This window comes from Ammospiza nelsoni, chromosome 3 (assembly GCF_027579445.1).
Source record: "Ammospiza nelsoni isolate bAmmNel1 chromosome 3, bAmmNel1.pri, whole genome shotgun sequence".
NCBI classification, from domain to species: domain Eukaryota; kingdom Metazoa; phylum Chordata; class Aves; order Passeriformes; family Passerellidae; genus Ammospiza; species Ammospiza nelsoni.
This window is the reverse complement of record NC_080635.1, coordinates 43,487,931-43,776,288: the sequence shown is the minus strand read 5'-3', so window position 1 is coordinate 43,776,288 and position 288,358 is coordinate 43,487,931. Positions and strand designations below refer to the sequence as shown.

Sequence of the window (288,358 nt, the reverse complement as noted above, 5' to 3'; positions counted from 1 at the left end):
AAGAGAAAAGGAAAGAAAATGCATGTTAGTTCAAATATCAGCTAAGAAAAAAATGCTAAGTTTTCCTTGAAAATGTTAAACAAATATTCAACGATGCCCAGTATCAGTAAGAGAGAAAATACAATTGATTCTTCATAGTTTAAGATTGATACTTCGTAGTTTAAGAGACTTAATCAAAATGAAAGTATATTTCTGATGCCAGGCAAGGGTCAAACCCCATTCTGTTAACACTTGCATCAGTAGGTTAGAAATTTTATGATGCAAAGCTGAGCTTTTATCTTTGCTATACCCAGGCACTGAATGCTACTGCGGATCATGGTAACACGTAACTGACAGCTGGGTAAATTCCTCTGTCAAATTTTAATCTGATTTAAATTGATATTTCAGAGACCAGGTACCTAAATCCCTATTTTTAAAAATGCCCTTAAAGCTTTAATCCTTCCCTCAATTACAGCATTTTAAACTGGCTTCAGAGTGGTTATTTTGGATTTACATTTGCACAAGTGAGATTAGAATTGGAGCCAGAAGCAGTTCACATTCCTTGCAGTTCTCAGCAGCAGAAAGACAAGGGTTGAAGCACACCTTTGAGAGAAATTACTTCGATTTTCATCTAATATATCATAAATTATAAGACATTTTAAATATATGTCCCTTTGTGTTTTTTCACCTAACCAAATAAAAAACACTAGTTGCCATCCAGAGCATATTATTTATTTTTCACTCTAAGTTAAGCAACAACAAGAAATAAAATCCACCGAAACAGCTTTAATTACTTGACAGCTTGATTTAAGGTGTTTCTTTATGTTATTTACAGATATTACTGCCTGGTACTTTAAAAGGAGAAGAAACCAATTCAAAGTAGGAAAGAAAAGTGAACACAATGGTTTGTGTAGAGGTCATAGGACAAAGAAATGGTAAGGTTATGAAGAATGTCATGGTATATTGAGAGCTCTCGTGGGAATTAATCAAGTAACAGAAAGTCTGTAAAATGCCATTGAATCTTTCTTCCCAGTTCATGGCAGGATCAATTATTTCTTTGTGCTCTCTGCTAGGTGTTTCTCTCATCTGTTCTTCAAAACCTCTCCCATGTCAAGTATTCTAGAGGTGCTTTCTCTTTCACAGTATATTTCTGTATGCCTATGACATTTGTCCTTTGAGATTTTCTAATCCCACTGTAGCATTCACTTAAAGGTTTAGTTAACAGTAGAGTTGGCACTTCATATACTAGCTGAACCATCTGTCTCCAGAGAATTATAAAATTAAAATGAACCCCATTACCTGTTTTCTGTCTCAATTAATCTGAATTAAGTGGCTTAATTCAGGACTGGAAAGCTGCCTAGGTTATCGAGATTGTCTTTACTCAATTATCCACCACAAAAATCCAAGGGGTCTCCAAGATGTTTCATATAGTTTCCCACAGGCTCCTCCCAGATAAACCGATGCATTAGGGCAGAGACAGGGGGTCTGTGCAGTGTGTGGGCACCGACCGCCTGGCTGCACCCAGAGGGGGTGGTAAATCCTTTTTAAACCCCCACTGTCACAAGTGGGGTCCCCAGGGATTGATATTGGGCCCAGTGGTGTTCAATATCTTCTTGAGTGATCTGGGTGATGGGATCAATCCACCCTGATGGAGTTCACCAATGATACCAAACTGAGTGGGGAAGTGGGCACTTGGGAAGGGAGAGCCATCCTGCAGGAAGGCCTGGACAGGCTGTAAGAGTGGGCTAACAAGAGCTTTATGAAGTTCAGCAAGGACAAATGTAATGTTCACATGGGAAAATAGAACCCAGGAGTGCAGCACAGACTGGGATCTGCCTGGCTGGAGAGCTGGGGTCCAGTGGGCAGCCAGCTCAGCAAGAGTGAACATGTGCTGCTGTGGCAAGGAAAGCCAGTGGGATGCTGGGCTGCATCAACAAGGGCATCATCAACAGGGATAAAAAACCTTTATCCTACTCTATTCAGTGCTTGTCAGGCCACACCTGGAATACTGTGTTCAGTTGTGGTCCCTGCTGGGCAGAAAAGTTGAGGACAGAATGGGGAAGGTCCAGAGAAGTTCCACAATGATGATCAAAGGACTGGGAAGCTTTCCACAGAAGGAAATTATGAGAAAACTGTGTTTCTTCATCCTTGGGGCTTAGGGGAGACCTTATCAGTGTTTAAATACTGTTCCTGCATTTAAAAGGTGGCTACAAAGAGATTGGATGCTCCCTTTTTGCAAGGAGGCACATGGAAACACAAAGGGTAATGGGTACAAGTTATTCCTGGGGAGATTCTGACTGGACATGATGAAAATTTTTCAGAATGAGAATAATCACCTGTTGGAATAGCCTCCTCAGGGAAGTGGTGGACACAGTGCTGGCCTATATTTTCTAGACTGTCCATCTGCAAAAAAAGGTTGTACCAGATGCTCCTGGAGCTCCTTTCCAACATGGTATTTTATAACTCCATGGTTCTATGAAAATCATTGTATTAGCCAATCCAGTTATTTCACAAGCAAGGTTCACTCTTGCAATATGAAGGATCAGAGCCTCATATATTCCAGCTATCAGAATTAAGGCTCGAAACCAGTCCATTCTCAACTGAAAGTTATAGGAAACTCCTGACATGACTCAGCCTCCCTGAAACCTGAGGCAGCAGGATGACTGCCATCTGTGCACTGTATGGGAGGATTGTTTCCCCATCATATTTTAGACAGAGTATTCCCATGAAACATATGTACCCAGTGGCATGCAGAGCACCTCAGGCACCCTGCCAGGCCTCCAACACTGCCACAGAGTGTGCAGCTCTCCCAGTCTCTACAGTCTCTCCTCTATATCATGTCTGTCTGGTCAAGAAAGGTGTCTCAGGTATCCCAGGAAATTTTGAAGGAGTCCAGAAATCTGTGGTTCAGTGCTGGAATCACTCCTTTAATGTTTAGATGCCTAAGCATTGTTCAATATCTGGAATATCTGTTAAATTGAGTCTCTAGTTAGTCTTTGATGGCTTGGGGGTGCCAGAGCATGGTGGGCAAAGCTGGACTGTGCTGTCTGAGAACTCAATGGGAGTGTCAACAGACACCAGCCTACTCATTGTCAGCAAAATGCAATGAATCTTGAACTGTATCATTTTTCCAGATGCTAAGCTTGCTGATTTTATTTTTTTCTAATATAGTGTCTCTCCATTTCCTTTGATGCTGGCCAAAACTTTTAGATTTGGCCATTGTACCATTGTCTTAGACTCAAACAGCCTGACACCTTCCTGAGTTGACTGGGAGCATTTCTCTGCCAAGCCTTGGAATGGTGTACAGCAGAGGGGGCAGAGCTGAGACTCTCCATGTAAATGTGATCATGGTGTTTCTAAAGTATCAGCCTCTAAACTCAGCAGAGGAATTGAGTCTCTCTGTGCTCTTCAACTCAGTGATTTCACTGGGGTTTGGGTCAGGCACTAATATTGCACCTCCTGCTTGGTCTTCCTGCTCATTACCAGACAGGGTGACCTGACTGCTGTGCATCTATTTTATACATGCTTGCTGTATTTACTGTATTGTTCCTTGCCTTCCTTTTATTGTATCGAGTGTTTGTGGAAGCAACACATGTCCTGGGAAGAATCAAATCTTAAATTACTATTTCCTTGGGGCAGAAATACAATCTGGAAAGACATTAAATGACTAAGAAAAAAACACTAAGAAAAATATTGATTGTGTCAGTCTCAGTCTCTTGACTCACCAAATGTTTCTCTGGGGTTTGTGCTTGTAGAAATATGTTGGGTTTGACAGAGGTATTTTGTAAAATAAGAGTAATGCAGTGATGAATCAGGCCCTTGCCTTACCTGTTATTCAGGCTAAATCTCACTGTTCAGCATTTACCATTTTATGTATGTCCTACTAAATGGAAAATTTGGTATCATGATGATGTTCAAGGAGTAGTCTTTGCTTTCTCTATCAATTGGTGCTAAATGGAAAATTTGGTATCATGATGATGTTCAAGGAGTAGTCTTTGCTCTCTCTATTAATTGGATAAGCTAGTGTATTGGCAGTTGTCCCAGAGACACTGATAAAATAGAATACCTACAACATGTACCATAAAGTTTGCCTGGTATAAATAAAAAGGTCATGGCTCTTTTCCCTGTTGCTTGTCTGTATGTTTTGTATTTCTTTTCTCAATATTGTGCTATTCCTTGTTTTCAGTAGTGGTATTTTTGCTAGTAGTAGTAAAGGGTAATTTAGGAAGCTACTGAAAGTATTCCAGAACATCTAGCTGAAAAAGGAAAGTATCCTGAAAAGACCCATGGAACCAGAAAAAAATGTCATTTATTCACACATTTAGGGTAAAATAAGCTAAGTGTCAATGAAATATAGTGGAGATTTTAATTTGAAAATGCAGGAATATTTATGCTCCAGAAAAGAGAAATTGCCTTAGTTTCAGAGTGACAAAAGGAGCTGTTTCAGATTGAATCTTCCGGTCTTATCAGTGACCTTCAGCTTCCTCTTTACTGAAGTGCCTAAGGTAATGAAAATGCCAAAGAAACATGAGGGTAATTCCTATGCTTCTGGAACTTAGTTTGTTCATTAATTGAGATGCATTCCCTTAAGCTCAATGGGTTACTTGTAGGAAAGACATCTCAGCTAAATATTGGTGCAGAGTAGTTACTCAACTAAACCTGAAACTCAGTGGTTCATGAAGACCTATCCTGTCCAGCCTACTAGATAGTGGGAATCCTCCCTCCTGGGAGACACAGCAGTCCCTACACATGGTACAGGACTGATACTTGCTGATACCATTTTCCTTTTGAGTAGCTATTGCCTTTGAAACTTGGATCTGCACACAGCATAAAGGAAATCACCTTTCATGCAGAAGCAGAAAAGTTTTTCTCTGATTTCTCTTGGAAACAGAATTTTTCTTCCATTAACTAAGAAAAAACTTGCACACTATGGACATTACACAGATTCAGGAAGCCCTTTAAAGTATGTATAGCTTACATATAATTTCTTTAGGCATTGCTGTCTCTTTCATCCTGCTGAGCAAATAAGGTTACAGCCTTAACGATCTTTCCCAACCTTAACAATTCTGTGATTCCATGAGCCTGAAGTGAACCTGAATAAACTAGTGCCTCACCAAAGCCCACAGTCATAGTGCTTGATATTCACTCAGAAAAGGAGCAGCCTTAGGATCCTAGCTGGTGTAATTGACACTGCCTGCCTTTTTTAACCTCTTTCACCTCCTCTTTCTGAACACATTGTGAGAATAGTTTCCATTCCTGGCTGGTACTGAGCTACCTTCCTCCACCCTCTGCTGTGCCTTGGACAGAGATTTCACAGGAGCAGATTGGAAGATATTACTTCACCACGACACAGAAATCCCAGCTTGAAATTGCTTCCTCATTTACTCCAGATGGTCATTCTGAAATACAGGGTGTGCTGTGCTGCCTTCTCCATCTTTTCTGTGTCGTTCTGATGGTAAGAGGAAACAGGACTCTATTTCCTTCCTTTCTTCCAAATCCTACTTTCCTACTGCAGTCCCTCAGGCTGGCAGTGACCTTCACCATCCCAGAGCTGGTGCTGTGACACACCACTCTGGGGAGCAGACTAAAGGCATGTGTGAAGCAGGGAGATGAATTTGCAAACAAAATCAATTCATAACCACCTACCTACAACCTTACAACATCTGGGCACCTCCCAGGTTAAAGATTGTCAGTCAGCTGAGAAGGGAGCAGTTTGGGTCTTTATTAAACAGAGTTTTTAAAAGTATTGGGAGAGTCAGCAATGGCAAGCCTTACACCTGAACCTTGCCCTGAAGTTTTTCCTGCTTCCACCACGAAAGTTTATGTTCCATGCATAGTAAGTAAAACAAATTCTGCATCAAATTTGGCCACATTTCTCTACATATTTTATTAATAAGTACCAGGCAAAAGGAAAACTGAGTATTTCACACAGTGCTGACCTGGTGTACCTTCTTTCTCTATGTATGTTATTTGAACCCATCCTCTGTTGTCTTTTGAGCTGTTGATGATTACATCTAAAACGTTATCTTTTAAACACAGCATGAAACTAATTACTGTCACCCATATCTCTAGGCACCTTGGCTGCAGCCCTGATTATTCTTAGCTCTAGATCAAGAAAACCCACTGACCCCTTATTTTATAAATTCTGCATTTATAGATTTTCTCTGCACCATCTGTACTTCAGACACCTCTTTTAGACAAGAAAATACAGTCAAGGACAGTTCTTTGACCTAGCCTCCATTTCCAACTTTCCCAAAATTCTTTGTAACCAAACATGCATAGAAACTATGTCCTCAAAGCAGCTATATCAGAAACAATGCCAGTGACCTCAAAAAACTACCCAAGAACAAATTTGATGTCAGTAAAGAAAGGATCTTCTGTCGCTTTTTTGGAGATTCATTTTTGCTACCAGATTAAGGCTTCAACCTTCCTTTTTGGGAACTTTAACTTATTATTTACTTGGTGTCCTAAGTCCTTTAAATCCTATATAGTTAAACCTGAGATATTAAGAAGATATTTGAAGAATATGAGAAGTACCAGAAAGTCATTCAAACGGTAAATACTGCAACTTGTTTGAAAGGAGTAGGGCCAAGATGATTTCAGAGGTGAGATCACCACAGCTAGCAGTTCAGCTACAGCAACAACTAGTCAGCTACTAGTTCTCTATGGCCTTGTAAAAAAGAAAAGAAAATGAAAAAAGAAAAGCAGAACAACAACAATAACAACAACAACAACAAAACCCCCACAACAACAAAACAACAAGCCCCCCATACACAAAAAAACCCACAAAAAACAGCAACCAGCCAACAAAAATGAAAAAACAAACCAAAACCAAAACCAAGAAAAGAAACAAAAAAATAACAAAAAAAAAAAAACAAAAACAAAAACAAAAACAAAAAACAAAAGACCAAACCAAACAAACAAAAAAGAGAGAGAGAAAAAAAGGGGAAAAAAATAGGTGTGTAAGTGGTGTAGATTTGTCCAGGGGAAATTGTGTTAAACCTGTTTAATTTCCTGCTGAAATAGAGTTCAGGCTTTGCAGACAAAACTAGACATTGTTGACTTACATCTCAGCTTAGAAAGGCTTTCACTACACCTTACGCAGATTCTCATAAGGAAATTGGGGGGAAATTGGGGGAGTGAAGTATAAGATTGGGAAACCTTCCATTGAGCCAGAAATGAATGAACAAACCAAAGAAGGTAGGGAAAGTTTACTAATAAGCAAACTTTATGGGGCTCCCTCCTCCTCCTTTCATTTTCTCTTTTTGTTTTATTTTTCTTTCTGTTTCTTCCATCCCATCATGCAGGAGGTGATGGCAGCTTCAGTTCTCTCCCAGCTCAGTGACAGGATACCAGCCCAGAGGTGCTGAAGATAACTATTACTTTCAAGAGCTGGAGGACGTGAGAGAGATTGGAGTGCAAGTTATGGCTACATCTGATAGGTATTGTCACCCTGAGGGGATTAGCAAAAGACATTTAATTTTCACTTACCAACATCAGCCTTACCCTACAGGGAAACATGTGAGCCCACCTCAAACCCCACTGTTTAATTGCTTTGAATTATCCATCCAGTGTTGCCTTTCACCTCCAGTCTCTGAGGGTGTTCCTGCCTCTCACGTGCATTCTGGGTCTCAAACGTTATGTACAGCAGCAAAGTACAATGGCAGGGTGACCTGTCTTCTGGTCAAAGGGGCAATGGGACTCTCTGGCTTCCTTTTTCCCAGCTGCAGCCATCTCCACAGCTCTTGGCTGTGCTCAAAACACCCAGGCAGAGACACCTACCCTGTGCATGGACAAACTGGGATCAGCACAGCACTGCCACCTCTCTGTACATCATGGGTCACCCAAGAACCCCCTGACACCTCCCCTGCACCACAGCCTGGGAGCACAGGACCTGAGGGCAGGCCCTCTCTTCTGCACGTCAGGATGGAGGGGAGGTTTGGCCATCTGAAAGTATTTTATTTTTTACAAATGTTCTGCTTTGGAAATGGATTTTTTCTCTTTGGGGACAGCCACCAGAACCACAGCAGAACAACTGGCGGAAAAGACAAACAGAGCTACCATGTGTTTCCAGCAATGCCCTGCTGTGACCTGTCTCTACAGGACCCTAGGAAGCTGCAGTACCACCCTGACATGAGCTGCATACATGTTACTCCACAGGATACTGTTTGCGCTTTTTCTGACAATATATCTAGTATTCCCATTCTCCCAAGTCTCTGCACAGGAAACCTGGCATAAATTTGCTTTTTATTCTCTGGAGAAGACATGAGCCACATAACTAAAATTCACTTTACACTACACTATAAAAAAAAAAAAAAAAAAAACAACAAAACTCCAAACCAAAACAAAACAAAAAAAAAACCCACAAAACTTGCCAAAGCATATTTAAATCTGGCTTTGTTTTTCATCTTTGCTATTTTCTAGGGATGAAATAATGCTTTTAATGCTCTGGTGTGTGAGTCCAGGAGATGCTCAGGGAACAGACTAAGTTGCATGAACATGTCAAGTCCAAGAACCCTCTAGAGTAAGTGAGCCCAAGGACCCTCTAGAGTAAGTGGCCAGGCCACAGGTTTGATTCATTGATTTGTTACAGGTCAAAGAGAAGCTAATTGTGTGACACTGTGCAGGATGTATCATCATTACCATTATTCATGTTTAGTGTGCCAGTGTCGAAAGACCAGCCATGGATGAATCCTTGTACAAGATTGTCTGACAGCCCCAGAATCATGGAAGTTATGGTTCAGTAGCCAGAGAAAGAACTGGGGAAAACATCTAACACACAAAACATTCGTGCACAGTGATCTCAGAGTGCTTTATTTTATTTTTGTCTTTCTGTGTGTAGGTTAAATAAGCATGGGTGGGATAAATGGGAAAGTGAATGCGGAAAAGATGAGAAAGAGCAGATGAGACAAGAACAAAAAGGACAAAATACATGTTTTAAGGAACTGACTTCCTCTTTAGCCTTGAGATTCTATGTTTCCACCAAGCCTAGAGTCCAGTCCACACACATTCTCCAGTCACAGCCCAATCCAGCTGGGCAGGGCTTGGGGAAGTTGCTGCATGAGAGATAGATACAGGTTGTCTGTCAGTCTGCAGGTTAGTAAATTGTTCTGCCTGTTTAGATCTTCCATCCAGACATGGGAACACAGCTCCCAGTTTGATTTCTATTACTGGCAAGTGTCCATCCTCCAGTCCCATCTGTTATGCTTAGCCTGCCTGACATACTCAGCAGACTCAGTCCTGAGGGCAGGCTGACAAGGGGCTGGGGCACGCTTGCATTTCCTATCAGTGACTGAAATGTATATACCAGCATTTTCTGGGGATGGGAAATGTGAGCGTGCCCATATGTCAGGAAGAGGTTTGGTGTCAACACTTCTAAAATTCAATACACCACAGACAAGATGGCAGCACCCTTTTTTTTTTTTGGTAGTTCTACTCTTAATCCTGCCTACAAAACAGGTCTCCTCTCATCATGTTTAGGAACTGTTGGGGTATTTCCAAATTCTCTTTTCTGCCATCTGGAATGTTCAATGAGTTTCCTCCTTTCTATATTATGGGTGCAAATGGCATGAGAGAAATACACAGGAGTATTCATCAACTTTGAGTTTCATCAGTTTTCATCTTCCACCTTCTTGGACAATTCATTGTCATGACCCTTCCTTTTGCATCAACTACTAGTACCATTTACATGATGATTTGTTCATGTTGAAGATTTATTCCTAATACTCAGATTGTCTGTGAAGAGATCTCATCTTTAACCATTGCAGAAACAACTGTGTCTTTAAGTGCTGAAAATGATCTGGAGAAGTCACCCCAGCTGGTGAAAGCACTTCTACTGAGACCTGAGAAATGAGACATTTAACCCTTGCAGTAGTATAAGGGCAGTATTAGAAAGCCTGGAAAGACAACTGATAACAGACCAACAAGCAGAAAAATTACATCTTTCTTCAACTTAGTTCTGAACAAGATACTGAAACTATAGTGTGAAGGAAACTGAATGGATGAGGCAATATACAAATATAATATCCAGTGATATAACACTAAATGAATAAATGGTACTGTTAGTGATTGTAACATTTTTATGTACTAAATGTGTGGATATTTATCCAATTGAAACAATGTAAAGTAGGTGTGTGATAAAGGATTTTGATGAAGGAGAACACTTTATGCAATGTAGAGAAGATAAAACATATATATTTACACATACACATGAAGGAAAGGTTTCTTTGAACATTTGTTGCTGGACACTGAGCCAGCTTGATTACTGGCACAAAGTACACCTGGAGCTTTTCCCCATTGTGTGCTGGTATGGAGACCTACCCAATGAACATGGTGTGCAGCTGAACTGAGCAGTTTTTGGTGGCCAGTTCCTAGGTTAGGATTAGGGTCTGAATTATCTAACTGTGACAAGGATGGAACATTTCCAGCACAGAATGCTGACCAAGGGGAACCCTGTGCTGCCAACATGCTCCCAACCCTCACGCTCTGGAAAAGGCTGCGCAGAGCCCAAAAGTGGTCAGACCTGTGAGCCAAAGCCTTTCAAGAACTCCCAGCTTTTGTTTCCACCCTTGTTACTGCATGCATGTTCAGCTCCATAGATCTGCTGTGTTGTTCACCCTCACAAGGAGACTCTGACCTTCTTTCATTAAAAGAAAACACTGCACCAGCAGAGCAGAGCAGCAGACCTGCACGCAGTGTTTTGTAAGGCTGCAGCTAAATGACACCGTATAGCCATGTAGCAGGTTTTGCCTCCCATACTCACTCATAATCCAGTTTCTTTTAAAGTATTGAGCTACCATAAAGATACCAGTCTAGGTAAAGTAATGTATAAAAATCAAGCAGTTTTCCCAGTAGGATTAGGTATCTGATAGCAGCTCTGAACAGCACAGTTCCCCACTGTGGTTGACTAGCACGGCAGTATCCCTGGGTTCCACAAAAAATTTGCACCACTCGTATAAATCAGTTTTCTGCAGGTCATGGCTTCTTCCACACCTTCTCATTTGTCACACAGGAAGACATATGGCTCTTGCTCATTATTGCTTTGTGTCTTCCAAATTCATGCATGGATCCCATTGCAACACCACTTGCAAGCTGTTGTTTATTAAAGCAGTGGGACACAGGTGTTTCTTCTGTCTTTGTGCCAGCATAGGCAAGGGAACCATGCAGAGATAGAGCCCATCTCATGCTCCACTGCCTTTTTGCTCATAAGCTCTTTGGGTTTTGTGTGCCCTCCATGGACACTTGCAGACAAGCTTGTTGATTAGAGGAAGAAATCCCCCTTCTTCTGAGTGAGTTCTGCCTGGTAATCAGAGCAGGTCAGAGAAGCATTAAAAACATCCTGTGGCTCTGCATTTCTGTAGAGTGACTGGTGGACAATCACTGAGGAAGTAGTCAATGACTCCAAGTCTTCTGAAGATAATGTGCCTCCAGAAAATCTGTCAAATGAGTAATAACTAAAGAACAAGACATTCACAGAAATAACTGAAGAAGAACAAGATTATCACAGAAGCACCCATATGACTCTGTCACCTTCACCCTTTGCAGGTCATTGGATTCAGTAAATTTTCAAGGTGAGAGCTCTTCCTTTCTTTGCCAGGAGGAAATCTCCTCCTTGCTGAGGGAAATATGTGACAGTGGTTCAGGATGACATCTGTGGGATTTAATATACTTTGTCTTTCTCATGGGCTCCCTAAAGCCCAAACCAATGATTGTCTTGAGAAAACAATCAGAATCTGCAGTGCTGCATCAAAAATGCCAATTAAAGAGGGTAGTGGGAAGGAAGAGAGAACATGATGGAGAAAGGGAATATTGAGAAGGATGCAAGATGAAATGGATTACCTTGCTGAAGACTTCAGCAGTTCCAGCCCAAATGTTACATTTTATTCACTCTCAACAGGATATGCTACAGGGGAGAAAATCCAGCTCTAATGGCTGATAGATATTTTCTATGGTTTCACAAGGTATTTTGCCTCTGTTGGTCTGGATTTTACACAACAGCATTAGACATACTGTCTAATAAAGTAGTTCTGCAGTCCTTTCCAACAGTTTTGAAGTACAGCATGTGTTGATTATCTCAGTTGAATGGATCTGAGTTCATTTATAAGTCGCTTTGTTTTGCCATTTTTTTTCACTTCTTTGTTCCTCCCTTCTCTGTCTAAAGCACACAAATTGTTTGTAGAGGGAAAATATAAACAGTGTGATTCAGTACAATAAAGAACAGCCTGTTAAAAATGTGCTTTTGGTGTATGTGGAACACAAGCTTTTCCTTTTTCTATCATGCCGCGGTACAGAATGCATTAGCTGAGGTTGCCCTGGGAGTTCCATTTTTAAACCCTCTTTTTTTCTTGTTCCTGTCAAAGCCTGAAAAATCTCCTTTTCAGTTGAAATTGTGTGTGTTTTCCTTTAAGCCAAAGACAATGTTTAAGAAAAGTTTGCATCAAACTCACACACCTTTTAGTTTTATGGAACTTTTCAAACTTATCAGAAACAAGTCTTTCTGAAATGATTACCCATGGCACAGAAAATCTCTATTCTTTTTTCATGCCTTCTTTTTATCCAGCACAAAGGAAGACAATGAGAGCTTTTCTATCTTTCCACTGAAACACAATCAAATCCCATCCCTCCAGCTGAAAAATTGCATGTGACTCGCTCATGCAAAGGAGGCAGGCCAACCTGTGGTTGCTATTAAAGTGGACTTTAACTCACAAAGAATTGAAGGGACTGAGCATCTGTTTAGTACACACACAGTCATAAGCATTCACTGAGCATCAACCTATATATCTGGAGCAGCACACTGACATAAATACATCCAATGAATGTTAATTATGAGGCAGGGTTTCATTCTGGAGACCTATCAGTGCATAAGCTTCCTTAAAAGAGTACAACTCTCAGCATTGAGACTGATGTGTTTGAGCCTGCTCCTCTGGCTTCACTTGCCCAGGCAAGCTGCAGAGGCAAAAATGCTTTGAATAAAAAATTCAAAGCTAACATGCTTTGAATAACAAATACATAATGGCATGCAGGTAGGCATGCAGCTCTAACTAGGAATCACCCAGCCACTGGGAATGGTTTGCATGAAGGGGAGCGGCACAGCACTGAGGCCGAGGGCAGATCTTGGAGCTAGGGAGGGGGACATGGGCCCCACCAGCCCGTGTGTCTCCTATCTCCCTGTGCTGCAGGTGTTCTTGCTTCCCAGGCAGCAGGATTTGCCTTGAGTCACACAGACAGAGTTTGGAGAGGGAGGGTGGATGCACAGAGGTGGATGGGGATGGAGTGACCGTGGGCCAGAGGCTGTGCTGTGGTGGTGGCATTGTGGCACTACCTGTGCGTGTGGGTGCTGTGCTGCCTCCTTGCCATGCTGCTGCCCTCTCCCCCTGCAGGGGCTGCATCTGCCACACAGGCAGGGCTGGGGACACGGGCCATGGGAGCTGCGCTTCAGTGAAGACAGACATTTCGTCTGGACCCCCGACCGCAGGAGCCAGAGGGGCTGGTGGAGAGAGCAGGGCAGCAGTCGGGACCTTGCCAGGCATTTTGGCTGGGCTGGGGAGAAGGAAGAGAGAAGCAAGGCTGCCTTTGTTGAGGAGCGGGGATCATCGGTTTTCTCTGAGGGGAAGAAGACAGGTTACATGTCAGATCTGGAGAAGGTCTGGCTAGTGGCTGGGACACAGAGCATCAGGGTAGGCCAGGGCACGCAGCAGATGCCAGGAGCAGAGGAAGGGCTGAATGCATGCAGAGAAGAAAGGGGAACAGGAACTAAAAATATTACAAACCACTGGTAGAGAGAAAGTATTTTAGGGCCTTCAGTTCTTTCTTTTTATAGCAAAAAGGAAAAGGGACAGACTCTGGAAATAACAGCCCACATATTTTCTGACAAAGGAACACATTTCTTGCCACAGGCTCATGAAACATGTGGAGGTACTGATGCAGGAAGGAGCTCCCAAAAATCAGAGATACCACAGAATTTGAACATGGACTATATTTTGGCACAGTAGTCAAGGTGGTTAATGGAAAACTTCTGTCCTGGTAAGGAGCAGAATTTTCCAAGATTTCAGACAAAAGCTTGCTCTCGTGAGATTTTTACCTAAATTTGGGGATGTAAGAGGCTGAGATGGTTCACAGATACATCTTGAAAGAATATCTGATGTTTGCAGGCTCATGTATATGTAGCATCATCCAGCTGGGTCTTCGCTCTTCTCCGGCAGAATCACCGGGATGAGGAGCAGCTTTCGGTGCTGCGAAGACTCGAGGAAAGCAAACGCGATCACATTCACCAAGCTGTTCCCTTAGCACGGCATGAACTTTAGCTCTAGCGCTTCTGAGAAGAGAATTGATCAGCCAAGTCTCTTGAAGATAGAAACTCCTAGGTAATTAGGAAGATGGCATTATTCAGCAGCCTTTGCTTTTAGTACCCTTTGCTGAGCAGTTGGGTCTGGGTAATTATGATCCCTGGGGGATAGGTTTCAGTGACTGACAGTCTCCAGTGATGCTGTGGCCTTCATCCTTCCAGCTGCACAGAGAAGTGAAACTGCACACAGAAGCAGTTTTTGTCTGAATTTGCAGCAGCAGGCATTTGTGTGTGTGTGCGTGTGTGTATGCCTGTGGGTTTATTTAGGTTTATCAGTTTTAAATATAAGACATAGGTTGTGTGTACAACATTTCCCTTATGTCAGCACCAAAGCCATTTTTGGAGTCTATGAGTAATTAATGTACAATGATTTTTAACTCCTTTCTTACTGATAAGCTGCTCTGAAATCTCTCGAAGTCAAGTGAAAAATCCACTAACCTCTATGTACCATAAGCCCAGAATACAAACCAAAGAGCAGGCTTTTATTCACCTGTTCAATGGAAAGAAAAATATTTGCCTAAATTAATGGACATATGAAATTATGCAAGACTCCTGTATATGAGAAAATCTTTAACTATTTAGTAATTATGTCTTTCTCAGCACATTATGTATAGTTAGAAATAAGTACTAGTGGATGCTGCTGCTCTGCATCTTGCTACAAGGAATTTTCATTTTGAGCAGAACCAGCCACACAGCTTGTTTTGACTAGTCCAAGGTATTTCTGTATTTCTTGAATTTTCACCATTCTTTTTCTGTGAAAATCCTTTGAGTTTTCACATATTTTCCATTGAGTTATTTGGTGTTCTTCTTCTTTTTAATTCAAAGTGAATTTTGAATTTCCTGGGTTACAAATATCTTTGTGATATAAGATATTACCCATCAGGTTACTGATGTGAATATCTAATCTGAGCAGCAAATTAAGTGAAAGGATTGTTTGGATTAGAAGCTGCTCATTAGACTTCCTTTTCTCATGTTAAACTAACATCTGTGCATTTTTTAATTTAAGATTTTATAATATCCTAAACAGTGCGGGGTAATTTCTTACCATGAAGAAATTTTAGATGGACAGATTGCAATTAAATGTGAGCTGCCTAAGGAGCCATTTTGAGACTCTTTATTTTAGGCTGAGCTATCTGATTAAACAATCATCAACGTGAGAAACAAGGACTTGGACTCATAAAGCCAAAACCAAAAATGCATCAGAAAGTCTGTGGAGAGGTGGAAATTTGTTGCTGTAGGTGCCTTGCAGACTTTTGTTATGTGTGGACTTGGCATAGGGATGCATCAGGCAGAGATAGCTCTGATCAAACAAGCCCTTAGAAAAATCCAGCCACATGAGCAAATTGCATTACCTTAGCAAAGCAACTGGCTGTGAGGGCAGTATGGCACTGTGTGAATGCACCCCAAAGATGCACTACAGGGAAGGTGAGGTTTGACATTTTAAGGGAATGGAAAATTCGATCTGAAGATGAATAGATAAGGTAAAATACTTCTTCCACAATGAGAGTAAAAGGCAGCAGCCACACATCCAGCCTTTCACGGGGACCAGCATTTCAGTCCATACACAGGGATGTATTTGCATTTCTCTCTCTCTGTATGATCCCTGTACTTCATGGGACCATCTTTCCTTCACTGCTCTGTGGAACACAAACTCTTCACACCCAAGACCATTTTGTGAGACTAACAGCCACCAATACTGCCAGTCAAATACCTCATGGGTCCCTACAGCACCTTCTGATCATGTAGCATAGGAATGATGCATTATCCCAGGGACTTGCATATGCTGAGAGTTCAGTTTCCCACAATACCATTTTCTCTGCATCCATTTATCCCTTAATTGGTGTGATGCCACATGAAAGCCACATCTCTCCCACATCTTCTCTCCTCATTGAAGATGTTCCCAGTGTATTTATGTCCTTACAAACACAGCACAGAAATGCTTTTTTGCATTTGCTCTGCTGGGGTGGTGTAATCACAAACAAGGGGTGCTGGTTTGAAGCCAGCCAACAGAGGAGCAGGAATGGATGCTGTAGACTTTGGGCTCACAAACATGTTCTCAGTAGCCTCTAGGCTCACAAACATGGCAGTTATTTGAACCTGATATTTTCTGACTTTCTGAGGCTGTGAAACTCTAGGTTCATATTATTACGCAGGTCTAGCTAAGGACATTTTGTATGCACACAAAAATTCTTCGTGATGTTGTGTGTGGTAATGCACATTGTGGGGCTCAGGGCACATGATTCTGGTCATTAGAACCACCAGAAAAGACAAAGGGCATCAAGAAAGGGGCAAAACATGTTAACAGAAGACACTGCGTGGGTAGGAATATAGAGGATAGAAACATAGAATCACTGATGTTGGAAAAGACCCATAAGATCAAGTCCAGCTGTTACTCAAGCACTGCCAAGACAGCTACCAAATCATGTCCCTAAGCACCACATCTACACATCTTTTAAATGGAAGGTGACTCCATCACTTCCCTGGACATTCTGTTCCAGTGCTTGACAATCCTTTAAGTGAAGAAAATGTTCCTAATATCCAACTTAAACATCATCTGGTACAGCTTGAGCCATTTCCTCACTTGTTACCTGGGAGAAGACATTGACCTCCACCTTGCTTCTCTGGACTTGCTCCACCACCTCATTGTCTGTCTTGTAGTGAGTGACACAAAGCTAAATGCAGGATTTCAGATGTTACCTCACCAGTGCCTGGAGAATGCCCACTCTCCTGGTCCTGCTGGCCTCACAATTGCTTATACAAGTCAGGAATGCCATTGGCAGAGAATATCACATCCACCTCCATGGCAGCACTCTATAGGTCAGGAGAAAAGAGGAATTATTTCTTTAGCTGCCAGGCCCTGCCTGAGTTTGTTAGTTGCTCTGATTGGTGTGAGGCACAAAGGCAAGTGCTCAAACCTGTTCCTCTTCCAAGGAATCTTCCACTGCTGAGAAGACCCACATCTACATAATTGCCTAAGCTTTAAGGAAGACCAGCAGATTTCCCTGATGAGTAATATTGTTGGTTTGCTTGTACAGATGCTAGCAAACACCTTCAAACCTCACTGGGGGCTTCTTTTTGCCTCACTGTCTGGTTTAAGAGGCTTCCCACTTGCACATGAATTTGGTTGTTTGCTTTTGGTTTTCTGTAACCATCCTTTCAGCTCATTACATGTCTGCAAGCAACAACCAGCACCAGAGCAGTGAAAGTTAACCTCTTAATTATTTTGTGAATCTTTTTGGGAATGCAACACCCTGAAGGAATTTGACATTCTATTTTAGAACACTGATGCTGAAATGTGGGAATTCTCCTCTGAACTATTCTTCTAAGTCTCACCTGACTCCTATTGACAGTGTCTTTGATCTAACCCACAAAAAAAAAAAAAAGTTATTTATCCCACTGAATAGACATGGTTTCTGTTGCCTATGTGACAAGACTTAGCAGTGCTGGTCAAAACTGAAGCAGCTGCCTTAGCTTTTGTTTGTGGCTCAGTCACCAGGGGTGAAACAAGACCATTTAGGTGCACCCTCAGAAGAAACAGCCACATTGCACAAAAAGCAGAGGTTTGGTCTATACAGGCATCCAGCAAATCAAGCAGGACCAAACACTCTCCAGCCAAAGTGGGCAATCCTGTTTTATTTGCCAAAAGATGGACCAGTTATTTATCCCATGACACAGACTCTACTACTGAGTTGTGGTGACTACCTCCACTAGTGAGAAGTGGATTAAAATGTAAAAGATCCATAAATATTGTGATTTCAAGTGACCTGGAAACCTGGATAGTGTTCAAAGAGTTTTGAAGGACAAAAAAACTATATGTTGAAACAAATATATGGAAAAGAAAAACAAAGTGGTTTAGTGTTACTAAATGGACTCTTAAGTGTTGCTGCTATCTTTGCAGTAAATGACGGGAACTATGAAATTAATTTTAAAAATAGTATTTTCCCTGTCTAGATTAAAGCTGTCCTATGTCTGTCAGCTTCCCTCATCATCTTTTTGAGAAGCAGGGGCATCCTTGCTAATTGAACCCTTGAGGAGTAAGTTTCCAAGAACTACATACACAATTATCTTAAGGATGTTGTACTGCACATCTTAGCCCCCAGCCAAGAAGAAGTAATTTGCCATTTTCTGTCCCTCCTGAATAAAACCAGTCCTGTCCAGACAGACACAAGAGAGGAGAGGTGTTGTTGAAGTGATTTCTCTGAGCCTAGCCATATGAGAACAGCTGCTGGCATGGGTGCTGGAGGAGGGGAGAAAGCAGTGAGTTTGGCCTTCAAGCCACAGAAGGAATTTGATTTTGCAGATGGTGGTCTGGGGGAAGGGACAGAGCTGTGGTCCAGCCCTAGCAATTCGTGGCAGTTCTTCAGGGCACAGCAAGGAAGGAAGGAGGCAAAAGCCCCTGAAGAGTCACCACAGGACCCAGTGTTTCTCTCCAGTGGTTCTGCTTTGAGCCATCAGGCTGAGAGGATCCCAGTTGCATTGCCACACACTGGAGGCAATTCCAACAGCCATGAGCAGCACCACACAGTTTAAATCTAGCTGTCCTAACCCCTCTTTCCTAGAGACTCAGTGCTATAGGTGCTTTCCCGTTGTGCTCCCTCTCATGCCTCACCTGGATGTTGTTTGCACAGTACCCTGCATTCTACTGGAGAATCCTGTCAGCTTTTGCTCCCTCCCACGTGTGCAGCTGGCTCTCCTACAGCCAGCCTTGCTTTCACCTCCTCAAGCCCATCTCCTGCCACCAGCAGCCCCCAGGTGAATCTATTAGAGCCAAGGTCTTTGCCTTTGGAGGGTTCTCCTGTCCCATAATGACCATGGGAGCAGTGGCTCCTTTGTGTGCCTCATGCATCACAAATGCTGCTCTTTTTCTCTTAAAAAAGAAAAAAAAAAAAAGAAAGAAAAAAGAGCATTTTTTCTCTTTCTTCGTTCTTTTTGCTACTATTTATTAACTTACCCTGTGTTTGGAAGGGAACACAGCACAGCAGAGGAATACAACTGCATTTGGAAAGCTGTGCAGTGTTATGAACTAGAGAAAGGCCCTCTTCACTTCCCATAATTTAATGAAATCTCCATCAATTCTTATTCAGATATTTTATTAGGTTATCAAGTACTTCTCAGTCTTTTAGCCTGGTACAAAAATCTTTAGATACCACTTAACCAGAGAAAGAGTGAATCAGTTTCTCCTATGTCTTGGAGTTTGTATACAATAAAATAATCTCCCTTGCTATGCTCAAGATTCCACACACCAAACCACCACCAACATGTTCCAGACAGAGGAAAAGACTCTGAATTGCAAGTTTTAAACTTAAATACTCTATGAAGCACAGGTAAATATTTAAACTTAAGTATTTAAACTTAAATACTCTATGAAGCACATACAGTTTTTTGCTGTATGGAATGGAAATTACATGTGCCTGCACATATATATATTTTCAGAATTGTTGTTATGCAGTATTGTTGCTATGTTTCATCTGAAAAGTTTTGCTGTTCTTTTTGTCAATTTTCAAGTCTAACATCTAACATTTCAATTTTCTAGTCTAACATCTAAATGGATGAAACCCCTATTTTGATTCAAATAAGATGGACTTGACTTAGAATCAAAATTACTAACACCATATACAGTTTCATTTCTTTAGGTACCAAGTTTTCATTTACATTTGCTTCAGTTCAGTCTAAGGAAAAAAGACTTTTAAAAAGTTCATCTTGCTGCTTCTCTCTGTTCTGGGTCTTGTTATCATTCTTGTGGTCCAAACTTCAGGGAAGCACAAAGTTCCTTCCCCTTTTCCAGTGCTGTCAGTCACTTGTCATTACCACTTTTCTACACAGGCTGTTACAGATTCTGGACTTTGCTGTAAAGGTACCTTATTAGGTGTGTGCACATAAGGCATTGCACACACCAGCAGTGAGTCCATCAGCAGACACATCTGACCATTATCTTGATAAAATCCTCCAAGAGAACAGTGCATAATATTAAAATGAAACTGTGTTGCAATAGAGCAGTTTCAGCAAGAGAGGGCTGTCATTTGGCCTTGTATCTGTCTGAGCCTGTACACTCCGCCAGCTCTGGCTGCTGAAGTGAGTAGTGATAAAAGATTTATTTTGAGACAGTACATTACCTTGAATAGCATCACAGTCCTGGGTACCAGTGACAAATGAATAATGGAAGTGTTTTTTCTGCCAACAGCCTGTATATTTGTCTATTGCATCTCCTGCCAACAAATTTCTGAACTAGTGTTTGTGAACCTAGGGTGTGAATTTACATAGCGTATGAATAGATATTATTTACTATGGCTTGTTGTGCAGATGCAATACAGTTTTATACTTTCATTTCTTAAAGCGTATTTCTCAGAAACCAAAAAGCAAGCAAGCAGTATTTCACTTGATTTTTAAACTGAGGAATGAAAAGTGACAAAGCTGATCAGTCTTAAACTTCCCAGTAAATCTGCTTCTGACTTTAGAACCTAATATCCTTACATAAGAGGCTTGTGCCTTTTGTGTGCAAACTGGCAGCTAACTTGCACACAGGAATTACTGCTTCACAAAGGTGACATTTTCTGGTTTGTGCCAGAAAACTTTTGTTTTGATCCTTTATCACCCAACCTATGCACTGAAGGAAGATCAAAAGGGAAGTGATGGTTGAATTGAAGACCAGACATAGTTGCTCTGGGGTGCTGTAGGAGTTGAACCCCCACCACCCCTATTGACCAGTGTCTGTGCAGTATCTGCACCATCTGCCACACAGCCAGGATATAGCTGCATGATGGAAACTGGAGCTACATCCCTTCTCGAGACCTGGATCATGAGGTGGAGGCAGAAGGGAAAAGATTAAGACCAACTGAACCTTGGTCTGTTTCCCATCTCTTTCTAAAGAGACTTATGGCTTGGAGAAAAGAAGGGAAACGTGGCTCTTACTTGAGGGGACAGACCTTGGCAAGGCCAAAGAACAGGTTTGGGAAGCCACTGTGTGCCCATGCCCCATCCTGTGCAGTCTGCAGAAGAGCTGCCTGTGCTTCAGGCCTTGATAATTGAGACAGACGGAGACAGGATTTTCAGAAATGAGTCTGACATGTCACATTCCCTTGGCGATGGCCAGTGCCAAGTCACATTGACTTCTGATGTTTCCCTCCCTGTCTGGACCTTATCCCAAGGTTGTCTCAAGGGGAAGGGACTGTGCTCCTCACTGCTCCTGCCCTAAAAAGCTGATCTCTGTTTATGCTTGTTTGTGAAATTACTTCCTCCCCAATTATTGCTGTCCTCTTGGAAGGAAGATATATTTATCTCAGTTGAAAATTACTCTTGTTGAAATACCCATATTGTTTGAGTTCCTGCACATACTGCTGCCTATCAGTTTGTGTTATACATCCCTTGAAGACTTCAACTCTGACTTCCAAACCTGCAATACTGTCTTTCTATTTCTTTCCCTTGCCCATCAGCATGTAGTTTCTGGTTCACTCACCTTCACTGTGCCTTTCCTAAACTCCACTCTGAGGGCCCATCATTTTCATTCCTCCAGCCTAATCCCCCAACAGGCCAGAGGCAGATCCACAGGAGAGAGGCCACAGGGATGGAGTCAGGAAGTGGCTGGCACTCAGTAAATGTCTTACCCTGCATGGTCAGGCAGTGCTGTTGTCTGATGAGGAGAAGGTACATGAAAATTGTTTTAAATCTTGTCCTAGCCAAGGCTGCCTGCAGCACACAAGTCTTGTTTCCCCTCAAAAGCTTTCATTACACATGGAGAGCTGCTGGGTCAGGGATCATGAGATGTCTTATTTGTTTGACTAAATCTGCATAGCTTTCAAGGGTTCTGTGCAGCTGTATTTTGTCATTCATGTCCCTTGGGGTTTTTTCTGCATGAATTTTGATTACACATAAATCCACACAGTATTTGAAGGAAAAATTGTGATTAAAAAATCCCAACAAAACAGAGCATCAGTGAATCTGACTGCACTGCCATTGATTTCAAAATCAAATTTTACAGGACAGCAGATTTGTGCAAGTCCCATACTCTCCAATTAGACTTCCAGTTTCAGTGAGCACTGTCAGCTGAAAAGAAATGTGTTAACAGTTCAGCAAATACTGAACCACAGTGGATACCTAGCCTGTGTCATTCCAAAGTACAGAAATTGGCTGCTGTTATTTTCACTATAGTGATGGGTGACATAGTACCCTAACATCAAGACACAACTGTAACAAAGTCTAACGGAGAAGAACACAGATTTCAGTAAGTGTTAGGTTTAAGGAGGGATTTATAAAACTAGTGCACAGTCTTCATTCAGTCATTGTGCACAGAGAAGATCATGTCACTGAGTACAGCAATGCCTCCACAGTCGTGCCTGGTGGCAGAGAATAACCCAGCCTGCAGGCCAGTGCTATGGATTTGTCTCCAGGTGCCTTTATATTTGGCCTATATATCTAAGCTCCATATTGAAGAGCAAATGAGAGGAACAGTTCATGTTCAGACCATCTTCCTTAGGTCACTGATCTAAACTAATCTCACTCACTGGCAGCAGAAGAAAGTTAATGGTTGATGTCTCTATTTGCCCTGTGTAAAAGATGAGACAATGTGCTTTTCCTTCTGTGAAGACACTGTTTCTGTCAGAGGAGCCCTGTTATGCTGTGGCAGCACAGCCTGGCCTATCCCTGCTCCTGCAGGGGAATGAGATGCCTGCACCATGCTCACTAGAGGGGCTGGCTGTCTTGGGCACAGGGGGGGCTAAGGACTGCTGCAGCCCAGCTCACACCGTGTAAGCACAGTCACATCCTACACTACACTTTAAACCAGCTCATCCTCTGCCCTTCCTGTTTATGAGAGCCCTCCACAGTATTTAACTGCTCTGATTCCATAAAAACCTTCTTGTCTCCTACCTAAATACACTTCTGACTAGGAAATATTTGACATGAACTGTAGATGAGCCAAATTCATGCACTTCCCCTGCCCACTGCTTCTACTTACCCTGCCAGACACAGAGTTCTGGGCTAAGGGCATCTTGTGCAAAATCCCAGGGATTGCTGGGAGAGAGCTGATGACAAAGCTATGATGCCCTACAACAGGACTCCCCCCCTCTGGAGAAGGGATTTTTTTTTCTATGACTAAGCTGGTGATGGGGGGCTCTCTGTCTTTCCCTGCCCAGCCCAGCCATGAGGTACTGCAGGGGAGCAGGGAGGTAGCAGGAACACCCTGTGCGTTGGGACAGCCTGTGACACATTCTGGAGAGGACAAGGGAACGCTCTTTGCACCCTTATCATCTTTGCACGTTTATCCAGGGATCTGGCTATAAAGATGGAGATCTGTGTTATCTGTTAACACATCTGGAGAGAAGAAAAAGATACATTAAATTCCCATTAAACCGACAAAACAGCAGACGGTCTGCCTCTTCTGAGAGTCTGAAACAAAACCTGAAGCTACTCTAACCTCTATGCAAACTGTAAAACCATGGGCAGGATCCTGATCCCCACTCCCTGTTTTACCCAGGACTGCCGCTGTGAAGCTCACCAGTTGTGCTGCTGCCACTCGTTTACTTAAAGGCAGTGGAGGTCTGCATGAGATCCAGAGTATTTTTAAAGGCTAAAAATAGGCCACAGCTTGGCCAGAAATCTAAATTAGAAATCTGTTTCCAAGGTTTTGGCCAGCAGCTCCAGCCATTACAATGGCAGGCTGGAAAGCTGGGCACACAGCTGTGCACGGCTTCCCACGCCCAGGACTGGAACATTTTAACTGGGGAAGTGTGGGGGAAACTACAGGACCAAGAACCCATTAAGAAAGAGGAAGGCTTGAGAATTCTGAGAGAGTCTGGGGGTTTGCTTTAACAAAAGCAAAGCCGTGGGCTGCAGAGTCATTCTGGCCCTGTTGTTAATCAAGGGAAGCATCCCAAGAAAACAACCCCACAGAAACAGACACTGTAGAACTATTTTGTTCGCCACAGAGATGTCCCCTTTAAAACATATAAATAGAGTGAATGATGTGCAATGCCTGCCTAAGTTATACACTTTGGTTTTGCATCTCCTTCCCAGTGTTCTGCCCATAATTGAGCTCTCTGTTGGCAGCAATTAAGCTTTGCCTGCTTCCCAGAACAGTGAATTTGGTCTCTTTATTGCTCTTGTCCTCTCCCAGATGCCTCCCTTAAGCTGCCTACTTCAGACAAATGTTTCAGGCTTCAGAATCATGCTGTCTGACTTCAGCTAGAGAGAATAACTGGAAGCATCATCATGATAAGGGAGCTCTGTATGTGGAGGGACCAAATTTGAAGTAATTGGTTTTGGTTTGCTGTTAGTTCTGCCTAGCTGGTATGTTTCAGACCTAGCAAAGGTGCTACGTGCTAAAAACCCTACATAATCTTTCCCAGCCATGCCATTTGGCCTAAGAAAAGACAGCCTGTGGGGCAAAGTCTCAGAATTACAGATAGTCGCAAGCTACCCAACACCCACCACTTCTAATTGTGACTTTTTTCTGCAAGAAGACATGAGTGCACAAAACAGAGGTGCTTATTTGTAAAGGCAGCTCTAAACAAATGCCCTGTCTTACCCAGGTCCTTGTACTACCATGGTTATAGCAAGACTCTTGTTGGTATATTTCAGTCATGTCATCCGTTTGCCATTATTTGGGTGTAAAAGGAGAGGACTCACGTTCCTGCTGCATGGCTGCACCGTGTGCAATTAGAAATAGGTGCATGAATAACTGTGGAAATTTCCAAGGCAATACACAGAGGGTTTCTTCTTCTCTTTCATCACAAACATATCTCTGGCAGCTCCCAGCCACGAAGATCAGTGTGAGAATCAAAACAGTCAATTTATAACTATTATATGCTTTTCTTTTAATATTCTCAATAAAAGCAAGAAAGAATCATAAAAAATCTTCATTAGAATCTTAACAATCCTTATAGCATAAGAGAAGACACATTTAAAAGTGCAGAACTGTTACAATTTATCTGCTTGGACAGGAAGAATCCTTGAAAAGCAATAAAAGTCTGTAAAGTGAGCTCTAGTGTTGAAAAGCAGATCTGTTCAAAACCTATGATTTATTTCCTGGAGAATTTCATCTGTGTTGGCCCAAATATTCAGAGGCATGCACATGCATACATACAGAAATATCTAAAGGTTTTTGTTAATTTAAAATTTTTATGAATGAGTGTCATAAGAGTGTCATAGTGTCATAGAGTGAAAGATTCTGGACTGCTCTGCCAAAATGCTCTTTTCTAATCAAAGGAAATTGTGGAGATCCCCAACAGTATGAAAAGTGTTTGCAACAATCCTTTATTATTAACTCCTGATGGTGCATCTGTTTCATCCTATTCAATAAAGTCTTTTATAGATTTTGATTCTTCTCTCTTGCAGCAGGCTCAGGCTTCTTGCTGTAGGCTTTGGATGTACACCCTTTTGTTTCCATGTCCCTCTATACGCTGTTGCTGCTTCTATCTAGTGATTGCCCTTGTTCCTACCACTGGTGAAGATCAAACAACCTGTCAATTTTTTCTTAACTCTGCTCTTGACTTTGTTTGTGCCCTTAGAAATATTCCTAGTAGTTCACGCAATAGCCCATTTTCATAGAACCTGTGAAGACCAGTGGGGTTTACAGCAGTCACACCTCACACCTCAGGCGTACACCTGATTGCCTTCCACCTTTTCTTTAACATGACACTTCTTCTCAGCCTTCCACCACTTCACACCACCTATTTCCTACTCTGTTCTCACATTATTACCTTTTCATTTGCTTTCAGGAACCATTAAAATAATTCTTACAGCTGTGTAACACCTTTGAAGGCCTCTGTGTTACCATGTTGGGAAAGAATTTCAGCCCCATTGCTGAAAAATCTGGAACATCTAAGGGCTCTGTCCTTATCAGTGGGTCTGTCCCTGGGAGGGAGGGATTTTCCTGCAGAAAATCCTATGCTTTCTGCTTCACTCCTGAAGTTATGAACCTGTTACTTTGGGAGAAAAATGTGGCCACACTAAATGTGTAAGGGCAGATCTTGCTGATATGGAACAGGTCCCTCTCAATCCATCCCTTTGTAATATTGTGAGACAGTTTTTTGAACAGGGCTGAGGTGTCTAAGCCTCACACATATCTAAATAGGAGTATTTGTCCTGAACTACCTTATTGTGCCATCTGGTTTGCCACCAATTCTGGGGACCTGACTGGGTGTCTTAGCCAGACCAACCATAGTTTTCCTTTCCTCACCTGGGCTATGTCCAGGCATCCTACGCAGGCTTTTGGCATGGACACAGGCATGCTGAGCTGTCAGCTTTCAACATAATCATGAATTGTAACTGTAATTGCAGGGGCAATTCCTACCATGAAATGAAGGAAAGGCTGTGGCCTCCAGAAAGATCAGCTCATATTTACCCAGTTCACAGACAGCTACATCACTTCAATGATGCTCAGCATCTCCACTGAAGAAAGATATGTGTAAATCAAAGAAGCCATTTACAAAGCATTTATAAAACTGTTCCAAGAGATTGTTATAAATCTCATGTCTCTTGCTTAGACAGAGCTGTGCTGGAGATGATTCAGGCCAATTTGACAGAAATGTCTATCAAGATCACAGCCAAAGAGGCTGTTAAAAACCACTTTTGGCAAACTCCATTCCCTGCTACTGAACTGCAGTCTCCCAGAGGCAGTGCTCCTACCCTTTGCCAGGAAAACTGCTTCTTCCTAGGTCACCACTAAATCTCTGCTCTGGAAATCTCTAAGTCAACTGCATCAAGGGACTGGGAGAATTTTTGTCAGGTAGCTGTGCTCTGGCTCCTCTCCTGCTCCCACCCTAGTCCTGCCAGGTGCCCTTGGCCCCAGAAAGGTCTGTTTATCTTCTAGAAGTGCCTTTTGCATCCAGGTGAGAATTGAAATCTCTCCTTCCAGCACCACAGAAAAAGTGCTACTTTATTTATTTATTTATTTATATGTTTATTTATTTATTTATTTTTGTTTTTAAAGTTATTTTACATATTATAAAAACTAAAAAAAAAGTATTTGCCAGTGCTAACAACACTGACATCAAGTTTTTGCCATCTTATAAGTTCATCTCTTTGGTCTTCTTTTTTATTTTTTGCCTTTGTTTGATGATGTGTCGTATTCCCTGAACCCCAAATTGCCTCAAGAAACTTTTTCTCAGTAATTCTTTTGAGAGTCCTCATTGTCATTCACAAGTGACCTTCCAGATGTCACAAACAAGCCTGAGATGCAGTCATTGACTGTTTCATCATGAGTCCAGTAACTCACGGTCTTAATTCTTCCTCAATTCCCATCATTCTTTCCTCAGTGCTCCAGAGCTATGTTAAAATCCAATTGTTTTGCACATGCAGTGCACAAACGTGTTGCCAAACACTTGTGACTCGGACCTTGGGGAAGATGGACACCACAGGCCCACAGGGTGCACCAACACCAGGGGGGCTCTCCTGGAGGCCAAGCATGTATGACAATGTAAGAAATGGCTGAGACTCTCAAACAATGTAATTCCCCGTGCTGGGGAACATCCATGTAGACATGGATGAAAAATGAACTACACAATTTGTCTTGTGTATACTTCTAGGAGCACTCCTGTCTTTCTGCAGCATTAGGAGCCATCCCTCCAAGTTCAGATGGAGGGAACCAAGGGCAGGATGTTTCTGGGGGTGTAATCACAAACCCTCATGTAACCTGCATTTTATATTTGTTGTGACTGCTCTAAAATACATTTATTTTTGAAGCACATTCCATTCAAGCAGCTTTCTGAAAATTAAAATGTGTACAGAGGTTCTAGCTTACCTTAGCAAACTCCCCTCGCAGAGAGGTTGCAGCTCTGTGTGTGTGCATGTCCATGTGCGCCTCTGCTGTGCAAAGGTGTCCCTCCAGCCTTGACCCCCATCAGCAGCACCCAGCAGTCTTTTCTGGGCAGTTTCATAAAGAAGCAGTGCTTAAATATATCTGTGAGCAGCTGGTAAATCTGGGGGTATTGCATGGTAAAGATGTTTGTGTTTTATGACAGCACAAAGTAGCCTTAAGGAATATGCTAGCAGGAATTTTTGCTGATGTAGTTTGTTTTATTGCTTCCTAATTGGAAGGAGGCCTTGTTATCAGCATTTATGTCCAGTTGCACAGATTGCTCACCTACTGTGAGGCAGCTACAGCTCTTTATATTCTAAGTCAGACCTGCTAATACTATTATTTTTTGAGGATAGCCAACAAAAATGCCAAAGCTGCCTGAGGTTAATATGACATCACCTTCTCTCAGCTTTGGCCTCCAGCTATAAGAAGCTTTGTGGTTACTCAGGGAAAACCTCCCCTGGGTTAAATTCTTGGGAATTTAAACCACAGTCTAAGTGGATGTGAAAGAGAATGGATTTACGCCACTAAGGGTTATTTCAAGAATAATGACGATTTCAAGAGCAAAGTCCTGTTTTCATTTCCCAAAACCTTCTGAGAATCTCTGCTTAAACCCCAGGTGACTATCTGAGATGCAGTTGTGAAAGACTTTGGAGACACTAGCCAGTACACACCAATACTGGTGACTGAGACTGACAAAAACATTATTCAATTCCTGCATTTTCAGCAGGATACAGTGAGACCAGGATCCCTTCAACCTGAGGTTGGGTGGAACACAGTCAAAAGAATAAGTCCCTACCCTGGAGGAGGGGTGGATCTCTGATCACAAGGCAACAAGGAATGAGATTCATTGCATTTCTTTGGAACTACTCAGCTTTTTTAGGAAAGGCCCATTATAAGGAATGAGAGAAGATATTTTTTGATATGGAAAGGCTAAGAACAAGGAAGCTGATACTGTCAACAATTGAAACTAAGAGAAACCAGAAACTATTGTTTAAATGGTATCTTCTCAGAAACCTTTGTTTAATTTACCATTAATGCATTAATAACTCTCTTTTTTTAGTGGACCGTCCTCAGTAAGTTTTCCCTGAAGCATCCAGTAACATGTTGTATTTACATATTCAATGCTTTTACATAAAATGGTAAATATGTGTTTACTGACCCATTACATTCCACTTGCAGATGGAAGGTAATTTTTTTCCCCAGTTATCAGGTTGATTGCAGATTTTTCAGCTTAATTGAGTGCATGTGTACTGCCTACATGTGGGATGGCAGAACTCCCAAACAGAATGGGAAATAGGCAAGTGGCTGGAATTTACCGAAGATCACTTCTTATTTGCATGCTTCTGTCTGAAACAGGTGTATCTGGGGGGAGTTATTTTGAGTTTCAGTTAATGCTGACCTCAGCTGAAATAATTTGCCCTCTTAACTCTTCCTCTGATACAGAGTCAAGAGGGAGTTGTCTGCTGAGTGTGATTTTACACATCTGTCAACAGAACTGGAGATACGAATGCAAAATGTAGCACTCGGGAGCGCCATGTGGGCTTCCAACACTCTCTGAAGACACAGGGACCATAAACCAGTGAATAGATTACAATAAGGCATAAATAGAGCATTTTTATCTGTGACAGATGTAATCCTGCTCCAGCAATGCTTATGCTATTTAAAGGAACACGGTCTCTATTTCAGACCAGCTCTCTGAATTCTAAGGGAGGAAAGGAGTCGTAAACTTTCTTTCCATGCTAATAATTGTGAGGCTCTGTTGGAAGTGGTTTGGCAGCTTTGTTTTGAAGGGGGCTGGCCATTACCTCTTGCAGGGCATGCCCTCCCCAGGAGCACAATGTCACAGAAGGGACTACAGGCTTTCATATATATTGCCACTCCTAGCAGGGGAAGCCCTGCTTCTCCACTTGAAACCTGCAGCACTGCAAGCCAGCCAGGCAGTAAGAGAGTTAGGAGAAATAATATCCCAAAGCCAAGAAGCAGGTGTGAGGCACACTTCTCACTCGCACAGACATATGCTACAAAATGTTGCAACCTTCCCTGCATAATATCTTAATGTATAGTCATTAGGCAGGACAGAGTGGAGAGAGCACATATGGAAAATGTCTCTAATTTGGAGACTGGAGCAAGTACTTTCCCTTTAATGCTGGCACATACAAGGAAATACTGATATGCCAACTACAAACTGCCAATCACAACCTAATAAAGAGACAATCTTGAAGAAGGAAGAAATTTTAGCATGTTTTAGGTTAGAAACAATTTTTAATTAATTTTTCCATAAAAGTGGCACAGCTGGATTCTGCATGACTGCATCTGGATTTCAGTGCAATGGTAAGTCTTACACGGGAAATAAACTGAAAGAAGAAGACTAGATGCTAAGGCTGTGCAACAGGTAGCAAAAGCACTGGGCATTGGGGTAGCTCACTCCTTTGGACAGCCTCCAATGTACCCACAGCTTTTGAGTCAGGGGGAAAATGTGAACGTCAAATAGCTGGGCAAGAGTATGTAGCTGAGTGAAATATTCATATGAATAAATGGCCATATTCTAACATTTTTGTAGTGTTGGATTATTTTAATTTTCACTAAAAGTGGATCCTGATTAACTCCAGTTAAATATAAGATCTTTGAGACTCTTTAGTCAGCCAAGAGGCAGTCAGGCACTGACTTGCCGTGGCAAACAAAATCACAGAGTAGCTGATGGCTGGGGTTTAAGGAACCTTGCATTTTATTACCAGGAGAAACTGGTAGAATCCAGACAGGACAAATAATTATATCGCTGAAAAGACTAATTGAAAGAACCATATTGATAAAGGTCTGGTTACCTGTAGAGTTTTGAGAGATTCAAGCATTAAGTGAGATTCAGAATGATGCATCTATTAGTATTGAAGTGGAATTAGTAAGTTTAAAATTTTGACTGAATAGGTTTTTAAAAATCAAAGACCATGAGCATTTTCAGTGTGATCTGTGAAGTAACTTTTCATGGGAAGTTTCATTTCTTGGGACACTGAAAAACTAGCCAAAAACTGTGGCAGAAAATGGACATACATCTTCATAGAGATAAATTACATAAACTGCATGGCACAACAAGCACTTTTCCACCTCTGTCTTCATTCTTCTTTAGCTACAGAGACATATCACACTGGTGTAACAATCCAGTGATTTTGTAGACTTGATCTTTTGACACAGACACGTAAATATACCTCCACAGATTCCTCTCTTTCTCTTGGCCATTCTAGCTTAGATTTCTATACAGGTCACAGCATGTGCTGCCGTTCCCTTCCCAGCTGGGAGACGATTGGTGACTTCCAGGTCAAATAAATTCAGTGGGGTCCAGCAGTAAAAATAACGTACTGACGCAAATGCCTGCACGTTTATTCAGCTGCCATTGAGCCCATGCTCAGGCTCAGTCCTGTTGCTTGTACTGCCATTTCTGGATATGTGCCTGCCAGGACAAGACATGGGCACTGGAGCAGCATATTCTCCAGATGTGACATTTCTCCCCCTTTTCTTAGCCTTTCACTTCCACTGCTCAGAGCCCAGCTGTGAAGTCTTGGGCTTTCCCTCAGTGAGAAGCAGAGAAGATACTACCAAGGAAGCACATTGCTCTTTTACTCTCCAAGGGAGCAATGGAGCCAGAGCTATATGGTTCCTTCCCTTTGCATGTTGCAAAGTAAGGATAACTTGCAAAAGACAAGGTTTTCCTCATATTTGTTTATGAAAGATTAGGGTTTTGCAGCATGAGCTATAATTTATGCATTTTCATGGTGGCATTACTTTTACTGACTGCGAAACTTTGACACAATGAAATAGGTAAACCTTGCCATACTCATCATCTTCAGGAGCTGCTTCCCAGTGTAGCTTTAGCAAGTGACACCTTCTCGGCTTGTAGGACAAGGTATTTGTGGATGATGCTTCAAGGGCAGTTTCCAGGTAGGTAGTAAAGGAAAGCATGGCACACATGGGTTGCAAAGAAGAGTCTCCCTCTCCCCTGACGCCCATCCAGAGCAAATCACACTCATACAGGCCAGCCTATACCTTGTTTTCTCTGCTGTGAGTGTCAATGCACTGAAGTCATCCCATAACTCGCTGTTGTTTATAGCAGTGGTGCATCTTTCCAGTTCCTGCCAGGGAAGGAAGGCTCACTGGACTTGCCACAGTTTGTTAGTGGCACAAAGCGTTTGATTTGTTCCAAGCATGAGGGCATATTCAGTACAGCCAAGACAAGCTGCAAAATTCTTCTGGTTTTTTCCATGACCTGTCATCACCTGCCTTCTAGCCAAGACGTGGTTTGGAAGAATCAGTGGGTAAACAGCATGTGGAACAAATTATATTGGGAAAGAGCAGAAATCTGAAGCAGTGCTGCACGCCATGCTGGCTCTTGTGCAGGGATCTTCTTGCTGGCCTCTGTGGGCAGTTGGAAAACAAGCAATGTTTCTTTTATTAACATTACCCTGTGCTCTTCTGTTTTATCTCTAAAACTGTACCTGGTAGTAAAAAGTGATGATTTTAACACACGTGGCATGAAATCAGGTTTTTCAGGGGGAGTGAAAATTCACCCCTCAAAAGGGAAACTCCAAGCCCATATCCAGCCTCCTTTAGTTTGTTTTCTGTTTGTTGCCATGTGCTTATATGCAACCTGGGTATGTTACACAATTGCATGTAGCACAGTAGGGGTCAAACTGTCACAGACAAGCTTTTAAAATCAAATCTTTTTCCTTCTGAATGATTAAATTTCTGGATTTTATTTGATGAGTGTTGAGAGTGCTTTTTTTAGCTTGGACAGTTAAGACAGAATTGTTTTCTTGCCTTCTTTTCTAGTTTCTCTATGCCAGAGAAAAGAACTGAGTTTGATTTCAAGCAATGTAGAACATTTTGGTTCAGAATTAGAGGAACATAATTTAAACTAACAGTTTAGTTAAATGCTATACATTAAGATCATAACATAGTGTGTAAAATCCACTTCAAAACTCACTTAAGCTAGTCAAACTGTGTGTCAGTAAAACTCATCAGTGTCAGTATGACAGGAAAAGGGGAAAAGAATAAAATCACTTGTGCCTGATTTCCCTTGCCCCTGTGTAGGGAATCAAAACCATGGAGTTTCTCATCACCACCTCACTATGAGGTAACACTTCCTTCTCCCTGCCAGACACATCACAGCAGGGAAAGGGTCCCAGCATTCCCTCTGTGCCCCACTCCACAGCAGGAGAGAACACGGCTCAGGTAGATTGTCAGGGATCACGCTGATGCCAGGGTGGGTGGGAGGGATGGGATGGAGAACCAGTGTAGGCCAGGATGGGGGTCTTGGAGACAGGTACCCAGCTCCATGCAGCGTGTCACTCAGGAGAACAGGGCTGGTGGGCTGGAGATGTGGTCCTAACCACACATCCAAAGGGCTGCATGTGGAGATCAAGGGAAGAACACCTCATACAAAAGGAAGGAAAGGGAGGAAAAGAGAGCTCCTCCTCACCATTGCTCAGGTGCTGTGCTTCCTGATTCTTATTTTCTGCATGCCTGTTGGGGCCAAATCCTGAATGTTTTTCTGCAGACAACAGAGAGGAGCTCTCTGTGCTCAGCTGTCATTTTCCCCTGCTCTGAGCTTTCATGGTCCTCAACACGTGCTCATTTACACAGGAAGTCAATGAAGTTTCTCAGGAAGGGTGAGTATGCTCAGCTAAGATGAAGTCCTGGTCTTTTCTCGAGATTCAGCTTCTTCCTCGCCTGGTTAGAATCGCGGTGGGAGAGTGACTTTCTCAGCCACACTCAGTGATATGTCTGCAATTGTTTCTTAACCCCCCTACCTCCAGGACCATGGGACCAACTAATATTGGATCCCTGGAGAGTGCTTGCTCTGTGCAGCTGTCCTTTTAACCTTTTAATGCTCTTCCAGTTTAAGCAGTTTGTGGCAAGACCCAGACTTAAATTGCAGAACCCAGATATCACAAATTGCTTTTCAATATGCTCTGGTGATGCCTGGAGCTACTGACAAGACCTGAAAGGGTGAGTTTAAAAAAAGGTTTTAGTTTGGACAAGCTTTAAACTGCTTTCCCCTAGTTCAGCATCTGGTCTCACATGAGTGATGAACTGACGAGTAGAAAGAAAAAAGGAAAGTGTTTTCCTAAAGAATAGGTTCATGGCCCGTGAAACTCTTTGCCAAAAGATAAAAGTAAATGTTATAAAGATACAGAAAAATCTGAAGAAGACAGGAAGCCTCCTTCTATGGCAATTTTCAAAGAGAAGTTGAGAAAATATGAGAAGCAGGGCAGTTGGCAGATGCAGATTAGTGCTGCATCCCTCCTAAGCAGTCCATGGAGGCAACTGCCAGATTTGGGTAACTGGGTGAGACAAATGCTCCCTCCAGTTGGTTGAGACAATTCCTGTCTTCTGAGGGACCTTTGATGGCTCAGCCAGGAGAGAAGGAGCCTTCAGAACGCCATCTGGAAAAGGCACTGCTCCTGCAGCACTACCATCACAAAAAAAAAAAAAATACCAAGAACACATTTAGGAAAAAATGTGCCTCTTTGGTTCTCAACAGCAGAGTGGCAGAGAGAGCAATGGAAAAATCCTCCCTCCTGTACTGTGACACATGCCTTGCAAGAGTTGCCACAAAAATTCTCCATCAAATCCTCTGGGCTTTAATGCAAGGAAGAAATGTGCCAAAATTACTTGGAGGCAATTACATCTGTTTTGCTTATTATTTCTTTTATAAATGTGTTCATCTGTGTATTAATGTCTGTGATTTGTTATTCAGGTTGTATTCATCTTTTAATCATGGGAATGTCTGTATTTTACTTTACAAAGAATGCTTTTCTTTCTTACTCCCCCAGTTCTCCTCTTTCCACCCAAATTTCTGGAGATTCATGGGGTTACCGGTCTGCATTTAGTGACTGGAAGGTTCTACTGTGCTTATTAAATTTGACATTTGATTTTTATATCAATATTGATATTTTATAGAAATTTGGTAGGCACGATCCTAGGGCAGATGTCTAGTTATTTGCCATTTTTTTCCTGGAATACACGAATCTCATTGATTTCCACACCATCAGCTGCCGACCAGTCCAGACCAGGAGCACCTTGCTGACAGGTCTGTATGTGAAGTTTATCCCTGCCAGCTGCTGCTGGGTCACTGGAGCTGTGTCTGTGCCACCAGACCCCAGCTTGTCCCAAACTCAGGGGAGGAGTGAGCATGGGGAACACGATTACCAGCCTGCCACCTCCTGGTGTTGGTAAGGGCTCTGCCACTTTAGGAGAAACAGCATCAGGATATGTGTGACTCAAGAGTTCGGGGCCTGATGAGGGGATTATAGTTAACAATTTTGGATCACGCAGATCTAGGACTCAGAGAAGGACACAAAGTTATACATCTGTCCATGACCAGCAGAAACAGGCCAACCCTCTCCGCAGACACACATTCCCCCAGTCTCCAGAGGGAAGATTGGCTGCCTATGTTTTGTAAGGGGACTGTGCTCACACTGTACTTTTCCACATGGGGCCCTAAGGCAGGAGCAGGACACTCCAACATCTGCACCCTGCACAGCAGCTCACAACTCAGGGGCCAGAAAGCATTGCAAACTTGAAAGCCCACAGCTCAGACATGGGGTTCACAGCAGAGGGAAAGCTGGGGATTAAGGAGATGAACTGAGAATACCTCCACATTTGGGTAGGCTACCAAGCAGGGGAAGGGAGCTGCAGGCTAGAAAATGAATGTGGATGACAAAGTGCATAAACACATTGGCACAAGCAAGGCAGGACTCCTTATTCCTGACAAAACCAGACCTCTATCTTGGTGGGACACAGCTCTGTACCTTCTTCCTGACTGATGCTCAGAGGCTGTGTGTTTATTTATCTTTTCAATTCAAAATCTCCAGGACAAACACCAGGTAGCACACAACACTGTGTTTTATCATCGCTTCTCCTGTGAGCAGATTTCTTAATTGTCTCGAGTGACGGCTGTGTATTGCACTAACACTCCTGGTTCCCACGAGACCTCACGCTTGCCTGGCTTTCCTGCAGGGGTTTGCTCAGAGCAGATGGTTTTGGTCCCAAAGGCTGCATTTTTTTCTAGCAGGAGGAACAGTTATGGCCCAGCAGCTGAGCAGTCCCCAAGGCAGGTGTGGGACTGTCTCTGAGCCTTCTGGCAGGAGTGGGAATGGATTGTAGCTGGGTCTGCTGCCCAGCAAGACAGCAGAGGCCCACAAGACAGGAACAAAGTGCAGCAGGCTGAGCACAACCATTCCCACAATAGCACATCTGAACCTTCAGCTTATTTTAAGTAATATTTTGCGATAACAAAAAAACCCTGATGAGTTCTCACTCCATCCAAGCACTTCACCTTCCTATCCTTCAGAGCAGCACTAGCTAATCAGGCAATTTTTATGTATAACAATGAACAGTCCTTTCCCAGAATGATTTTCTGTGCTTCTGGTGCACTTTGCATTGTTATATTGGACAGCACTCAGAGAGACAATTATACCCACTCTGCAAATGAGGAAGATGAGATACTAAAAAGTTATGTGATCAGGTCAAGACACAATCACATTCACAGAAATAAGTAAGAAAATCCTGACAGCTCTATAAGGTCGCTTGTTCTTTTTTCGTGACACCAACAGCAGCTCATTCCCTAGCACATTGAATGAGGTAGGGACATTTATTAATGGTATAGCTTGTTTTCTGTACTTATTTCTGATAAAATGGGCACTAACAGAGATCCACCAGTCTTGAGAAGGCACTGGGTAAATAATTATTTAGCCTTTTATCAATGGTTATGGTCATGTGAGCACACACATATTTGTACATCTGACATGAACTCTGCATGTGGAAACCACTTTCTGAACACACAAAGCAGCTGCTTTTGAAGTGTCATATTTTAAGTCATTTTTTTTAAAAAGCTAATGTCAAAGGAATGCCTCCTCAAGCCCCTAAAAATTCAAGGGTACATATTTTGACTAATCTCTTGCCAAAGTTTGTTTTTAATTGGCTTTTTTTACATTTAATTACCATATATAAGTGCAGAAATACAAGTCAAACCACAAAAATCCCCCTATTTTACTTCACACTCATAGTAAGTTACAGTAAAACTGTCAAATGTATATATTTTTTAACATTTTGGAAGCCCTCTGTCTTGAGCAGGGGTAGTTACATTTTTGCACTAAGACCACTCTGCAATAAAGCTATTTCCCCCAAAACCTCCTATTCTTAGACTAGGGGAAAAACTGTGGGACTCCGTTTCTTAAAAATAGTAACAATATGTACTCCGTAAAGCAGCAGGGGTGACCACAGTGGTTTACAACAAAAATATCTGACTTGTATGTGGCAAATATTTTCCACCAACATTTTGGAGACAAAGTTTTGGGAATGGGTTTGACCTCTGAATTACACAAACTCTGAACTTGAAATGTCTTTGGGTACTTACTCTCGGAATTCAGGACATCCTCTGGCTGTCCAGGATGGCCAAGACCCCTGCCAGGGGGCTCAGAGACCCTGGCACAGAGCCCAAAATGCCTGTGGTTTTGATTATGACCCATGGAGCAAGTTACCAACCTTATACGAAGATGTGCAAGCCATGACAGTTTAAGTAGAATGATAGTGAATTTATCGCAGGGTGTAAAAAATAGATTTTTGGGGGTTTTAGAATGGGGGTTCAGTGGGCAAGATGGAGGAATCTGGGCATGTCCAACCTTTCTCCTTCTTCTTCTTGGCCTCCATCCTCTGCTGTGATGTTGGCACTTTTAGACTGGTTTAGAGTAGAAGCTCACAGTCTAACATAGGTGATAGGTATTGGAAAGTAATTGTAAATAATGTACATGTAAAAAGATAACACCACCCGGGGGGCGGGCAGAGTGCCTTGGACTGTCTTGCTGAGTGGACTTCAGCTGGGCAGGAGAAAAGATTTTATAGATGAGATAAAATAAACAACCTTGAGACTGAGAACTGAAGAGCTCTGACTCCTTCTTCAAACGCCGGGCTGGGAAAAGAGACTTTCTAACTTATCTTGGGATCACAAGGACCAGCTAGAGAACCCAAGAACTTACCATTATGATGTTCCTGAGACTCATTTCAGGAATGCCAAACACACCTCACCCTTGTTGGCACCTTGGGAATTAGGGATGCTTTCTTAAGGTTGGGTTGGCAACATCTCAAAAAGCAGTTGCTTGCTAATAGGTTGCTACATCTGATCAATTCATCCTGAATTTTTTAAGTCCTTTCAGTTATGAAGCTGTTGGTCCTGTGGGCCTACAACACGCCCTATGACTAACTTTAATGGCCTTTGGAGTGACCCAAGGGAGGGGGTTCTGGACCTCAATACAAGCCTGTCCTCAGAGATGGAAAGGATGGAGAGGCACAGCCTGTCTGTGAGCACATTAGATGTTTAACACTTTGGTGGCCTGAGGGCAAAGCTTGCTGTGGAAGACTCCCACCCATGGCTCTGCTGTAAGGGATATATGGGTGGAGGGCAGTGGAATGCCTGTGAGGGTTAAGCACAAGAAAATACAAAATGGTGAGAAAGGGGCTTTAAAGAGGAGTGATACATGCTAACCTAAATCTACCCAAGTCAAAAGCCACCAAAGACGCTGTGAAGTGGCTCATCTCTGACTCCTCTACAGCCCTGCATTCTTCCTGCTCAGTGGTCACAGTGAAAGCCTTACCCAAACGTGGTCTTTGAGCTGGTTGTGCTGAGCAGTGCTCATCAGCCACACGCAGCTGTGCTGGCAGGAAGAGGGAAAGCCCTCAGTTAGAGGGAGCACTTGGTACCCTGGCTGTAAGAGGATGGAGTGTGCCACATGCAGATGGCAAGGGAGTGGCCTTGGTGGCATTCTTGCCTTGGAGTGGTGGCTTAGTCTCCTGCCTGACACAGGATATAAAAACAGGCAGCCTTTCCTCAGGGCCTCATTAGCAGTGGGCGAAAACTTTCTCCAAGCACCAGTGCATTTATTTATTTTTTCCCCAAAGTTTTAAGGTTTGTTAGTTGTCATGTTATGCTGTGTAAGAAGTGTAGTCCTCTAGCAACAGGACAAAAACCTCCTGGGTGACAGATAAGCAAGCTTGCCTGCTCCATACTTCCCAACCTTTCTGGACAGATGAGTTTGTTTCTAAACCTGTCTAACTCTTACCACGCAGGTAGTAGTCTGTGGGAAGGGAAATTTTATCTTCTTGCTCTGTAGCATCCTCACTGCAGTTAGTGGTAATGAGTTTGAGCTGTGGGGTCTGACTATGGTTGCAGCAGCTCCTTTCCATTACTCCAAGGTACAGATTCCCAGAGTGTAACACAGCCCTGTGAATGGTGAGCAGACCCTCCTTGGGGTGGGAGTCCTTGGAGGAATTACCTGCAGCCATGCTGTCCAGATGTTCTACAACATCTGTGAATTAATGTGAAATTTCACCATTTCCAGCTCTTATCTTTCATCCATGGCCTTGTGATCAGTGATAATTTAATGAGAGTATAGCTGTGGAAACAAAAGCTGACCAGTTGAGGGCAACTTTCTCATTGCTTCCTTTTTTTTTTTTTTAACATATTTCTGATTTTCACAAGAAAAAAATGAACAAACAAACCCCAATCAAAAATGACATTTGAAAAGAATGCAACCTTTTTTCTGTTTTTGTGGATTTTGAAGCCTGTCTGATTGTTTGGGGGAGAGAATGGCAGTTGCAGGATCAAGAGAAATGCAGCTAGGCAGAAAAAACACTCAGACTTCCTGGGAGAACTTCAGGGAATTTAAGAAATAAGTCCATTTCACATTAACTGCCCTTGCACAGTGGTTTTATTTAATGCTACAGTTATGTTTGTTAATCCAGGGCTATCTTGTCTGGCTAACTGCTTAATCTCAACATAGCAAATGTGGGTTTGTGGGCTCGTAGCAGCAGATGAATACCATTGTTTCAGGAAATCTTTCTTACAGTGTTTGTGTATAATGTGAAGGAAGGGATGCTGAAGGAATCCAGAAAACCAGAGATTTCAAGGACTTTGCAGATGACTCATGCAAATAGATGCAGCACAAGTCTGGCTGAAGCTGGAGGGTTACCCACCGTAGCTGCTGCAGTGGCCCAGTGCAGAAGTGCCTCACAGGCAGATGTTTGTGCTGCTGGACATCTGTGCTGCATCAGGACGGATGAAGAAGAAGAGGTGCAGAGCAGACAGGTTGCCCAGACTATCTGCTCCATTTAATTGAGACCTTTGACATTAGATCAAAACCAATTTACTTAGATGTGATTTTTTTAATGAGAGTCTGGCTGGAGGTATTTATTCATTGCCTTGCATTTACCATACATTTCCTCAAGAGCTATACAAAAAAAGCCATCAGTGAATAGATAAAGATATATAGATAGACAATTGAGAACTGGTTATTATTGCTTTAGTATATTTTCCCACTCTTCTGACTTTAAGAAAAAGGATTTTGAAAAAAAAGAGAGAAATAAATCAAGCTGTGAAGGGGAATTGAAAACTCATAATGGAAGCTAACATCATCATCCTTAGCTCAAGAAAAATGGACCATAACAACAGCCAGAGAGTCAGAGAAGACAAGACCTGGAATGCTTCCCTCTTTACACCCAAGTTCATTCCAGATCCAGGACTCCAACTCCTTGGTAAATGGCGTAGTGCACCCTTAGATCCATCAGTACAGGAGATGGGATCATTTTGTACATCAAAATTCTTGTGGCTTGGAAACCTCATTTCCAGAAAGACAAAGGCAATTCTGGGTGAGGTGTGTATGATCCTCATTCCAGTTTAGAGATGTATGGTGTGTCAACTTTTCTATTTTGATAGAAAAGCTGAAGTAATCATGGCCAAGGCTAAAGCACTGATATCCTCACTACAAGGCAGTCATGATGTATAGACTCACTTGGGATATCTCCAGCTAAACCCATGCAGATTGGCACATCCATGGAGCAGAGAGCTACAAGGCTGGATCCCAAAAGCAGGATAAGCTGTTGGAGCTCCCCAGGTCAGAGTCATGAGCACTTCATGGGCCCCCACTCTGAGTGTCGCAGTTCAGCATGTCCCAGCCACTCACAGGGAAGAGCAAAAGCTCTTTGTGGCTGCACAGGCTGCATCTGCCATGTGTGATGGACTGCTGGAAGGCAATTTCAAAACAATAAAAGTTATTCAGAGGTGAAACACTCTAAGTCAGTTTTCTGCTTAGAAGCAGGTCACACAGATTGCACCTCAGCATGCCCTCCCTCTAAGAACCTGGGAGGCTCATTTCAGAGAGATTGATGATGGCTCTTACAAGTGGCTGAACTTGCCTTACTCTGTCTGCAAGCTGGCCACGACCCTTTTGTTGGAACTGAGGCGGGTTCCTTGCTCCACCTGTCCTTGCTGAGAGCATCCTCGAGGTGTCCAACAGTACCACGGTTGGGCTGTGTTTGTCATTCCCTAGTGCAGCTGACACCATGATACATTTTCTGTCAGGTGAAATTTAGAGGCACATTAACCTGCTTGACAAGAACAGTGAGTCACAAACAGCTCCTGAGGAGAAATGTCCTCACTGTGGAAATTGTTTCAGGATTTTTTAGGCTGCAGTTTGATACACCTACTGATTAGATGCACAGTCTCACAGATATTGCCCCCCCACCCCTACCTCTGCAAAAAAACATAAAAATACATGACCTTCCTAGAAACACAAGTGATTTTGTTGGCTGAATTTTCTAGACATTTCTGTCCTCTTTAAACAACCAAAAGCAAAACCAGCCTTGAGACACTCTCTTCATGCCCACTATTCTTCTAGTCATTTCAGAATTGTTTGGTTTACATCATGAGGACCAGTAGTAGCCAGTGCATCTACTCCAGAGTCAAATCAAGTCTTAAAAATTTACCTTTATCTGGCTGTTCTTGCGTTTGCCTGTGTGTCCTGCAGAGTTTCCAGCACTGCTGGCACTGGACTTGGATATGCTGTCACTGGACTTGGATATGCTGTCACCCACAGCTGTGAGGGGCCTGGCTTGACAGCTTTGGTCCTTGAGCTTGGCAGGGCGAGGGGGCAGAGGACATGGCACCCTGGGGTCTGGCTGTGGCACAGTGCAGGGACTCCTGCCAAGGACTGGCTCCTTCCCAGCTGGTGCACTAGTGAGACATCACCGCTCTTCTGACTTCTGACAGGCTTCCCTGGAGACAGACCACTTCCATCAAGCCCTGAGAGGAGCCTGGCAGTGATTTGAGCATACCAGGCAGCTTGGGAAGAGCAATTGGTACTGGTTATCTCTAGTGATTTGCTTTGGAGGAGTCATTCCTAGCTGGTGGCGATGGTTTTGTCAGAGATGTTTGAAATCACAGTCCATAGAGCCACTGGTATCTTTAACTTGAAAGTAACTGTAGTTGGAAAGCAATCTTTCTCCAAAACCTCATATTTCCTGGTTCAGTTTCATCTTCTAGCCAGTAGTGTAGCCAAGCTGCATTAATCACTGCTTTCCTTCTCTTGCTCTCTCTCATTCTATGTACTTGTATGGCTTTTGTCACACTCATTTCTAAATGCCTTTCCCTCAAAGGAATTTAAGAGTAAAAATAACTATCTCCTTTCCCAGGCTGGAGAATGCTTCCAGTTTATAGTTCCCTAAAAGAGTGCTGCACATACTTTATCCCAAAAGAGCTCTATTCTTTGACGTGTGTGTGATGGGAAAGTTACATCAAACAACTGAAGGTAAAGAGAATAGGGAGAAATTATAGGACTCATGTCTGGTTCTAGACACAGAACAGAAATGTGATCTCTGTTATGTTTGTGTAATCTTTAATTACACCACAAATTATGCTAAGGAAATAAATATTTACCTGCAGTTGTGCACCTACTTAATTCAAGTACAGGATGTTTTGGAATGCTTTAGTTAATGCTGTAGGCCACTATGAAGATGTAAGATGTCTGTTCTAAATAGTAGTAGTAGTAGTAGTAGTAGTAGTAGTAGTAGTAGTAGTAGTAGTAGTAGTAGTAGTAGTGTAGTAGTAGTAGTAGTGTAGTATTAAAGGTGAGTTGAATAATATAGTAAAGATGCTGCAGGACAATTAAAAATAAACGATTTCTTCTAGTTGTTTGGGGGAATAAGGACAGAATGATTAATGCCTCCTATAAAGAGTTAGCAAACTGTTAACTGCTGTAGGGAGATAAGTATTTATTTCTTGGCAAAAAACCCTTTTATAGATAGACCCGTCCATTAGATACTTCCAATTTTATTGAACACCATTTTCTTTTTACAGATTCTTTACTGCCTGTTATTGATGATAACAATTTCTATGAAAAGAATTGTTAATCCTAAGTACTTGAAAGTAGGGCCACTATAAAGGAAGGTATTTGTCTATAAAGCCTTGGTAAGGTCTTGAACAGAAAGATCAGGAGATATTTGCAGCTACACTTCCAATGTAAGGAATTGCACTTTGATCAATTTATACCACCACTTTTCTATCTTTACAGTCAGTTCTGCCTTGTCACCCTGGCTTCTTGGGAAGTAATACAGGACTTGGTGATGATCCCGTGTGTCATCCCATGTATCCCAAATGAAAAGCTTCCATAAGCACCAGATGTATATACAGGGTGGGGATGGGGTGGGAGGGGTGAACACAAGACACAAGGAAAGTTTAGTCTGTGTAGCCAGTATTTCATACCAGCAATGACACATTCTTCAGAGGAAGGTGCAAAGGACGGTACAGTGGGTGTTTAAAACAGAGTGGCTGAAGACAAAGGCCTCAAGCTTGGATTTTTAGGTACCCTTTGGTGCATAACTTCACTGAGTGCAGCAAGTGATGAGAAGTTAATAGCACAATTAACAAATGCTTTTGATCACCCATGTATAAGAAGAGCCAAAAAGCCTTAGAGTACCTTATTTAGAGTAAAACATGGGTGGACTGTTACACACTATTTTATTTACAATGGAAATCCTGTTTAGAAATGTGCTTTTGTCTGTATGACCATTTGTTAAGAGAAAGCATACAGCATAAAGAATAAGAGTTTTCCTTAGGTTTCTCTGATATGTAGATGCCTGCTTAGTGGCAACATACACTGTTTCTAAGGTGGCCAAATCTCCAGGTGATTCAAATTTCAAGGATGCAACTGAGCTGACTGATGTGTTTAAGAGTGCATCGGAGATCAAAGAGCTCATCCTGAAGAGCTTTGCCAAGTTTTCCTTTCAGGAAAGGCAGGGAGGAACCCGCATTATTCTCTGGAAGTGCACAGCAAGCTCTCCAAAATTGAATTAAACCTCTGAAAGCCATCTTTAGCCTGTTATAACTAAGTGGCTGAACCTTGTGTGAGGCTACATACAGAAAGAGGTTATTTTGCATTAGCAAAGCAGATCAGATTTTTGTATTTTACTCTTTGTTGTGACCTCAGCTATGCATAAAATCACAGCAGGTGAGAACTCACTGGGGCTTGTTCCTTAGGGAGAAATGAAAGGATGTGTGTGATAAAACTCTTGATTCTGTTGGAGAAGACCCTCACAACCTGCACTCCTCCATTCCTGCACATTGTGGCTGTGGGCCAAAGCTCTTTTAACCCATTCCTTTGCTTACATCACTTCTAAAATTGAAATGGCTCAAGATATTTTCAGAGCCTTAGTTAATGTTGGTTCAGGATCCTTGATAAGATGAGGTCTTGTTATTTGCTACTGAACTGGCTTGATGAAATAAACAACAGGACTTTACCCTAGAATAGGGTATTGTCTGTAAACTCTCTTCAGGACTTGTCTACATTAGAGTGCTAGCATTGCAGTCCCAGGAGGTGGATCTGCAGTCCTTCATGGAGCTGGTGACCTGAAGAAGTCAGGATAAAGCAGAACAGCTCCAAAGAACAATGACAGAGTGGTATGGAATTATTAGTACACATATTCCTCAGTGTGGGAATCCTTAAAATCAGGGGGTTTTGGAAAGCTTCAAAAGGCAGGCTCCAGAGACAGCAGAACTGCAGTCAGAGCTAAGCAGTAGCTGTAAGATTTGTCAGCAGAAAAATTTTATAAGAAGTAGAAAATTAAGGACAAATAGAACGATAGTCTGTGTATTAATGCTTGTCTGGAATTACTCTCTAAGCTACAGAAAAGTATATCTAGCAAGATATTAGGAAGTTCTAAGCTTAATAATGGAGTTTTGTGTATTATGTTTTAAGGTTTATAAGTACTGTATTTAAAATAAGCAAGTACTGTTTTAATAAAAAGTACATGTGTTTTATACTGGTTGGATACATTTATTGTTAATATGTTTTTGTTTTGTGTGATTGGTTAAAAATTTTTTAAAGTGAATTGTAACATTGAGTTCTTTGTCTGCTGCTAGGGCTGTGAGCTGATGGCATCTTCCAGTTGTCATAACCATGTAATGAGGCTGATGCTGGGAAATAAACAGCTCGAGGTGCATTCCACACCAGTCCCATCCTGTTTGTGATTTATACACCGACCCCCAACTGGCAACAGCTCAGCATCAGCATTCACTAAGGCTCTTATTACCAAACTCCTCTCAGAGAATTTTACCCCTCTGCCAGATTTCAGCCATTCCCTGCATAACTCAGGTCTGCTAAGAGGAGCCTGGCATCCAGTTCAGGCACCAGGTCTTGTGGTGGGACTCCACTCCACACTGAAACACTGGCAATGGCATATTTTCATATGTCTTCATGTCACAAGTATACCATGCATCTGATCTTGTACCAGCAATTAAGCCAAACTGGTCACTGAGAGCAGAAATCATTTTGCTTCAGCATGGATATGCTTAGCATTTCTATGTAAAATATTCCTTAAATGCATTCTTACTTGGCTCCATACAATGAAGCTTAGTTAATAAAAACTGACTGCCCCAAACCTTGTACTTCCTTAGTGTTCTGTTGTCTTTAGGCAATGGGGGGCTTGGCTGACATCCAGTATCTCGCATTTTGGGTGGACTTTTATAAAACACAATATATAAACTGAAGTTGATTGAGCTGCAAAAGAAAAAAAAAAAAAAGGGAAAAAAAAGGCGCCACAAACAAATCACTTTCTTTTCCCCAAATAAATAAATTCACACTGGGAATTATTCCAGCAAAACTAAATCAGTTTGAATTCATACCTTTGTTTATGCCGCTGTAAATTTTCCATGTAGACAACCCCACGTAGGGAAGTTACATTTTACATTATAATGAGGTTGAAATGTGCTAATCCCTTTGGACCGAAGCAATTATCACCTGACTGGTAGGTGTTAAATGCTGCATTACAAGGGGATTATTCTCTCTTTTGTTCTGACTGAGGCCCGGTCTACCCACAAATTCACACTGGTTAAACTGATTCAGGAGGGAGTTTGCATTTTGCTGCATCTGAATCAGTTATGTATTACATTAATAAAACTGGACTCAATGACAATTCCCTTGATATTCTGTAATTCAGTGTGGTAAAATGATTATTTCTCTGCTACCTGGCCATTTACCATCATTCTCTGGGGTCTGTTATTTTATTTTATTCATAGCGCCTTTCACAGTTGGACATTTTCTCTTCCACAGCCTAATTTTGAACCATGCATTGTAACACAACTAAATAGTATAAATAAGGCGAGTTTGGGAATTTTTAGTCCCTGAAATGACACACAGCAAGAGTGGTGCCACAAAAAGTAGGTCAACAATTGGCGCTTTTTTTCCCTTTATCACTCAGTGCAATCAAATAGTGCCAGGGGACAGCTGGCTGACAAAGGTGCAGTCTTTTGAGCAAGCTACAAATATCTGGGTCCCATGTCAATCTTCACAGCAGAAATGAAAGGTTGTTGCCTTGAGTGTCCTGGGTGAGTTCCAGTTATATTATTACAGTTTACACGTCTCAGGTTCCTTATAACTTACTTGAATGAAGCACTGATCACAAACTTTCTGTGCAGACACGCATCCATCCAGTTTAAAGGCATCCCTCTACCACTTCAGAGCAGTTGTGGTTTAGTGCTGGTGAGTGAGCTGTACCTGGGCACACACAGCACACCAAGACACATCACTCCTCCCCTGCCATCCCACTGAGCGCAGAAGAGGAGAGGAACACCCACTCCACTGTGTGCTTCAGATCTTGTATCCTGAGCTGGCCCTTTGCTGCTCACTTCAAAGCTGAAAGATGTGTCTTGGCATGAGCCTTTGCTCCCCGTTCTGCTGGGTGTGTTCACAACGCTGCTGGGCACAGCCCAGACCCACTGCTCTGCAAGGCATCTCCTCCTACCTTTCTCTGCACACTTCCTCAGGGCTGCATGGCAGACACTCCTTCTGCAGCCAGGCAATTCCTGACTATATACAGTTGTATTGGACTTGCCCAACGTTTTGGGAACATAATCTTATTTGGATGAAAGACACCATATACCACCAGTGTTCACATCATTTGTTAGTTGTAATGTATCCAAAGACTCCTTGAAGGCCAATTATACTGTGCCTATTGTTCTAAGGACTTGGAAAAAATTATGTGAAGTATCTCAAATAAAAACAGAATTATTGTGGCTGTGCAAATGCTCTTCATGAGTCTAAGTCCCGCAGACACTGTCAAGAAGAAAGCTAATACCAGAAATTGTGGTAAAGCCATCTTGAAACCCACTTCTTTTTCTTACTGGTAAGCTTAGACCCATGCTTAGTGCAATCAGCATGAGACCAGCATTTTAAAAACAATGTCTGACTCAAAATAAGTTGGTAATAGTAAGTAATAAGTCAGTGTTGATCTGATGGGTTCCTACTGGTTTCCTGGTGTTTACAACCCAGGGATGCTACAAGTGCTGTTTTTTCCTGTTGGATAACAAAAATACCAAGATTCACCAAGACATCCTGATAGTTCTGTTTTATGTGGTGACACAAATCAAAGCCCAGACCAATTTAGACAGCAGATTAAGATGCATTTGCAGTTGTTTTGTACCATAGGAGTACAGTGAGCTTCTAGCACTGGGATGTTTATCATCCTGACCCATGGTGCTACAAAATCAGGAATATGTGATCCCCAAACAAGCCCCAATATGTCACAGTAAGAGTTTATCCCTGGTGGGTGTCTGTGAGCATGCAGCAGCAAGATGGCCTTGGCCACTGGCAGAGTCCCCTGCTGCTGCTTCAGTGGAGAAGGTGGGAAGGAGGGTGGTGAAGGTGGGAGGGGAGGGGAGGGAGGAAGGGAGGAAGGGAGGGAGGAAGGAAGTGTCGGAAGGAAGTGTCGGAAGGAAGTGTCGGAAGGAAGTGTCGGAAGGAAGGAAGTGTCGGAAGGAAGGAAGGAAGTGTCGGAAGGAAGGAAGTGTCGGAAGGAAGGAAGTGTCGGAAGGAAGGAAGTGTCGGAAGGAAGTGTCGGAAGGAAGGAAGGAAGGAAGGAAGGAAGGAAGTGTCGGAAGGAAGGAAGGAAGTGTCGGAAGGAAGGAAGTGTCGGAAGGAAGTGTCGGAAGGAAGTGTCGGAAGGAAGTGTCGGAAGGAAGTGTCGAAGGAAGGAAGGAAGGAAGGAAGGAAGGAAGGAAGGAAGGAAGGAAGGAAGGAAGGAAGGAAGGAAGGAAGGAAGGAAGGAAGGAAGGAAGGAAGGAAGGATTTGACAGCACTGAAAAGAGAATGGTTGCTCGGTTATCTTTGTAAGCTTCCCCCTCCAATTCTTGTGATGGAAATCCTTCAGTCTCCCCCTCTTTGCAGGACACTAGTTTTCCATATTCTTCCCCTAGGGAAAAACTTGAGCCACCTCTGGCACAGGGAGAAGAGCAAAGGGAAACAGCCTATCTAAAGTAGCTGAAATCAGTGGCAAGGCTTGTGGCAACATAAAACCAAAATCCATCAGTCTATCTGGATGTTTCCTTCACCAGCACATTTCACTACCACTATTATTTAATTAGAAGCTGACCATCTGCAGGTTTCTCACTTACAAAATAAGAACTACTACTATTATGACTATAGGAACTATTACTATTTCTACTTTTTTTACAAATGCATTGTTACTTGAGTTTCATCTGGTTTAAATCTAGTAGGAAACCAAAACTGGAAGTGTCAGCACTGCTGAAAGATTTTTTCATCTGCTGATTAATGAGGGCAAAGAAACCCTGATGATGTCCCTGTCTTTCATCTCACAATAAATCCCAGAGTCCTATACATCATGTGTGGATTCCCTGAATTGCTGCCCACTTGTGCCACTTTAATGAGGAATGCATTAGTGATGGTCATCTGTGGCAACCAAGCACTTACCAAATTCTTAACTACAACAGATAGGAAAGCAGGAAGAGGTGGGGTAGGAAAGTCATTGAACTTGCTGTGATGGAGGCAGGAGGGAGCAGCATCTCCAAGTGATTCTTACCCCACTAGTTCAGGTCCCTCCTGGTTTCCTTCTGGCTGCTCAGCCTGTGCCCCCACCCTGGGAAGCCAGGCTGCTGCTGGTGCTCCTGCCAGCTAGAGAAAGTAAGAGGGTATGAGGCAGTGACCATTGTTGGGGCAGGACTTTTAACAATGCCAGTTGTTGTCCTCATCCTGCCTATTCCTCCAGTTGCAGAAGGAGCAATAAGACTGGTTTTGTAGATCCCTACTTGTCTTTGGCCAGACTTTGTCCCCTCTCTATGTTCCCTGCTTCCCTCATACCTTAAAGCTGCTCCTCCGCTGACTGGTGAACATTTCCAGAGCCATTTCTGCTGACTGTGGGATAGAACTAAGTGCCTTTCCCTCTGGTTAAGAGCAAGAGGAATCATTAGCATACTCCTTAGCTAGAAGTCCTTTTAGCTGGCTGGAATTCCTGATCAAACATTGATAGATTCATGGCAGTTTGTATGTGTCATCCTTTTCAAAATGGGTTTGTATGTCTGGGATGTGGCACGCATGCTCTGACTTCCAAGAACAGTCTTTTAACTTCAGTCCTTGTAAACTTCATGCAGACTTGCCTCTGACACTACTCAGAGACAGGTCATGATGGCTGAAATTGGGACTGAGCAGCTGACAGCACCCCAAAGGAAGGAATAGGCATTCATGGAAATGTGACTCTAAGTTTGCAGTGAGTGTTACTCCAGGCATGTGAGAGCACTGCTGCAGAAATCCTTGAATTCATGCATTCTGTCCCTGCAATGGAACCTCAGAAACTGAGGAGTAGGAGTAGGAGCTGATCATCAGTTCATACTGAAAGGTATTTGAACCTCCTGAGTTTATTTATTGCTCAGGGAAACCTTGTGCTTGCCCTTTTTCCTTCAAAACTTGTAACTATTAAGTGTTCTGTGACTGTGAGCTTTCATGTTTCCAGGGTCATACACTCCCTGTGCTGTTGCAACATTATTGAAAGAAGGAGTTTTCCTTGCTCATATCACCTCTCTTGCACTTAGGTCTGGGTGAGGTGGCTCATAGTTGGACAGCAAATAAATGATACAGCACACAGCACTGAAACAAGGAGATCACATTTAGCCACTCAGATAGAAAATTATCTCTTTTCAGACTGACAATGCTTTTTTCCCCTCAATATTGACTGTTACAGAGCAAGGTATGCTGTGGGAGATACCAGAATTGCAATTCATATAAATGTCTCATCATAACGATGAAATTTCCTTGGGTCAGACAGAAAAGAAGGAAGAGATCCTTGGCTACAGGTGCCCCAAATATAAGTTGAATGAACAGCTGCTTTCCATTAAATTTCAAAGGCCTATCACATTGCCTGAATAGTAGGCATGAATTCAGGGTTCTTTTCCTCATGATTATTCCTCCTGAAGTATCACCCAGATGCCTGCATCTAGAGCCCTTTTGCATAAGACAGCTGCCAGTCAGAAGGATACAGGTATTCTCTAAGAATCCCATTTCTCAGGGATATCAACTCTTCTACAGCTCTCACAGGAGCCACCGACTTCCCAATTTCTGCCAGAGGAACTGGGAGCTCTGTTGTCACAACCAGTCCTTATCTTAGGCTCTGGTTCAATAGTGCCTGTTCTGCACCACTGGATAGCCAATGGATCTGCTCTAGATTAAAAGCAGAGAAGCCCAGACAACGAATAGGAAAATGACAAGTGTTATGGCATTGTTATAACCTCCTCTGGAACGCGCAGGGTTCAGCTGTGCTCTCCTTCAGAGATGCCTGTAGATTTTCCTTTGTGCCTGTTTCCCAAGAGGTCTTTCTTTCCTGGTAAGCCCTGAGAAAGCAACTCCTGGAGGGGGCCAGTACCGCTTCTGTGATCCTGATCTGCCTTCTCTTCCAGAAAACACTGTGTTGGGAAGCAAGATACCCATACCAGGACCCTTGTTCCTTAGGGCATAAAACTTTGGTTGAGGAACATGTGTCACGTGTCACTCAATTCTGGGTAAATTCAACTATCAGATTAAATGTAGGGGGAAAATATTTGCAACAATGCAATAGAACACAAATAGATAAAGTAATAAAAATCCTGTTGTTTAAATAATATTTACAGTTAAAAATCCTTTGTGGATCTCAGCCATTTTTCATTTTTATTTTTTCTTATGTTAGGTGCCAGCATCTCCTTTTACTGACATAAGGTGGAGTTTCTTTGTCAGAGAGAGCTGCCACCACCACTATCTCCCCTGTCAGTCCCTATTCACCCAAGGGAGGGAAGGGTAGAGGGCAAAAGCTAAAACTGTTTTGCTATCCCACCCCAAGCTCAGATACCCCTGTTTTCACACAGCTTCCTTATGAAACTGACTTCTAAACATCTGATTAGTTTCTGGACTCTACATGGCATCATATAAAATGAGTTACCTGACCCCTGTCTTCCCTCTTTCTCAAGATACTCTCATTAATATTTTTGATCTACACCTTAATTAACAAAATTCTAGCTCTGTAAAACTTGTCTTTGTCACTGTCTTCTGTAGACAAACAAACCACTGTGCCTGTGTAATTCTTCTCACTAGGCTTACAGCCATTGGTTTTTTGGTGACTATCTTATTTAAAAAAATGCAAATAATGTTGAGCAACACCAAAAACTACTCTTCACATTTTTCAGAGACACTTTCGATAGATGCTATCACATGAGAAGCCATCTCAACTTATGCCACAGGCTGGAAAAAAGCAGCCAACTCATTGTCTGCAAATGGATTTTTAAACAAGATATTACATCTGACATTGCATTAATGCAAGAACTGATTAATATGTGAATAAGAGTTACCAACAAAATGGCAGAAATTAAAATCTATTCATACTTTTGAAAGAGTGAGATGTGTAGGCACTGCACTCCTCCATTCTGTCCTCTGACACCTTCTCTCTTTCTCTTGCATAATCTAATAATAGCTGAAGTTTCCACTCCAAAAAGCCCTCTGCATTAATCATTTGTTCTGTCAAGATCTCAGTTCAATTATTGTCAGTCTGCATCTCTGCAACTAGGAAATTACATTAAAAGTTACTTCAAAGTGATGTCAGAGTGCAGGAGCTGAATGGAGAAGGGGAAGCTGGGCTTCACTCTGCATCAGCAAAGCATCCTCTCCAGGACACTGCTGAGCTGGGATGCAGCACTCTTTCCAAGGGAAAAAAAAAAATTAATGCAATCAATTTGCTTCACGTTTTGCCTTGTCTCAAAAATTATTGAGTCATTAATCTTAGCAATGTCATGGTGTTGTCATTCACTGAATTCAATTAACCAGGAGCACACCATTAGAAATCTGTGTATTCTTCACATGAAGTAATGGCCTTCTTGACCGTAATGAGGGGAGCTCCCTGTGTTGAAGTAGGGGGAATTTAAAGGAAAGGAGCTAATGAAGATGAATAGGGTAAACTGCTTCAGAATACTGCATCTTGTACACACCTAACCCTGACAGTACTGGGGCAAATTCTTCTTGTATAAGCAGAGGCATTAAATGGAAATTCAAGTTCCTAAGCTTTCTTTCAGGCCTCCTAGCTCTTGTGCTCCTCCATTCTCTAATTCTTTTTCTGGACCAAGAGTTCAGGGGCTTTCATGCTCCAGGGTATCCTGCTGCCCTCCTCAGAAAGCTGTGCTGTGACACGACTTTGTGCCCTTGTGTCACAACACGCGCTGCTGAGACAGCACAGTGATGCAGTGCAGAGAAGTGTTCACCAAAGGAGCTGAGCATTGATGCTCTGAAGGAAAACTAGCAGGCCTGAGGAGAAATTGGAAAAAACAACATATGTCAAGAGGTTAATTGAGCTGAAGCTAATTTACACTGCATGAGCAAGCAGGAGTTTCTGTGATGCCAAGCAAGAGTCAGATTAACATGGGAATATCAATAAAACTGCAGTACATTAGATCAATAGATTATCAGGGGGGAAAAAAATCTGATCATGTCTAAGGGAACTGCCAGAACAAAAAGAAGGAATAGGAAACTTGGTTTTGTCCAGCAGGCTGAAATTATGTCACTGGGAATACTACAAAAAGTGGCATGAAGACTCTGATGAAGGAAAAGCGCTGCTGCTGACCATTAGGGAATGCTTGGGGGCAATCTTGGTGTTACCTCTATTTCACACAAGAGCAGGTGCCAGGAATCCCAGGCTACCATTGATGGATCCCAGGCCACCTTGTGACGTGGGCTGCAGGTTGTTAGTGATAACAAATGTTAGTATGACTCCCTAAGGATGTACAGGTGGAAGATAACAGGGTTGTATGTGAGGTAATTAGTCTTGCCTGTCAGCAGAACTAATCAGCTACAGGAATGGTGATAACATAATGACAATAGGGCTTCTGGCTTTGGTGCTGGCAGGGATAGGTGTCTGTGATCTCTCTGCCATTCTGCAGCACTCGTGCTATCTCATGCACCAAACTCGGCCTTAAATCCACCCCTTAGTCTTGGATGTGCTCTATGTGTCCTGGCTACCACATGAGGCACTTTCTCAGTGTCAGTGTCTCAGCTGTTTCCTGAAGTTACCAATATGAGCCAGGATCACCACATGTATTGGCTGCACTTCTGTAGGGTTGTGGGGCTGTGTAGAGTCACTGGTAGGCTGTGTAGATGCCCATGCTGAAAGAGGGTTCTGATGCTGAAGACTTTCCTTCAAAAGAAGCAGAAGTGGAGGAAGAGACAGAGTGAACAGATACACACACAGAGCATACCACCAGAATGTATACATGGGACACAGTCAATTACTGCAAAGCCATTCAACTCAAGCTGTGATGTTAATGCACCTAAACTACAGGTTGTTAAATCCTCAGGTGAGTAGACTCTTCCAGATGTGTGTTATGTTTTCAGTGCACCATCCTATTTAGAAAATGAATATATTCCCAGAGAACGACATCTGCATAGGAGCTGAATGCAGAAGTTTAAGTGCTTATTGACTTCAGCTTATTAACTTTGTACCATTAACTGACTTGTTTTCACTCTCCTGAATGCACCTGTGAAGGAGCAAAGGTTGTATCATAGCACCTTTAATCTTCATAAATAAGACCCACCTGCCTTTGATGTTATGGTGATGCCTTGAGTTTTTAGCTTTTATATTTTTCAGATCCTGTATTACTCTAAATGCCATACAGAGTGTTAGTAAGCTCTCTTCACATTTTGGTCAGACGAAACAATCCTTCCAGACTTGAGAACCAAGGTCACCCTCACAACCTCAGGCTCCAAAAAGTATAAACAAAAGTGAATTGGGGAGGAGCAAACTGGGGGAACATGACTTCATTTCCTGAAACTGTAATTGGACAATTAACCCCTGATATGCAAACAGACCAAACTTATACCTGTCTGAAAAACTCATGACCATTGTCCATCTTGGATGTAGCCTCTGTGAGGCTTTTGCACTGCCCAAGGTGTATCTATTGAAAGCCTCTAATAAATACCTACTTAATTCTCTAACTCTGTCTAGCCTCTGTCCTAGGCAGCCATTCCAAGGCATCAATGGTCCAAAGACATGAGGACAAGTTATTCCTCACACTCGCGGGCAAGAGTTATGACTTCAGAGTTGCACAGGCAGTGGTGATGTTGTTGCTGAAGCTGCCCCAGTCCTGTGTTGGAACAGGAACACCAAGACTTGTGGAGCTTTGCTGTATCCCTGGTCAGGTGTAGTTACTGGAGGGGCACTCAGGAATCAAAGTATGCATCTTCATCTCAGGTCATTTCCTGACCTCCCAGGCCAGACACAGCTTCTTTCAGACAGAGAGCCAGTCCAGAGATGAGGTTCTGGTCTAGCCCGGTGCAGTAACTCAGTTCATGCTTTACATATTCACGGTGTTTCAGCAGGTTTTTAATAGCTTTGGGCACTGGTTATTGTTCATACAGTAAACAGCTGAAGTGGGTTAACACCTTACAATTCCCCATCATTTGATTAATGGACCTTTTTTAGAGATAATTCCTTCATCAGAAGAAAATAACTCACAATAGATTATAATAATTCACAATACAAAATGTAGGGACATTAAAAGAATAGGTGATAACAATTGATGACAATATGGTGAGGATAAAAATGGTCTTTATTCATGTAGTTGTGTCATAATTTTGAGTAGATTTTTGAAGTATTTGGGCATACTAAGCCTGTGTATTGACAGTTTTATCACTTACACAATTTTTCTGCTTTTGTTCTGTCATAGACAAATGAACTCTGACTAGAGCAACAAGAATAAAAAAAGCAACAAATGGACATGTCTTAAAAATGAACAATTTTAGTTTACATATTTGCACCTTCCCTTGTGCTTCTGATAGGTTCTCAGTTTGCAGCACATTTTTGCTATTTTGTAAAATTTCTGACAGTGTTTGCTATTATTGAAGTAGCCTTTGAGTTCTCACAGTGTACAGGAGGAAACAGCTTTTATCTGTGTGTGTGTAACAATTTTAGTTTGTTAGCTAGTGTCATTTGACTATTAAGGTGTTTAATTTGACTATTAAGGTGTCAACAACAGTGAGGAGCTGCCTCCTCACTGTCCACCCTGTGGTCTTTCAGATGAGGAAACCATTGGTCTCTTCTAAGCAGAAGGTGTCATCCCAGCCCAGTGTGCCACAGCCAGGCTCATCCCACACTGCCCTTGTCACAGGAGGTGGCTGGTGTGATGGTGTGATGCCTGCTGCCACCATCTCCCTGCAGGATCCCATCTGAGGTGAGGAGAAGGGAGATGGAGTGGGCAAGCTGGGGTGGGGAGGAGGTGGAAGGGAAAGCTAGCAGCAAGCAGGGAGGGGGCAGGCAAGGAGAACTGGAGCACAGCAGGAAAGGGGAGGCATGGTCTTGAGATTTGTCAGGAGCTGGGGAGAGGGAAGACTGGGACTGTAGAAAGCGAGCAGCTTGGGCAAAGGCACTAGCATAGGAGAAGCCCAGGGAGAAGGAATTATTATGAATGGGATGGATGGGATGGGAGGGAAAGAGGATTTGGTAGAGGTGGCAAGACTGGGGAAGAGAAAGAAGCCTCATCTGCTGCAGAAATCAGAAGTTGCAGGGTGAACTAGGTGTTGAACCAGAAAGCTTATCACAATGTTAAAGCAACTGATCATTTTTCTAAAAGATCAAATTCTGTCCTTACAATCATTGAATAAATCCTGTGCTATGTTTGACATACTACTTAAACCAAACCTAGTATTTGTGAATCACTGATCCTGTGTTTCCTTCCCTATTTTTTGCTGCCTGACTTGAGATGCTGTAGCTCTCCCAGCTGCAGAGGCTGACAATGGACAATGCCAGTGGGTGTGTTTCATGCTCTAAGTTGTCAAATATGCCCAAATCATCACACCCTCATTGCTTCCACGAGGTGCTGAAATCAGTGCTACCTTTTGACCTTATCCTTTCTATGGCCCAGCTGGGAAACAGGCTCAGGCAGCTTCCAGCCCGGTAGCAGGGCTGTGGTGCAGAGTCACGCATCAGTCCAGGTGTGAATGAGCTGCAGGGAGGCCAGAGGCCCGTGGGACACAGCACAGGGCTGGCTGGAAGCAGTGCCAGAGGATGCTGCATTGTCTCAGCCACGGAGCAAAGGAAGGGGGATGTTACAGGGCTCACCAGGAAGGCTGTAATGGGAAAAGCAGCTTGGGATTGCTGGACTAACATTCAAGAAGGGTTCAAAGACTGAAGTGCTTATCTGGCAGACAGTCAGACCAGAAACACACAGCTCTCTGAGAAGGTTCTGTATCTTGAGCAGAAAAGTGGATTTCATTTGCAGAAGGCTGCACTGGAAACAGAAGCTATTGAATATCTGCCCATCAAGGGATCACAATCCACTACGAGCAGCCACTGAAACGGGCTTTAAGATAAGAAAAGAGATGTGGGCAAGGTGATCTCAGACATGATGCATTCCCAATTACCTAAATTTTGAGCATATAATTTGATAACTTTAATATTACTTTTCAGTGCTGCTTTTCCTGTAATGACTGGCATCTGGGAAATTTTTAGCACCCGACTTAGACAAAAGCAGAACATATTCAGCCTGACTCTGCAGGACTCTTGAAAATACAAAGACTTCAAACAAACAATGCCTGTATTGAACTCAATTAGTAATTTATCACCTTTGGGATGGAATGAGATTAAAAGTACCACTATTGCTGAATTCCATGTTAAATGATCTAATCTCCTAAAGAAATTTTTCTTATTAATGACACTGCAACAGGCTTTAAGGTGGAAAGAGTGCTGATGGAAAATGAAGTCTAAAGCTGACATCTTGGGGACAAAGCAAAAGCCAATCTGAAGCACTGTCTTACAGAAAAGCAGACATTTCTCTCCAGATCCTTTTTCCTGTGACCAGATACCTAATATCTGGTATTAGAGGTAAATTTCTTCAGAATGTTACAACTGTCTTACAGTAGAAAGAAAGGGATGGGAACCCCCTGCTATGTAACTAAGGTAACACTGTAAATCAGGATAATTTCATAGAAAAAAGAAAGTCATTAGGCCAAAAGAATTTGGGATCTTTGTTTCTGTATCACAGGATGCCCAGCTAACTTGTCTTTGTGGCATTTGTATGTATGGTTCCTACTAAGTGCAGAAAAAGGAAAAGAGAAGACTAGTCAATGTGGCAGCACTATGACTATCTTTCAACATTTTTATTGTAGGCAACATAGACTGAAAACCCACCATAAAAAAAAAAAAGTCAAGTTAAAGAAAAATTGCCCTTTGTGCTCAGGCCACATGCTAAAGTGATGATATTACATCAGAAAATAAACAAAAAAGTCTGTAAGTGAGATAAAGAAGCCATTCATCTTACCCTGGTGTGTGGACAGGGAGAAAAAACCAGTCTGCCACTGCACATCCTGCAACAGGGGTGATGCCCCTCTACCAAGGAGCTTCCCAGGAGCTGAGGGGAACACAGCAAGGGATGTAAAAACCACCCCCAGACTTGTAGGTGAGTGGGGTTATTTCTGATGGCCTCTCTGTTGGGCAGTTGGGCATTTGCTGCCGTATTCCTTTCCTCCCATGCTGTGGGCTTCAGTTTCAGCCAGTCATAAAAGGAGAACAATCCAGCATCACTTCTTTTTTTTGCACCATTGTCCTAGGTTCAGCTGGGATCATTTTCTTCCTAGTAGCTGGTACAGTGCTGCATTTTGTATTCAGTATGAGAAAAAGGTTGATAACACATGGATGATATAGCTGTAGCTCAGCAGTGCTTACCCCAAGCCAAGGACTTTTCAGTTTCCCGTGCTCTGCCAGCCAGCAGGTGCATGAGGAGCTGGGAGGAAGCACAGCCAGGACAGCTGACCCAGACTGGCTAAAGGGACACTCCATACCACAGAACATCATGCCCAGTAAATGAACTGTGAGGGAGTTGGCCAGGAGGAGCCCATCACTGCTTTGGGGTCAGGCTGGGCACCAGTCTGTGGGTAGTGAGCAATTGTATTGGACATCACTTGCCTCTCTTGGGCTTCATTCCTGACTTTTTTGTCTACCTCTAAATTACTATTATTATTATTAATCTAATTAAATTTCATTTTATTTCCTTTGATTTCAATTATTAAACTCTTCTTATCTCATTGATCCTCTCCTTTCTCATTCTTCCCCCCATCCCGCCAGGCTGGGGGTAGGGCAGTGAGCAGATAGCTGCCGGGTACTTGGTTGGCAGCTGGGGCCAAATCACATAACCATTTACACCTACAGTTTGTGAGTAACAGGGAACACCAGGGATGCTACCATGTAAAACAAAGCAGTAAAAACACTCTGCTCATTCTTCCAGGTTTGGAAAAAAGCTAAATATCATGGCATTTAGTGAAGAGGCAATACAGTCACAATAATGAAGTACCTCTTTTTTAAGCAAGTCATTGAAAATAATCAGTTCACAAGTGAAATAGGTGGGATCAAACACATCAGGCACACAAACCTCATAACACTAATTAAGCTTATGTTCCTAGGAGGAAGAATTTTACTAACAGATGACAAGAAATTTTTTTCAAACAATAGCAAATTGGTAAAAGACCTTTAAGTGGAGTAATGCAACACACAAGTGATCCCATCTCTTACTTATTTCCTGGCAGACTGAATTAAGTTTAATAGATACAAAAGGACGCAAGCAGATGCATGATCTTCCTCTATGGTTATGTAAGCAGATTTTGACTTTACATGAGTAAGCAAAACTCAGCTCTGATTCCAGTTGCAAAAAAAAAAAAAAAAAAAGTTGAAAAAAATGCAAATTTGATGAGGAATTATAGAATGGTTTGGGTTGGAAAAGACTTAAAGGTGTCTAGTTCCAAACTACCTGTGATGGGCAGGGACACCTTCCACTAGAGCGGGTTGCTCAGAGATCTATCCAGCCTGGTCTTGGACACTTCCAAGGATGGGGAAGTGTCCCCACAGTTTCCCCACAGAATCCACAGTTTCTCTGGGCAGCCTGTTCTTGTGCCTCATCAGACTCACAGTAGAGGATTTCTTCCTAATATCCAATTTAAACTTTCTCTCTTTCAGTTTAAAGCCATTCCTCTTGTCCTACCATCCCTACATGCCCTTGTAAAAAGCCCCTCTCTGTCATTCTGTAAGCCCAGTTAGGTACTGTGAGGCCACAGTAAGGTCACCCCAGACACTTCTCTTCTTCAGGTTGAACACTCCAAACTCGCAATTGGAGAGGTGTTCCAGCCCTCTGATCCTCTTCCTGGCCCTCCTCTGGAGTGACTCCAACAGGTCAATGTCCTTTTTGTTGGAGGAATCAGAGCTGGACACAGTACTCCAGGTGGGGTCCCACAAGAGCAGAGCAGAGAGGGAAAAATCACCTCCTCTGATCTGCTGGTCATGCTGCTTTTGATGCAGCTCAGCCTTCTGGGCCACAAGTGTGATTTTGCTGTGTTATGTTGAGCTTCTCAGCTATCAACATCCCCAAGTTGTTCTCATGAGGGCTGCTCTCTATCCATTCTCCATCCAGCCTGTATTTGTGCTTGGGATTGCCCTGGCCCAGGTAGAGAATCTTGTATTTGTTCTTGTTAAACTCTTGTGAGGCTTTCACAGGCCCACATCTCAAGCCTGTTGTGGTCCCTCTGGATGCATTCCTTCCCTCCACCATGTTGACCCCACCACACAGCCTGGTGTCATCAGCAAACTGCTGAAGGAGCACTCTATATCCCATGTGTTCCATGATCTTGCAAGGCACAGAGGTGAGACTGACCTGCCTGTAGTTCCCTGGGTCTTCCTTTTTTCCCTTTTAAAATGGGTTCTATTTCTTCTTTTCCAGGCGAAATGTTTTCCTTATTAGCCCCCTTTGAAACATAGGAGCCTGGGGCCAGGTTCTACCAAAGACAGCTCCAGCTCCCTGGCTCCAGCTGAACTCTCAGTTTTTTTAAGGCTGCAGACCTGGCTGGGAATTTTGCAGCCCACATATTTCTTCCAAGCTGTCCTTGAAGCTCCAAATAAAAACAAAAGCAGCAGCTTTACAGCTCTTGCCCTGCATTTGTGTGTGCTCCTCTATTAGTATGTGCAAAGTACAAAAGGTGGAAATCAAATAAATTAATTTAGTTTTTCAAAAGTCAGTGGAAATCTGCTGGTGGCCCGTGTGAGGTCTCACATCCCATCTCCAAAACTGGAGATGAGATGTGAAGTTTCACCATCTCCAAAGCTGGGGCACAGGGAATTATTTTCTTTTTGAGGGGAATATTTTAGTGAGGCTGAGTCAGAATGTGACCTGCTCTAGAAAAGAACGAGAAGGAAAAATGGAACGATGCTCCTGTATTAGTTGCTAACACATTTGGTTCCCCTGTTAAAGACGTATGACTGCTCAGACTGGCACTTGCATGTGAACAGTACCTGCAAGGTTCATCCAGGAGTAGAATGTGGCCTTCTGGAGATCAGGCCACAATCAGTGTCCCAGTCTCCCACCACCTTTCAATAAACTGCCAGAAAATCTCTGTGTATCCTGAGGGTAAATTTTTCCTCTGCAGATTCTTCAGGAAAACTTCTCCTGTTCATGCTGTCATTCAAAGGCATCAAGCTAGAAAGACCTAGGCTTCCCCCATAAATCATCAGCACAATTTAAATTTCTTTCTTAGGGAAACAAAACCAAGAGTCTGTTTCAATCTTAAGTGCTCCTGACTCTCATATCTGTATTCAGTGCACTGGCTCTGAACTTGTAAACAGCTATTCCACAGAGTCATATCAGAGAGAGATTTGAATGTTTCCATTTTTTTCCCCCTCAGCTAACTTCTAATAAAATGTCCTAAAGTCACGGGCCATAGAACTTCTGATTAATGTGTACAGAATAGGTTGCCTTAGTGCCATAAAGAAACCAAAATCAATTACTGAGCAACTAAATTAACACTTTAGCTCTTAGATAAATATGTAAATGCAGTTCTTGATTAAAATGGCAACTTCAGCATCTTTCCCCAGTGGCCATTACAATCCCCAGCACCTGCAATGCCGCTGTGCCTCGCTTCTGTAGTGACCATCTGTGACCTGGCTGGGGCAAGATTCACAGCAGAAAAGAAGTCACAGCTGACAGACAAACAAACAAAGGCTTTCTCCCTCCTTAACAGCCTTGGAGAGGAGAGGGGAAGCTGGTGACAGGCTTGGTGCTGTCATGAGTGAGCATAATGTAAATACCTTGACAGGCAGAATCTGAGATTTTGACAGATGTAATACAGCTGCAAAGCCAGTAATAACTGAGTGTTAAACCCCTGTAGAGAGGGCACAGCCCATCTCTGCTGGCATTCTCCTTATCCTCTCTCCCCCACCCTGCCTTTGTAAGATCTTCTTTGTGGTTTTTAGCTTTTTCTTCCACCTCCTTTCCCCTTTCTTCCTTTTGTGCTTTCCCCCCATCCCCCTCTCCCTCCTGGGAGCCGGCACTGTGGGCCCTGTGATTCTTCACGGTTCATTGGGTCTGCTTTGCAAGGCTTCATTCCTCCACATCAAACAAAGATTGCGAGGAGGAGAGCAGAGGCTATAGAGAGCAGGTTACATCAGGCACGTTGTAGACAGCACCGAAATGCATTTGTAACATTGCCAGATGGATGGACAGCCCCTGCACAGCAGGGACTCTCAAAAGCAGATTCAAGTCATACATACCAGAGGGTGGGGAGGGGGACAGAGGGGTGGGATGTCAAATTTCCATATATTTCCATGAGCTTGCTGTCATTTCTGCCTAGCATGTCACTAGCAGCATGTTACAAGGCTTTCCTGCAATAGTCCTGCCTATTAAGAGAGTATCCTGACCTAGTTGCTTCATTTCCCCCCGCCCAGAAATCAAACACACACTGTAGAAAGATTGTGGATGCTGCCTGGAGATGGTGAGAAGCACTCCCTGTCATAGCTTGCTTGCTTGTGCTTGTTGCAGTTGCTGTTCTAAGCCCTGCAAAACAATTAAACAACTGCAAACAGGGATATTCCCATCACTCTTTGAGCTTATTGAGGGTTTGATTAAACACCATCCAGATACAAAGGAATATGTTGTAAACAGGCAGCTGCTTCTCACACTGGCAAGTCATACAGGTGCTCAAGTCTAGATTGCTCCAGTGCCTGTGGCCACAGTCCTCGCTGGAAACCCACAGGGCCAAACACTGTCAAGAGGTCCACGAGGAAGAGGGCGGACCAGGGCGCTCCCATTGTAAGCGCATCTGAACAAGTGGCATCACTACAAATAGCAAATAAGAGCATTTAGCACTGGTTATAAAAGGGACTTTCAGCAATGGCCAGTCCTTGGTACTTCTCTTCTGCCTGAGCTCCAGGGAAGAAGCAGCCTCACAGACACCTCCTCCCAGATTTGGTCTGCCTTGGACATGGTGGGCAACACAAGCCCAGCCCTCCATCCCGCCAACCCCACACCAACACCATCAGCTTTGCTCTATTGGAAACCAAAGGGATATCTCTGCCCAGGGAGCCTGGAGGATGGGGGTTTACTCTAAGCATGCATTTTTCAGTGTTTTAAGGTGTGCAGTGGTGACTGAGTCCCAAGTGGACAGATGGACTAGTTTGCAGTCTGCACTGAAGGCTGAGCAATGCCCTGCCTGCCCCAGCAGCTGAGGTTTGTGAGGGACAATCAGAAATCTCCTCTCCGTTCTGCCAATTCCATGATGCCAACCCCCATGGAGGAGACTGCTCTCCTCTGCCCTGAGAAGCCAATGTCAGCAGCACTTCCTCACACCATGGCAACTCACAGCTCCTTCACTGGCCTCTCAGGATGATGGATAGGGAACAAGTTTTTCTAATTCACATTCCCCAGAATTTTTCTAATTCACAAATCCCCAGATTTGTGTCCTAAATCACATCTGCCAGCCTTGGACTCTACGAGTTCTTATGTCAACTGAACCTTCCTGAGTTGTGATGCCAAGAGGAGGGAGATGGTTTAGCTGGTTAGTTGAAGTGCTCCCAGTTCTCAGAAAAGCTCAGACACATTCTCAGCCACTAAATGCTGCCCTTAACTGGAGAGATACATTGGGAGAATTCATTTTCTCAATGTTTGTGCCCAAGAAGGGTAAGACATTTTTTGAGGAATTCCTGTCTTAGAAAGTTTGACCAGTTTTGTAGTACCCAAAAATAGTATAATATCATGTCTATCTGGTATTCACTTTAAAATCAAGTATAGTTCAATGTACTTAATTTATCTGCTTACAAAAGTGTGCTGGTTTATGCTGGGATAGAGTTAATTTTCTTCCCAGTGGCAAGTCAGGGCTGTTTTGGATTTGTGCTGAACAAAGGCTTGATATTACAGTGATATTTTTGTTATTGCTGAGCAGGGCTTACACAGACCCAAGGCCTTTTCTACTTTTTGTACGACCACATTGGTGAGGAAGTTTGGGGTGCATGGGAGTCTGGGAGGGGACACAGCCAGGACAGGCGACCCAAAATGACCTAAGTGATGGTCCAGACCATATGAAATCATGCTCAGTATGTAAAGTGGGGGAAGAATGAGAAAGGGGTGGACATTTGGAGTGATGGTGTTTGTCTCCCCAAGTAACCATTACATGTGATGAGGCCCAGCTCTCCTGGAAATGGCTGTACACCTCCCTGCTTATGGGAAGCAGTAAATTAATTCCTTGTTTTGCTTTTCTTATGTGCATGGCTTTTGCTTTTCCTATTAAGCTGTCTTTTTCTCCAGCCATGAGTATTTCAGCTTTTACCCTTTCTGTTCTCTCCCTTATCTCACCGGTGGAGGAGGGAATGAGAGGCTGTGAGGGGCTTGATGGCTGTCTGGGGTTAAGGCCACAACAAAAAGCTAACCTACTTTTGAGACAACTTTTTCTGTATTTTGTCTTATGCCTGTGACAACTATGAGAGCATGTGTGTGTTTGAGTTTAGCCAAAGTCAGCCAATTCTTTAGTGGGAAAAAAATAATCTTGTTCCTTCTTATTCCACTGTCTACCTTCCTGCTCCTACTGCCACTTCCTGCTCCAGCAGCTGACGGCCATACACTTTTTACAGAATTCACAGAATCCTCAAAAATTTACAAGATGGGCCTGAAGACAACAGGTCTTGTGGCTCGAGAGGGTTCACCTGGGCCTCTGCCCATTTTTCTGCACCACAGACTCCCACGTGCTCTGGCACATAGCAAGCTGCTTAGCTGCTGCTGCACCACTTCAAGGAGCTTAAAATAGGACCTTCCCTCGGAGGCAAAGGCAGGGCTGAGAATGAGCAACAGCATCAGAATGAGCCTGGTTTTGCTTTTACACACACTGGCTTTCCATTGCTTTTCTAAAGACATTTCTTGTCTCTGTGGCACTCTTTAAAACAAGGAGTATCGGGCCTCTCAATGACTTCAGATGCTGCTGAAACATTTGTCACCGAATGTTAAAGCTGTTGTTTAATCACTTTACTCACAGCCAGATTCCTCTTTTTGCTTATAGAAATTTCTGCAGTCTGGTATGTGTTTTCAGGCAAGATCAAGCTGTTTTTCCAGCAAAAAGGTCTTTTCAAATCTGCAGTCATGTCTTACTTGAACTCCAGCTGGGCTCCTTTCTGAGTGCAACTTGTCATGGTCTGCAACACATCTCTTTCCGTAGCTGTTGTTTTACTGTTCTCATTTGAAGCTGACTCTGAACTCCTCCCATTCCGCGCCCACATCACCTCCTGGTAGGAAGTGCTGGGAAATGGGGCCTCCACCACCATGCCATGCTTGGTTTGTTGTAAGAGAGCAGAGAACACGTCAGGGCGCCCTGTTACATTACACTGTGTTGTGTTAGGCTCTGCTGTGCTGTGTTGTGCTACGTTGTGTTACAAGCAGAGCGCTGCAGCCATCTGTGCAGAGCTGCAGCCAGGAATTGCATGATACATGCACCATAGACTACTGCTTTGCCCAAATATCTGGTGAATACTTGACAGTCTGCTATGACTAGTTACTGTCTAACCACTGTTTCCTACCTTCATTCACTGGTTAAATGCCCCTAATAAATCAAGTTAACATTTCTGGGAATTACAGTTTTTGAGACTTTTTTATTTCACAGCTCCACATTGTCTGATTTTGCAAGCTAAATGACCAGTCCAGCATCTCTCTTAACTTACTGTCATGCATGTGATATGCCTAACATTTTTTTCTGGGTTATGTGCAGGTTTTTGTTGGGGATTTCGTTGCTTTATTTTCCCCTTGTCACTTAAAGCAAGAAAATTCAATGAAAAAATCTGCCTAGTAAAGGTTAAGAATCTCCCACTGATTGTCTAAATAATCTTTTTTCTTCTTCCTATCTTCTAAATAATTTCTAAAAAAAACCTTCCCCTTATCCAAGTGGATATCAAGTGTAGAAGTAAATTTTCATTGATGCTTACAATAAATAGTTTCTAGGAGATGTCAGTTCTTTGACTAGGAAATGACAGCTCTTCCCAGGATGTCTTTAGAGTGCTCAGAGTAAGCAAAAGTAGACAGGAAAGTCCACTGTACCTCCAGGTACATTCCAAAATTTGATGCAGCATTGCCAACAGACAATCTAGTGTTTGAGGGCTGTGCACAGCCCATTTTCACTGCATGCAGACATAGTTTGCAGAAAACTATTTGGTAATTTATCCACTATTACCCTTTTTGCCTGTATTCACAAAGGGGAATAAAACAGAAAAAAATCTAAGTAGAAACAAGTTAGACACTGATGTAGTAACAGGTGTAAGATGACTGCTAGCAGTAGGTCATTTCAGAGCTCACAGATAGAATAATCTGTTAATTTACATATGGCTACTACCTAGCAGTAGTGGTAAGTGTAGATGGATAGAAAAAAGTATAAAAGAAAAAAAAAATCAGCAAAGTTTTCATTAAGTTTGATCGTGTGATCCAATCAAAGGGACCCATCAGAGCAAGTCACAGTCAGGTCAGGCAGCAGAAGGGGCTGCCCAGCACCCAGCCACTGCCATCTGCCACTGCCTGCACTGGTCTCTTCAGCCAGGGGTGACCATGCAGGGAAAAACATTTCTTTCCATCCAGTAGCAGATCCACACCACATAGGAGACCTTTTTTCCCCCCAAAATTTCAGTTAATCCTGCTTGAAAAAAAATCACAGAGTCTACCAATTTATTCTGATTAGTTATGTGTACAGACAAACCAGTCATGGGAGAGGGAATAATAGATGGATCATAGATGGGTTCCAAAGCCCTAGATTTGGAAGATCTCAGCTCCTGCTGAAATCACTGGGATTTAAGCACCTATTTCTTCTTGGAGGTGATGAACCAAAGCATGTCCTGCATCTCCCACAGTTAAAAGAATTCCAAAACAGGAGCAGGGCTGTAAAGCTTATTTTCTAAAATCAGCAGTGTACCCTGTCAAAAAACTCGTGTTGTGTTTCATTTGGTGGCTGCTCCAGAAATACTCTCAGCAGCTGTTGCAGCATCTTGGTTGGGATTCCTCTCACCTAACTTTAGTCTTCCCAAGTGAGGCCTCCAATCTGAATTTGATCCCTTGGCCTCCCCCACAGCCAGGCAGCTCCTCCAGATGGTGACTCAGAACTCAAAAACTTTGGTGAGGGGAATTTCTGTGGCTTCGTAGTTGAATTTGTTTCAAACAACTGGTATATAAAATCCTGCTCTGAGGAAACACCCTTTACCCCATTAAATATCACTGCAATTTGTTACATGGAGCATGACACACACAGAAACCTTGATATAAAATAAAACAATTGTGTTTGCTCTTTGAGATTTCAACTGCTGAGGAGCAGTGAACCAGCAGGGAGCTGGCTGGGGATGGCCCTAAGAGCAGGGTGCTGAGCTCCTAGGGATTCCCAGAGACCCAAGAACAGAAAAAAACTACTGCTGTGGCCTCATTTCTGTCTCCAAGAGTTAGGAGAAGCAGGATGGGATGCTTTTATTTCAACAGCATTATTATTTTTGAATTGAGGGTAACAAAACCGGTAGTATCACACTAGCTGGAGTCTTTGGCATTACTGTGGAAAGGCCTTTCCTGGGCACAGGGGAGAAAAGGAGGAGGGAAGGAATTGCTCTCTGGAGCCCATGGCACCCTCCCAGCAGTGCAGAAGCCCATCTGGGGCAGCCTATGAGGACCAAGAGGCCTCTCAGGGAGACTAAAGAAATGCAGCCCCTTCCTCCAGGAGCACTGGAGAAGTCCGCAATGCCACAGCTTTGTCACATTAGTAAGCTCTGCTTAAAAGCAGCTTATCCCTCCAGGTAAAATATAGACCTCCCAAAACACTGAGCTCCTTCTACTCTGGGTAAAAAATCATGTCTAGAACATGTAAAATTGAATTCTTTATTGTGCAGAGACATTGGGGAAAAAAAAAATTAAGACAAGCACCAAGACTTTTAGTAGTACAGCAGGCTGAGCTATTAACCTGGGCTGCTACTGTTGTAAATGTGTATGAGGATGGGATATTTTGCTCATTCAGGCCACCTGAAGGAGGTAATTAAATTTACCAGTGTGGTAGTCAAAGCTGTAATTAATCCTCTGCCTTGCAACTGTGGGGAATGCTTGTCAGCTGTCTCTAGTGATAAGGTGCTTCTGCACGGGGCTAAGGAATAAGGTCAGTCCTGCTGGGAAGTGAGGTGGGTCTTGATTGACTTTTGGTGCCTGCTGTAGATGCTGAGAGGTGCAAGTGCAGCTTTCTCAATTCAGCTTCATAGATCTCTGCAAAAAATTACTGGTGAGTGTTTACCTGCCTGGTAAACCCTTGTGCAGCTGCTTGGCTACAATGCCCAACAGAGCATGGTAAAAGCTGGCTGCTGAAAGTGTTTGTGTCCTTTCTAATTGTATCTGAGCATTTCTTTAGCTGTCTGATTGGTGAAGTCCTTTGAAAAGTGTTGTTTTCAGAAGAGGCAGTTGTATTTTTGCATGTTGAAACTCTGGTGCTCTGATACTTAAGTTTGCAGTAGAGTTAAATTTGAGAGTAGTCTTTTCTAGCCAGACTTTTCTTGATTAGTGAGGTCTGGGCACCTATCCCTTTTGCTTGGAGGGACTGGTCCTAGCTATGCTGAAATAAGTCTGCTGGAAGAGCTGTTCTTGCTCTGGCCTGAGGTGACTCTTAATTTCCCCTCTGAAAAGGGAATTGCTGCTTTTGAACTGTTTTTTAATTTCAGCTTTTAGATCTCTTTCATGTGAAAAGGCTGTGTCCTCCTGGGACATGGTATTTTCCTTTCCTCAAACCCCAGCTCCTACAACCTCTCCAGATGGTGCAGCCTCCAGAAACCAGTTTTATCTCTGTGGGGGAAGAGGGGTCTCAGTCTGTTTCTCAGTGAAAATGCCCCATCATTCTAGGGGGTCTGCCCGTGTAAATGGTGTGAGCCCCTGTGTATTGGCCCAGGGCCACGCAGCAGAGGGGCATGTCCAAAAAGACTTTAAACTGGGGAAGGAGAGGCAGAGAGCTGCTGGGGCGTGACCCCTATCACAGCTGTGCTGTGCATATCTCAGCTTTGTGCTGTGGCTTCTACTCTGTTGGCAATTGAATTGAAATCAAAACATAACTGTATTGCTCTGATGCTCTGGCTGCTAAATAGCAGCATTGTGAATAAACCAGCGTTATTTCACAGAATCGCTTTAATGTGGCAGAATTGCAGCAATCAGGGTTTAAAGTTAGATTTAAGAGTATCTGGTAAAGAATCTGATTGGCATTCAAAGGAAAAGTGCTTTTGTTCACCCTTTCTGCAAGAGGGGGTAAGCACCATCCAGAGGAATTAGCAGTGCTTGATGGCCAGGGTAACTCCTCATTCCTGCTCTGCCCCTGATTTTCACCCTGTAGCCTTTATCTAGACAATTTTCATTCATGCCATTTTTTTCCTAGTTTAAAGAGCACTTATTTCTTTGGTTCTCTAGTTCTGTGTGAGTCTGCTCATTTCATTGTATAAAGAGCTACATAGGCAGTAAAGCACCTTGTAAAGCACTAGCCATGTGGGAGGAAAGGAAGTGGAATTGCTCCACAGCCAAAACTGCAGGGTGCTAGTTGGAAGGACACAGTGGGATTTAAACAGTCCCTCAAGGTAACCATGTCTTGTCTTTTACAGTGATAAATGATGCCCCATTCAGTATTGCTGCTGTTGATGTCTGCTCTGTGTTGATCTTGGGTGCATCCCATCCTATCTCTGTTCCCATAAGGAACCTTCACCATCTGCTGAGCCTTTAACCAGCCCATGCTCTACAAGCCCTGAACAAAAGAATTACCCTACCCAGAGCCTAACCCCCTTTACCAGAGAGGGGGCAAGGAGAGAACGAGATTGGTCTATCTTAAAAATAAAAACCCCTCAAGAGGCTGTTGTTGCTGGTTAGATGTGAGGGAAATGAAATGTGTACACCAGGTGTGGCAGGTTGGGGTGGGCAGGGAGGGATGCTGACTCTCCTGGCTTATAGAAGTGATAAAGTGAGCATTTGGTGATGAGGCCTGATGCTCAAGCAGCTGCACAGCAAAATTTCTAAATTTCTGGCTTCAAACTACCCCAGCAATGCAAATGGTGACCAGGAAGGTTGACTGGGGGCTAGCTGAATTTGGTTATCTTCCAGTATTCTGTTTAAAACATTAGTTTTTCAGGCAGGTTGAGTGTCTGTGATATGAAGGTAATTTAATTTGTCAGGTTTTGGAACCTCTGGAAACTTTCACCATGAGGCCATAGATCCAGGACGGGTTTTTTTCCCTCACTTTGTTAAACTTTTTTTTTTTTCTTTTTCTCTCCACAGTTTAAAATGGTTACAGAGACTTTCTATGTAGGAGCAACTGGCAGAGTGAAAGAAGTCAAGGCTCAGTCATGGTATTTTGGGCATTCATATTTTAATGAGCTCCAGTAAGGGCCCTGTGAACAAATAATAAAAATACAATTTGTTTTTTCAACCTCCTTAAAGATGGTAGGGAAAAAACCAACCTCAGCTTGGCCATTGGAAAATGTTTTTTCTCTGCTGGGCATATGCTAATTAGGATTTTGCAGATTCTATCAAGAGCTATTCTAGCTTTATTTAGAACTGCCTTTAACTTCTCTAAAGTCACATTAGTACTGCCAGTCAAAAATAAGGTCTGTGGCTAGATATGCCCCCTCAAAAATCATAAAATGTAGCATTTTTATTTTTTTAAGGTAGAGTTAATAGATACCAGTGACAACTTGATTCATATATTCATTAACAGACATGAATGACCTAATGCTTGGTTTCATTTTTGGCGTTTCTTAGTTGCATCTATGGAAGTTAAGAACCATGTATAAAAGAACCTTTCTGTGTCAGCATGTGCAAATTTATTTTTATTTTTGTAATGGAAAGGATAGTCTGTAGTTTGAGATCTGGCTGTGGTGTTTTGGCACTAATCTGCTTCAATGTAGATCAGGCAGAATGAATTTCTTGTTTCTGATCCTTAGGACAAATCTCTTGCCACTTATAACTGCCTGTATGACAACTACAGTGTAAAAGGCCTTTATGCTTCACAGCGTGGTTAAAGACACTGAGAATAGGTATTTTGGGTCTTTTTTCCATTCTTGAACTAAGGAATTAAATCTGTTCTGGGGATCTGATTATCCATTACACTAAGGTATTTCCTTCTCTGCCCAAAGTTAACCTGTTTGTACTGGAGCATTACATGCTTTGAAATATGCACTGTTATCTTCAGTGCTATTCCTAGGGGAAAAAAGAAAGAGTAAGGCAAAAGTGGCAATTACTGGAGTGCTATACTGGACCATGTACAGAATTTCTTGCACCAGATATTCCTGACATTCCCCTCGTGTGAGTAGAGAAGGGGGGTGGAGAGACCACGTGGGGAAGTAAAGTTCTGCCTTATCAGACTTCCTGTACAACTTCAAAGCAGTATGACAGATACTTTCCAGAGATCTTCTAGGTCAGCAGTTTTGGGAGTCTTTCTGAAATACCTTGCCTATAATAGCTGTGCAACTTGGTTGTCTGCCTTTGCTGGTTCATAAGCTCCTGCCTATCAGTACAAGCATTTCCCTAAGCAAAGCTGCCAAACTGGTTTCATCCTGCCTGTGGAGCTCACCTATCCCAGCTTACAAGGCCAGGCATGAGCTGGAAGAACCCCTGAATTTGGATGGTGTGAAACTCCCTCTCAAGTTTTATAATCAAGATGAATACATTTGACTGAAATACAGTGGGAATAACAGGCTGGGGCACTTTTCTTACCTGACTCTGATAAGTTTTTTCCTCGGAAGTTGCAACGTATTTTGCATATGTCTGGTGATCTCTCGTGCTTTGCTCGTAAATGGTGTCCTGGATAACAATCTGGAGTTGTCTGTCAACACCATTGAAAGCTCTTTGGGTTTTGTTTTGGCAGTTTCCATGGCTCTGAGTTACTTGCAAAAAGTACTCTGTGAACTTCCTTATCCCAACTTCATTGCAGAGGTCAGGTTCCAGGCAGGTTGCCATCCTGCAAGGAATTTCATGTCATCCAAAACTCCTGAAAATACCATTAGTGAGGCCTCAGCAGTCTGGAGACCCATGTGATTATTAGGGATGTAAAACAAGATTAAAGCCCCTCTGACTTGGGGAGATCAAGAGTTTGAACTTGATCTCCAAGCAAGGTGTGACACTTGGGATGGTCCTGTGCAGGACAAGGAGTTGAACTCAGTGATCTTTGTGGGTCCCTTCCAACTCTGCATATTCTGTAGTTGCTTGGTGGAAAACACAGGTGGTTTCTTAATTGATGAGGTGTTTTGTTACTTTGTTTTGCTTTCCTTTCTTGTGTAAGAAGACTAACAAAGGATGATTTCCTCACTAGGGGTAAAGAAGGAAGATTTCTTTTAATAGGACAGGAAGTATATTTCCTGCACAGCTCTAATGACAATATTCTGTAAGTTCTGACAGTAGTTCAGGTAAGGAGTGTCTCTGGGAAGATGGGAAACTTCCAGGAAAAAAATATTCCCCTAAAAACATCTGTTTCCAGTATTTTCTGGCTTTTGTTCAAGCACAGAATTAGTCAAAGATGGCCCCACATTTACATCCACCCTCTTCTTTTGCATGATCCAAGGGGAGGCAGAAGGTGCACAGGAAGGGAAGGCTTTGTCGTTCATATTTGTGGTTAGTCAGGCTTGAAAGGCAGCTCAGCCTTGATCCAAGCTGAACTTTGTTTTGGCTGATGGCTCGTATTCTGTCAACACCAATTCCCCCATCCAAGATCATCAAAGCCATTTGTAGGAGCCTGCACCTAGGTGCTCTTGTCAGTGGGGAAGGGAAATGCCATCCTCAGCTCAAACCGAAGGATTTTGCTCTCTCTGCTGGGTGAGAGCAGTGAGTGCCAGCAGGGCAGAAAGCTTTATGGTTGGGCAGTGAGTAACAGGGAGCAGCAGGGCTGACTTGGCACTTGGAGCTCGTCCCTGCTGGTGTCCCAGCCTCTCCTGTAGCTTCTCAACGTGCTGCTTGCTGCTCCTGCCCTTCCTGGGGGCAGCTGGAGCAGCACAGGCTGGGGCAGGGTGTCATCTGGCTCCTGCTGGGTTGCTGCAGTCAGGAAGGGAACAGTCCTGGAGAAGTCTGTGCATATAGGTTGGTTCCAGCAGGCACTGGCATTCAATGAAGCTGCAACCAGATCCTGTGCCTCAGTGCTTAGCTACTCATAGAAAGCCCTGTTGCTTACAGCATTACTCCAATGAAATGGTGAGTTTGGCTTTTCCCCTCCCTTGGATTTTAGCTTTGCTAGTTACTCCCCACATGGCCATTCCTACTGCATAGCAAAGTTTGGTACAGAACACAGCATTTGTCAATTTGTTTGTTGTGGCCTTTGTTGAACCAAGCTGAAGCCTTAGATAACAGATAATGCCCATTAAAGCTGGGCCAATTCATATCTGTACTACCAGTAAAATTCAAAATGCTGTCTGCTGCCTCCTTGTACAAATTGTCAGGTTCACACACCTTGTAAATGGCAGTGCTACTGGTGATGTATCTTTTAGTCTTGATTCTTGGTTGTTGTGTATTTATTTTTGCTCACTGTGAGCTGCTCTACAGTCATAAGAGCACAAACATCTGCACAGAATCACCTCTTGGCCTGCTAGTTCTGTCAAAGGAGCATGAAGCCTCTCTCCTCCTTACGTCTCAGAGTTTTTTACCTTTTCCTACTGTGAAATACTGTGTGAGAATGAAACCCCAAATTGTGTTAGGTTGTGCTGGAGAAACAGCCAGGAAAAGCAAGTGTGTGGAGGAAGCATTTAGAGAGCAGAGAGGTTTTTAACTGTGGGAATTGAGATGCTTCACGTGCTAAAGGGGCAGTACAATTCCCTATATATAATAGAGGGATTCTATGTATATAATAGAGGAAAACCCATGAGAGCTATCCCAGACCCTTTCCTTAATGCTTGGGATTTCCTGTCCAGGATTGTTCATTTATTTCAGGCTTAAGTAAATGAAAAAACATAAGCTCTGCTGGGGTCCTGTAGCACAGGACCTTGAGCAAATTGTGCTCCACTGCAACAATTCCTATGGGTGAAAACTGAACCTTGGACAAAAGCAGAGGGAAGAGCATGTCCTGCCTCAGCAGGCTGGGGTGGCATGCTGAGCATGGGACCACAAAAAAGGGATCCTAGCAGGTGGGTTATCAAGGTGAGCTAGTTACTTCCCCAGAGCATCAGTGGGTTTGGTGTGACATCAGGTTTTGGAGGCAACTCTTCCTGCCCATGGGTTTGGCCTCATAGCCCTGGTCTCCAGAGGGCTGCTGTATGCCACCACAGCCTTTTGGCAAGTGAGTACTCCAGTTTTGGGGTTTTGCTCCTTTTCCCCCACCCTTCACTAGTTCCTTTCCCGCCTTCAAGGCTCCTCAGCCACCTCCCAATGATGATGGCACATTGATCCATAGAACAGTGTCCCCCATCCTGGAAAGAGAAATCTCCTCTCTGGCACACAGTGCTAGATGAGTTAATTCCCAACTGAAGCATGTTTGCAGGGCGTGCTTGGGTGTTCCTTTGAGCTGGTGGCAAAGGAAACTGAACAGGAGGTGCTAACAAAGGAGGAAGGGCCTGTCTGCAGCAGGAAGCTTTGAGAAGTAGGAATGTAAGGGATGAAAAGTTGTTGACTTGCTGTAGCTCACGTCAATCTCTGGCAGTTCTGTGTTTATAGACCTTGCATCCTCTTCCTGTTTACATCACGTTCTTCTGAGCTTTGCACCTTGCATGAGAAAGGGTGTCAACTCCTGAAGATCCTTTCTAAAATAGATGCTTTAAGCTATGAATTATTTTAAGAAAAAAAAATTCCTTACACAGTACTACTCTTGATGGGTTTCTGGTGAGCAATTTCAAAACAATTGTTCCTTCATAACTTATAGCTGCTGCTCTGTGACTGTAAAAATGTGTAGTACAATGAAATTGCTTAAATGCTACCTTGGGTTTGGAATGGTAGGGAAAGTATAAATGTTCAAAATAACAGCCTTCCAAAGTAGGGACTTACCCATCCAATCTCCTTTGGAAGATGTAAAGTTATGGCTTTTGAAAGGACGTGGGGTCCTTTGAAGTTCTGTACCTAGCTTTCCTTGTAGGAAAGGCCAAGTTCAGTTTCTCATCTGGACAGTGTATGAAATTTAACATAGAGGTCTTGTGACAGCTTTGGGATTGAAGATCCATCTTGTACACAGTTGTGAAGGACTTTGAAGGCCTGCAGTGATAGGTGCTGTGACAACTGGCTGAAAGTACACCATGAACTTGTGAGGAAAGGCAGCAGATGCTGAGCACACGGTCTGCGTGCAGCAAGGGGGCTGCAACACACCAAGGGAAATTAATTTGTTGCAGATGTTCTGTGACTGAGCCAAAATGAAGGGGGGCCAAGAGGGCCATATTGCCTCTGACCTGTGCTACAAATGCTCATTTTTTCCCCCCCTCACCAGCTGCATTTATGGTGTGTATTTGGGACAGATGAGAGCTCTCACTTGAAACCTACTACTGTTCTGTATGGTAAAGAATTGGGTATCCCCTGCATCCTTTCTGTTCTCCTGTCTCCATCTGCTCCTGATGTCTGTAAGAGTAAGACAGAGTGTGCAGTGTTAGAGAGCTGAATATAGCAGCTGAATAAGGGAAAGCTTGCTGGAGTCCTTAAAGCTGTATAGCAAGCATGTACTTTGCTAATCTTAGATAGGCTTTTATGTCAGCATTTCAAAAATAACTCTGAAAGATTCCTTTTCACCGTAACTACAATAAAAGAGAAAATACAGAAGACTACTCTTGAGCTGACTTTTGAGAGGCAACAAAAGTCTGTAATTGAAGTTCTTCTCCAGGCACTTCAAGAAAGTGCAACAATACCTGGCATTTCAAACTGAAAGGACTCAAAGTCAGATTAAAAGGTTGAAGACACTTAGGCACTTGCAGGATTTTGCCATCACTCATACATTGAGCATCTTCTACAAGGTAGTTCTTAAAAATGAAGCTGTTTCCAGTGTAACACTGATGGTCAAAAGCACAACCTTGCACTACTCTTGACTCTGCTTATTCCTTGGCCTTCTGAGGCTTGGCTCTTCCTGGGACTGCCAAGCTTTATTCTGCTTTGCAGTAATTTTGTTCCACCCTTCATGGCTGACCTCCTGAGCCTCAATCCAAGCTGTTGCTAATGGAACAAACTCAAATTATGCATGTAAGCACCTGACCTGAAGGATCCTCATCCTCACAGGTCATAGCCCCTGCAGCTTCCTTAGAAACCAGTGAGAAGTCTGAGCACTACTCTACTTGGAAAAACCACTAGAGCCTCTTCAGCTCTTGTAAGGCCACAAAAGGAGATAATATAGGAGAAACATGGCTATTGTATTCCTGTTGGGATAGAATCTCAAATGCTAGTGAGATGCTGCTCTTCAGAGAAGTCTAATCACAGGGTTTTGCTGTTGTTTGGGAGGGGAGCGGTGTTTTTCTTTTCTGTTTATCTATGGAATCCCACAAATAAAAGATAAACTGTCTTTGCTCCAGTGCCCTGGTTATGCCATTACATTTGGCAGCCAGGGGTGCAGACAGTAAGGAGCTGCCATGGAGGACAAAGACAGTCCTGTTTATTCACTTGAAATGCTATGATGTGAGTAAGTTCTGATCTGTGGGTTTCTGTTGTCCATGCACAATTTGGAAGCCCAGAGTGGCAGTGGGTTTGTCTGGGTCTGTAAATGCTACCTGCTTCACTGGGCTGCCAGGCACAAATGTTAACTTCATTACCATGGGAAACCACACCCTTTTGTCTTAAACTGAGCTATATGGTAGTCCTAACCTAGCTACCCAGAGAAAGCAAACACTTTTTAGGTGTTGGAAGACAGCAAATGGAGGCAAGCCTTGAATTTGGGAAGGAGCAACTCTTCAAAGACCATGAGCATTTTCTGTTCATTTTGCTCTAAATGGCCAGAGGAGAGACAACTAATGAGCCAGTACTCAGCTGTGGTCCTTGCTGATAATGCAGCAGGGACCTGCTGTTTGGGACCTGGCTGTTCAGTGAAGTCAGGCAGGCTGCTTGGTTTCTGTCCCAAATGCTCGTGTTCTCCTCAGGAAGAAAAATCAGAACTGATAGTAATTGGCATGGCAGAGGCCACCTGCATGTGAGGGGAGGGGGAGCAGGCCCTGAGCACATGGGCTGGGACAGGACTGGCCCTGAGCAGGGAATGCTGTCCCTGTTGCTGAATGGGCTGAGAGCAAAAGAGAAGTCAGACTGGCACTGATTTTGCTTTAATGGCCACTGAGGCTTGCTCTGAGATCTGATTCATCATGTGAGAGGTGAAGCTCTGACTCCAGACTGGGGACGCTAGCAGAGAATGGGAAGGGATAAGCTCTAACCAGCTGGGAGCATATCATAGAATCATGAAATGCCCTGAATTAGAAGGGATCCACAAATACAACTCTTAGCCCTGCACAGGACAGCCATGACATGGTTGTTGAAGTTAAGACCTTTCTGCCTGCAGAAAATGTTATCTGTTTAGAGAAAGTTTTGTTCTTCTCCAGCATGCCTTGAGCCCTGTTCTGAGCTCAGGTTTTGGGGCTACTGGCATCTGTGTAACAGGGCTGTTGCTCTGGTTCAGATGCCAGCACAGCTCTCACCCCTGAGCTGTGAGTCTGTGCTAAAGGAACACACTGCATCTGATACCCTGGTGGATAATAAGGCCAGCTGTTACTGGCTCCCTACTTGTTTTCCAAGTGAAATGCACTGGAAGTGAGGCCTCCATTGCCTGGAGAGGAAGGTGGGAATGATACCTGCATTTACATCTGTTGGTGTATGGGAAGAGCTTTAAAGCTCAGCAGTTTACCCATAACCAGTGAATGGCATGGCATTTCTTTCACATGGCCAACTGTGTCTCTTCTCTTAAAATACACCTGGGAAAATAAGTGAATCATTTCTCATCAGGCTACAAGAATTTTGAAACTCCTCTCCAGGGTTCCTTCTGCACTCTTCTGTGTTCATCTTAATTTCCTGTAACAGTCCTAACCCGCTTCCCATAGGTACCCATGGGAGCCTTGTTATCGATCTCAACTGGAAAAAGAATTGTTTCTCTCCCTCATTACAGCTGCTATTAACTGGCATATCTCTTGTCTGTCTCCATCACGGGGCTATTTACATAATAGGTCAGAGAAGGTGAGCTCTGCCTCTGCCCCTCAGAGGTGTCCCAGCAGTGTGGGGATGGAGCATGTTCTCTGTGTGGGAGGGAGCTGCTCTAGCTGCCCATCCACTGTGGAGGGCTGAGGCCTGGGGCTGTCAGACAGGGCATTCACACCCCCTCATGACGTCTGGGAGAGTGATACGGGTGACAGGCTGCCCTGATGGCTGCTTTTTAATTGCCTGTTCCCGGAGCAGCCTCTGGGCTGAGCTGGCACTCGATAGCTTGTTACCTGCCAGGCCTCCATGGGCTTCCTGCAGGCCTGCTGGGGGAGAGAGATGCTCAACTGGCCTTGGAGCTTGCCTTCCTCCTCTGCACTCCAGAGTAACTTAGGCACCAGAGCTGGGCTGAGCTGCCAATTTAATCCGTGCTCTTCCTCCCACAGCAGCATCACAGAGCACTGTGATCTTCCTCTTCATGGCTGGGAATATCCAAACACAGGGCCAGGCCTCAAGTGGAGGAACTGGAAACAGATTGGGTGGAGAAAATACAGGGCTAGTGGAGCCCCAGGAGTGTTCTAGGGGCAGGTCACAGGTCCAGCAAGAAAGATTCTGGGTTAGCTGTGGCACCCAAAAACCCTACCTAAAACCCTGCCTAAATTAACTATCTGAACTAGTTGCGTGGGGGGGTCAGAAGCAGTGTAGAACAGGCTTGTCCTGGTCTTGGGCTGGCCACTGGAATGTGTCTCAGATGATGATGCCTTCCAGGGAAATCCCTTTCTGCCCTGACTGCAGAAGAGGAGGGTGATGCTCGTTCCTCTGTGTGTGCTGTGTGTGTGCTCCCATGCCTGCAGTGCCTTGGGCCAGCCCCCGCATGAGGCATTTGAGACAGGAGGGCAAGGCAAAGAGTTGGTCCTTCTGCCCTGCACAGCTGGCATGGCCAGCTCCCAGCACCTGTGTTACAGCAGCAGCCCCAATGTCCAGGTCTTGCCAGGTGTGTCCACACTTGGCACTCAGCCCGAGACCAGTGTCTGTGCTAAGCCTGTTCTCTGCAGTTAAAATCTGACTCATGTCACAGATCTCATTGCCTGATGTCTGTCCTGAATGTTTTCTTGTGCCCACACAGACTAAAAGGGATATGGAGGAAGAGATAAGAAAAATAAGCTTCTGTGGTAGGCAATAGAGTCTTCGATCCTGAGAGATCAAAGCATCAAACTTCAGTCTGGAAAAAGGAAGGCTTGGTGCTGTGCTTTTGGGGAGGAAAGAAAATCAGAAAATGAGATTAGAGAAGTACTCATAGTTCTGCACACAGCCAGTGTGCAGAGCTTGCTAAGAGCCATAGAGATCTGTAATTACATTTGTATGGATTATACTAATCCATGAATTTGTAGCCCATGGGACCTGGCCATCCTGGGCTAGAGAAATACAGAATTATCAGGTAGTGCTTTATGATGTGCTAGTACATGTCTTGTGGCTTTTTTTCTTAACCCCAGGAGGACCTTTCTGGTGAGGTGCTGCTGCCCTTCTACAGTCTGTGCTCTGGTTGACAGTGATAATTTTTCTTTTAGGGAGTGGAGCTTCCATTGTACATTTAAGAGGCAGGAAAACTTTACCACTCTTTGAACTTGCTTTAAGGCACAGCATAATCAGGGATTTATTTAAATATAGACCAGGAAACTATGTGTTCTTATTTTCTTACTGTGGTGTTAGTCATGCAAATGCAAGAAATCTTGACAAAAATCACTGATCATACTTTACATTGTTCACCTTTGGGATTAAACTCAGTCCAGCTTCATCTGTTTGACTTCTAAAATTCCTGATTCTCAGGCTTAACACTGTGATTTCAGGGTCTCAGTCCCCACAGGAGATGGCTCAGCTCAGGCTGCTCACTGGCATTTCACTGCTTGAATCCCAACTATCCCTCCTGACTTTGGTAATTGCTCAGGTATCTCTGACAGTAACTATTTGAGAATTTTTTAAACTTGCTAATGTCTCTGCTGGGACAGAGGGAGCACTTTAATAGGCTCATAGAAGAGTAATATTCTCTAAAGAAGCTGTTGAGGAATGTGACTACTCACATATCCACCTGCAGTAAGAGGTTGTTTTTAAGTTGTAACACCTTACACATTGTTAAATGGACTGAAAGATAAATTTGAAAATCATCAACATCAAAGGATCATGGTATGGGTTAAAGTAACTGACCTTTTCACTAAGATATTGAGCACCCTTCATGCCTCCTGAAACTGAGGATGCTGAAGGGGTTTCTGAAGTGACCATCTAACACATCTGCTACTGAACACTTCAGGCTTAATGGAGAGCAGCAATGGGACAACTTCAGGTGATAACACCAGCTCAGTGTTTGACTGGACTCTGTTTTGTGTTACTGAGTTTGCATTGCTAATGTTGTCAGCAGCCCACTAGTGAAGGTCATGCTTCTGTGGGTTCTGCAACCATTATTTGTTGGACCCTGGATGTAGTCAAAGTGTTTTCTTTAAAGATGTACAAAACCAGGCAAGGCAGATTAATTGTGCCAGGGAGTAACCCTGAGGAGTCTTTCTGAACAATCCTGTGTTTCTTGGAATTCACATTGAGGGTAAAACCACATAAAATGCCTCTTCCATTTACTGGGGGCGGGGAAATAGCAATATAGTTATGGAAGGGCAGCAAGGCTCACAAGTGCCATTTGGGAAGATTTGGAACAGCAGTAAATGAATTTCTGAACTTCAGTGTGCTTGTGAACTGCTAACCTGATGTGACTGCTTCCTGGCATACAAAGCACTATGAAAATGCTGCAGCATGTGATGCTGCCATCTGCTATGAGATGGTGGCATCTTCATCGTGGCCTATAACAACAGGCCAGACTCTCAGCAGACTTCATGCATTCCTCTGTGAGACATGGATGATTTCAGTACCCCAGACTCTAATTTTAGACCAAAATCCAGGAGGTGATCCAGAGCATGGCCAGCCTTTGCCCCAGACACTGGTGGCTGTAAGTTCCATTAATTTTGGTGGCACTGGACTTCAGTACCTATAGAGGGAAGAGAGAGATGTACCTAGTCTGGTTCACCTGTCAGACACCCAGCAGAGGGGTACAGACAGACAGCTCTGCTCTTCTCAACTTAACCACAGCTGGACCTAGTGCAGAGTGTGAGGACTGATGGGTGTTAGAGAGGGATAGCTGTCTTTGGCTTGCTCCGAGAAAGTCAGTGTTCTTTATCCTGACAATGTTTAGAAATAAAAATAAATGGAGTATTCTCTTAGTCTCAGTCAAATAGTGCATCTGCTCTGGGCTGAAGATACTGTTGGTTCCTCAATATTACTCACCTGCTGCTCATGAGCGAGCCAAGAGAGTTACAAAAACTTCATTAGGAATCTCCAAGCTGGAAATAGAGAGGAGCGAAACATGGCCCTGAGGATGGGGAATGGAGGGGGAAGGTGAGGAGAAATATTGTGTTGTGTAAAGCACTTGAGATTTAAAACTCAGTCACATTTGCAGAGTAAGCTGATATGCGTGGTTCAAAATGGTATGTGAAATGCTGCTTTGCCAGCACTCCTGGGGATGTGCATCCTGTTCCCTGTTCAGTGGGGCTCAATAGAGCTGTTATTCCTCCTCTGCAGACTGTTTGGCACCACCTCCTGTGTCATGGCTGTGGTCAAAACAGGCTCCTAGAATCACAGAGCTACTTTAAAACTGGCTAAGCATCATCTGACACAGATACGGATTTGTCAGATCTCTCATACAAAACATGTCTGATGGGTTGAAGGAGGACTTGGCTCAACAAGATATTAGAGATTCACTGGTGGAGTGAGTTCTGGGGCAGGTGGGGACTTTTCCCTAGTTCTACAGTGTCCCTTTGCATCTGCTGATGCAGAGCACCCTGTCACTTTGTGCACAGCCAGACTTTGGCATCATGGAGCACAGCGAGGCTGCCCAGCCACACTCAGAAGCTTCCCTGGCATGGAATGAGAACTACAGCATTTATGTGAAGTAAGAAAATGTAGACCTACTTTTACTGCTAATTACTGTGTTGGAATCAGTTAATTAGCCCATGTCATGATGAAAACAGGGTCTTTTATATGCAGATAGGAATTAGTAGTATCAAAGGGCTGCAAGGTAGGGAAGGAGGAAATGGCCCTGTGGATTGGATATTGTGCCCTTCCAAGAGGGAATCGCAGTCTGTCAACCAGTCCTGATTATCTTGCCCTTATCTAGACAATCTCTTCCCTGACTGTTGCATGCAGTGTGGTATATCTGCCAGTGAACTGAGGTTTACTAATCACTACATTCACTCCTCTTGGTTTTGGTGGGTCATTGGTGAGACCATCCCTCCCTCCCCCTCTCAGTGCCAAGTTGATGAGACAGTGGTGGGAATGGCAAACTCCTCACTCCTGCCCTTGAGTGGGTGGCATGGAGGGCTTCTCTGCTGCCTTGCACTGGGCTGCCTCTTGGCAAGTGTACACTACTCATTCTATCAACTAGTAGAGAGGATAAGGCAGTGGAAAAGGGGCCTCCAATGTGGGATGCAGAGTAGAAATTAACAGTAGTAGGTGGAGGAAACTCTTTGAGCAGGATGTCCCTGTGCACAGCAGGAAAATGGTGGGGAGCCATTGTTTTTTGGATTCTCTCCATGTTTGGACGCAGGTTTTTACCTTGGTCAATGTACCTGTGAGGTTTCCTCTGGGGGGGAAATGTTCACAACATTGTTTTAGATTAAATATTAAATTTAAAAAACCCCAAAAAACTAAGGTAGAATTATTTTAGTGAATCCAGTTATGTCAGCTATCTTGAAATGCTGAAGTCCCTGAGCAGAAGGATCCAGGCTTTTACTTTAGTGCTGCAATGCCAACCTTCTGGCGCAGAGTTTCTGCGTCAAATGCCATCATTCCTGTTATCTCATGAGCACCAAAGAGATGAACTTAGAGAGGACCATCATATACCAGTTTCAAAGGGTAAAGGCACATGAGGATCCTAAGCAGAACCCAGATGTTGTAGGGATGTGGTTGCAGACACTGGAACTCTAACTTCTCATTGCCTTAAGTCAAGCTTCCCTTAAGCAGCTCAGCTGTTACTCCAAAAGTAAATTGTAAATTGTTACTTAGGCTTAAACCTTATATTTGGGTCAGTGCCACTCATAAAGATGCAATTCAGAAGTGAAATGCACTTACTGGTTGCTGTTACAAGAAACCTGTGTCAGTGTCTGTCGAATCTCAGGTTTCTCCAGCATTTTAATAGCTGGAGCCGTGTCAGTGGTGTGCCTCTTGCCTGCATTTTTCTCCTGGTATCACTTTGTGACTCTCCTTGGAGAACTCCACATGATCCTGCGCACTTTAATGCTCCCTCAAGCAAAACCTCTTAAAGGATTACTTTGACTTGTGATTAGAAGTGGCAGGGAACACTTGGCAGATCTGAAACTCAACAAAGAAGTGCAGTTTGTTTTCTGGGATTTCCCCCCCCTCCCCCTTATCACAGAATGGTTGTGGTTGAAAGGGACCTCTGGAGATATTCTAGTCATCTCCCTGCCCCCACTTCCTCAGATTCAGCTATTGCTTATGTTTCAAAGTTGTCAGATTGCAAATGATGCCTGGAAGGGCAGGTGGGGTTTGGTTCAAGACCCAGTGTTTAGCCTAGAGACAGAGGGAATGCTTATTTTTAAGTGCAGGAGAAGCTCTCATTTTGACAACTGTTCATGTAAGTTTTTATACTTTATTCTTTGCTAGAGAAGGTCTTATATCTGCAAGGGGAAACCTGAAGAAGGAGGCAAGGTGTTCAGAGGGCATCAGAAGGTAGAAAGAGCAGCTGAAAATCAGTATCAGTCCCTTGGGGGAGGAGTTGAGGCTGGGGGAAGGGGATGCTTGCTGGATGCATCCATGTTAGGGGCTCCTGTTGAAATTAATTCCCTCCCCGATGCTGAGCAACACTGTCCTTCCATGTGGGGCATAGTAAAAGTTGTCAAGTCCTGCTTTTACCCCCAAATTGCACAGGAGAAGATGTTTCACCTCTTGGTGACTCTGATATAACTTCTTGGCCACTGGCTGGGAGTTGCTGGGGCAACTTATTCAATCTGGGGGAGAATTAAGCAGCACTCAGTGGTGCAGGGCATGTGGTTGAAATCGTGTCACCAAGTCCCAAGGGAAGGCTTGTCTTCTAGTGGGTGCTGGCTTTTGCAATCTGTGTAGTCACACAGATTCTGCTATTTCCTATGCCAAATGCTTCCTGGAGGATGTCTCACAATTTTTATTTCCTCTACATCAATCCAGGGTTATGCAAAGCCCCACCTAACTGCAGGGCCTTTAATGATGCCTTTTTAATTACCCCCAGCCCCACTGAAGCACTGTAGGTGTTTTCAAAACCAGCCTGGCATCCAAAGTCAGAGATAAACATGAAAGAAAGGGTCTGAACACCCTGTGCCTGATGCACAGTGCATCCCTGCCTAGAGGGCCCCCACAGACTGCTCAAGAGACCTCACTCTTGACTGGTGAGTGGTAGGTTCACAAAAATTAGAGGCACGTGGGTTTCATCCTAGCATTAGTGAAGCAATAATCACCGGAAAGTTCACCTGGCACAGCCTTGACAGCATGCAATGTTTTTATTTTAAGGGCATTGGTAAAATTTACTGGAGACTCAGACATTCTCAAAATCACTGATGTGCTTAAAAGCCCTAAGGGACCAGGACCTCTGCCCTCTCATCTACTTTCAGCACTGGGCAGCACTTCTAATTGCTAATTTGGGGATAGTTTGGAGTCACCTATAAGGCATGAGAGGTTCATCCCTCCTCTTTCTCTAAAGCCTTTAATGATCACTAACTGATCATTACTGCACAGTAATCACCCAGGACTGATGTGTTAACTCCAGCTGAGGCTGGTGCAGTGCTGAAAGCCCGAGCTCACACAGCCCAGCTTTGGTAGGGTCAGATGGAGACCCAGGCTATCCTTGACTTTTGAATTTGCTTTTGTTGTGTCTCCAGGCAGATGAGTTTGCTCCCTTCCCTGCAAAGATGGGAAGGAAGGTGTGTGAATGTACTGCTGGAGCTGATAATCCCCTGTGAGATCCTGGGCGCTCTGGTTCAGGCATGTGGGGAGCTGACAGGGTCCTGTAGCTCTTCCTGTGATCCTGTGATGAGATTAACTCCTCTGGGGGAGCTGCTGGGGCAGGCCCCTGCCTGCCCAAAATGTGCCTTTTGCCTCCTACTTCTACCAGTGCAACTAAACTTTCTTGCCTGTCTGGTGGTGTTCTGACAGTGCTTTTTTGATTTAGTAGACACTTTAGGTGTGGGGCTTAGAGACAAATGGCTCTGCTCTCTGCCTGGCTGGTCTCAGCCTCTCAAGAAGCAGATGTGTGCAAGGCTTGGATGGAAACAGCTCTCTTTGACCCAAGCCCTGGGGATCCTCACTCCCTGACGAGCATGCCTGCCTCCCCTGAGCCGCAGGCTTTTGGCAGGCTTTGACCCAAAGGAGTGAGGGAAAAGCATCTGGGCTCTGTTTATCCTCTGGGAGGGAGGATGCGTGCAGGGAGGGGGCTGTGCCCACGCACATGTGCTGAGTGCAGGGGTGAGCGCTGCCACCACCACCCCTGTCCCAGAGCTGAGGTGCCAGCCCCTGGCAGAGGCAGGATGCTGTGCTGGGAGATCAAAGAGGAAAGCTGAAATGAAAAGATGACTACCAGCAGTGGGGGAAAAGCCTTGAATTCCAGCATGAAGTTTGCTCCGTTCTTTCCAATCAGTGCACCACCAAGGGCATGCATAAACCATATGTTAAAGGTGTTAGAGGGCTGAATGTGGAGCACATGTGTTTGCCTGAGCCTTTACCTCAGGGTGGACTGACTGGAGAAAAGTTAAGCACTCTGGGAGCTTCTGACCGTAAGACATCAGACACTTTGGTTAGTTTGGTCAATTTAGACTGCCTGTGCACAGGAATTAGGAATATTTTCTTCTACTGATTCAACCCCTAGAGCTAAATTACATCTCCCATAACCCACTGACCATTAACGATTTGAGGTAAACCTTGAAGCTTACTAATATGTCTTGCAAAAGATAAGCAGGCTCTGTTACCAATTTATGGGGGAAGTGAATAAAAAAGTCCCTGAATGGTTGCTCTGCTGACCTCAATATATCTTGTGGAAAGAACTTCCTAAAGCCTGAGAACTAAAACTGCAGAACAGGAGACATTAACCAGGTGATTTACTTCTCCTTCAGAACACAACATTGCTCATTGGGTTTTTGTTTGGCTTTATTTCCCCTTTTTTGCCCACTGTAGTAAACCCAATCAATATTACATTTCTAATTCAGGATAATAAAAAACCCCACACATGGAAGGAAATAAAGCTGGTGATGCCTTATTGTTCCCATGTTATAACCAGGGAATGTTACTGTGCTGGAAGAGCTGCTCTCTGCTGCTGCCTTCAGTTCACAAGACTAGAGAGGAGTTCCAAGGGCAGTTGGGTGTTTGGTATAGCTATAGCTTATAGTTATTCAAGGAATTTGGAGTACTTGATGAGAGGACTGAGAAGAAACATTTCCCATCAGGATTAATGGACAGAGATTGGTTTCACTGGTTCATTATAGAAAATTAGCAGTGACAAATCACGTATGGCTGTGAGAGGCAGGGTGCTCTTTTCACCTTTTCTTTCTGATTTAACAAGTCCAAGCAGCACCACATTGATCAGCACAAACAGCCAAGACAAGCAGTGCCTGATGCTTGGTGTTGGTTGAGTTTCTTTGGGTTTGCTCTGTTGCAGAGGATGCTGAGCAATGCTGCTGGTGGCTGTGCTGCCCCTCAGGCTGGAGAGCTGTCCAGGTGCTGTGGCTCTGCCTCTGCTCCTGGGCCACCATGTCTGGGGCCTGTCCTCCCTGGTGCTGCACCATGGCATGTGTCCCTGGCTCCTGAGCCCATTTAACCTGCCTGCACGTGGGAGGGAAGAAATTTGCCTCATAACCCTCAGCTTCTCCCTAGCCTGGCTGTGAAGCATTTTGTAATAGCTTCAGTCTTTGCTTCCTGGGGAAGATTTACAGGAAAGCCTTCCCTAGCATTTGGTTTCACTTGCCCTTTTGAGCTAAGGTCAAGATCAGAAAATGGGTAAATAGGCCTTCCCAACTTGCTGACATCCAGTTGTTCTGTCCTCCAATTCTGCTCTGAGCTAAGCACCATTTTATGAAAGCATTTATTTTTCTGTGCCTTAATTATTTTTTTTAAGCTAGTAAGGAAAATGCATATATTTAAGGTAAAGCCCTGTGACTATTCTTCAGTTCTACAGGTACCATACAGGCTGTATAAAACTGAATTGTGGTGTTTTCTGTGTCAAGTGCATTACATCTGGGATGCAGAAGGGCTTTATTCACAGTTTCTGGGGGAAAAAAAATCAGTGGATAATTACTCTCCCTGCTAAAAATATCTTTTTTCCCCCTTTTTTGTTTTGTGATTTCTGCTAGATGAAACAACCGGTAGGCAAATCTTTCCCCATGTAAATACTAAAGGACATGAGTGGGTCACGTTTTGGGCTTTGGTTGGCAAGCTGTCTGTGCTGAATGTTGCTGGTCTTACAGCTTACATTAGTTTGTCCTAATCTCCAAAGAGGTTCTTGTGCCTCTTTTTCTGATACCTCACTTGCTTTTACTTTGTGGGGGCACAGCAGAGGTGTCAGTGCTTGTCTGTACTGTGTACAGATGCAAGGCCAGGTTCTTGCTCTTCAGAGCTGCCCATCTAAGTGAGGAAAATAGCTGGGTCAACCAGTCAGCTGCTGCTCCAGGAGCTCATGTGATTGAAATTAAAGGAGTAAACTGTGATGCAGCCCTGAAGTTCTGCCTGTAGAGCTGTGCATGGCTCCCTGCTGCTGCTCCTGAGCATTGCCCTGGAGCTGCTACTGCAGGGAAACATGAGAGTGGGCACAAAACTCTAGGTTTTGGGATTGAGATAGACAAAATCTTAAGCCTACTTTGACAAGAGAACAGAGAGGTCTTTCCTTTGGAGTGTCAAAGTTTCAGTGTCAGAGAAGTAATAAATTCAAGGTCATTTTCTTCTTGTAAATTGGATGGCCACTGTGAAAAAGTCTCTTAGTTTTCTCCAGTGAGATCTATCATGTGTCTCCTACCTGTGCCTGACTAGTTTAATATTTTCTCACTCTTGCCCCTTAATGTTCCTGGATGGCTGGTTTTATTTTAAACAATTTATTCAACTTTGCAGGTGATTACAAGAACAAATAGTCTAGTCTTGTATTGACATTATATGTCTTTGACACTGCCCCAACAACCCCTTCCCAAAGACAGTGCTCTTCCAGATAAGGAAACAGGGAAAGTGTGGCTGAATACCATGCATGTGCAGAATTCAAACATTTCCTTACTCACTCAGCCCCAGATGTTCTTTTCCCAGGCCTCATATCCAAGTCTTCATTAGAAATTTGAGATAAACGCTTTACAGTGGCTGCTGGCTTGGCAGCTTTTCAGGTTCAGGCAGAATCTCCTTTATTCACAAGCCCTTTCTTCTTATTATTTTTTAATGCTTCTCCAGAAACTTGTATTATCATCTTTAGCAGTGCAGAAAAATATTCAATATTTTAGAGCTGCTTTGTAGCATGGTAATCTCTGAGACTAAAAAAAAAATTCTTGGTCCCAGCCTCATTTTTAATAGGATAGTAAACTAAGAGGATACACGAGGATTATTCTAATCTCACCCTGGAGCTCTCTCCAGCACTACTGCCTATCTGGGACCCATTAGAGCTGCCTTCTCCAATGCTCTAGAAAACAGGCACTTATCTTGATTTAACAAGTAATGATAGCAAAAGCCTGAGCGGTCATGCTTTAGAAATAATGGATTAGCTAATTGATTGTGAAAAGCAATATTAGGCTGGAGCTGAACACCCTTTGGAGTGCTCTCGTCTCCTTGCTTCAGTCTTTAGTCCCTTGAGAGCATGTTTGTACACTGAGGGGGGGTATATTCAACAAAATCAACCACTCCTCTCACAAAGCACATGAAAGGGACTGCTAAAGGTGAGCTACTTTTCCTCATCTTGCAGCTCTCCTGGAGCAGTCCACTGTGTGTGCTCTGGAAGAGCAAGGGAGCTGGTCTGGAACACAAATTTGATGAGCAGCAGCTGAGGGAGATGGGGGTGTTCAGCCTGGAGGCTCAGGGGGGGACCATATCACTGTCTACAACTGCCTGGAGGCTGTAGCCAGGTGAGGGTTGGCCTCTTCTCCCAGGTAACAAGTAACAGGATCAAGAGGGAATGCCCTCAAGATGCACTCTAAGTGCCGGGGGAGGTTAGTGTTAGATATCAAGAAAAAATTCTTCACTGAGAGGGCTGTCAAGCATTGGATCAGACTGCTCAGGGAGGTGGTGGTGTCACCAGGGCTGGAAGTATTTAAAAAATGTATTGATGTGGCATTTATGGATGTGTTTTAGTGGTGCACTTGCTTGGCAGTGTTGGGTGAATGGTTGGGCTCAGACTTGGTCTTAATCTAAATTATTTTATTATTCTGCTGCTGTGGCAGAAGAAAACACACAAAGCCTTATTTGCCTATGTAGTCTTTAAACCTATTGGGTCTGGGCTTTAAACCTCTTGGGTTTAGGGACAGCACATGATCTGGGCAGGAAAGGAACTTCTTTCTGGAGATTTTCATTGTTTGCAGGTGGTGGGAGACCAGTCTGCCCAAAAGAGAGAATTTCAATATATGAGAGTGGTCCTTGGGACACCATACACACTACCTCTCATTGTGAAAATGAATGTGTGTAAGAGCATAACTTTGGCTCAGATATTGCTGCAGCCAAGGCACAGTCATGCTGCTCTTCCTTCAGCTCTTATCCATGGGTGAGGAACTGAGGCAGGGCAGGCAGGACTCAGCTGCACAGCAAGACCGAGTCAAGCTGGGACCTAAGTGCAGCTATTACCTGTCTGTACAGCTCACTGTGTAATACTCACTTCTCCCTCTCATACTGAAAAGAATTACATGTTGCTGTCAGGCTTTAGTCTTGAATATGTCTGTAGACTGTTTTCAAAAGTCATAACAGGCTAGCCCAAGCAGACGAATTACTGCTGTCAGCAGCACAATAATAGTCACACACATGGTTTCTTTCTCCTTTTCTTTCCTCCACTCCCTGTGATGAAACTTCTAAAATGCAGTACACTGCACAGAATGCAAACAGACATTGGGTTAGTTAAAAACATACTTCTCTTTATTTGAAAGTTTTCTATTCACAGATAAAAGGCAGCCAATACATTGCATAGTATACCTTTTTTTTAAGTATGCTTATTATCACATGTGTCAGAAAAGGGATGGTTACTGGCTCTAACTTCCCACAACAAACAATGAAGTTAATGGAACAATAAATTAAAGGAGTAGTAGTAGTCCATGTTACATATAAAATAGATGTTAACAGATACAAACATAACATCAACGATGACCGATTTCGTTTCCCTTCTCCTTAGAAATTCAGTGTCTTATTAGAGTGGTTGCCTAAATTGAGTTTTTATTAAGCTCTGAAGCTTTGAAACACAAAAGCCACACAATTTTTTAATTGAATGGGAATGTCTTCAAGAAACCTTGCTAGTGGCAATGAGGGTTCTGTTCTCCTGCCCCTGTGGTGGTTGGGTCCTATCCCTGCTGTTGAGCCTTTGCTGCTGCAAGGAGACAGACCTGATGCTTCAGCTGCAGCTAATCCTGGCTCTAGGGCACTTCTAGGGCCTAACAACTGTTTACATTGCAGGCACTAAGTATTCAAAGGACAAAACTCTGCAGGGTGGGAGAGTGGGGTGTCATGAAACCTTAGTTTAGTGTACTGGCCATCATCTCTGGGACTGTTGTCACAGTCCCATATAAATGTTCCTTGCTGGAAATGCAGTACCTGGGCCCTCTGAGGTACTGAACCCCAGGCAGCTTCTATGGGTGTTAAAGAAACAGTTCTAAGAGCTATCTTAACAGTTTCAAGAGTATCTTGTCAGAGTGCTCTCTTTCCTCTTTACCTGAACTCGTGTGGGTTTCCATTAGCGCTTTCTGGCAGGCAGGTTTTGCTCTGGAGCTGTTCCTGTGCATGGGCTGAATGTCAGGGTGCCACCTGCACTTGTCTCCTGCCCTGAGCTGGAGGCAAACACCTTGTTCATCTGTTCAGGGGAGCTTCAGAAAGTGCCAGAGCTGTGGTGGGAGGTAGGTATTGAACAGGGACGTGGAAAGATGAACTTGTCAAGCAGAACAGCAGGAGATCTCCATTAGGGAACTGAGTAGCAGAATCCATGCAAGCTGGAGCTCCAAGAGGCTTGACCACAACGTAAAGGGATGCTGGCCCATATATTACTCAGTGAGAAAAGTCAACCATGTTCTGAATTACAGGGCTGTAATGCAGCCCTGAGGATCTGATGACTATAGAAACCACCTGAGCTCTCTGCACTGCTTTGACAACCATATGCTCCTGGAGGCAATTATAATCCTGTTGTATGTCTCAGCTGCCTGGCACTTTTTTTCCCTCTCTCCTTCTGTACTTAACACTGAGGTAGAAGTTTCAACTAGCATTAAAACACACCAAAAATGAACAGGATCTTAGTGGGAAAGTAGTTCAATGACCTTCAAAATCTGCAAAAACACAATGTGGCTATAAAATGTGACCGAAGTAGAAGAGTAATTCTAAAAATGACAGAAAAGCAGTATCAAAAAAGTACAGTATCAGTTGCAAGACATTTTCTATTGTGTTTTTAAAAATAAGGATTTTTTAAAAAAAATTCTCCCTCTGCAACAGAATTTTTATGGTATCAGAGATATACTGGTATCAAAGTAGAAGTACACATGAATTTTTGAAGACATTAACTCTTTTGAACAATTATCCAGTTGGCTTCAGCTGAGTACTGCTTTTATTTCCTATAAAAATACATGTTTAACTATGCATGTGTATATATTGACATACATGTCTTGCAAAAAAATCTGCATTCCTGCTGAAGCTTACAAGGAAGATCAAATTAATGGTAGTAATCTTTACAACAAGATTTAAATGACTTCTTGTTCATACAATATTTAAATATAAGCAACACAAATCATCAACATAGGATTTTTTTTTGCTTTACAACCACTGTAATACTAAAGAAAGTTTATATTAATACCTAAATAAATTGAGTTCAACTACTCCTATAGGGGCTGCTGTTAGCTACCTCCACTGTACTTAATACCACAGAGCAAATGAGATCCAAATTTCAGTTGAAAGAACACGGTTAGCTTGGATTTCACCCTATTGATTTAATTATTGGCAGGAATGTGAAAATACGTTCAGTGTAAGAAAGCTGTTAAAGCCAAAGAGGGAAAAAAAAGTTCTTATTATTCTTAGAGCTATTTTCCAAGAAATACTAGATGTTCCAGCTTTAATGTTGCATTTTAAATCAGGGAAAAAAATCCATGAGTAGAGGAAGACAGTGTTTATGAGCCTTCAAGGAGAACACTTCACTGACATTAAAGGCAACTTTGCAGACTCACTTGAAATGTATCAATTTGTAATCTACACATTTACAGGAGCTGCTCTGCTCTGAAAGCTGTTTCCCAATCTGTGCCAAAACATATGAGGCTGCGTAGCATACTTCTGATGATAGACCTCCAGGCTCTGTTTCTCCATAATTGATTTAGTTATTAGTTATGCAGGGGAGAGAAGAGATCCCTGAGGCTTAGTAAAACAGTATTCAGTTACTAAAAGCAGCCCTTTGTGAATTAATGTCATCCTACCAGCTCTTTCTGCTCATTATTCCTTCAAGTCTTGTTTTCCTGGACACCAGCTGTCACAGAGGAAGTCTCCAGCCTTTTCTTCTCCTGCCTCCTTGGCTGACTGAAGTTGCACCAGCACGGTCTGGAGTGTCTCCTTCACCACCTGGATCTCCCTCTGCAGAGACTGTGCAAGCTTTATTAAGGAATATTCTATAGGTGATTGGCAGTCCCTTTTCTCTTTCCAAGTTATTAAGTACATTCTTGTTCTGCTGTTCACAACAGATGGCCATGGCTATCTAATTGTAGCTTCAACTTCTTCCAAATTGTTTGGATTAAATATTAATACATTTCTCACACTTGCTAGCAAAAGAAAAATGCAGGCAAACTCAAGTTCTCAAGTAGCATTATTTAGCAGTTTAAAAAAGGGAGGGGATGGGGGATACTGCTTGGATACTGCTCTCATGGGGAAAAAAGGAAGGAAGGAGCCAAAAAGATTGTGTACCATGGAGGGAGCAGCACTAGGTGTGAGCTCCTGATTGATGGAGGGTAGAATTTTATGCCAGAGACACAGCCCAGGTGAAGGCAACAGGAGTAGTCTGAAGCAAATGCCAAGTGACCACAGCTTGTGCGGCATTAGTGAGCTCAACAACGTGCGCTGTGCAAGGTGGGGTGGGAATCTAGTAAGGAGCAAAATTAGCTTACAGCAGAGAAAGTGTTTCTGCTACACTTACCTCCAGAAAGCTTTCGTGTTAGCTGAATTATCATTATAATTACAGTGCAGAACACACAAACATAAAGCTACACAAGACTCCACAGGAAATGCTTTGAACAAGTTGAAAAGCAAAGAGGGCAGTACTGAGGTTGTAGTGTCATGCATTAAAAGGAAGAAGGCCACCTGAAAAGTATCCAATAATTAGTATAAAATGCTTCATTTGGTTAAGAAAGAGTTTTCCACATTTCATTGCAGGGTTCCTGCAATGAATTCAGAAAGAAACTGATGGTGAATGGCTCAGCCTCTGAAAGAGACCTTCCACTTCCCTCTTTCCCAGCTCCACAGTGATGAGAGGGAGGGTGGCACGTGGTGACAACAAGGGGTGCAGACGAAGGCAGGACATTCACAGAGACAGTAGCAACTACTGACATGTGCACAAGCCTTTAAGGGACTAGGCTTCCTTGGCAGTACAGCTTTTTGTGCTATGATTGAAAATAAGTTTGTACTACCAATATACTGGGCTTTCGGCTGATAATCTTAAATCAGCAACACTATCTACTGTTGGAAGAAGTCCAAGCTCGATGAGACAACCAATTTTATCCTCTCTTCTATAGCTTACTTTGTGTGGAGAAGAAAGCAAGCAAGTCATAGCCTGCTGAAATAGTAAACCAATGATCAAGTCTATGAACAAACCCTAGGGCCCATCCCATCCCACTGAGGCCTCCTGGATGGATGAAGGTATGGATGAAGGGCAAAGGCACCAAAAGACAGAAATTGGTTCATTTCTAGCAGTATGTTATCAAATTATACCAGAATCTCACTTCAAGGGAAGTGAAACAGGATGACACTGAAACAACTCAGTATCAAAAGTACAACACACTGAAATAATAATGCACAAGGACAGTCTGTCCTTTGCAGAGCTCAGACATTAGGAAATGCTGTTTTACTTGACCACAATGTTAATGCAATGTCAAGAAAAAAAAGATGGGCTCAGGTTATGGGACTGTAAAAACTAAGCTGCTACTTTTGAAAAATTGTGACTGGACCATGGTAAAGCTATACTAACCACAGCTCTTTCAGGGAACCATTATTATGTCTTTGAAAAGTCTTGGCTGCTTTTGATTTTGTTATCAATTCCCCAAAACTTCATCTTTGTGTATTTACATGCATTTGCTATGATGTTTTGCTCTTAATATGTTCATGCATAATTCTAATTTCTGGACAGCTCTGTTAATCTAAAGGGCTTCTGTCTCTGATTATGAGTAGTAGCAGTACACACAAAGCTTCTCCTATCCCAGGATCACAAAGCACTGTGCAAGGACAAATTAATTATGCTTTGCATCTTCTCTAAAGTAAGAAATATGATTATCCTCTTCTAAGTCCTGGATTCTCCACCCCTCTGCAACTTAATCATAAGGCTCTACTGGAAACCTAACTGTTAAACATAAATCCTGCAATCCATGAACACCATAAACCTTCTGAAGTTTAATTCTGATGTGTAGTCTCTAGCTACATGCTGTTACTTGTAATATCCCAGGCAACTACAAAATTCTTTTCAGGGAGAGAGAAAAAAAAAAATTGAAATCTTTCAGTGACAGTGGATGAGAAATCTTAAAGGATGGAAGAAAATGAGGAAGACAGGAAAAAACCTGTCAACCAACAGAAAGATGGAGCAACAAAAACAGATGACTGTATAGTACAACAAGTACCAATAACCTCATAAATAACACCACAATCATATGTAGACAAGTAATTGTCAAATGTGCCTTTATGGCTAAGACAAATATATGGTATATGGCAGAGCATGGCATCTCTATCCACACACAGGTTGTATCTGGAGAAACAGCTCCACCCATTTTAAAAATGCAAATAAACAGTTTTGCATGGGTCCACATGCATATGTGTCCTTCATGCTCAAATTCTCTATCCAGTGCTGCAAATATTGAGGCAGTATCCAAGGCAGGAGTGAAAACAAGTTCCAACTAGGAATATTTTCTGGTTCTGCTGTCTTCCTCTGAAAACCAAAAAAAACTCCACAATGTCAAATAAGCAGTAAATTAAAGTACTTGGGAACAAGTACAACCCATACTCAACAATGCTGCAGGTCTAACATTGTCTTGCTTTAAGCTTTTCACCTATTTAAGTTTGTCTCTTTGAAAAACTTGAGCATCATCTCAGAGCCCATGATTTGCAAGCAGATAAAAAACAGATAAAATTACTGTAGGGACTTAAATAAGTTTTGGAAAAATGGGATCATTTTGCTCAAATGCAGCTTCTGATCTCTCAGCCCAGATGTTCAGGGAAAAGAGGCAAAAAGTAGATGCTATGGATCAGTTGCCTTCCTATAGGAAAGGTTAGAAACTGAGAGTACATATTATAAGATAAAAGACATTGGAAGGACAATAAAGGACCACTACTGCTCTGAGATAAAGGCCAATGGGATTTTGGAAAGTAACTGCACTTTCTGGACATCTGAAGAAGAAATTAGCTCTTGAAGAACAGAAATAATCAAAAAGAGGTATTCAGTTTTTGGTTGTTCTTGTTTCTAACCTGGTTAACTATTCTGTTTGTTTCCAAAAGCCAAACTCTACAGTGCCTGCAGACAGAAGCTCAGCTCAATGTGCTACCACCTAACTCCAAGTGTCACTTCTAACCCCAGGCACCAGCACCCTTGGAGAGGCTAAGGCAGATGGAAAACAGCTCTGTAGAAAAGGACCTTGGAGTCATGGTGGACAATAAAATGTACACCAGCAATGTGTCATGAGGCAAAGGTGCCTCCCAGGCTGGATTAACAAAAACACAGCCAGCAGGCAGAGGGAGATGATCCTTACACCCTAATCAGCACTTGTAAGGTCCCATCTGGATGTTGTGGGTTCCACAATAAGAGAGGAGGACTTAGTGGAATGACTCCAGCACCGGACCAGTTTAATGGACTTGAGTATCCATCACATGAGGAGATGCTGAGAGAGCTGGGACTCTTCAACCTGAAGAAAAGAAGGCTTACAGGATACTACCACTGTGTATAGCTGAAAGGCAGGAATGAAGAAGAGGAAGCCAGATTCTTCTGACTTTTTTTTGTCCACTGACAGAATAAGAAGCAACAGTGAGAAATTCCGAACTAAGAAATTGAATCTGAATCCATGAAGACTTTTTTTTTGTTTGAAGGTGGTCAAACACTGGACTGTGTTGCACAATGAGGTTGTGGAGTGCTCATCCTTGGGGATATTCAAAATCTGACTGGGCAACATCCTGGGCAACCTCCTCTAGGTGACCCTGCTTGAGCAAGGAGTTGGACCAGATGATCTCAAGAGGTCATTTCCAGCTAAACAATTCTTTGATTGTGTGTGCTACATGCCAAAGGACCAGTGAAGAGCCAAGACAATTCAGTAACTCTTTTGAATGACCTGGGTTTTGGCCTTTTTGAAGAGCATCCTTGGGAGCAAGGGAAAGATACTAAGCAACTCCCTGCTGTTTCTGTGTGGTGTCACAGAAAGAGAGTAAAACAACTTTTGGAAATCCATAATTTCTCCTTACAAAATTCAGGGGTATTTGCACTAGTGCAACCAAATTAGAATTTTCTAAATTACCACCTTGATTACTGTTGCCCTCCTTCATATCCATGAATGTTATTTCTATAAACTAAGATAATATCCCTCCCATGCAAAACCCAAAACACTTCCACAAAAACTACTAAACAAAAAACTGCAACAGAATGACTGCTACATATTGAAAAATGGAGCCCTTCAGTGGTCTGAACATCGTCTACTTTCAAATTGCTTCCTCCAACAGAAAATGGAAGGCAAAGAAATTGCAGGACCTGGGTGGAAATACACTGACCTACCTCTATCAGAGCATAAAGTATACAAGTGGAACCATTCTCTGTGTGACACACAGTGGGAAAAGCTCACCCTCCTGTCATCTGAAATAAAACCAAAGAGGGTGCCATTGCCACCTCTAACTCTTGGAGGATCCCAAAATCTCTTAAAGGTTCACCCAGAGTCAGATTCCCCACTGAGCTACAGACAGGGCTAAAGTTTACATGATTCTGTTGAAAACCTGCTCTGGTGTAAAACAAGACTGGTGTGGGAGCCTGCTGCAGGATAAAGGTGAATGATTGAACTTATTAGGTCACTTTGCTAACCTATGTTTAGGCACAAAATTCTGCTTTCAGAACAACTGATTGAAATGCCCATTTTAGGGCCAGGAAAGAAGATTGTTTTTGTAGTAATACTACAGCGAGGTTTTCTTCCAACAAAGCATTTCCACCAAGAGGAACTATTACATGCATTCAAATTGTCTATCAAAATGTAACTACTCATTAAGAACAAAAAATGACTGTGAAATTGCAATATAGGCCCCATTTAATTTTAGTGGGAATTCCAGGCCTTTACTGTTAGGAAAGTAACACCTCTCATCAGCTCTGCAGACACCATAATGAGTCACCTCTCATCCTTTGGTTTTTCCAATTAATGATGTGGCCTGTTTTCATACACTCATTAATGATCAATCATAACTGAATATTTTGCAGGTTTATTTGGTTATAATACATAGAATTTAGCAAATATGTCATAGTTCTACAGGGAACTTTAACATCCAGTCATATGCCCCTGTTTTTTGATGCTTTTTACATAGAAGGGCAGTTTAGTGGTTTTTACGAAAGATTTCAACAATAAATTAGAATTGCAAGTGGGTCTGTGCCTATACTCGGGGCCAAGAAATATCACTGGATTTCTCCTTTGTTCATGTTGTGCTGGCACTTATGATGAGCAGCATGGTTGATTTAAGAGTGCTATGCCATCAAAACAGAGAATGAAAAAAATGACATCTGGGTTTTTTCTTCCAATACAAACTTAATTATTAATCAAAGCTATGACACACACTAAACACTGGAAAATGGTTCAAGAGCATTAGGAATTTATTTTTCTCAGTGGAGTCTTTGGAAGTCTTTTAATAATCAGACCACTGGACTAATTTACATCTGTGCAGCTCCCAGTTAGATTTTTGACCTAGTACTTTTGTTACATTTATGTGTAAGGCATTTTTTTGGGAGAAATATGGGAAGGGTGAAAATAACCAGTGAATGGACTTGGAAAAATTTATCCTGCTTTCATTACTATTTCAGGTCTTTAAGCTCCTGGTCTGAGTCTACAGATTTTAATGAAAACTGCATGATTGTCCAGTATCTGTGATAGGAAATTATTTTATCTAAAATCAAATAGATTACCATGCAAACAACAGATTCATCTATTAAATAAATTCCTCTACTGAGGCAAATTGTTGTCTCTTAGCTTAGTGCTAGTTCCTGCAATACAGGCAAGTTACCAATGAGTGAAAGCAAATTTTATAGGCACTGAGCAGAGTTTATATTAAAAAAACTCCAATCCACAGGTCTGTAGCACTATGGTAGCTATTTTTCTCATTCCTTTTTGAAGTACAGCACAGTGATTATATGTACCAGATGGTAACATTTTATGCATATTGACCTGGACTACCTCTGAAATAGCAACTTAATGTTAATGAGGGGTAGCTGAATTGCTGAACTGCTTCTTTGTACATCTCTGTTTTTTAAACATGGTTTCTTGTTTTGTGACCGATGGTCTTGCTAGGACCAGGATATCACATGCTGTGCATTTCTGTACTTAGATAACATGAGTTGAATTTCACTGATATAGGAAGTCAGATCTCTATCAGAAAACTGTGGCTTAAAATGAGACTAATCTACAACTCTCCTGAAATTTACAATTACTAATTTTATTTTTTAACTAACTCTTGCAGTGTCAACAGCTGTGAAGAAATAGGCACACTCCACAGAACATAAGAAACAGTACTATTTCACATATATGTAGCGTACTATCTTCTGGGGACAAAAATGCAGTTTTCTAGCTTATTTCACATTACCTAGTAAAATTTAACTATGATCAGACATGACTGTTCAGTTTGAATATTAACTTAAGTCCCCTCCAAAGCACCTATAACTCCAAGCCTCAATGTTCTGTAAGGGCCACTGAGAAAGCTCATTTGAGAGTAAATACATGCAAGGGAGAAAGAAATTGGATGCTCTGCACACACACACACGAGACACACCCATACAGCTCTGAGAAAAATGCACTGGGGAAACACAACTGCAACCAAGCATGAACACTGCAAGTATAATAAAAAGAATGTTGAATAATCTTTCTGTATACTGTGTGTATATGGAAATGTTTTGAAAAGAAACATTTATAGTGACAAATTGCTGACTGGACTTCTCCAACCCAAATCCCCTTCCCCCAGCACCATTCCTCCTTCTCTCTGCCCCTTGCACTTTATCCTTCTGCTACCTTTAAAGAAACCTTCTGCTACCTTTAAAGAAAAGTTTCTGGAATAGGAATTCTGCAATGACTTATAATAGATGCCCAATTACTTAAAACACAGTGGTATTTCCACACACTATTTATTCTCTTTTCTCTAAACTATCCTCTGTAGGACTGTTCACCTTCTCTTAGCAGGAACTGAATCCTTTCTAGCACCATCACCACCCCTACTCACATTCAGATGTCTCCAAGGGCTCCTCTGCTAATCTCTGCACTTTGAACATATCTCTCTTTCTTCGTGATCCTCTCGACTGCCACCTCTTCTCGACAAAAACCTAACCAGCTCAGCACTCTCACCTTCCTCAGCTTCACTGGTTCGTATTTTCTTTGCCCTTTCTTAGAAGAACAAAATCCCTTTTATGAAAGTTTTTCCTATGAAAGTTACAAATGAAACAAAACTTCATGTTCTTAAATTTTGAAATAACGGCCAAGGAATTTCTCATAAAGGTTAAGCAATCTTCAGAAAAACAGAAAAAGCACAGAAAGAGGTAAGTGGGCATAAGACAATAACTCATCTGGTTACTTGCACTGGAGTGTTGGAGGCAGACTATAATGTGTAGGATGCCACATGAGGCATCTGTTGCCCATTTTTTTAAAAAAGAAAAAACCCCAAACTACAGGTGACAAGATACACGGTCTGAGTCAATAATGCAGCATCTAATTCAGATAAACCATGTTGGGAAATGCAGGTGCATGGACACTCATATCCATGCAGCTTTTGGTGTGCTATGTATTTAATTATATGAGCATTACCAACAAAAGGATTTTAACAGTAAAATAAAGGCTTTTTAGTACCCAATCTTAATTTACAAAGAACTAACTTCTGTTTAAATCAATTTTTTAAAAAATATGCATTATAGGAAAATTTACTACACAAAAATGCCCATTTCAGCAAGACAATAATTTCTCCCATTCTTAATGCATCTAACCTACACTAAGAACTAGCACTCCATGCCTATCTGACAGGCAAGTACTTCATGTGCATACTTACAGAGATTGATACGTATCCATAGCTATAGAGAAAAGGATATGAATAACTCCTTCATCAACTCTGCAGGCGGAACTTTGCAATTGATCTTCCAGATGCACCAATTTCTCACTTATTGCTTCACATTTTTCTCCCAACTCTGCAGAAAATATGAAGAACTCCTACAGAAAGTTGAAAAATAAAAGAAAACACGTTTGCTGCTGACTGCACTTTTCTACATCAAATTTGCATCAAATTAAAGGGAAAATAAAATACTAGTAAGGGAATATGATACTTTGCAGTGCAAAGACATTGCCTAAAAGCAAATTCCCATTAGAGGGACGAAAAGCTTCTATATGATGAATTGGTGATTAATCTGAAATGAAATGAGTTTGTGGTCTCAGTTTTCTTCCCAGCAGAAAAAAAGTCACCACCTCACTTTCAGCAGATGATGAGGGGTGTGAAGACAACTACTCTGAACTTTCTCCCCCATTGTCTCATCAAAGCAGGGGAGGGAAGTCTCATGCTTACCACTCATTAAGGTACCCAAATTTCAAGTTGTTCATGCAAATATGATTTATACTTTTAGGTCATGTAAATATTTCAAGCAGCAACATTTTGGTAACTCTTATACACATAAAATGTACTTATATTTTTGAAGAAAAATCTGGCTAGAGTACTTGGGGACTTTGCTCAAGCAGTAAAAGAAAATGTAAAAGAAAAGAAAAATCAAAGTCTTTGAGATTAAAAGATGAAACTGTACTTTTTTACTGAGTTATCATTAAGCAAGACTAAATTTTCAAAAATAACATTTCTCTACTTAGAACTTACAGATGGCAAATACTTTTTCTATTTTAAACTGAGTATTTTAAGCCAATTTCAAAATCCTTCTTGTAAGTTTTTTTCAGATACATTGCACAAGGGTAATTGCTATTTTTTATATTTTGCATTGAGTAGTACTTTGAGAAATGACCCAAATAAGCAGAAAATATGAGGAGTGAGGAAAAAAAATCAATCCATTTGCACAGCTCTGAGACAAGCCTTTCCTCTCCCTCCCATGGCACCACAGTGCTGTCTACAGTAATGACAGGGGTTATTTGTAAAAAAATATTATGGTGCCAAGATGAACTTCTGCTAGAACCATGTTTAAAAAATGAGTAATTCATCAGCTGGAATCCAGAAAGCTGGATTGTCACTAGACCCAGTCTGTGCACTCATTAATAAAGCCTGCTTCTAATGTGGCCATATACTATCTGCAGAAAATTTTTCTACTCAAAGAAGAAAGCACTTGGGGTTCTTTGTACTTACCAGTTGCTATAAGACACCAGTGGTTGTTTAAAGAAATCAAACCTTCAGTCAAAGGCCTTCCAAAGAAACCATGCTAATACATTTTGGAATGCTGCCCACTGTGAAACAGTTTGAGTTTCGGTGAACACATTTACCCAATCTCAGTTGTGTGCTATCCTTTCACTTTGCATCTCACAGTACATTGCATACATGGGGTTGAATGCCAGAAGAGCTCTTCTTGCTGGCACGTCCTCTGTTGTGGCACTGAGCTTTACCCTTCTGCTTTCCTTGGGCCTTTCCCAGACATGGCTATGCAGCAGATCCCACTGGGACCAGCTGCAACTCAGGCCCAGGACAGGTAGGTTGATTACAAGGTTTTGTTGCAAACCCCTGCAGCTCAGACACAGAGGAGCACAGAGTCCCTGGCTCTGTGCACAGGACCAGAGCTGCCACTTCCAGGGATTACAAACCTAAGAACCTGCAGCAGCACCCCACAGAATGTATGGATGTGAAAAAAAACCCATTGTTTTTAAACTGAGAGCATGGCAGGAGAAAATAAACACTCGCCTTGCAGCAACTAGGAATGTCTTTTTCTGAAGACCAGTGACAGAAGATGAGAAAAAAGTCTTCCATCCAGCTACTAAATTATTATTCAGCATACCAGCAGGACTCCATGTGCTGTTACACAGTGGGACAACCAGGCCATTTGTATCAGTAGAAAGCTCTTAGGGAATCATTCTGGCACACACATGCAAGAACAGATAACTTGTCCAAGAGAACAAGAGGGCTCAGGCTAAACAAATCATTAAATTGGAATAAATCAAACAGGTACTCTGAAAGCAACATCTAAAATTATGACCACGTAGAGAAAGCTCTGCATATGAAAAATTGCAGGGTATTCCTCCTGAATGATCACGTTTTGGCTACATAAGGCCTTGCCTAATAATGTAACAAAATCTTGTTTATTTTGAAAATTAAGGTAAAAGAACAATAAATATTAGGCAAACGTAACCAATCGTAACAAAAATATGGGAAGGCAGGGAAATCTGAGAGTGTAAAAGTCAAATCAAACTTGTTTAGGTCTTTAAACACTTGAAACCAATTTAATCATAACTAAATGGCTATGGCTGCACTTCAGAGCAACCAAAATAGCTCTGTAAGATTGAGGTTATATTTAATTACTCTTTAAATCCTAATAATGCAGCTTAATTTCTCTTTATTACAGCAGTAATTGTGTATGAATGAACTATTTCTGTACCTACATACAGCTGGATTTTTAGGTGAAATGAGAAGTTCCTCCAACACCTTAGACAAGCATCAGCTCCCAGGAATTTACTTGCAGGTGTCATGTGAAAAATGCAGGAGAACCATTATATAAATTATGATTTTCCAAATTTTATATGAATAAATGAATAAATGTAAAAACAGAAATGGAAGAAACACAGTGCTTTCAAAAATACACAACAATAATTCTAAGTATTCAACCAATTCCATAGCTTCTGCCTCTAGGCCCTCATTTTAAAAAGGTTTGATAGCCCAGAGAAGTAGATAGAAAAGATTTCTCTTAGTGCCTTTCAGGCCTGGTGACATCATTGGTAGCATTTTTATTTGACATTTGTCTATGTAGGCAGGAAAAACCCCTGTCAGTGATACACAAACTATTCAGAACAGCTCCTGGTTGGAAAGTGGCACTTTACACTGATCAACAATATCTCTGAGAGGAAAGTGGACTCTGCCTCAAGCTCAACTTATTCATAAAATACAACTCATCCAAGCTGATGGTTATGTCAATGCTACAAGATGCTGTAAGTCTGAAGACTTTGTTTATTTTTGCTCTAACGGCACTTTTAGGAAGCAGCTGGGAAAGATAGCAGGAGTCAGGAGAGAGCTGAGAGGCAATATTGTTTTATGGATTTTTCTCTGAACAGGGAATGTAGCTGGCTTGGATTATTTTTTTCCTTCTAAATCTTAAGCAGGTGAAAACAGCACAAATATGAGTGTGATTTAGTTTTTAAGGTGAAATTCTTCTGGCTTCTCAGACAAAGTAGAAATTCTTATTCTTTCCCAAAGATGTGAAAGTCTGATGCAAGAAATGGTTAAAACAGACAACATTCCAGCTGATGCACTGCTGTAACATCAGCATATTGCATCAAGAGCAGAGGGAATGGTTTCCACTTCAATCTTCTGTGTTTTGTTTTTACCCTTTTGCAAGACATTACAGCCACCTATGAGCAACAGCTCCTTGACAGTATTACTTGAGGAAAATGTTTGATCAGCTTTTCCAGTACAAACACTTCCTATGCTCTTCCATCTAGTTTAGCAATTTTATATAGAAGAATTGGCATTGTAGTAGCTAGATTAATTTAATTCTGTTTAGGATTAGAGTCTATATTAGTCTTTGGTGGTTGTGCTGAGAAGAAAGATTCCCAGATATATCCTTAAAATTCATTCTTTCTACAGAGGAACTTTTGTAAAAGGGCATTGCCTTACTTCCAAGCAGCAATATCATAATCCAAATAAAATAGAAGCTTTAGAACACCTTCTGCAGAGTCAAAGCGAGATTTCTTTCACGTGCACTACACATCCTCGGCCACATAATAGTTAAAATAATTCAAAGCAATGTAAATAACAACTACAAAAAGGTGTCCTTGCAGGCAGATCCTTCACATTATGGCACAAGGTTTAGAACAGTGATCTACAGTCGACAGAAGTGCTGCATGTTTTCCCTTGACCCTTGCAGAAGTTAATGGCAATTGTCAGCACTTGAAACTCCCGAATGTTAGGCCATGATGTATCTTAAATAATTGCTAGAAACAGAATGCAGCCATCTATATTTGTCGTGTTTGAGCAGATGCTTCAGCCACATGCAAGCTAAGTGCACATGCCCTTAGATAAATGAGCTGCATGGCCATGAGGTGACCACAGTGCAGGGGAGGAGCAAACAAAAGCATTTGTTCCTCCTCTGCATCCCAGTTTTACTGACCCACATGCATTGTCCTGGGCAGCTGCTGTAGATGAGAAAGGCCACTGAGAACAATGCATGTTACTCATGACCAACACCAGCAAGGCTGTCCAGGAAGCAGCCAGGGATCACCAGAGCCTCTCTGTCACTTGCAGTGTGACCAAGCCTGCTGTCACTGTCCTCAGCTGGTGTCTGCATGCACAGCTCTTAGCAGCTGACAGGGATCTGGCGGTTCTGGTTGCAGAGTACAGACTGCTCCAGTGCTAAAGTCCCCTTGCAGTGAGCAGGTTTTCCTCTGGCTGCAAACCAAAATGGCTACATTCCATTCTACCTTTACATGGCACACAACAGTAACTATAGTTCTCCTATATATCATTATGCTTTATGTGGTTGAAGACTTTGACTTTCAACTAGACCAGGACTTCTAAACTTTTTATTTCTATTCCTTTCTGTCTTTTCTTCACCACGTTCCTGTCTTCCATAGAGGGAGATGTCCAGACTAGAGCCATAGTCCTCTGGAGGCTTTGGCATTCTCAGCTAAGCACAATAATTATTTCTGTCTTACAACTGACATTCCCAGTAATGAGGCTGCGAGTGACATTTGCCCTTTCTTCCAACACAATGAAGGTAATGAATCCCACTATATTTGCAGTCCACTATAAACCTAGATTCTTTTTCTGCAGTATTGTCAATTTAGCTGCTATTTACCATCTGTATACATAAATCCAACTCTTTTTCTCCCTCAAATGTAATTTGCACCTGTCTTTCAATATATCCCTTCTTATTCATTTCAGTCTATTCTTTCAATCTATCAAGACCATTTGGAACTCTAATCCTAATTGAAATTATGTTGATTGGCACATAAACTCCTGGCCTACCTCCTTTTTAAAAGCAAACACAAAGTCTGCCTTTACTGATCCCTTGGGACTTCAAGCTTCCTCTAGGAGTTTTCAAAGGAGCTTGTTAATGGTTTGGAGATTGTTTTTCTTGGCTCCTATGTGCTCAGGAGAAATTTCATCAGTCTAGCCTCACTTGAGTACATCTCATTTGCCTTTGGATCTTTTACTCTTGCTACCTGGTAGTGAATACCAGGAGCACTACATAATTGGGCATAGCTTATAATCTTTAGAAAGACCAAAAGCACAGAGAAAAAGGAAGAAAAAACTTTCTGATCTCATTTATTTTCTCATTCACCTTTCCTATTAGAAAGGTGCTTCACCTTTCACCTTCCATGCTTTCTTTCACCTTTCCCTTGCATCTAACTTATCCCTGAACTCCCTTGCCATTTCAGATGTCTCCTGTTTAATGTAGCTTAGTGAGCTCAGAGGTCTTGCTGCTTCACACTTACACTGAGCAGTATGCTTCTAGACTCATTCTTATAAACACTTTTGTCCTTTCCTTGTCAGAACTTTTGAGCCACTGAAAAACTGCTGATATACTCTGTGACTGTGTTTGTACTTTTCTGCACCAAAAGAAGATGGTGCTGCACTATAAACCTGATGTCTTCTGGACAGTACCAAAAAATATCTGCTGAATCCTCCTCCTCCAGAGTTTGTCCCACAGAAACTCCCCTGTTTTTGTTTAGATGAGCTTTTCTTTCATGGAGGTATCTACCTAACTTCTCTCAGAAGAGGGATCAAGGCTGTTTCCCAATTACTTTTGCTCTTATCACCTTCCACTTACAGACTGCTCCTTTGTTACATCAGTGTGGTTATATATATTTAGGAGGCTTCAGCACTACAACACACTCCCCACTTTCTCATATGCAACAATTTAGGCATAAAGCCTTCCAGCCAGCTGTGACCTACCTCTTTCCCACCATAACATACTTTTCCCACACTCCCTTTGCTTGAACTGATTCCTAATCCTTCTCCACATGGGAGTGTTAAATGACTCATCAGAATTACAGTGGGGTTGGCAATTCTTCCCTTTGTGTATCTCCCATTACAGCTACAGAGGAGTGTCCCTGGAAAAGCATCTCTGCAGGAATAGAGTTTTTCACTGCCTTCCAGCACCCTGCTGTGGCCTGACAGCAGTCTTCCTATTCTCATCCCTACTAGACTGAAGATATTCCCTAATTGCAGACTTTCTAAAATGAGAGCACACACTGCACTGGCTCATTTAATTACACTGGGACAATTCCAGCTCCTGCTGCGGGAGGATGAGGCTATTTACTGACTTACCAATAAAAATTCACAGTGGGTCAGGACTTGGAAAAAGAAACGAAAGTACCAAACTGTTTTCCTATGTCCACATCCTGGTGTGCAAGGAGTAAGTAGAGCTGGGTTTCATTTATAGGTGGTTCCTAGTGTTGTTCATTCCCATCTCTGTTCCCAAGGCACTAAGATGCAGGAATGACTTAACTGGGTGCTCTCCTGCAGGGAGTGAGGAGACTGACCAGAGAGAATTAGGGGACCAGAGCACCAAAGGTACATTTAGGTAAAACCTTGACATGGTACAGGCTGCTGACACTCCCACAGAGCTTTGTGGAGAGCTCTCTACAAGTCACCATCAGCCCAGCTGTGGCAGTGGTAGAGCCTGGCTTTCTACCATATTTCCTTTCCTTTTATTTCTATTGTTGCTTTATTTTCTCTTCATGCACTTTTGTCCCCCTCTGCCAAAATCTTGAAAGTCTCTCTGCTTATGAGAACTTTAAGATGTAAAGCTCTTGGTGCACACTTCTACAGTGGCAGCCCTGTATACCTGTACCTCTGATGCCCTCAGTATTTTGCCCTGATGGCAGCAGGGCTTTGTGCTGCCTTTATCCCACGGGCCTCCCTGTCCCTATTTCATGTCATGCATGGACACAAGCAGCCACACAGTTTATCTAGAATTCACAGCAAGGTTCACTGATCAGAAAGGCCATTTGCATTTTCTGCAAGGTTCACCTTCATTCTCAAGGCTTTTTGTTTTTATTTATGCTGAACTCACACACAGCCAAGCAGTCTATCCTAGGTGTGCCCTCATGTCACAATCTCCTTGAACACAAAGTCAACAATCTGAGCGTGGTGTTGCAGTTAGATTATCCTTCCTGGATCATTCCAGCAGCTCCACAGTCTTTGGATTCACTGGTGGGAATCTAAAGAAATGCCTCATCTGAACAGTTATCCTAAATTTAATATTTATTTATTTAATATTTGCCTGGTTTGGAGCCCTTGTCAGTTGTACTTGACAGGAGGCATGTATGCTGTTATGGAAGGTGAACTGGGGGTTACTTGAACATGTAATTTATTTGCTGGCTGGACACAATGCTTGGATACTAAATTTCTTTACTATGTAAGTTGCAACCCAAGGCACACTGATATACAAATGGACCAGACTGGAACAGTACAGCTCTTAGACCCAGGGTAACTCTCCTTAAACATCTATTACCTAAACTCTTTGTTTGTAGGTAGACAGTTTTTTGTATGTTGGCAGGTTTTTCTCACAGGCCATGCATCTCATGTCACTCAATTATCCTAGCTTTCTTAAATACATGCACTAGGTTCTCAGATCTTGTTATTTCTGTAAAATTACAAACATCCAGTATTTTTGCTTAGATGAAATTCCTATTACTGTGCATTCTGCTTCACTATGCTTGCATACTTCAAAAATAAATTCAAAGGCATTTTTAGTGGCACACAAGAAAACAGGCTAAGGATCATGACAATGCTACAGTGGGGCTGGCTAAATATTACTGGTTCTTATTTTCCCATGTGTTTATCCTGTTGTTGGTATGTGTTAAAAATATTAGCACAGGTTTTAACTATAAACTCCCTGAAATACTCAGCAATTACATCATTACCTTCAATGGAAAAAAAAAGAAAAAAAGGAATGGGCCCACTCTAGTTGTGATTGTGTTGCTTTTTCCAAGTGCACACACAAGTGCAATTTCTAAGCAAAGGTAACACCATAAACACAAGTGTCATTTATTCTAATTGAGACAAAGAAAATTCTGTACAATATCACCACTTTATACTGCCTAGGAAACACTTACCTCAGATAAATGACCCTCTGTTCCAAATGAAATGTCTTCCATAACCTGTTAGAGATACATTATTAAGTATATAGTAGATACATGCTATATAAGCAGTATGATTTTAATGGAACTTATAAAAACCATATAGCACAATAAAAAGTTATGTAAGCTGAAAAATTGCATCAATTTTCTTCACATGCATGAAAGACTTAAATTGCATTTATAATGGGGCAGTGGCAGCCACCCAATATTTAAAACTATATTTGAATACATTTTATTAAGGCCTGCTTTGACTTCTCACTTAAAACCCACAAGGAATACTGCCTCTAAAACTGAATGACTAACTATAGATTGAAACAAACATTTTATCAAACTCTTGCAGATCGGTACACCATTCAAGAGTCTATAGGCTTTTTTTTTTTTTTTGGTACAAACCCTGTAAATTATCTTGGGCAGGAGAATGAGAGGCCCACTCAATATTTCCTATTAGTAACAAATGCTATAGTCAGTTCTTCCTTCAAAATTTCCTTCATCTGTGAAGTCTATATGAAATTAGCCAATGTTTCATTGACTGGCTGAGGAGCAAAGAAATTTGATATTAGCATAATTGGGAAATCATTAATACTAATCACACATAACAGTGTTGTTGATAATAAACTGAGATAGGGATACTGCTTTGGTATCCATACACACACACATACATATATAGATATACATAATTAAAGTGCAAAATCACTAATCTGCCATAAAATCACAATTGTTACTTGACACTATTTTCAGCAATCAATCTGAAAAAATGGTTTAAATTTCTCTTGCCTGTAATATTAATTTTCTGATGATATTTTACTGCTAAATTACATGTAAACATTAAGCTTTCTGAGGTGCTACAATCCCTCCCGAAAGAGCCAGCATTTTTACAGCAGAGCTCCACCCCAGTCTCAGATGCAGCTGAGGGGCACTGTGCTGCACAGCTCCACATGTGGCTGTGCACTCAGGATGTGACCATTGTGTACAAGGCAGCTGCCTCCTGCCACTGACATCCTTTTTCAGCTGGGACCAATACAAGAAACACACAAACGCTGACTTTCACTAATGCTTCATGCTGACATTTAAAAATAAGATTAAAATTTAAATTTCCAAATTATTTTCTAAGCTCCACAAATACAGCGTTTAATTAAAGCTCAAATGAATGCAGAGTTTATTTAGCTTTCAGAAGGCTTTGTCCTTTACACATTACTCATTTGCCTCCAGGACCACAGGCCATCCCAATGCACAGTAATCAGTTACAGTCTGCTCACAAAGGCTTTCTTGGTGCTTGCTAGCACTAAATTCTGAAAAATGTTGTATCACGTTCTATGATAATTTCTTTTTAATGGCAGACACCACATTAAATATTTTTTTTTTGTGATGGTCCATTTGGTATCACTTAGACCTCAGTAACTTTTAAAAATTTAATCTCATGAAGACTTTACAATTATAGAACATTTTCTAAACACCAGAGTGATCTTCAACGAACCCCAAAACATCACCCCAGATGGCTAAACTGAAGTATGCAGAGAAGAGGAAAAAGACAGCTGACCTTATCCTTATCCCTGTTCTCTACTTTCTTTGTGATGAAAAAGTGAGAAATTAACTACAAACAATTCTGATGGGGCAACTACCAACAAATGCTGACTTACAGAATGTAAAACTACTGAATTTTGGATTTTACCTTGTAACTTTAATCACCTCAATTTTCTTGAAATCTAGTAGGTGTTTCTTTCCTTCATAGTGATTAAGAGGGAGCACTGCACAGCATGCCAGAGAGCAGAAGAAGAAAAAAGGATAGGTCAGGAACTCAAGCCTGCAGGTGCACACATAGCCATGTTCATCAGGTTACTTGCTGTTAGGGAGGTTCCAGCACATACAAATCTCTCAGTTTATTAGTGGGTGGGTTTGCTGTTTTTAAAAGCTCTTCATGAAAGTGTTTGGTTACACATATATTATCAAGAAGAAAAAAAATAAAGCAAGATATTATAAGGAGTGGAAGAAGCAGTCATTAATGTCTGAAGAGAAATGAAATGATGCTGCATATTTTAGAAATCCCCCAGACTGCATCTAACCATGTAGTAATGATCACTGCAATTTCCACCTCACTCAGTTTAAAAGCATGAAACATATGTGGGATTAAAACCAAAACCCACCTTAAATTCTTCCGAGGCTTAGAAGAAAATCAAGCCAAATACTCACAAAAAGTCAAACTACAACTGAAATGATAGGACACCTTAACTTCACCAACACAGCTACCAGCTAGAAAGTACACACTTATATGAGAATTCAGGAATCCACATCAAATACATTAGACAAAGTGACTTCCACATGACTGAGGGTAGCAATATTGTCTGCAACTTTGCTCCAGTCTTTTTCTAATGCTAGCCAAATGAGTCTAATGAGTAATCTTCAACTGAGAGAAGCACATCTTATTTAAGTAACTCAGAGTGGTTCACAGGATGATTTTTGCTGGCCTCTTTATTTAGCTTTTACTGAAACATCATTAATGATGTTTCAACAAACTGAGCTGCCAATGCATCTGATTTTCATCCCTAGTTAACAGGCTGTGTTATAATGGAAGCCTGATTTACTGAATTATTCTGGGATGCCAGTCTACCACAAAAAACTGTAGAAAAAAAATCAGCAGTGTCTTAAAAAACACAGTTATGAAAACTATAAAATAACTGTTGACAGTTAATAAACCTGTGCTCACATGATAGTAAAATAACAAACTTTCAAAGAATTTATACTTTACATATTTTTATACCAGAACATGTCATATTTTATGATTTAGTGAGGCTATTTAATTAAAAATTATAAATGGCCCCTCTGCAAAGCAGTTTCTGAGGATCTACAAGAAGGGCTCTTTCATCTATTTTGCTGTTATTATTACTGTTATGTTTCTTACTTAAGTTTTTCTTGCTTTCAAAGTAAACCTATAGAGTAAGATACAGTAATATGCAAGAAAACTATTTATAGTACACATCAAAAAAAACCAATATTCACCTGGCACTAGTGCTTAGCTCTATATGACACAATAAATAAGTGGAGAGCTTCATTTATAGATTTCCACTGTAAAGTAAATAAATCACCTGGGTTTGTAATGTACTTTCCAAGGCATATATGCACATTTGTTACTATCAGCCTTTCCTATATTGTCTTGAAGTAACTAATTCAGTAAGTTCTAAGTACAAAGAACACTCTTTTCTTCTGTTTCAGGGGCCAATGGTGCTCTCTAGGAAGTCCCTGAGGGGGAACAGAGGTTGTGGCACAGTTGAACAGAACAGTCATTCCAGAAACACGGCAACCACAGCAAGCCATTCCTCTCACAGGGGCACCATAGCCTCGTTAAATAATATGAAACCATGTATTTTGACAAATGCATGCTTTTCTATTAGGTATCCTCACTTGCTGATAAATGGCTATGAAAAGGTCCCCTGCTAATGGCTAGGAATAAGTTTTTCCATGGAAGTGATTAAAAATGGCTAAATTGAGAGATTACACACCACATCACTATTTTTTTGCCACAAATATTGAATTATTTTTAAATAAAAAGTCACTACCATATAACAGAGCATTTAAATGCTTCAGAAGTGGTTTGTTTTTCAAGTCCATTTACAAATCAAGACAAATTTTTTTCCTTGCACTTCAACATGTTCAAAACCAGAATTTAGCATGATTTGTGTCAGGTTTTTTCATTTGCTTTTATATTCCGCCTTTTGATGAACTACTAAGAGATGTCAGGGAATAATCTGTGATGGCTCTTCTCTAAAAGTTTAGATACTGCCTGTCACTGCAAATACAGTTTCTCTTTCATTCAAGATGTGGGGAATCATCCCTCAAGTCCCACAGATCTCTCCACAACCAGAAGTCATCTCACTTCAGCTGCCCGGCTGCCATTCTTGGATAGCAAGGTTGATTTTCAGGGAAACAATCTGGGCTTGCAGGAGTGAAAGGGGTGATAATCTATAGCACAAATATCAGGAGTGCTACAGAAACAGTCACAAAATCCCAAACACTCCAGAGCTTCTAAGCACTTTCGAAAGAGGAGCACAGCTTTCCATAACCAACAGAACTCCTCATATTATTTCAGCAGACTCATAAAAAATATGCTAAGGCAGTGATGGAGGTGGAATCAAAGCCAAGCTGACTATTTCTAATAAAATGTTCTCTCTGTGAAGCCAGTCTGTAAACCATTTGCCCTGGGAAAAGACTGCAAGAACTACTGAAGCCCAATATTAAACCAGAATTTTACTAACAAGAGGATTTTACAGTCAGGTATGGGTCTGCTTTTCACTAAAACTCAGCCAGTATAAATGCAAAATTAAACATCAGATTTCAGAGCAATGCACAGTTCAATAGCTCTTAACATCAGATGCAATTAAGCATAATTTAAATTTTTTCAACTTAATTCCATGCTAATAAAACTAACAACTGCTGTTGGAGGGTCTTTTTGTCTCAGTGGTGCTGTTGAGTGATGAAGATTTTTTAACAGCTTGTTGACATAGGCAGTACAGTTAAAAGATTATTAGATAATGGTTGATCTTTCAAGCAGGGATAGTGTTCCAGATCAAAACATGAAAACATAAAAGAAATTTGTCAAACCTTCTAAGCTTCATTATTTTTTCCTCCTTTTAATAATCGTTGGATGCTGTAAGCCTATTAGCATCTATTAGCTCAGAAGCCTTTGACCATTTCACTAAGGGAGGAAAAGTAACTCTCTCTCCATGTCAGCCAACAATGACCCAGGCTAACAAGTCAGCAGGACCAACTCAGAATGAAACTCATTGGTGAGATGAGGAACAACTGATAATTTTGCCTAAACAGTTTTTCCTTTAAATCCTGATGCACATTCTGTATTTATTGTCTGAATAATTTCTGCATTTTAAAAAGACTGATGGTAAAAGGGAAAAGGGCTGAGGGACTTCTGAGAAGATAATAAGCTATTTTATTCATGTCCCAGATTGAAAGCCAGATGTTAACTTCATACTTAACCTGCCCTGCTGACCCATCACAAAGATTCAACTCCTCCTCTCAACAGGAAAACCAGCAGTATCCCTTGAAATACAGCTGCAGAGTATTTCAGATACCTCTTTCAGCTCCCTGTGTTTGAGGCGGGAAACAGCACCCCACTCTGCGCCCTTTAGAAAGTGACCTTCTTTTCTTTTTTCAGAATCAGGTGGGGCATCAGCAGTCATCTCCATCTCATCCATTTGGTTCTCTTCTTCCTCAAAACCACAGCAACTGGTTTCTTTCAGTTGAAACCCTCGGATCAACAGCTGACAGGCCTCCAAGTCAGCTTCCCACACTCTTTGGAGCATCTGGCTCCCACAGCTGAAATAAAAGCCAAAAGAAAATAAAACTGCAGCTCAGAGAAAATAGTTGCTATTTCAAGTAACACTTGCAGTAACTGCTTATTATAGACAGAAGAGTAAAAAAAACAAAAAAAACAACAGCACCTCAGATACTCCCACAGAGATAACACTGCTGTATCAAACTGAAAAGCAGCAAAATTATTGCCCTATTATAAAGCAGATGATAGAAAAACCTGCTTGAGTTAAGATGTAACTGCACAGCAAACACTGGCTGTGTGAGACTTCCTCCTGCTCTTCAGACACAGGCTCAGGGGCCTTGTCATCATAACCAGGGCTTCCTTCACAATATCTGATACACAGGCCTGTGTATCCTGCACCCATGTGGCTTTCCTGAATTTGATGTAAAAGATCATGTGTGAACAATCACACTACGTACTGCATTAAATCAGGTCTAAGTTTTGGAAAATAGGTACACTAACTTTCTTATTAGACTAAAATGTGCTTACTTCAGCACTGGTGAATCAGATTAGACTAAACCACAATGGTTTCCCTTTTTTGAGTCTTATATTTTTGAGTGCTGCTGTTATCTCTTACTAATGTGCTTTGGTTTCCTTCTACTTTGTTAGGCCACCAAAACAAAAACAGAATTCAAAATACAAAGCCTCTATAACATTTCATCCATTAGTCATCTCTCAAACATGTACATTATAAGTAATGCTCCTGAGATCCAACCAAAATTTATTTGCACCTGAAATAAGTGGGAATTCTGAGTGTAGACAGATTTTGAGAACTGAATACTAACATCATATTGTTTGTAAATGATGTGGCCACATCTCCATTTTATACATGTTGTCTCAAAGGAAGCAAATGAGTAGGTTGCTTGCTTAAATATAGTAGATCAGTGGCAGAGCCTGGGATGAGACTGAGAAGTGACTATTCCCATGGCAATACACACTTTCAGACAGATTTCAGTGCTAATAACTGCAATATTTTTTTCACTTTTCTTTTTCAAGTTATATAATTTACTATATAAATACTATATTGTGAGAAATTTTAAGTGACTTAGAAGAAAAATAACTATTTGATTTTAACTTTTCTGACTAAATTAAGTACCAGCTTATCTTTTATCCCAAACAAAGGAAAAAGAAGCTACACTTCTCACAATGAGTTCATTAAACTACACAAGTATCTTTTTAACTCCAAATTCTACAAGATGGCAAGCTGTAAAAATCACACAGCAATATACTGAGACTGAAAGCAAAATCAGGCTTCAGAAGCTGAGCTATTTGATTTGTGCTTAAGAGTCAGTATATGTGTTTATTGAAGGCATAATGCAGCAAGGGGTCCACAAATTGGTCTCCCCCAAGGAGTTCAAAGTATCACTAATTAGAAAGGGAAAAATGGATTACACATCTGTGTTCCATCCAGGTAGCATTTCACTTACCAAGCCAGAAAAATAAAATAACCCCTGCTGTTTCACTACTTGTCAATCACATTATCATAGTTACACAGTCAAAACATTTTCCTGCAGACATACATAAGCCCATTTACTTGCTTTTTGAAAATGTTTGTTTGCATCTATATATAGCTGATTATTAAAAGCTAAAAAAAAAAAACAACCAACACTCTAGAGAGCTAAATCGGAATTTCTAAAGGATAACTTGTTTTGGCTATTTAATTTAATGAAGAGCTTTATTGACAAAATTAGGGCAGAGGTGGTGACGTATGCAGGATTTCACAGTGGGGAAGATGAACAGCATGTACAACAGCAGAGCGAAATGGTGCCTGGGCTGCTGTTATTTGGCCCTGACTCAGGGCATTGGTCAATGTGGTTTTGTCTGTGTCTAAGTTTTAAATGCATTTTAGTAATCAGCAGTTACTGAATCTTCTGCTAACAGATGGCTTTTATTTGAAGGCTATCATTGTTTTATCATGGTATTTGTGAAACTCTGATACAACTTGAACTAAGATGCTAAGATGTTATGCCGAATTTTTCAACCAAAATCAGTGAATGCATGGACACTTGGATACTCTGAACAGATCTAAGCCCAACATATCAAGGTTCCACCTTTTAGTCTGTATTTTGGAATTCAGTGCCTTGAAGCATTTTTCAAACACACTTTTGGAATGAAAATTACTTTAAAGCTGCAAATAGCAAACATTTCAAATGATTATTACCAATTATGTTGTCCCCAGCATGCAAAAAACTAGCTTTTACATCAGGTGTTAAAAATTAAACTAAACTGAATTTCAGAGTTTGGTTTATTCATTTTCAGTCCATACTAAAAGTGCATTTGCAGTCTCCATGAAGCCTCCATGGGTGGCTGCACAGAACACTGTGAGATTTTTTAGGTATGAAACGTTTCAAAATGATGGATCGAGTCTGGATGAGATTTTACATTATTCCTATACTTATAAATATTTCATGATGTATCAACACCTCTAGGTGTTATATGCCTGCCTGTATATTACTATCAAAGTGGCATATGTGGCAAGTTCAATGAAGGTGTCTGGAACAACCTGCTGGAATCCACAACAAATCACAATCCATCAACCATTTACAAAGACCCAGTGACACAAAGCATACCTTAATCACCTGCTGATTCTGAGCTGCCAAGAGCCAGAGTGCCAGGCTTTGCACAAACACCAAACACATTAGAATGATGGCCTTTTCCTCAAAGCAACTTTTCTCTTTCAAACAATCAGCAAGAGCTAGGATACAGATGAGGATGTTCAAAAACACAGTGGACTGGACATGGCATGTTAGTTACAGTTCTACAGTTTAATTAGTTACACGAGTAACTAATTAATCTAAGCGGTGCCAAGAACACTGAGACATCACAGTGAATAGGCATTTTAAGATTTGTGGGAGGGCAATGAAACATGCCATTAGATTCCCAAGATCTCCATCCCTTGGAGGAGGAATCATGTAAGGTTCAGAGATGCTAGTATAAGAATACAAGGGGCAAGTGATTGACACCAATGTGGTTTAACATCTTTTGAGGAAAATCTTTCTTCTCACATTAAAAAAAAGACAAATACTGAGTAGAGAGTTAAAGTCTCTGAGTAGCCCTGACACTGGAAGCTAGCAGTTAATCTTGATGAGACAGAACAGAAGGAGTCAATGAAGGAAAAACAAAGTGAAATGGAAAAAAAGACAGAAGTGCTCATTTTGAACGAATGAGAGTAGGACAAGACTGCTTCTGTCAAGTCATGGCCAGAGAAATTGATGATGAAGTAAGTGAGATGCAAGACTCCACATGAGTAATTTTTTAGCTGCATGGATAGCTGGGACAGGTTTTACTTCAAAGATACTGTGCAGAAAGAATCTACAAGAGCAGGCCTAAGCTGACTTGAAGAATGGCTGAGACATCCACAACAACACAAAAGGATGCAGCAGACAGAATTCTGCATTAGGTCAAGTTGATGATGATGAAAGAGCTGTCAGAGAAACAGGGCTGTTTATGGGCAGGAGGAAATGGATGTGGAACACAGAGGCTTATCCTTGAGTTCTCTTCATAAAGTGGCAATTGACACTGTAATTGCAGTTGCCTTTAATAAGGCTCAAGCAGTTTTATAGGAAACACGACCAGGGTAAAAAGGCGCAAGGAAACTAGAGGATATCTCCCCTCTACTTGTGATGTTGGGTGAAATTCATGTCAAGAGACATAACCAGCAAGGGTTCTCTCTCTTTTGAGCTCCAAAAAAACATTGCTCTTCTGCCTTTTGACGAGATTCTGGGAGGTATCTATGGGGGCTCTCTATGGCTCTCAGCACAACATTATTCTAAAGCTATTTATAGTGCTAACTGGAACTACAAGAACATGACTTTTCTTTATTGAGGGCTCTCCATACATACAAAAGGCATATTCAGTTCCTGAACGTTGTAGTCTAAATGAAAACATGTCTGTGTAAAAATAGTAAAAAGATTTTATATTAAACTCTATAAAAAAAAAAAACAAACCAAAAACCAAAAATATTAAAACAACCAAACCACAAAACCAAACCAAAACAAAGTTCTGCAAAACCTCCTCAAAAGCATATTGGAATCAACACAGGAAGATGTCACCGTTTATATGCTTCCTGAAAACTGTCTATAGTTTTCAGGAATGCCCCTTGGTGAGTGAATTGTTACAAGTGGTTTAAAACACCCTGAGGTCAACACTATGATGTTGGTTATTTCAAGGGAAATACCTGTAAGAACCCTCACACTGAAAGCCAAGAGAGTGAGACAGAAGCTAAAACGTTACACAGTAAGACAACTATTGAGAAATGGCATAATCAAAATGTAACTTAGGATGGAAGGGCAACCATCACTAAGAAGAGATATTCTAGATGACTTCCTTTTAATAGGTGAGCCACATCAAGGTACATTTTCAGGAAACCATGTACTTATCTTCTCCCAGTACCTGGCACATATTTTAACTCTATTGACTGATCCTAAAAGCAGTTTTCTCTCACACAAAAAAGCAAATGAAATGCAACAAAAATAGTCTGGCACAAACAACAGGAATTTTCATTATGACAATTAAAATGATTGAAAACTTTTGAGGCTTGCATAAAATGGCACTGTGAATCAAAAGACTTTGTTCAATATCCCCATTCTTTATTGAACTATTGTATAAACTAGGGAAAGTTGTTCTATATTTTGGTTACTTGCTTCTATTTATATTTTGCCCCACAGGGGAGAAATGAGCTCTTCTCACTCAACATTGAGCTATTATTTTTTTCCCTTTTCTGAAGGCAATAGCTGCGCAGTGAACAAAGGAGGCAAGCAAAAGGAAGTATCTTCTAATGATACTTTGAGGATAAAAAGCAATGTTATTGTTTCACTCTTAGCAGAGCCTCACCTTTTTATTTGATTCATCATATTAATTCACAGTCATGCATTAATAACACTTCTTATATTTAAGAATATTGTTTAGATATTCTTAAATATTTTTCTCTATATAATTCTTAGATTTAAGAATCTACTTCAGCTTTACTTCTCTTTTTCATTAAAAAGAATTTAAAAAGAAGTTTCCAGCCTGATCGGTTCTTGTTCTTTAACCTTGGCTGTTACATTTTAAGATGCCAACAGCCAACCTGTGGAACAAACCAAGGACTACAATGTGCCAATCAGTGACTCACATGAGGCTCCAGGGGGAAGGAGGCACATAATCCTGTTTTTCCCACCTGACTGGTGTGCAACAGCAGACTGATAAGGGAGAAACTACAAAGAAAATGTGGACTAAAACTTTTGTTTCCCCTTGGCCTGCACACTAGAAAGTCACCTTCCCGAAACATCTGAAATCAAAACTCTTTTATTCTCCCCTTCTTGCAAGTCTCCCTAATCCTATAAATGCCTTCAACATAACCTCAATTTCACAATTCAATTCCTTGCATTGTGTCTCTCTTCCCCATTCTCCTCAGGAGCCAAAAATCTCATGAAATAACTTCATATGGTTCCAATCATGTGGTTGTCTCCCAGTGTGGGAGACATAATTTCTACTCCCTTATTTTAAAGCTCACTGATAACACTTGTTTGCTGCTCAGCACTATTGTCACATTTTTCTATGTGAAAACAAGACTCACTCCCAGAAGGAGACTTCACATATGCCCTTGTCAGATAACAACCTTCCCTACCTTGGAGACCAGCTAAAACTCCCAGGCAAAGTTTGAAGCTGGTAGTGCTTTTCCCTGGCACAAGCAACAGCAACTTGCTTCTCCAACCTTGCCCTCTCCTTTATAAAAAATAAAATAGTATCTACAAACCACCAATTAGCTCTCCCTCTTTAAATGTGATGTTTCATTCACTAGACAATATTCTGGACTAGAACCACTGAAGCCCAAGAAAGCAATCCTCACAATCCCCATCTAACTTTCACACTTTTACATCTTCAACACCTGAAAAATTTGCTCTGGGCTGACATTTCTAGTATCTACTTTATAGCCACAGTCAGGTTCTCTGAACATCAGTCCTATCCAAAAGACATCCCAGTGCATCCAAACAGGACATGACAGTGCAGCACAGAGGTGTGCACATCACTTTCATGCAGCTCGAGAATGGGTGTTGGCAGTGGCTCTGCTTTCTACAGCATCCCAGGAGCCAGGCAAATGTGCAGGAAGGGACACATTTGAGGTAAAAGGTGAGCAGAGCCTCCAAACCAGCCTCTAATGGGCTAATGGGGTGGCTTTGGCACTCACATCTCCTCAAGACAGAGCAAATCTGGAAGTGCAGTAGACAGAGTACCTGGCACCAGATATCCTGTGTCCTTGTTGAGTGATCTAACCTCTACAATACTGCTATGGAACACCCACCACAGTCTTAAATTGTGTAGGGATTAGGAGCTCTCACTTCTTGGCTTGGTGAGCAAAAAGAAGAACAACAGTTCAATTCCCTCCTTGTTCACAAATTTCAGATGAGTCCTGGTGGAGAATCCCAAATACATTCAGACACCTTCTCATCTGAGATATTTAACACTGGAGATGCCCCATGTCGAGTACAAAAACACTTAGAGAATGGAACAGAAATGTAACACTGTGTTGGAAGGAAAAATGCCATGCTGCAAAGCAACCATTCCAACACTGCACAGCCTTCTTCAGACAGCTGCTGCCTGTTGCATGCTCCCTGCTTCTTTCACATCTCTGCTTGCCCATATCTGAACTTCCACTCCGGGAACACTGCATTTCTGTGGGTCTGGGAGCAGGGACAACAGGTCTTTATACTCCTCTCAGCTAAAAAACTTAACCCTGTTCTTCACTGCCTCTACTTTCTCCCTCTCTTTCTCCTGTTATCTAGAAGGTAACACTGCCACTCTATTACTTGGGGTAGCTGCAGGTAGCGTCTTTAGACAAAGACATTTTGCATATATTCATAATGAGGCTATACCACCAATTCTATAAAATGCATAATTAAGGAAAAAGGGTAAATATATTATTATGATGGATTCTAAGATTTCTAAGGAATTTTCTCAGACCTCACAAAAGCTATAAACTTAAACTGCCTTCATATTGCTTTAAAAATTCCTTTCCATGCAGAATTTTTCATAGAAAGAAGCTAATATCAACAAATAAGAAATAATATTCATGTAAAAATACATGTCCCCCCCCAGTAATCTCAGTAAAAAAAAAAAAAAAAGAATAAATAAATATCTGCCAATGTTTTTTGCCAAATGTGTTTTAAAAAATTAGGCTTATCAACTACACTCATTATCCACAATTTTTTTCACTCAGTAAAATTACTGCATCGAGAATACTGAAAGATTAACACTGAAATCTAAAACCAGTCTGCTAATAACTGACATATTTTCTAAAAAACCCCTATCCTGATACAGCAACTTCAGGACAGAGCTACCACCTTGTATTTTATGTGAAATGTACGTACCACGTGTCTGGTTTTCCTTTCCAAAAGGCCTGTTAAAAACAATACATCTAGTGCTTAAAACCATCAGTAGACATTTGATTAGTGTTATTAAAAAACAAGATACCACACAATATCAAACAATACTTCCGTCATTTTGTCTTCAATTCTCCAGCCATTTATTTTACCTGGTGCAGAACTTTAATCACAGGCTGTCATCTTTTTACCAATATTCAATGTCACTATGTTATACTTAAATTATCTCCACTGGCAACACAAAATGATAGACTGCTGCAGCTGATGGTTTCCACTTTGATTCTTAACACAGGGTGGATGCAGGAATGGGACGAATATGCTGAATGCAGGAAATTCAGTAATTTACAAGGGAAGAAGGAAGGCATCTTGTTGAGAGCATTTATAATTCAATTGTGTCCCTATATTTACTTTGCAGTTTATTTTTACTGTATTACCCAATCTATAATGTAAAAAATTTACTACCTGCTTTCAGGGCTATTTATTTCTCTTTAAGAAAAGAAATGGTCCTCTGCCTTTACCTCCACTGAAACATCTATTACAAATAATCTATTCTAAGACTATAAAACTTAACTTTGATAGATGAGGAGAAAGCTACCAGGGAATTCTTCTTATTCAGCAGGTCACATGAAGCCAGCTTCTCAACTCTAGTTTATCATTCACCTAATTCATAATCTGGTAAAACACGCTTGAGTTTGGTAGTAACTCTGATAATTCAGTCTATATCCTGCTTGCCTTTGGCTCTTGCAATAACAGCAAAGCCCCACAATGTCATTAATTGTGGCTGGATAGGAATTGCTGGAATGAGATATTTTTTCTGCGCTATTTAATATTTGATCCCGAATTAGATTTAAAGCAGAGGCATGAATTAGACCCCAGTTTTGAAAAACATGCATCTCAGTATTTACATATCCATCTAAGCACTGTTCAGCTCAGCTCCTACAAAGGTCTCAACAATTTCTTGAGCTTGAACCCCACAAAGTATCTGACTTCTAGTGACCTCCTCTAAAACGGAAGTCATTCAAGTCACAACCAGTTCTAATCCAAGAGAATACATTTGTTTCTAAAAGTATGCCACAGGAAGAAAGCACAGCGTTTGCATTGAGGCCACATTCTCAGCTGCCACAAATCCACACTGCTGCAATAGCAGCAATGGCTATTTATACCAAGCAAAGAATGTTCTTATTTCAAAGCAATTAGAATAACGAGCCTCATCTCTTATTGCTAATTACATTCTCTGACCACAGTGCAAAGAAGCATAGAGAAAGAATTCACAATTCTCCTATCATTTTTATTCACCTCTGTTCTCTGATATAAAACAGTTTAAAATATACTTCTCTCTCTGAAAGCATGAGAGATTTAGACTTTCATTGTCAAGGGAATTTGGGGATGTGAATCATCCTGTGTGCCACTGACCAAACAGGAATTAAGTATACATAATGATCAAAAAACAGGGCAAAGAAATAACCTTTTAGAAGAGGCACAATTGGGAGAGGTGATATATTGTCATCATGTAGGAATGTACCTTGAAATTCAGCTTTTGTAACCAGGAAGACACACCTGGAAAAAGGAGAGTGTTGGCCAAATCCGGATGTCAATAGCCACATGCTTACGGAGTTCCTCTGAAACATCCAAGGGCACCATATGACCTGCTGTAGTGGCAGAGTCAAAGAGGTTCAGGAGCCAAATCTTCTTCTGGATCAAAAGGAGCAAGAGAGAAAGGGCAAGGTCTGCAGATCCTCCCTGGCTGGACCCTGCTGGGTACAAACCCCTGCACTGCTGCTGACAGAACACTCAGAATGGCTGGGCTCTGTGTTGTCTCCCCAGACTAGCACAGTACATTCCCTGTAGTAAGCACCTTAACTAATAAAAACTTCCAAATGCCAGTAGAAAAGACTGTCCCAGGTGCATGCAAAATAGTTATCCTACATCTTCATACTCCTGCTATGCAGATGGCAATGCTTTGTTTTCTACTGGTTTAATTATCATTGTTTCTATCTAACTGGGCAGCCGGGGCTTTGTGCAAAGTATCATCCAAAGACAGAGCAGGAGGATTTAGCAGCACTGCTGGATAGCAGGCAGATGGTGTCAGGCATCCATCCTCATCTTCCCTGACTGCTCCACACCCATGACTACTGTTGATGACAATCCTACTCAGGACAGATGACAAAGCCTCTGTAATTGCACAAACTGGTTTCAAATCTTGTCTTCAGGGATGCATTAGAAAACATGGAAAACATGGAGCATTAGGAAAAGGCACATCCACCCAACACTTTTCTTGCCAAGTTCAGAAGGGAGCAGGTGTTTTTCACTACATGTACTCACTTACATGCAGCCACCAAGAGCACCCGGTAAGAGAGCAAAAGCTTAATGCCACGGACCCAGAGGTGACAAACAGCTTTTCTATCCCTCCCTCCCCTCACAGTCAAATCTTCACAGCTAAGATGGGTTGAGGTTTGCATGAAATCAGCTCACAGAGAAGTCAACAGCAGGGCAGAGCAGGTACAGGTGATGCTGAAGGGCAAAGAGAAGCACTTTGAAGAGTTTACAGTTATTTTTCTCAGCAAGACTGAGAAAAATCCCATAAAATTACTGGAGATAGTCCTCTGTGTAAAGGGATATTTTTAATCAATTTCTCAGACTCGGTCCCTAGTTTTCAGACTGCCTCTCATCTAACACTACTATATTCTGCTGCATTTTTTCCTTGTTATTTGAAGGGAATGATGAAACCACTGTCCTTTAGGTTGACAGAGTGCCCAAATTTAACTCCTCAACAGCCACAGCACACTGCAAATACATCCTCATATTGTTGATCTTGGATCTTACTTTCAAACTCCCTCTGAAAATTCTAGGATGAGGTCAGTGGCTGAACAATCTTTGTGAAGCACAGTGGAGCTGTTATAAAAAATATTATGTCATAGTCAGAGCATTTTTGCATAGGAAATGGAAAAATATTAAAAACAAACCACCAAAGCTAATTTTATCAATCTTCCCTCCATTAATGCAAACATACCATTAGGATCAGTATCTTCAAGAGAAATTGTACAGGCTTCCAGGTCAAAAAGCCAAGAACCTACTCTGGGGAAGAGGAAGGATCCACGACTGCTCCATGTCAGTCATGGTGGACATTCACCACTCATAAAATGGGATCCTCTCCACATTGAAAAGCATCACTAATTAACAAACAAAAAAAGTCTCAATATGGATTTTAAACTCTTCATAAAATTCATATAATTCAAGTAAGAAGAGCACAAGAGATTAGGGAAAAAGATATGAAAAAACTTACTTTTGCTCCAAAACAGGGAAATCTCAGCACACCAAAGCAGCAAAATTATATAGAAGTACTTACTCTTAATGAGGCAGGAGTTTGCAACAGAGAGAACTACTATGTGTGATGGTTTTAGCTGAGGTGGTTTTCTTCACAGTGGCTGGTATGGGGCTGTGTTTTGGGTTTGTGCTGAACACAGGGTTGATGATACAGAGATGTTTTTGTTATTGCTGAGCAAGCCTTACAGAGCCAAGCCCTTTTCTGCTTTTGGTCCTGCCACACTCGCAAGGAAGATAGGGGTGCAGGAAAGGAGGGAGAAGACACAGCTGGGGCAAGTGACCCAGGCTGTCAAAAGGAATATTCCAGACCACATAACATCATGCCATATACGTCAGTGGGGGAAGAAGGAGGAAGTAGGGCATGTTTGGATTGGTGGCATTTCCCTTCCCAAGTAACTGCTCTGCATGAGAGGGCCCTGCTCTGCTGGGAATGGCTGAACACCTGCCTGCCCATGGGAAATGGTGAATTAATTCCTTGTTGCTTTACTTGTGGGTGTGGTCTTCACTTTCTCCAATAAACTGTCTTTATCTCAACCTGTGAATTTTCTCACTTCCACCTTTCCTGTTTTCTCCCTGATCCTGCAGCTGGGGCAGTGAGCGAGGGGCCGGGCAGGGCTTGGCTGCTGCCTGGGGTTAAACCAAGAGACTGTGACACTAATGAATTTCAGCAAAGTGGTGAACTGCAGCTCTGCAGGCACCACTGACCAGCACCAGAACAATGCAGCATAGGAAAAGAGCATACAGAATAAAACAAAATCCTAACAAAATGCACAATTGCGAACCAGCTCGAGAGGCTGTGAACTGTCATCATATTTCCTTTTCAAGCAAGGGCAATACTTTCTGGTTTTAGAAGGGGAGAGGCCTTGCCCTCTGACAATTTTTGCTATGCTAAGAATAAAATGAATGGAAGACACAGAGCCGAGTGGAAAAAAGGGCAAGATTTTCCATGAATAAGCAGCAAAATCCCCTGTCACCTTGTCTTTGACAATGCTGCACACTAACTACTGATGTTAATTCAGTAACTTGGAAAAAGTCCTGGATAAAACCTGAATTAATATGGACAGGGAGTTAGTAAAGGCTGTTCAACCATGTGCTTTGCTTTTTCTAAAGCTCTGAGGCACTTGAAACTGGCCTCAAATCTGACCTTTTCTTTTTTTTTTTTTTTTTTTTTTCTAAAAGGATCTAGTTTCAATGCTGAGAATAGCTAAAAAGAACAGAGCTTTCTGCTACTTCTTATCAAACAGTATGGTCACTTACCACAGTTCCCCCACCTCCCAATTAAAAATCAGTATTTGTGACCCAGCATCTCTGAACAGGCAAAATACAAAAACAAAAAAAGAACAATAACAATTTCTGAGTTCTTAATTCTTGTGCCCTTCTTCCCTTCTTATCATCTCATACAGAAGCAAGTCTTTAAAAAATGTTATATGTAACACATATACATTGGTGCAATAATAATTGTCTGCTAGGACAAAGTGAAAAGGTAAGTTTTGTGTTATGTCCTCTTCCCCCAGAGTACTGTGGGGTCCAAAAGCCTACCTACCTCATCCCTCCTTTCTGCAAAAATCTCCTTCCATACCTTAAACCAGCAGATGGTTCCTTGGTATATAAAACAACATTCTCCTCCTCTTGTAGCAAAAAATTAATTTTATGACTGCAAATTCAGAAGATTCCTGCTACTGACACAAAAGGCGTGGTGGGTTCCATCAATGCAATTATCTCCTATCTTGCAGTTGCCATAGACAGAAATGGTATTGGGGGTGTTTTTCACTTTCGTTTTTGCTTTGTTTGATGTTTTTTTTAAACATCTTTTCTCAGTTGGTGCAGGAAGCAGATTGCATTCTTTGCCCTCCATTTTTACTGCTCGTGCAACATGCATTTCATCTGTAGATAGGTATTAGTTCTGCCAGAGCTGAGAGACAAGTTCAAGGCTGGGAACAGAGTTCCATCCTGGCACAGACATGAGTTTATCAAAGGATCTCCACTAGCACATGGCACCAGATAACACTGATGATAAAACACACATTATGCTGCAGAAACATGATTAGAAACTCTTATCTGCTGCACTTCTATAGTGACGATTTCCTTTTCCATGCCCTGTGGGCATTAGCTACACTTTCCACAAGCAGAAATGAAAGGCAGAGTGAAGATTCCCCCCTTTCCTGCAGACCCACTTAATCTAGGCTAATCCACTTCTGTGAAGCAATACCATCAAATTTCTTCTGACATTATTTAAATTTACTACGAGTTTCCAAGATGCTATACTTTGTCAGGAAACTGCAAACATTTCCAAACATATTGCAAGTGATTGTGAAGAGAAAAAGGATATTTGGTGAGAACCTGCACTGTGGTCATGTAGAATAAGACAGATTCAAAAGTAATTGAATGTGTTTTGAAGGTGAAAACAGGGTTTCTGTGAAGAAAGTGCTTTATTATATTCCTACTATCCAACTTTCCCCTGCTCCATGAAACACAAAAGAGATAGGCAAAAATAGGTGTCCTAAGGGATAAAGTTGGAAATAAAATAAGGTAAGAATAAAATGCACAAAGTGGAAATGAGACAAGTCCTAGGAAGGAAGACAGAGGAGCCACAATAAAGGGAAGAGCAGAGGGAGAATCAGAAAGTCCCCTTTCTAAGACTGCTAACATCAGAACAGAGCAATTAAAGAACAGCAAAAAATAAAGAGCACAATGCTTAAAGCAGAGGGGAAAATAGAACAAGAAAGAATACTTAAATTTTTCTTCTTTGTTAATTGGATTCACACTGTGAAACTTTCCTAAACTATTAAAAAAAGAGGACATATCTCCCAAATAAGACTGGGCCAATATAGCAACCAAAAAATCACCTGTAAATTATTAACTAACACACTTAGCAATTTGCTTTTCAATTTTCACAGCTCCTTTAATTTGTGAGTATTTTGGGGAAGTAAACTTCCCTCACTACAATAGTACCAAGAAATCAGTGGGATCTTGCCAAATTTCCCCTCACCTATAGAAACACCTTTAAAATGTTACTTTTATTCACAAGTTCCTATGTTCTTGTTACCAGTGACATGGCTGAAAGTCATGATCTGTAATATCATAACATTTCCCCAGCAAAGTAAGTAGTATGACAAGAGCTGATGTTTTCAGGCTGGAAAAAAAAATACCAGGAAAACATGAGCCTTTAAGAAACAATAGCCCTGTTTTCATGACAGTCTCTATTATGTAGACAGAAAAATAAGGTAACTGAAACAAAGCAGCTGTATTGTTCACAACAAGGAGAAAGGATTGTCCAAAGTAAAGTGTTTGATTGTTCCCATGAGGGTTTGGTGACACTGCAATGTGTTCTTCACATTACTGAAACATGAGAAATTGTTTGGTAGTGGTTGAAGGCTTTTTGTGTACCCTCCAGTATGATAAAACTACACAGTATGGTCAAGAGAAAACTCTTTTACTCTAAAGAACAGCAAACCACAATTAGGCAGAATACCTTCAAATGTCACTGGAGGGTGCACAGATTTCTTCCAAATTTATGGATCTGGCAAGTTATGTACATATTCACTTCATGCAGCATCGATTTCTAAATGTGTTCCAAATTTTCAGTACTTTAGTTAATCACACCGAGCCTAGTCCTGCAGTCTTTTGTTGTAACAGAAGGCAACACAAGTGATTCCACTGCCATCCAAGGGCATTTTTTCATCAAGAAAAGGACCTCTCATAAACAACAGCCTGAAGTCATAAGTAAACAACACAGTTGGGAAAACTACCCCCTATATAATCAATGTTAAATTAAACCACAAAATATTCCATACATACAGGAACAACAGAGAAAGAGCTACAAATCTGCAAGGATACACAGTCCTTTTGAGGTGAGACTACCTTTAAGACCATCAGCAGTGTGAAACACTGTCCTTTTAGTGTGCTGTGCTATTCAGAGCATTCATACCCAGCTCTGCTCCCAAAACCATTTCTGAAACTTAGTATTTTATAAAGGAGACATGAGGCATGTGGTATGTAAGCTAACAGTGAATAATAAGGAAAGACAGTGAGCTCTAAGACTGTTCATTTTCATGTAAACTGGAAGGTGATGTGGTGGCATTTAATCCTGACCTGTCCTCCTATGGCATGGGACCCTCAGAATATCTTGTCTCGCCTGAAGGGGCAAGATCTCAGTGAAGATGACATCCTCAAACACATTAAAAGCACTGCCTGCATGAGAAACCTTGTTTCTGATAGAGAAAATGTGCATGCCCTTAGCAGTCTGAGCCACCAGGCTGCAGCCACATTTGTTCTGAATTAGGCAAGTGACATTTGATTGAAACTCCTAAAAGAAAAACTACACACGAGATCAGGTAAAACAGACCTTGGGCTTGATTTCTGCTGCTTCAATAAATGCAAGGTGCCTTTATCACACCAACTATCTTGACACCTCAGTGAATGAGGAGCCATGCAGATGAGCACAAGTTACATCAGAGTAAGACTCCACGACATTTTCCCTACCATGTATCCACGAATAAAAATTAAGGCACCATTAATATGAAAACAAACATTGTTGAACAGAAAATGAACCCAAGACAAACAGCAGAAGAGAGTCAGTTAAAGAAGAAAGGTTTTGCACACATTTGCCAATTTACCTGCTGCTGTATCATTCAACGATGGCAAAGTACAGTCACTGCAGTATTGCATCTTGTTATATTTATGCATTTTCCCTTTCTTGCAGGATAGCATAGAAAATAGCTCAATAAAACACCTTTGTGTAATTGTCACCAGTTATTCTTGAATAATATTATTCCCCAAAAATAATTTCACGATTCCTATCTGGGAATTAGGAAAAGCCCCTTAAAAGCCCTGGTTTTGTGATGAATGGAAGTCACAGCATAATCTTTTGAGGTCTGGAGAACAGTACAATCACATTAAATTCCCTCAGCTCAAGAAATGTCATCTTTACATCAGCTGGTACAAAAAAAATTTTTCCAGCCTGAGGCAGCTATGATAAGGGATTTAGAAGTCATCACCATGTGGGCCAAGAGATATAAAGGAATGCATCACCACATATAAAGTGTCTGCTTCTCAGAATTTTGGAGCTAATGTTCTCACAGCTGTGTATGACTTAGACCAGCTGGGAAGAAGAAAGGAACTAAATTAGTCACTAGAAGGATCTAATATTTTGTCTAACCTGCATTTTAACACTCCAGCAGCAGAACTGTTGGTAAGCAAAATAAGATCAGATCATTATCCAGCGAGGGATGGGGCTGTGAAGTCTCTTGGAAGCACAGTAGAAAACACACAGTCCTGGGGGCAGGCAGGCAAAGATGACATTTCAGTCCTATCTGTGCACTGCTGAGATACTACCAGCAGCTGGAACAGCCCTCAGCACAACAGAGGGGGGTCATAGGTTACACAAAATTACCACAGACCATCTGGCACTCCCAAGCATGCCTGTGCTGCTCCACAGACAAGAGGGAAAACCTTTTGGAAAGACTTACTCAGTAGCCTTAGCACAGCAGTTTCCCTATAGCAGGCATCAGAGTTTCTGTAACATGACACACAGGCACTAACAGCTCAAGATGAAATCTTTAATGGCATTTACAGCACTCTTGACTAGGATCAGCCTGTGACCCTCACCCATTGACATGACTAAAGCTCACTTATGGCAGAACTTGGTGGTTTTTGAACGAGTTGGATGGTTGAAGTCCACTTTATTCATGGTAATGATATAAAATGCTAGCAAAGCCTTCACTTGGTGTAGAAATAAGCGAAATGAAAAAAACTCCCACTTTCTGTGGCAGAACAAGGGTCCCATGAGAAGATGCTCATCTGAATTTCAATGAGCTAGAGCAATTACTGTAAACTTCTCCTGTACAATCCCTCCTAAATGGCTCAAGTGATGAGCTGAAGTTACCAACACAAAACTTCTTGTACTTCAGATATTCACACAGACAGAGGTCTCTGCTGAACTCACTTTTATTATTCTAACTCTCACCACTTTTGCACATCTCCCGCTTCCTAACAAAAGGTAAGCAATAGTATTTACACTCTTAAGAGGGCAGCCAGTTATTTAATGTATAAACTTGGAGAATGGCTTGATGTATGTTGGTGACTAGGAAAGAGACAGACAGCAGCTTATTACACATGCTATTTGTTCATTCTTTTATTGGAGGATACTGTCTTCAATGACTGTCAGTCTGCTGTCAGAAAATAACCTATATTTTAAATCAGGAAAAAAGAGTGTCAAGTAATCTGTATACATAGTGGGTTCTTTGCCTTCCTTGGGGTGAAGCTATCAGCTACTGATCATATTTCCATTTTTTGTCAATGCATGTTTTCCCATTTTTTCCTTTAGATACAAGGCTATCAAAAGAGTAGCATTCCTAATGAAACATATTGTATTAAGCTCCCTGACAATGGATGCATCTTTTAGGTCGCAGTGAAAAGTACTGCATTTGTTTTAAAAACCAACCAACTAACAAACAAAAAAACCCAAAACCCTCACCTCCCCAAAAAGTACTCCAGCATATGAGCTAGGTTACCCTCCCCTCCCTCCATTAAAAAAAAAAAAAAAAAAAACAAAAACAAACGGACAAGAGGAATATATTCCAAACTTTGAAGAGGGGGGGGGGAGGGAAATTAACTGACAAAATTGATTTTTTGAAACTTGAATCTTCATTAAAGCTGTTTTGTCAAGAGATTTCTTCATTAGCTTTCTTTTCCTTCTGTTACAAAATGGTCAAAAATGACATTTCTAAGAGTTCTGCTTTACTTTGAAGCTGTATCTTAAAATGAAGTGATCTCAATCTAGGCTGTTTCTATTTGAAACATTACCTGGCAAAATTATAGGTTTCATCTGGAAAAAAGCTTTGGAGGTTTATTTGAATTCATGCTACCCAGACTTGATCCTCTTTTGGTTTCAAGAGTCTCCCCAAAAGTGCATCCATGAGCCAGATGCAAATTCTATCTCTGTCTAAAATGTAATCTTAAAACTTACTCTTTAAACTTTCCTTAGAGACTCTTTCTTTAGCTTATGATATATACAAATGAATAATCTGAGCATTTATACGAAGACCAAAAAAGAGAAACTCTCTCAAGTTACTGCTCTAAGCAGGGGCAGGGTTTGGGGAAGCCTCTTGGGCTCTTGCTTGCTTTTCTATTTTATTGTTCAAGGTGTAAAGCAGGTGTAGCTAACTACTTAAAGAAACTAAAAAGAACCTATAGAAAACCAAGTATCTATAATCACCTAAAATTAAAATAGCATAAAAATAAAATATTTTTCAAGACACAGTATCTTGGAAACTTCTTTCTCATAAAAACATGAAAGATTTTCTCTTTCCATCAGTATTCAAATTCTTAGCTCTTAATTACTTGAACTATTTTTAGACTAATACCATTTGCACATCTTGAAAAACAAGTTCAGGACTGAATCTTCACCATCTGGGACCTGCAAATTCTATCTGATAAACCTCTGGAAGGAGAAACAAACATACAGCTTCTCTAAGTATTTAACACTTAAAGAGAAATTTACATCCTTCTGGGAGCCTGATACGTCAATTAAATCCATACACTCTAGAAACATCAAAACTTGTTGCTATACTTTATTTTTTAATAAAGAGTATGGTTTTCAAAAAGACAGCATAAAAAGTCCTTAAGACTTGTCTTAAACTTATGGACTGAGATATATGGAGTAAAAATGTTAATAAGAGACGGCTAAGCAGCACACAGAAACAAAGCTTGATCTTCAGGTCTGTTTCCATCATTTTTTCATTCAGATTGAAATATCTTTTAAATTTACGAGTTGAGTAAAATAAATATTTCTATATTCAAAATAATGAGTGAGCAAAATATATAAAACCTTATCTTTATCAATAGAACAAAAAATAGCAAGGGCAACAATTTATTAATTATACCTGCTTAGTAACGGAAATGGAAGTAGTGCTTAGTTGGTGGATTACATTTTATTATGACACAAACTCCAATTACAACCCATGAAAGCCTACAAATATACTCATTCAGGGCAAAGTTCACTCACTAGAAGATTCCATTACAACAGCACTGTAATAGTTGCTAACCATATTTCAAGGAGAATCCTAAAGTCAGAGGGGTCACCTAGAACCCTCTTCACACAGCAAAAGAAGGAAATAGAAACGTTAGTGTTTGTTTAAAAAAAAAAGGCATAAAAAGATGTGAATTCTGCATAAGGATTCAGTTCTTAAAATATCTCTATTGTTGTCCTGGTTTGTATTTGCTCTCTCCAATACCCCAAACTGGCATTTTTTCAAAACTGTTATATTCACTGTCATTATTTGCTAAAGATGTCCAGAACTCTGCTAAGGGATTATTTTGGCCCTGCTCAGTGTTGGTTTTTGCATAGGAGCAGAAGGGTGATTTTTCACCCAGCTGTCATATCCCCAATATTTGAGGCTGGACCACTGCTGCTCCAGAGCAGCCCTTTGCACTGGAGAACACAGTGATTCTTTCTTTTACCTGCACCCACTGCCAGGCTGCTGAATGCAGCCATGAACAGAGCTCTTAACACAAACAGTATTTCCTACTTTGAACTATTTTTGGTATTATTCTAATGCAAGTTCCTAACACTTTTATGCATATCAATGCTGCATGTACAAGCATTTTTAAGATTTCAAAGGTTTTCATGATACCATCCTTACCTATGTAGTTTGTCCTCCAGAATCTCCATGTACTTCTCAGCATTTTCTTTTACGCTGGTCACTGCAAAATAAAGGCCAAAATTAGGTAATGATATAACTTTACAGTTCTGAGGGGGTTTTCTTTTTTTAAACCAACTCATCTCTTACCCACATATTTTACACATGTCAGTTAGGAATAAGAATTTCATTAATCTTTTTCACATTCAAATTGCAGTGTGGGTGTCTTCTCCCTTTTTCTTGAAAGTCTATTGTATCTATAGTATAATAATAGATCAATAACAAATGCATTAACCTCTTGGCTGGGCCAGAAAAATGTTGAGACTAACAAACACACAGTATGCAGAAGCTTCCTCTTGACAAAATAAAAAAAACAATTAAAGGCAACAATGACAACTAAAAAAAAATCATCCCCACAAAAAAGAAATATTATCCATTACTCCTCTTTACCTTCAGGAGAAGTAAGCCAGCCTTACAAATGCATCAGTCCATGCAGAACAGTCCTTTAAACTGTTATCAATCTTGTATCAAACTTTTCTAATAAAACCAAAACACTACAGAATGAAAAGAAATACCAGTCAAGATTGTTATAAAATTTAGGTTGGGGTATTTTGTGGTTGGTGTCTGGGGAGATAGCTGTGTATGTGTCTGTTTATTTTTAAAGCTCAGACCTAGACATTCTCTTAGCCCCTACAACTTCTTCATCCAGAAGACACTCCAAAAGACTACTTACCATAACACACAACAACAAAGCTGTTCTTTTGAATGACCATTGGTACTCCATCAATGGTAGAAAGTAAACCTCTTCCAGGAAAATGGAGGCTTTTAGATAATAACCATTTCCACAATACGACAACTTTTCTTCCCTCCTCCCTATAAGCTGCTTGCAAAGTCCAAGTCTCATAGGACTGTAAATCACTTGGTCTCTTTTAAAGTCTTAATTCATTGTACATCAAATATATATTTTATGTGAAGAGGCATCCTACAGAGCATCACTGTTTTTATGGGGAAAACATGCTAAATGGATCGGGTACCCTGTGAGTTTACACACTCATCTCCCCCACGTTCCTCACAGTACGATGGCTCCAAGCACAGGTTACACACAAGTGCTTTCCCTTTCTGTGTTTGTTGGGATTTTTTCCCCTCATAAAGTCGAATGTCACCCACCAAATCCTGATCTGAAAACTCAGCATTAGCCAAATCAGCTGTGCTAAAGTTTACACACAGAGGAGCTCACTGAGGTAATACCATTAGCAGCAAGCATCAGGGTCAGTGTAACATCGACTGTCTGCAGAAGGTGGTGTGCACCAGGTCACACAGCAGTCACACATCACTGAAGCTGTCTGCAATGCAACGGCAGGTATAGAACACATGTTGCAGGTTGATTTACTTGTTCGTTGTTTTGTTTTGTTTGATATATGAGTTTATTAGATTAGCAAACAAGCAAACCAGCCAAACAACAAAAAAACCTGAAACAATCAAAAAACCCAAACCCACCATAGCCCAGCAGTCTGGAAGCAGGATTCTACAATATTTTATTGTACATAGACAACTGCCTTAGTTTATACATTCACAGGCCCAATTACTCATTAGAAAAGTGCTGATGGATGTTATGAAAAAGGGTTTATAAGGATTTCTGCAGTGGCACTGAAGACTAAATGACTTTCCCTAGTTTGTAGCAGGTCTGTAACTACAGCGCTTAGTAAAAGCTCACAGTTTCCTTACCATGCTTTTATTCCTACACTTCCTGTAGAACTGTGGAGAGCCTGCAAGCTTGCAAGTCTTTCTTTAATGACACACTACAGCTTTATAAAAATGGCCAGCACTTCTTGCAAACTCCCTATCCATCAATCCCCAAATGTGCTGACCTGAGGCCCGGTGCACACTTAGATAGCAAATAGCTTCAAGGTGTTCGGGTGCTGTGCTTCCCCTTCTCTTGCCATTGTCACAGTGTCCTTCAACGTGAGCTGTTACAACTCTGGGGCTTATTCTTTTGGATAATAAAGTCAGCAGATATTATTAATTTTTGGAGAGGGATGAGAAGAGGTGGAGAATCTGTTTCACACTCACTTTGTTTCTAACCGATATAGTGACTTCTTACGTTACATGAAAGATAAACCTTGCTTTCAATTTCTCCTGCTGTGCTTGTCACTTTTTAATTGGGTTTGATCTGATAGAGTAATTCGCACTTTCACAGTTCAGTCCTGCCCCTACAAGCAATTTTACAACGCCCTTGAAGCACACAGCTTAATATATCAGCATTATTCAATGACAAAAAGTAATGGGCAAGAATACACCACTAGTCAAAAGTAGGTCAGCAAAAAGCTAACACTCATTTGGAAATCACCTCACATCACTAAACCCTACTCTCTCCCGACAAACGTTTTAACTACATTAAAAGAAATGCAAACTTTGCTGCTGAAAGAGAAAGCTCCCCAGACTAGCTTTGTCTCCTTGCCTTCTTCTCCGTGTAATTGGAAAAGCTGTGACCTGGAGATTTTGCTGGAAGGAAAACATATCTTAAAAATCTGATTAAGGTTACTTCCCTTGCAACAAACACAATACTTTCAGCCTTTTAGATCATCCATTGAAATAGAAGACAAGCAAAAGATTAGCAGATTTTTTGTTCTAATTTAATGAATCTATTCACCATCACTTCAAAGCAAAAAAAATGCAAACAGGAAACTGTATGTGCTTTCAATCTGGCCAAGAAGGTACTAGATGACAGAGAAAGAAAAGAAATAATAATTTATGAGATTCTTCTCTGCATGCCAAATGGTTTATCTTTACATTTAAGTGAATGGGGTTGCCTTTTTCCATCAGTTCTCTGGGGATTTACATGCTTAGCTTATATTAGCCTTGAGGGGAGTTATTAAAATAAAGAAATATAAATTCTCTGTTAAAATAAAGAAGTATAAATACTTGCAGAAGATCAAAACACCAGGTTATTTGCTAAGACTAAAAATAAACTTCTCTTGTGAAGTCTTAATTGAAGAAAAGTGAGTCAGCATTTCTTTCCCTTGTTTTATCCTAAATGTTTCTTGCTTCTTACAACAAAGTCCAATCTTGGAATCAGTTCTGGTCAGAAAGGACTGAGAAGCAGCAGTGAGCCCCTGTGGTGGCCTTTTAATTGCTACAGAATGTAAATCTGCTGTTTTAGAAGCTGCACAGATACCACTTAATAATTAGTCTACATAGCATTCCTTTAAAATATCATTACGTGTCATTTCTCATCTGAAGGCAGCCCCAGTGGGGTAATGCTATTTCTATTACTTACAGAGATTATTCAAGCCCACACATGAAAGCCTAACATTACTTTTATTCTTCAGTTTCTTATTCTTCGGTCCTCAAAACTGAACTTAAAAAGACCTATGGACTATAAGATATGCTTTGGATACTATGATCAATATTTTCTAAAACTTTATAAAACCTGAGTATTTGACTGGAGATACCTCAAACCCAGTGTTCATATGGATGCTCCAGATGTAAATGGTTGGCAACTCAGAAGAATAAATCTTTAAAATTGAATAGGAGTCTTAAAAAAATAGTAGTCAATATCACAGTAGTTTTCACAGATGAGTAGTTCTTTACCAGACAAGTCATTCACCGAATCCAAGAGATACAAATTCTGAAGTAAAGTTTTTGCCTTCCATCCTAGAAGGTATTATTTCTTTTTTTTTTCTTTTTCTTGTTCTTTTTTTATGGATAGACAGTGTGGATGAATAATGACACATAGTTTTACACAAAATTAAAGGTTGGAAGAGATGTAATAGCTCCTACACCAACACCCAGCATAAAAAGAACTGCCAGACGTTACCTGCCTGCATGACAAGCCTGATCCCTACAAAATTAGCCTTTCTGATCCACAAGCATAATGTTCCTTCTCAAATATTACATTATGTAGAGTAAAACTCCCACTGGTGTGACAGTGTTCACAGGGGTTTTCAGATGAGGGAAGAGACTTCATGTTTCAGAAGGCATGATTTATTATTTTATGATATATATTACATTAAAATTATACTAAAAGAATAGAAGAAAAGGTTTCCTCAGAAGGCTAGGCTAAGAATAGAAAGGAAGGAATAACAGAGATTTATGTCTCAGACAGAGAGCCGAGCTAACTGGGCTGTGATTGGCCATTAATCATAAACATCCAAGATGGGCCAATCACCAATGCACCTGTTGCATTCCACAGCAGCAGATAATCAATGTTTATATTTTGTTCCTGAGGCCTCTCAGCTTCTCAGGAGGAAAAAATCCTAAAGAAAGGATTTTCATGAAAAGATGTCTGCGACACACTGGCTTCAATGACATTTTTGCCTGACTTAAGGATCTAGGAATAAAAATAAAAAAAACTGCATAGACACATATTGATCTGAGGACAGAATTAGATGTGAAGAAAGCTGACATTGCTTCTCCTGTCACTATACTTTTTTTAATGTAAAAATTGTTATTCACACTAATATAAAATGAAAGCAGAAAAGGATTCTATGCAAATCTGCCTGATCTTTTCTGTCATGAAAGATGTACTACATTAATGTGTGAAGTTGGGGTCTGAAAAACTGAAGAGTGGCTTTGATATGTTCAAAGGTTCACTTGAAAAGATTGACACTTGACATGACATCTTAGCTGCCCAACTACATGTCACGATGATTTATCAAGCCTCAGTAACAAGATTTTGCATACAGAATGGTAAGGAATTTTGCATCCTGCAGACAGACAGGGGAAAACCCCAAAGAACAAGCTCTGTGAAGAACAATGGCCACTCTCCTATGCATTGTTCTCAAGGAACCAAAGTAGAAAGAACAGAAAAGGTCAGGATTAAAGGCACAAAAATAAATGCCTTATTTAAGAAGTGTAAATACTTTTAAAAGGCAAATGAAATTCTATGCTGGTTGTCTGTCATCCAGGAATGAAGTAAATACCGAGATACGTAGTTATTATCTGTCTTTTCCAGTAATTGTGCTTTGTTCTAAGAAATGTACTAACCCTCTGAATAACATTGCAACACAGCACAAAATAACTGAGGGAACTACTGCCACCAGACATGAGGTGGCAAAAATTTGGGAGGTCAAATGGACTGGCTATTCTGCAATTAAAAACACTACATAAAGGTGAACTGGAAACACAAACATCTGTACTGAACATCTAAGAAATGAAAGCCAGACATTTAAAGACAACCTAATCTTACTTGACTAGAGTAAGATTGAGTTATGGAATCATCTCAAATCAGGCAGAGAATATTTTCAACTAGAGCTGAAAATATTCTTTACCTAATTTGAGATGATTTCATAACTCAATCACAAGTTTTTTTTTCCATAATGCAAAATCACAAGGTTTTTCCCTCTTTCTGTAAGCAGCTGCCTGGAGAATAGGATACTGTCCTGCCACAGAAATGGAAAGCTGTGCTTTGCAGTGGCATAGCACTGGCAGGCAGCTCAGGAGCAGCAGCTCTGATGGGTCTGAGATCTGTGAATGCAGCAGGGCTTTACCATGCAGGGCTGCTAGACAGCCTCAGTCCCTCTGGACAGAAAAGATGACTGACAACAGCTGGGTGATTCAGTCATGTTGATCTTATCATAATCCCATCCCACAGGAGAAGAGAGGGCTTTCAGCGATCCACTGTCAAATGACACTCCACTGCTTTCAGAGCTCTCAGAGGGATGGAGTATGTAGTATCTTGTCCATGTGAACATTTCCATCAACATCACTTTCCTCTCCAGCACTAGACAGTCAACTGCTCTGATATCACAGGGCAGCACTTCTCTTACATAGAAGCAAACAAATAAAGGTTCCATCTGGAGCATCACTGTCTTAAAACATTTTGCTCACTCTCACATTTAAAATCTTGTAGGATATTTCCACTTTATACTCTCTCACTCTGGAAAAATATGGGAAATAATAAAAATCTATGAAGAGTAATAGAGAAATACAAAATTGGCACAACACAGGACAGCATAGCATTTTGGCCCTAATACTGCACTGAAACAGGAAAAGACTGAAACAGTGTGAGCAACTCACCTTCCTCAGGAAGTTCCCCTTGGAGCTGCGGGTTACAGAGTGTCTACTGTTCCATTTCTCCCTAGCACCTGGGTACACCCTGAGCAGGAGGAAGCCCAGTCTAACCTCCAGGCATGCTGGGAATGGGTGGGCACTGCAAGCCCAGGAGAAACTGCTTCCTCTCTTTAGGAGATCCCATAAAGGCCAAGTTTGGTCAAATTTTTCCAGGTCATTTGGAAAGATGGCAGTATTTTACACATTGTAGAAGCAGGCAAAGAAAATACTGCTCGTGTCAAAGTTCTCAGAATATTTACAGATGGCTTAATTTGTAGACCTTGGTGCAACAATGATTTTGAGTATGCAATAAGACAAGTGGCACCTTGCCTTTGATGCAAAAAATGACAACTGAACATAGACAGCATACAGAAGACACTGATTTTAACAGAGAAGCCACATTCTGCTCTCAAGTTAGATGTCAGAGCAGATATAAGTTATGGAAAATCTCAGAATGAACAGAAGTTTGACAAAGAAGTAAAAAACAGAAAATAGATCTTACAAAGAGAAATGACAGGAGGTGCCAGCAGCTCTGCCTATAACAACTGACAATTCTGTCTTTGAGCAAGGCATAAAAGGTTTGCAGAGGTGACAAGGAGCACCCTGCATAAAAAGGTACATTTGAGAAACAGACATTCCCAGAATCTGCCTCCTGAACCTTCTTTGTTGCATGCAGCACTTTTCATCCAAAGAGACAGGTGACCCTTCAAGTTCTGTGATGATTAAATTGCCTACATTCAAGAGAATTACCATACTTTCACATGGTTTCTGAGTTTCTTTCAAATTTCTGAAAAATCTGTCAAACCTGACACAGGGATTCCTTCCATGCTACATGTGGGAGACAGCAGGCAGAAGGAGGCAAATTACTTTCAGTAAATAATTTACCTTAAAAAAAAAAACCAAAACAGCTGAAATTTTAGCATTGTTTTATTACACAGTATCAAAGCAAGCATACTGATTCTAAACTGAAGGGGCAATAGGCCCAGCAGTCACCAGAGCTCATAATAACATGAAAAAAGATTGGCCTTGATACTTTAAGAGACTATATAAAGAGTAGGGAGAGTCACAAAGCACATAGCACCAGACCACCCACCTGTGCAGTGTGCAGCCCCAGGTCTGGAAGCAGCCTCCTGGCCTTCCAACTTCTGCCCTGCATGTGCCACCTCTGCAGTAACCACAGGCTAGGTGCAGATCCCCTATCACAGGTTTGGTTACTTTTCCACAAATGATTCAAAAGCTACAAATGATTGGAGTGCACTAAATGGAATTTTAAATTGGCTGCAGAAAACCAGGGAGAAAACCATTCCTACATTCTCACTTCAGGAAAATCTGTGCTCAAATGAAACGCTCTCTCTGCTTTACACTGCTGACATAAATAAGCCAACTTGCCCCAGAAAGGTTTTCTCCATTGCAGACAGTTAACTTTATTTTTAAACTTTATTTAAAATTAGCTAGGATATGGACTCATGCGCAATTTCCAGCTCCAGAGTGACTGTATAGTGCCACTTCTGGAAGAATGCTGGAGATCTTCACTGATAACATCCTCAGGGGATGAAGGCTCCTGAACTCTCCTATAGGAAAGTGAAGGTTGAATTTTCCTCTCCCATTCCATCACATGGATAGGACCATCCTGTTCTCCTTGCTTCTCTGCAGCTGCCAGAATCATTGTTTACACTTTGTTAGACAACTTACTAACTACTTTAGTATAGAAAGTATCATCTCTTTTCCAAAACCCGCGAGAAAAGTTTCCTTTCACTTTCTATTCTTATCTCTCTTGCATTCTTTACTAAGCAACCGGGGAGGAATGAAGGGGAAGGCAGAGGTACCAGAGAGCAATCTGCTTACATTTTCTCCTACCTGGTTCTCCTCTCTGCCTGTTTACCACCTATTACTTCAATCCTCTGCTGACCATCTGTTCAACCTCCCTGCTCCAACAACAAAAAAAAAAATTCCTTTTTTCCTTTCTCCTCACAAAGCAAAGCCTGAACATCAAGGAGAGCCATGTGTCCAGCTTGTCCTCTGTATATTGTCAGCAGTCACAAGACATCATCTGGAAATCATTACTCACCCGAACACGGCAACCAGACTCAACATGTGCAAAGGCACCAGAAGAGTTCAAACTCGTTACTTGAATTGCCACAAGTTTTTCCTGGAAGTAAGATTTATTTTAACACTGCTAGATAAGATAAAAAGACCCAGAATGAGCCCTTTATACAGCTATCCAAGACAAACAACAGAGAACAATTAAGGCTTTATGCACAGGCTAAGCTCCATGACAATTACTGACAACAACTAATGCCTATGTTATGAAAGGCAGGAACAGGTCAAACATTTTTGTCTGACAGACAAACTATAAAACAAGTGAAATCACAATTCAATTTTTGACTTAAGAGGATACTTTACAGCTAATATGGATGATCCATAGACCACAGGACATGTCACGGCCATTCAACAACATCAAGGCTCCTAAAAGACACAGGAGCTGGTTTCAGGCAGCTGTTCTGCTGAACTTCCATGTACGCAGTCTTACACCTAGTGCTTTAATACCTAAATTGCAACTAAAAAATTATATTAAATTACTAACCTACTTTGGCGTTTTAATTGAAGGTCACAAAGGAAAGATGAGCAAAGATTTTTCTCAATCACTCTAAACCCTGCAGAAATTTTTTTCTAAAAGGACTCTGCAAAATTTCATGCTAGTCTTAATGCTGCGGATTATTCTTTTCCTATCTCAACATGCTTGCTAGTCAGGCCATACATATTAGCAAGAACCCAGGCACCTACAGAGAAAGACAGCCCTAAGTCAGAGGATAAAATATGTTTTTACTTCAACAAATACAATTAAATATTTGAGAAACTGTATTCAAAATTTCTTTATAGAAGAAAACCACATCATTGCAACACAGAAAAAAAACCCAGAAAACTGGAATTTGCCCCCAAATGCTGCTGTAGAATCTGGTTACTAAAAGAGATTAAAGGGAGAGCAGCATACAAGCATAAGAGCTTTGAAAAGTAACAAAAAAAGTGGAAAAAAAGTGAAAAAATAAGTGAAAAGCCAACGCTCTTACTGACAAAGGAAAATCACAAACAGTTACCTTCATGGTAGAACCAATTGCTACTAAGACATCAGTCCTTCAGATAATTTTAAAGAAAGCAAAGTAGAGCTTCAAGGTATATACTGAAGGTTAGAAGTAATACAAATTGTAACAGTGATGAGAAAGAATATTCAGAATTCCAAGCTATTTTTTAACAACCTTGAAATGACATCAAATAAAACAGGGACTTCCTGCACCAAGGCTTACAAACGATACCTACAAATAGCTTATGTTTTTTGTGCTGCTGTTCTCTCCAAGGATCTAGAACAGGTGTTGAAACTTCAGAGAAGCAGCAATTTCTTTTTTAGAAAATAGCTGACAATGATACCATGATACAGAGAAGCAATGTCCCACATACATGGAAGTTTTCAGAAACTCATTTTAAACTATTTGACTACTGTTGGCTGTACCAGTCACCCTTTCTGCAATGCAATTACAGGGCTTCCAAACATGAAAAAATGTGAAGCTGCTAGCAGAGAGGTTGAGCAGAGCCTGTTCTGCAGCCATTTCAGGGACAAGAGAGCTTTAATATACCACTTTTCTTAATTCCTAATAATCTTTGCCCTAGCTGCTTCCTCCTGACATTATGCAACCTGCACATAACGGCATATGAGTTTCATTAAACCCACAAGCAATGTTTGCCTATGCCTGACATATCAATGTAAACATGATGCTTTTGACCATGAACATTCAGTGATGCCTTAAAAGCCTCTCTGCTCCTTATACACAAAGCTGGGGCAGAGATTTAAACAATCTAAGTGGGAGAATTACTGCAGCTGAGCAAAACAGATGTACCTACAAGAATGTACGTGCGCTAAGTGCTTCTGCTAATCCTGAGCACCCAAAAGGGCAGAGTCACAGACACAAGGGCACACTGTTGAGTGGACAGATGTTTTTCTGAACTGCTTTCAAGACAGGATCATTAATTTAATTGGCTGACTTCAAAATGTTGTTTACACTGTAAATTCTTTGCTAGTTTTCTTATTAACTTCCTAGTGCAAAACTCTACTGCAGCAGAGCTCTTGAAAACAACAGCTTTAATATCTCTAAGCTAATGTGGCCACAACAAAGGCATAAGATTTCACCTAGGGTGATAAAGTGCACTTTATGAATTAGTTGTAAACAGCAATTTACACTGCATAATAAAAAAGGGATTCCAATGACATTCCAATGGAAGACAAACACGAGCATATTTCATATTACCATGTAATCTTCACTGATCTACCCTCTCTTTCTTATCTTTTTTTCCCTCAATACCCTCTTTGGTCATCAGAGCCAGGTATAAATCTACATCTTCCCCTTATCTGGATAAACTATAAAATATTTGAGCTCCCTGTAGCTTTTTGTGTTTTGTTTTTTTTAAGACAGAATTCATATTTAGCTTAGAAAGATGATGAAAAAAAGCAGCTTTATTACTATTCAAAATCTCTTTCTAGATTGAAGCAGACCATTTCAGCATCAATAGAAAATATTTTGTTTGAATTAAACCCTAAGACCTCTGTTTCTGTAATGTCCATAAAGTAAAGAAATTAATGGTCCTGCCCTTCATATTGAGTCTCTGCATTGCTATATTGTAAGTAGGATGACTGAACTCATTCTTCAAAGCAGCAGAATGCTCTAATGCAGTGGCCTTTTAAAAAAATCCCTGATAATAGCAATTTCTGTTGAAACTGACACCCTTTCTTGACTTTTGACTATGATTTTTTTTCTCATACATTTTATTCGCCATATGACCCAAGCTGTCTCCCTCCCTCCCTCCCTGACTCCTAAGCTGATGCTGTTTGTGTCATTTTCTCCACCGTTCTTTTTTTTTGGTTTCTACTCTGCCTTTCAAATTCCTCTTTTTCAGATTTTGTCAGCTTTGCTCTTTCACTTAAGCTGTAAATCATTCAATTCCACAGGGAATTTTACTTCTGGTTTTGCTCTCTGTACCAAACTTGCAGTGTTTAAGCCACTTCTAGAAAAGAAAACTTTTAAGTACGAGCTAGTAAGGATTCCTGAGACAGCAGTTTGTGGACACTTTACTGGTCATTCTGGTGATGTTGAAACAACTTCCCAATAGCTGATGCAGACTCTTCTATAATAGCATAATTGAACATTTTCTAATACCAAATGTCCTTAGGTATGATTTCACATGCTTAGATGATGCAATCTTCATGACCTAAATTATTTTTCAAGTGTCACCTGGAAAAGAAAAGTTTTAATTTCCTAAGTTTTGAAGACATGGTGCAGAAATCCAACTCTGACAAAAACCAAGGTCCATATCTTCAGAACATCCCAAAATTATGAGGCTATTCCAAAAAGTCCAACATTAGGATTAGAATTATGCCTCCTCTCTTAACCTTCTCACTAAGGTGCAAGTGCAGCAGTAACTTCTCTTGGACACTCTCAAGACAAACTAATCAGCTCTACAGACAACACCCATCCATTTCTCACCACTCCTTCATGGAAAAGGTGGACAGGCAGATGGAATTGTCCACTGGCTGGACCACAACAAACCTGGGCTGTGACACCTAAGGAATGAAATTTTCTATGAGCCTCACAGCCTGAAAATAGAGAAGATGACTCAGGTTTCCTGTTCAGGTATCCAGTCTAATTATTGGACAGTTAACAGCTTAAGAGAGACAGTTTGCCCAGAAACCACTGGAGAAAAGAGAAGTGGAGGGAATCGAACAGGGGCAAAAAGTCATGACGAAGAGCAGGTTGAAAGGTGCTGCTGAAGAACTGAGCCCAAGGGAAACTCCACTGGTCTGCAGCAGATGAGCAGATTACAGCCAACTTTCTAGGGCACTCTGTTCAAGTGTGAGTAGAACCAAGTGGTACAGTTCACCACACTGGAGAATAATTTTTCAATTAAGCTGCTGCCTCTTTGCCTGGCTGACTGACTAACATGTCAGTTGAACAATTAGAGTGGGTTTTCCGTCGTCTTCCCTCACAATTCAATGTTACACGTTGGGACAAATTGCCCACCATCTAATAGAAGTGGACTTGTACCAGTCTGCATGTTTAGGCAAAATTGAGGAACATTCAACATTTTCCCAGCTTTAAGGTCCACCATAGATTTTGCTGCTAACACCAGGTCTAGTTGTAGAAATGAGAAATGCTCACACAGCAAATGCTTCCACAGTGTTGGATTGCAAGAGGCTTTTTCAAAGCGCTGTTTGTGCATTTTAGCCGTGAAACTTCCAGGGATATCAGCAGGAGTCACACAGCTAAATCCCCAAGCAACACTTTTGGAAGAAGACTTATATTTAAAGGAGGATTAGAAGAAAATACTTCTTAAGCCATTTTCCATGTAACATTATCAGTCTAAAATTTGGAGAAATACAGAATCATTTGGGGAAAATACATTATTCACTGGGTATCAATTTTTCCATCCAATTAGGCTGGGCAGCTACGCTGAGTATTTAACACACACTCTTGCTTCCCCCTTCCTTTCCACAGAGTGTATATGTTAAACACAAGTTAAGACTTCTGGGTTTTCAACTTTGTTGATTTTACATTCCTTCTGGGATTTAAAGTACTACTTTGTTTAATTATTTTTCCTCTACTCATCCACACTATTGAATGACAGTAATAATGAACTCAGAATCATTGTACAAATCCCAGTAGGAACCATTCACAGTTTGCTAATAGGACATTATATTTGCATTACCAAGTTCAGTTCAAAGCACGTTGTGTAAATTAGCTCTGAGGGTTACTACCATGAATCTAATACCAGAACATCAGGTCAATTAGCACAGCTCCAAAGTACAGTATTTTGGGTGAAAACAGAAGGGGTATGATTAAAACTCTAGGAAATCCTCTTTTCAGCTAAGTGCTTCTGAAGAGATGTCTGGTTTCACTTCTGGGAGAAACCAGAAGGCCTCAACTCACAGCAGTGTAGCTTGATGCCAGTGACCCTGATGCCTGATAAGCACTATTGACCTGTTCTAAAGAGGGGGCAAAATTAACTCCCAGGAGGTGTGGAAGTCCTCAGAATGCCACAGAGACACTTCCTTTCCCATCCAAATTAAAAGAACAGGTGAGTATGAGGAAGATATGGAGGATGTGTGAATTTAACATAGAATACATTGCTTAGATAAAAATGCAACTAATGCACAAAAGATACTCAGTTTCCTCCCCAAAAACAAACCCAGCATCTACCAACCCACAGCCAGAGACTAAAAAAATCACAGCTTAATAATGAAAGGAGGCCCACAACAAATTAGGCAAGGCATCAGCAACAACTTGTTGGACTATTTACTTTTAGGGCAGACTAACATACATGTATGCACACACATACAAATATCGAAGCAGTTAATGAACTTAATGAACTTCAGAGCCCACACAGCATCTTTGGACAAACTGCTGGAACAGGAGAATGCAGACACAACAGGAAAAGAGGTATCCTAATGAAGCTCTACCTCATGAGCCAGATAAAGTCAGAAGGCACCACCTAAAAAATTAATGGAAGGGCCAATGGATATTATTCTGGTCAAGTCTGTTAATTGGTCTAGATCCTACAGTCAGTTCAGGTCAGTCTTATCAAGCCATCAAGTCAGTATATACCCCTGCCTGGTTATACCTCTGCCTGGCCAAAGATGATCTTAAGATTCATTCCTTGGAACATTTTGTGGTTAAGCTTCTAAAATTTTAGTGCAACTGCCTTGAAAGGCTGCTTATTCTGTAAATGCTAAAAAAAACCCCACATCATTATTCTCTGCAGAAAGATATTTGAAATAACTGTTAGCCAACTTCAAAATTATTTTACCTTCAAACAAATAATGGGATATCAGATTACACAACAGAAGTCATTCAATGGACAGGCTTTATAGCCAACTGTAAAAAATGGTCATTCCTCACACAAGAAGATGGCTAGAGCTGAGACACAGAGGGGTATTTCATCATTAATATTTATAATTCTTCAATTTATTAGGCTGCAGCCTAATGGATCTATAGGGGCTGAACCAAGCAAAACTCCTCACAAGGCCTGAAGAAATTGCTGGGTTATGTACAGGACCAGTTAGAAAGGTATAAAAGAAGAGATACTGGGAAACAAATCTGGATGTTTTGAGTTGAGTACCTCCACAACATATTTTTGTGTCCATGTGCACGACCAGCTAAATAGCTGTAACCTCCTGGTGGGAAGTGGTGAGAATGAAAGGATTTGCTTAAGTGAGAAAACAGGACACAAATACATAACAGATTCCACCCTAGCTGCAATGCAAACTGATGTGTGAAACAGAAAATGGGCTTTTAGTGAATTATAAATAGCTGGCAAGGACTGAATACTCAGCTGGGTGAAAAATGCTTTATATGGAAGACAGTAACACATGAAAGATCAGAAAGCATACGTAAATTGAAATAAAATGAATATGTTGTCAGAATACAAACAAATGAAAGTCGTATTTTGGAGAGTAAGCACTATAAGATGCTTACTACTGCATGACAACTCAGCCACAGAGAGATGAGCTAGAGTGCCCAGAAAAGTAAAAGATATTTGGTATAATAAGTGCTTCTGAAACTAGGTAGAATAACACAAACCAATTGACTGCTTATTGTATACCTACTCAGTAGCACAGGAAAGCTTAGATTAGCCTTAGGAGCCTTAGATTACAAGCACAAATAAATTTGCAGAGGCAATGAAGCAATGTGTTACTCAAAGATTCAATAGGATCTACTATGAAAAAAAATCTCTATTTTAAAGGACTATTCAGCAGAATTTAAATTCTCCATTTTTTTTCAAATCAGCTTATGAGTTGTTTTCTTTCCTAATTTCAATTACAACTGTTCTTTTCAGTTCGCTGCTCTTTTCTATTGGGTTCTTCACGGCTAATGTTTCTTCCACCAGTTTTTATAATCATTAAAGAGGCAGAGAAATTCCCAAATATTTTGTCCCGAAGAAGAAGAAAAAAAGGACAATATTGTTCTGTCATCCTGCCTTTCTATATCCACACTGAAATATCAATTACAAGTTTTCTTTTAACACACACAGATCCAGAAACGTACCTGAATTTGTGTGAGACTTCTAGGTGCATCCACAAAGGGTCAGGGGAAATAAGAGTGGGGAAATAAAGCCTATCTCTGCTTCCTCTGTGTTTAACATGATTCTGTCAGTCCATCATCTTCCTAATGAGTGGTGCAACTCTTATTCTTAATTGTGCATTATTCCCATTTTCAGCATTTTTAAAACTAAATTATCTAAGAGAAAAGATGTCCAAAGGGGAATCATACCCTAAGAAAATGCATTTGAATAGCAGCAATTAAATACTCACTTTCTAAAAAGTTGTGAGGCACAATTGCTTAATAATGATTCATTTCAAATGAACCCAGAGAAACGCAGATTTTTAATAACTTCATTCTCCTTGGTCTTCCCCAGAAGATATTTAAACAGGGCACACGACTGCAATCAGCAGCAGGAAGCCAGTCTTGCTTCACTAAAGCAAAATGGAGCATGTCAGCATAGGAAAATACAGCTTCCTACTTTGATTTCCGGCATTGCATCTTTAGTCAAAATATATTTTTTGTGAGAAGTTCCATGACATTTGGATAGCTACAATTCTTTGAAAAGCACTAACATATTTATGTTTTCATAATTATTTTTTATCAGAGCTTTGAGCACTTGTTCTCCCACCAAATCAGATGATCTGTAAGAGGTATTAGCCAGCCGAACCGGTCAAATTGATAGCTGGGGGCCAGTATGGTCATTTCACAGGACTCTGACACACAACTCCTGCCATATGAGGTTGTCACCTCTTCCTGCTGGGCTTCTTCACAGTTTACTAAAATCCATTCCCTGTGCTTTAAGGAGCTCTCCTCAACTTTTTCTGTCATGCCTTCCTTGAAAATCAGGAATCTCTGGTTCATGGAGTTTCTGGTCCAGAAGCACACTGGAGGCCAGCAGAGAGTGTACAGTGCCACCTCCTGCTCCACTGCCCTGAGCTCATGGCCACGCCAGCCCTCTGCTGCAGCCAGCCAGGCATTAAATGGTTCACCAGGTTCACATGGCACAACAGACCTGCCGAGCTTGCACAGTGCAAGGAGGAATGGGGAGACACTAAATTAGGGGGAATGAAAAGAAACCTTTGTGTCACCCTAAAAAATCACCTTTAGTTACTTAGTCTAGTAAGAATCACCTTTGATTAACCTTTTATCTTCCACCCTCCTTAGTTAAGGAACTAGCAACAAAAGCATTAAATGACACTGGATTTCCTCTATTTTATGTGCACAGTCTTAAGACTTCATCAGTTCTGAGAGGCGTTAGTGTAATCTGCTATCTACTGGGCATGGGCAAGGCCACACAGATAAACCACATCCCACTTATAACAAAAATAAAAGTAATTATCCTGCTTTGCCAATTATTTGAAGAATATTTGTTCTTTTGCCCTAAACTGCCCAAGAAATGGACTCTGCAGCTTCACTATTTGCCTACAGTGCTTCTTGTATTTACAGTGATTTCTAGGAAAACAATGCTACTCTCAAGTACATTTTTGTGATAGATTTTAATTCTCCCTGAGGGCAATTTCACTCTTAGACATGACACAATACTGCAAACGTTCTTTAGACAGAGAAAAAATACACAGGCACCCTAATAAGCTATAAATCCTTTCCACAAGCTTCTGCTGTCTTTTTAAGACTTAAATTATCTTTGTTGCTGTGGACTGGGTAATCATAGCATTCCAGATGTGGATGAAGGAACCAGATGGACAACAGAGAAAATAAAATCCTTCACTGTCCAAAAAAGTCTATTTCGGGAAAAAACTTCTTACAAAAAGCACAGAGGCAACAATGCACTTGGGGTATCCTGATGGGAATTCAAGCTGGGAACCACAAGCAGCTTCAGACCAAAGTGACAGCTTGTATGGCTGAACTGTATTTAAGGGCAAATCTCAGCCTCTTGCAAGCGTACTTTGTTCACTGCAATGGCTGAAATGAAATGAAGATTCTCATTTTTTCCTAAAACACAGAGCAGATTAAATGTCCTCTGGACTTGCCAGGAGAGTTGATAGAAGACCCCTTTGGGATCTTTTTGGCAAAGAGAGAACAGCTCTCAGGCTACTTGGGCTTCTGCCCACGATTGGACGTTCTGTACCCAGCAGCCTGCAGGTGATAGCTTCATGCACCATGAGGAATTCAGAGTGGGTCCCTTGGGGTCACTGCTGAGGCTGGCACTGTTCACCATCTGTCAGTGATGCTGATGGTGGGATGGAGTGCTCCCTTACCAAGTTCACTGAAGACACCAAGCTTTGTGGTGCAGTCAATGCACTGCAGGGCTAGGATGGCGGCCAGAGGGACCTGGACAGGCTGGAGGGGTGAGCCCATGCAAACCCATGAAGTTCAACCAAGCACATTGCAAGGTCGCACACATAGGATGGGGCAATCCCAGGCACACCTACATGCTGGGCAGGGAAGGCACTGAGAACAGCCCTTCCAACAAAGATTTTGGGGTGATGGTTGATGAACAACTCAACATGAGCTGGCAATGTGCGCTCACTGCCCAGAAAAGCAAGGAGTAAATTAGATATTAGGAAGAAATTCTTTACTGTGAGGGTGGTGAGGCACTAGAACAGGTTGCCCAGGGTGGCTGTGGATGCCCCAACCCTGGCAGTGTCCAAGGCCAAGGGTAAAGCCAAGGGTCTAGTGGGAGGTGTCCCTGCCCATGGCAGGGGAGGTTGGGACTGCATGATCTTTAAAGTCCCTTCCAACTCTTAACATTCTTCAATTCTATAAACCACTCATCACCCTGCCTTTAAATAAGTGCCATTTGCTGCTAGATCCCCAAAACTAAGTGATGCTCTTCACAGAGAAAGGAACTGTTTCACCATTTCAGTTACATGAACACAGACTCAGAAAGACATGGGTACTGTGTCAACATCAGGTGAGAGTACAGGGATCTGAATCCAAGTGTCCAACTGCTCAGTTTATTGCCCCAAACAGCACACTGCTTCAACAGACCCATAGCCTAAGACTATTAAATACAACCAAAAGTAAGGGTATTTCTAAAAGCATTATTGAGGTGAAAGCAAGTCCCATCCTCAGCTGGGAAAGAGGATACACTGCATGTTTCACCCCAGGTGATGGGCTGGATCACTGTGTCACCTGAAGGATCAGAAAGCTTCCAAAGTTCACTGGGGATACCCCTGCTATCAGAAATAGCCAGCGTTCAGGGAGATGGCTTTCCAGCCTCCAGCACTGGGATGCCCCACCCCTCACACCAAAGGACAACTGGGACACGCCAACAGTTCCTGGAGGGCAAGGCACTCCAGGGTACAGATTTTATGACTTATTGTGATTGACAATGCCTAGCAAGGGAGCCCTCAAACTCTCCTCAAAGGGAGACTGTAACTTGCAGAAGTCAAAGCAAAAAGTTAATCAGCTGGTACATACCACAGAAACAAACTCTAACTCCTTTCATCCTCTCAGCGAGGCTCTGCTTTTGACCTGCTTTTTTCCTCTTTTTTTTTTTTTTTTCCTACTTCCATTTACCCTTCTTCAAAAAGATTATCAACAAAGGTATTTCATCTATCTGCAGGCACAGCTTCAGTATCTGGACCAACTGTCTCTGTTGCTATAGAGCCAGTGTCAGCATGCAGCTTAACCCCAGAACCACAGGCAGAACATTTGCAGCTCAGGTGGGCTGGTGGGGAAGGCAGCCCTTGGGAAAGTGGACACGTTAAGGTGCATCTTAAACACAGGAACTGCTGCAGGGAGAGGGGTTAGAGGGTACCACAGTGCTTCATTCTGAATCCAACAGGTTCAAAGGATGGGAAGAGACTGAGGAAGACAGTAAAACAGAAATTGGAAGATCCCATGCCACAAAACAATTTCCCTCTGTTTGGCATGGATATTTAGGGCTCTGCATCTTTGAAAGACTGGCTGATAAAAGTGATGTCAGCAAAATCCTGTTTTAGCTGCATTACTTAATATGCTTCCAGCTCAGCACTACCATCCCCTCACAGACTGAAATGGCCAACACACACAAAGACTGACCTCAGTGTGAACAGCTGTCTCTAGTGCTGCATCAGCACAAACCATCACAGGCAAGTTACTTGCCATGGGGCATAACAGGGAACACCCAGTCCAAGCACAAGTCAAATGGTATTTCAATTAAAATATTATGATTATCTTTCTTCCTTTTGTTATCATTTTTTAACATTTCCCTTTATAATTTGGATAAAAATTCATCTGCCTACAAGCCAAATACTTTCAGGGTTTCCAGTAAAAACACAAAAAATATTAAGAGATCCCTCAAAAAGCCCCTTGGAAAACTTACCTCTGTTCCAAGAGACTTCAGCTAAATTGAAATATTTATAAATGAAACAGAAGAATGAAAAGAAAACCAGAACATCCTCAAGAATCAACACAACACAAAACACAAGGAGCAGGAAGGACCCACATTAGCAGAAACATCTTCCCAACTGACACCTTCAAACTACCAAAATCCTCCAAAAATTCACAAACCAAGCTTCATATACAAGCTTCAAGCATTTCTGTGTCATCTAAGTGGGATATTCCTCATAAGAGACAGAAAGTGCCCTCCTGCCAGAGAAAACGTGAACAATTGGAAAAATTAAAAATCGCTTATCCCATTACTCACCCTGTTGTTCATTTTTAGTAAGTTCAGTTACTAATTCTCTCATTGACAGCTTTGTATACTTTTTTCTGGTCATCTCCTGAGATCAGCACCTGTCAGTAGTTCCAGCTCTTGGGGAACAAAACTACAACTCTGAGACCTTCCTTTAATTCCTCTTTCTGCAAAATTAAACTTTTTATCTGATAATAATGGATTTTGAGTGTAACCTCCCACAGCATTCAGTGATGTTACCAAAGGTCTGCTTCAAAACAGCCCAAAATCATCAGCATATTGCATAAAAAATAATGATAATTGAAGACAGCATCATTTTAAACTATGGTCAGGAACAAGGAGCAAAACTCTGAATTTATAAAGAGACAAAAAAAAATTAATTCCAGGATTTATAAGGATTCTCTTCTCTTTTCCATGAAGATTGTATCAGATTTGACCAAGAATGACAGAACAAATTATTGATGGGGTGAGGCATTGCAGATTGAATCAAACAGTTGAAATAGACAGTGCTCACAGTACTGCCACTGGAAAAAAGGAAGTGAAAATCTCTCTGCCTCAATCACAGCTCCTTTGTCCACCTGCATAAAACCCCCAGACAGAGTCTGGAAGCCTACTGCTTCAAGTCCTGATGAGCATTCACGGTTCGCAGCAGGAAACTGGCACAAGAAGATGTAACAAGGATAGAGCAAGGGGTCATAGGACTGAGCTCCTCTAACGACAGCCTGTGTGGAAGGGGAAGTCAAACACAAAATGTGGTTGTTCTGCAGCTCACCTGGGATATACAGAATTGGCTCAAACGAGATAGTAAAGCTGTGACAAGAAGTTTTTTGTGTAACATCCTTCATGCTACTCTAATACAAGTAGTCACAGATGGATTTATGCTTATAATAACTTTAGAAAGTAGCAAGTCTTCATTTTCTTTACTGAGTAACTAATTTCTGATGATACTTAAAGATGTATGAGTCTCAGTAGCATTGAGCTTATTTTGAAAACACAGTAGTATTTTATTAATAGTCCTTTTACTTCTTACAGATTTGTTTTAAATTAAACAATAAAACACAAAACAGGAAGATAAAATTGTGCTAGTGTGGTTGAAATATAAATTATTTTTTCATTTAAATGTTTTAGAAGTATCCAGAAAATGCACAAAGCAAAGAAAAAATTTCAGGTCAAGTGAGGATAACTTTATTCGTCTTGCTGATAAACAAGCCTTTGCACATATTGCCTCAGAATGTATTTTATCTTGTTAACACAAACAGCTTTGATATGAGAATTAAGGACAAAAATCATTGCTTGCTAATCTCTTGATTGTTTTCAACTGAGATAAACTAAAAACTGTGACGGGCATTTTCAAACACTACCATTTCCTTGTAGAAAATGTATCAATTTCAAATCTCAAAATGTTCCTAAAGTTGCATTGAAGCAGGGAATATTTGATAAAGCTTGTTAGAGACCACATTTGAAGAAAAAAAATTGTTTTGGAGTACAGTGGCGTGCACAAATAATGTCACGGTAATGACTCAAAAGCAAGGCTACTTCAGAGAAGCCAAATTATTCTTCAAGAAAATAAGAAGTTTATCAATCACATTTTCTCTCCCTAATCAAGTCATCTGCTGTTCTCGATGCCATAAACAGATCAATTTAGTTCAGCAGCAGAGCTAAATAAATCTGAATTAAATATTTTTGTGAGTTCAAATCAACTTGAATACTTGTTCTACTCCAGACTTTGAACATGGAAAAGAGCTGAAAAAAGAGAAACTTCATTGGTGCCAAGAAAGCATGTCAAGGGTTTCAGGTTTTAAGGAAATGACAGCTCCCTCTGCTATAGTCCAAGAGCCATAGGAGTGGTACAAGTGTGAGGCTAACCACATAATTTCTGACACCACATGTAATACTGACCTATTGCAACCTCAAGGCTTCTGGCTAGAGATGGGGGTCAGGAAATGAGAATTTCTTTGTAACTGCCCATGATAACAAGACAGTGTGATGCCCAGTTTCCACATCTCATTGAGATGAACTAGTTCACCAGCCTGCAGCTGGAGACCAGGGTGAGCTGGTTGCATTTGCTCACCTCAGACATACAAACTGCTCTGAGCACCATCAGCAGCTGCTGTGCTCAATCCTTCATCAGTGGGGGCCAGCATGGCACATTCATTTCCAGGGCACAGGAAAAAGAGAAGGAGAGGCCTGACTTGTGTACCTCTGGAAAGCAAAGAACAGGAATGAAATGTCATGATCTGTGCTAATCTGGTAAGGAACTGCTTGACTTCGCACAAACTTTTCTAACATGTTTTGCCCCTGCACTCTTGAACCATATCCACCATCCAAAGAGCTGAATCTCTCTGGATTTTTTCCTCCATTGTCTTTTTCCAGAAGTTGACTGTACTGTCAGAGCAACTCACATCCAACAACATCAGACAGGGTCAGACCATAAAAATGCAGACAAGTGGTCGAACATCAGGAGGCAGAGAGCAGCTGAAATTGCTCTCGGGAGCACTTTCTGGAGAAATATGTGATCAGTCAAACCATAGAAAACAAAAGCAGAAAGGATCCTGGCAGAATGAGAACCAGCCTGGCTCTGAGAAGGGGCCAAGCAGCACAAACTGACCACCTGATGGAGCAGAAAGAATCCCAAAGAGAGCAACAGCAAGAGCTTTATTTTTGCAGTCACAGTGGTGACTGTGGCCAGCACAGTGCCTCAAATCACAAGCACAGCATTATGTACCACTCTCCTTCTATCACACCATGTGGACAGAAGATGGGGTTCATTTTAATGCTGCCCTTTGATACCAATAAGAAAATTCAACACTTCTACAAAGTGAAAAAGGGTTCCTAACAGAATAAATGGTTGAATAAACCAAGACAGGCAGCATATAGATGAAGTAATTTTATTGTAGAACATTGTCTGCCTGGAAAACTGTGCAACTGGAATTTTAAATCATAAATTCAATGTCAATACAGAAAATAATGAAAATCAGAATTTTCAGTTCACTGTTATAGGGCCCTCACAATCCTCTCATTTTAGTCTAAATAGAAAGTGCAAGCTCTTTCTTGCTGTGTTACAGGAAATCAATGAATAGAGTTTTGAACGCTTTACTGTATACTGTGAGAACCTAAGTAGAAAGTAAAACTAAACAGAAAAAAAGTCAAATAAGTAACCACACCAATGGTAGCCTGCAACAACTCAGCTAAGCAAAGATCTTCTTCCTGCAATGGAAACTGAATAAACTTTTTCCTTTATTAGTAGTCCTCTTATTAAAATTGTCTTAGTTTATTAGTGAGTAAGGATGCTGGGGAAGCCTTTACCTATTTTTACCTACATTCTATATTTCTCCGATATTCACTTCTGAATCCTAATATTGGCTGAAGAAGACCCAATTAGTAAAAAATTTATTTCTTTGTAATTACACAGGCTATAAAATCCATTGCTTTCAGGCACACTTTTTACACATGCACAAGTGAAGTGTCATCACTGAATTTCCTTACAGTTTTTTTTTTCCTTAGTTACAGTTATGGTATTGCTGGATAAGCTAGAAAAGCTGAATTTTTCACTAAATAGTGCAACAATTCTCATTTCTTCTGGAAAAAAAGCTCTATAGCTTTAGTGCAGCTATAACAATTACTATGCAAATCCCTCAACTCTGCATGGTTACCCAGCCCTAGAACTCATTACAGGTTCATTAGAAGCACAGTTGCTCCATCTTCTCTTTAGATACTTTGAAATTTAATCATTACCATGAACTGGGGGATAATGCTCCAATATGAACATTATATTCATCACAAAGCATTTGTACTGGTGCACATGATTCTTTCATGCTTAATTTGTTGTTAATCATAGTTTAGATTATAGTCACTGTTATGGGCAGTTTTTAAAATTACCAAAAAAAGTCCTTTTTTAAAAAAACAGCCTGCATCATCTTCAAACTAATTCCCACTCTCCTCCCAGATTTTACCAAAAATATTAAGAGAGACAAGCATAAGTTAACTATTCTTCACAGAGACTGGAGTGTCAGACTAATTTTTAGTGGGACATGGAAAAGTTCAGAAGAGAGTAAGGCAACTGAGATAAAGGACAAGAGGGCAGGGAACTTGAAAGAGAAGCAGCTGTAGCAGTTGCTTCTCTGAGGGGCAGAGATGTTGAAGGGAGGGAAGCAACCAGGATGCAGGACTGACAGGATGAAATGCAATACCAGAATATCATGTCTTGATTTAAAGAGGCAAGCAGTATGTACCAGGCTGCAAAAAAAGAAGTAACTCCAAGATATTTAAGCACAAAAGTAAGCTGCAAAAACATCCAAAATTATAAAAAGTTATTACTTGGGTGCTTTGATGCTGTTTATACCTGGAGAAGTTCCAGGTTTCATTATTTTTTAAGTTATTACTGGCTATTAGATTATTGCACACAGCAATAATTAAAGGTAAATAAGGAATGGGAAATACAAACAAATGTTCACAGTAAAATTGGTGACTTGAGAGAATCTTAAAAATGGAGAGGACTTTAGCCAGGCAGAATTTGCAGATATGAACAAAAAATATGAAAAACAGATTACTGCTGTGGACAAGAATTCTGCTGAACAAATAATAAATATAATCAAATGCACATAAAGTCTTCACATTGTAGCTGCAAAACAAAACAAAGCAAAAAACAAAAAAAAACCCAAAAAAACCCCAAAACAAACAAAAAAAGGGCAGCATGTTAATATTCTTCTCTTCACTGTCACCCAATCAGATAAACACAATGATGGACTCCACCTACTACACAGTTGAAATCTTCATAACATCTCCATCGTTATTGCCCCTTTTGTTGTTCCAGATAAATGAAGATTATATCACAAAAGGTACGAAAAACCACTGTTTCAAGAAACTGAGTAAAAATAAAGCAACCAAAGCATGTTCACTACAGAACACTGACAGCAACCCAAGCTTGGAGTTTATATAATGAACTTCTGCAAAACTTCACAGCAAGGCTGGTTTTCAGGTAACACAAATATGCTGAAGTCTGGGGGGAAAAGGAAGAGGGAGGAAAGAAGGATAATTCATTCAGTGATTTTTGGGAGAAAGCTCTACTTGCTCACTGGAGGATAACTCAAAACACTTCTGCACTAAGCTGTGCAAGGAGGGGGGTGAATGCAAAAAAAAAAATTCACTACTTCAAGAGTGACAGAATTTAGGCTGAAAATAAGTTATTCAAGAAGAATGCCAATTTACAGATACACACAAATAGACAGTACTCTTTTTTTCTTTAGCAGAAAAAATGTGGGTGGTCTGCAAAAAATTGCTTGATACATGATCAATACATTCGTATCCATACATGCTGCAGCAAGAAGCATGTATGGATGTAGTTCCCTCAGCAGCTCAGTGAAGCATGTTTTTGTATTAACAATTCCATTCTAATCTTCTCCTCCTCTAATTTTGCCTAAGAGATTCAATAAAGAGACTTCATTGGAAATACACCATCCAGAACAACGACTAAAAAGGGTACAGTAAAAACTAAAATTGCAGTGCAGAGGCTGATCTGACCATTAAATGTACAGCACAAGAAGATAATTGACACATCCATTTTGAAGTGATAGCAAAGCAGTCACCAGCATATTAGAAGCCACTAGATTGCCTGCCTACTATAAAAATTAAAGATTTCTCAGATGTGAAACAAACATTTCATGGAACTTTCCCTGACATTCTCTTCAGATGTGATTGATCTGAACAGAGTTCCCTAAGCCATACACTGAGTAGCTGAAACTACTGGCACAAGCCTTCAAGTTATAGTAAGGGGGTAAAACCATGGCGGGAAAAAAAATCATGTGTGAATTCCTCTTCTGTGAACACTGAAGTCTAATGTTAGATGCTAAAAGGAAGCTTGATCTGTTTAGAAACAGACTCCTGCAGATCACAACAGCAACATTATAAGATGTGATTTTGCAAGTCCTGAATTTAAATTCCTTACAGAATTAACTACAATTGGTTATTTGCTTTCTAAAGTCACCATTCTTCACTTATAATGGTATTGATACTTACACCACACCAGTCTTCACAGGCTGGAATTCACCAAGGGAATAAGTGGTAGGGACCTGTAAACTCCAATAGCATCATAAGATTCAGTTTGCCACAAATCTCATTGAAGTCCTCAAAAATAAAACAATTGAACACTTTGCCTCTTCTGGAACACTACAAAATCATTATGTGACAATTAGAATGGTACAATAATAAGGAAAAAGGGTAAAAATAACAATCAGATGCTGATTGCTAATACAACGCTAACAAACTTTCCAACTTGGAAAGTTTCTGAAGTATCCGTTCCCATTATCCAGAAAAGTGATGCTGTAATTATTCTGGATAATTTGTTGGTTGTCTCAACCACTCAATATGCCTCTGAGTTCACTAATCTTCAAGTTCCACCACCAGCAAAAGCCTCATAAATTCAGTATCCCTGCTTTGGCAAGAACACAATCCTCAACATCTGTCTCAGGTATCAGTGCAGTTAAAATATTCCATTGCTCATTAGGGACGAAGATGAGATCACCAAGAAATACTACTCTGTATCCTCTTGGTTAGATACAAAGAGGACTGGCAGTAAACCTAAACTCTCTTTCTTTCCCTGGCAGTCTGGATATTCTCCAACAAAGGAAAATTTGTCACTTTCTATTCCTCCAGGTGATAAAAGAAATTAAATACTGCTTACACTTTGTCCTGTCTTCAGAAAAGGGCAAGAGTCTATGAACTCAAATGGAAAGAAGCACTTCCCTGAAAGTCTGAGCAAAACACCTAAGCTCTGTAGAAACTCAAGGCTGAGGACTTCTCTCTCCTTAGCCTTTCTGCTGGCTAGCTCTAAGCAGGGGCTGCAGATCCCACCCAAGGCACTAATTCCCATGTCCTGTACAGTCCCTCTGTACAGGACACCCACACACGACAGACACTGCGCTCTACCATGCACAGCAAGGTTTAGCACCTGGGAGCCAGACACCTGCCTTGGCAGCACCCAGTTCTTTCAGCTCAAGACCTCAATAACTTACTAAGGACTTACTTTTCCAGTAGGAAAAGTCACATTAGGTTGTCTGTGAGAGGCATTAGGAAAGTATTTGCCTGGCACACACAAAGGGCAAAGTCAGACTAAATAATGTAACAGTCTCTCCTGGCCTCAACCCTGTGTAAAAGGAGCTTTATCTCAGAGGGGCTGGGAGACTAATTAATTTGTGCTTTTAAAAGCCCTTCAGAAACTTGGAGGAATAATGCTGGCCTGCTTGCAAAGTATTCATTCTTCTTCAGTTAATTTAATTCCGATTCCTTTTTCCTTAGCATGTATCAGTGCATCCCCCAGTAAAATACACTGAATAAAGTCCACAAGGTGCTCTACAGTTCAAGGCTGATGCTTGCATCTGTCACCTCAGCACATTGCTTTTGTATCCTGTATGTGTAAGGCTGACTGAAAAATCGAGGAATAAATTAAAAAATTAGACTGTAATGAGGCAAGTGAGTTTGCCCTTTGTTCCTCTCTGTTGTCCTCAGCATGCCAGAAGGTTGGAAACAATACATGCCTACTCATTAGTGATCACCTACAAGAAAAAGGAGAACTAGGTACATCTGGGAGGGTTAATTCCCTTCTATATTATCAGGATATCAGGCTTGCTCTAAATTATGGTAAAATAAAAAATGTGAGCATCACACCATGCCTCCTGCACAAAACCAGGGTCTGCCTCCACCTAGGTACTTGAGGGAGAGGAATAAACACCAACGAAGGCCATCCTGGACCCTGGGATACTAACCCAGACACTGGGAACAAATTTCCCAAAGCAATGCTAACAACAACCATAGCTTGCCAGTTCAGGGAACATGCAGATACTCTCCACCAACACTGATTTGCTGAAGTGAATAGTGCGAGAAAAATTCATCCTGAAATAACTGCAAGCCTTGCACAGGAATGCAAGAGCCAAAGATACAAAAGTGAGGAGCATGCAAAGTTGCCATTTTGTTCTCTAGAACAGTATTGTATTTTAAACAGAGCCTCAGCTTAAATCACTCTTAACCCACATTTCTACTTTTGAGTTTATCTTCAAAAGACTTGGTTCTCTTTGTACAGCAATCATCAAAACAGGTTCATCCACAACCAAATGACACTGTATGTTAGAATATATACTATATGTTCTAAGAGTACAACAGAGAAATGCTATTTTAACAGTTATAACCTACCAGAGTTGTGCCTTCGTGTATTGCCTTCATACTTGTTTTATTAGAAAATAGTAAACTGTTTCTATATTGTGACATTAATATAATTACACCAAGCTCAGCTTGCATGACAGTGGGATCTTCTTAAAAGGCACACAAAGAACACTAAAAAACGGTACCAAATTCACTAACTAAACTATTTTTGTATGATTTGTGTACATATTAAGGAAGTTAAGTTTATCCAAATTTGAATTTTAAATTGATCAAGAGGAAACATTGCCTCAAAGGAAATGGACACAATCAATTCTAGGTCCCAAATTACACCAAGATTATAACCATGACAGATGTATTTGTTGAAACACAGCTTTTATTTGCAGATTGGAAGAGGAGAAACAGGTATTCCTCTCAGTATTTTAACTCAGTTTTTCAGTGCTCAATAAACCAGTCACTAAACTGAATCAGAAACTGAAACAGAAAATGACCTCACAGCTCCTGCAGCAGAGACAAGGATGACAACATGATGTCAAAACCTCAGTTTCAAACTGGGATCCCAGTGCTTGGAGTCCAAGCAACTGAGATCCCTTCAGATCAGTGGCTGCAATTTCCTGTTAAAATTTCAACTGCACATAGCTCTATTCGGTACACAAGCAGCTAAAGATAAAAAACGTATATAACAAATCACAGCAAGCTTAGTTCTTTGCTGTTTCGTGATAGTATCAAAGCCAGTTTCAGAGCATTTGGTTCTAAACCCATGCCAGTGTACTTGCTGAGGGTCTGTACCTGGACACTAGGATCTGCAGATGGATGTGGTGCTGTGCTGCATGGGGCACTGGCCCTGAGCATACCACCAGGACAGGCTGCACTTCCCTGGCTTCTTCTCCCTGCCCCCATCACTCTTTGGTCTGGTATTTTCTGCTACACAGAGGATATGAATCACAGCTGAAATTCCCTCAATGCACCTCAAAATAATGAGGGTTTACTGCAGGAGCACTCTATCATTCACATCTTGATTCTGGCCTCCTACCCTTCCCAGTGTGAGGATTTGTTTTTGAATCACAGGCAAATAAAGCACATCTACAGAATGCTACAGCTTCTAGCTGCTCCCCAGGGGCACCTACACTGCCGATATATTCAATTTAGTGTTAATAAACCATAATGAGTCAGCAGAAATCACTCCTATCCCAACCACACTCCCCTGAGGGTGCCAGCAGATGTTCAAAGGAGAGATCAGCAGCAGGGCACTGCCAATTGCCTCCATGTTATTTTAACCTCTCTTGTCTGTTCTGCTTTTAATTGCCTACGTTATAAAAAGGGGATAAAAGAAACAAATCCTTTTGATGAATATAGTTCACCCCTGCAGAGATAAAAATTCTAGAAATTCCCATTCACACTCACATGGAAAGACAATATAATGTTGCTTTATCATCCAGAATGATACAAAGCCATTGTCATCTGAATCAATCAGTCTCCTGTTTGCTACATGACATAGGACAATAAAACCCAAGGGGTTTTGTCCACATTTGCAGATGCACATGGTTTAGTGGTGGCCTTACCAGTGCTAAGCTAGTGGCTGAATCCTAAAGTCTTTTCTAACCTAAACAGTTCTGTGCCTTCCTGCAGTAGAGAGCTGCAAGTCCCCCACGGCAGAACTCTTGCAGAAGCACGTAGGGAATATTACATTCAGCTCCGGACACCTCATTACCAGAAAGATAACACATTAGACAGAGTTATTAGAGAAGCAACAAAAATGATAAGTGAAGATTGAAGAGTGTTATTACATCGAGACATTAAAAGTTAACTGCATAAAGGTTGACTAGGGAACAGCTTTCTGGGGGACACAGTTACAACCTGTAAATATTTGAAGGAAGGATATGAAGGACATGTACGGCAATAAGGAAAATTAATTACTGAGGATGGAAAAAACAGATACAATTACGAATAAAAAGATGAAATTAAGAAACATCTGACTCTCAAGGAAAAAAGGAAGGGTAATAGAAGGCAGGCTTTGAGAAGCCTATTGCTTGGATGACTTAATAGGCCTTTTATATCTCTACCTCCTGTAACTCCATGATAATAAGGATGGAGCAAAAGAAAGGACTCAAAGTATGAAATCCAATTAATTCTTTGCCAGTAGGCAAACCATCTTTATCAGATATGTTGGCTTAGCAATAAGCTTAAGCTTGGCATGATAGATCCTACCTGTCAGTTATTCAGATGTAACTTTTTGTAAAGTCTTCAGGGAACACAAGAGTATTTTTATACTTTCAATAAAACACAGACTACATCCATCAAAGGAGGAAGTTATATTAAAAAGATCTGTGGCATTCTCAGACTAATCTGTGCATCTGACCGGTGCCATATTTAGCATTATCTAATCTGTTTTGTGCATCTAACAGACTGCAAACCCTTTGAGGCAGAAATCCCATCCTCCTCTTCCTTTTTATCACACAGCGTCGAGTGTGTTGACAGCGCTCAACAAATAATAGCCACTTCCAAGGGAGGGAAGAAGTCAGAGCTAGCACACAGTGTGTAGCATTATTTTCAAGGGATGAAACATTACACTAGTAGCAGGAGTATTCATGTACATTCCAGCAGTATAACTCCTACTTCTCTCACACAGAAAATGCCTCAGAACACTCAGGGGAAAAAAAAAAAAGATCATTTGAACAAGTACAGAAAATGGCAGGAAGAACTGACAAAGAGGACACGAATTATTGATAAGTGGAAGAAAATAAATACTGAGACTAAAATTTAGTCTGAAGTTTAGACTAAAATGAGAAGCATTTTGAAGACATACACAATTTGTATGTGTGACACCATCTTTAAAAGAATAGTCAGGCATCACTTCTCAAATAACAATTCATCACTAGCGGTATATTTAAAAGAACCCATATCAGTCTACTTCTCTGTTTCCATGCAAATCATCCACAGCTCATACTATTTATTGACACTATTTTGGCTCATACAAAACTCTTGTAGAAGCCCATGTGAGGAGCCAACAAGTCTGCTCACCATTTTAGAATCTGCCAAAGTTAATTTTTGAAAGAGCATACAGGGACATACATGGTTACATAACGACACGCTGCCCTTTAAGGTGCTCTGAATTAAAACATAACAAGCCACAGATTATTTATATGATCAGTGGGAGAAAGTTACTGCTGGCAGCCTGTGTGGCACACCTGGGCACTCCTCTGACAAATTCCTCCTTTTAATATCTGATACTTCACACACATACGAAGATATTACATGGTAATAAACTCTGACTTGGAATCATGTACCCCTAACAACTTTACCTTCACCATCTTCAATGTTTGCTTTTATGCAGAGATGCTGCCTGTGTTGCTCTTAAATGAACTTTCTTCTAAGAAGTAGTGCCCGCAGTGAATGAAATACTGATATCCATGGATGAGACAGGTTTTACAGAGACGCTTTGTTTTACAAATGCTCTCAGTTAAGCATATGAAGCATCTGTTGTGTACTGCTCCCCATACACCAAATGGATATTCAGGAAAGTAATGTACATTAAGTAGTACAGCGAGGGAGATGAACACTCCCACCTCATTTGCTACAGCCTTCAAATGCCGTGTGCATTTACAGAGCTGCTAGTTTAGAAACAGTTCCAATGTAGCTTCTCTTTCCATGGACAAATTAGCTAGAGGATTTTAAAATACATGTTCATAAAACTAATTTCTCTGGCTCAGTTTTCCAATCTTTAATAATCAAATCAAATTACTCCCAAATGTAGATAAATAACTTAGAAAAAATGCTTTCCTGTTCATAGAAATTTATTTTTACCAACAAATTTTCATGTAGTATGAGAAGTATACTTTTTAAAAAAAATATTGCAAGACTTTACTGAGATACAAAAATGCTATTTTACTCACATTTCATTAAACAATTAATGATCCAATTTTTAAAAAAAACTGTCCAGAAAGATATAGTTATTATGTCATTAAACAGCCTAAATTCCAGACAGTCAACAGGACTTGAGCACTTAATCCACTGGAAAAGCTAGGTGAAGAGAGATTCTCAAGACACACAGCTGTACACCAAGTTAGGTTGCTTCCAGCTTCGCCCCCACAGCTGTCAAGTAGCACCTGCAGGCAGATATGGTTTTTTGCAACTCCTAAAACTTAGGGGCAAAACTAAATGCAATGACAGATTTTGTAAGAGTGGTGAGAAAAAAAGCTCTGAATAAAGGGGGCTTTTTATCTCAATTGATTTTGTATTTGTCCACACCACTTCCACCATACTGCTGCCACAGCGACAAGTAAGGACATAGCTCAACAAATCTCAAACAAATCCAAAATTTGGATTACACAGGAAAAACTATCCTTTTCAAGTCCCATAATTTTTTTTTTTTGTTTCTTTTTTGCGTGTGGATGTATTCTGTGATGATTCCACAATAATGTAAGCTTCCCAGTAGCCACACAAGATGACACAAATTTGGTTTCCCGCTCCTGCCCTTGTCCAGTCTTGGTGTAAGCTGGAGACACTGAGGCAAAGCAGGGCAGGCGTTTTGGACATGCTGGATTAACTGTGTGCCTGCATGCACAAACGAGCACACAGCGGCTTTTTACGGAAAAACAAATTAATTTTTTCCCACCCAAGGAACTTTTCTAGATGGAAGACAAAAATGTGTCTGAGCATACATTAACCAGATAAACTGTACTGAGCAAAACAGAGCTCTGCTCAAAACTCAACAGGAAAAATGCTTTATGAGAAGGTCCTTAATGAAGGACTTATGACATGTCACACAAATCCACAGGAAGAGAAACTGCTGATTGCAAGGCTTTGAGATCTAGAGCACATAGGGTCTAGAGCCTGCCCTTCATTTTAAAACTCTCTTACACAATAAGTTGGGTGATGATGACCTGACTTTTGTGAATTATTCTCATTCTTTCCTTAGTTGTCACTTTAATTCTGCATAAAAGGGTTTCAGAAGCCTGTGTTTATTAAAATTGCCCACTTTTAATCTTATACCAGGTATTGTCCAAAGAAAAGCAACAGAGAAGTCCAGAGAGCAATGTAATCCAACTGCAAGTCCAACAGCAGGTTTTTCCATCTTCCATACAATAGAACTAGTAAAGTGAACTCACAAAAATACTAACAAAAAAGTCAAAAGAGCACTTCAGCATGGTTCATTATAAAAAAAAATGGCTCAACACTAGCACTGAAAGGAAAATGGCTACATACCTCAATATAACAAATCACATTCTGAAAGAATAATTCACCTATAACATTTGTATTGATTTTTACAGATAATAATATCTCCACCTAAAACATATTTCATGTTGTCTTCACTCCATTGATCAGAGACATTATATAAATGTTTCGATCAATCTGATAACACTTTCATCTACACATGCATGTCCTGAAACTTTGCTGAGCTCCAAAACATGCAGGTAGTGCACGCTAGGTAAAAAGAATCGGGATTTTTGTTATGGGCTGTTTCCTTCTATATATGCACTACCTTGCTAAGATCACACTACACTGGGTTTACCAGCAATGATCGGCTCTTCATATTTTCTACAAGAAAGTAACTGCATTGAAAAGGAAGGTTTCATCCACGACATTTTATGTGTTTGGCAAATTACTGATATTCTCAGGTTCCCTGTTGATACAGATCCAGATTTTTTGTTCATCCTAGCACACTCCCTCTGAGTTCTAGTTCAAACTGGTGAATAATACATTACAGAATCACACAGAATCACAGAATTTTCAAGACTGGAAGAGACCTATAAGATCATCTAGTCCAGCCGATGTTCTAACTGTTCAGCTAGATCATGGCAGCAAGTGCCACATCCAGTCTTTTTTTAAATTCTTCAAGGGATGATGCCTCTACCACCTCACTGGGTAAATGATTCCAGTTTCTGACCACTCTTTCTGTGAAGTATTTCCTTCTTACTTCTAACTTACATCTAGCTTGACGCAACTTGAGACTGTGTCCTCTTGTTCTATCCGTTGTCGCCCGGAGAAAGAGGCCGACCCCCAGCTCACTACAGCCACCCTTCAGGAAGTTGTAGAGAGTGATGAGGTCACCCCTTAGTCTCCTTTTCTCCAGGCTGAACAACCCCAGCTCCCTCAGTCGCTCTTCATATGGCTTGTGTTCCAAGCCCCTTATTAGTTTCGTTGCTCTCCTCTGGACACGCTCAAGTAACTCAACGTCCCTCTTAAAGTGAGGGGCCCAGAACTGGATACAGTACTCCAAGTGAGGCCTCACCAGTTAACTCTTACTAACACAGAAAGTCTGACACTATATCAGCATGGCATGTTGATATCAGATACAGGTGAGCGATAACATTAATGAAAACTGAAGCTGCATTTATAATACAGTCACTGAAATCAAAAACTTGTATTAAGGTAAGTAGTCAAGAGATAGACACTTCGAGGGGCTATTAAAATCATTAACAACATACATCACCTTAATGGATTATAAAAATGCTATACATAACATAAAAATGTTATACAGGACTATAAATTTAGTCAGCATACATACACATTACAGCATGCCCCCAATTCCATTTCACTATTCCCATGAACCTAAATCCTTTAGGCTTTCATGAAAAAAGCCTAAGGGATGATCCAAGTGCCATGCTTATAATGCAGAGCTAACTCTCATGTGCAATTCCCATCAATGTATAAAATACCTCTGCAGGTTGAGCTGTAGGAAAGGAGAGTAACCACCATTTATTTTACCTACACTACCAATACATCAGAAATCTGACATAAGCAAATCCATCCTGAATATGGGAATCAAGACACAGAAGGGCCTGCCTTTCATCAGTGATTACTTGAAGCATTTGACTGTCATTCTGAAACTAAGCACGGTCTTTATGAACCAAATAAAGCCTCCTAGCTCCAGTCTCACATGCAACAAAGAAAAATGGTACTTCCACCTCTGTCAGTAAAAAAATTTTCACAACAGAAGACTAATTCTATGCACACAGTGGCTACACTGAAACAAATCTACAGCAGTGTCAATGCACCCGCTTTTATTCCCACTGTACTGACATTTGAGGAAATGTGTTCTCTATTAAAAAGCATTTTATGCAGCTCAATCACTCATTACTCTGCAGGCATTTAGAGATTTGGCTTCATTACACATTGCAGCACCACCAGCAGTGATCAAGGACAAGAATTCAGTGTCAAAGCAGCATTCTGATATTTTGAACTCAAGTCAGACAATACCCAGACTTATCTGGTCACTATCTCAAGAACATTATTCCTCTTGAAATGTCCATTTGCAAGTGAGAAGGTGAACTCACCCATCCCAGGAAACTGGTGCTAGCACAAGGAGCACTAGAGGCCCAGTGTGACCTCTCTACTTCTCTATCACTTCGTTCTGAAGAAACCAATATCCAATACCACTCTGAATCAAGCCACACATGGACTTGCACATGGAAACCCAGTTTCCCAGACCACTGCATTTACTACCTGTTTTGCATCCTTTGCTTGAAGAAGTTTTAGCCGAAATCTCAGCAAAATGTGTCCTCTAACTCTGTGTGCTCTTGCTCTGTGATGCTCTAACAAATTGAAAGACTTAGCAAAATGTCTTACAGAAGTCCTGTCACCAATTCTACTTACTGAACAGTGCTGCCTGTTTGCAACACTTCCCCACGCCATTTTATAAGTTGGTCTTTCAGAATGAACTCTTAGCCTGTAAATGCAACTCAAACTAAATTTTGTGTTTGTGAAGCTTCCTCCTCCTCCTTCATGTGCAACAGCTTCAGCTCTTCCATACTGCGCTACTGCTTGAAAAAATTACTGTCAGTAAAGGTGTCAATACAATATCCTAATTTAAATGGTTATTTTTCCCCTTGTTAAATCCTCAAGTGTTTTGAATACCGCACCAGGGTATAATAGAACGTGAATAAGTAATGAAAGATAAAGATGTGGATTTAAATAAAATATCCCCTATTACCATCCTTAATTCTTATCTATTGTTAAGAAGACAGCCATCTGGAACATTACAGCAAGGTGCGCATTCAAGAAGCGCCCATCCAGAACAAAGTGGAATTCAAACCCCTCAATAACATCAAGTTTTAAGAGGACACCTGGCTACCAAGAAATGCCGCAACCGCGCCGCTTTATCTTTTGCCGCAGGACGCGAGGCCGGCGATGCGAAGGCAGCTGGGGCGGGCTGCAGCTGCGGGGGTGTCCGGGAAGAGGGCTCGCCCTGTCCCTCCGTCGGTCCGTGCCGGCGGCGGGCGCGCCTCTCCCGCGGCAATGCCGCCCCCTCGCGCCGCCGGCCCGGCAGAGGCGCCCCCGCTCCCAAAGGCCGCCGCCGCTTTAATTGCTGATTAATTACAGCCTCTCACCAAGGTCAAAAGGAACGTTCCGAGGCAGTATAAATGCTGCCATGTGGAAAATACATCATATTAAAAAAGCTTTTTTTTTTTTAAAGTAAAATCTGATATTTGCTGCCCTAATGTGCGCAGAGCTTGCCTCTCATAGCGCAAACCCTGCAGTAAGGCACCTCTCCTGTGTATGAAAATAGTGACACAACCCACACACCAAACATGGGGGTTTTCTCCAAATTAAATCATTCTAGAATACATTTTCTCTTGAAATTAATTCTTTCCCAAACAAGACTGGCCATTAATACAATACCTGTAATATTACAATACCTGTAATTATATTGAAGTGGTATTTATAAAAACATCAAACTTTTAAATTTATCCAATTCAGAAATAAGGGAAACAGCAGTGCAGAGTGGCTGTTGACTGCAAGCAATAAATCATACAAATTGCATAATTATAACTTCCATGACTCCTGAGACAGTTTGCATTAGGAAAGGAAATGCATGATAAAACAGGATGAGTTTTATAACCCCTGAAAGGAGAATGCTCCAGTCTGGTAGTCAGGACACAGAGACAATAGCACGTTGTTCCTCAAGAGCATATTTGACTACTGGGGACCCATCACCCTCCTTCAGTGGGTCAGAGGTGGCTTCAAGTCCTACACACAGAAGAAAGTCCATCCTGATATTGCACACTGTCATAGTGCTGGGCCACTGATCTCCTATTTGTTTTTTAAGGGGAGAGGCAGGGGAAGAGGGAATTCAATTAACCTGATTCCAGAGGTTTGCAAGGGGAGGAGACAAGATTCACTTTTGGTTACAGGAAATATTTAATACAATACCAAATCAAAGCTTCTTTCAATCTTCAACACCTTTTCTTCAAATACGTCCTTGGGTTTTGTGCCTCCTTCCTGCCACTACTTAAATTCTTCCACTGAAGTTTTTGGGGTTTTTACCACCCTCTCTCCCAACTCTCCAGTTCATCAGATGAAATAAAAATAAATTATTTGCAGTATCCAAATCATAGCTGCTCCCTCAGGACAAGGGAGGAATGGTCCCTTTCCTTTTTTCTTCATTGCAGCTGATTTACTACCAGTCACAAGTGGGCTGAGCCTTTCCCTACCCTGCCAGGCAGGGTGTTCTCCAATAATGACAGCAGAAAGTGGCAAAGAAAGACCTGGCATAAGGCTTCTCATAGTCCTTAGTTAGGCTGTTTGAGCTGATGGTACAAGACTCCAGTGAATGTTTCAACAGTTTAACTTAATCTTACTTTCTCACTCTAGCAAATTGCTCCCATTTTCCAACCAATTTACAGCCTACATTCCTACTCTGCTGTTAGAACTGTTTACAGTAAATCAGATTTGCCTGTGATTGTTGAAGCAATAACTCTCAACAAAGAGGGCAGCAGGAACATATTTCAGTCTAATAAAATAAATGATGGCAGATTAAGTTCTCTTTTAAAGAATGTCTTATCAAAACCTACAGAGAGACTGTCATTTCACAGAGGCAAAGGGATGGTTGCCAAAGCTGGGAAGAGTTAAAGATCTGTCACTCACACATAGTGTGCCAAAATAACAAAAATAATGTGTGAAGAAAGCAATCACCTACAGCAGGAATGGGGAACAAAAGCTAAATGAGTTTTTCCTGTGCTAGTGACCTTTGACTGCAAGACAGTCAGGTAACTTTTCCTACCTAACCTCTTATTACAGAGTTACTCTTGGGCAGCAACTCTTTTATTACTATGCCTCTTACCTATTTTATAACTTTGAAGGTGAACAGTACTCTGTCTCAAACTATTCACTGAAGTATATCCATTGTACTGAAGGAGAATTCTTCATCAAACAATCACTTCAGGTAGGCTATTTCCAGAAATCCATCTTTTTTGCCTTTTTAAACTTTATAGCTATGTAATTTCTAGACACATCTTAGGTATAAAGTTTATCACCAGTCCTACTGTTCAGCAGCAAAACGCCATGGAAGAAACAAAGACAGACAGAGATAATAATTCCAGTGCCAAGTCATCTTGGGCTCTCTGCTGTTTAATACAGGAAAATCACTCCTCTGTGGGATCATCATACTCTGCCTTGAGAGATTAGTACTTCATCACAGCTCAACATGGACCTTTTTCCAAACAGGGAACTGAAAGAACAGATGGGAACCTGGAAAACACTGCTGAAGGAAACACACATTTGCAATGTGTGATGGCACAACAAAGCCAGGATTACCCCACCACAAACCCTTTAAGCACCACCTTGAACAGGCATAATAGGCAGGGTAAGAGAATTATTGGGATTGTGATAAGGAAACTGTCCCACAGTGCAGGTTCACCAGAAAGTGCACAGAGTGTGTTTTCCAGCCTTGTTACCATTAATGAGAGCAGCGCACCTCATGGCAAGGGGGAGCAGGATCTTGACTGAAGGCACTTCTCACTGCATCTCCATGTTCTGGGACAGGAAAAGGACCTGGCACTGTAGAGCACCACACAGAGATGGGTCTCCTGCTTGATAATTTCCGATACATTGCCTCTGGTACTCTGAAGTGAAGCACCCTCTGTTTACAGTGTCCCAATACAAAAGAAAGCCTATACAAATTTCTTGGGACAGTGAGCAGGTATATATGCAGAAGAAAGAAGCATAAATGGCTGCCCATTTGGGTTATTCTCTTGCACTAAATATGTAGGCTGGAAAAAACCTACTTGTCAGCGAGTATTGGCAATTTTTAGAGCAACCATATGTAACTACCAAGTCACAAATCATGCAAGTGGAAAGGAAAATCCGTAACTCAGGTTTGCTATGCATGGGTTGAAACAGGGAAGAGGGTCCATATTTTTTAAAAAGAAGTAACATTAGGCATCAAATTTAGAAAGCTCAGTTAAACTGGGAAAAAACAAAGGTAATAAAAATAACTTAGAGAAGGTAATAAAAATAACTTAGAGAACAGAAACTTGAATTAACATTGAAGTGGGCCCATGCAAGTTACTTCAGGAACCTTTTGCATTAGAGAAGCTATCAGAAATAAGAGAACAGCATAATAAACTAAATGAAATTACTTTACACATACACAGACACAAATAAAAATACAAACAAGTTCAAAAGGTTTGCACAGAGATGAGGAAAGATATAAGAGAAATAAAGGAAAGTATGTCAACGAGATTTAAGAAAGTTGAAGGCTGACAATGAAAGTGAACATATAACGAGTGAAAAGAGGGAAAAGAAAATGAAATGTTGTCAACAAATTGTTGCTCAGAATTTAGAGGTTAAAACGTTTTGGTTTTTTTACTGCCGAAATGTCTGGCATTTATCAGAGATGGAGAAGTATTAAAAATACAAGCTCTGCAGAATGCCTAATGGTAGAAAGAGGGTATAAAATAAACATAGAGATTAACATGGAGAACGACAAAGATGATGGACTCTGGGCATTCACAACTTTTAAAACAATTCCCAAAACCCCAGAGAATTTTAGAAGATAGAGGTTTTCTTACTTTATATTTCTTTGAAAGGTGTAAGAGGATGCCTGGAACACTACAGGGGGATGCTACAGAAGCAGAACTAAACTAATAAATGTATACTCTGATGGTTCTGAGCTGCAGTTCAGCATTTTAGCCCTGTGACAAAGTATTCTAACATAGGAAAAGATTCTGCTGCCCTGGTCCTTTATCCTGCAAAACTGTGAATATGTCTTCTACTTAGACCAGTGAATACTGGTTTTCAAGGTCAGGCAGACAGCTTGTAAAATGCTCTGTGCTTTTAGAGTTCTGTGTTTTCCTGTGGTCTCCATTTCCCCAATCAATCCATTCTTATGCCACATAAGTAACCTCAGCAGGGGTCACCATGAGAGGCAAAATGCAAGCAGCATAAGAATGAGGAAACTCCTACGTCCTGGGCCTTGGAGGAATGGAGCCAGAGAAGGCTCTGTATGGCATCTTCTTTTAAGAATAAATAAATCAGGTAGAGAGTGTGGTCTTGGTGAACTGTACACTGTCCTGGAAAAGGTGTGAAATTGTGCTCTATGTGATTAGGAGCTCAGGCAAGCAGGATTTCAATGAATTACTGAATTGTATGAAAACAATTTCACATAGCGTAAGATGGAGACAAAAACCATGCAGAGATTGAAAAGTATTGTGAGCTCGTAAATTAAAAATTATAGAAAAAAAGTGGGAAGGAAGAGAACCAGGCACTACTGCACAACCCAATTCATTTTAACACCAACAGAAAATGTTGCCATTTTGCATTGGTGAATAAAAAATTGGTGAATAAGCAATTTTGCATTTTTAGGTGAATAAAAAATTTGCCATTTTTTATTCATCTAAAAAAATACCAAAACAGGACTAGATTCTCTCGTTATCATTCTATTTATAAAACAACAGATCCAGAACACAAGTCTAAAAGGGATTATTGCTTTTCATGATCCTGTTCATCTGCAAAACACAAAAAGTTCTTTCTGAACTGATTCTAGCTGCAGCTACATATCAAAAAACCCAGTTTTTGGTCATTTCCAATAAAACCTTTGCTGAACTCTGGCTAAAGACAAGTGTCCTGTCAGTTTAAAAGCTTTTTTTTTTAAATCTCAGGTTGTCAGTTTCAATTATCAGCCATTAGAAATGATCACTTCTGCTTTTGTCTATCACTATAAATATCTTTCCACTATGAAGTACCGGTCTCTGAGCAGGTAGTTGCAGGTTATAATCACAGGATCTCAGACTTCTGTTCTTTAAACTGAACAAAGATGGCTCATATTTACAACCGCTTTAACCAGCCTCATTGGCAGGACACGGGCTTATTTATCATTTTCCTCTGGTCTATAATCCATACCACAGACAGGTTGCAGGCAAAATCTTTTTGAGTATTGGCCAATTTGCTCTTGAAGCATCCTTGGACTACAATACTGACACACCATCCACGCTTTTTTGGGCTGGCAAAAGACTAAGCCAAGTACTTGCCAAAAGCTGTCAAAAACTCAGTTCAGCAAAGCTGAAGGAATTGTACAAAGCTGGAATAATTGTTGTGTCCCTGTCAGAATTTTGTTATTTTCATGTTTTCCCCAGATTGTCATTACTTACTACATAAGAAAGGATGTGGAGAAAAAGAAGAACTAATCTAATAAATATCCATATCTATGTTTTTGCATTGCAATCTAAGGTATTGAAAAGGACAACAACACCATTTTTGATGCTTCAGCCAGTGTCTACAGCTTAGTTAGAGGGCATGTCTCCCACTGGAATTATATCCTTCCACCTAAGGATGTGGCTGACCACTTCATGAGCTAATAACCAATGAAATGTTACACCAGTTCTCACAGGTTTTTTCAGAGGTACTGAATAGAAGTGGATAAACTTCACACTTGTAACATTTTTCTGCTGGCACAAGAAAATTTTTATTTTGATCACTAGACCAAGGAACATTTAAACAGATTAAGAACTAGATCAAGAACATATATGTACCTAGAAAACTGCACACTGGAAACCTGAAAATACAAGAGCAATACATTTCATTTGGGTAATTTTTTACTGCAGTAACAAGAACAAATGTTTCAGGTGATTCTGTTGGAAATTCCATATTGCACATGCTCTGATTTGCAAAAAATAATTTTCTCCTAACTACAGGGAAACAATATCCTACAATAATAATTTAACTGTAAAAGTCAAAGGGCTGTTGAGTTCACTGAACTAAAATCAACAGCAAATAGCTTTTAGCTTAAACATGCAAAATAAAACATCTGGATTCTTCTTTAGTAGACAAGGACTAATAACCTCAAAATTTATCATTTTGTCATAAAGCTGAAGGATTTCCTAGTTAAAAGAATTTCTGACCAAGTCCTGCTCTTTCTTATGTGGACTGCACTTTCATCAAAGTAAGATGATCTGCATCCAAGCAGCTCAGCTCAGAAACAGATGCTGCAGCTTCAGTGTGGAGAATGCCAGAGGTGAAACCTTGAACTCTGCTGAAACTGGAGGCAAAACTCTTACTGGTATCAATGGATCAGAATCCCTGCCCCCTTGTATTTTCAAAATTCTCTCTCCAACAAAACATTTAAAATGAAGATTATGAAAAATCTAACTGCTGTTTTCTGCAGGATTCAACATTTTCCAAAGGTTCTTAAGGTCAATCCTACAAGGAGCTGGGGCTGGTGCCTATTTGCTCTTCTCTGGCACAGAGCAGAGATTATTTTTCTCTGTACAATGTTTTAGAACACAGGAAGTGGGAAAAAATTAGTAGATAAAATGTTTCTATGACTTCTGATCCAGATACAGAATTGTTTATCTGCACAAAAATACACATAGTTTCAGCCTGTCATTTCCAGCTCACATTGTTAATTACATTTCAATGCACCTCACTAGATAAGAGGTATAATCCAGCCAAAAGCATATAAAGGTTGTAGTCCAAATTATGCAAGGTGTCTTGCAGCTGATAATTCCAACAGGTAATGAACTGTTTAATCTTATGCAGCTTGGCAAACATGTCTGTTTATCTTTACCCAAGCCTTCAACATGCACATCAAACCAAAGATATTATCCGCAAATTTGATGAGTGAATCTCCTTTTCAGTTAGCATCAAAGTTTTAATTATATTCTACTACAATATTTTTGCGTAAAGAAAGTAACCAGGTTCAAACACAACAACCAAAAAAGTAGTGTTTGAAATACCCAGTTCTGTGAATTTCAACATTTCTTACATGATCTCAGCCTATCAGTAGAAATCTGGCAGGCCATCAGAAATACTGATCACAAGCACCTGCTGCACATGGGCCACTGATTCTTTGCAATTATAGATGACAAAATCCCTGGGCCTTATACTGTCACCTGCTGCTATCGTGTCCCGTGCCCAAATACTGAATGTGCGGAGCTCACAGCTCACAACAGGATTGTAACAGGAGCAGTGCTTACATCCCACCTTGTACAAGGAAACTGTGGCCCAAGTCAACTGAAACATCAGCAAACTGCCTCTGTTCCTGCTCAAGTAAGAGCAGAAATCAAACTGAAGGACACGGAGTTCCAGCTCCTAACTGCAGGCATTAGCAATCCCTCGGTTCTCTGCCTTTCGCTCCTGTTTATGTCTCCAAGAACAGAGAAAGAAAATTCTTGGGTGAAAACATTCAGTTCCTGAACTGGAGATGGAAGGTAATTAACTCTGGTCTAAATAATAAGATTTTCATTGCCTCAGAGTAATCAGTTCAGATTTAATGGAAGTACAGAAAAAGACTAAAAGCTTAGAGAAGATGTAAATACATTTTCTTTGGGGAATCAAAGTCAGAAAAAAAATTCTTTTTCTTCCATTTAAATTCTCTGTGTTTCTACTTGCCTATATTGGTAAAAGGTGTAAATTGGAAGAGATTTTCTATTGTAAAGCCTTCTTTACCATAATACATGTAGCATTAAAATAATTTTAGAGAAAAAACCCAGCTCTTCTAGAAAGGATTAGAATTTCAGTAGGTTTTTTCTGGATTTATCATTAGGTATTGTACCTCCCCCACCTTTTGATAAATATTATCCATTACTCCAGATTTGGTTATACTTCTGCATATCTGTGGGTATTAAGCCTGCAAGCATGCATGGATTGCAATCACCCTGTGGTGATGGAAGGAACAAACTAAACAGCAGACAGTAGTTTCATTCACTTTAAAATAGTTAATTAAGTGAATACTCAGTCAAGGCTGGTAATGTCCGTATTTTACAAAATCTTCTATAGAAACTTTCATTTAGGTTGTATCTTTACTACTGTATACCTCAAAGAAAACCTTAAACCAAAAAAAGCAAGAAAGAATGAGGCAGAAATGACATCTGACAATCTGAAGGAACAAAAACTGGAGGAAAAAACCCTGTATTTCATGAGGGACACCTTGTATTCCAAATGGAATTGTATTTATTGGGGTTTATTTTGCTTAGATGCACATAATTGTAGATGCTCTATCTGAATATTGCCAGTCAAAATCAAAGTCAAGATGAATGGCAATGTCTGAGAAAAATAAGTATCTGACTTCAGTCAGTAAGGTAGATTTACAAAGAGGTGTAATTCTTTATAAATTGCACGCATTTATCCGAGCATAGAATTAGATTTTTACGCTGTAACTTGAGAACACTGTGAAAACTCTCGAATGAAAATTTTTGTGTGGAAATGTACTAAAGTGATAAAATTTTGAACCAAAATACACACATCTGAAAAACATCTGCAATTAAAAGGTTAAACAGTATCTTCACTCTGCTTCTGCTGCAGTATGCTCTTCATCTAGCACATCAATTTTATGTCAGTGATCCCAGATGACCCAAACCAACATTTTCTTGCTTACAGCTAGAAAATTAAATAAAATCAAAAACATTAACTGAATATAAAATGCTGTACTAATTTTATCTTCAATTTGCAGAAAGTCTGAATATTTGAAAGGCTAACTGCCTGAGATTGCTTTCACTGAGTACTACTTGAAAACAAATTAACACTATTTCTTATATACTTATCCTCAAGAGAAAGTAAATGAGGCAAAGTATCCTAATGAGCCCTTTGCACATTTCTGGGACCTGAAAATATCATGACATGTTGATATAACTTGAACAACATTAAAGAAAAAAAACCAAAATAACAACAACACACACAAAAAAAACCCCCCTAATTTAAAGAAAAAGCAAAGCAAAACCATGCTGTACGACACAGAGAACAAAACCCAAAATGAACATAACTTAAACCTGTGAATGGCAGATCAACTGTTCATTGACTTTTCCAATAAAACTTGAGGTTTTTAAGTCTCTGTACTTCCAATATATATACAGGCAGTACCTGTGCAAAATTAACAGAAACACAAAATCAATTCCCCAAGTGCTTCCTTGTGAGACAAAGAAAGCAGTATTTACCTTTCTTTGAAAAATAATTTGATCCTTTATGCTAAGTGTCACTCCATGTCACCACTTGAACTGGTCCTCTTCTGAGCACCCCACCACCAGGCCCACAAATCTTTCTGCTCGCCTCTGAGCAGCTCATCAGACACAACAGCTTTCTCACAAAACTGGAATTCTCTTAATATTCCATTAAGAACAGCAGCTATATATTATCAGGAAGAGAGTTACAAATTTCCTAGCACGATATATCCAAACTCCAGAAGTGGCAAACTAAAGAGTGCTTGTTGGTTGTCACCAGGGCTAGTGTCATGCTAAAGGAGTTTGAATTACATTTGGGAACCTGCTCTATCTGGCCAATGATATCTATTTTTTCTCTCTTTTTTAATCTTAGCTTTCTGGCATCTTAGCATCTCATTCTTTTTCAAACCAGCTATAGCCATTGCAAAAAAAAAAAAAAAAAGTGAATTTTCAATCTGAGCCCAGCACCTCAGAAGATGCAGCTGCAGAACCAGAATCCAATGAAGAATGATTAAAACTGGTGGTATGCATTTCCACTTTTATTCCAAATTTCACTCATCTGTGTTGCTTCTTCCTACTTATTCTGTTGCACTGCTGTCAGCTGAAGAAGCTGAACTAAAAAGCAGAGCTGTGCAGAAACCTGGAGCATAGACAGCAAACCAGAATAATTTGATATGACGTGCACTCCAGAAGTCTAATGCACCGTGTATATAGCTGGCAGCAGCATTTCAGATGTAAAGGAATAAGTTGCCTGGAATACTATCAGAACTATCTGTTTGCTTGTTTGCCTGCACACCAGCACAATAAAGTGTCCACACTGCATTACAGGCAGGAGGTTGCCCTTCTCCCATTGCAGTAGGAAGCTGTTCAGTGACACTATTCACCACCAGATTGTACGTCCATGACTACAACACAGACACTCTGTATTTCTGAGGCCTTAAACTTACAAAACTTTGATGTCTTTATGCTTATCCTAGTTGAAGATGACATCATATTCCCTGAAGAGATCCAGCATAAAACTTCAGCCCAAGCTTTATTCCTTGCACCTGGTAGATAACCACCTCTATGACTGCAGCATCAGTATTGGGTCATTTCAGGAGTTACTGTTCTGTGTGTAATTACCTCATCCTGCTGCCCAAAAACTATTACACAGGTACATAAAACATTTCAATAAGGTTATTGCCATGATATCTTGGAAGAAAGAGATAGAAGAGAAGCTCACCTTTGAGCATCAACAGAAAAATGCCCTGATCAAAAGACCTCTACAGATATTGGCAGGCTTTGAACCAAGCTGCTTTCTCAGTTCAAGTTCCCTGAATATTTCATATTTTCTGCATTACAAAGATTTGCATCTAATTATGGCAGAAAGGCCAGATTAAATTTAATACCTCCACTGCATTTATACAGACTAAACCTCTATGCTCCAAGTGAAAATCAAAGTATTTTACATACTTAAATGAACAACACCGGACTAGATGACCTTTAAAATCACCATTATAAGAAACACAATTACAAGTGACTTAAAACATATGGCAAACTTAATTATGCTTAAAGATACTGGCTTCCAATCTTTTCAATCATGACAAAAATTGATGTCTAAAATTAAAATGCATTTGAGATTTTAGTTACAGGAGATGCCTAGCAGAATTTACTCCTTTTTATGTTACTAAATTCTATTCATAGTGTTTCTTAAAAAAATAAACAACATAACACAAAAAACCCTTTCACTACTTATAGTTAAATATTACTTAACAAAGATGATGAGGATGATTTTGGGGAAGCATGACATGGAATGAAAATCGTAAGTCTGAATTTGATCCTCAAAGCTTGGTAGCAACTTGATATGCAGTTACTCCCATTACAGAATTATAAGACCAAAAGATGTATATATGTATGCTAAATTGTAAGATCCCAGGTGCTTTAAAATGAGCCAAGAAAATGAGACCAATGCTCACAATCAGTGAAACACAAACAAGCACAGAGTAAGCATAAGAATGCAAGTCCATGCAAATGCAGGAACACCAATTTTTCAAATGAAACAGTAGAGAGAATACTAATGAGCAGAGAGGGTAACTACTCATGCTGTATTTGCCCAAGACAACACAAAAGGAGCTCTGCAAGACTGAGCCTCTTGGGGGTTTTGTTGTTGCTGTTGTTTTATCCTTTTGGTTTTCTATGTGGACATGATTTTGCCACACTGCCCAACAAAAGGCTGCCAAGTGCTACTCTGGAGCATGAACTGAACATCAGCTCAGAGTAAAGGATGCTACCAGCTACAGTGCCAGTCCATCCCCACATCACCACCAAGGGTTTTACACCTTCTGTGAAAGCTAAAAATAGGGACCACTGGCTAATTCCTGCAGGACCACAGTCTGAGTAGAGATGGCCACAGACATAAGCAATAAGCCATTCAATTGCACCACTCACTTTAATGACAACAAGCATTTAATAAAGGTGCGACAAGCAGAACTTAATGACCTCACCCATATTAGAAGTAGAGATACAGAAAGACTCAGAGCAGCTTCTTCTCCCTCATGGAAGCCCATCTGTTACACACTATGTGGGCTCTCCTTTAATGATTTATGTAAACAGAAGCAATCAAAAGGTTCAGCTCTTCAGTTTAGAATCACATAATTGCTCAGACAGAGGATGAACTAAAGAAACAATATGGAAAGCCTATTTGGTGAAGAAAAAGTATCACTGAGGAAGAACATTAAAACCACTTGCCTGAAAAATCAGTTAACAAAACATGGAATCATTCTGGTTATGCCATAGGCACAAGAGTTTATGTCACACTTAGTTGGTATTTTTTGCAACACTTAAAAATGGTGTAAAATTGTTAATAATCTTTAGACATCTTCAAATAATATTCCAAAGACCAATTAGGAAGAAAAATAGAGAAGGTTTTGTACTAAAGCTATTAAAACAAATATTTAAACAAAAAAAAAGGTAGGTTTCTCAGTGCAAAGTACACTGCATGTGTTTCTATCGTAAGACTTTCTTTGTTGCATCTATCAGAATAAAAATGTCTTTGAAATAGAATAAGACTGCTTTGTAGCAAATGGTCATTAGCACTTTGATAAATCACATCCTACACAATTGTATATGAAGCACAGAACCTTCTTGTCATAAATATTTCAGTATACAATAACGAGTATTACATTAAGCAGCACCACTAGTGGTTTCTGCTGTCCGCACAATATTAAGTTTCAGACTAATTAATTGCATCCTTCACAACAGTCAAATGTTCAGCTTTTGGAACAATGACTATAAAAATAGCAGAATTTTTATCATTCTTTGAAGTACATTCTGAACATATTTATTCCTAATTAGAATTCTAAAGCCAAAACATTGGGGTATATTTTATTTTTAATAAAGCAGATTTTTAAAAATGAACTCCAGTAGGTTTTTCTCCTGTTAAAAGTACAAAACACTCTGAGATATTCTGTGCAAGCATGCAGAGTGTGTGTATTGAACAAAAGAAAGTAAAACTGAGTGTGATAGAAATTTCCCCAGCTTCCCAAGAAACCCCTCTATTACATCTAGTCTGTTGTTTAATAAACCTATCTGTTCAATTCCAGAAAGCTTTACTGTACAAGCAGACTGGTAAGAGCTTTCAGACTTACACAAGCAATATCTAAGACAATAAAAGTCAAGGATGGAAACAAGAATTGAACAGAGAGACTGAAATATCAGCCTTCAAACAGTAGTTTGAGTTTTGGTGTTTTTTAAAAGGGTTAAAAAGCTATTTTCATGTGCATGATAGCCTTTATTTTATATTTCCTCTAGAAATTAATGCAGTATAGAAATTCTACTTAACATGACTTGGCAAGCACAACCTAGCAATTAGCTCGGGAAGCACGGTGTCCCCTAGCTGTGTGTGTACACACATTACTTACAGGAGGTGCTTTCCCAAAAGTGTAATAGGGGCAGAAAAAGGCTGAGAGCAGCCAGGAAAAGAACTCAGCAGACGAGACAGGAAAACTTGCCCATCAGTACTGGTGATGAGGAAATCACAACAGGAGGGTAGGTTTCATTTCCAGCCTTGGGTTACAAATGCCAATCAACCCAAGCCAGGATTTATAAGCACAATCCAACAGTTTGGCAGACAGGCAAGTAATTAGGCTTCAGTTGTCTGGAACACAAGTTTGGTTGTTTTGGGCTGTAAAAGCAGTTCTCTTCTTTGCCATAACAGAACCTTCTTACTTTATAAGACAGGTCTGCACAATGACCAAGCACAAGACCTTCAGCAATTTCCCCAGAACCATCACGTCTGTGGTCCAGAAGAATACAAAGCTCACACAGAATCAACAGCACCGCTTGGTTTCACATGTTTATTGCAAGGATTGATTCAATCAGGATTGATGCTAGACTACCTGGGAAACTGTTTCACCACCATTTCAGGTAAAATTACATGACCTCTAAGTCTCTGGATTTCCTATCTGTAAAATGGCAATAAAAGTTGATCACTTTTATAGCAGCATTTTGATGACCTCAGAAGAAAGTCAATGTCTAAAGGGCAAGTTAGTACTATTCATCCTAAAATGCTAATACTTAGTGTTGCTTGTCAATGCTTCCATTATCCAACATGAAAAGCATATTTTTTAGCATCTCTAAAAATATGAAAGGATTTTTTTGTCAAATTACCTTCATAGATAGCACTGACAGCTCTCAGTGCAGTAAGCCAAGCCTGATTTTTGCACTACATCTGCAATATCTTTTATACTTGGGCAGCTGGCACAGAGTGAGAAAATTCATTAACATGCTAATGATGTGTCCTATTTAAAATTCCAGCTCTGATTATTGTGTGATTAAGTCTCTTCCCTTGACGTCTGATTCCCTATATCTACATTACTGTGAAAAATCAACAATTATTAATGAAATAAAAAATAGGTGACCAATTTATACACAAGATAAAGACAAACAGACACACATATTTTAGCATTTAAAGTTTTTGTCTAATGTTTTTCATACAAAAGCGTATTAAGTTCAGTTTAAAAAAAAAAAAATCAAAGTTTTCAAGAAGCTCAGAGCACAAAACATCAATTCAAGTGCCAGATGACACAGAAATAGACATGTATAGGACCTAACCCTAATCTAGTGCACGGTTGGGCAGGAACACATTAAAAAAGGCAGAACTGCCTTTCTCTGCAGCAACACAGATTTTATTGGCATAAATGAAACACCAGGCCTAGGGCTGCGATGCAAGTCAGGTTAGCTACCCCAACTCAAATCACACCTTTCACAGTGCAGACAAAGCCAACACAATTACCTCCAGCTCTTTCAAACAACAGCAAAAACAAATGGCAAAAAATTGTATTCCAATAATTTATGCTGTATTCTCTAAACATATAAGTGCTGAGCAAAATAATACTGTTCCATAAAGGTGGCCTCTTTTCCTCAAGACACCATCTGCATACTGTTTTCCAGAGTGTATCTGAAAGCTTACATTCAGTTAAATGTGTTGGTATCAAACCCATGCCAGTGTTCTCAAATATTTTCATTTTTTAAAGGGGAAAATAGGGTTGATCACATGTAAAGGAGGCAGGGAGGATGAAAAGGGAAGATGTCAAGTTTCAATTTATGTATCTCTGACTAGCATCTGCTTGACAGTACTTTATTTTAACACAAGGATAAATTTCTCCTTATGCCTACAGAATCACAGTAAATTAAGAGAAAATCTACAGAGTAAACACCCAGTATTTTGAAATTTATTGTCCAAATTGTGGGACACTAGATGTCAGATAAAGAAGGTATCTCCTTTCAGCTGTATAAATGCAAAAGGGAAAAAAAGAGTCTGAACTTATACCATTTCTGTTGCTTCAGCAAGCATCTTGCACAGGCTCGATTTAAAACCTCACTAAATTAAACCACAAATGAGAATGCACATGTATATTATAGGAAGTTTAATTGTACTAAAATAAAAGAGAAACAAAATGGGCTGATTAGAAGGTCAGAATCCTTTTCAACTCTCTTGAAAATCCAAGGAAAGAAGAAGCACTGCCTGATGCGCATTTATGGGTTTTTATCACAATGCACTAAATTTGAGGAATAATTTGTTAAAATTTTCTCTATATTCTAGAAAAGCAAGTTATCTAGAAGTATGTGTGTATATTTATTATTCTTTACATTTTTAAAACACTGTCTTAGATTTATTCAGCTGCCTACAAATCTTTTTGTTTCTAAGATAGCTCTGCTTATTTGCTCGCCTATGAAGAAGCTTCATATGCTTCTAAAACAGAGCCACCTTCCTGTCTCCACCCAGCCTACTGCTCATAAGATCTTGAAAAAGGAAAGACACCTCAAAATCCTAAAGCTTTAAAGTAGCTCTCAGGATTGTATTTAGTTTAGAGATAATTACAGTAACTGTACATTTGTAGTCAATCAAATGTTACTGAGCCTTTTCACTTAAGCAAGCAGAAAGGCCATTTTATCTGCCTCAACTTCAGGAGTGAGTACAGCAGGCAAGAGAGTAAGTCAAGTCTAGGAATGAATTTGCTCTTTGATAATCTGTCAGTACCTTTCCCAGTAATCACAGACAACCTCCCCAATTCCACCACGACACTACAACCCAAGCACACTGCTCATTGTTGTGTGAGAGCAGCACGTGGCAAGTTGGTTAAACTCCCCCTCAAACACAAGTTTACTATGAGAACTCTTGCTTTCAGAATCAGGAGTCTCTTGCAGCTCATACATTCAGACCCACCACCAAATGTGCTACATATGTATGCACTAAACATTTGGTTTTATATACTAAACATGTTCCTATTGTCACAGCCTGACACATCTACTGATCCTGCACAAAGACTTCGTGTTCCACTGTATGGGAGCACAAGCACAGCACCATCATCACCGTGATAAAAATGGGCTTAGAAAAGAAAGGCTTTGAGAACTGGGCTAAAACAGATTTTTTTAGAGTGGTATATTGCTGGGGTATCCCTTGTTCCTCACGGCCTCCCCCAACTCCAGGGGGAGGATGAGAGGATATTGAACATACTGCTTCTCTAGGTCACTGCCAGACTTTCCTCAGGACAATCAGTATGTTTTGTGAAATGCAGAATGATTAATGAAACCCAGCACATCCTCAGGAGTTCAGGTCAGAGCAAAAAGCTGTAACAATCTGTAAACTACTCACCAAAGGCAGTCTCTCCTTGTTCAAGTTCTTGTTTCAGTCTGGTGTAATCATCTTTAATTCTCTCTAATTTTCGTGTATTTCTGGCACTCAGAACCAACAGTTCATTGAGAAGTCCTTCCAGTCCCTCTTTCTCAGATGTTAATGATCTTATTTCTTCTGCAAGATCCTTTGCAGTGCCAAAATTACTTCCTGCATGTTTCGTGGGGGCAGGGGAAGAAAGAAGAAAAAGACAATGAGACAGACACTTGCAACATCAGTAGCTCACACAGCAATCCTGGAAAATTAGGCAATTATACTTCCCAACAGCAAGTGAAAGGGGAAAAAAAAAAGAAAAACTGGTTTGCAAGGATCATATCATTAATATTACAAGAATAATATTTGTAGCTGATTTAACCTTACATACACAGAAATGGTATTTTCTTTAATTATTGATACTATTTACAGTTTTTCAGGAAACCTCTTCCTTAGGGTTCAAATATGTCATACTGTAATTCAATGACTGTTGCAGTATGATCTATCAGACCATTTTCTTCTTTTGGAGGACCCTTCAACACAGTACATTTGAAATAGAGGCCATCAAGCTGCTGGACCCTGAAGTATTTCCTTCCTGAACAAAGCAGCCCTGTGCTGGTTTTAGTAACAAGCACCAAAGATTGTTTATGAATGACACATTGCATTTCTTAAATGGCCTGCGCCTCAAGCAAAGACCACAGGGAGATGGTCTTCTCAGAGAATCCATTCAGAAGTCACAACCCTCCACTTCTGGCTCTCCCTGAACAATGAAATGTCACAGACAGGTAGAATGCCTTGCTTACACTACCAGCTTACACTGTTTTGGAGTTTTTAAAAATGTCTGCTTCCTTTGGACAGGAATACAGAGTAAAAAGTTCAGCTCCCAAGTGGTTTAGAGTGTCGCCTAGTAACATTTATCCACTTAACTGTTCTGAAAACCACTTTTATAAGCAGCTGGAGAGGAATGTTTCCTTACTTTGCAAAGAAGTCTTTTGTAATAAATAGAAAAGGACAGTGAGATACTCAGCCATTAAATTATTTTAAACAGCAGTATAGTAACAATGCTACATTTGCACAACTGTACCAGAATAATTTTAATGATTGAGATACTTGGCTGGGGGAAAAAAACCAAACCAAAACATACACACAAAGAACAAAACCCCACCACCACACTTCAAGCTAAAGAATTCTTGATAAAAATAATTTTCATATAGAATTGCCCAATAAAAGAAAGAAAACCTTTAGCATAGGGCTTAAGCTGTGATATCATCCTATATTAGCAAAAATTTGGTGATATGATCTAATAAGTAAAGGTATTTAGTAAGTAAAGGCACTTAGAAGATTTAGCCTTGAAGCGAATATTAACATAAAACAATCCATTCACAAAAACGTCTCATCAGCTTCTGAGGTATGTGTAATGACTTTAGACTCCTGAAATCACTTTATAATACCACCAGCATTATTCAGATGTAAGGGTTTCTTTTTGGTTTTGTTTACACAATATGATACACTGTTGCTTAGACACAACAGACCAATTGAAAAGTTTATTTTCAAATATTAACATACAATCCAAACAATCAAATCCACATCAGAATATCCTGAATTATGGCATTACATCTTTTTGACCTGGTGTCGAAGTGTTGGTCACACAGCCTTAAAAGAGAACACTTAGCCTGCTGTTCAGTTTCTTCAAGACAAGGAAGCAAGAACAGGATGCAAGTGTTTACACTGGTCAGAAGATGGCAAACCACCACCAGCAGCTGCCAGGAGAGGTTCTACTCCTCCAGAATGCCTGAGAGAACAGGAGCACTTCCACCAAACACCCACAGCCATTCTCCTGGAGCAAAGGCGCTGTTGCAAACTCCAGTGGCTCTATGAGGGCAGGCGTGCCAAAGGGAGGCTTGCACTTATCAAAATTTGGAAAATAGTTTATCAAATAAGTCAGAAGTTGAAGACTGAACATTGCTAAGCATGGTAGTCTTGCTTTGCATTTGGTTTTTTGGTGGTTTCTTTAGTCCCAAGGCTATGATAGTTTCATCCAACCTCTTCCTCATTTAAAGGTGATGTTTTCTTGTTTCTTTTTAACAGACTGAAAGTCCTTAATTTCTAAGTCCCAGCTAAAGCCCTATTTTCCACTTCTGTCTTCCAATTAAATAACTATAAACATGCTTTACAAATTGTAGGATCATATGGCTTACCAGAGCTTTACTGGGAAACAACAGCACAAATTTCTTTACCTTAATTTGTCATGTTTCCAAACGGGCAAAACAAAGCAGCAAAATAAGCAAGACAAAATCACTTAGAAAACTGGCAAATATTCAGATGATTCTAAGGCATCAAGACTTGAGTCCACCTTTATCCACCTGAACTCATCCCAAGCATCAAAGCACAGGAGCCTTAATAAAACATGAAGGTGAGAAAATCTTAATTAGAATCTGGAGCCTCCTGTTACATTTCAGAGGGCAGCAAGGAAAAAGGTATGATATTGCATATGAAAGTTTTATACATACTGAATGGATCTGAATCCCCAGAGGAGAAGTTTATATCAAAACTGAGACTATAAGGAAATGGCACCAGATACAAACCCAAAAGCCAAAGACACCCTACCTGCTGCAGCTTCCCATGACAGCAAAAATGTCTGTAAGTCTGCAGTGAAAATTCAGAAGAACATATAAAAACACAGGCATTACAAGTACTATTATCCTTGAGCTCTGACCTCAGTCCCAGTAACAAAAATAACTGCTTTCTACATGCCATAAGAAGGTTGATTTAAAAATTAATATATAATCCATAGCTGCCAGCATTGAAAAACAAGCCCTCCTGGGCTGTTTTTTTGTTGTTGTTGTTGTTTTGCTGTGGTTTCTTTTTTTGTGGTTGAGATGTACACCATACAAACATTCTGAAAACATATGTCAAGATATTTTATTCTGCTAATGCTCTCAAAATGTTACAATTCCTCTTTTTGATAATTTAATAATTGGTTTGCCTAAATGAACACAGTAGCTGTTACTTTGTCAACCCCTGGGAGCTATATTTTACGCAGCCATACCAGTGAGAGGGTTCTGATTGGCTGATAATAGTTAAGTCAGTCTACCTCTTCCCAGGAAACTCAAAAACCATGCAGCCAATAGGACTGGTCACTCAGAAAATACCTACAGAGAAAACAAAGCTAAGGAATTAATAGTCTAAGATCAAAGCTGAGATTCTGATCTAAACCAGGATTCTGTGAAGTTGACTGAAGAGCAAGATGCCCCTTTTCCCATCTTTCCTTCTCTCTCACAGTGATGCTTGCTACAGATGTGCAATTTTAGCCACTGCATCCACACCCATATAAACACACTGGGGGAAAACTGGGGCAGGAAACTTGCAGTAGCCAGTGCTCTGAACAGCTCATGTGCTTGCAGTGCACTGTCATGAGGAACTGAGTATGTACACTTCACTTTGAGGCACTGAACAGTACCATTACCTCAAAAGACAGCAACAAAAAAATTTAAATCTTCCTGTTTAATCTTGCCCTCTGGGGCTCTCTCCTTCCATGCATCCTTCATCCTCTACAGAAAGTGACATCAGGTAAGCTCCAGCAGCTTGATGTGAATGCCAAAAATACCAGCCAAATCAAGTACAACAACCCACACAGGAAAAATAGTAATTTTTTTTTTTAATCTCCAGGCAGAAAGTAGCTATAAAATTGCTTTCACTTAGTGTAAACATTAGTATATATCCCTAATTTCCTCTATTCTTAAAATTTTTCTTGTATGGTTACAGCTAAATAGTACTCTGCACATCAAATATATTTTCAATAGATTTAGCCACAAACTCATGCCCATTATAACACCTCCTTGTCAGATTTTACTGTATTGGGCAGATTGTGGCCCATTTAGTAGCCTTGAAGTAAAATATCATGATTTTGATACCATTTTCCAGCAACAAATTGATTAAAAATACAGTTTGAAATCTGTGCAATTTTACCAAAAAACAAGAAATATGTTATTAATTAGACTTTATTAAATATTTCCCCCTTCAAAATATACGACAAAGTTAAGGGTCCACAAATTTTTTACTCACAGTTTTTCTCAACTTTATGGCAGAAGTTATGTACATTCACAGCTAGCATTAGTTATGCTTGAAGCAGAGAGAGAAGTCTAAGTCCCACTGAAAATATATATTCATGGTAGTACAAATAAAGGAGTAATTTTTTTCATTAATAATAAAGCATATCTATTTGACACTAGCCTAAATGTAAAAAGGAATAGACTGATCATTATTTATCATTATCTATAAATTAATTCTTTATATACTTACAGCACTACCTTTAATAATTCATAAGTGAAAATTTGCATTTTAGCTTAAGGCATTTGCCACCATATTATTTATCAATGGTACTGGAATTCAAGGCTGAAAATCTTCCACCCTGTGATTAATGAGGATACAAAGTGATTTCAACACCACAAAAGAAATTGAAGAAAATAAACATCATTCACCTACACACAAATAAAAGGGAAAAAGCTAAAGACATGACAGAAATGTAAGATTCTGGAAGGACTGCCAGTATGTTTGCACCTCTGAAAAAATAAACTGCAAATGAGGGACAGTCTACCATCTCCTCAAACATTTTACAGAAATCCAGCACATTTGAATTGCAATTATTGTTTTTAAGCAATAACACATGTCAATGCTTTTATGAAGCATAACACAACTACATGATTGATATAATTCTGAAAGGTAAATGTCAGCTAGAAGAAGGTGAGAGACCCCACAGACATACATTTGGAGGAGCAATTCTCAGTCACAGAGTGCCTCTTGTACCTGGACTTAATCAGTCACCATGGAACAACTCAGGAATAATTAAAAAAATAATAAAAGGGGGTGGTGGGGAGCCCAAATAAATAAACCCCAAAGTAATAACATTTCAAGTCAGTAGTAACAATGGAGAGAGATATCACTGTCCCCTTCCACAAGTGTTTTCCCTCATGCACTCCAGACCACAGCACAACCTTTCTGCAGGGTGATAGCACCTTCTCTTCAAAGCTCTCTCATCCAACATGTCTCCTTTGAGCACAAAACCACAGAAAAGAAGCTGCCAAAGAGACAACTTGAGCTTCTCTCCTGCTCCAGGGATAGCTGCTTAGGTAAGAGGAGTGGAAGAGAGTAAGTTGTTTCATGACTGACTTCTCCAACAGAAGAAAAGATTTTCTGCTGTCTGGTCGCATATCATGCTGAAACTTCAGCTACAATGAATTACCCTTGAAGTTCACTGAAAGCCAGTAACATCCAGCAGTCTGACTTGAAAATGAGATTAAAAAGACAAAAAGCATAATGTCCTGGTTTCAGCTGGGATAGAGTTAATTTTCTTCTTAGCGGCTGGTACAGTGCTTTGGATTTAGGCAGAGAATAATGTTGATAACACATTGATGGTTTTAGTTGTTGCTGAATGGTTGTTAGCCTAAAATCAAGGACATCTGAGTTTCCCATGCTCCACAAGCAAACACACCAGGAGCTGGGAGGGAGCACGGCCAGGACAGCAGATCCAAACTGGACAAAGGGATATTCCATACCACAAAACATCATACTCAGCAAATAAACTGGGGGGAGTTGGCTGGGAGGGACCAACAGCTGGCTGGAAATGGGCTGGGCACTGGTCTATGGGTGGCAGGCATCACTTTATAGGTATTGTGAATCACTCGCCTGTCTTGGGCTTTATGCCTCTCTCACTCTCCTTTTCATTACCATTATTATTGCTGTTATTTTTATCATTAGTATTATTATATTTTATTTTGCTTAAGTTATTAAACTGTTCTTATCTCAATCCGCAAGTTTTGCTTCTTTTCTTTTTCAATTCTCCTCCCCTACTGTGAGCAGACAGAATGTCCACATTTGCTTCTGGCTGGGGACAAGCCACAACACAGAGCTGTCTGAAGTCTGAGGGACCATGTGAGAGTTGGTCTGGGGGACTCACTAGCATTATTTTTCAAATTAGTTAACAGGCATGCCAAAAAGTACACTGAAAGCCAGTAACAGTGGCTTTCATGGTGGCAAATTTTATTTCATGGAGTATAAAGTGAGTGTTGTGGGAAGACATGACCATACACAGCATTGAATGCTGGAACCAGACACTGCAATCATGAAGTAGAATTAATCTGAATAGGCCTCTGCTCCATCAACCCAGGCTGCTGCTGGAATCAAGAATAGGAAATATCTATATAATAGCTATATCATCTGACAAGATGCAGCCCTCTATCAGACTCCAATTCATCAAAAAACTGAGCCTTCATGAGAAGGCACAAAGCCGCATTGCTATTTTTGTCTCTACCTCAACCCTTACCTCAATTCTCAGAAACAGAAAAGCTGAAGAGACCAGGAACACCACTACCTTCCACAGAAATACAAATTAAGTGCTGTGTGCAGCACATCTGGGGAAGAACTCAACATCATACCAAGAGCTATGTGTCCCATCCATATTTCTGAATGAAATGACAGACTACAGCAGGAGCATGAAAATGAGGCATCCATTAGCATAAACCACAGATGGATGGCTGAAAATGTCCTTCTGCCTGCACTGGCATCTTCCAGCCTGATGGCTCTGTCCCCTCTCTAACACACTCATTCCCAACAGGAATACTTAGCACCAAATCTGGAAAGCTGGGGGCTCTTTTTGTTACAGTTGGATCCATGCAGAATTTGCCCTAAATGAGCATCAAACAGCAGCCAAAGAGGCAACAGCCCTAATAGTAAGCTTTGTGAAATATGCTATCTTGTATTTATGTCATGTTACTTATAAAACTATGTTTTTACATTGACATAAGGAATTATATTATTATATATAATTATTGTACTGCTGGAAATCATCCCACAACATCATTTCCAAGCAGCTCCCACTTGCCAGTACTTAATGAAATAGAGGTAATGATATTTATAGGATGATGACACATGGTCTCTTACTGGTATAAAACAATTTAAAGATTTTTAAAACTTCAAGTCAGCTCACTCTAACTTCTGTGTTTGGATCTAATCTGTGTTTTCAAACCCAGAAAGTTAACAACATGCATCTCAGGGATAATAAACACAGTATTTCATTCATGCCTCCTTAGTTTCCCATTAATTCAATTTCTGGCTATCTAGTTCCATGCTAATATGCATTCTCAAGAGGAAAAAAAGTTCTCAAAGAGTCTATGAAAACAATGTAAAATGTACCTCCACAAACCTTTTTTATTCAAATATAGGAAAGAGATGAAACAGGACTAAAAATTCATTTTAGTTTGCATCTTCCTTCCTATTCCCAAATTATTTTCTCACTATGGAAACAACAGAAACACACCATTTCTTATTATTTCCTCTTGTATAAAACACATCAAAAAATGAAAATAATTTCAACAGCATTTCTACAGTTATGTTCACACTTGCTTAAACATCATCTTATTTGAACCTTCTTACCAGCTTCAAATTATTTAATCTGAAATTTATTCCCTAGAAAAGTTTCATGCTAAATAGCAACACAATACTGAAAGAAAGAACACAGTATCAGTTACTGACACATTCTTTCTATAACTGACTACAAAATTTTATGAGCATGTTAAGAGCCACTGTAAAAAGCAGCTGTTGGAAAAATCACATGCAGGTTTCTAAGCACTGACATTAAAGTGGCTTTTAAATATTCAAAGAAAAATCTACTAGATGCTAAACTATAATAGTCCATCAATGAGAATTTACAAATGTGAATATCAACAATAACATTTCATGACATCAGGAGTACTTGTTACCTATAATTACCTAAAGCTATTGACATAATAACTGGAACAATATAGGATCCTTCTAATTATCTCTGGAGGAAAATTCTGGACTAGCATCTCCAGAGCATTAACCATTAGTTATTTGTCCCAACAGGCCAATCAGGTGTAAGTGAGGTGTTGATATAAAGGTTCTGAACTGTAACTGTTGATAGAAATACTTCTTGAACATATAAGTATGGGCTTCTTTTCTTTTTCCCATAAGAAAGCTCACTGAATATTAATTTAATTTATTTTATGGCCTTCAATAATCCAAATATGCACAAACTTTCTTTTTTCTCTTGCAAATTTAATTTTATACTTCTTCCCAGGATGAAATAATAGGAGGGAGAGGCATTTATAAGCATTGTATTGTCTCTTATGTCTTTACAGTATCATTTATCATATAGCCTTAAATTCCATGGTGTTGCATTGATAAGACTAATAGAACTTCTGCTTGCATTGCATTTATCATGGCATTTTCCTCCAAAAATAATATCAACTATATTCTACATTTTTGGTGCAAATACGTCAATATTTTAAATAAATGTATTTGTATTAGAAACTACAGTCCATGTAGCAAATGAATGTTGTCTGAAGCTGTCAAAATAGCCATTAAAGGCTGAGTTATATATCATGCTTTCCAAGTCATCACATCATTAGGCCACCACATATAAGCTCTGGAAGCTAATTTTCACTTAATAACTCTATTCTTTAGTTCATCTAATCAAACTTTTGGGAAAAAGTCCCAAAAAGTCCCTTTTTGCTTTGACACTGTTCCAAGTCACTTAACTCTTACTGCTTCCTCAAGAAAAATGCTACTTTAATAAAAAATGATGTGACAACTGTACAGAGAAAAACAGTTGTTCTCAGTGTCCATTAGGATTCCATTGAAGAAACTGTCTGAATGAATTACCTAACTGCTACATAAGAAGAAGTAACAGACATTTAACCCTGCCTGATGTTCCCAAACTAAACGAAAACACATATATATGACCACTAAACTATATTATTACTGCATATTTACATGTGCACACACTATAATTCTTTCTGAACCTCATGCTGTTCCAAGACTGTCCTTAAATAATTGCATATTTCCCAACGGAACATTCTTCCAACTCCTAACAATTGAGTATTTGTTCATTAACACTGTTGGCTGAGAGATCAGGGAATATGCACATAAAGTACGTTGCTTAAATCTTACCCAGTATTTAGAAGGTTAAGACCTGCTTCTTAACTATGCTTTCCTTAAGAGGTGTCATTCATTTACTCCTAACACATGAATACACAGAAACGAAAGCAATTTATCCTTCTCCATTATCCACTATCCACTGGTTCTGCCTTATAAAGTTTAAAAAAAAAAAACAAAACAAAACCAAAAGACAACAACATAACCCCCACTATTTTCATCTCTTCTTTCCTCTTTCTCCTTCTGCATTTAACAAATCTTTTCTTCCTGATTTGCTTCTCTGCTAGCTAGTTCCAACTCACTCTGCATTGTGGCTTCTCTGATTTTTATTCACCTCATGCTCTAAGACTATTTCTGGTGTTTTCAGATTTTGTTTGGTTTTTTGGTTTTTTTTTTTTTTTTTACTTTCAGGTCTTCAGAGAAAAAAAATTTCTTTTTATTCTTCTATCTCCCCTGTGTCCTCTGTATACAACTCTGCATTTTACGTAAACAAGTACCACCACGTTGACTAAATGTATCTCTATCTTACAATGAGGTAAAGAAATTACAGTGTCCACTGTCACCAAATTACTCTTCATCCTTGATTTTTAACCATGCCATGCAGAATTCTGCCTTAGTAACAAATTAGGATTGTACCATTCACAGTCATTAAAACTTCCTGAAGCAAGAGTAAAAGAAGAAACAGCGTTTTTATCAGCACAAAGAAATTGCACCGATACTTCTTAAAAAGCATAGAAAGGCAGTCAAGAATTGTAAAAAACAGTTTATAGAAAGAGCAGCATTAAATTGACTTTGGAATTCATTCCTGAAACAACCAACCTCTTTTAAGAGCTAACAAGTATAAAATGCTGTTATGAATGTTTTGGAAATGATCCTCAAGCTGTCATTCACTCTCTCCAAGTGTCAGACTGAGATACAGCTTTTCTGGCCAACTGCTTCCTACATGTAGTCTGTAGTTACTACTGCATGTCCAGTTAATGGGCTGTTTTGTTCCCAAGCCATAAAACTCCTTTTCTGAAAGTGAGAAAGTCACCTACATTTAAACAGTCTAAGGGGAGAGAAGGACAATTGCCTGATTTACCTCTTACAGGCTGAGAGAAAAATAAAGAGGATTTCCATTTTAAAAAGGTACTATGAGAAGAAAGGAAACTGGCTCAGCACCAACACAGGATCTGGGCTTTAATTTCCTTTAAGATTTTGCTCAAGCCTGACATTATCCACTTCTGGCAAACAAAACATGCGACTGCCCAAGGTTTCATTTTAAAATCATTTATGTGTGCAATATAGATCCTTATATATAATTGAAAAGGTAAATCACAGATGGAGAGCTAAATCTCGACATGTATCAAAAATCTTTTAGCCTTTCTTTACTTGGTGTAACACTGGAAAACTCCTTGCACTCAAGTCCACATTCCCTTCTACTCAGCTTCCTCTCTGAGGCAGGTGTTTAGCAGAGAGACACCTACTGAAACATTTGCTGAATAAGAAAACCCACCTCTTCCAACTTAAAAGAAAGGGCTGATTTGCCTTTTTTCCTTGGTGAACAGTGCAGCCATCCCAAGCAAGTGGCATGTAAGGCTGTTATGTATCACACTCTGTAATCACATTTCAGTGGTTTACTGGTTGTAAATAATATGCATGAGTGCTCCAAGGATGAAAATGCTCTTTTGCTGCCAACATTAGTTGTTTAATCATCTGAACAGCAGAAGCTGCCAATTATTGTATTCTGTTTTAAAGTGTCATTTAAAGCCAGACTTTTAATTATGATACCTTAGGTATACATTTACAATTTAGCAAGAGAGCTCCAAGAATGTAATTCGAGGAGTCCTGGAACAGCTACTGATGATTATACATCAATTTCACCTATGGAAAAATACCATGTGTTTTGCATGTTAATGGTCTACCTCACAGCATCAGCTTTGCCAGTAGTTCCAAACTGTGGAGAGGGACCTGAAGTACATTACACAAGGCATGGCATAGCCATAGTTTAGTTCTGCCAGGCTGGTCACGACTTCAAGGGCTCTACTCAAGCACATGAACAACTTTCCCTAACAAGTGTGTTACGAAGAGGTCAATAACTACTCTAATACACTCCTTAACACTGTTAATCCCTCTCATCACTTTAAAACTTACCTGAAACAGCCAGCATTTTGGCTTCAAGTAGAGCTGGTAGTTGAGTCTCAATATCACTCACTTTCCTCCTCAAAGTACTGCAGAGTTTCTGACTCGTGCAAACCTAAATTGAGGCAGACAGCCATGATATAGAATTCATTCATGTAAAAGTATAAGACAGTTGAAATGGGGCTTCAAATATTCCTGGTTAACAGACATGACATAACATCCTGCAGCAAGGTAAAAAAGCTTAATAAAAAGTGATGTTTTAACAGAAACACCCAACATTGAATCAAAATGTCCAAGCTGTGCTGCACATTCTATTATTTAAACAGGGAATGGTATTAACATTAGCTACCTGCATGAGAGAGGACATGTTCCACTACTACATACTGAGGCTGCACACAGAAGAATGGTCATTGTACAAATTCTGCACAATTTCAGTATTAATAATCATGCTTGAAGTGGAGCACAACTAAACCAGTATTTGGAGATTAAAATTCCATAACATACAACGTGCACTGATTTTTAAACAAAATACTCTATGCTCTGCATTTTAACTGAAAAAAGGCAAGAAATTAGGCTATATCAGCTTGATACTGTACTTTGTTTAACATCAGGACACAGATGACTAGGGTTCAGGTTCCTGACTTTCCCTTGCTCTCTATATCTTTTTAATTGGAGGTCCTTCAATAATCAATATGTCTTGGTATTGAAAACATGGAGATAGGAAAAAATAGAGAAAAAAATAAAAAGGAAATTCAGCTTTTACTGAATTTTAATTTCACTGAAATTACATTTCAGTGTACATTGTCACCTCAGAAGGAGCTTATGCACCATGCAAAATTTATACAAGCCCCACATATTCAAAATGTTGGGGTGTACTCCATATTGCATCATTTTGGAAGGAAAGCAAAATGATAAACAAAAACCTTTCACTGAACTAAGGCAAATCCTTTGTTTTGGAGGCAGATGCCATACACGTTCTTAAAATAGTAGCTGACACTTAAGAAAACATTTCATTCATTGGAACCAAAACTAAAGCAATAGTCAAGACAGGCACAGGCCAGTTCTGAAATGATGTCACATGAAAAGCAATCTCCAGAAAGAAGTTTCCCTGCCTTCCTTCACTTTTATTTTTCCTTCCTCAAAAACAAGTGCCATGCTTATTAACAGAGGCACAGTTATCACTTCACTTCTTAAAGAGCAAAACTTTATAGTTCTAATGGTTTACCTGTTTGTACAATTAAATTATAATAATTTGTACATAACACTAGCTTTAAATCCTTTTGAATTAATAACACCCTCTTACTTTGCTGAGATTATCTGTTAACTATAAATGGGTCAATTTTTTTTGAGTCAACAGAACTATCCTCCAAGCAGTAACTGTTATTTGTAAAGACTTCAGAGTCATCTTATTAATTTAAAAACACGTATGGCTTCTGCACCTACTATAATTTTTTAATTCCCAGATATTTCAGTTTGTTTCAGCACCCCCTTCTAAGTGACTCACCAGCTAATTCAGTTAAAATGTTTTTAAAACCCCAAACCTGTCAGAGGTGAATAAACGTGCCTAAAAAACCCAAAGGCCATTTCTGTCTCCCATCTCCAAAATAAATCTGAAAGTTTTTAATGACTTCTTTCCAAGCAGTACTCTCTCTTTAGGGGCATTGAATGGCTCAGTGAATTGCAATTAGATGGGGAATCTTTCAGCTCCAGGAACACTGCATGAATATATCCCATCCTGGTAATAAGTTAAAGTCATTATCACTAGACAGCTGTTTGGCAATTATGCAAAATAAGGTGGGATGTTTAATCAGTTTCTAGTGAGCACTGTCCACTTTTTAAGTTCCACTGTCAGAACAAAGCTTGCTGGCACTCTTTATTAAAGGACCAAAATGCAGGAACCACAGGCAGAAAGGCAGCCCCTCCAACTCAGAGATGATTCTTCTGGAACATGAGATAAGGAGGTTGCTGGGCCCCTGCTTGTATCAATGTCACATGTATTCTGTAGATAAATGAACAACATTAATCTTCAGACCTATCATATGGCATAGTTCAACAAAACTAAATGAGCAAGTGGGAAAGACAAAGTAATATCCCCTAAACTAATGGCACTGCTTCAGAGTTACATCAGGGCTACTCTATAAGCTCCAATCCTTTTCATTTTTTATAATTATTGTATCTTCATAATAGATCCCATTATTCATTACAGTAGCTTATTCAGCCACCAAGGAAAGGTTATTTCTTAGCTAACAAAGATGGTGAACATTCACAGGGCCAGTGTCCTGGGCTCCCAGTGAATACCATCCTTCTCTAACCAGCCTGACTGCTCTCAGTGACCAGCTCTGCTGTGACCCACACACCAACAAGCTCGAAGTCTAAACATCTAAAAGTCTAAAAAATCTCCTTCAGTTTCAGCAAAGTGTTTTTGTAGACAAGTATTACTGTATTTATTTTAAAATCCTCTTCAGTGGTTTCTGAGGTTTTTTTAAAGCAGGCTTTTTGGTTTTATTTAAAAAGGGTTATTGTTTAGGAATATACCTTACAAATCTGCATTCAGAGTGAAATATTACTCAAGAAAGCAGTCTATCTGAAACCAGTAGGAAGCTGGTTAGCAAAGATATGAGGAATCAAGATGAAAAACAGCAAAATATCAAAGGCAAGTCTGCCTATTGTCATCCTCTTCCATCTTTCCACTTATGATCTTAATCTAAAGCAGCAAAAACAGGGACAAGGACAGCAAGTAAAGCACCAGAATTGACTCTCCAATCATCTCAAGAGAAAAGAAGTTTTGAGTAACCTTCACATTTCTTTAAAACCAGCACCTTGGAAAAGATAAACAAATTCTGCTAACACTGCCTAAAGGAAGGAACAGTCTACCTGGTCTCCCACACATCACAATCTTGCCATTAGTGAAAGCAGATATTAATTTCTGAAGGAAGGTGGTGAATAAGGGGCAGCACTCCCTTCCTTAGCAGGCAGAAATTAGCTTTTGCAGTCACAGTTGAAAACAAGAGAGAAGAGGCAGAAAAGGCCATAGAAATGCCAGTGGCACAGGGGAAAAGGATAGACCTTTGACAAAGGAATATTTTCTCCATATAATAGAAAGGTTTAAAAGACCAGTTCTATTTATTTTGAGATGAAAATAATAGGATGAGATGATATGAATAAATTAAATAGGAAATTATTTGGAGGAATCTCACTACATGCTTCCTATTTATCTTCTATAACAAATAAAAGTAATCAGATAGGACTGGAATAAAATTTAAATAGTATTGTACCTATTGAAAATGTAAAGAAAAAAAAATCCAAGCTGTGACAAACTACCTCACAGACTTCTCTACTGTAACCCAATGGCTTCAGCTGCTATTGAAAAAGTGTCTAGCTACTATGGTGATAAAATAAAACCTCAGGAGACTTTTTCTGGGAAAAAGGTAAATTCCATACCTAATGCTTTAGCTTGCAAATGGCTTGAAACAACACTTGAAACATCACTTTGAGCTACTTAATGTCTCATTCATTTTAGTAGATGAGCTGTAGGTCAGTTACAATAATTTTCTTGACCCTTTATTCATAGTCATTTAAAAAATACAGCAGTAATCATTGTTATAGTCTATATTGATTTTCCCATGAAGTGGGTATAAGCAAGGAATAGAGAAAATGAGCTCAAAATAGACTGGAAGAGAAGAAAGGAGTGGTTATGAGATGCAGTCTTCAAATTATATTTTCCACAGTGCACAGTCAAAGTGTTGGCCAAGACGATTAGGAAGAACAGATGATGAAGGACAAAATTTTTACTGATTTCGGTAACTGCTATTAGAGAAAACATGAAAAACAAGTTTATTTCAGAGTATAAATTCATTATTAATCAAAACCCAGAAATATTTTTCACTTCCTGTTTTATATAGATCTATGTGAATTGTCTAGAGTAAATGATCTTTTTTTCCTAGAGCATTCATGGAGCAACTGGGCCATTCTGAAATAAAACTTTAGTGTTCTACTTCTTGAAAGGAGCCCATGAAATAAGAAAGATAAAGGAAAAGAATTAACATTTCTAGTTAGAAAGAAAAATTGTGCTAAATAAGCTATATCACTTTTCTTTGTATTTTTAAAGGGTATGAAAATGAGATTGCTAGCTAGATTATTAGTGAAATGGTGGGGAAAAGAGGTACTTCATTTATGCTCTGCCCTTCACACCAACAAAACCAGTTAGACAAGAAAGGAAGAGATTCTATATTAAGAGCCAAAGCATTCAGCTGTGACCATAGTTTCATGAAGCTGAGGAGCGTGTTCCTGAATAGAGACCTCAGCAAGAGCATGGATTGCTAGTAAAAAAGCTCAGAAAGAAGACATTACTCTATCTGCTTCCTGAAGTATTATAATCCCTGTGGCCTGTTCAAAAAAAAGTTGGGGAGGGCTTTCCAGTGTATGTTTCAAAATATTTATGTGCAAAATCTTCTTCGAAGGAGCACCACAAAACCAACTTCCTAAAACAAAGACAATATGCATGCTATGGTCTGCTTCTGTAAATATTCTGAAGAACTGAAAACATGTACTTACTTTGGCAGTAGTTTCTTTAATGGACATGCTGTACAATTGTTCTTTCTCTTGAAGGCTAGAAGGAATTAAAATAAAATAAATAAATAAAATAAAAAAGTTAACCTCTGCTCAACATGGCCTTCTATACAAGACACATTTTCTTATGGAAATAGAGTGTTAAGCTGACTCATACCAACACAACAGAGTCAATATCAAGACAAAAACTATGCTTCATTCAGGGTTGCTAATGACTAACCAACATCACCTTTACAGTTCTTTATTAACAAGTATACAGATTTTACTTACCCTTTGAAGCACAATTATGATTATTTGCATAATCATAATACCTAAAGCAAACTGAGAAGTTCCCAGAAATGTCCAGGACTGGTGTTTTGCTAGACCATCATCCAAAAACCCAACACAAAGGCATTTCTGACACAAAGAACTGGCAATTTACAACCCAGTTTTCAGCTCTACCAGAAAAAGTTCAACTACAGTCACTTGTTCTCACAGTAATTTTATATGAAATACCACTACTCAGTTTCGTTAGGTCCATAAAAACTTACCAAATATTTTCACTAAATTGATGGAACAGTGGGCTGAAACTGACGCATCATCCATGCTTATATTAACAAAATGAAAGAGTTTTTTCCATATATTAGAAGCATGGAGGCTTCCTACTTTTCTATTATCAAATCTAAAGTAAACCTGTTCTTTTGGCTCTTGTAAATAAATACGCCATTTACATTTTTAACATGAAGTTCAAAAATCCAAACAAATCAAACATCAGGAGTTAGGAGAGAGGTTATTTTTTGCAATTTTTGCTTTAATACTCCCCTCTCTCTGACTTAGGAGGTGTACACTTTTTCTACATTGTTCAATTACTTTATCACACACTAATTTCTTTTCTGTCAAACACCTCAGTTCTGTGTATGTGACAGTCAGCACACTCCATTAGCAGCATCTCAATTTTTCCTCATGCCTTATGTGTTATAAAAACTATTTATTTCATGACTTAGAGTTACTATTTTTTCCCAAACAAGAACTAATGATATATTTCTGAGCTTTTCTCTAGTGTTAGGCATTGAAATATCCAGACGTATCAGAGACATCACTGGGTTTATTTCAGTGGTACTCTTGCGTGCCAAGGCAGTGTTGTATTAATTTTACAGGTGGAAGAAACAAAAGCCACATTTATTCAGAAAGCACATTATGACTGAGTGCCTGTTTTGATATGCACACAGCCCCTGCTGCCTATGCATTCCTCTTCTGTATGCATTTCAGTTTTCTTTTGAGAACCTGCCCTGATTTTCCAAGCACAGCACTTCCTGAGCTTCCTGAGTTCAAGAGTCAGCATTTTCACGAGCATGAATCCCAAAGCAGGTGAAGTTGGAGTTGCAAACAGCTATTGATCACCTACAGAAAGGCTGGTTGGACCATCCTGGCAAACTGCACACAGGAGTGAAATAGCCTCAGAGGCAGAATTCAGAGTATCATTTAATCACATTAATGAGGCGCCTATTTGCATTGCTCTCCCTAATACCCTGCTTCAAGGAGCACACATCTTTCCTATCTACAGCCCAGCCAGGCCTGTCACCTCATTACCACCCCAGCACCTGTGCAATGAAACAATCAGAAATGCAGCTGCCTACCTATATAGAAGTGCTTAATGACATTTCTCACAGAGTCTCAAATGTCTCCCTTTTCTACAGCAATATATGTGCAAAACACGAAGTATTGCTGGTGTAATGATGCCATTATCAGCTCCCTGCTTGCCTCTGGGCATGCCAGACAGAATGAACTATTTAGCCACTTCTCTTATGCTTTGGAGCTCCCAGTTACTTTCAGCATCTCCCACAATTGGTATCTGAGCTGGTCAGGTTATGTAAAAAAAAAAAGATGGGCTTTGTGTACAGATGTCAAGGGGCAGCAGCAAGGCTGCAGTGTGTAATTGAATGAATACTGGGTGACTGACCCAATTGTAGTGAAAATGCCTCATAAAATTCAAGTCTAAAGACCCAGGCCATAATAAAATATAAAGTGCAGTTTTAGCCAGAAGAACAACAGTATATAGATGGCAACTCTAACAAATATCTTCCGTGTGCTCTTCCTCTCATCTGTTTCCTTTCCTCACAGAAAGCCCCCCTCAGGTTCATACATTTCACTGCTCTGCATAATTCACACAGCTAACAGGAAAAGAGATCAATTTTTAACCTCTTTTGAAGCAATGCATTCAAAACAGCATGGCAAACTAGGACCAAGTTGTCAAATCTGCATTGCTAACAAGGATGCACAAACCCATGCAGACTTTCAGGACCAGGTGCTGAGTGGGAAAAAACATTCTCCCTATACCTAGATTTCTTTTTCATGAGTCTCTAACAAGTCAGTAAAAAATAAAAAAGGAATCAAATGCTGGCACTACAATGACAACAAAACTATGGTTTTAAGATAATTTTGTGGAACTACAGTTTTAATGGAATTTTATATTAATCTGACCAATATCAATAAAGGATATCATTAGTAAGTAATTCATTTGACCCAAGCTAGTGATAGCTGGATTAACCAGCAACTCAAATCTAAAGATCCTTCTGTTACAGATAACAGCATTCACACAGACTCTTACAAGTGCATTTGTTTTATTTATGGCACGAATTCCACAGTAATATTCTGTTTCAAATCCTTGTTAGCCTTCAGAGTGATACCAGAGGAATCCCTTACCACTTGCAGAGACTAGCCCATCATACAATACATACACAGCAATCAAAACCATGTAGGAACCAGCCATCGTTACCAACTACAAACTGCTTTTAACTACATTTATTCCCAGGTTGTTTTCTTCTACCACAAAACACTGTCACAGAGAAGCCCCTCACAAGCTTTCCAATTAACTGACAAGGTAATGACCCACAAGTGTAACCAGGCAGTCAATACTGATTCATTCTACCAACAAAGAGCTTTAACCACCATGATCTATTACATGTGACTTGAACCAGAAACAGCATTTTCTTTTACAACCACCCTGGAGCATCATATTTCATTTTAAGAGGGGTATTCTGTCTGCTTAAAAGCTGCTTTAGGCATTACTACAAGGGTAAATGTCTTTAGAAAGAGCTCTTTGGAATAACACAAAATTCTTGCCTGGGAAGGCGTCGATAGTTTTGACTCGTTGCTATTCTTCTCTGACAGAACAGCTAATCAAGAGTTTGACAGCTTCTCCTCACAGTCTTAGCAATCCATTATGAGGACCATTTAGAACTTCCTTCTCAAATTCATTATAAGCTAACTCTATCACAGAGAAAGCAAAATTCTTGACCCAGCTGATGCAAGGACTAGAGCAAGACAGGAATTCAATTAACACAAATTTAACTGACTAAATATGAAGGAAAAGAAAGGTTTATAACACTTGCAGAATCCACAGCAATCTATACCTCCGTATATCTTCATTCATGTAGATGGCCACACAGGCCTTTCATTTGAATGACATGCCATGGGCTTACAGACATTGGGATCCATTAGAAGGAAAGAAGAACAGGAATGTACGCATGCTACGTCCCAGAGTATCGCTGTAGACAGGCTGGACTAGAACAGGAAAGCAGGAGCTGAGGGATTAGGTAATTTCTGGGTGACACATGAAGCAATACTTTAGCAAAACACAGACTTTGGCTGAAGAGCTGTAGGAGGGTGTAGAAATGCTGCATGCTCAGGAACTGAAGTTGATCTGGCACGTAACAACAGATTATGGGAAAAAATTTAAGATTCAAACACTTCAGGCAGTACCCTTTAAGTACCTCATTTTACTGATATTAAAGAGTTGCTACTAAATATATTTAATTGTAATAACACAGTTGGAACCTGCTGAGATGATGATGTTCATAATTGGGACTGGTGTGCAGGCAAAATAAAGGAAGACATTTCAATGCAATAGGAGACAGAAGGAAGAATAAGAATCAAGCAGTCGGGTTCCCACATCCCTCACTCTATCACACCTTCCCACATTACCACAGAGGACATTTTGTGTCACGATATAATAGATAATGTTTAAAATGGCTTTTAAAGAATCTTCTGAGAAGTTTAAATTTGCATGCAGGAATTACAGACACTGTGGAAGTGGCTTTGTTCAAAGGAAGGCTAACTAGCACAATACTGGGAAGAACAGCTTTCTCCAAAAGGAAGGCATGTTTCTGAATGTCTTTCCTTCCACTATGCTAGTATACTTCCCTTTGCATACCAAGCTATTATGTATTTACGTTTTGCTTCCTAAGAAAAAATTCTAAGAATGTAAAAGGGCAAAAGGCAATTCATGCTGTTCTCCATATTCAATATGTATAAATATACACGCTGCTTAAACAGAAACAGTTCCTGTATTAATAATAAAATTTTTATACAGCAACAAAAAGCACAGTCAGAATTTACTTTTATATCCACACAACAGAACCTACCACACACAGGGTACTGATATAAAACAAATAAATCCTGTACTAAAAATTCTTATTTTTCATAGAGAAATTAAGCTGCCATCTCTGATCCCTTTCTGAACACACTGAAAGACAAGTAAAAAGTCCTTTAACAGCAAGTATTCTCCTTTACATTACTGTCACCTAAAAAATTATTATAGATCTTGTCATTACACTCTCAATCTTCACACCACAATACAGTGCTTAAGCAAAAAGCACTTTAATTTCTTTAAAACTAAGCACAAGTCAGAACAATTTAAAATTACCCATATTTGAATTTCTAATTCAAGAACAACAGCCTAGAAGCCCACGCTCAGATTGTATGCAAAAAGCATGATGGGCTGAACCCTCAATTCACATGAATATGTATTTCCTTCTAGATAAAAATCAGCAAATTTAAACAATTTACAGTTTGAATTTGGCCCAGAGTAATGAGACTGCCTGCAAACAATAAGGCTACTGTGATCATTCTCATGATCACAACTGCAGGGACCACGGCTTTTACAGCTTTATGTCTTCTAACATGACTCTTGCTCCAATTCTGAAGTCACAAGAAGCTATACTCTCTTAGAAGATAAAAATATATAAACCAAGCCCTACACTTGTAATCTTGCTTTTAACAACAAACAGAAGCTGACCTTCAAAAAAAAAAGCTTTTGTCCAGTCCCTTGCAAAAAAAAGAAAAAAACCAATCACAAGTGCTGCTTGGGGAACCTTTGGTGTAAATGTCTGCTACAGTCTACATCAAGGCAAAATTCCACCAAAAGTCTTCAGTATATGGACTTCACTGTGCTTTTAGGGAATAAATCCACAGTATAAAATCAAATCAATCAATAACTTCCTTATGATTTTATAGTTCCCTCAATGGGCATATCTCAGAAAGTTTTGAAAACAACTCATAAAAAAAGAGCTTTAAACAAAGCTATATTTAACAAGAGACATCTTTAAGCTAGACACGTACAACTAGGACTAAAGAAAAAAAAAAGAAGAAAAAGCAAAGAAAAAACATAGTTGTTTCCAAAGTTTTCTTGAGGAAAACCAACAGATGATTATTTACAGATACCATGGACAGATTTTAGACCTAAAGGGCATTGCTGGCCCTACACTTCTTCTCAATTAGGGACATTCAGGGCTAGAATGCATTAAATGCACAAATGTAAACCATCACTTTTTGTTCTCTTTTGAAACTCTTTACCACAAAGTTTGATTCTACCTAATCAAGAAAGAAATGAGATAACAAGATTTTCATTCCATGTGATTGTCTCATAAGGCTGTCTGGGCTAGACAGCTGAGTATCACCATACTGAGAAAGCAATTTTTCAGTCAAGCACATAAATTCCTTTTCGTCTTTGTGCCATGATCCATGGGACTTAAGACAATGGTATTTTCACAGCAGCATATCTTTTTAATGGGAAGTAAAACCACTCTTTAAACCTAAGTCAGGGTTTTCCAAATAAACTCTGATTTTTTTCTTTGATAATGCAGCCCAGAGAAAACTTCTATATGAAGACAGAACTAGTTAAAAAAATATAAAAACAGAAAATTTCTGCTCAGCTGATGTGGTAAAAATCCAATTTCTTTATCTAAACCTGAAAGTGCACTTGAGGAAAGGACTTGGACATTAAATACAAGGAGAGAAAAGTTGTGTTTAACTCATAATAAAAATGAAATTTCTGGCAGCTGCAAGGACTAGTCACCTGAATTAGAAGTAAAATGCAAAGTCTCACCTTGGAAAACGTCCAACCTCAAAAATTAATCTGATCTGAGACAACAACTATCAAGAGATGGACTTTAAGGTACCGGAGGATCACACTTTCTGCACATTTCAATCTACAAAGTTCTCGAAGGAATATGAATGAGAACCTGAAATTATGCACCTACCTCTGAGCGATCAGAGAGCTGGCTTTTCTTCTTTTTGAAGAAGAGCAATTTGCTCTTTTTCAAGCTATCATTTGTAGAGCAGTATTTCTTCACTGCTGCTATACATCAAGGATTGCTCTAATACATGTGCTACCCCACTCAGAAGTTTTCAAGAGTCAGAACTGGAAATACACTTTCTCAATGTTTGTATAACCTCAGCTCACCAATAGGGTCTCTCACTGACTCATGGGCTGTTCAGTGACTGTATTTCCCTTTGTCAACTCTCAAAGACTTACACCTATAGGAAGTGTACTTGAAAAACTCATCATCCTGCCCAGCTCTTGCATACATAAGAACATTAAACAGAGTCAACTCTTATTTGCTGAGTGCTGCCAGACAGTAGTCCCAGTTAGGAGACATGAAGAAAAATCAGGGCATTGGATGACACTTCACAATTTTTTATAAGAATGATTAATAAAGTGCTTTCTTAAATGCCAGCAATACAAGGGCAGAGGCAGAATCTCAGTATGGTTTTGGGGCTTTTACATAAAATCACTCCAGCAGAAACTATCAGTTCACAGACACCTGAAGATGCTGCTGGCATCTTTAATCATCACAACAAGCTCAGTTTTTATTGCCATGTATTGAGAAATCTTCTGGTCCTATAAAACACCATTCAGACAGCCAAACCAGCTGGCTGTTTCAACCAACCAAACCATTCATATGGTGCTGGGTTTCCCACCACTCTTCTGCCAGCTGATGCTGCAGGGCAGTTGAAGCAGTTGTTGCTTCAGCTGCTATCAGGAACAGGAGCATCAGAATGGGAACAAAGGGACAATCAAACAGCTATCTACAGGAGCAGTTCATCACATCCCAACTAATACTTTCCCCAGATTTTCTGACATATCAATATATCCCCATTCTTCTGCTACATCTGTCTGGACTGCACAAAAACTGGAGCTTGCCCACAGCAGCTGCAATTATTCTCCTAAGAATAACATCTATTTTATTTTACTGACTGAAAGGGTCTGTCCCTGGATAAAGTTGCTAGCTGTTTCTTTTCATTATATACAGACTAATTTAGTATCACACATTGATTGAGACAGCTGGTCATTTTTCCCTGAAGAGAAGTAAATCTCATTGTGCACATACCCAGAGGAATCAGCACATATGTGGCCTGGGCTTTACAGGCTGCTACGTCCCACTGGATGCTATTCAAGCAAGCAGGGGGAACCAGATGCTCAGCAGGGAAAACCAGATTCCTCATTACACCATACACGTGAGCACTCAAGCAAGTGTTACTTATCCTTCTGTTGCGACTTTTTCCTTCTATGACACTGCTTGGAAGGACAAAATACTGCCTTTAAGATTGCTCCAAAACAATTCAGGTTGACAGCAATGGCTCTGCCCTCCACATTGGAAGACTGGCTCTTTCCTTTCCCTGCTCTGTTTTTAATCTCCCCTGTTCTTCCCAAGGAAGGCCAGTGCCTACGGTATGGGAGTAGACTTTGCAGAAGTCCTTTTCCCTCCCTCCAAAGGGGGTCCCCCTCTCCTCCTCCAGTGGGATCAGAATTATTATGAACTTCTGAGCCACGTCTGCACCTTCACAGAAAGCAAATTCACATCATGTGCCAAAGCACAGACACTTTATGGCACACGGTTCCTCCTAGATTTACTGCCACAAGAAAGGGAAAAAAAGCCACTTGCCCATGAACTCTACCCCTAGGCAAAGAACAAAGGAATTAAATTAATCCTAGACAGACAAAATGGAGAGGAAAACACCTACCTATCCATCCATCCATCTATCTATCTATCTGAAAGATGAACCTTCCTAATCAGTCAGTTCACTCTCTCCTTTTACCTATGATTCGTCTTAGCCTCGCACAAAAGACTGTAGCCAAATACTTTGAGAAAGCAGAGATGATGGCCTTGTCAAAGACAAACCCAGGTATGGGACTACATATGAGACAGTCTTATTATCAAGGCTCAAGCTGGATCATGGCATGATAAGAAATTGGGAGTTCCTCTGGAATGGCTATTACAAAGACCCAAAGGGACTCAGTTTGGCGTTTGGGATAGTGGCTATAGAGGCAGAGGACATTAGCAGTTGAACAGCTTGCCTGGACTATCAGAAAACCCATCTGCAGTAGGTCTCCTGAAGGTGGAAGAGCAACGAGTGCCAATTGCCACCTTGACAGTGCACCACCGGAAGTATAGGACGAATTGAGATGCCGTGATCCCCATCCACAAAATGATCTGTGAGCTGGAGAGCCAAGGGGTGGTCAGCAAGACCCACTCACTCTTCAACAGTCCCATCTGGCCTGTGCACAAGTCTGACAGAGAATGGAGATTGACTGTGCACTATCGTGGCTTGAATGAAGTGACCCCACCACTGAGCACTGCTGTGCCGGACATGCTGGAACTCCAGTACGAGCTTGAGTCCAAGGCAGCAAAGTGGTATGCCACTATAGACATTGCCAATGCATTTTTCTCCATTCCTCTGGCAGCAGAATGCAGGCCTCAGTTTGCTTTCACCTGGAGAGGTGTGCAGTACACCTGGAACCGACTGCCCCAGGGGTGGAAGCACAGCCCCACCATCTGCCATGGACTGATCCAGGCTGCACTGGAAAGGGTGAGGCTCCAGAACACCTACCATATACTGATGACATCACTGTGTGGGGGAACACAGCAATGGAAGTATTTGAGAAAGGAGAGAGGATCACCCAGATTCTGCTAGAAGCCAGCTTCGCCATCAAGAAAAGCAAAGTCAAGGGACCTGCCTGAGAAATCCAGTTCCTGGGAGTAAAGTGGCAAGACAGATGGAGTCAGATTCCCACTGAGGTCATCAACAAGATCACCACAATGTCTCCACCAACCAGCAAGAAGGAAACACAAGCTTTCCTAGGTGCCATAGGTTTTTGGAGAGTGCACATTCCTGAGTACAGCCAGATAGTGAGCCCTCTCTCTACCCAGTTACCTACAAGAACACTTTCCAGTGGGGCCCTGAACAGCAGCAAGCAGTCTCTCCCAATGACAAAACATAACAGCCCATTCTAAATCCTACTTTCCTAAGTTTGTATGTGAAACTATGTTGAAGTCTTTTTTCCAACTTTACTCAAGTAAACCAAGTTCTCTAAAAAAATTCCACCTTTTGTCTGTATCAGGCTTTGTCCTCAACCGTAGTTGCTGAATACTTTGCGTATACTCCAACAAATATGATTTACACCCCCCCTGAGTACTTGTACTTCATTTCAAATTGATCTTTCTCAAATGAACTCCAGGCATCACAAAAGCAGAGTGAACTGGCTGCATAAATTTTCAAGTTCAGTTCCTTGCACCACTGGCCACCCTCTAATAACTAATACACATAACAGAGAATTTCCTTATCTTCAGATGCTCCCACAAACCCACCATAGAACAAATGCCTACTAATAAAAAACTGTTCCATGTGAAGAAGAGGTGGAGCATTCTAATATTTTGAAAGGTACATAATTTAATTTCTTTCAACCAGCAATCAGTGCCCAGACAATAGTCCAGATGGAACAGTGCAATTTATTTTAAGAATGGCATGCCGTAAGAACACATGCATCTGCAGATATGGATAAAACAAAGAAACCGCAAAATGAAACTAAAACTGAACTGAAGTAAAACAGATTTCCCTAGTCAGTGTTGTGAAATGGAAAGAAACAAATAAAGGAACTAACAGATATTGAAGTGAATAGGTCAAATAATTAATATGGTCTTCTTTTATAATTAGAAAGTGCAAGTTACACCAGCTAAAAACACATATTTCTGAAATGGTGTCCAGTAGCGAATATGAAAATTATATATTTGGATACTTTTTGCAATCTCCAGAAGAAAGTACCTCATGCTGAAACACCCAGGCCCATTTTCCTCTGATTTCAGTGTGTTGTCTTCAGTTAAAACACTGGCACGTGTCACAGTGCACATAACACCAGTTGCTCCCACCTTCTAAACACATCTCCACGCACACTCATTCAAGTGAACTGAGCTTTTGCCCTGCAATTTCCCATTTTAAAATAATTATTATACCCTTTAGCTTACCAAGAGCAATTAGGCCTGTCTGGATGAGCAAAACAACAACATTCTGCAGTCTCAACCTCAGTGAGAAGTCCCTGTCAAAGCATTCTTTGCCCATTAACCAGCAGGTTTGAACCGCGTCTTCCAACAGCCCTCAAGTAAGGTCCTGGGGTAATGCACCTAACATTTCTTAATTCTTCAAACTCAAAGCAAAGGTATTGACAAAGGCTCTTTGTATTTAAAAAGTTCAGCACATACCAAAGATAAGGCAAAACAAAGAACACTCCTGAAAAAATAACAACACTTGACAAGAAAAATAAGTTTAGAACCAATGCTCATCCCAGTGTTGTATTTGACTTGCTCTTTTCCTCCTTCACACAGAAGGGCAATTACTTGAGCAAGTATTCTTTGTTTAATATATCCTCTCATGTTCCTGGAAGTTTGCTCCAATATATTGAATATTTTTTTATCTTTTAGTGAGCTGCAAGCCACCAAATACAATTCATTACAGCACAGATTGTCTTAAGAGATGCTTCACACTAGCCCTCCCTGTGTTACTCCAGTGCTGAATGCAATTCATGTAGTCAACAAATAATTATGCAAAAGCACGTTATAGCAGTACTCTACTGACAAGCACAATGTTGCTAGAATAAATACAGAGTATCTTGCAGCCCAACAGTGAGGTGTTTGTAATTCACAGTCCATTGATATTGACCTTTCCACATTATCACTGATCTCAAGCACATGTGCATGAGTAATAGCTTTATTTCTCACACAGATAGCTCTAAATTTAGAAAACTTTTTTTCTCCTCTGCAACTATTCCTAAAATCAAATGCACATTTCCAGAAAAATCTCTTTCAGATTAACTATGCCAAGACTTTGGAATTAAAAACTAATATGTTGAACTAGCATCAACAATGTATGTAAACCTGTCACCTAATAAACAATACTTCCTCCACAAGTACTGATTTAGAATAAGCCAATGCAAGTTGCAACCATGGAAATTCTGGCAAGACAAAGGAAAAAGAGTTTACAGCCAGGGTGGTGAAACACAGGATGCAAAATCTCCATCTTTGAAGATATACAAAACTCAGAGAGATAGGACACTGAACAACCTGATCTCACCAGGAAATTGTAGCCTCACTTGGAGCAGAAGTTTAAACAAGATAATCCCCTAAATTATTGTCTAACTATATGACAATCTGGGGGATGCCCATAGGCACACAGGAATTAAACCCACACCAAATGTCTTGCTATGCGCATGATGTTTTTTCATCTTACAGAAGAAGAACAGGCTGGAATCAGATATAAAATCTCTGTACCTGAGGTATGACAGACTGCATAGCTCAAAAAGGAAGCCACCCATCAGTTAAGCTTACTGTTAATCTGAATAAACTCTCACTATTAAATAACTTCATTTATGTGTCCTGTATTTGGTTTAGCTGAGATGGAGTTCACTTTCCCCACAGCAGCCCCCACAGTGCTGTGCTTTGCACTGGTGGCTGGAAAGGCACTGGTAACACACCAGTGTGGGCTGGCACAGCATCAGCACCCTCTCTCCAACATTCTGCCCTCCCACACCAGCAGTAGGCTGGGGTTCGGCAAAATCCTGGGAAAGGACGCACCCAGGACATCTGACTCCCACTGACCAAAGGGATATTCCATACTACAGGATGTTAGGGATGTCTGCTGATATAAAAGCTAACAGAAGGAAGAGGAAGCAAGGCCATTCATTATTTACAGTGTTTGTCTTCCAGAGCAACCACTACATGTGCTGAAGCCCTGCTTCCTGGGAAGTGCCTTGACATCACCTGGTGATGGAAAGTAGAGAATAAAACGTTTGTTTGCATGCATGCAACATTTCACTTTTGCTTTAGTAAATTGCCTTATCTCAACCCATGGATTGTTTTCCATCTTGTTTTTTCTCCCCAAGCCAGCTGAGAAGAGGGAGTGATAGAGTGGCTTGGTGAGCACCTGGTGTGCAGCCAAGGTCAACACACCAGAGTCCCAACAGCAGAACTCCAGCTATGGGAATGAGAGCAGAAGCATCTCACCACTGGTGACAACAAAGTCAACCAACAGGAAAAAAAAAGATAGATGTTTCATTCATTGCATCTTTTAAAAATGAACAGAAAGGAAAAAAATTTTAAATTTTATTCCTGTTATAAACTCATTTTGAATAATGAATGCCTGTTTTCTCTCAAGTGATTGTGCTATTCATGGTGCTAGTAAAAGAAAATTCCTCCTGAACCCATACTATTTAACTCACTTTTAAATAACTTCCCAGTGAGGTAAGTGCAACCCAAATATTACAGCAGCAATGAAAATAATCTGAATATTTTTTCATAAGCAAACTCAAAACTAAGAAAACTCAAATCAGTTTCTCATACTGCTTAAGATCTTTTATTCCTCAATCTCAGAAACACAGGTCTAAGATATTATTAAAACAAGCTAAACTTAATGCAAGACACTATTTCTCATAACCTAATTTAAACTTTTAAACACATGTCAAAAGAGAAGAATACCTCCTCTATAAAATGTTCTGCTGACTTAAAAAAAAACTGTATAAATTAGCACACATGAGCAGCAATTTCTCATGAATGTTAATACAACCAAACTAACTCCAATAAACATGATGGGAGATAAAAAATTGCAAGCAACATGGTTTTTGCTTTTCTGGAAGAAAAGTACATTAGGATAAACAGGAATTTTATTTTCTCTTGGTGACACGGCAGCAGTACCACTTTCAAAGTCCCATCACCAATGTCCAGTACAGTTTCAGTACTTCAATTGCTTTTTTAAATAAAGATGAGGTTATTTCCAAAATACTGCCAAGAGTAGCTACTTTTCCATTTAAAGGATGCATCTACTGTTCATTTAACTTTGAGTGTCCCAAAATTATTCATGCTGCATCCTCCTCCCCACTGCCTCAAGTCCACTGTCTGAGTCCAGCACTCTGAGGAGTTTATTGTAATTACAAGTTCATGGAAGCAAGAAGCATCTCTAATATTTACTTGAATGGTGCCTAGTACACACTTTCAGGCTGTAAGAAATATGTTTGAATTACTGCATTACCAAACTGGGGAAAGAATTCCACCAGCTAACAAGAAATATAGTGTAAGCTGATGATAGGAACTAACAGTTGATGGACACATATGCTTTCTGCAGGTGGGTCTTCACCATAAGAGAACATTAAGTGCAAGACATTCAAATAACTAAACTCCTCTGAGGAAATACATCGATAGTAGAACTCCAACATCTCTTCTCAGAAAGTTTTAAAGTGTCTAAATCCAGATAATTAGCTAGCACAATGATGAAGAAAACAAGTGACAGCCAATTCAGCAGAACATACAGGAAGATATAAGACTCACATCTAAATCGGAATTTAAATACCTCTTTATTGGTCCTGGAAGATCTAAACTGAGTGGAATTCGATAGGAGGATGCTAAGGTGTCATCCACAGCCTTGCTTATTTCCTGCAGTTCCCTCAAAGAAATGCAGCCAAGTAAAGCAGCCAGTTCACAGTCCTGTGACTGAATAAGCCTATCTTGTTCTTCAATTTCTCTTCTCAGCTGTTGATCTTTTCCTTCTAATATGGCCAGTCTTGTTCGGAGATCTTCAATTTCTTTCTGCATAGAACAGAAACCAAAGTTTACTATGAATCTTATAAAAGAAACCCACTCGCCCCTAAGAAAAAACAGTACAAGTGTCAGAAGTAGCATGAATTAAATATGTCCAATTCAGCAAACATTAAATGAGACATCTTCTTGCTGACACACAAAAACTCTTATTTCAGTTATACTCAGAAACTCTAGCGCTTCCAGCAGCCTGAAACTCACCACCTCCAGCTCAGCACCACACTTCACGTTCCTCTTCCAACACCTACTCTCAGTCCTCTTCCACTTTTAAAATACATAGGTATTTCACAAGTTCACAAGCTAAAAACTTCCACCAAAAAAACAAATGTCAGATCACCCATGGCAACAGAATCTTGTTCTACAGACTGGCAGCTAAACTGATCAAACATCTATCCTGCAGAATATCCCTGCAATGGTTTACCTGATGGTTCCAATTCAATATGAAGCACAGGATGCAAGCAGAGAATCACTTACTATCTAATCAGTCCTTCTGATAATTAACATTTCATATTAACTAAAAGCACAAAATCCTTCCCTTGACTTAAAACGCACAGAACTTCAACATCAGTTGCACTCACTTTTCTAAAGTGCAAATTGTGTGCATTATGATATTGATGTTTCTTGCAAGAGCAAAATACAATTTTTAGAACCATAGAACTGTAGGATCATTAATGCTAAAAAAGAGCTCCAAGATCATTGTGCCCAACTTTGACTGAACAGCACCTTGCCAACTAAACCAGAGCACTAAGTGCTATGTCAAGCCATTTCTTGACCATTTCCAGGGATGGTGACTCTACCACCTCCCTGGGCAGCCTACTCCAAAGCCTGACCACCCTTTCAGTGAAGAAATTCTTCCTCATGTCCAATCTTATTCTCCCCTGGTACAGCTTGAGGCCATTTCCTCTTTTCCTGTCAATTATTACTTGGGAGAAGAGACCAAGCTGGCTACAACCTCCTCTCAGCTAGAGAGTGATAAGGTCCCCACTGAGACTCCTTTTCTCCAGGCTAAACACTCCCAGCTCCCTAAGCTGCTCCTCATCAAACTTGTGCTCCAGACCCTTCACCAGCTTCATTGCCCTTTTTTGGATGTGCTCAAGCACCTCTATGTCCTTCCTGAAGTGAAGAGGCCAAAAGATAAAAAAAAAAAAAAAATCTTCATTAATTTGTACATCATCCTCACACAGGTTTTTTCTTGAAAATCCAACAGATAGCTTGCATCCAAGGAAGTAGCACTTGTTGAAGGAAACTGGGTTGCTGAGTTAAAGTTGTCATCAAACTAGATGAACATCATGCTGGAGAATATGATTCGATTCCTACACTTCTTACTGTCTCTGTGAAACTTTGCAAGCCATTTAAACTATTATGTCCACACATAGCCACAGATTGTATGTTCATAATTTTCTATACAACCTGCAAGAGATCTCTGACATGCTATCTATAGGCTCTCAACAGAATTCAAAGCTCAATTTCAAACTCTGATCACATTCAGTCCAACTAAAAATAAAAATGAAAAACAAAAAACCAAATCTTTAATAAGTAAAAAACTAGGCATTACAAAGCTGACGTTAGAATCAACCATATGGCTTTTTATGGCAATTCATTTCTCCATTCTGCAGCTGAGCAAATGGCAGTAACACCCGAAATGGTGTTGCAGAGATAAAATTAAGTGGGTTTGAATCACTAAGATGCCATGTTGATTAATACTATAAAAGGAGCCCACTCACAAATTAATAAACTTCTATTCAAAAGAAGGTTTGAGTGCCACACAGTAAAAGGGTTCTGGGGTCAAATACTGAATAATGACGATAAAATAGTACTCTGAATATCTGAACAGACACTTCAGTTATGTATGAGGCAGGGATCTAAAAGGCATAATTCAATATTACAAACTCTTATAAAACATATGTACTGTGCACAAATAACAGACTTTGGCATTTCTTTGCTTTTTAGAGTTTCACTTGATAACTTTAACGTTATTTTAATGTTTTCAATGCAATTTGCATGAAGTTTAGTTCACAAATTTTGTTAACAAACATACTTTCAGGTTTGCTGCACTGTAACCAGCTTTCTCAAGTATCACTTAGAACAAGATATGGTCCTTGTACATTCAAAGGTTGAATAGTTCCAAAATTTCAACTTCTAATAGTCCTGCGCACTAGGTTTCCTCAATTACTTTCCTCCTTCTATAGTTTTAGACATAGCAAGAAGAGAATGGTGTAGCCCATGTTTCAACCCACAGGCATTTGTCAAGGACAGAAAGGTCAGCAGACCAAAAACATCAGTTTTGTTTCTTTCAGTCTCAAATTAGGCTTTTAGTGTGCACAAAGGACAATTCTGTCTCTATTTTACTGGCTTGGGAATACTGCCAAAATCTTAATAGGCCCTACTTAATACAGAGACCTCCGTACTCTGTGAAAATGTAGTAATTGCAATCACTGCAATAAGCAACCTACATGGGAACAGAAAGCAAGATGAACAGAATCTGGTTTTATAATCACACTTTTAGTATTGAAATGTACAACATAAATAGATACTAAAAGCACACAATCTGCATTCACAGAAAGAAAGCTGCTCTCCTCAGGAATAGTTCACAGGCATTCTTGGGAGCATGGAAATTTAATCAGTAAACTCGAATACTCCCGCATTCTTTTCCAGAAATGCAAAGAAGCCTTTAGCATGCTCTTGGTCAGCCTCCAGGGACAGATAAAAAGGGCCTAAAGTCTCAACATGGAGCAGCAGATGATATTCATATGACTAAACATAAGCTGGAGTTCTACTTTGCAGATTTGAGTTTAAACTGGGATTTCCAACACAACAGCTAATCAGCACTGACTGTACACCTCCAGCCTCAGTTATGGACTGATGGTCTCCATGCAGTAGAGATTGCAACAGAAATATTAATACAAAAATTATAGATACTGTCACAGGTTTTCAAATCCCTGAATACAAATGCAGAACCAACAGAAGAGAACAGAAGAAAAAGTGAAGTGGGGCTGAGGAAAATTTAAAAAAAAATTACTTCTGATCATGCAAGATTTTGGACAGGAGCAATCCTTAGGGATTCCTGGGTGCATACAACCACCACAGATCAGCATTCCCCAGAATCTTGAATTCCCAGTAATTTTAATTAAATGCTAATAAATAGCATGCCTGTATAATGGTGTGGGTAATTTTTCCCTAGTATAACCACAGAAGAATAAAGATTCAGCTTGAGCAACTGTAAAAATTAGCTGTTGTGGAGTATAAGTACAGCAGTTTTCAGTTCAATATCTTGAGGTGGCTCTCGGATGCCTAGATTTAAAAAATTTTCTACATGCTTATAATGCTGAACTACACTATTTCTCCTCTTGTTGATGAAATGAACCTAAAAAATACAAAGGAGATGAATAGGATAAAAAAATACATTTCTTCACCTAAGTACATTTTTGCAATGACCACGTAAGATGTTTTTCTCTATTTCTCTGCAGGTTTTTTTATATATATAAATTTATGTGTGCACACACACAGAGACTACTATAATTTCGGATCCACCAAAGGAATGAAAATATCCCCAAAAAATATTTCAAGATGAGACCACAGGAAAAAAGAAAAATTAGCTCTCTAAGGTGCCACTTTACTGAGTGTGATCACCAAGGTATAAAAGAGACATAACTAGACAGTATATTGAGATTTTTGAAGGATGGTGAAAAGAAAAAGCTAAATTTTGCTTAGAAGGCTTGCAGACTTCAAATTGGACTAATGCCATCTTGAAACATTCCATTTGCCAAACTATCACGTTGTGACATCATGTGTCATTGTAATGCTATTGTTAGCAAATGCTAACTGCTCCGTGATGATTCCTTCATCCTTATGAAAAGCATCAATCATCTTTCAGGAATAAAAGCTGGTAAATCATGCATTTATAGTAAATTCTAACCAGAAACGGATGAAAACTTTTTGTCTTCAAATAAAAACTTTGGAAGATCAGTGTAATATTAAAACATCAAATTATAACAAAGAGCATGCTTAAAAAGATAATGAGGAAAGTTTAAGCATGCACACAAGCCACCAAACCTTCCAGCTCTGCGTTTCTGTAATGAGATTAACACAACTCCTGTGGTTGCCATCTCCAATCATCACTTAGATTATCGACTGGACTCCAGCCAAGGCTCTAATTACTACACAGAAGCGAAGTCGCTATTACAATAAATTTATTTAATTCTGTGTGACAGCTTACAAGGTTTTCCCCACACAGCACTGGCTCCTATGCACAACTTTGCAGTCCTGTTACCTGTAGTCGCTTCTTTTCTTGAAAAAGCTGGTTTCGTTTTCTGGCTGAAACCTGCGTCCTCTCCTGGGAAGTTGATCTCAAAAGTCTGAGCTCTTTTTCATGACAAAGACCATTTTCCTCATGTCTAACCCTTTGAAAAAAAAAAAAAAAAAAAAAAAAAAAAACAGCTAAAAATTAGTGGTTTTCATGACTTTCAGTGTCTTAAGGATTAAACTGATCAGAATGCTACATGTTACCTTTAGAGTCATAACACTGCACCACCAGAATGATTACATTTCAAACAGATACAGTTAGAGAACAAGAGGGTTTTTTTCCCTTGGCATATCTTCCTTTATTATCTCAAACATTTGCACTGTTTTTACAACATGATGAAGAAAGAAAATGGAAAGCTTGTATAGCTTCAGGCTTCCCCCAGCTTTTTCATATTTCAGAAATTTATCCATCACTGCCTTGAAAGAGACAAAACTAAGGCATGTAGTTTCTATCAATACAGAGAAAAATCTCTTAGACAGAAGTTTAGAAACTTGCCAAAGCCATTTTTGCAGCTTCTGTCAGCTTTTGGAGACTACATTAGAGATCATCTGGAGTGTTTGCTCCACAATGCCAAATTTTACTTCTCTCTTGCACAGCGAGTTCTTTCAAAATCACAATCAGTGGGCTTCCTCCCAGTCATCTGTGCAACCCTCAGTTGTAAATCTTTGCATGACTGGACTCCAAGGTAATCAGCACATTATGTTAAGTATCAATTCCATAATCTGCCTCTCAAAATGCACCTGCAAACAATGCTGACCCATTTTCATTTCCATGTTCCCTCCTAAGAGCACGCGCACTTGCAAAGGGCAATTGTGTTTCTGTGTCCATCTTTAGAGACAAGTGCATGCATCTCCACATAAAGAGTACAGATACATTTCAGTATCTTTAAAAAATACTGCATCTCGAACAAAGTGTTTTGAGGCATGATTTCCCACTGTAATCTTGCAAAGCAAATCCATCCATGCCACATATAAAACATGCATCATAAGTCTGGCTTAAGCATGATTAATCACACAATTATGATCTCCATGCACAGGTGTTTAACAAGTGTGTAGAACAAGAGGTTTTCATCTATTCTGCAGGGCCATCAAAAGACACGCTTGCTTTACTCCCGCTCTATGGGCTGCAGAATGTACTGAAAAAGCAAAATAAAGCTTCAGCACTAACACAGGTATCATTAAGCAAGATAGACATAGTGACAGTGTAACTGCATTTCTGTATTAACAGCATGCACCAAAGAAAGATCACTATTATGAGGTGCTGGGCCATCACTGTGCCTTACAGACATCACAGGTTCCTGTGGCTCCAACCAACCACACTTCCCAGCAGCTCTGAGGGCACCTTCTTCAAGCTGGAGCTGCATCATTCCTAGAGATGTACATAATAAATTTCCAAGTGGCTGGACAAAATTTAGAAAAAATTCCATTGTAAACATAGTTTCTTTTCAGAACCTTGGAAATTCCATGTGTATCTGTCTACTTGGTACTGCTGGAAGACAAACAAGATCTTTCTGATCTCATCACACCTGACTGATTGCACAACCACAACACTTGCTGTTCCTAAGCTAAACATAACCAAATCTGGCTCCCACCACATGACCCCAATATTCTGTATCAATATCAAATCCATTCACTTAAAAACTCATTTCATAATTTAATCAAATAAAACAAAACTGAGGCATGAATTTCAGCTTCAAATCTTAAATAAGCTGCCATACACACTTTTCTTGCAAAACTATGAGATTGCCTTGACTACAGTAATATTGCCATGATCTAATCTTCTAAGGCTAGTCTGATCATCTTTTTAATTTTCCAGGCAAAAAAAAAAAAAATATTCTTGGGTATACTGCTTTTGTTCCAATTAAAAATGAATACAAAAACTGAAGCCTACAAATTTTCCTTGAGGAGGAAGTTATGTTTGCCACTGTAGTATCTAAAAATATGGCTGGAACAGAAAGGACTTAAACCCCTGTACAGAAGACAAAGGGTACTCTTGTTGTATCAATGAGTCAGGCCACAGACAAAGCAACATAAAAGGCCACAAGAATCAAGCAAGCAAATAAAAGGGTGTCACAACAACAGTAGTTGAACTTAAGCTCAAAGAAAGGAGTGTGCACAAGACAGAAAAGGGAAGAGGATATCTATCTGACCCTGAAGACTGGCACTGCTCAGACCTGTGCAAAGAGAAGAGTTACAGATGTAATCACCCAAAGAACAGGAACACTTTCATAAATATAACATCTATTTTATATATAAAAGCATTATATTTTATATATTATATACTTATATATTTGTATATTATATATATGATATGTATTATATTTATATATTATATACATTTTACAGGATAAAAATAAGCAAACTGTATCTGAGGAATGCTTTAGTGACTCAATTTCCATGACAAAGAAGACAACACTACTTCTAATGTCAAAATCATTATGACAAATTAATGCATAGACCAAACATATATTAATGAAATAATAGAGAATGGTGTATCCTAATCCTTAAGGAATGGTAAAACAGCCTCTTAGAGCCTCAGATGGTAGAAGGAAACAGCTCAGAAGGAATACAGCTTCTTATAAACCTCCCTTATTACTAGATGCTATAAATACAGACTAAAAATACCTTCCAATTCTCCAGTTTCAGAAAAAAATCATATTATCTGTAGTGATTTTATCTAATTTTCAAGTCTGTCAAAAATTACACATGAAGGTATTGACTAGCACACTGCAGCCTTTATATTAACAAGCTGCCAGAAAACAAAAGGCTTCTCTTCTTTCATTTGTGTGATTGCATTTGAGAATAGCTTTCAATTCCTATGAAGCATCCTCTTCTAACAACAGTAACTAGGAGCACAGATTAAGACAGACCAAGAAATAGAGACTATTTTTTCCCTAACCTCTCTTCAGCCATCTGACACATCTCACTTTCCTCCCATCTTTGAAGTTAACCCTTCAAGATGAGGTTTAGAATTTATTTTTGTGACTTTGTATAGTGCTGAGCTCAATATTGCTATCTAAGAAGTGGCACACAAAAGGAAGTTCCCAAAGATCTATTCATATCAAAAAATAATCTGATTTTTATTTTATATTTAAATATCCTTTCATTGCCTGAAAGGGAGCATCAGAACTAACTCCACAGGGAAGCGTTGGTCAAGCTGCGTTGCTGTTGTATGCTCAAGCTGCCGTATCAAGGACTCAATCCCATTCCCACTCAACATCAATGAGAAACATTCCATTTAATTTGCCAGTTCATCATGATCAATGTTTCTGAGTGGAGTTCTGAAAGAATTGTAGAAAGAAAAAAAAAAAAATGGGGGGGGGCAGTGTGGGATATTCATAAACAAGCTCCATATGGACACATTAGACGGTCATTAAAACTCTTTATTATAGATATTCATAAGTGTATTCTGCATTTTGAGAAAAACAGAAGCACCATTTTACACAATAATGAATCAACAAACTTACCAATTATCAGCAGCCCAGTGCAATGTTGCCTGAACTTGGGTCATGAACCTATCCAAAAAACTGCTAACAGAGGGATGCCTTGAAGGAAGCTGAAATTTTAAAGAATTTTTCTCCTTCTCCAGTTCTTCCAGTTTCCGTCTAAATTTATCAGCTAGAAATTAAAAAAAAAATAATAAAAAAAAGTTAAACAGTGATAAAGGGTCCTGTTTTACCTGGGGGGAGAGAAATAGTCTCTCAACAAAAACTAAAATCCACCTCTCCAATGGTTCTTCTTCCTCCTCTTTTCATAAAATATATCTGTCTGTTCTGCCCAAGGACAAATCAACAAGACTACAATGTAAAACAGCAGATAACCAAGATGCCAAGCTACTTTATTTCTATGACAAGGACAAAACTGCAGGCTTCCCAGCACTTTTTTAATTTCATAGGGCTCCCAAGAATTGGCTCAAAGTTATCATCCACGCTCTTCCTAGAGTAACAGACAAGAATTAAATTCTACGAAAAATACTACTTCTCACTGCTTCAGTTTGTATTAAAACCTAGACAGCAGTTACATATTTAAGTTTCGACCTTATTAAAAATTTGTATTGTTATTAGGTCAAGAACGGAAGAATCGCATATGATAAAAAGTGTACTTCAGCAGAAAATGCATGTGCAATTATAGCAATTAAACAATTATCTCATTCCAGGCTCTCCTGAATTATGCTCAATTTATCATCCAAAAATAAAAAGATTTACCTCCAAATTTAAAAAAATAACAGTAGTCTCCAAGAGACTGCTTAGATTCTACCATAATCCTACATATTTCTTAGAGTAACCACTTCTCTAAGTTACTTATTTGTTTTCTGTCCCCGTGCAGAAAACAAAGGAACATCATTCTAACTACTAATTCTTAATGCAGTACATGTATCTTCTATTGTGCCACTATACCAACAAAATCACATATATGACAGATAGCAAGCCTGCCATCCAAGACGGAACACCTTTGATGATACATTAGTCAAATTAGAGAGTTTTTAGCTAACCCACAAATGGAAAACCTTTATAGTGCAGTACTCTGCTTGTGACCTCACTGCATACAATTTTGTGCGATTAGCAATCCTCTTAACATTTTCAATATGTTACTATCAGAATAGCATCCATCTGTGCATGCTTTTTATTGCTTATTTTCTTTCTTTATCCTCTGAAGGGATTTAACTTGAGAAGTTGCTTACATTTGCTGGTTTTGAGAAATGATGCATTTTTACAATAATCTATCATTAGTATTGATCTCCATTCTGCATCTGCACCTACAGGGTAGAATAAAGACAGAGACCTTCCTAATAAAACTAGGTCTTTCCCCTGTCCCAGTACACTGCTCTCCAGGGTGAACTCACTTTTGTGTTGTCATCCACACGCAAAATGTCACAAGGCCCTTGCTGAAATGAGCACCCTACCCTTCATGTACCCATGGGCATACTATCCCTGCAAAGTAGTGGAGGTGAACCACACCTGTGATGCATTTCTCAGGGGCCACAGCTAAGCAGATTCACCCTATCCCTATCACCACACTGAAACTGAAATGTGAGCTGAGATCAGAGTCCCAACCCCACATTTTGACCAGAAAAACATAGCAGCACTTGCATGCTAATGTGCCACTTGGCATTTCAAACTCAGCCATGGAAAACACCACTGTTACAAACAGAATAGTGAGGGCTGAGAGGGTTGGCTAGTGACCAATGACCACTGAATGCCAAACCACATGGAAACACTTCCTTTCACTCACACCATTTGCCACTGGGCTTCCTGGGAGTTGTGGCAACCCTCTATAGCCATTTAACAACGTCATCATTGTTCTTTGACATAATTATGCTGAACTGTGTTTGTGTGTCCAGTTGTTCCATCGTTCTACTCCTACCCCTCCTGGCCCTAGAAACACGCTATTTTGGGAAGGAAACAGATGAGGGATTCCACATGCCAATTCCTTCTCTCTCTCTCATTAAGTCTTGGCTGCACCCTGCTTCATATATTCCAATCTACACACTATTCAATTAGTTTCTACTAACAGACGTTTCTAAATAATTTGTTCCACTGGCATCTTATAAGTAATATGGCTGCTCATATCCACTTAGCTCTCTGCACTAAATGTTTTTTTTTACCCTTTTTCACCATCACACTTAAGGGTTATGACTTAAGGGACTCCAGCACCAATGAGCTGAACACTGCAGCAACCAGCTTTTAGAATCCTCTCCTGGAAAGCAGATCTGTGCCATTTGACCTGGGTGATATCTTTAGTGCATGGAGAGACCCAAGAGCCTCAGTGCCAGCTGCAGAGCAGGGAACCATGCAAATAAGGCTCATCTCAATCCAGCTTTTAGTGCTGCAGAAATCTGGATCAAACACAAGTAATGGAAATTATCAGAAGTCTAGCCAACAGGATGTGAAAGAGGGAAATAAGCAGGGTTCCTCAGACTAGCAGAGATAAAGACTGAGGTAACTTCCAGTACTACTACAAGCCACCAAGCTGCAAAGAAAGCAGAAATAGAATGTTCTCTTAGAACCTGAGTCCTCAGTAACAAACCTGAGTTGCAGCAAATTGTATGTGAAAAAAACACTGGATATAGTGAAGCACTAAATCTAACTGCCAGGGTTAGACAGGAAATCCCCTCCAGTGTTGGTTTCCAGGTCAGACAAACATCTCTCAGGAATACCTCTGGCAGAGTTTAAGGCTTGAGGCCAGAAAAACCAAATGCATTCCCTTGTTTAAACAAGGGAAAGTGCCAGATTCTGCACTTGAAATGGGGCAGCCCCGGATGTATGGACAGACTGGGGAATGAGAGATGCTGGAAAGCAGCACCACAGAAAGGCCATGGGGACCCTGGTTGATGACAAGTTGAACAAGAGCCAGCAGTGTCCTGGCAGCCAGGAGGGCCAACCCTGTTCTGGGGGCATCAGGCTCAGCATCACCAGCCAGGCATGAGAGGGATTGTCCTGCTCTGCTCTGCACTGGGGCAGCCTCACCTCGAGTGCTGGGGGCAGATCTGGCTGCCACAATATAAGAAAGAAAGTGAACTGTTAGGGAGTGCCCAAAGGAGGGCAATGAAGATGGTGAAGGGCCTTGAGGGGAAGGCATTTGAGGAGCAGCTGAGGTCACTTGGTCTGTTCAGCCTGGAGAAGACTGAAGGGAGACCTCACTGCAGTTACAGCTTTCTCATGAGAGGAAGAGGAGGGGCAGGTATTGATCTCTTCTCTGTGGTGAACAGGGACAGGACATGAGGGAATGGCCTGAAGCTGCATCAGGGGAGGTTTAGGCAGATTAGAAAAAGTTCTTCACCCAGAGGGGGGTTGAGCATTGGAACAGGCTCACCAGGGAAGCTGCCATGGCACCAAGTCTGACAGAGTTCAAGAAGTGTTTGGACAATGCACTCAGGCACATCATTTGATTCTTCGGGCTGTCCTCTGCAGGGCCGGGAGTTGGACTTTGATGATTCTTATTCCAGCTCAGAATATTCTGTGTGATCTCTTCCACTATATTTTCTAGGATTTTTCAGCCAAGAAGCAGACACAGAAGGCCTTTGTTATTGCTAAGTCATCAGACTCACAGACACAACTTTCTTTTACTTTCATTTTAGTGTTTTAAGAAATTATTCCAACAGAGAAAAAAATCCAAGAACTCACTGATAGACTGAGACACCAAAAGAAACCACATGCAGTCATTACTCATTATAAAGAAAGGCTTAATACTTTCCCTATCCCATTCCTTACTTCAAAACAAGTTACTTAGTGGACAGCTTACATGCCGAAAGCAATCCTGCAATCCCCCCCTCGCATTTGATGAAGTTCTTAAATGAACAAACTTTCAGGTAATCAATACATACTGTTTTACAGAAGCATTTAAAATAAGGCCTAATTGTCTTTATCAGCCATTTATTTCACTACATTCTGGTGCCAGCTTGCTGCCTTGAAGAATCCTACAGATACCCTAGATATAGCTCCTACTTCAGAGCAAAGAGTAAAATTTGACACTTAAATTACCCTCCACTGCAAGCCATTACTGTACAATCCACTACTGCCAGTGTAACTCAGACATCCCACTCACTTTAAAGCCAACCATAGTACAGACCTGGAAGATGCTGACTAACTGCTGTTCTCAATTACACAAGCAGCAGTCTGAGAACAGTAGTGTCTCCAAAGATCATGCTTTGTAATAGCTTTGAGTAAAGGAAGCAATTTCCATAACTTCTAATTGACCGTGTGAGAACATCTGGCTACCTCTCTACTTTTTAAGTACTCTAACATTGGTTTTATCCCTCCAAAGAAAAGGTTCTCTTTATCAGAACGGTTTATCATAATTTAAAAATCATTTAAGAAAATCATCTCAGTAAGGACAGAACCTAATGTGCTATGTACTGCATATATTTATGTTTATTTATGTCTGTGCTAATAAGTGGAAGATAATCAATCATGCCATTCTACAAATTGCTGGACATAAAAAAAGTGTTCCTTCAGTAGGGAAGGTTATTTGATCTTGCTCCACAATTCAGCAAATAACCTCTTACCCTTTGCCCTTGCATTCCCATAAAATCTGAAGGCCCTAGAACAGGATTTAGGTAGGATTTATAACCATAACTCACACACTGCAGCTCTAAAATATTTTTTCCTGCCTGCTAGAAAACTTCTGGAAACACAATCTCCTCACCACTCACTTCCTTAAAAACTGTAAGGGTCCAAGATGATGGAAGTGTCCTGTATGCTCAGCACCAGAGATAGTTATGTATTTTGCAAGAACCAAAGAAGCCCCAGGTTCAGGACCAAAGACCCCTCTTGCAGCCTGTATCCAGAACCACACACAGTAACAGGACTTTAGAGGGGAGACTAAGAACCAGGGTGCAAAGTGCCCCCTTGCTGTTCCCGAATCTCTAAGGTCTGTCAGCTAGAAGACTTCTCTTCTATCCACCAGATGCTTCTCTCTTCTCTGGCTATTTATGCTTTTGGTCTCCAAAGTACATTATAACAGAATACACAAACTGAATCATGGATTATTTAAACACACACCCCATGTGGTAACTTGAGGAGCCTAATGTGAAGCTTGAATATGGGACTGAAACACATCTGGAGAGCAAACTAGTGTGCAAGGTGTCTACAGCCCAGTTACTAGATTGGCCTCCTGCAAAATAACTTGCAGGGAAAACACAGATCAATTAATATCCAAATATAACACATAAAGACGTATACTGTTTTAAGAACTGAAGGCATTACAAGCACCTGGAATATCTATCTGCTCCTAAGGATAAAATAATTAACCATTTAACAAACATGTACATAAAATTTAACCATTTACCAAACATACACACAGTTGAAAGTAAAGACACTTGATATGTATAAAATATAGCTGCAGATTACTCTTGGATAGTTGAACAGCTAGCCCTTACCATGTGCTGTCTGGTCATGAGTATAGACCAAACTTTGCTACCTTCCATTCAGCCCTGCATATGGAAAACAGCAAAATAAAGCCACTGCCAAGCCAAACTGCACACCTGGGCAGGGCTGACTCCAAGAAGTCATAGGGCTGGGGACACACACCATTGAAGCAACAGGAGAAGCTGAGTTATGCTTACCCTGCTGACTATGGATTAAAAGGAGAATATCTGCAGAGCAAGAGTTCAGTATTGAGGCCCCAACATCTGCACTTTGGAAGGTCCTACTTCAAACTAGGTTAAGTGCAATGCCATGGATCAAGAACAGACAGTTGGACCCCTCTGGTAGCTCTACAGCACATCTTCAGACTTGGTCTCACTTGAAAGAAAACCAACCCATTGTACTACAAGACTGCTCTACAGTGCAAAGCAAAGCATAGCAAATGGGACAATTGGGAGATTCCAAAGGCACATGCACCTAATCTGAACTAAAATTATATTTGGGCCAGGGTCCATTAAATACATCCAGCAGTCAGTGGAAAAAGCAGTTCCTGGAAAGGCCAGTAAGCAGAGGCTAAAGCTTTCCAGCCAAGGCTAACTCCCTGGGTACCACAGCCAAACATTCATGTTCAGCTCATAAAAAGGTAGAGCAAAATGCAAGTGTAATTATCCCCCTTGCCCACCACTTAACTTTTTCCATTCCAGTCAAAAAGGCAACATTGTGCAATTTCACACTCCAGCTCTGCTCCTGAGCTATCAAGACTACCTTGAGGAGCAGCAGAACAAACCAAACTCCTGACTGCTCAACACCCTTTGGAGTCAGAAGCTACTGCCACAAAATTCACCCTAAAGCAGGAGGGCCAAAATCTGCAGGAGCTACAACTCCACAATTCCTTGGTTTGTGTGTATTCCTCAGTTATTTCTCAGTCTAGTACAGATGACAAACCCTTCTAATTCCTGCTGAGATGCTCAGCTGATGGTTAGTTACCGCCAGTGATGGTGCTGTTTAAAGTTAAAGACTAGTGACCAGAAGAGTAAAAGAGAGTGAGTCTCCTGCATTCCCTGACAGACTCAAGGTACCAGAGTAACCAAAATATCCAGCAATGACCTGATGTGGCATTTGATGCCACAAGCTCCCTCTGCTGCAGCCAGCATCAGCTGCCTATCCTCAGATTCCTTCTCCTTCCCCAGCAATGAGACACCACTATACATAAATCAGGTGGGGAAGGAAAGGGAAGGAAACCTGGTACTCAAAACAGCCCCTTCAAGAGAAGCAATGTAGAACACTGTCTACAGGATTTCTTAAGAGGGAGGACAGCTCAAGCATGCTCTCTGCCTCCCTGCAAGCTCTGCATTTTTCACCCATCAGTTCACACCAATTACAACCCAGGAAATTGCTGCCTCCTTAAAATATAAATTATTTCAGAATTTAGTGTACTCAACATCTGTGTTAAAGCAGTTGGGAAGTCTGAAAGCTTTAAAATACACAAGAACAGACACTTTTTAGCTGTTATTACAAAAGGAAGCATGACACATTGGCAGATATTTCCCTCCTCTAATTTATATTGAATTTAGGAGCATTCATTTAGCATTGAACAAAAAGGTACATTCTTAGACATTTTAACAGATGCTTCCTCAAAAGCACACCACCAAGATTTCCACCTACAGTTTACACTTCCAGTTAACACTGGAAAATCTATCTCCCCAGAAAGAAACTTCTCCCCAGAAAGTCCCCAGTGCAAAGCTTGGGGCAGACATTTATGATAAATTTTGACCAGTGCTCCACAGCAGCAGTGCGACTGACAGACTGTCACTCAGATCTGTGCTGTGTTCTCTGGCTCTCAATAACAACACTCAACAGGATTTAGGGGCACAAGCCACAGAACTCCAGGGGTTTTGTGAGAGTGTAGGTGCAGTCACTTTCAACATCAGCAGGAACATAAGCAAGAAGCCACAAAGCCAGAAGGGCTTTGTCCAGCACATCTCTGGGAAATTTGGGGGTTGAGAGAAAAATATCCTAGTCCTGACCTGGACAATTAATCTCTCTGGTTACTTGGCCAGCATTAGAAAACTTTTGCTTTCTCATGCTACTTTCTCCTCACCTGGCAATGATGTAGGGTGAACTATCCTCACAGCTGTTATTTCTGGGCTGAGTTTAAGGACATCAGGACTATTTAGATAAACTTACATTTTCCTGTAACATGATTATCCTGAAAGGAAAGTAGTTATTATTATAGCATCTCACAGAGGAGCCTCCAATAGAGGTTCCAACTGCACTAGGCTCAGACAAGGGGGGGTAGGGGGGAAGAAACCCTACTCCAGTAAATTTACAATCCACACAATAAATGACAAGCAAAGGGACAAATGGAGAGAACAGGGCATCAGACCCACACTCTGGGTGAAAATTAGGGGCAATGATTTCAGCATATTAGGAGCAGCTTAATCCCCATTGCTCTTATTCTGAAATTTCTGAGAAACATTGAGGTTTTATAGTATCTTTAATAGCAACATTTTTAATATTAGGACCTTCATAAATATTTCAGATTAGATCATAAACTAACTACTTTCATAATTTTCTAAATGCAGGAGTAATCACATTTTTTAATGTGTCTGACATGCATAACAGTTAGTGAAATAGTGGGCAGTTTTCTGTATGTGACAACCTTAATAATTAATCTTTGTAACTGCATGAAAAGTACAATTCCATACAGTTTCTATCCCCTACAGTCCTTCTCTTCAGATTTGCTGCATTTGTAAATTCCTTCAAACACCACAAGAGTTCACAGATAGGCATGTGAACGTTGGAGACATCATTTCTCCTTTAGCCAGTTCACAATACTAATTAAACAGTGCCCCACTGACTGTTTGCTTTCCACAATCTTTCACAAAGCTTCCAACGAAACCACCAAGATCCTTACATTTCCAATATGACTTTACAATAAAAATAACTTACAGTACCATCAAAAGATACACTAAAAGGGGAAAAAAGCTGATTGCTTGTGCCCTTTATTTGACAGCAACATTATTCTGCAAGCAGTGCTGACAGTACTGTCACTACATATGAGATTTTAGAGAAATGAAGAAAAACACATACCGCTGACTCCAGGTCAAATCTGTATCTTTAAAAATGTCAGGCTATGCAGCACAACAGCACAGACAGCTACTGTGAATAAAATTGTACTCTGAAAGAGATCTCACAAGGCAAGGAAGCTCACAGAGATCCATGCAAAGCTCCTTGGCTGGCAATACAGCTTATTCTTTTATTGGAGATGGTAGAAGAAAAGGCTTGGTGGATGCTTCCAATCTGTGCAGTTCATATCCCAGAACTGTCAGCTGTACATCAATGTCAACTGAAGGGGATTCAACCCCAGTTCACCAAGTTCCCTTTCCTTGCCCCCAGAAGCTCTAAGCCAACATCCATACATCTTCACTGCCTCTGAATAAACACCATGAACTGATCAGAAAACAGGTAACTTAATTAACAGTAAACCATGCAGTGCTCTACAACTAATTGCATTATATTGTGAGATATCAGTCATTTTTTTAAAGATCTAAATACTCCAGAAAGAAATTTTGCTATGGGATTGTCTATATCTGGGCTTTTATATCAAGGATTTTGTAACTAGAGACAGATTTTGTTGGGACTTTTCTGTAATAGGCTCTATTTAAGAACATATTGTGAATCTAAAGTGCTTTGATCCAGTCAAACAAAGAAAAGGATCCTTTATTATTGCCTAACCTGAATATATTGAGAACACCATCCTAAAGCACACTATTTAAAAGATTTTTTTTTTTTGTGAGAAAAGCCACAAAGTAGCCGAGATAACATAAGCAGTATTCCACAAAGGTTTATCTTCATACTTTTAAAAGCCATGTTGCAAAAATGCAGAACAAAGCAGCAAAAAGTCTAGGCTAAGGAACACCAATGAGTAGATGTAGAGTTGCTTTCAGTTGAAGTTTGAAAGAAAACAGCACAGATTTTGAAGTGTGCTGTATATTAAATTGTGCTATGTTTCCCAAGGACTAAAATAAGGGAAGAAATCAGCTTGCAGTTCTGCTTAAGCCACCAGCTACAGATCAACACCATCAAAACAAAATGCAATTAGGCAACGTTATCTCCCTTCTGTGGCAAGGCATGCTGATGAAAAGGTATAAAATACTATTTCTTATTGATTGAATATTACACACAGAGAACTATAAAGAGAATATAAATGTGTGCATGCAGCCCCAAAGCAATTGCTCTGAAAACTGCAGTGGGAAGCTCTACAAGGAAACTTGAAGCTTCTAGAAACAAAAGGGGAGAGAGAAAATAAAGTAAGTCTTTGTGGTACCAGAGCTGAAAACAGTACATCCATTCATTATGGATGAGTACCTGGATGCCAGAATTTTACTTTAGGTTAAAGCAATCTTTTTTTCTGCCTCTCTTGTTCCTGGCATTCTCCTTCTTGAGCTCCCACAATGCTGCTCAATGTTTGTTTGTATTCCAGGTCCCCACTCTCACATTTAATACTCTACATAATCTCAAATATATAAATCTAATTTCATTGTTTCTTCTTTATTCCCAGAGCTCTTCAAGAACTAAAACTTTACCATCAAATGGAGCTTATAGCCTTCCCCAAGTACTCTGCACCAGTAGATGCAAAACCAACAATTGTTTTAAAACTATATATCAAATAATAAGGGCAAATTTTAAAATAGCAAATAAAAGATGCTAACTTAATTCAGCCTAGTCACTTTTCCAATTTCTACCATCCATCACTGTTCTAGCACACAGCAGTTATACTGTTCTGCTTTATACAGTAAAGGCCATATCCTAAGAAATCAAGCAATAAGAGAGAATGGTTGACAACATTCGTCATTTGTTCTCGGACTATTCTGACTGTCAAAACAAAAAATGGATTATTAAGGTCATCTAGCCCAACCCAACTGCAATAATCAGGGATATCTTCAACTAGATCAGGCTGCTCAGAGCCCCATCCAGCCTGACCTTCAATGTTGCCAGAGATGGGGCATAAATCCATCCACCACCTCTCTGCACAACCTGTTCCAGTGTTTCAAGCACACTCATTGTAAAAAATTTCTGCCTTCTATCTAGTCAGATCCAATAATTTCTACCAAAAAATTATTGCTCCAGGAATCAGGATCTAATGGAAAAGAAAATAATTTAAACACAGAATAGCTGCTGACTGTCAATATTTGGTGATTGGCTTCCTGCCCTTCCATTTGAACTTGGCCTTATTAATTCCCTCCCAGCAATTCACAGGTACCCTTACACCCCAGTTTCTCTCCTCATTGTTTCTGCCCCTTGATCCTCTTCCCCATCTTCCAGCTGGCATCTGCTTCTCTAGTCTTTTCTAAAAACAGAAAAATAAATACAATTTTTAGCTGTCTGACTTGCACCTACAGTCTATTTAGCTTACACATACAAGTACTAAGCTTTTGTCTATTTCCTACCTACCACCTTCAACATTGCTTTCCCAAGTCTGTCTGTGGTACCACAGCATAAATACAAAACAATTTAAATAATTGGGGCAGTGGAACTGTAGTTGGATCCTGCAACTTCCTTTGGAAGGCGAAAAATAACATAAAATATCAAATTTAAAAGCTGAATACCCTTTTTTATTTTTTCCCCTCTAGAAATTAATCTCAAGTACACTTTGTACTATGATCCTGAATTCAAAAACATCCTGCATTCCTGACATTCCCCAAAGTGTCACCAAATTCTGTGAAAAAAACAGAAACTTTGTGGGGCTCAGAGCACTGCACGAAGTGAACTTCCTTGAAGAAACAGAGTCTCAGGCCAAACTGGATCAAAGCCACATCTCACTGCAAGAACCTCAGAGGAGGCATCTCCTCAGCTATCAAGCCATACTTCACGTTGGCAGCTTCTTATTAGCTTAAGCAGGATCTTACTGCAAAAATTGCTTGTGTTTTGTTGAGCTGATGAGACATCACCGCCCTGAAACAGATCTCTACCAACACACCATGGCACTGGGACACTCAATGCCACCACCACAGAGGCTGTTCAGCCTGTCACAGAGGCTTGCACAAACAACAAAGGCAGTAATTTTGTTAAGTTTGATCTTGGAGCTGCCCAAACTCCACCACCAGGGAAAAAGAATAGAACAACTAAATACACGGCAGGCAACCACCCCACACTGCGTGAGGTAGGGTCAGAAGATGACAAAAGGCTTAGATTATTTGCTTAAGAAGTCCAACATTCTACAAGCAAAACAGTGTAGGAATACCTCAAAATTCTCTATTTACCCATCCTCATCCATCCACCAGTACTTTTTTAGCATTCTTTTGTGGAATTATCAACAGCTCAGGAGTATTACAGGAAGCAAAACAACAATTACGAGCTGTGTGACTTCCCTATGGGAAGCTGACAAAACAATGTGTCTGCTCAGCATTGAACAGATTTACACGAACACACAAAAGGAATTAGCATACAAAACCTCAGCAACATAGGTATATTTTCCTTGCTGCTGGCTCCCATAAGCCTCACAAAACACTGGATGCTAACCAAAGTATCACAGGAACCTGCAAATTACAAGCATAGCATACCAAAAAAAAAAAAAAAAGGAAAACCCAGGAGTAGTTACAGGCATAATGAAGACGGCCCATCTAGAAATAGTCATTTTTCTTAGTCCACAGTTTCTTTTTATGCATCTACACATACCTACATTTTAAGGCAAAAAGAAAATATTTGGGATATACCATTGGCATGGTTTCATGGAATGGGTTGGTTCTGCCATGTCTGTGCCAGGTGGTTTCAAGTCACACTGGGTATTCTCCCATGAACACCAATTCTACAGTGCTGCATTACCAATAGCCTTATTTATTTCAGCTTCTAGGTCCTCTGTCTGTAAAAACACAGATAGCAACAATTGCTCCATAGGGGCCTCATTAGGCTTAATTAACACCTGCGTGAGATCTTCAGATAAAAGGATAGGTGTAATTACACAACCTGAACTGCTCCTTGCATAAGAAACCTTGTATTAAACTTTTCATAATTTGAGCTTTGCAGACTGTCCCATATAAAAGACACTCACTGGAGTCACCTCTTAATCTTCTCATTTCAAAAGCAGATAAAGCCCATCATCTTTCCTGTTACAACAAATGGGATCCTGGAGGTTTTGGGGTTATTTTTAATCATTATTCCCCACCCTTCTTCCTTTCTCATATGCACTTTAACTTTTTTACCCCTTTCATCCTGGCTCTGAGCTCCTGGAAGTGCTTTAGGTGTAAGAACTACTCCCCAAGCATGCTGGACAGAGGGTAGAGCTGTGCAGGAAGTTCAGCAGAGGTCAGCAGGGGGAAGAACAAAGGTTCTCTAAGGAAGTTCCACAGCTCTTTCACTCTACTTTGGTGCTTTTCAGCAAGGCAGTTAGGAATGAGATAACAGCAGTGACCACTCAATGACAGGCACTGCAAGAAGTCCAACCTCCTCCAGCATGCAGATCCACAGAAGAGCCCCTCAAATGCCCAGCCTGAGTGGAATGCAGCAGTGCCAAGGTACCTTCACTGGTCCTCACACTTCAAGCTACAGGACTTGACAATTTTACACACAGCCTCACTTGCCTTACCCACCCTGAGCCCACGAAGTGTCACTGCCCCCAGCAGCATCTCCCCATATTCAGCAGAGCCTCCAGGGGCTGGAAATGAAAGCTGCCAGACCACTGTCTGTGTTGGCAGAGCCAAGTGGGAAGGGGAAAGAGGAGCAAAGTGGGAGTCTGATGGATGCACTGCTTGAAATGGAGCTTGGGGAGAGGGATTTGGATATTGCCATGCTCTCCAAAAGGGGTTCAGAAAAGCAGGTGCTCCAGAAAGGATGAGAGATCTGTCATTTTTATAGGAATCCACATTAAAAAAGACAGAACAGTTTCCAAGTGTGATCCTGTTGTAGACCCCAGAATTGCAGCTCATCAGATGCAGGTTTCGCTTCCAGCCCCTGCAGCACATCTCCTGCTATCTTTTGTGGCATGCATTAGCTACAAATGATAATAAAAACTGTTTTCTTGTGAAGTTATCATACAGCGCTACATTAACTAATCTCTACTTTCTCTGTGAGTTACAATCAAAAAGCATTGCTACACTAATGAATCTTGCTATGAATTTCACTCTGTGCCAGTACACCCACACAACCTATTTTACTACAGCAAAACAAATATTTCTATCCAGCCTTCCACCTTGACTCTGTCCAGCAGCATCCCTGCTATTGAAATTGTTCGAAGATATTGTCTTTGAAGTAACAAACAATATATGTCTGTTGTTAACAGCAACCTCTATAAACACCTAATTTTTTTCCCTTTCCAAATATCTCCTGCAAATCCAACAGAAGAGACCTGAAATGCTTTCCCCTCCCACACCCATTCAGCTCCTTTTTACTTTACCTCAACAGAGAGCTTAAGAACTGTGGTAAAATATGTAGATCGGACAGATGGCATTTGTTGCTCTTTTCTCAGTCCTGCTGCTCAATGGTTTCAAAAAGCCACAATAATTCATTACTTAGGTAGCCTCAGGTAGATCCTGAGCTCCACTACAACTTTTTCTTATCTATATTGCAGGTGGAATTATTTTATTTGCAGGAAGTATAAGAGCCTTCCACCTGAGCAGAAAGATATACTAGATTAGAACGAGACACCTGAAATAAATGATTTTCAGTCTTTGCTTTTAAGTTTCTCCTCAACAAACACAATCCTCTCCCTACTTTATTTTAACAGATGCAGCTGACATCTGCACTTCCAAGCTGTAGCAGTGGGGCAGGATGGTTTGGTTCTCCTTTTATGGCTCTCTTTATGCTATCCACCACCCTCACTCTAGAGTGTGCTTATAGCTCTCCACTCCTCCTCACAACGAGAACTTCTCTCTTCCCATATTATATCTGGCCATTATTTCTGTAATATATTAATAAATAACCAAGAAAGCTATTATACACATACACACACACATGTGGCCAGCCTATGGAAAGGCATGGTTTCCTTGTCATACACTGAAAACTGTTTATCTTTTACTCCTATTTTCTGTTTATAAAACAAGTAGCAAGATTAAAATACAAAAAACCACTGTTATTTGGTTACAAAGCAACGCAGAAATAAAAGGTAAGCCAATAGATTTTACGCTGAAACATCACTGTTTGCTAACATTTACTGGAATCTCAGTTAACCAGCATTCAAATTGCAATTTAGGCAGCAGTCATTTCTAAGCAAGTTGTTCCTTAGTGATAAAAGACATGCAAATGACTTTTATCACGTTATTTGCTAGTGGCTCCACATTTCCACACATAACTGCTTCCAAACAATAAGCTCCCATCAAATTAGTGTTCTATCAAATCTGTCAATTGTAACTCATTTGGCACTACAGGAAAAGCTGACACATTGCATGAAGGTCAAGTGGAAAAATGTCCCTTCCACTACATCAGTGTCTAGATTGGAAAAGGTCACTCCATCCAATAATTGCTACTACAGAAAATAACTTTGTTGTAATCTACATCATAGAGAAAAAAAAAAAAAGAGTTCAAGTGCTTCATTTTTTTCCCTAAGACATGACAAACTAATATTACTGTCATTTCATGACTAGAGGTCAGTGGGCTTTGGAGTATTTAATTAGAACTCAAAGGACTGCAGTATGGCAAGTGATGATACACCCATTTTATGGACAGCTCACCTGAAGCAGACTGAAATAGCTTGCTTAAAGTTAAAATAACATATATGATTATGTAGACTTCAACAAAACAAAGCAAAAAAATAAATCTGTTGTGGGTTTGGATGTTTCTTTCTTTTAGCTCCTTATTCCTGTCTTATCAAAACCTTTTTCTTCTTAAAAAAGCAGCACTTAATAATTTGTAAAATCACAGTATGCTGTAAAATATAAAATTAACATATACAAATACAGAAATTAGCATCAAGCCACTTCAATGCAGGAGCTGAAATCCTAAAGCTAAGTGATCAAAAACCCAACCTACAGACACATGACCCTTCACCCAGGGAAGCCTGGAGTAGTACTGTACAATGATGGAAGAGAAGGGAAAGGAAGATGTTTGGGTTCTCCTCATCTCACTACATCCCTCCACCACTCAATTCATACACAACTCAGTTTATTCTCAGCTTCCATCACTAACAAAAATTTAAAATTCAGCACAATTGCTCAAGATTCAGATCCTGTATCATCAAGACGAGTTTGGGAGAAATTTGGAAGTTACTGGGAAGAGGGGTAGAAATATTTTAGAGTCAACTCTAAAACAAGCAAAAATAAAATAATCATGCAATCAATGCTGTGATTGTAAGCACAGGGTTTCCAGATGTACTGCAAAGCAGGTTAGGTCTTATTAGACTTTCCAGATACTAGTTGAATAGAACTAAAAATTGCCTCCACTCTAAGTAAGCTTTAGATTAAAACAAAAAGAAACAACATTCTGATGAAGAAAAAGCAAGTTAACTAGAGATAGCTGCAACGCTGTCTGCTGTCCGTAAGACACAGAATAAACATTAACAACCTGAATGTTTCCAGAATGAGATAAGGGAAATTAAATCACCAGTCACTAAGTACCCCAAGAGATACAGTAACAGGTATCTGAAGCCACACACCCCTTGTTCAAAGCAGCATTATCTCTCCATTAAAAAGAAGATATCCAGTATAGCCCAGTAACATGTATCTCCTTTCACAGTTCACTTCCACAGGGAAGAAAAGCCTGGAAGCTGGCAAAGGGACAGGGTGGCATTCTTCAGACCTCTTCACTGCCACTTCAGCTGCCACATGCAAGAATGGGGGTGATGCTTGTTTTACCCTCTGGCAGGTTTCCTAACTGTGTCAAATTCAAGTAGTTATTCAAATATACTCAATAACAACACTATCAAGACCTTAGAAAGCCACAATGGTTTTCTTCAGTGACAAGCACAATGAATGATGGCAGCATCAGAATGTCAGGCTGGAAGCAGCTGTAGTAAAAAAAAAACCCGAAAGAAAACAGCTTCTCAGTAAGAGACAGAAAACACAATTTTAAAGGTTTTTATGCTAATGAAGCACTGTTTGATTAATGTCCCTCAATGTGTAGATGCTTTACCTGTAATTGCACTGACACAAAAAGATATTCTGGAGAATACCACCCAGCATCTCCATTCTGAAAGAAGTTATTTGTTTAGTTGGAGGTTTCATCAAATAGATGCATACTGTGTAAATAAAATTTGTCCAATGCCAGCTATCTCCTATCTGAAGAGATGAAGGCTTATAGATCCAGAACCTAAATATAAAGAATCTGATATCCACTGGAGCCAGTGGGATTCTCAGATGCACAGGCTGAAGTGGTTACATGAGCTTAAATTGCAGGAAAAAAATTATTTTGTTTTATAAAGGGCTAAAAAGAAAAGTTTACAGATCCTACCTTATACCTTTGCCAGCACAATAAGTACACACAACAAAACACGGGCATATTACACCAGCAGAAGAAACCAAAACAATCTTGAAGTGACAAGAGTTGCCAAACTAGATCAGACCAGGGTCCATCCAGCACAGGCTCCTGCCTGCAGCAGTGACAACTGGATGTTCCAACCCTTCAAAGGATGGAGAGAAAAGCCTACAGGGCAGCCTGCCAGCCTCTGCAATACTGCACCTCTGGTGCAGGGAAATCCTACAGACCTCTTTCAGCAGGCTCCAGGAATTACCAGGCTGCTGTTATCCAATGCAATTATCCAATGATGAACATTTAGAAATAAACTCTCAGACAAAATACCTTCATGCCAACTTTCAAAAAAAACTTTCCAGAAATAACTTTTTTAACACATTTAGGCAGAAGGTAAAATCAGGCAACATGTCAAATACACAAAAGGGTATAATAAAAAATGCAACAAAGTATTTGCATAAAATTTCAAAGAATGTTATTCTTTTAAAAAACTCCTATTGAATACTCCCCTCTGTACAACTGCCTAATCTCCTACATTATATCTGTTACTGAGCTTCACCAATGATTGAAAGTCTTTGTTTCTAAAATAAAAATTCTACAGAAGTTCTCCCTGATGCCACATCATTTGCACTGTCATCATAATCACCTTCTTCCTCCACTGTTATTAAACAAGATAATTAGCATAAAGGTTCTAAAAAGTGAGAAATTGATTCTGTTATAAGAAGTAAAAATATCTCTTGTTCAGTTCAGATATTCCTGGTCACTCCACACAGTTTCCCATATTTTCCTTTGGAAGCTAAAGAAGCCATTATTCATTCTTGTACTTAACATGACTCTATAAATTGCTTATTGTCTAAACAAAGGGTAAAGATATTCAGATATTAAGATATCCTCTACTCTGTCACCTCTCCTTTCTTAGTTTGGCTTTATTTCTAAAGCAGCATCTGCTGGGGCTGAATTTGCACAGTAGCAGCCTGGACAACTCCTCAGGGGCTAGGTTAAGGCAGTAAGCAAATGGACAGCCCTTTTGCCAGGAGGGGACCCCAAGCAGAGTATTTCTAAATGAACAAGTACAAAACACCAGAGGACAAAATCCACCCAGAGACAGCAGTTCTGACAGATCCACATTTCCCACTGGTGTCACCCTGGTAATTAGCACTTCCTTGTCCACTGTGATCATCCCCACAGACTGCAGTAACAAGCAGCTGCTTATGCTTGGAAGCAGCTGAGCAGTAAAGGAAGAGCCATTTAAATACTCATCAAAACCCAAGCACGGCAAGAGCACCACCTGCACAAAGACTGTGCACAGGCAGTTCAGCACTGAACACATCATAATGCTGTTAAACATACCCCAAATCTACTGGATGTTTCTCAGACAGCTATTTGAGGCCAAATTAGGCTCCTCACCAACAGAAGGAAGCAGAATCAATGATAGAAGACCAGGCTGGAAAGTTCCTCAGGGATCACCTGATCCAACTCTCAGAGATGCACAGTCTAGACAAGAGAGCCCAGCACCCTGCCCAGCTGAACCTTAAAGGTATCCAACATTGGGAAAGGCTCCACTTCCCTAAGGAAATTACTCCAATGACTGATTGGTTTCATTGAGAAAAATTTTTCTTGCATCCAACTGGTATGTCTCTAGGAGTAATTAGTGCCCATTACTCCTTGTCTTTTCATATGATTCCTTGCAAAAAGGGACTCTCCGTATTCTTTGTAGCCACCTTTTAAATATGAGAACATGGTGACAGGGTCTCACCCTAAGCCTTTTTTCCTAAAGCCTGAACAAACCCAGTTTTCTCAGCTTTTCTTCACACTGAAGGCTCCCAGTCCTCTGGCCATCTTTATGGTCTTTTCTGGACCCTCTCCAGCCTGTCCACATCTTTTTTTGTGTAGCAGGGACCTAAACTGAACTCAGTATTCCAGGTGTGGCCTGACAAGTCCTGAGTAAAGTGGGAAAAAGCTGTAAAGCAGGACAGTTGTGAACTTCATGAGAGTTGGCAGCGATGAAACATTCATTCAACTTTTTGACCTTACCCTGAGCTCCCAAGAACATTCTTTGATTGGAAATAAGCATAGCACCAGCTTCATCCTAACCTTCAAAAGAAGTCTGCAGCACTTAGCTAATCTTGGCTGAGCAGAATATTAACATCAAGGAAGTCTCTCTATCTCTATTGCAAGTAGGTTTGAGTTGTTACTTTAAACCCCTTTGCATAGAAGGGATGGCTGGTACTTTTTGCAACTTTTAACTGACCCCAGTGTCATTTGTCTACTTGCTTGGAAGCCAAGATGATAGGTTTGTGTGCTACACATCACTTCAAAAAAAGACCTCCAACTGTCAAGAGTCAATTGGCCTGCAGATGAGAACTGAGGGAAAAAAAAATCTAGTATTTCGTACTATTTTCTTCATTTTTCCAAAAGGTTATCCAGTCTACTTTGGTAAAGGGAACCTTTCTGGTTGCCTAACAGGGCTGTAAAAAGGCTTGCTTTGCTTTCCCAAGGGTGCTTAAGAAATTCTGCATCCCAGCAATATTTCTTTTAGGTAGGCATTGGAGATATTAGAAATACTGTGTGCTGTTGCATTACAAGACAGATTAATCTTGGATATTAAAGAGGGACTTTGACAATTCTGGGCAGATAAAAAGTATAATTTTGTAATGGATAGGCAAGAAGAAATTAAGATTGTGTAAAAAAAGCATGAGAAAGAAGACACTCCTCAGGTGTAATAAGCACCAACTATACATACCTGAACAACCAACCACCCAAACAACTCATTAGATCTTCCCACAGACAAAGAAATGTGAACCCTAAAGGCATCTGCCTTACATGAAAAAAATTCAAAAACCCCTTACCAGTCTTGGCTAAGAGGACAACAGCTTCGAGGATCCTGCTCCAGCAGTGGGGAAGAAACACAAGCCACTGACCTGCCCACTTCTGTTAGAGAAAGAACGGATTTGGGGAAGTGTAGAGAAGGGCAGGCAGCACACTGGACTCCAGAGCAGGGAAGTGGAGCACAGAAGTTCCCTTTTCTAATGGAAATAGGGGAAGGGTAGCCTCTTAGGAAAGGGAAAGCCAGGAGTGTTTAGAATCAAGGAGGGCAGACTTCCCCAAAGAGCTAATTTTCCATCCCTCCTAACTTCAGAAATCAAAACTGATTTTGTAAGCAAACATTCAGCTCACTATTAGTTGCTCTTATCAACATTCACTCTGAATAATTATAGGCATTGGCAAGGAGGTTTCTATTAAGGAATTGTATATCATAAAATAAAAACAGGGGAAAAGGAGCTTCTAGACAAATTAAAAGCAGGCACAGCAAGCAAGTCAAACTTGGCCACTGACTTCAGAGAGATAGGATAAACAATGTTGTTTGCTTGCACCCATGGGAGGCCAGGAAATGTGGCAAACATGACTAATGGCACAGTCCCTCCAGGAGCACACAGGGAGGTACAAGAAACCTCTCAGAACAGGCCTGGTAAAGTCAAACTTCAAGTCCGCTTCCTTCAAGCTGCAGCCCAGAAGATGCTTGTCCAGCAGAACCAGCGACATTATCCCCCCAAAGGATTCCAGCCCTCACCTGACCTACACCTCCTGCAGTCAGCACACAACTGAGCACTGGCTTAAACAGGAACTTCATTGCTTTTTTCTCATCTGAGCAAAAGCAGCATTTTTCAGGACACTTTAACCAGCCAAAAAAGCTTCGTTTCACTTTTTTTGACATAATATTTTTTTTCCTATATTCAAGAAACAAGTGTGTCACAAGTAAAGAAAGTAAGTCAAACACAGCTCAGCTGCTTTGCTGCCCACACTGTTCCCAAGCAACTCCCATCTGTTTGCACTGGTGAGGCATTAGCCATTCACACACACACAGGCAGCCGCGCCTTCTCCTTTCTTGACTGAAAAGGAAAGGACTTCTTGTCGCCTTCATTTTTTTGTCACTCTGAGAGAAGCAATAACAATGGAATAACTTCAGCATGTAAGGCTGCCCTTATATATTCAGCCTGAGTGGGTCAGTCATTACAACACCTATAGGCAGGAAGAGCCTAAATATTTTGAAAGCAGGAGCAGGGCAGAGAGAAACACCTCTTGTCTAAAGTAAAGGCTAAGTTCACTCAACAAGCAAACTGGCAACAGTGCATGACATGGGGAGTAAAGACTATTTGTTTCTCTGCCAGATTTCTCTCCTCCTTCTTACCTGGAACGCCATGATAGTTTTCAAAAATATAAAAAAAAAAAAAAAAAAAAAAAAAAAACCACCAAAAAGTAAGAGCCATTTAAATGAAATAGGATCAAATAGGAGCATCTTATATATTCCTCATAATAAGCTCTGGGAGTTACAGGAGGGGAAATAAGCACCTGAGACAGGAAATATAAAACTGCACAAAACTCAAGACTTCTCTACACACAGACATGAACAGATTTGTAATGGCAGAATAATTATATCAGAAAACCAATCTAGTAGCAGTGCTTCTGCAGGCACATTGCTCTGAAACAGAATTAAATTTTAATTCTGAAGTAATTCTAATTTGGATATTTTTTCCCCAAATAATTCTTGTTTTTATCCTCCTCAGTATCTTCAGCCCTTCTTTCCCTGGAAGATCTTGTCATTTTACACAACATTATGAATTGTTTTGGGTTTTTTACACACACGTTGAATCTTCTTACCCTTGGTTCTGCAAAGCAAGTGACACAGCCTGACCAGAACCTCTTTGTTCAGAACTCTTCACTATTTTCATTATTATTAGACAGCACCAGAATAACCAGCTGTTAAAGCCTACCTGTGAATGGGGCTACTTCAGCTCTTGCTCAAAAGTGTTTTCTACACCACATAAAGGTTGTAATTTAAATATTTCAAACTAACACCTCTGCACTTCAATATGAATTTGAGTTTGATTTTAATTATAGCTGTGTACTTAAAAGAGCTGAGCTTTTTTATTTATTCCTTTTGTTTGTTCTTGCAAAGGCCAGGACAGCAGATGCCCTGTGAACATGGGCAACAAAGCAGGGCATTTGGCCTGTGAATACAGAGCAGCAGGTAACTACTTGTATGTATTTGAAGGAGGTCAGAGTCAATGTACCTTCCTTAAGTCACCAGGGCCAGTTTCTCAGACCTGTAAACACAAGAACTCAGCAGAACTACTAATAGGATATTGAGCTTTCTGCTTCCAGTTCACCAGTTTGACTCTTGCTCAGATTAAGGATTGAGAAATCAGTTCCCCTTGAGTGATATTTGAAAGATGAGGACTTTTCAGCAATAACCCTTACTTAGTAGGCTTTGCACTGTGTTATGGGGTACAGCACTAATCTTTTCTCTCTACATTCCTACATGCTCATGATTAAGAAAACCATTTAATTTCAAACTACTCCCATTGAGAAGGTTCTTGCTGTCACTCAGGATTCAGACTGGAAGAGCCCAGCTTCAGCCCAGTGCAGAGGTGCAGCCAAAAGTCATCCCATTACATCATATGCTTTACTTTTAAAAAGTTGAAAAATACATGAGGGCATTTCATACTCATTTGATAACACAAGAAAAATTCACTTACAGGTTGTATTGCTTGTGGGAGTTTTAAACATACATTCCACTTTAAAACTATAAAATTCTTAGTACTAAAAATAATTTGCTTCAAAAACAGATCAAGTAGAATTAAGTTCCAGAATTGGGCTGATAGTCACAACCCTACTAATATGGGTTTTTTTTTCTATGCCATTATTCATTTCAAATTATGTACAACTCTAGAAGCCACAGATCACTGGTATGACTGCATGGCTGATCTTCACCTCTATAAGGAAAACTAAAGCTGAAAAAAAAAAAAATCGCACCATTTAGTGACACCAGCTTTTCCACCTGTACTTTCAGAAGACCTTTTATTAGCCAAGTTCCTCCAGAAGTTTCTAAAAATTCTTTTTATTCCAGCAACATTTGTTTTACTGCTACTGGTATGCACAATGGGAAATTCCAAACTACTTGCTTTTTAAGTTACAATTTTCTAATAAGTGATCAGTATTTATTTTTCATAAAAAGAAATCCTTCCCAGATAGTGATTTTAGTTATCTACATGCTCTCTTGGTTATTCAGATTTAATGAAGCAGGTAAAACTGGTAATGTACTTGACATTATCAGTTACCAGCTACTACACATGCTATTGTATAAGAATGCCAGGAATTTGAAATTTCCCTACTTAGCTGTTCTCATTAACACTTACTGCTACAAACTTATCACTGTCCTAAGAGCACTAAAGATCTCCATGAAACACCACATTTGCTACTTTCACCTTCCACAGGCTACTGATAAGAAAGAAACAGCAGCTTGCATATGCCAAAGGCAGGGCAATGAAACATCATAGAGCACAGACACATCTGCAGAACAATGAACACACCCCAGCACGGGCAGTTTAGCCTGGACAGGTGGACACGGAGGAGGGGAGAGAAATCTGAAGATAAAGCAGAAGCTAATTGACTTGAGGCAATCCCACTTTGCAGGGGAGTTTGGAAAGCAATGGAAGGGCTGCAGAGATCTCCAATAAAAACATCCTATTAAGGAATTTGGCCACACAGGATTCAAGAATCAGCAAAGAGCATTATCGTTTCCCCAAAGAAGACTCACACAAAGATTTTCATGTTTGCTTTCAAACAGTAGTCACGTTCATTCAGTATCCTTTCAATCCAAATTCACAAAGAAATTGCATTATCATGACATCTAGAAGTTTCTGCCCATGTTCAGTCATTTATTAAGCAGATAAAAATTGAAAAGAGCAGGTGTCCCCCTTCCTTTAGAATTTTTATATCCAAAGTGTAAGACGAGGGCAACAAAATCAATTTCTAGCTGTTGGGTGAATTAATAGCCATGCTGTCTCCAGTAGTCATATTGCAAATGAAACACAGTGTTCTTATCTGGAGCTAATATTTCTAAAGAGCTAGGGAAAGATAAGTCTGTCCTGAATATAAAATTTGTTTTCAAGTGCAAAGTAAGCAGATGGGCTGGCTGGGTATCAGGAGAGCCATGTCATTCATTCAGTGGGTACTGTCCAGATAGCACATCAACACTTCTCCCAAGCTACACCCATCAGAGCCCAATGCTTCAAACAGCCACTCAGCAAGTAAGATCTTAAATTACCCATAATTGCTTATTTTGTTCGTATTTTTGTCATTGCTTGTTTGTTTGTGAAAGACTGGCCAGGCTGTCTGGGAACAGCTTGGCTGCATCATGGACTGGGAAACAGAGCCCCAGTGCCCTAGGAGGGTGGCCAGCAGTGTCAGTTTTTGACAGCAGATGGCCAGGAGCAGAGAAAGCTTCCAAGCACTCTCCACGCCAAAACTCCAGCAATTCCCCTCTTTTCAAGCAGCTTCCAGAAACACAAGACTTAGCTGAACCTCTTCACTCTGGCCAAGATTAAAATACAAGAGCATTCAGAATCCCATAAAATACTACCACTTCCTAAAAATATTTAGGCTGCATGATATTGCACGACTACAGCAGTTTCTGCTCCAATACTGGCTAAGGAATTAGAGATACAGAAAACACAACTCAATGTGGAACATAACTAGACCAACACCAAGAGTTGGTTTTACCTCTAAGACACTCATTGATGTGAAACAGAACAACTGGTCTAAAATAAGAATTCACATCAAAAGAATTTCAAGAACCTGCTGAAGATGCATGTGCTCCTCATGCAATTACTAAAAACAAGAAGTCATGCATAGCAGACCTCCCTGTCATAAGCATTGGTCACTACTATTTTAGTATTAAAAAAGTTTTCCCAGTTGTCTACCTGACAGCGAGATAAGGAAACTCATACCTTAAAATTGTGACTCCTGCTCAGTTTTGCAATTAAATAAAACAAAACCAAGCACAATAGCAATGGGATAGGCCTAACACAGATTGCATAAAAATAATCAGTAATGTTGTTACTGCTGTTTGTGGACAGAAGCCAAGATGAAGAATTTGAACAGCAGCATTTCAGTCCAGAGTTTCAAGTAGCACCAAACAAAAAATGGATATGTGCAAAAAGACTCCTGTTTTTCATTTCAGTCCACTATCTTACAGAACATGGACAAGATGGTAGAGGTGCAAGACTGTTTTGTTGCAAGGTAATTTAAGTCTAATGTATAATTCACATAAGTATTTGCTATCCTTAACCTTCCAAACTCTTTTGGGGAGGTTATTTGAATTTATCAGATTAAGACAAGGTAAGCAAGATCCACGTAACAAAGGTTTGGGTTTGAGAACTTATACAAGTTCTTTTTCCCCCCATCCTCTTAATAGCTTTACAGGAAAGCTATAAAAATGAAAAATGAAACCTAGAAGGCTTACCCACAGATTTCGGGAAGCTTCTACAAGCTTGAGATGAAACAAGGCTCTGACAGCGTGGCACCACAGAAAGCCCTATTTGCTCCATCCACCCCAAACCCAGTGACAAGTCAGTGGCCTGCAACTGCAAGTTACAAGCTTGCAGCAAGTCTCCCATGTCACAGCAGCTCTGCTGCTCCAGCATTCACCACTTTTTATTTAGTCAGCAGCCTCAGCTAGACAGCTTCACTGAACATACAGCTGGGCTTGAAGATTTAACTTCCAAAGGTACATACCACACTGAAACAAGTCCAATCCAAAGCAACGTGTTCTTCGAGAGTTATTTCCAGATATAGCTTCTCTCAAATTCCCTGTCCTTCCTCAGAAAGAAGCCAAGTTGCCTTTGTTTCTGTGTCCTGTTATAGCAGCCATCTGTCAAGCAAGCAGTTTAGTTCAAAATAATAGAAGCACAGTAAAGCAGGGATTCTATCCAACCCTCATCTACAAACAGCTCTTCCAAGAAAAAAAGAAATTAAAAAACAAACAAAAAAGACAACAAAAAGAACAACACACCACCCACCTGCTTGAATATCAGATTAGTTCAAATGTTTAAGAGCTATGATTATAAATAGTACTCCAAATTGGGAAAAATACTGCTCCAGTTTAAACTGCAAAAAGAAACTTGTAAAGACCAAATGGCTACACATCTGGCCAGGTGTTCAGAGTTTTTGCAAAATTCAGTATTTGCAAGTACCAGTGTAAGAAGTGGCAAAGGCCTTCCTCTGAGTGCCATTTAACATTTTCAACCCAAGCATTACTGAACATGATTCTCTCTCATTTACTTTCTCTGCAGTTGCCTTAAAACAAATAGTTGGTTCAAGTGAGCAACAGCACCTCTTATAATGTAAACCTACAGGAGACTAACAGCTACAAAGTCTTTCCTTTCCCTTCCTAGTCTTGTGATCATGGGAAAATGTGCAAAATTAGACTCAAACTCCTACACATACCAGAGGGTGTCCTTGATGCCCTGCAGATCCTGACATATGGAAAAGACAATTGGTATTAAAAGGTCTTAAAGAACACAAGCAAAGAGCAAAAAAAATAAAAAGAAAAAACATGCAGAGATTATTTTTCTGCAGAGCACACAGTGCACAAGTGAATGGCAGCTCACCAATTCACACAGCTCATCCTTTGCAAGCTCACCTAAAATAACTGAAGGCTTCCATGACATTAAATGTATCTACAGCATGAATCCTTCTTGCTGAGATAGGATAGATTTTGCCACCACAGGCATAAATGTTTCTGTGTTCTGTCACGTTGGACCGATGAGGAGTTGCTCTGATCTGCTCAATGACCTTCACTGAAGAACCCTAACTCTGAATTGCATGGGGGAATTAGCATTCCTGACCAGTTGCAAGCAAGGCATCTGCAAAGAAGAAATTTCTTGTAAAAATAATTATCATAATTTAAAAGAATCATTAGTTCTGCAGAAACTTTTTGCTCAGAAACAAGATGGCGCGTGAGCCAGTAGTGGAGTTCAGCAGCAAGACTCAGTCCTGATAGTTACCACCCCACTTGCCTCTTGCACCAGGCAAGGTTGAGAAGAACAAGCAGCAAAGAACAGGAAAAAGATTTTCAAATGTTTGGGCAATAGATTTGTACTGAGCAAAATGCACTCACTCCTACTGCAAGCACAACTCCCACAGACAAAAAATACACAGTCTTTTTTTTTTCCTCCTGTATTCAGCAGTGTGTTTAACCTTGGAGCTGTCAAGCTCCATCATGAATAATGAGCCATGACAACACTCCAAGTGATCCTTGGAGAACAGACCAATTTTTCCTATATGCTATGCAAGGCAAAACGCTTATATTCCCATGGTACACCACCTGCTTTGGAAATATACAGTAATGTGGCCATCAAGAGGAGACCACAAGTAAATACAGAAAAAAAAAAAATCACTTATTTCCCAATATTTCAGCACCTAAAAAGAAGCAAGAGCAATAAAACACATAACATCCCAAGGGTTCCTCTTTAAAATTATACTGGGACTGAGGATATTTGCCTCACTGAATATGCATGTCACACAGCCATTTCACAGCCGAGGAATATCTGCATTTGAAAGAACCCCTGACAGCTACAGCACTAAGAGAAAACACCCTGCAGGTTTCACAGCACTGGGACCTGCAGAAAACGAGCACCAATGAGGGACACGGGGGTGGCCTGCACCCCGAGCAGCCCCCAACGCTCTTGGAACAAACATTCCCCACCCGGCACACTCAGCACTGCCAGAAAGAGTAGGACAAAATGCACTTCTCTGAATGCCTGACTGAAGCTCCTCTACACCAACACCCTAACCATGCCAAGGCAGGTCTTGCACAGGCACAGCAAAGGTAACCATTCAATAGCAAGAGTCATTTCTGCTGTGCACCTCTCAAGCTCAAGGGGAGGAGGAAAACAAAGACAAAAATTCAGATAAATCTTTAGATTTACCTAAAGAACTGAAAAACTCGAAAGAAACAAGCTGAAGACCTAAGCAGGTATTGCCTTGCCTCTTAAACAACAATGGAGGGCTGTGGCTGCCCTAAATAAACTTCCCTCATTCTGTAAATAAATGCTAATGCATTAACATTAACCCGGAAGACACCATGCTCTCTAACAGCTCAAGCAGTATGCATTTCTCCTGTGTTTCTGCAAGGTGGAAAAACAAATGTACCCTTATTCCTGAGCTGTTTGCAACAAGGTATTGTCCATGGCTTTGTAGGGGGATAAGCTGGCCTTTATTTCTATGTCATTTCCTAGTCTTGTTGCCACAAGTGAAAACACGGTGCATCCCTTTTCCCTCCCTGTAGAGGCACTACTTTACTTATAATTCAGCTTCAATGATTACCTTAAACTACAGGAGCTTTCAAAAAGCTCTGTAGAGCAGGAAAGCAACCATGTCAAACCTGGGATGCTTGTCTCTCCTTAAGCTGTGAAGTTGGAAGTGTCAGACAGCAGAAAACAGTTGTGAGCACTAAGAGGAGTTTTAAGTGCTAACACATCTCCCTCCCACCAAGAGGCCTTCCCTCAAGACTAGATGGCTCTTAAAGAGCTGGAGTTAGAAAATCTCTGGAGTTAAGATCTTGATAACAGCTGAAGCTGGAGAGAAGACTCTAGCATCAATACAGTAGTTAGACATGATAATGTATTTATTGGCAGTTTAACATTTCTCTTGGGAGTCTAGCCATACATACCCCTCCTCCACCTGCTCTCCCTCCTCTCTATTCACCTCTTCCATGTCCAGGGCGTTTCACAGCTATTCCCATCACTAGGTCTATCCTTCCCCTGCAGCACCTCCAAATGAGCAAGACCTGTGTTGGCACCACACACAACACTACCATCATCTCTGATTCAAAACACTTCTGCTCTTAGCAGAGGACTCACTCTATACTCAGAGTCACTCCCCAAATTACAGGATCAGTAATTTTCTCTCTAGCATTACAGTTAAAATGTCCTCAGCACCCCCCATGCACCAGGTTCATTGCTCCCACTCCCTGACAATACACCACCACGTGTGCCCCACATCACAGCTCTGCACGTTTAGCAATTCCATTCCCTGCTAGCAATATTTGGCAATAAGACCCCTTTAAAGAAGGCTAATTACAGATTTCACTTGAACAGAAATTGGTACTGGGCCAATCTGTGAGCTATTTAACAAGCTCTCAAACTTCAGCCAGGGAAGCCTTTGTTCTCCACCAGGAGCAGCAGCGTAGCTCTAAAAGCAAAGGTGGAAAGCTTTGCCACTGCAAGGTGAGGAAGGAAGGTCACAGCTCTGATTCTCCTTGCAGCACTATACCTTCTCCATGCAAGTCTTATCTTGAAGATAGTTTTCCTTTTGTGAAACACAGGCAGTCTAAGGGAGTCAGTTCAGCTTCCATGAAAATAATGAAAAGTAGCCACCAAAAAAAGAAAAAAAAACACCAACAAAAAAACCCAGTTGATATTTGTATCAGAAGTAGAACAAAGACCAGTAAGACAGAAAACAGGTAAAGGACTCAAAAGCTAGGAATTGATAAAGTCTAGGATGCCTGGTTGCATGCATGCATGAAGCATGTAATCTTCTGAGCACAACAGTACCTAGCTTGCAAAGAGATGGAAGAACTTAAGTTCAAGTCTCTCAAGCACCTCAGTGTCCAGTCCCATACCAGAACAAATGTTTTCTGCCTGTTTATGCCAGACTTAGCACAGAAAACAGTAATCTCACCTGTGGATTCTCCTTATCACTTTTTCTCTCTGTGCCCACAACACCTGGTGAAATAACATTCCAGTCAGACCACTTACCTGAGGGGAATTAATGCAACGAGGTGTGCTAACCCTGCTTGATAACTAGGGTGGAACTGAAAAGGATAAAAGGAGAAAGGGATGGACAACAGACAACTGGTCCTGTTTTAAGGATACAAGACTTGTGCCCAGGAAACTACACAAGAGCTTTCTGTGTGAGATTCAACCTAAGTCATCATTTTTCCCTGTGGTCAACAACTATATGGCATCACATGGAGATGTCACACCTGATACACTGAAACACTCAGACCGGCTGACTGCCTAGAGAATCCCAGCTGGAATCTGTGGTAACCATGCACACTGAGTAAACAGCTGTTGGGAAGTCTCCAACTGTGAGCTCAACCCACAGGCACTTAAAAAAGAAGAGTTATAAAAAAGCACACACATTAATAATGTCTATTTGACAGAGACTAAACTCATAAATATCTACTACATCCTCAGATTTTAACACACCTAAGGGTTTTCCCCATCAGGAGATGCCACACTAAAAGAATTACTTGTGGCAGTAAGAGACTCTTCTCCTACACACAGGCAGGCATTTAAGAGGCCAACAGAACCACTCTTGCAAAAGTGCCACACATCTACCACCTAGACACCAGATTTTCATCTTGGGGACATCTTAGGAGGCAGGAAAACAGTCATGATACAACTGCAAAGCATCACACAGTAATTTGGAGAGACAAACCACAAGTCTGACCACTGCCCAATTCCTAAAGGCCAAGAATATTAAAGTGGGATGAAAGAAGCTGCCTTTTTCCACACTTGTTCTCTGAAGTAACCATGCAGATCTCAGTGAAATGCTTGCAGTCTCTTACAGCTGAAGATAGACCTAGCAGGAAGAATTTACCTTAGAACCTCAAGATTTTCAAAATGTGAGTACCACACAGACTACCACAACAGGGAACAGTAAGAAATCAAACATGTTAACAGATGCTCTAATTATTAAAGTGCACACACAAAACTTACCAGAAGTGCCAAGGCATTTGAAAGAAAAAGCATTATTCAAAGATAGATATTTGCCAGCAGCTGCATCACCACCATATTGTCTAGCTGAATTTGATTGAACTCAGTGGATATCAACTTAATCCCAGAGGACAGTATCATTCACTTCTGTAATAGCTACTGACCTTATTTCTATGAGCCCTGCTGTAGTGTCATGACTAAATGTGGCAAGCAGCAAATCTCACTCTGTCAGCAGCCAGTGCCTGCCCTTTCTCCTTTTGAAGCTTCTATTCATTTCTGCATTTTTTTCAGTCATGCTGCTTCAAAACAGCTGATCCAGATGGTGGGTATTTGGATTTCAACCTTGCCACATGGTGATGTGGCTCAAGAAAATAAAAACTGTTGCTACCTGCTGCTGACCTACTTTGTTTCCTGCCATATGACAGAATAAACAATACAGTTCATTGAAACTCGTTTTCCACACCTAGTCACTGCTATGTAGGAAATATAAAATAAAACTAATAGAGGAAGAGGGAAACGAAAAAAAAAAAGCAGCATGATCCACTGGGGAGTAGGGAGGAGCAATTCTCACCTCTATCATAGTCATCTTCCTCTACTGCTTTTTCCTGAAGCCTCTGAAGCCGTAAGATCAAGGACTTTAACTATTCAAAGAGAAAAAGTTAGTTAAGAAGAAGCTGCATTTAAAAATATATAGACTATTAACTTTTACACAATATAAATTTAATGGATTACTACATCACTACAATGGCCAAATGTTGATAGTTAAGCCCAGCATTTGTTAAATAGACAGACCTAATTGGAAGTCAGCTGAACTGCAGCTACTTGAGCCAAGCATGGCTTTAGTCCAAACACACAGAATAACAAATTATATTTCTTGAAGAGCAAAGGAGATCGTGCAATCGTAGGATATTTTTCACCCTTTGAATAAATGAAAGTATGATTATAAGAGAATTCTGTCAGCATGACATCTACTTCTGATCCCGTTGTACTCAACAGTGTGTTCCCAAGCTCATTCTGACAATTTTTTACCTGAGCTTTGCAGAGAACAAATATAAAATTTCCATATGCAAACTACATTTTATTCTGTAAACAGAAATGCAGTATGAGTACTTTGGAACAGGTATATTGATGTTATGGGTGAGAAAAGAATGTTAACTTGCAGCCAAAAAAGTTTCCTTAAAACACAATTTAGACTTATCTACATAATGTTGATATTTGCATTTTCACAATGCAAATGCTAGATGAGAAGAAAAAGCAGAACATCAAGAATACTCAAACCGCATACAAAGTACTCTCTCACATTCCAAAAGAAACTTACCATATTAAAGTTTTATTCCAAAAGTTAATTTTTCTCTTTGTTAACATCAAGAGTCTGGACCAAATTTCTAAATTTACTAAAAATTTGTAAGGCCTTTACAAGTTTTTGCTGTTAAAAGAAATTGGTTAGAAGGTAGGTTTAGTCCTCTCCTCACTGCCATGACAAGTTTTTGATGTTAAAAGAAATTGGTTAGAAGGTTTAGTCCTCTCCTCACTGCCATGACAGCCACAGCTGCAGTTACAAGACTGAAATGTCTTTCTTATTAAATTTATGCATGATCTGTACCAAATCTGTACTATCAGCCCTGAAAAAGGTGAGCCTGGAAAAAGAGGCAGTGTATATTCTCCAAGTCCAAAGCCTGAAAGTGCACAAAAACCCATAGTTTTGATATCCTTAAGAAATCTTAAAAAATATTTCACTTCTCCCTGAAGCTCTTTCATATTTAATCCTCATATTTAGAAAAACAGGTACAGCCAGTCAACAAGTTAATAGAAGCATTCAGTTATCAAGACTACACATCAACACATAAATTAGACAATCAACACACAAACTGATAAATTCAAGATTTCCCTCTAAATACGATATGTGAAAGTGGACTGGTAAGAAACGAACTATAAAATATAAAGTCAGGAGAGTATCCAAAATGTTTGATTAATAATATGCTACAGGACGATCCAGAAGAAAAACAAACAAAAAACATTGCACACATTCCCATTTCTTCTGTGCTTTACTTTATTTCAGTTTCACTTCCCAAAACTCCAATCTTTATTCTCTGAGGCTAGTGAGGAAGGCAAATGGTACTGAAGGGAGGAGCTCTGAATCCTCACCATAAATTATTTTCTGTGTTTTATGCCCAACTTTTTATAGAGTTTTAAAGAAGCTTGCAGTAGGAATGATTCAAGTGACACTTTTTTCATATCCATGATGTATAACAACGACCTATACTGAGAGTACAGCTTTGCTGCTGCTGGCAGTGTTTATTCCATCATGCCCTACAGCGGCAGGTCATTTAAAGTCAGCCTGGGTACCACGGCCCAGGCACGCCCACAGCAGACTGACTGATGCTGCACTGTAAAGCGCTTTCTGTTTGCAGGCTGGGGGACGCTGGGAGCTCAGCTAATCAGAGACCTGCTTGTGCTTCAGAGTGGCATGTCCTAGATGTGTACCAGATGAAGATCACCTTTTAAGTACAGAGAAAGCATAATTTTAACAACTTTGGTATTGTCTCCTTTTCTTGACTACTGTTGCCTTTGTTCCTTTCTGAAAACTTTGAGACTCTACTCATTATCATTACAATAGGAAGGTGCTTCAAATTAAACATACAAGACTGGCTAACCAAGGGCAAAGACATCTGAGGGCACAAATCCCCAGTTCTCCATTCAATGTATTAATGAATACAGAAATTAAAGATAGCAATGTTTCTTTTGTGCCTATCAAATAAGCAATACTGAAAAGAAAGGAAAATAATTTCATATTTTGATTGCATTATACATTCCCAAATTTGCAGGGAATTAATTTTGCAAACCATCTCAGACTATAGGCACATTGCAATTCCAGGCATGAAACCAAAGAAACTGCCCCATGTAATTGTGTGTGAAGTCTGTAAATAAGAGAACCTAGTTTGAGTTCTACACATATAATCTATGAAAATAAAGTATTATGGAGCACTGTAAGCTCAGGTCAGATGTCATGGCAAGCAAGGAAAGATTAAATGTTTCTCAGCTTCCTGTCTTGCCCAGAGAGGAGGTTTGTGCAAAGTCTCCCCAGAGCAGGTTGTTTCATTAGGCCTAAAGACAATCCAGCACATCTCACCAGGTAGGTGTCTGAGCTGAGAAGTTAAAAAGATCTGAGCTTCTGAAAGGCAACCAAGAAACTTGGGCACTAGTGAGACAATTAAAATAAAATTAAAAAAAAAAAAACCCAACAACAAAACAAAAACCAACCCAAACAACTCTACCCAAAAAAAAAAAAAAATCCCCACTATCCACTCAGTGCACCTTGAACAAATTAGTGAATCCATTGTGTCCATAATAATTTCTAGATTAATGTTTCCTGTCTGCGTAGTAAAGCCAACATTTGGCTCCTTTAACCGGGTAAGCTCAGAATGCCCACCCTACCATCATAAAAATATAACACAGCTAATCCTTCCTAAAGTTTCCCCACCCCTGTCCTATAAAGAGCACAGTCAATGACACTGCCTGTATACATTGTAGGTATAAATGTGGGAAGATACATATATGCAAAAAGACTCCTGACTCACCAGCCCACTACTCCCCTAGGGTAGAAGGGGAAAAGAAAAAAGGTTCAGTTCCCAGCTGGAGGCAGAGAGGGACTTGACTCCCATTTTTCATCACATCACATAGGGAGAGCACCTATTAGATTACACACTACTTTCACAAAGTTACCTAATTCTTAGAAGTCTTTGGCTCAACTTCAACATTTCCAATTAAAAAGTTTGGTGTTGTTAAATCATAAAACTTCAAGAAAGAGTTCTTACCACCTCCTAATTTTATACTACGTATAACCCAAACTGCAGACAAAACAGCCACCTGTGAAAAGAAATGGTACTTACTGAAGTCAGAAACTGATGTGTGATGTTAGAAATGAGAGGATTAAAGTTCCAGTAGAACATAGAATAGGGTACTGCAAAAATATCACCTGTTTTTAAAGAACCAAACAAATCCTGTTATCTCATTTTTATCATGCAGAGGTCTACTGCAAAACTCTGAACAAAGGCCACAAAAGCCAGTAGTATCTGAACTCCTAAATAAACTTTGATTTTGGCACTACAGATAAAATGTTTTGAGGACAAGGTATCAAAAACAAAGTGAGATTACTGACCTTTAACGTACTGCGGTTGCCAAGCAAGCAATCCTGTAGCACTGGTTCATATTTTTTCATCAAAGTATCCCAGTTATGGTCACTGACAGTAAAGCTACTTTCATAGCCTGAGGTGACAGAAGAGCCAGCAGATGCTGCATCCGAGGAATCTGTAGAATATGAAAATGTTGTGTCTATATCCAAGAGAGAGACAGTCTCACAGTCCTGTAATTTATCATTTACTGGGCTCTCACGTTCAGGCTGCAAATCTTCACCAGAACTGGAGGAGCAACACAAATCTCCCAAGTGCCCATGAGCTTGTGTCATCTCTTCTAGCTTCTGCAGATTGCCTGTGGTTTTGGGATGCAAAACAATCTCAGTTTCCTCAATAGATTTGCCTTCCACATCATTTACTCCAGAGGCTGAGTTCAGGGAGAGCTGTATGAAACTGAAACTTGATCTAAAGCTATCCTGGGCACCAGCAGAATGAGAAATACCATCTCTGTTTTGATATTCACAGTTGTTATTCATTTCTGTCTGATCCAAAGCATACATGTTTGGGGGCTCGCTCACTTTGGTGCTGCAGCTTTTCTGCCACGTACAGCACACAGCAGAAACATTTCCTTTGCCTGTTGTGGCAGCAGGGCAGTCCCCTAGCCCTGTGCTATCTGACCATGGACTATTGCAGCAAGAAAGATTTTCACAGCATCCTGGAGTGTTTCCAGTAGTAGCCAAGGTTGTCACCCCATTAGCAGGAGCTACAGCACTACAGTGCAGGAATTCCAGGTCATTTTGGCACTGTCTGAGCAGAGCAGATCCCTCAGAGCCTCCACAGTGCTGCCTGGCGTGCTGGAGCTCTGCTGGGCTGGAGGCTGCGCAGGCACCCGGGGACTGGAACTCGATCTGCCGCTGAGCCTCCGGCCTCATGTACCCAGGCCTTTTGGCCAGATTCTTTCTACGGAGAGAGCCCGCCGGCATTAACTGCTGGGCATCACCTGGGAGGGGAGAAAAAGTCAGTCAGTGTTTCTGCAGTTTTCCAGGCTTAACATACTCTGGCATCTGAAAATAGTCGTTTCTGAAATTTCAAGCAGCGTATCGTTTTCCATTTCAACAAAGCACAGACACTGACCATACTGTAGATAGAGAACACTGTGTGCATTCATTCACCTTCTAAAGAGTTGGCACCTGTTTTTTAAGTGAGCTCCCTAACAAGCTCCTCCATTAGGACACAAACCTGGGTACAATCTATCACATCATCTTCCCTGTTCACAGTATCACTCTGCTTTTCCATTCTCAACGTGCTTAACAGCACCCTGAAGCAGAAACTTGGTTTAAGTTTCTCTGATCCAAACTGATTTCAGGCTTACAAGGACATCTAAGATAGGACTGAATCTGCACCCGAAATGTGAGAACCATGATGACAAAGAGATTTTGTTCAGTTTCTTGTGTTCATACCCATGTTTTAACACTACGAGTGGCAAATGGCTCTGCTGCCATAATAGATACGACTGTTACACCCAATGGTTGCAGATGTCCATGTAATGAGACAATGTACAAGTTGTCATTTAGATTTATGATACTACCTACTGTCCAAAATGTAAAGTTATAGGAAAAGCTTTGCATGAAGAACCACCAATCCTAGAAATCTATTAGTTTGTAGCATTACTAAAGTATTAATATCATTAAGAATCGTGCTCTTAATGATGCTCAGTAACTTGATTTCCTTACACATACCTTACTTACACAGATGAAAAGATAAATTTGCAGTTTGCAGAGATAGGAAAACAAACAAAAAACCCCATCCAAACAAGATAAAAATATCACGGTAAACACTAAAAGTGGGAGATCAGAACGTAATGTCTGTGTTTTCTGTATATTTTTATATAGGCATTATTGGTAAAAGATTACATGATGACTACTTTCATTCTCTCATGGATTTACTGCTAGTTAAAAAGCATTTAATTTTTCTGTCCTGCACAAAGGGAATCAATGGGAATACAAGCTCTGCACTACCACCCATTTTGTAACACAAAAAGCTATTGACTGCACCTATTTGCCAGAATCACTCTTCAAGGGGATCTGATGCCTACCTGAATTATGCCCCCATTAGCTGCCCTCTACTCACAGAAACAGAATCAATTGGGTGTTAGAAATATTCATGTCACCCACACAGAGCCCTTACAAAAACACAAGTTTCTGATTATTTTTTTTTTACATTTACCATTCCATCCTAATCACAATCCTTTGTCAGCTTTTACATTGATGGATATGCAACTCCTCAGCAGCTCCAAACACAGGCCCCATACACACCTCACTATGACAACATCCTATACAAGAATTTAAGCATTAGAACTGAAACTTCCCAGGAGAATTTTCCCAACATTCATTACATTCTCTCCAAATAACCTCCAACAAAAGTGATTTATACATTTTCCATATACTAGAATAGTGGCACATCTCACCATGGAACTGCAGTTAAGCCTCTGTATTCTGCTTCCCATCACCATAAATTAGAATATCCCAGCAGTCTCTTATATTCTCTCTTGTCTGAGGAAAAAACGCATCACAGAAATCAGAAGTAAAAAAGGTCATGGAGTCCATCAGCCTGTCTACTATAAAAAGACAGTGAAATGCTGTTCTGGGAGTAATTTAATAGAAATCTTAACAAACAGGAATCACTCTCGGAGCAAGGGAAGAAAAACTGAACAGAATGTTCTTTAAAATTTAATTCTTTTGGTTTATATACAAAACAATAGCCTAAATTTGACTTCAGCAGAAGAAATTAGTCATGCATAAGAGTCATTCTAAGGCTGCATATATTCCATGGCCATTTAAAAAGGCCTGTCATAGGCCTCATCTGTAAAAACACAAAAGGTTCTCTGGTTTAATTAAAATCAGTTTAAAATTGATCTCACTAAGTCACTATGAATTTCTAAAGTAGACAGACAATTACAGCTCTTTAAACACCAAATTTAAACTAAGCTAATGTAAATAAGATTTAAATTGGCCAAAGCATTAGATATTCACCCCAAGCGAACTGGATGCAATTCTAAAACTTATTGCAGCCAAAAGGGGTACAATTCCAATGTACTGAATGAGATCACACACAGCCCAGGCATCTCTGTGCTCCTCACAAGGTTCACAGGTAGCCCAGACAGGTTTGGCATTCTGTTCCTTCATGGACTCCAGGTCTATCTCCTGGTGAGTCCATCCAGCAGCACAAACCACTCACCTGGATACCAGAGCAGAGTTACACTGCCCAAGTTCTAATCAGGATTAGAGCTAGGCCGAGCCAAGAGCCATCCAGAGGATGCTACGGGGAGAGAGCTGCAGGTCCTTCACCCCTAAGTGCAAAGCAGAGCAGACAGAGCTGGGACTGACATGAACATGGACACTCACACCTTCCCCAAAGCATAAGGGGAAGCCTGATCTCCAGATCCAGGTAGAGAGCACCCACAGCGCCTTCAGCCATCACAAAGCCCAGCCAGGAAGGTTCTAGTGCCTTGGGTGTACTGTTGGGGCACTGTTTACCTTGTGCCATGTCCCTGCTCTCAAGATTACAATCATTTCAGTTGTTTACTATTACATATCTGAAATACAGTTCTATAAACTTTTTCTGCATAGCCTTCCAACCATAGCTTGCCTTGTCTGCATGTCAGAGAAATTACACTGATCAGCTGGCTTATTAAAAAATACAGACAGGCCTTAAATTCTTCTCATCTTACCTCAGTTTGAAGAGCATCAAACAACTCTTCGCAATTAACTACAAAACTGTCAGAATGAAAACAACCAAAGGCAATTTTAAAACCTTACTCGACAATGTGTTATGCATTGTGTGAGACACACATTTAGAAAGAGAGAAAAGCCACAAATGGAGGAGCCTTTCAATATTAAAAATTAAAAATAAATTTTTAAAAATATATATTTTACAATCTTAGATTACATAACAAATATTTAACGGCAGATATGTGCAAATCACTTCTAATTCAATTATGAAAGCTCAGAAATATTCTTTACAGCTCTTTCACCATAGCAATCTTTCCTGATGATCAACATTTCATGTACAACAGTAGTTCAGATCTAAGGCAGAGGGAAAAAGAAAATAGCCTATTGCTGTAAAGCAACATTGTTCACATCTTAGTCACACCAAGTGAGATGACAGAGGGAGAGGTGAAGCCTAAGAGCATTTCCCACCAATGGAAAGAGCACATTCTCTTGCACCCAACCTGACACCAAAGGAGAGCAGAACAGTCATCTAATTTATTTTAGATCATCAGTCTTTGTTCTCAGCCACAAATGACCAAATGTTCTAATAGCATCTGTGGATGAAAAGGCGCAAATACCTTACGTTTTTGTTATTCCAATAGAATTTTATAGATCAGTAGAGAAACTCTGACATGATCACCTCCTCACTGCTGCTTTAAGCACGTGATGCAGAATGCTTGCAAGATCATTTAAGCTCTCCCTGAAAGTGGGAAGTTATAGATGCAGTTTTAAAGGTAGCTCAGCTATCTGAATACACCTATATTATACACAGTTCATTTTTATTAGAAAACAAATTCATCTTCAGAGCACTTGTGGGTGGTAACTGTGATGTGGAAGAAAAGGTATTTGGTCATATTCAAAGGCAACTATCAAAGTACTGCTCCAAGCAATTTCTGTAGTGCTTCTTCTCTTAAAGAAGCCCATAACACCTGCATCAAACTATACACAAACAAAGTAATTGAGTTCCAAATATTTATTATTTACAAACAACATATACACATAAATGTTTAACCTATCAGAAGCAAAAATGAACCATTTTTGGAGATTAATCTGACATGACAATAACCATTACAGTTCAGCTCCTATGTCACAGAAATATGTAAAATGTTGCAAGTTCCTGATGAGTTACAGTTTGACTCATTTACTGAATTTCAAAGACACCACTAAATATGCAAACTAAGATAGCACTGATCGCAACACAGCCTATGTTGAAACAAACAAGTATCACCTCTTTGCACAAATAAGCTTTCAAAGAAAGTCACTTTCAAATAAAGATTTTTGTAATTCCTAAAATGAAAAGGTCTCACTTGGCTTTCTCATCTCACCTACTGAGTGTTAATTGTAACTGTGGTTTACCTAAAGTTTTATAAAGTGTAACTACAGAGGGAAGCATTGCTGAGTTACATTGTATTGGATATAATAATAATTATTTCCTCACCAAAGCTTCCTGTGATTTCTAGGGTCACAGACTGGGTTCAGTTACTCAACTGTTAGATTTCCAAAACGTGGCAAATAACATATCCTCTGAGGTCATTAAATGCACATCAGTTTCCATTCTCCACTAAAAAGCACTTCAAAGAGTAGAGCACTGTAAAAGTCAGAATGCTCTTCTTTAGCCAAGGTTTAAATAATTGTGTTTTTATTGACACACTCCCATAATGCATGTCATTGAGTTGTCACAATCAAGCCACTTACCTCCTTAATGCAACAACTCATTTTAAGCCATTTGATGAAATTACAGCACCTCTCTCTAGAATTAGAATCACATCAGCTGATATTAAATTTTTCACACCTCAAGAAATAAAAAAACAGTTTAAACCTGGTCTAGCCTTAATGCTAAGAAAGACAAAAAAAAAGTCTACCAAAAAGTAAGTTGGTAAATAACAAACATTTCCCATGTCAGTAACAATCACCTATTCAGTCAGGGGAATAAGAGAAATCACCCTTTCCCTTACTACACATTTGTTACTAGAACTCACTTTCCAAATTCATCTCTGGTTGATCAGCCTCAACCCAACCATTCTCCAAAACTCCTTACACAATTCATGGATGTATTTCACCCAACAACGCACTGATACCTGCCTTGGCCAGCTAGAGCTGCCAAACTCACACCACCAGCTGCCTGACAGAACAGCTCCCAGGCTCCCCAGTCATCATCACTAACCCTACACCCAGCTCAGGGATACATCCCATCAGCCCATCTGACCAACAACAAAACATCACAAGGATGAACACAAGCAGGTCTGGAAAACAAGCCAGTACCAGCACTGGGTGCCTTCAGCATAGTGAATAACAGAAGACACTTCTCCAAAAATATCCAGCCCAATTTTTATCAAACCTGTGGGCAAACTTACAGTTAAGTTATTGAGAATAATTTACCCACTTTCCAAAGAGGCAGATGGACACACAAGTTGCAAGCCTACAGAGCATATTCACAACTTATGTCAGGAGGTGGGGAGTGGGTGTAAGTTTTGTTGTTCTTCCCGGGGAATAACTCTTTTGTTCTCACTTTCAATACAAAAGTCTGTAGAGGCAGTCCATGCAAATGTTTTAAGTGGAGAGAACACTCTGATTCTTTTAGTCAAGATCTGACAACAGCTTTAAATATTACACAGAAATAGGGGAGCAAGGAGTTGCATAGTAACTGTGTAGTTTTCTTAGGTCATAAATTAATTTGCAAACAACATTTAATGAGTTTGCAGTCATATCCCATAAAATCATTCCACCAAACACTTGTGAAACTATGAAATCAGCACACAGCAGTCCTTTTCAAAAATGGTCTACTTAACACACCACACTTCTCCTTCATCACTCTGTCTACAGAGTGACAGTGTGGATTCCCACTACTTCTGCTCAGTCAGATCATCTACAGCAAGACTCTAATATAAAACTCATCAGGGGGGAGGGGATGAAGGAATTTAAAAAAAAAATGAAGTGTGAGAGCACATTGACAGCAGTCAATTTCTAATTCAAGCACAGTTTGAATGCTCCAGCTTGGAGATTTGAATTTTTAATTTCACCAAGAGAGTGGGTTCCAAATTAAGCATCTGATGCACAGTCAGTCTGAAACCAGAATTGAGTTTACTGAAATAGAAAGTAATTTTCTCTTAACAGCTCAGTAGTGATCACATATAATGAAAATAAAACAACGTGGCAGCTCCTATATTGCCAAGGGTGAGGAGTCAGAAGGCTTTTAGCTCTATAATGTTATATCAAAGTCCCAGGACAAATGCTCCTCCTCTGCCTGCTGAAGGAAGTTCACCTTGTAGCCCCAGACAGGCTGTCAGATGCAATGTCCATGCCGTCTAGGCAAGAACAGAGACGGAATGGAGCTCCGGACATCAGGAAAGCTGAGTACCAAACTCCCACAGAAAGAACAGCACCTCAGGATGCAGATTAAATACAAGACAGTGCAAAAGCCAGGCACGAACACAACTGCAGTTACAGCAATGCACAGGACACGAGGTCGACTCGTAGCTAGGAGAAAAGCAAAGTAGTGCTGCTCCCTCCCCCTGCTCCCCTGAAAACAAAACCTCTGGGCTTTACATGAAGCCCTGCAGCTCTTTAAGCTCTAACAGAATTTCTGCAGTCAGGTATTCTTTGCTCTTTGCAGCAGTTGTGAGAGCTGTACCTTTGGCAGGTGACAATAACCTGCTGCTGCGAGTGGCGAGATGAAGATCCTCCAGTGGCCCCACGAGGCACAGCCTGCAGCACCGCCCTCCTGTCCTCAATGCCTGCACAAGCAGCTTCAGTCAGTGCAAGTCCTCACCAAATGCCAGCAGATTGCTCAGCATCATCAGCCTGCAGATGTTACAGCCTGGGAGGGGTGAAACTGTGCTCTAGCAAGCAGAGTGCAGCTCCCCTGGAGACCTTCACTGGCAAGTGGGAAAGACACACATGATATCCCTTTTGAGATCTTCACTGAGAATACGGCTTGACCTTTACAACCCTTACCCAAGGCTCTACACAGACAAAACAGAAGCTGGAAGTTTATTTTACTGGGCCCCAGAACACAAAAGTGAAGACGTCAGCTATATCCTTTTCCTCTAGCACAGAGGAGAAAAGTAGGTTGTTCAGATGAAATTCTGAGATTACCTATGAACAGGCTATGGAAGAAATACTGCAGCAGGGATTGCTGAAACAGCAGCTGAATACTAACCACAGGCAAGAGCACTACTAACAATCAGAGCTCCTTCTAAATAGAGTGGGTCAGAAGTCACTCTGCCTAGAGCAAGTCAGATATCTTTTTTTTTTTTTTATTAACATTCCAGGAAAGAATAGTTTCTCTCTAGAAGGTATTTGCACTGAACTACAGAATTTAGCAGATGTGGCAGCACAGAGGGACAACAGCTATCAATACAGAGGTTAAGAAGGCCTCGCTACGCAGCTGGAGAGCACTCAAAGGAGGCACCCACCAGCACTAGACAGCTAGTTCTCCATACTTCTCCATTTAGGAGCCCTGGCATTAGAGGCCAAACTTCCCACATCAGGTATGGCAGGAACATGGATATCCAAGCAAGTGCCTGCTCAGCTTCAGGCAGGAGCTGAGAGTAACCCATGCAGCTCACACCAGGACTGCACATCAAAGACTACATGGGAGCAAAGCCGGCTCACACACCTCCAAAAGCCGTGGCCACCAGAAGCAGACAAGGATCAAGGAATACAGTCAAGCAGCAGCCAGTCACACCCTAGACTGAGGGAGGACATCACCAACACTAATGAATCTACTTTGATTGTCATTCACTCATTTTTGTCTCCATCCCAACTCTGCTAATACCAACACTGCACATGCTTTCCACCGTTCCCATCAAACCTTGCCTCCACTGTCACTGCATTTCAATCATGGCTCCTTCCAAACCAAGGGCTCATTTCTCCTCAAGTGAAAAAGAGAGTTGACCCAGAATCTTTCCAATTGTTGCTCTGGAGCTTTGACAAAAACTCTGGACAGGTTCACACTTCACAGTGTAGAACAATAACCATCCACAAAGCTCCCGAACAGTGTTCCAAGCCAAAGAGAGATACTCTCTTTCCCAATACTAATTTCCACAATTCTGCCTCTCTGTTCCTTTCCAATCTCTCCTTTTGGTGATGACCCCAATGTGCAAGCCTCCCTCCAGCTTCCCTGCTGGAGCATTTCTCTCTCAAGAGCAAACAAGCATGTCCCAACTTACCCCCAGAAATCCTCCTCATATGAGCTTCCAGGCCCTCCACCTCCCCAGCCCACCCCATCCCTTCCCAGGTGGAGAGCCTTCCTGCTTTATACTGCCCATCAGCAGGGCTCAGAATTTTCTGGGCTTCCCCAGGTGCATTTAAAAGAAGCCCAGCCCCACTCCAGCAGTGTTCAATGATTTCATTGCTCCCCTCCAGTTGCTCAGCTTTTTGGCTGAGGCTTTCTTTTACATCTTTCACAGCACACAGAGTCTGTATGACAATCTAAACCAAACCTCACTCTAAAGGCATACTGACTCCATTCATCCCCTCAGAGATCATCTCAAGGAAAACACTCTTGTGAGAGCTTCTTTCCCCTGACTGTAAATCACTGCTATTCACGTCTAGGAAAGCAAGACAATTACCTGTCACAATTTACTCTGACATTCTCCCTGGGCTAACATACATTAGCTAATAATACAGGCTGCTCTTACTAACACATGTCTATGCTGCTTAACAAAAGCACAGACTTGTGCCAGAAGTTTAACATATTTCTGTCACATGCAGTTTGTGATTCACATAAGTACTACTACCCGAGTACAAACACACAGTATCTGCCACCTTTCACTGAACCTTACCCATCTGCTTTTAATATCAAAGTAAATGAAAGCACAGCATTAATCCTCGAACAAATTGTCCCCCTATATGACACAGCCTGTTTCATGGGTCCAGGGACTTTGCAGGATACTGCACTGAAACAGTCTTCAGCAAAATACTTCAAGTTTAAAACCAAAAAAAAAGTAAACACAAAAATCATACCTCTCAAAAATATTCTCTGTATTAAAAGAGTAAGCCAGTGAACAGTTTTGCAGGTCAACATATTCCAGATCCATCTTAGCATTTTAAGTGGATAAAGAAGGTGCAGAATGTACCATATGGCATCAAACACACACACACCTGAACAGATCCGCTTCAGCAACAAAAAGCTTGGCAGAGGAAAACTTTGAGTGTCATTCAGATAGTTTTCCAGAATAAATACAGATTGTTAACTCATTACTTCCAATTCTAAAGCAGTATTATTTGCTTTAGAAAACCTGAATTCAAAATCCAGGATCAGCAGGGTCCTGTGTGAGGTAGTTCATATTTGCATATCCCTTTCAGGTATTTGGGATAGGTCCCTGTGTGATTAGGAACTTCTTCTGCTTCTTTCAGGTTTACACACAATACTCCTGACAAGTATTATTATTAAGAAGCAGCAGGCAGAACTGCTGTAGCTTCCTTTCCAGGAAAGCAAAGCAATTGCAGAGACATTTGATCTCATGAGTTCTGAGGTACAGCAGTTATCTGATGCATTTGCTTTGTGGTTGAAGCAGACTATGTGAGAAACTACATAACTTTATGCCAGCCACAAAGCATGGTCAAGACAGAACAAAGGACTAACACAGGACTCCTGAAAGACAGCTGAGTATTTTCACTATCAGAATACACCTAAAGCTTTGTACCTTTAAAACTCCTGTCTTCATGGAAAAGGTTGGACATTTAAAAGCAGCACTCAGATAGAATTTTATCTTTATATAATCTAAGCTATCAAACCTTAGAGTTGCAGGTCTCCTTGAGGCAGATCCTGCAATAATGCTATTCGGTCTGGTGAATTTTTATTGGAAACCTCAGGTTTAACTTACATTTTTCACCAGGAACATGAAGTAAATACAAACATCATATTTAGAGGACTCTGACTATGAAAACTTGCACCTACATTTTTGTACCCCAAATCTAAGCAAGTCTGAGATCTGAGACTGGAAAATAGATTTATAAAATATCTGTATCAAGTAAATCCACTAAGAGAGTCTATAGACATAGATAGTTAATTGACAGGCTCCTTAACTACTGAGTGAAACAGTGCTACCTTTTTATGTTGGAAACCTTTTAAATCTTTTCTTGACTAGGCAGAAAGGAAAACAGTATTTTCACAGTATTTTGAACGTACTTGCCATAGTTGCTCAACCTAGAAAGCATCCTCTCTCTCCAGCCCTCTGTGAGCAGGAACACCTTGCATGACTAGCCTTAAAAAACAAAGAGGTGACAACAAAACCATGAGAGATATTGAGAAGACTGAGATTTTCATTTCTGAGCAATAAAACTGTCATAGTGCTCCACTGAACAAAAACATATGAAATGTCTTAAATTACCTTAAAGTCTGAGTCATAAGCAAGGACTGTACCAGAGAAAGCCAGCAAGGCAGAACTAAGAACATCTTTAAGGTTAGAATGCCCTCTTTGGGTATAAAGACACATTTGCAGCAACAGTAAATCTCAGTAAGTACAGTGCTATTTTACGCTGTAGGAAGGGAAGCAAATCAAAGAATGCAAGTGTGCTACTCCAAGACTTCTAAAATGTTAGAAACTACTCTAATTACCCTCAACTAGTAGCAATGCTCTGAAGAGGGCACATAACAATAGCGAGGATGACAGTAATCCATATGCAGCAGTGCAGAGAGGCAGGACAAGAAAGAGATGGGCATAACTAAAAATAGGAAACTGGATACAAAGAAAAACTTTTTCACCCTGAGGGCAGCCAAGAAGTGAAACAGAAAGGCTGTAATATCCTTGGAGGTTTTCAAGGCCTAACAAGATAAAAGCTCTGAGCAACCTGACAACCCCAGAGTCAGTCCTGCTTTCAGCAGGGAATTGGATCAGACGCCATCTGAGGTTCCCTTGAACCCAAACTATCCTAACATACTTCTAAGATTTAAATACATGTCTCAGGATTTGCAGTATTTCACTAGTTAACTATACCCACAACAGAAGTTCAAGAGTTTCTTCTGTGGAGATGCATCCAACCTTGAAAGAAAGCAACTTCTCTGATTTATAAATCCACAAAGGAGTCACTAGAAGTTAGCAAACAATAGTTTCATCCCATTCTGGAAGCTGAAAACAGCTCACTTTCTATAAATAAAATTTAGAATAAAGTTCAATACTAGAAATAAATAAGTTCTCAAACAGCATTTAAGCATCCATCACTCACACAGAGAGAGAGAAATTACAAGCTTTGGTGATGGTCAGGGCCTTAAGCAAGACAGATACAATAAAGCAGAACAGCACAGGAACTCCAATTGTTCCTCAGCAGCAGGCCTTTAGCAGTTAGCTGGCGATTAAATGATGCTCATGAGCATCACTTAAATGTCACTTTGATCTACTGCAGTTATTTCACAAAATCTTTATTACTGAGGCTTTTTATTGGCTGTACAAACATTGGCAAGCCTTTCTCTTTGCTGTATTAAAAATTATTTTGATATTATTCCTAGGCTGCTTGCCAACTGGAAGACAAGATGGAGCCATCTGTGAGCCTACAACTCTCTGAAGACACTTGCCTTTCAAAAACATAATCCCTTAAATGGTGCCAAGGGCATTACACACAAAAAAACTAACATCATATCTAAACAGCTGCAGCAAAACCTGCCTGTCTCACAAATTTCCCAGCAAAGGGAGGGGAAAGACCACTTCTGCCCAGGGAATACTTCCTCTACCCTATTCAGTCCATGAAGTCTGATTATGACATGAGCATGTAAAAAGTCACGCCTGAACACTCTGCCACACAGACCTATCAGGCAGCCAAAACTGTGCCAGAGATCTATATGTTATCTATGACTGAATTAAGTAGCAAACACAGATATTTCTGTATCTTCTCTTTGTTGGTTTGGTAGAAATTTGAGGGGGCTCTTTCTTCTTCCACTTTTTAGCAAAGTTGGCGCTCAAAATATGTACACAGGCTGCTGTGTATGTACCCAGAAATGTGTACCCAGAATTCCTTATATCCTCTGCATTGTCTTCACCTGGTCTGCTTGATTTTACTATTACTCCTGGTATTATTCCCTACTTGCCCCCTGCCTTGTAACCCTCCTTTTAAAAACTCCTCTTGAATTTTATATCACAGAATAATGAGATTGGAAGAGACCTCTAAGATCATTGATTCCAACCTATGCCCTTACACCTCAACTAGACTATAGCACCAAGTGCCATGTCCAGTCTTTTTGTAAACACATTCAGAGATGGTGATTCTACCACCTCCCTGGGAACAGCATTCCAGTACTTTATTATTCTTTCAGTGAAATTTTTTTTCCTAATATCCAACCTATACCTTCCCTGACGTATCATGATTTCCAAGCCATTAGAGATCACTTTTAGCCAGCTAACACCTAGAACAATTACTCTAAAGAGACCTGCAGGAAAGACAGCAACCCCATGTACTTCTCATGGCTTGCACTGAAGAGCCATACCGGCCTCTCAGCGTTAAAACCACAGCCAATCTAAACTTGCAAGGGTCACACTTAATGCCCAGGCTTCCAACTTCCAACTGTGCTATGCCTAGGCAAAGCACACAAAAGTTTCACTAGGGTATGGCAGCACACAAAGCAGTAACACAAGAAGTGCATGCACATCCAGATCCAGGAGAAAAGTCTGGACTCTCACATCAAGAAATTCAGTGTCATGCCAAACTCACCAGAAACACAGCAAAACAGCTGCTACACACCACACTCACTACTCATAACAATGATAAATTATTTAAAAATAATATGAAATTAACTCAGAAAGTGAATGACATAAATCCACACTGCCTACTTAACCCAAAGGTAGAAAACCTTACTAACCTCACTCTAGAAGGTAAACACGAGGCCTTGAAGTACAACAGGGCAAGCCAGTCAGTTTCACAAAGGGCAATCAGAAGTCCTATGGATTACTCTTCCCAAAACAGCAATGCTGGTTTTTACCTGCCAGTCCTACCTCACAAAGGAAAAGACAGTAACAAATCTACTCCTGAAAGTCTACATCATAGCTATACTCAAGATGGGCAGAAAGCATCTCCTTGGCTAACATGAAATAGATCCTAACTTGGCCCTGGAACAGATTATCCCATGGAAAATTCTGTCATTGGCAAAAGCTGGCAGCATAGTAGGAAAATTCTCAATCCTACTGCTAGTGCTGAGTGCATACAAAAAAAAAAAGAAGTTGAAGCTGATATTTTCTTAGCTTACAGCAACACGAGACCCCCTGGCAAAACCGGATTTTCCCCAATCTTCATTCCCAGAGGAAGGAGACATCCAGTTATGACAGACTGCTCAGAGGAAACCATTCAGTTGAGCAGCCCTTCTCTCCCAGCCAAGTCTGTACAAGTCCCCAGCAGCCACAAGCGTGGGAACACTGCAGCAGCTCTCTCACCATGACCATGTTCAGGCCCTCCAGGGGAAAGGGAAACACAATACCTGTTGGTTATTAACTGCTTTGGGAGCAAAACCACACAGAGGATCAGCTGCTCTGGTTCTGCACCCCAGGCAACAGTAATCAGATCCTTCTTACACAATTTCAGTGAGGGTCTCCTCAAGGTTTTCACTGCTCTGAGCAAATTAAAATGTCCCGCTCTCCTAAACAAGGATTCTGGCAGCACAGGAGCAAAGTTTCAGCATGGTGCCCTGCTAAAACAATGCTGTCCCGCTGCAGTGGCAGCACAGCCTGGGACCATCCAAGGCATCCACGAGCACTTCATGCCCTTAAGACCCCCCATCACTGCGGAAGCACAGACATCAGCACCCTACCCACATTGCTCCCACCACCAAGATGTTAACAGCAAGGAAATCCTACTACAGCAATGTAAAATATCACCAAACTCAGCAGATGTGTGTCACACCCTCCTGAGACTGGTGTGCCTATGGCCCTCCAGGAGCAGAGCCAGGAAAGCCACAGCTCAGCCTGAGCTATTAATGCAAATACTGATGGGTTAATGCACTACTCATTAAATGGGAAAAGCCAAGCCCCAGCAAACAGCTGGGCTGCCCATTTCCTTCCATCACCATGATCTCCACGGGCCATTAGCAACAGGAAGCACCTGAAACTTAGACCAGCACCATGAAATTCAACCTCATTCTTGCCTCAGTAACCATCTTTGTCCAAAATCCTAACAAAGAATGGAAAGCTCTTGTCCCCAGAGACATACTCTCTAACAACAGGGATAAATTAGGTTTATATGATCAGCCTAGCTCTTGCAGCAAAAAAGTCAGGTATTTTATGGAGCTGAGGCTACCTCAATTTACCACCCTGAACAGGTTCAGGGATGTTCCTTCCTTTGAACCTCATGGTGTTTCCCTGAAGTAGAACATTTTTGTGTGGAGGAAGGGGAACAACCAACCACAAGAATTATATAGCCATAACATAAAGGAAAAAGCCTGTGGCTGTAAGCATTTGGCCTTGCAAGTAGTCTCTCCCCAGCACCACTCCAAGTGCCTGAATATCTACAGTAATGATAACCCATGAGACCAAGCTGCTGTGTCAGTGGGAAGAATGCTTACCACTGTAACAGAAACAAATTACTTGAAGTATCCCACTAAAACAGCAAGAAAGCAGTTTATTATCACAAAAAAACTATTCTTCCCCTTCCCACACTCTCTGGAGAGTTGATGGCTTCCCAAAAACAAAACAAAAAGATGTTAAAAATTGTTTCCTTTATTGTTTAAAGCATATTTTTCAGACCAGTCTGACGATTTTCACCATGATCAGACTGATGATTTAAACTCAAGTTGCTGTCAAATGAACTGAGCTAGGGACTGTGGCGCTCACCCTATTAATCAATAAAGTAGTGAAGCCAATGACAAACTTCATTATCTACAGACACATTCAAAGCATCACTATGATCTGATTCTAATTTTCCATTAGTACTATTATTCAACATTAAGCAAGGTGTTGAAAAGCTACACCAGTGCCACATGCCTCACCTTACACAGATCTGGAGACTTGTAAAACAATTCAGAAAATGGTATCTAATGGTATCAACTCCCTTTAATGGTATCTGCCTCTCTCACAGATACTAACCCTTTCATTTTACTTAGTTTTACAATACTCACTATCAACCTCTTGACTTTTCACTCCACAGGTTGCCTCAAAGTCTCTCCTAAGAGATTCTCCTCTGTAATGGTTTCCTGCCCCAATGACCTCTCAGCCCCACAAAGGAAAACTTTCAACAAGAGCACATTAAACCCCTCCAAACAACCAACTCTTTAGCCATTGCAGAGAACAGAGAAAGGTCACATGTGCCACATCCATTCTGCAATTAATTTCAAGGAGCCACTTTTCCCACACAGCTCCTTCCCAAGGAGATTTTATAATCTAAGCATACATACAGTGTGTTTAACAAATTTTTGTTCAATTGCAGTTCTGACTTGGTTGCTCTTTCATTCAATCCATAATCACAGGTAGTGCATACAACTTTAAAGGAGCTAAATAAGCAGTACTAAGAAAACATATTTTCCACTTTCCATCTCTTATTCTGAGTACACAGCTGTTTATGTAGTAAATATTTACTATTGAAGGTAAAGTCTAATTTAGTTGGGGGTTTTTTACACTTGTCAGTGTTACAAATAAACAGAGTGACAGAGGGCAAAAAGAGCAGAGTAACAAGACAATTTACCCTGACATGGGCGTGACACGACTAAGAGACCTATTTGTAAGGCAGCAAGAGAGGAAGGGAGGAGGTGGTGAGAAAAAACAGAAAGCACCATTGATCATACTCATTAGACAGCTGGGTACCAATTAGAAATATATCACACAGAGATAATAAGAGGTGTTCTGGAAGGAAGCTTGGCTGTGAGATGAAGGAGGGTCTGAAACACAGCGAGCAGCATTTCACAGTACATACAAAGGGGAGGCAGAATCCAAGTTCTGCAAGTCCCAAAGGAATCACACCGAACAAAGAAATCCTACTTCAGGCAAGCACATGATCTCACCCCTCTGCCTGCAGACTTCAAATTACTCATTAAGCCACTTCACATTCTCAGCATCAATAAATAAGGAAGTAACTCCATGTCAATAGCTAAGTCAATTTCCATACAGAAAACTCATGTTTAGCAAACAAAGTGTACCCATAGTGGATCCTAGCTTCCACAGCATCAGTAGCTTACAGGCTTGGTATTTCTCCCTGAAAGCATTTTTCAGGTGAGCTCTTAATGGAATCCACACCTATATGGTAAAGAAGAAGAAAAAAGGAAGTTACATGGTGTGTTAAATAGTTAACACTACACAGAATTAAGGAAACACCTTCAAAAAAGGATACTACCATGCTTAAAATAGGAACAGCAGCCTTTGTTCAGTGCCAGAGGGCGAAGATTTCCCTCGTGTGACTGCTGGTTCACAAAGGGCGCATTCATTCCGAATACATAAGGGTTTTGCAGCAGTTTTCCTTCAAGAATATTGAATAGTATTACAACACACCCTGGGCTCAATCCTAATCTAAATGACGTGGCATGAAAGGGCGGCTTTCTGGAAAGAGACACAAGATGCTAAGGATGAACTTGGAAATCACTATGGTAAGAAAACCCCTTTCCACAGGAATCATTCATATGCAATATGGCCAAAACCAGAAAAGGTCACAGCCTGTCTCTGCTCAATTAGAAAGAGGGGTTTGCTCAAAGAAACACAAGGCTAAAATGGGAAAAGAAAAAATCGTAACCCCCGAGGAGCGCCCATGAGGCGTCCCACACTCGAGTAAATCACACTTGAAAGGTCAGCTGGTTCAGTAGCTAATCAAAGGCCCCAGCCACAGCAAGCACAAAAAGCCTAACCAAGTGTGCCTAATTTGGGAACAAAGTCAGAATTAACCTTTAGGGTTTTCGCTTTTGTCAGTACAAAACATTGTTTGCAGTGCTTTCTGTCCTCCCGTTCATCACAATTAATTTATCCTGATGCTAATAAATCCTCTTTTCTTACACGAACCCACTACAATTCCACCAGAAGCAGCTTAGGCCCAAAGTTTTGACTTCACTTTAATGAAGAGAACAAAGGATGATTTACCTAAATTTAAAGAGGGAGGAAGCCAGTGGCAATACACTACTTGCCTCTGACTGCTTCTTAGAGTGCTGCTGCACTGTAATCTTCAATGTCATGTATGAGAACGTGCCATTTTTGGTGCCCAATCTCAAAGAGAGCTATAAAGAAAATTGATAACTCTGATAGTGTCAAGCACTGGGAAGAAAAAAAAAGACATATTGGATATGGTCCTAATCTCGAGTATACAAAACACTGCACATAAACATTTGGTTGTTCTTGTACATTTCCTTCAATTTCCCATGATCCCAATATTTTAAGCAACTGTAAATCTCTAACTCAGCCTTTTTTTTCTTTTAAATCAAATATTTATTTTAAACACCCCTACTTTGCAGTTTCATAAGGGCCTAGAAGCCCCATGAATAGGGCTTCAACTGGAAAACCACTGTCAATGCTTTCCCAGAATGAACGAAAACAATTTCAACTTCAGCAACAAGATGGAGGAACACACAACATTATTAAAGGGACTTTAGTATTTAAACACTAAGAAAAGTTTTAATAAGTAGAACTTGTCACATTTTCAGGAGTTACTGTAAGGCCAATAGCAAATTAACAAGTAAATGAACCAACAGGAAAGGATGAAACAAGAGATAATGCATCCCAGGGAACTTCACCCATTTCTTTAAAAACCTTCATTACTTCTAATTAGTAGCAGCACTTGCTGTTATACCTTCTGCAGCATATTTTGCACCTTTATTATAAAAGTGCCTTTATTATAAAAGCAGTTCACTGCAGAACTCTTAAAATGCTAGCATAATTAATTCAAAAGCATAGCAAGAAGTTACTCAAGCAGTGTACACAAAGATTAATATGGATTACCAAAACAGGAATGAGCCATTTTCTATTAAACTGTTGGCAAGGATGACTGAAGTGTTTGCAGAAAGTCTTGGTGGACTCATGGAGCTGGGAGAACCACGTATCCCAAACAACCCAAAAGACAGCACCAAGTGAGAAATACACCTTTCTTTCCCAGTTGTCCTGGGAAAGGTGAAGTGTTTTTTTCCAGAATTTCCCCATGGCTCCAGCCTTTTGCCAGTATCACTGTTGATAAGGAGAGCAGCCCTAGCTCAGACCAGCTGATTGCCACTGCTCTGAGAGAAAAGGAGAGCAGTTCATCCGCATTAGAGGTCATGGTCTTGTAAGATTCATTTATTTATAAAAGCATATACACACAGAGTGTCCGCTGAGAAGGCAGGTTTCATTTTCCTCCTTAAGCCAGGACAGGAGACATAACGTAGGTGACTTTTCTAAGAGCACCATTACTTCCCTCTTTGCAGTCGGTTATTTTAAAAAATAAACAAACAAACCATGCTAAATAAACCATTAATGGCTTTGTATCACTGTAACTGTGCCCACACAGGCTGAAGTGAAATCAAAGCATCTTATTTTTGAGTTAAAAAATGATAGCTACGTTATCTCAAAGTCACAAGACCCTTTCTTAGACTGCATTAACTGTGAAATAAATGTCAATATCACCAGGGGCTTAAAAAATAATAATAAAAAAAAAGAATCCTAAAACTTGCGGAATGTGAAATGAAAGATCCGTGGAAAGATCCGTGTGGGGTTTTTCTTCATTGAAAAGAAAAAAAAAAAAACAAACCCACACACAACTGCACGTTCCCCGTACTGAAAGCGACTCCCAAGAGCGGCCGCTGTCCCAGCCCGAGGGCAGTATCCAGCCGAGTGGAGCCGCCCGGCCCCTCCAGCGGGGAGCTGCGCTGCCGGCCCCAGCCCCAGCCCCAGCCCCGGCCCCGCCGGGGGTGCCCCGAGCCCCCCGCGCGTTCAGGGGCTCCTGCGGAGCTCTCCGGCCGGGCACTCCCCGCCTCCTCCCTTCCTCCCCGCCGTTCCACCCGCGGTGCCCCGGCCCCGCTCACCTGGGCCCGCCGCGTCCCCGCCGCGGCGCCGCCTGTCGGTCCCGCCCGGCCGGGGCTGCGGCCGCCACATCCCGCCCGACCCCGGCCCCGGCCCGCAGCCGGCGGAAAGCGGCCCTGGCCCGGCCACTCCCCGCCGGGGGCGGGCTCCAGGCAGCTCCACCGCCCCGGGGAGGGAGAGGGCGGCGGGCGGGATCGGCCCCGGCTCCGGCGGAGGGTGGTGCGGCCGGCCCAGCACCAGCGAACCCGGGCCCGCCGGGCTCCGGGCCGCGCAGCGGTCCCAGGCTGTGCGGGCTCTGTTCCCGCAGGTCTGCAGCGTTAAGCTGGGCGGGAGAGGAAACTTGATCGGTCAGATTGGAAAGGACCACAGCGGTCCGAGCTCTCTGCTCAAGCAGGGTCGTCGTAGAGCACATGGCATGGAATTGTGTCCAGATGGTTCTCGAGTATCTCCAGTGAGGGAGACTCCACAACGTCTTCACACAAACTGTTCCCGTGCTCGGAGAGTAAAGTTCTTCCTCATATTCAGGTGGAATTTTCTGTGCATTGGTTTCTGCGCATTGCCTCTTGTCCTCTTGGCACCCTTCCTTCAGATACTTAAAAACATGGAAAATGTTCCCTCTCAGTTGTCTCTCTTGAGGCTGAACAGGTCCAGCTCCCTCAGCCTCTCCTCACAGTGGAGATGCTCCAGTCTTTTAATCATCTCCGTATCCCTCCACTGGACCTGCTCCAGGAGCTCCATGTTTCTCTTGTACTGAGGAGCCCACAACTGGACATAACACTCCAGATGTGCCTCACCAGGGCTCCTTAGAGGGGCAGGATACCCCTCCAGCTGGTACTGCCAGCAGATAATGCTAAGAGCATTACCTGCTGGCAATGCTCTTCCTAATGCATCCCAGGATTGCATCAGTCTTCTTGTCCACATGAATGTGGGCATGGCACACGGACAGCTTTCTGTCCACTAAGACCTTCAGGTCCTTCTCCACAGAGTTGCTTTCCATCAGCTCAGCCCCTACCCCATACCTTGGGTTGTTCACCCCTGGTGAAGGACACAACCTATGTTACACTTACAGATATATGGCCTCCACCTCACAGGTCCCAGCACAATAACAAATATATATCCTAAATAAACTCTTGGAAAACAATTTATTTTCGGGTTTTGGCATATGGGGCATTGCTTGGTCCCAGAGCCATGTGACTGTGAGCCCTACCAGAAAGAGGGATGCTTTAGCAGTGCTGACACTGCTTCTTGAAGTGCCCTGCCAATGAGCAGGCTGAGGTATACAAGAAGTTGGGAAGGGACACAGCTGGGACAGCCTGACCTAAACAACCCAAGGGATATTCCAAACCATATGTCCACATGATGTCATGCCCAACAGTAATGGTTGGGGGAAGGAGGAGGAAGAGAGGACGTTCAAATTTAAGACATTTTTCTTCCAAATTCACTCTTATGCACGATGGATCCTTGCTTTCCTGGGGATGACTGAATGCCTGCCTGCCCATGGGAAGTGGTGAACGAGTTCCGTGTTACATATCATTGGAACAACATGAATTTCTGCTAAAATCCCCTTGCCTGTTTTTAGGTAATTTTAGCCCTCCACCATTTCCAGTGTATCTTCTCCTCCCTAGTTAACACATACATCATTTTTGCTATCCCAGTATTTTTCTAGTGACAGTTTTATTTCTATTGTAATTCATAATTACGGGCTTTATATAAGCTTATGAGTGCCCACTGACTACAGCTTTTATTAACTTTAGTAAAGTTAAATCTGCTTCTTCACTCATAAATCATCACATCCCCTATATTAATCATGTACATTAAATCAGTGTTTTCCAGATGGCCTCCATCCATCCTAGTCTTCAAGAATGCTCCTTCCTTCTCAGATGCAGGAAATGCAATTTTGAGTTAAATACATCATCCTGTGCACAAGGAAGTTTTCACAACATTCAGAAAAGTTGCTAAAAAAAGCCCAGGTTTATCTAACAACTGTCATATTACTGATTTTCTCTGGTTTCAGTCCATTTACTAAGAAATACAGGACATGCTAAGAGAGTTTTGACCTCCTGCTCCAGTCTGTGCCCTTCCTGACTTGAGAGAGAAGACAGCAAGCAGCTGTGCCTCACAGGCCAAAAATAGCCACACATCCTTCTTCTTCCTTCAGCCTTGCTGCAGTGCCTCTGATTCAAGTGATGTCAGTGCTGGCTCCCATCAATCAGAAAGAAATTGGTTGTAAAAGGCCAGCTCTATGGGGGCAGACAAAGGGCCCATCTAGCTTTGCCCCCAGCTCAAAGCCAGGGCAGCTCTCTCAGCAAGAGCAGGAGCAAGGCAGCAGCCACAACACTTCCCCTTTGGAATGTGCCATCCCTCTCTGCCCATGTGTGCTCAGGGGGCTCCTCAGCTCAGTGAGGTTTGGTGAGTCAGTAGCCTGCTGTGCTTCTCAGGCTCTCCAAGGGCTTGCCCAGCCCCACCTTGAGCCTGCTTCAGCTTTTGGCCCACACAGCATCCACAGGTGAGGGGCTGCCCAGGTCTCACCTGCTGCACAAGGCACCAGCTCTGAGCCTGGATATGGCTCCCTGCCTTTGTGAGCTCCTGGATTTTTGTGCTTGAAAAAGCATATTTTTCCCAATGTGTCTGTGCCTCTGATGATTTCGTGTGTTAACTCATAATGTAGTCCATTTTCCAAACTGTGCAGTGCTAAACTAATCAAACTGACCTAGTACACAGCCCTTCTCTAATTTTTTTCTATTACTGCATTCTGGGATGAAGGAACTAAGTGCTCAGGTTTGCTATGGATTCCTGCAGTGGCATCTTCATGTTTCCTGTTCTGTTCTGTGTTCCTTTGCAAATGGTCTGTAACATTTGGTTGAGTGCAGCCACACACTCAGCTGATGTTTTCTGATATGTAACTCGTGCCATTGTTTCCTTCTCAGTGGCTGTGATAATTTCAGAGCTTTTCATCTTATATGAGAGGCTAGGAATTTTTTTCCTGGTAGGTGCTGATTCAATTCACACAGTGAATTTCATCTGTGGTTTGATTGCCCAGTTATTCAACGTCACAAGGTCCTTCTGCAGTTCTTTGCAGCCAGCTCTTGTTCATGCTACCTCAAGTAACTCAGAATCAGCAGCAGACGCATTTCAACTGCTAATATGGTGAACAGGAGGGTTTCAAGAGACACTGGTCAATACAAAGCTACCAAAAGGTGCATAGTCTCAAAACAAATATTTAAAAGAAGCAGAGCATGAGATGTACTCAGGAAAAAACCCTGCTAGTGAGTTCTTTACATTTCTTCTGAATCTGCCGGGAGATTTTAAAGTTAATTCCAAAAGTTTTAAAGTTAAACTTTATTCCAAACTTCATCCCTTCTGCTTCAGGTGAGCTTGCCTTACCTCATGTGTATCACATTAGTGTGTATATTTAACAAAAAAGTCCACCACAATAGAATACTCAGCAGACTGTAATTCATTACCTCAGATGAGGTATGAAGCGGGGGTATGCGTGAATATGTGTGAGTGTGTACACAGAACATGACATTCTGTTCCTATGTCCAGAAGGGAGCTGCTTTTTGATAACCATGATCATTAAATTGCCAGACCATTGGAAAGGAGTTGCAGGGGGAAGGTAGATAGTTTTTACTGAAGACTTTAAGCATAACTGGAGAAAAAGGTGCAGATACCCTTCTGAAGCAAATGCTAGTAGACAACGATAGTATCCATGGGTTTTAATGCTGTTCCAGTTGTGCCCTAACCTAACTATAACCATAACCCTAAGCCTGATTCAAATGACATAGTGAGACATCCAGAGATGTAGAGAAATCTACCCTGCTCCAGTTTGCCCTAATGCACTTTAGGGCAGTAGTTAAGTGTTTAGATTGAGATGGATGGTGTTAGAAATGACACAGTAGAGCATACCTAACAGTTGATACTATAATGCTGTCTTCTAGTTTAGATTAGTCAGGAGGGATCTGGAGAATTTTGTAATTTCTTAATTTCCATTTTTCATGATAATGGCACATAAAGGCACAGGCACCAAAAGAAATTGTCCTGCCTGCTCCCTCCACTACTTCTTCAGTTGTGCCTGCCTTCCCTTTCCCCATGCTACTGCCTGCTTTGTGCTGGCTGGAGAGTTTCATTGGCTCAACAATGAACTAAGAACATTTTTCCCACAATAAAAACTTTGCTCCTGTGAAAACCATGAGGCTACAGCATTACATGCTCCATCAGAAATCACACCAAATTTTAACAAACCCTTTCTGTACTGAAGGCAGAGCTGCTGCCTCTTTCCTTCCCAATCAGCTTCCTGAGCCTTCGTGCAAGCTCCAAATTGACCCGTTTTCCACTGCTTGTCTTGGCCTCTCAGCTTCTCATTATCTCCACATAGCTGCTGCTTTGTGTGGTACCTTTGCTTCCAATTGGCATCAGGCTATGAGAGCTCTCCCTGCACCTGCTGCCATAAAGAGCAGATTTCCTGTAGCTCTGTCCCTTGCTATTACCGCACCTGAGTGGGCGCGGCTGGTGAGAGAGAGACGGTGAATCTTGTTTCTTGAATCAGAAGGCTTGATTTATTAATATATGATATAATACATTATAGTTATACTAATAGAATATAGAGAGAGGTTTGCAGAGCAGCTAGGCTAGCTAGCTGAGCTAAGAATAGATAGAAAAGAAGCCACAACAAAGTTGTATCCAGGGACTCAGTCCCCTAGCTTGCACTGATGATTGGCCCTTAATTATAAACATAGAAAATGAGCCAATCAAGGTGTTCCTGTTGCATTCCCCAGCAGCTGATAATAATTGTTTACCTTCTCTTCGGGGGCCTCTGGCCTCCCGAAGACGCAGAAATCTGAAAGAAAGGATTTCTGTGGAGAAATGTCTGCGACACCTTGCAACCTCTGCTTCGTCTCACAGCTCGGCTGCAAACTCTGCCTTTCTTCTTCTTCTTGCATTCATCTTTGTTTTTCCCTCTCTGCCCACCACTGCTTCACCAGAGATCTTTTCTGTTTCAGTAGTAAATAATGTATTCATCAAAACATGCTGCTGAAGGGAAGCCAGCTCTACTTGCCAATTCAAATCAAATTAAAAAAAAAAAAGTTTGCCTGGTATAAAAATGAGGAAATCCCAGACATGTTATACTTATTTATTTTTATCTCTTCAGCATCAAGACATCTTGATCTTTTTAAGCTAGGCTCACATGTGGCACTGTGGCATCTGTCATGGATCAGAAGAGCAAAAAAACACCACGCTCATGTTCTAAAATGGATTTTTTTCCCAGCTATTCTTCTCATCCTCTCTCCTTCCCTTTAAGGACCATTTGCAGGGCACCTTTTGAAGGGTGGCTGCAGTACGGACTGAGGCAGCTGCAGTGAGGTGGGAGGGTAGGAAGGAGTGGCTGGTGTGGAGCAGCAGCACGGCTGGCAGAGAGCAGTGAGGCAAAGCGCCCAATTGTCCAAAACCAGAAGAAGTCCTTTCACTTTCAATGATTAAGTTCATCACCAAATGATTGTTTTCCATCAAAAACCAGTAAAATCCAGGATATTGTGGGTTAATATGCAAAGAACTTTTAAATACTTGTATTTTTAGGTCATCCACAGAACTGAAGCAAAAATTTTTTTGCATGGCTTTAATCAGTGTTTTGTTTAGATGTACCATCAAACCCTATCCAAAATGAGTTGTTCTAAATATGTGCTTTAGTTAATTCTGTGGGTACTTACAATACCTCTGGAATAGACCCTATGATGTGATAAGCATCAAGGTAATCTTCCTAATAGACAGAGAAATAAATACAGGTGCCTAATGTGAAAGGTGAAAGTCCAAGACTCAGTTATTAAACCACAGCGCTCCTAGAAACTTCAGCTAAGCCAGGACTTTGTCAAAAAGAACCAAAAAAAAAACCCCAAAAAAACCCCAAAAAACTCCAGCTTTTTAAAACAAACTCATGTCAATCTGAAAGAAAAAGATGAGGCTTTATTGTGATTCTTGTTACAGGTGAATGCATTTCACTTTCCAGAATCACCTGTTTCATTATTCATATACAACTGTGGCAGAGCAGCTCTTTGGCTTTCCTGGCATCATTTTCTGATCCTGTTCCAAAGATGGCAACTCAACTGGTGCCAGGGTAGGCTTCAAAACAAGAGTAAAGCTGATAGCTCATTATCACTCAATTAAAAATATTTATGGAATTAATAATCACATATTATGGATACATCAAAATTTTTGAAGTCCTAATCCAGTGGTATACAACTCAAAAGAGTTAAGCCTTTCAATGTTTATTTTGAATGAATGACTTCCCATAAATTTAAATTAGTTGAAGAAAAGAACTAAGTTTCCCTAAAGACACCTGATCACTAGCAAATGAGATGAGGATTCACACTGCTGTTGTGCAGGCTTTAAAAATGAATTTTACTCATTGTAAACCAGCCATAACTATATGTCAGTAGATCAACTAAGAACAAAACTGTGAGAAACAAAAGCAGGAACACTGGTGATTTAAAAAGCAGAATAAACATATATTTTCTCATCAACTGTCCTTTTTACTGAATTAATCACCCCAAATCCCAAATTTCCTCAAATTTATTTCTCACACTGTTCAGTATTCTACTGCTTGTCACAAACTGGGGTTTAAACGCTACACTACAGCCACTAAGTAAACAAACATTCCTGCATATTTTTTTTACATCTGGATATGGAATTACTTTCTATTGAGCTGTCATTATTATAGTGGGAGTTTTTTTCACAGCACATGTGTATTTGGATTTGAAGTTGTCATTATTTGGCTGTAGCATTCATTTAAATAAACCTTACTTCTATAACATGTAATCTTAGAATGGCCATTGTATACATCCATTCTCGTGTGGATTGAGTGGGTCCCAGTGAGGGGAGGGCCATTTTCTCCCATTTTCATACCAATATGCCTTGTAAGTGAAGAATCACTTAAATAATGTAATAAACAGAAATTCACAGCATTAAAAGTTCTAATATGTAAAACATGTTCCCTTGCATGCCAGAAATCCAAGGGGCACTAAAGCAGGATTGCCATGTGGGGATTGAAAGCCCACATCCTCTCTTCTGTGGGGTTTGCCTGAGAATGTGCAGATGGGCAATGTAGCAGGCATCCAGGCATTTCTGAGGAAATGGGAAAAAACCTACTCTCTTCTGTGACCTTCACAGGCCTGGCCTGTTCACAGGTATTTTCCTGACTGCTAAGCCAGCAGCCAGTCCTGCTGGTGGTACTGTTGTCTCTGCCTGATCAGAACTGCAAAAGGAAATATTTCTCTGGTTGGTGATACAAACCACACATAACAATTCTAGGAAATTCTCGTTGTCTACTTTTAAAGAAGTAAACTATATGAATTAAAAAGTCATCCTCATTTTATTCTCCAGTTCAGGAAATGCCATGAGGTGACACAAATGTTTCAATTATTAATGCCTGAAAAGAGGAAAGCTGATTCCATTTCAGACACCATCAGATAATACTTTTGCCAAAGGATGTTATTACAGTTTTAGGCTAAATATATAACATAAATAATCTGTCTTCTGCTATAGAAAAAATCACTACTGGTTGGAAACAATTATTTTTAGATAATACAGGGAAGTTTGCCAGCCAGGCTTGTTACATTTTCTAGCTCTACATTTATAATTTATATTAGTGCACAGCACTATCTCTGAGCACAGCCAAGGCTCTGCTGCTCTATTTATGAACTCACTTTATGTATCAGTGGCAAAATTATAAGGCTGAAGTAAACCATGCAGTGAAGTAATCTAAACTAAATCCTTAGAAGATATTAATTTCCATTCAGGAAATAAGCACCACCTTTAAATGGACCGCATTCAATACGAGTGAATTATTATTCCAATTATTCAGCCAGCTTTACAACTTGCCTGTGGCTCAATGCCAGTGTTTTGCTTAGCAGACTAATGAAAATTTGATTATCAAAGGCACCAGGTCAGCTGCACACACAGCAGGCAGGGAGTGAGCTGTAGCAGCACCTTGGTCAGACACCAGGCCAAGGAATTGTACATCACCTCATTTTATTATGTCATTAATAAAAATAAACAAAGCATGCTCCAAACAGCTATCTGGGCCTAAGAACAAGTTGGTGAGGACCCAGTTTTCCCTGCCCCAGTGATCTGTGGAGAAGGATAAAGTGTGGGAAAGAGTGTCCTGCTGAGCCTGCCCTGGGACAAGGGACGTTCATGGAGGAAGCAGTCATCCCTCTTGGGCCCAAAAGGGAAGGCAGGGCAGGGATGCACAGGGAAGGGGAGGGAGAAAACCACTTCAACAATTTTTCTTCATTCTTGGGTCAGCAAGTTGCAATTGCACTGGAGGTGAAATCCTAGGGAAGCCCGTGAAAAAATCTCACAGGCAGATCATAGGACCAGACTTCTACAGAGAAAACCAACCCTTACCATTTAACAGCTTGTCAGCAAACTCAGAATACAACAGAGCGTGCTCTGGGAGAGTTGTTACAATGTCACTCCTCTTTTCTTGGTCTGATCACAGGAAACTGGAAAATTCTCTTTGGGAACAATTGTCTGGATGGAGATAAGGCTGCATTTGCAGTTCATGGCTCCTGTGTGATTTGCTGTGGAAAAGGCTAAATGTGGCTCCATTCAAAATGTTGAAGTTAGCTCCTGGGAAACATTCTCCTGGTGAAATGAAAGTCATGGAAACTGTGCAGATGCCTGCTTTTAAATGGCTGTGTGAGAATGGAACTTTTGTTTCCCCTTTCACTTTTATTTCCTTATTCCTTGCACGATACTTATTTTAGAGCAAAAAAAGGAACAGGAGCAAAAGTGCTTGCTTGACTCTTTGAAGTTGGAGCAAATGCTTTGTCTATAGCAGAGATGGGACTCTGGGGTGGGGGAAGGTTGTTGCAAGGCTCTGTCAGCCGCTGTGCTGCAGATGCCACTTGTCCCAGCTGCCAGGCTGTGGGCAGGAGTCTGGCACCTGGGAGGGCAATGCTGGTTAGAGGGACGATCCCTGATTTGTGCTTCTCATCCATCTGACATGTGACAAAACTCTGCAAAAGCAGGATTTGTACTAAATAAAATTGGATCCCCAATTCAAAGCCTGGAAGTTAGGATGTTTGTCTGCATTACTGGCTGCTCATGGGACGACATCAGTCTTCACAAGGTCTTATGACAGCCTCAAAACCTGAGTCACCTTCTGGAGGTTCCCATGTCTTCCAGCTGACTGCAGAGGGAACCAAGGAAGGTCACCTTCCTCAGCTTGGCCCCCCACACTCTAGGAGATGACTCTGGGCTATACAAATGGCCACTCAAACAGAACTGCTGTGATTCAGCCCTTGGGAAAAAAATAACCAGAAAAAGATAGAGTGGTGCATATGGTTTGGCAGAAAGCAAAAGGGAAAAGTAAGAGGAATAGGGAAGGCAAAAGAGAAAAAGGGGAAGAAATAGAAAGGAATGAACATGAACTGTAAGATGGAAAGCAACTGCCAAAGGGAAATAACAAAGAGACTACAGGGTTAAAAGTGTCTGAGAGGTCAAGCAGAGGGAAGTCAAAAGCACATGAGTGACAAGCCTGAACATCCCATGGAGAAGCATCCCTGTGCCTCGACAGAGCAGCAACTGCCCAAGGCCACCAGAGTGACTGTCTCAGCCCCCTCCAGGGCCTGGAGGGAGCCCTGCATGAAGGACACTGCAGTTTGCTCTGTCAGGGTCACTCTGTGACAGCCCCTTCTGCCATTCCTGGTAACAGCAGAAATTTAGCACTTGGGAGTCAGCAGCCAGACAACACAATTGTCTTTTCCTCATGACAAACATTCAGCACTGTTCAGCAGACACAGGACAGGGTTTCTGACGTGTGGCACCAGCAGGAGGAATTTTTCAGCTTTCTGTTTTCAATTTCTCTTTTAGATGTGAAATAGCTGGCAAATTATTCAGTGCTTTTTCCTTGCTCTGCTTTCCAAACTATCTCAGCACAAGCAAGGTAACATAAGCGCAGAGAAGCCTTCAAATATATTCAGTGTGTACTGGAAATCTCTGTAAACACTTTTGGTTTAATTGTTAAATGTCTTTCATACTTATAATGTACTTGGAAAGTTACACAAATCTGCATATTATACAAATCCAGTGATTAAAAGTCACTTACTGGTTCATAGCAGTAAATGTACTACTGAATGGCAAAGTTAAGTATGGTTAATAGAAAAGAATGTGGGAGGCATTAGCCAGTGAAATTGCTTTGATAGAGTCCATTATCTTTAATGGAGTTTTTACAATTGTGCATATACGTGTACCTGCTGTGAAGACACCAAATTACAAATAAAACTCTGGTACAGCCAAGCCACAACTTAACTATTTAGACCATTGATAACAGGACCACCCTTGCAGCTGGATTAAGTACTGCAAAACACAGTGAGATGTGTTTACTCTTTGAGAAACCTTCCTGTTCACCACTTGGTGCTGTGAGGAAGCATTCCTTAGGGGAAGCCTGCACATCTGGGAAGGGAGCATCCAGGCTCCAATGTGCCCAGAGCTGCAGCGAGAGGCCCAGGGAGGCACAGAGGAAATTCTCACAACTGCCTGTTTCCCCACCACGAATTAAGTGACTGAGTGATCACAGGCCACAACTGAATTACAGGAGTGAGTCACAGAGTTCAAAACAAGAGCATCCACTAATTGTTTCATGGAAGAGGCTCGGGGAAGTCTGAAGAAGGATTTTGTAGGATTTTCTTTTACTCATTGTGAGCTTTGTAGTCTTTTGTAGCAAAGCCAGCCCTTGTGATCTGAGAATTTATTTTACGACTCATAGCCCAGGGAGGGCTGTGTTCAGGGCTGGGCATCCATCCCTCGTGGGCAGCTTTTTCTGCTATGAGCCTGGAACAGCTTTGGAGCTGTCTTCTGGAGCTCTCAGACACCACCACATGGCAAATGGGAGGAGGGGATAAATGGCCTTGTTCTCAGTCTAGCTGTCCCATCAGCTCTGTCCAAACGTTTGATCAGTTTGATGGAGAT

The 288,358-nt window shown here is 40.6% G+C and overlaps 1 protein-coding gene across 1 annotated transcript; it reads right to left on the bottom strand.

Annotated features, from left to right (window-relative positions):
- Positions 1 to 90,257: 90,257 nt before the first annotated feature.
- DISC1 (DISC1 scaffold protein) lies at positions 90,258 to 277,489 on the bottom strand. The gene is made up of 14 exons (XM_059469194.1): positions 277,393 to 277,489; positions 257,760 to 258,733; positions 254,172 to 254,241; positions 223,239 to 223,389; positions 219,740 to 219,869; positions 215,225 to 215,460; positions 201,497 to 201,551; positions 196,955 to 197,057; positions 185,858 to 186,046; positions 133,709 to 133,769; positions 114,140 to 114,383; positions 109,038 to 109,082; positions 100,878 to 100,994; positions 90,258 to 92,967 (listed from the first exon to the last, which is right to left on the bottom strand). The coding sequence occupies exons 1-14, from the start codon at positions 277,460 to 277,462 to the stop codon at positions 92,818 to 92,820; spliced, it is 2,595 nt and encodes an 864-aa protein (XP_059325177.1). The 5' UTR covers positions 277,463 to 277,489; the 3' UTR covers positions 90,258 to 92,817.
- Positions 277,490 to 288,358: the final 10,869 nt, after the last annotated feature.

Bases quoted from the DNA above. Each gene is read 5' to 3' on its own strand.
- DISC1 (XM_059469194.1), bottom strand. From the start codon at position 277,462: ATGTGGCGGCCGCAGCCCCGGCCGGGCGGGACCGACAGGCGGCGCCGC. The intron at 254,242-257,759 runs GTCAGTAATCTC...CTCTTTGAATAG, and splicing joins GCAACCGCAGTACGTTAAAG to TTAAAGTCCTTGATCTTACG. The intron at 219,870-223,238 runs GTAAGTTTGTTG...TTTTTTTCAAAG, and splicing joins CACTGGGCTGCTGATAATTG to GGTTAGACATGAGGAAAATG.